The 264836-nt window shown below is 37.8% G+C and overlaps 1 protein-coding gene across 14 annotated transcripts; it reads right to left on the bottom strand.

Moving 5' to 3' along the window:
• Nucleotides 1–102137: 102137 nt before the first annotated feature.
• CD47 (CD47 molecule) lies at nt 102138–233611 on the bottom strand. Of its 14 annotated transcripts, none has more exons than XR_008911102.1 (12): nt 189797–190114; nt 178909–179256; nt 150894–150983; nt 129717–129824; nt 127505–127597; nt 126164–126256; nt 121883–121975; nt 118688–118734; nt 115802–115833; nt 110481–110505; nt 109775–109807; nt 102138–107342 (listed from the first exon to the last, which is right to left on the bottom strand). XR_008911102.1 is itself a non-coding variant. In XM_056793429.1 (12 exons), the coding sequence occupies exons 2-12, from the start codon at nt 189840–189842 to the stop codon at nt 107338–107340; spliced, it is 966 nt and encodes a 321-aa protein (XP_056649407.1). In that variant the 5' UTR covers nt 189843–189990; nt 233595–233611; the 3' UTR covers nt 102138–107337. The 14 variants fall into 14 exon arrangements, 11 of the variants coding, with proteins under 11 accessions (XP_056649407.1, XP_056649405.1, XP_056649404.1 ...); XM_056793429.1 differs by lacking the exon at nt 118688–118734 and adding an exon at nt 233595–233611 and having other exon boundaries at nt 189797–189990; XM_056793427.1 differs by lacking the exon at nt 118688–118734 and adding an exon at nt 190593–190777 and having other exon boundaries at nt 189797–189990.
• Between the last annotated feature and the right edge of the window lie 31225 nt (nt 233612–264836).

Below are 264836 nucleotides of genomic sequence, written 5' to 3' on the forward strand. Positions count from 1 at the left end.
GGTAATGGGAATCCATAGGAGTGTATTGAATAAGGGAGGTGAGGTGGTCAGACCTGCATTTAGGAAGCTCAATTTGAAATGTGGGAAGACTGACTAGCACAGGAAGGGATATAAGCCAGGGAGAGCAATCATCCGACTCTTACAGTAGCCTGGGTGAGAGGTGATGTGGGCCTGTAACAGGGTGGTAGAAGTGTCAGAGGAGAAGGGGAATATTAGAAATGTTCTGAAGGTAGAACCAATAGGATTTGACAACTGATTGGATATGGAGGGATGAGGGAAAGTGAGGCATCAAGGATGACACTTGGGCTATTAACCTGTGTGATGGAGAGGAAGATAATACCCTCAAAGGTAATAGGAAGTTATTGGGAAGAAGGAAGGGGGACAGGAGGTAGTGAGTTAAATTTGGATATGCTACATTTAAGATATCTATAAGCCATCCAGTTCAATATAACCAAATGCAGTTGGAGATGCAAGATCAGGATGGAGGTTATGACTGGACAAATAGATCTGAGTATCATTTGCACAGACCTGATCATTGGATCCATGGTAGCTGATAAGATCATCAAACAAAATAGTCCAGAGATAAAAAAAATAACCCAGGATCGAGTCTTGGGGGATACCTACTGATTATGACAAGGGTGAAGATCAAGTAAATGAAACTAAGGAAAAGTCAAGAGAACCAGGACAGAGTAGTATGATGAAAACCTAGAAAGAAAAGAGTACCTAGAAAAGAGTGCTCAGCAGTGTCAGAGGCTGCAGAGAGATAAAAAAGAATAAGTAAAAAAAAGTCAATTAAGTAATAAAGAATTCATTGGAGGAAGGACAGGTAAGTGATTCAGTGGATTAAGAGGCAGACCTCCAGATGGGAGATCCTAGGTTCCAATCTGGTCTTAGACACTTCCTAGCTGGGTGACCCTGGATGGTGACACTTACCTTCCATTGCCTAGAGCTTGATACTCTTCTATCTTGGAACCACTACACAGTATTTAAAATAAGAGTTTAAAAAGAAAAAGACATTTTGGACTAGATCTATGATTTTACTGGTACAAAACTCTCCTGGATGAATCAACTCCCACAGGCCACCATTTCATCTGCACTTATGCTCACAGAGAGTTTTTTAGAACACTGAAAGGTTAGATAACTTGCCCAGGCAAGATGTGTCAGAGACAGAAAGAACTTAAATCTATGTCTTCCTGTTTTAAGGCCAACTCTGTATCACATTGCCTCTTAAAAAAAATAACTTATCTATTTATTTAGATTTTTTATTTATTTAGATTTAGATATTTATTTCCATGGTTACATGATTCATGATTTTTCCCACTCCTCTTCACTCCCCCCTTCTGGAGCTGACAAGCAATTCCACTGGGCTATGTACATATATCATTATTCAAAATTGGTTTCCATTTTATTCATATTCGCAATAATAGATGCCAAAACCCCAATCATATGCCCATCGAACCATCATCGATCATATGTTTTTCTTCTGTATTTCTACTCTCAGAGTTCTTTCTCTGGATATGGATAGTGGTTTTTTTTCTCATAAATTCCTCTGGATTGTCCTAGATCATTGCATCAGTAGTAAAAAAATCAGTTACATTCAATTGTACCACAGTGTATCAGTCTCTGTGTACAATGTTCTCCTGGTTCTGCTCCTCTCACTCTGCATCACTTCCTGGAGGTTGTTCCAGTCTCCATGGAATTCCTCTACTTTTTTATTCCCTTTAGCACAATAGTATTCTATCACCAACATATACCACAATTTATTCAGCCATTCCCCAATTGAAGAGCATCCCCTCATTTTCCAGTTTTTGGCTACCACAAAGAGCGCAGCTATGAATATTCTTGTACAAGTCTTTTTCCTTATTATCTCTTTGGGGTACAAACCCAGCAGTGCTATGGCTGGATCAAAGGGCAGGCAATCTTTTAAAGCCTATCATATTGCTTCTAGAGAATCTAATGATTCTTAAATTAACTCTACTCAAACACTTTTGAGATCCATAGTTTTTTCATAATAGATATCTAATATATTCCTGCATTTTTTATTACTTTGACTTTATTATGATATGATATTTCTTGTTGCCTCATGCAAGTATTTATTTCCTTTTCCTCCATTCTATTTTTCAGGGATTCTGTATCTTGGTTATGACCAGTTAAGTGACACAGCAGACAGAGTGCTAGGCTCAGGCATCTTCCTGAGTTCAAATCTGGCCTTTCTAGCTTTGTGATCCTGGGAAAATCACTAACCCAGTTTGGTTCAGTTTCTTCATCTATAAAATGAGCTGGAGAAGGAAATGGAAAACTGTTCCAGGATTTTGACTAAGAAAACCCTCAAAAGGGGTCACAAAGAGTGAAACACAACTAAAGCAACTGAACAATACTCCTTAGGTAAGGGTTTTCACTTTATGTTGTAAGCTATTTATTTTCTCTTCCTTTTTTTTTTTCTTCAATATTGCTACTTAATTTTTTTTTAAATCTCTCAATGTCATTTCTTCTAGCCTGTCTTGGACTTCTTGTTAACATGCCATTCTTTTTTTTTTTTAAACCCTTACCTTCTGTCTTGGAGTCAATACTGTGTATTGGCTCCAAGGCAGAAGAGTGGTAAGGGCTAGGCAATGGGGGTCAAGTGACTTGTCCAGGGTCACACAGCTAGGAAGTGGCTGAGGTCAGATTTGAACCTAGGACCTTTAACATGCCATTCTTATCTCTAACTCTGTATTCATTGTGAAATAATTTTCTTTTTCTGCATTTACTTTCTGGGTTTCTCATAGCTCAGAGTATTTCTTCATTGTAATCAGTTTTTTTTTTCATCTTTATGTTATTTCTGTCCTTAGTTCCTGAACTGACACTTTGCTACAAGTAGCCCCAACCCTGTCTCATATTTCTGAATGGAATGGCCTCTCTCTGTTTGTTTCTATGCCCTCTGTGGTCTGGCTGCTTTTGTTGCTGCTGCTGTTATGTATGATGGGGTAGGGATTAGCCCTCTGCTATACTTAGTAGCCCAACAAAGGGGCTAGACCGTAGTCTGTTCCTGTCTTTTTCTCTTTGCACAATTTCAAATGGATTTGGGTCCATTCTCTGCTCTAGCCCAGGCCCCAAATGGATGTCCAAGATTATACTGGTATCGGGCTTCTTGGCACCTTCTCCCCCTAAATTCTGCTATACACTTCCAATGATAAAGCTGGCCCTATCTTTCACTGGTGATATGAGTGCTCTGAGATGTCCACTGTCAGGTCCTGTCTCCTTGCACAACAACCTAGTTCTCCAAAGCCAGGACAAAAATCTTGATGTCTCCGGGGCCTGATTTTGAAGCAAAAGGGCTCTGTCTGGCTTCTTGCTTCTCTTGGCACCTCTTTGTTCAAATCACCCTCAGGCTTTGGGGCCCATTTAATGGAACTCTTGTGGGTTTCTGCTTCCCTCAGAGTACATCTTCTCCAAATTCTATATGAAGTATATTCATTTTTCTCTTTGGTGTCCTTGATTTCATTAGGAGCCCTTTTAGATGTTTGTGAGAGACTTGGGCTACTCCAAGGCACTTTACATTACCACATTAACCAGAGGGGACTTTCACATCTTAGCCCATATTTTTTACCATTTCTTATACTGAACAGCTAACTAATCTTTTTGTTTTTTTGTATTTTGCTTTAATAAATGTTCAAGAAAAACTTCTGAGGCGAGGTATATAATAGATAACATTTATATAGTGCCTTAATGTTTGCAAGGCACTTTACATATGTTATTTCATCCTTATAGCAATCCTGTGATATAGGGGCTATTATAATCCCTATTGTATAGAGAGGAAAAACTGGAACTGAGAGAGGTTAAGTGACTTGTCCAGAGTCACATCAGTGTCTGAAGTAGGATATGAACTCAGGTCTTCTGACTTCAGCTGCATGATGCTATCCACTGTGCCAACCAGATGCCATATGCTTTATGTCTCTTTCTGGGGCAGGCCCACCTCTAACCAAATGAGCATTATTTAACATCCACTATTCATTAGATGAATACTATTGGAAATATGCATGCAGGATATAACAAGCCTTTACAGTGCTGCCCTCCAAAATTCAACCCTATTACATGACAGCAAATGTCACAGCTTTTTCATTAGAAGCATTTTCCTCTCAAAGGAGATTATAATTAGCCACAGAGAAAATAATCCATTTCCCAGCTAAACATGAGGTTGTCACTACAATTTGATGCATTAAAACTGATAACTTTTTTTCAGTGTTCTCACTTATCTCTCAGACTTTCAACTTGAAAAATCCTCATAATCAATGTAGAAAAATCTTTTCTTCGATATTAGCACCAAGCCAGAGCATGAATCCTCTACTGCAACAGTATCATCCTCATTTCAAAGCTGGATAAGGCTTTACAAACACGTTGGTTAAGCCACTGTGTCTGTCCTTTGCAGTGAGACCCTTACATGAAAAACAATTACAGAAATGCCACAAATTACTATCGAGTTAGGAGTTTCCATACCAATGAAATCACAGGTCCTGGATATAGTATTGTATTGATATATTGGTATTTCTCGAGATACTAGGCTTGGTGGTATAATCACAATTTAACTGGTCTGGGGGTTTCTTTGTATCTTTCAAAGAAGGTGACACTCCCAGCCAGAGTTCTGCCTTCAATATAATTGTGGGCCAGAATCATATTAAGCTGATGTATGACAAGCCAATAAAATGGATGCATTTAGTTATCCAGGAGGCCTCTCTCATTAAGTCTGATATTTATAGCCCTAGCTTGGATGCTACAACACCTCCTCCTGCGAAACATATAACAGGGATGTCAGATTTTCCCTTATGGTATTAGGTAAGTCATTTATTTTCAATGTTACATAAAGGGGAAAAACCTGGCTTCAGGCCCAGGCTCTATGAGCATTTTGATTGGCTACTAAACAACCAATAGAAATTTTAGCCTGGGCATCCTTGGTCAGGGCAGGGATGCACAGTACTACGGTCATTAGTAATTTGTGGCTCCAAGTATTCATGGAGTGCCAACAATTTTCTAGGCACAGGGCAGACTGCAGAGGTCGACGTGAGACTTGGCTGACTTATTTGAAGAACAGCTAATCATCCTAACAATAATGAGAAAAGGGCAATCAAATCAAAGCAAGACAAGACAGGAACAGGCAGCTAACCAGCTTGTTTCCAAGTGGTACTGCATGTCCTGCACCTCCTCTGAGAAAGAATAGAACTGCTTTCTCTTTGCACCTTCTTAGGCACTCATTCAGGTGGCTCAAGCAGTTGACTATCACAGGAATAAACAAGACATACCTTTGTTTCTTAAATCCTGTGTCCACATTGCTGGGCTTCTCTGCCCGTTGTCAAAATCAGCCTCTGGACCACTTTATTCATGCCAGAAGACTCTCCTTAATCCCCCACTGGTTGTTGTTTCCCACGTGCCAAAAAATAACTGCTTTTATCTTGTATGTGTTATATTTACTTCTCCGTGTGGATACTGTGTCATTCTCCTTCTCCCACTCTGTGAAAATACAAACTGCACCAGGGATCTTTTAGTTTCCCTTTTCATCTCAAATACCTAAAGTGGTGCTTGACACATAATAGGTGCCTTATATATTGATTGAATTGAATTGTTGGTTTTCAGTCACACCAATCCAGTCATATCAGTGAGAATTAGGAAACAATTCACTTCATTCGGCATGTATGTATTATAAATAACGACTATGGCAGAGTGGTGGGCAGCTAGGTGACTTGGATTGAAAGCAAGTCCCAGAGATGGCAGGTTCTGGGTTCAAATCTGGCCTCAGATACTTCCTAGCTGTGTGACTGTGAGCAAGTCACTTAACTTTCGTTGCCTAACCCTTACCATTCTTCTGCCTTAGAACCAATACACTGTATCCATTCTAAGACGTGAAAGGTGTTTTTCTTAAATACTTAAGATATACCAGCACTAGGCTAGTCACTGGAGATACAAAGAAAATCAAGAACACTGGACCTGGAGTTAGAGGATGAAAGTTCAAATATTGCCTCTAACCTCTAAATATCTGTGTGGTTGAGTCGTTTCTGTAATGTCCAACTATTTGTGACCCCATTTGGGATTTTCTTGGCAAAGATACTGGAGTCATTTGCCATTTCCTTCTCCAGCTTGTTTTACAGTTGGGGAAACTGAGACAATCAGTGAAATGACTTACCCATGGTCACATAGCTAGGAATTGTCTGAAGTGAGAGTTGAACTCAGATACTTCTGACTCCAGGTCCAGCATTCTACACATTGCATCATCTAGTTGCCAGAATACCTGTGTGATTTTGAGCAAACCACTCAGTTTCTCTAGGTTTACAATTTCCTAATCTGTAAAAAAAAGGGGGGGCATTGAATTAGATGACCTATGAATTCTCTTCCACCTCTAGATTTTTGAATCTATGATTTTAAAAAAGCCCCTGCCTTCAAGGCATTCATTGTTCTTTTAAAAAAATTCCATCAGTTGTGGAATGGCCAAACAAGTTGTGGTATATGATTGTGATGGAATACTACTGCACTCTAAAAAATGACAAGTGGCTTAATTAAAAAAAAACATGGAAAGACCTACATGAAATTATGAAGAGCAAAATGAGCAGAACCAAGAGAATATTCTATACTGCAAGAGAAATACGGTTTGAAGAATGACTTGTGCATGTCTGACTCCAGAGAAAGAGTTGATAAATAGAAACAAGTGAGACATAGTTATATATATAGTCAAATGATGCCTTCTTCAGTGAGGGGAGGGGCATGAGGGAGAAAACTTTAATGTAATAAACAAATAAATTAAAATAAAAATTTTAAAATCAGACGTGTTCTAAATACCAATCAGTAGTATTATCTCCATTATTCAAATTGAAAAATAGAAGACACATAGCAGTGATATGACTGGACCAAGGACCATATATCTAATCAAGCAGAAGTATAGACATTTGCTCAGTACTTTTACTCAGTTGGTTCCCTTACTTTGTGTAGTCCAGTATTTCAAGTGATCATAATCTTTAGTTTAAAAATGAAAGGTCCAATTTACAGACACATAGAGTCCAGGGACTTTTGAGTTCTATATCATGATCAATATTTCATCTGACATCTTCAAGATTTTTTTCCTTTTGCTGATTTGTGCTCTTAAATTCCACATTAAATAAAGCCATCAATGTGCATTATTTTTCTTTCATATCTTATCAGTCTACCTGAGTGCGGTGGAATCCAACATTACTGTAATGATGTATTTGGTCTTTACAATTTGCCACGGCCATTTGACAAGGTCTTGCAGCAGATAATCATTCCCCGGCTTGTTAGGCAGTTTTTTAATAAGATGTCACAGTCAGAACCACAGAAATTTCCTTTCAGACTTAATTCTGCCCTGGTTGTAATTTCCTACCCCTTTAAAACCAAAGGATTCCTCAAGGGACTAGTGAGTAGACTATTAGGGAGATGTACTGAAGATTTAGTGAGAAGGGACCTTAGATATCACCTAAGGGCATCTCGGTGGAGCAAGAGATAGAAAACTGAACCCAGAGTCAAGAAGACCTGCCTTTCAGATTTGGCCTCAGAGACATACCAGCTGTGTGACTCTGGTCAAGTCACTTAATCTCTGCCTGCCTCAGTTTCATGAACTGTAAAATGGAGATAATACTAGCACTTATCTCCCAGGTAGGATGTGAGAATCAAATGAAGTACTATCTGTGAAGCACTTAGGACATCGTAGGCACTCAATAAATGCCCCACCCAAAGACATCTAGCGGGGACAGTGCTGGACTTGGAGTCAGGAAGACCTAAGTTTAAATCCTGCTTTGGATACTTACTGGCAGTGTGACATATAGTAGATAACAACCTCTCTTAGTCTCAGTTTCCTCATCTGCAAAATGAGAGTAATAATAATATTTCCTTGGTATTTTTCTCATCTGTAAAATGGGATAACAGGGTTGTTGTGAGAATCAAATGAGATGTCATTTGTAAGGTAGCATCAAAGTATATCTTAACGAGCTACTGAAATGCTGGCTATTATTATTATTATCTAATGAAAGGGCCTCATGTTACAGATGAAGAAATAGAAGCCTAGAGAAGGTTGGTGACTGCCCCCATGGTCCCAAAGGCTAAGATTTGGACACAGGTCCCTATTTCCTTCTGTTCACTCCTTATCCCTGAAGACAGCAGAATCTTGATTTTGCTTTGCTCGATCGGCCAGTCAAAAACACAGAAGTGCTAAAGAGGAGATAGGTTTTCACTGCTGTCTTTCTCATATTGCCTCAAAGCTCATTCCCAGAATCCATGGCCTTCAGATGCTCTGTCTGTCTCCTGGAGACAAAGATACGAGAGGTTTACAGTCAGCTCACGTCTCCCATGTATGCTCTAGCTGGCTCCCCAGAGGCTTTTGGGATTGATTGTTTAATATATAACAATAATGTAAATACAAGCCAAGAGTAATCTTCCTTGAATACCTCTCTCATGGTACCATTGCCTTCCTCAAAATGTAGAACGGCTCCTAGAAGATAAAGTCCCAGCTTGAGCCAAGGTTGGCTTGCCTAGCTTTCCACAATCTGGCTCTACCAAGGTATCTAGGATTATCTCCCCAACTATGCCATCTGTCTTATCGGTGGTGGCATCCTTGCTGTTCCCCACATGTGCCAAGCTTTTCATTTTCCCTGTTTCCTGACCAAATCTTGCCCTTCAAGGACCAACTCCCTTGTGAAGCCCTCCTGCTGCTGTTCTAGCCCTCTCTGCTCTTCCTAGATCAGAACAACTACTATGGACAGCGCATGATCTGTAGTTGTTCATTTGAGCATTTTCTCTCTTTCTTCATGGGTTCTTTTTTATGCCTCATCTTACCCAGAACATTGTAGGTCCTGTGGCTAGTGTTAGACTCAGACTCATGAAGACCCACAATTGAATTTTACCAGAATTTTACCATAGAACTCTTTACCTGTAAGACCCCAGGCATGTCACACTTCTCTAAGCCAATCCCTTCCTAGGGAGTAAGATTTATTTCATTCATTGTATTTATATTCCAAGCAACCTGGCATACAGTGGAAACTTAACGAATACTGCTAATTAACCTGCAAACTATGGGTTGTGTGTTTACCTCAAAGTTATTGTTAGAATGGAATGAGAGAACATATACAATAATAGCAGCATTTCTATAACACTTTAGGCTTGCAAAGTACTTAATAAATGTCATTTTAGTTGATCTTCACAACAGTCTTAAATGGCAGATGCTATTATTATCTCCATTTTATAAATGAAGAAACTGAAGAAGATAGAGGTTAAATGACTTGCTCAGGGGCACATAGCTAATAATAATAATTATAACAGTAACATTGATAATGACTAGCACTTATATAGAATCTATTATGAACCAGACACTGTGCTAAGTACTTTACAATATTATCTCATTTGATCCTTACAACAATCCTGGATGACAGGAATTATTATTATCCCCATTTTACAGACAAAGAAACTGAAGCATACAGAAGTTAAGTGACTTTTCCAGGAACACTCAGCTATTAATAATTATTATTATAATAATAATAACACTAATGATAATAATCATAGCTAGCATTTATATAGAATCTATTATGTGCCAGACACTGTGATAAAAATTTTACAAATAGTATCTCACTTGATTCTTATAATAGCACTGGATGGTAGGTACTCTTATTATCACCCATTTTACAGCTGAGGCAAGAGGCAAACAGAGGTTAAGCTATTTGCCCAGGAGTTAATGAGTGTCTGACACCACATTTGAACTCAGGTGACTCCAGGCCCAGCCCTCTGTAACATATGAAATAAAGGTAGACTGTGGCACAAAGTTTTGAGCGTGATCAATTTATTAGTATAAACAAATAACAATTTATTAGTATAAATAAATAAATAAATAAGATCTCAGCTTCCTCAGGGAAGTTAAGATCCCAAATGAAAGGGATATCTCTCCCTTGTAGTTTTGGAGAACACATAACAAAGAACAGGACATAATAGGCAAGGAACAAGTGATAATTGTTTAAAAAACATTGTGAACAGTGAAATCAATATGGTGGGTTACAGAACCTAGATAGGAATGGAACAATATATTTGTTTGAAAATTAGGAATGAAGGGCTAGCAACAGCCCTCCTTCCCTTCTGTGACTAAGAAATGTGCATTATTTGAATCCACTTACAAAGTTAGAATTAGTGGACCAGACTTCTTTGGATAATGAACCAGACATATAACTTGGTGGTATAACAATATTCAACCAGGCACCTTATTATCTATCTGGATCCCTCAAGGACAAAGGATTTCTTAAGGCAAGAGTAGAATAGTGATTAGCAAGAGAACTGGATTTCTAAACTTAACTCATTACAGACAGTTGAATTTCTAAAATAAGTTCAGAGACAAAGAATCATGTCTTTGGAAATTATAGCACAAAATTACTTGAATGAAAATATGATCAATTTAAAAAAAGACACAGTAGGGCTCAGCTAGGTGGCTCAGAAGATTCAGAGCCAGGCCCAGAGATGGGAGGGAGGTCTTGGGTTCAAATCTGACTTCAGACACTTCCTTGTGGTATGATCCTGGGTAAGCCACTTAATCCCCATTGCCTAGCCCCTTACCACTCTTATGCCTTGGAACCAATATACAGTATCCATTTTAAGATGGAAAGTAAGGGTTTAAAGGGGCGGGGAGGGAAGACAGCATCAATCTGATCATTTCAGTTCTATCCACTGGGTGCTACTAGTCATTTAATCTTATTTTGCTTCTACCAGATTTTCTGATAGGATACTACTTTATTTCAATAAATATTTAGTATCTGCCCTCAAGAAGCTTACAATGTAGTGTAGATAGGGAAGAGTTACATACAAGGAAGTATACAGGAGAAAATGAATTAAGTCTAGACAAAGTAACACAAGACAGCCAAAGAACTGTTGGCATCTGATTGTAGATCAAAGCGTACCATTGTCACTTTATTTCCTTCATGAATTTTTTATTATATGTGTGACATGTGTCTCCTCTCACAGCTTGAGGAATATGGAAATATGTATTACATGACAGCACCAGTATAACCTATATTTGACTATTTACCACCTGGGGAGGAGAGAGTGGGGAGGAAAGAGAGGGAGGAAGAGTATCTGAATTGCAAAATAAATGCCAGCTAACCATTGTCAAAAATGGTTTCTAAATGTAATTGAAAATAATAATAATAATAAAGTACTATGAGAAATTTGATTAAAGAAAGACCTCTTTCAGCTAAAAGCATCAGAAATGAGAGGAGATAGCTGATTTGGGTTTTCAATGAAGGAAACTTTTAATGGTTTGAGGAGTGGGGCACAAATATTCCAAGTATAGGTTCCCTGTGTTTTACTCTTTAATTTTTTTCTTTATCCTGAGCTTAAATTTTAAAAAGAATATAAATACTTTTTTATATACTATACCATATACTATATACTAAATACTAATTATATATATATATATAATTCTACACAAAAATTGATTACAAATGAGACTATTTCATTCCACGTTTTAAAAGTACATGATAAATTCCATATTTTAATTTCATTAAAAAGTTTTAATTATATTTTGTTTTTCCCCAATTAAACATAAAAAGTTTCCAACATCTTAAGGAGTTTTGAGTCACAAGCTTTCTCTCTTTCTCCCCCTCCCCCAAGATGGTAAGCAATCTGATATAGATTTTACACCACATGTTACTTTGAAAACTTCTTTTCATCTGTACTTCCTTCTGTTCGATTCTACACACGTAAAAACGGGTCTATGACTTTTTTTTGCATCATTATTGGTAACCAGGATTAAAAATTGAGGAAATAAAGCAAAATCAATTCAATTCTGTGACTGTGTCCAAAAATATATGAGTAATTCTGCCCTTTGAGTCCATTGCCACTCTGTCAAGAAGTAGGTAACATGCATTATCATTAAGTTCTCTGGAAACACAGTTGACCATTGCACTCCTGGACTTCATTATAGACTCCAGAAACTCATCTTCCTTTAAGATCACTTCAGCTCTGAGGCAGCTAGGTAGCTCAGTGAATAGAGAGCCATGCCTGGGGTCCCAGGGTCCTGGGTTCAAATCTGCTCTCAGATGTGTCCTAGCTGTATGACCGTGGACAAGTCACTTAAACACAATTGTCTAGCCCTTACTGCTTTTCTCCTTAGAACAGATATTAAGTATCCATTCAAGACAGAAGGTAAGAGTTTTAGAGGGGAAAAAAGGATAACATTCGCTCTGAAACTTATACCATTTGTGTATTCCCAGCCCCTGGAGCCCTTCCCTGCTTCTGATTGGATAGAGTAGAAGGTATACATCAAACAAAAATTCTTCTGGGTGCTTCTATAAGAAGAGTGCACAGGGCAGGCTTCCAATCATTTCCCACCAGGTTCTACTGCCCTGCATTTCATCATGCCATGTATTCTCCCCACTTTTTTTAGCTTCTCTTTCTACCCTTTTCAGCATTTCCCCCCATTAGATCATGAACTTCTTGAGAGCAGGGACTGCCTTTTGCCTTTTTTTGAGTCCTCAGTATTGAGCACTGTGTCTGGCACATAATACATAAATATTAATAAATGTTTACTAATGACTAAAGTTGTCCTCACTGCACATCTTCCCACTGTCCTCTGAAATTATCTCTTGCCATTTCTTAGATGCAGTAAAATTCCATTATATTCACATAATATATTTTGTTAATCTATGATCCGCTTTTCTTTTTTCCTTTTAATCTCCTCTTCAGGATCAGAAGTTTGTTTTGCTTAAAATTATTCTCTCCCTGGTATCCCTCCATCCCTCCATCTTAATCCTCCACATACCCTGTTGAAAAGAATGTATTGTTACGCCAAACTCTGTGTGTGTGTGTGTGTGTGTGTGTGTGTGTGTGTTCAACCTTCCTTTGTCAGCTTCAGATAAGAGTGATGTCTACCTCATATCTGTTCCCCCATCCCTTCTGCCATGTTTGTATATTCTTTTCCTTACTAACTTCTATCATGCAAAATAGCAAGTTCTACCTCCTTCTTTCTTTTCTACAATACTGTACTCTTTTCCACTTTGTCTTCCCTTTCTTCTTGTTCAAACCCCCAGAATAGAACCAATCTACTACAAGGACCTCTGTTTTTCTTATGTAACCTCCTCACTAATCTTTGAAGATGGCATGTGAGGGGGCCCTCATTTCTTCTCCTTCTACCAGAGTGATAGCAATATATCATCACACAGCTCCCTTCTAAACTGCTTGGATAAGTTTCCCTCTCCGATTTCTCTTAACTGTCTTGTTTGAATTTGTAGATCCCTTGTCAGCTCTGGTACTTTAGTCAGAAATGCTTAAAAGATCCCTGTTTCCTTTTTTCCCCCTTCAAGATCTTATTCAGTTTAGCAGATTATATTACTCTTGTTTATAAACCAATAGTTGGGTTTTTTTTAACTCTTGGCTTCTTAATATCAATTCCAAGAGAGAATAATGACAAGGGCTAGTTAGGAAATATCTGAGATCAGATTTGAACCCAGGTCCTCCTAATCATGTCTGGTGCTCTATCCACTGTACTACCTAGCTGCACCAAGCCAATAGCTTTTTACTTTTTAGAATATTTTATTTCTCCTTGTCTTTATAGTAAAAATTTCTAGGATTCTGATTCTGGTTTCTTGGTAATTGAATTGCTTCTTTTTGGATGTTTGCTGTTTGCTGATTTTTTTAACATAAAAGTTCTGGATTTGAGCTATAACCTTCCTAGAACTTTTCCATTTGGAATCTCTTTCAAGAGATAATCAGTGGATTCTTTCTATCTTAACTCTGGTCTCTGATTTTAAAACATCTGCAGTTTTCCTATGATTCTTTGAAATATAGTATTAAGGTCTTATTTTTTAAATCATGGCTTTCGTGGAGTCCAGTGACTCCGATGATCATTCCTTGACTTGTTTTTCAGGTCAATTATTTCTGCTGTCCTATATTTTACATTTCCCCTCCAATCTTTTCATTTGTTCTGAAGGAAAAGAGACTGGGAATCCCTCCTGGGCAAAGATCTGGCTTTATTGTGAGTAGAAAAATCACAGAAGCCAGAGGTCTGCAGGCTCCCCAGTTTGAAGCCCAAGACCTTGAATTGAAAAAGATACACACTTTTATAGTTTTATGTCTGTCCTCTTTCTGAGAAATTCTCCATATCCCCAACTTCGGCAAGGCCATTTTAGGTCTTTCCTGCCCTCTGAGGCTACTTTAGGCCTTTCTGCCCTCTGTTGCCTTTGGGTGACCTTCTGGTCTCTACAACCCCTTTACATGAATTAGTTTTAAATAAAGTATATCATAAAATAGGCTCACACACTGAAAGACAAGCATAGTAACTCATTTATGATTAATACAGTAACACATATATTTAAAATTATAACTCAGGTACTATCCTGGGACTCCATTCTAAATCTGATTTCTGCATAGTGATATATTCTTACTAGTCACACAGTTACATCTTATAGTTCTAAGATTATAATTTGATCACATTCCTAGCACTGATTATGCTATTGATTATTGATTCTCTGACTACAGTTCTAATATTTTTTTTGCCAGGTTTACCACTTTCTCTTCCGAGCTCCTTTTTCTCCTTCTAATTCTTTTTTTGTTTTGTTTTATTTTGTGGATTTTCTTTGTTCATTTGTTTTTTTCTCTCTTGCTAGGTTTCTTGTAAGTATGTAGCCCATGTAGAAAAGAAATATTTTTGTCAAGACCCTCCTTGCAGTTATTATGAGGTTAGCCCTTCTTTTGAGAGATCTTCATATTTGCAATAATTTTCAATAGTGCTCAGTATTTTATTTGACTTTCTAACTTCTCTGAGTTTAATTCCTGAATTGGAATTGTTGTCAGGTCATGCTCCATCCTATTGTGCTATTTGGTGTGGTGGGCCCTGCTTGATCTTGACTGGGATCTCCTGGCTATCTCCTTCAGAGATTAGCTTCCTCCTTCCCGTCTATGGAGACTCAGCATGTTGAATCTTCAGGACCATGTATGGCATCTCAAAATAGAGTACTAGGAATCTCAGAACCCTGGGGTCTTCCTATCTCTCTTGTCCCTCACACATAGTCCTAAAGTCTTTCAGGGACCCTGCTGTAATTTCCTAACCACCCCATTGCTTTCTCCTGGAAGTGTTCCATTATTACTACATCTGAATACATGGCCTTGAAGGTCACAAATCTGTGGATTAATTCCATACATTTCTATGGTGTTGCTGAAGTCCTCCTTTCCCGATGCCCATGGGCTTCTTTTGGTGCAGTTTTGGGGTAGAAGCAATCATTTACTATGGTTTCTCATTGGATTTATAATAATGATTTATTTATGAATGTAAATTCTATCATTTATATTCATTATTAATTTATTAATCACTACTTAGTTTGTTGTGATTTTCATTTTTTTTTCTGGAGTAGGTAGTGGTCAGCCCCTAGTCAGTCATCTTATCTAGTAGTTCCTCCCTGCTACCTTCTGTTCTCCCCTGCTAACACCCTTCTCCCAGACACAGGGTGAAGTTCTGTATTGCTCTAAATCCCGCCAGTACTTACACAACTATTCTGTATGTTGGTTTTGCATTCTACTAATCCCTGGCAAATCGTGCTTTCAAGTGTATTGACAGTTAACATCCCTTCCATTTGAGAATTTGCTTTGGTGACACCTTGGACACTCACTATTGATAGTTTGCTTTGAATCTGCTTAATTCCATTTCACTGGTGTCATGCAAGCTTTCTGCTGTTTGTTTTACATTCAGATAAGCTCTTTGAAACCCAAATATTTACCCAATTTCTCCATCCTCTTTTCCAGGGAGGGTGAGAGAGAGAGAGAGAGAGAGAGAGAGAGAGAGAGAGAGAGAGAGAGACAGAGACAGAGACAGAGACAGAGACAGAGACACAGAGAGACACAGAGAGACAGACAGACAGACAGACAGACAGACAGACAGAGACAGAGAGAGAGAGAGAGAGAGAGAGAGAGAGAGAGAGAGAGAGAGAGAGAGAGAGAGGCAGACAGACAGATAGAGACAGACAAAGACAGAGACATACAAAGAGACAGAGACAGAGACAGAGAGAAAGTACATCAGAATGAAGAGTCCATTTTCAACATAAAATAGGATAAAAGGAAACATCTATCAAGAGGCTGGTTTGGAAACAATAGTTTCCCAGCTAGTGAATCAAGTCTTCCCTAGATGACTTTATCCTTTTTACTTAAAGGGAATTCCCAGAATCTCAGGCACACTCACTCAAAAGTAAATATTGAATCATTCAAAAAACAACTATAAACCAGCTGTTTGGGGCTTTCCATTCCTATGTTTCCTTGTACCTCTCAGTGTGAATGATCAGATGTTAGTTATTTATTACTTTGAAGTTAGATTTCTGTAACTTTACAAATGACTTATTTTAGGAAAGTCACTTAAAGGCTCCTGGTCTCAGTTTTGTGAAGATTGGATTTGGCTATCTCCTGATTGTAACAATGAAGGTATTTAGCTCTTCCTTGATAGTGAAGGTTAAATTATAATTCCCTATCTATTTTTAGATTTTAATCCCCAAAGTCTTAACTCAGTATTTAAAGTAGATCTACCCATTTTAACTACAAAAAGTGTGAATTAACTACAAAAAAGGTGCAAACTAAGTACAAAAAGGTGTGAACACCCATTTCATACATTGAGTGGGAGGTCTGTGACCCACATGTGAAAGAATGGGCAGTCCTGGAGAGGAGCATCTGCTATGATTGGTAGACATAAAAATTTAGGGGAGGTAACACAAGATAAAAAGGTCTTTAAATAGAGGAAACAGAGGCACACAAGGATAGTTCAATAAATCAATCAAGAATGAAGAAGAGTCACTCAGGCTGGAAGACAGACACTCAGACTTGGAGTGAAAACACTTGGCTGTGGAATTGGACCCCTGGAGGAGCTCATGAAAGAGACCTCATACTGCTTTCCTTTTAGATGGTCACCATGGTGAGTGTAAAGACTGACTTAATGTCCTTGCCCTTTCTGGAGGTGTGAACCTCCAAGAAAGGCCCATCCTCTTGAGACTCCTTTCCCCTGGCTGGGGCTTAGAATTTCTACGTGGCTCAGAGGAAGCCAGAGTTCTGACTCTCTCTCTCTCTCTCTCTCTCTCTCTCTCTCTCTCTCTCTCTCTCTCTCTCTCTCTCTCTCTCTTCCTTAATATCTCCCCTCTATTGTAAAAATAAACTATCATAAATTCCATTTTACTTTAGTAATTCATTTTGGGATTTAGAAATTAAATCTCTGGCGACCACCAATTAAAATATTCAAGTCCAACCATAAAAATTTTAACAGTTTTCTCTATTATAAAATGAATAGTCTAAACTTGGGTGATCACTGATGTTTCTTCTAGCCCTAATAATCTATATCATTCTATATGCATGCTGCATGTTCCTACTAAGAAGCATAAATTCCTTGAAGAGAGGTGTCATGGTTCCCTTAGCCAAAGACTACCCAGCTCTCTTGGAGAATGACAGCAATAACAAAAGTCAGCGTCTAAATTCTCCTTTTGCAACAGTTCTTTACCATGGATGAGTCTGTCAACTTGCCATCATTTTTTAATGTTTTGATGACTCTATTTCAGTATAATTGATTTCCTTTATATTTCTGTGTATTTTAGTTTATGCAGTTAAAAACCATTATTGTAAGAAGAGAACCATAGACTTATTCACTAAACTGTCCAAAAAGTCCATGACACAGGAAAGGCTAAGAAAAGGTCATAGAGCAGAGGGTCAAACTGGTCTGCAGAACTCCAAGTGGGCCTGAGCCAGATTAAAATGTAATTGGGGGGACAGCTTGGTACCTCAGTGGATTGAGAACCTAGAGACTGGAGATCCTAGGTTCAAATCTGATCTCAGACACTTCCAAGCTGTATGACCCTGGACAAGTCACTTAACCCCCATTGCCTAGCCCTTCCTGCTCTTCTGCCTTGGAACCAATGCACAGTATTGATTCCAAGATGGAAGAGAAGGATTTTTAAAAAAATAAAAAAAATTTTTTTAAATGTAATTGGGCCTACAGACAGGAGATCCTGGGTTCAAATCTGGCCTCAGACACTGCCTAGCTGTGTGACCCTGGATGAGTCACTTAGCCCCATTTACCTCTCTTCTGCCTTGGAACTAATATACATAGTAGTGATCCTAAAATGAAAGGTTAGAGTGTTTTTTTTTATGTGAGTGAGAAATTTTTGACAAAATAAAAATACAACCCAACATAGATAATGTTCATTTGTGGTTTTCTAATTTAAAATGTAGCCCTCTGGGATATGTTTCTATCTGAGTTTGATACCACTATTCTAGAGGATCTCTTAATTGTTAACACAATCAGGAAAATAGAGAAGACAGTATTGTAGTAGAAACTTCACTGGATCTGAAGTCAGAAGACCTAAGTTCAAAATCCTGGTTCTTCTGGGTAAGTACTTAATCTTTTGGGGCCCTAATTTCCTTAGATGTAAATTGAGAGGGTTAGGGGAGATAGCCTCTTTCAACACTCTATTCAATGATCCTAGGGCAGTCGAACTTTGAGAACAAAAAAGTTAATGGCTTCTCTTGGTAACTCTAAGGAGTCAACAGTTGTCTGGTCCACTTTTGCAGAGTGGTAGAGAAGGCTGCAGTGTTGGAAATACCAACATGTCTAGCAAAGACAGAAGGAAGCTCCAGCAATGTTCAGGACCACCAAAGTTGGGTGCTTTTTCTGCTAGTCTGTGACACTAGAATTTTGCCTATCTTCCATCCCTCAAATGGCTCTAGCATAGGTGTATAATTATTAGGGGTTCAGAATAAAAGTTGCCTCCATTTTTCCCAAAAGGGAAGATAATCCTTAGCCTTTACTTGACTGTTTAGTTCATTCCCATCACATTCTGATTAGACAAAAAGGCAATATCAATAGTTACAATTCTTCTTAATGAAAGGAAGCAGTAACTGGAAATTAGAGAAATTATTGGATTGGAATAAAAGAAAGAATATCCAAGAGTAAATGAGCTTTCTGCCTGAGAAAGAGATAAGACCTTAGCTCAAACCAGAAAGGCAGGAACAATCTCATCACTGGGAATCCCCTTTCAGCTTTCTCTTAGGGTGGTAAGCTCCAGGGCTCCATTAGCCTGCCAAAAGTACTAGCCTCATCCCCCATAACTTCTCTTTCCAGACCTCGCTTGAAGGCTTGCATCGTCAAACAACTCAGTTCCACAGGTACAGAGAGGCACTATGCTTAGCATTCTCTAAGACAATCAGAAATTAAGTTTCCTACTGTACATACAGTACAATCAGCCAATACATATTTATTAAGTTCCTATCAAGGGTCAGGAACAGTACTCAACATTGGGAAGACAAAAAGAGGCAAAAGAAGTCTTTGTCCTCAAGAAGCTTACGCTCTAATGGAGGAGACAATAGGCAAACAATCTGTAAATGGGATGAAAAGGAAATAATTAAAATTAAAAGAGGGAAGGCACTAGGATTAAGAGGGGATGGGAAGGTCTTTCTGTAGAGGACAGAATTTTAGTTGGGACTTACCAGGGAAGCTAGTATGCAGAGATGAGGAGGGAGAGCAGTCCAGGCATGGCAATAGCCAGTGAAAATGCCATTGTTGTGAGATGTAGTATCAGGAAGCCAATGTCACCAGATCAAAGAGTATGTGGTGGTCAATAAAATGTAAGAATGGAAAGGTAGAAAGGGAATAGGTTATGAATGGCTTTGAATGACAAACAATCCTGGAGGCAAAAGGGAGTCATGGGAAATTATCAAGCATAGAGCTGATAGGGTCTAACCTGGGTAGGATAGTCATTTTGGTGACTGAGTGAAGAAAGGTTTGGAATGAGGAAGCAAGCAGATCCACCAAGAGGCTATTATAATAGTCTAGGTGTAAGGTAATAAAGGCTTGCCTAGAATGGTGGCAGTCAGAAAAAAGAAGACATATCAAGAGATGTTGCAAAGGTAAAATTGACAGACCGTGGCAACTGACTGCTTATAAGAGAAAATGAGGATTCAATGATAACATTTATGTCATGAATCTGAGGGACCAGAAAGATAGTGTTGTCCTCGACAGTAATTGGGGAGGTGTATGGATATGGAGAGTAGGGAGGGGGGATGCAGGGGAATCATAAAAAGTTCTGTTTGGGACATGTTGAGTTTGATTAATATGATAACTGGACATCTAGTTCAAGACATCTTAAAGGCAGTTGAAGATTTGAGTTTGGAAGCCAGCAGAGAAATTGTGGCAGTTTAAGTAGATTTCAGAATCTTCAGCCTAGAGATTATAATTAAATTCATGGGATTTATACATAGCACAGGGCTATCCCTCAGAAAGACTACCTTCCTTGTCTGGGTAGGAGTATACGATTCAAGTACAAACTGCTAGGGGAATAAGAAAAACTGTCATGTAGAAGGCAATGCTTGAACTGCCATGAAGGCAATCAGGGATTCCAAAAGGCAGAAGTAAGGAGAGAATGCATTCCAGGCAAGAGAGAGCCAGTATTAAGACATGGAGATAGGAGAGAGAACATTATGTGTATAGAAAAGCCAGTAAGGCAGAATGATTGGATCACAGAGCATGTGGAAAGAGAAAATATGTGGGGGCATCTAGGTGGCTTAGTAGATGGAGAATTAGGACTAGAGACAGAAGGCCCTGGGTTCAAGTGAGATATCATATACTTCCTAGCTGTATGACCCTGACCAAGTCACTTAACACCCATTGCCTTGGCATTCTTCTGATTTGGAACCAATAGTTAGTATTGATTCTAAGAAGGAAGGTAAGGTTAAAAAAAATGAAATAAAGAATATGTAAGAAGACTGGGAAAGTAATTAGAAACTGGTTGTAAAGAGATTTAAATGCCAAAAAAAAATCTATTTGATTCTAGGAGTAATAGAGAAATATTGGTGTTTACTGAGTAAGGGGGATAACATGGTGAAACTTTAATTTTAGGAAAATAATTTTCTGTATGTAGGATAGATTAAAGATGAAGATTGCTTGAAGTAAGAAGACCAAATGGGATATTTTTTCAATAATCTAGGCAAAAGGTGCCAATGTACGAACTAGGGTGATAGCTAGGTAAACAGAGGAAAGACCATCTGTGTGTTAAATGTTGTTGAGATTGAAATGACAAAATTCATTAACTAATTGGATATATGGGATGAATGAAAGAAAAATTAAGAATAACAGCAGAGGTTGGAAACCTGGCTGATCAGAATGACAGTGCCTCTTCAATGACAGTGAATTTTAGAAAACGTGAGTTTGTCAGGAAAATGGGTCGGTTTTTGTACTGTTGAGTTAGAGGGGCTTAGAAAAAGCCTAGTTCAAAATATCTAATGACTGTTTTGGGAATGGCTCTTAGGAAAGAGACCAATGCTGGAGCATCATTAGTATTAGAAGTAATCACTGAATCCCTGGTAGCTGACCAATCAGTTGTTGAGTTGATATGGTTACCAAGTGAGAGGCTAGAAAGAAAAGAGGAGTGGGTCTATGACAGAGCTTTAAGGAGCACTCATAAGCAGCAGACATGAATTAAGTGATGAATGAACAACGGAGATTGAGAAAGAACAGCCATACAGACAAGAGGAAGCCCAAGAGGGAGCATTGTCACAAAAATCTCAGAAAGGAACAGTATCCAAGAAGAGAAGGTAGTCAACAGTGTCAAATGCTGCAGAGAGAGCTTAAAAGGGAATGATAGAATGAAATTAAGACATTGAAAGTAGAAGTTTTATTTTGTCATGGAATTAAGTGAGAAAGCAAGAAGTGCTATAGGACAATAGCAAAGGGATTGTGGGTTCTAGTGAAGATTTTTTTAAGGATAGGGAAACTTGGATATATTTGTAGTAGGTAGTAGGAAAGTAACTAGCAGATAGAAAAAGATTGAAAATTTGAGAAAGAAAAGGAATGATAGTGCAGGCTTTCTTTTCATCAAAATAGGAGTAAAGATATAGGTGGTATGGGATACTGTCAAGAGGTTATGAGATAAGAGAGAGGAGTTTGAGAAAAAGAAGAAGAGGTGGGAAAGGGAACTTTGGGCATATGGTCTTAATTTTTTCAGTAAAGTGTGAGATAATGTCCTCAGCCAAGAGCATAGATGAAAGGAATATCCTGAAAGGTCTAATGAAAGAAGGAAAAATTTTGAATAGCCACTATGATGAATGGGATGGTGAAAGGAATTAAAAGATTGCCTGCTTTAGTGAGGGCTCAGTTAAGAATAGATAGCATACATGTGTCCTGGAGCAGGATAGCATAGTTATACCTCCCTCCTACAATAGCGTGTGAATAGAGCCAAAGATAGTAGAAGGTAGGAGTAATCCAGGCTTGGAGTATAGCAAGGATGGAACAATAATGGGACAAGGGAACAAGGAATTCAAGAGTAGATGGTAGTATTTAAATGGCTCACTTAAGGCATCAAGATTGACAACAGGGAGAAGTATAACTAGCCCACAAGTGATGGTTTTGGCCAGTATGGAAGGGAAGGAGGATTGCAGGTCATGGTAAGAACTAAAAATAGGTTTGAGATAAGGAAGACATAGAGAGTGATGGAATTATAAGATATTATGATCAGATAAAGGAATTTCATGCATCAATGATGGAAGTAAAATACTTGTGAATGACATCAAAATCAGTAATTATCCCTTTTTGTCCAAGATAAAGTGGAGGAGTTCTGAGTGGGAACTGAATAGATTGAGGGAAGGCTGACTGAAATACTCTAGTATAAGGTACTGGAGCACAGAGGGATACTACAAGGTGGGCACTAAAGTCATTAAGGGAAAAAAAAAGAAGAGAAAAGGAGTTAGCCAGCCAGAATCTGGCTAATAAACTTGGAAAGAACAAATTTCAAAGAACTAGATAGCAGTTGGTTGCTGAGGAATGGCAGTTGATGTAGAGTTTAATAGAAGCAATGGGAATCAAGATGTATAATTGAGAGAGCACTGCACTTGGAATCAGGAAGGCTCACCTTCATGAGTTCAAATCTGGCCTTAGACATTGGCTATCTGTATTGTATGATCCATGGCAAGTCACTAAACCATGTTTGTCTCAGTTTCCTCATCTGTAAAATAAGCCAGAAAAGGAAATGGGGGAAAATCCAATATCTTTGCCAAGAAAACCTCAAAATGGAGTCATGGAGAATTAGACATACCTGAAACGACTAAACAACAAGACCAGTAAGTCAGGAGTATAAGAGAGGATGCAACTAGTAGTGGAAAGTAAGTCCAGGGATTCAGTGTCATCTAAGGGAAGTCACAGACTAGAATAGGGCCAGATGATCAAAGAGGTATGAGTGGAAGAGGTCTAAAATGAAGTCAGAAAGAGTGTGAGAGGGAAAAGAGTGTGTTAATCTTTGGGGTATGCATACAGCCAGAAGATCAGCGGATAGGAGGAGCTCCACTGAAGAAAGCCAATGAGTAGAAGCAGGTAATAGATAAAGGCAAGGAATTCCCAAATCTCTGGAATAGTGCCCCAAATCATTCCTCATACTGTAATGGCAGAGCCATTTGTGTTGATATAAAGAAGAGTCTGGTAAAATGTTTTGGGGATGGAACAGAACCACTCCTTGGGGGTTTGTTGTTCTTAGGTGGCTTTCCTTTTATGTTCGTGCTTATATTCCTTCGTGTTCTATATGGCCCTGGAGAATTTTCAGGTGCTTTACTATTCTGCAAGCTGCCTGAAACTTTAGACAAGAAAATCAAAGGATCTGGGCAATATCGACTGAATCACACCACCAGTCAGATCCATATCATTAACAATACCTTTGGCATCTTGTCCTAGTGCCTCTATTTGAGATTATGGGGTACTGATGTTGTTCATTTGGTAAATTTCTTCAGACAGGGAGAATACTGAATGGAGGAATCCATTTAAGTTTTTTAAAAAAAGATAATCCAAATAGAAAAGGACCAGACTGAGAATTCTTAGCCTCTTTAATACCAAAAACAGCAGAGTGTCTCTGGGTGATCATCATGGATAATTCATGGTTATTATGATCACAGGATCTCAAAAACACCCCTATGATAGTTTCAACTTTATAATTGCTGCCACTTCCTGGTACATTTCTATTTTTTAAAAACCCTTACCTTCTGGTATATGCTGGTGATGGGATACTATTATACTATCAAAAATGATGAACAGGATGATTTCAGAAAGAGCTGGAGAGACCTATATGAACTGATGTAAAGTGAAATAAGCAGAACTAGGAGAATACCATACACAGTAACAGCAATACTGTAGAATGATCAAATGTGATAGATTTAGCTATTAACAGCAATACGATGATCCAGGACAATTCTGAGGGACTTATGAAAATAAATGCTATCCACCTCCAGAAAAAGAACTGTTGAGTTGGAATGCAGATCAAAGCATACAATTTTTCACTTTAGTTTAGTTCAGGTTTTGATTATTCTTTTACAAAAATGAACAATACAGAAATATTTTTTGTATAATAATACTTGTATTACCTAGATCAAATTGCTTGCCAGATCTAGGAAAGGAGAGGAAAGAAAGAGAGGGAGACAATTTGGATCATATAACTTCTGAAAACTTATGTGGAAATTTGTTATTACATGTAACTGGTAAAATAAAATATCTTTTTAATAATAAATAAATTCTTATCTTCTGTCCAAGTAAAAACTCTAAGGTAGAAAGGCAAGGGCTAGGCAAATGAGATTAAGTGACTTGCCCAGGGTCACATAGCAAGGAAGTGCGTGAGGTCAAATTTGAGCCCAGATCCTTCTAAGTCTTGACCTAGTGATCTATGCACTGAACCACATAGCCTCCCCAACTGGTATATTTCTTAGAAACTATCATGAACCCCCAAACTAAGGCCAAATTCCTCTTTGACCTTGTCATCTTGTTTCATGGTAACCCATACCACTTTCCAACTGAGAAGGCTAAATTGCATTATTCAATATAATTAACTAACTCATCCAGATTCTTAATCAAAGGCAATGTTCTACTGATATCACAGGGCAGCTGGCCTAGGTATTTACATGGAGATGTTTTATTTATTTAGAAGCTTTATAAAAATGCTCTGCACCGTGATCAATGTATGAAGTGTGAAGTTAAATATTTTAATCTAAACATGAAGCTAGACTTGAATAAATTTTTAAGCTTGAGAGCTTCTCTTGCAGTTCCTATAAGTATACATTTGGTAATTTATTTTGCTCTTTTGAAAGCTTCACTGCTGAATATAGAGGGAAATGTTTAGAATCTGTTACACAAAACATAATTGGGAAGAACACTAGGATTAATTATAAAGCCAGTGAATGAGCTTAACTGCATATTAGCCAGTGTCAAAACTTCCAGGTGGGGTATTTTCTACCAAAAAAAAAGATTCATATTGATTTGATTTTCCAAAATGAATACTAAGAGCAATTATGAGAAAGACAGGAAGCTTTGTATGAACCGATGTAGATTGAAATAAACTGAGACAAAAGAGAAAGAAATACATACATACATATATTTTTTGTTCTTGTGTTATTTGTTTTCTAGGAGGCCAATGACATCATGGGGTGATGTCTTGACTCTCAAGTGAACTGGATTTAAGTGAGGCAGAGTTGAGCAAAGTCATAGGACTCTCTCTCTTCCAGAGCCATCAAAGTCCAGTGGCAAGACGAAAGTCAGGACACCTGGTTTCAGCCAAGCTTTTATTGCTCCACAATGCCTGCTTCAGCTGCCTTCATGACCATTGGAACACATTGTTCTCATCTGTCCATTACACTGGAGAAATGTTCTTTGCATGCTTTGGACAGGTATGAGACCTGTTGGTTACATATATATGTATATCCACATGTATACATACGTATCTGGGTGTCTCAGCGGATAGAATGACAGAACTGGAATTGGGAAGACTTCAAATATGGCCTTAGCCACTTATTAGCTGTGTAACCTTGAGCAAGTCATTTAACCCTGTTTGCCTCAGTTTCCTCATCTATAAAAATGGGCTGGAGAAGGAAAAGAAGACCACTCTAATATCTTAAAAAAAAAACTAAATGGAATCACAAAGAGTTGGGTATGAATGAAAAAGGACTGAATGACAAATAAATATGTATGTGAACATACGTATGTATGTGTACAAAGAGAGACAGAAAGACAGAGAAAGAAAGAGTCATAAATAGTGTTGGCCTCAAAGAAGAGATGGTGAAACATATCTTCCTTGTCAGAGAGGCAGGACAGAATGGTCTATACACTGTCAGATTTAGTCATAGACTGGTAATATTTGCATAACTGTTTTTCTTTATTACAAGGAACAACTCATTTACGGTTTAGGGATTGGGGAGGAGTTATTCTGTGATGTACAAATAAAACTTTTTTTAAGTGCAATATGCCATAAACCTTTTAATAGATCATTGCCAATAGATCTCAGAGGCAAAAGGAGTAGTGGGGTGAGGATGAGAACAGGGAGACAAATAAGCAAAAGCTTGGATTCTTACTTGGATTTTACTGAAAAAATTTCTTATTCTAACAATCCAATACCCTAGAAGATATCTGACCATGTCAGAATCAATTCTTGAGCAGTTGGCAACTTATAAATATCTCTCTTGTCTCTTAGAAAATAACACAGTTGTATCTATTTTGCATGCTGCTGAGCAGAAAAATCACTTGTAATTATGATAGATATTTATGACTTTTGTTTCAGTGTAGTCAGGTTAGGGTGTGTGTGTGTGTGTGTGTGTGTGTGTGTGTGTGTGTGTGTGTGTGTGTGTGTTGGGAGAGTGGTAAGATGAAGGAATTGCAGAAGGAATTTTGCTTCCTTTTCTTAGTGACATAAATAGAAACCATTTGATCTGGGAAGCCTGACTGTATTTCTCTTAAGTCATTTGTCTATTGCTAAGTGATTTGCATGCTGATGGGGCCACAAGGTCCCTGAACTGCATTCCCAGAAGTTTCTCTTCCCTTCCTCACCCCTATTTTTACCTCTGTGAATACTGCCGTAATTAAGTGAGCAGAGAAAGACAGGAACAAAAGGCATGGCAAGATCTCAAAGTCACAGCCAATCTCAAAGTCATCCTCCCACATTGATCTCCCTCAAGATGATCCAGAATTGTCTCACCACTGTGACTTGCAAAGCGTTGACCATTTTTTCTTCCTTCTAGAAAGGAAACCCATTCTTGGGTTTATGAATGTTTCCCTGTGTCTCCATCTGCAGCTTAAATCTCTTCAAGCATGCCGTTATTAAGATGCCAAGTTGCCTTACTTAATTACAACCTTTATTATAGTATTGAATACTTTAAATGCACTATTTATCACACCTGAGGAGAAGAGTAGCTCTCCCTTAATGTACTGTTCTCAGTAGGCCCTCTATTGATTATCTTCTCCTCTGAATTAATTCCTGGTAATAACCTAGTAAGCAGTCATTAAGCCCAGCTCCTCCTGAGCATCCTGGAAGAGGGCTGGGTAGACTTGCGATATTGAAGACAGTTGGGCCTTTTGCTCTTGTCCATATCCCTTTTCCCAAAGCCTCAAAGTCCTAGATGAGTATTGCCTTTCAGACTATAGTAGTGTTGTTGTTGCCAAAATCGTAGGAAAGCTTTTGCTTTAGCCTAGAGATTCAGGCAGTAACAGAAAAGAGAGCTACTCACTCATCGTCATGCCTTGAAAACACAATCTTAGCATTTTACCCGAGAGCTAAAGTATCTGTGGGCAACAAAACAAGCCCAAGTGCTTTCAGGTCCCAGGGAAGTCAAGGCAAATAGTTAGGATGCAGAATGGCATAATGCAAACAACACTATGTCTGGAATTAGAAAACCAAACAGATATAAAGCCCTGCTCCACTATTCAATAGTTATGGGAGCTTCCATTTCCCTCACCTATTTTATGAGGAAATTGGGTTTGATAGCCCCTAAAGTTTTCTTCCAACTCTATAATCCTTGGAACCAAGAAGAATCAGCTTTGGGAGACTCATTGCCCAGCCCAGGCTACCAAGAATTTGGGATGATTGAAAGCTTTTACCAAGTGACCCAAACCGGGGAAGCTTCCATTAGAATAGGTCGTAGATTGAGGTGTGGGATGAATTAGAAGATTAGAAGTGTTCATGGGTAGAGGTGTATGGAGATGGACTGCTATACAAATATAACTTCTCGTTCTCATTCTTTTCTAATCCTTCCTCTTCTTTGTCTTAAAAAAGATAAATGAGGGAGGTTTTGTACCCCAAGGGAAGCTTGAACTTTCGATATGGAGAGGGGGAAAGAGAAGAGAACCCCCCCTTCTCAAAGCAGGGTTCAGAGGAGACAGCAGATGTAACAGGTTAGCTCAGAGAGAGGAGAGGGGGTTTGAAGATTTCCCCCCTTCTGCCTTCCCTCCTTAGCTAAAAGTGCTCTCCCCAATTCACTTTTGTCCCTCTTGTCTCTCCTCCCCTACTTGAGACCAAAAGGTCTCCCCTTGATCCCTTCACTCACACTCAGCTTGGGAAACAGATAACTTTTAATGTCAACTCAATCAGGTAATACAAAAGGAAATAACGGGCAGGGAAGAATGGGAAAAGGAAAGTGGGAAAGGGGGTCCCTGTCTCTATCTAAACCCTTTCCCCTCCCTCCTCGAGTTTGGGGGTAGCTCAGGCCTTGAAAGCCTGACCCCCTGAGAGAAAGTCAGGTTGACTCACCCCTGGGCAACAGGAACTGAGGTAAAGTCTGCTCAGGTTTCTCTTCAGAAAGTCCCTCCAATTGGGAAGTGTTGGGGGGAAAGATTTCTAGTCACCAGCAGGAAAAGTGGGTAACCCTCAGGAGAAAATCTTTCCCAACTTCTCTCTTTGGCTTCTCAAGACTGAGAGACCCTCACTGTTCTCCAAACCAGAGTCTCCTCCTCCGGATTTTCACTCCTGGGGCCCCTCCTCTGTCGAGGTGATCAATTTCACTTCAGCTTGGCACTTTTTCTCTAGTGCCAGCCTCGGTCACACCTTTTCTTTTATTTACTCTTTTAAAACATTTAAAAAATTTTTTCCACTCCCACTTCTTTTCATTACTATTATTAGTAACTGCTACTAATGCTATTACAACTACTACTATCACTATTGTTACTTCTATTACCTACTGCTATATCTTCTACAACTACTGCTGCTGCTGCTGCTGCTACTGTTGCTACCACTACTACTAAAATGTTTACAACTCCTCTTCCTTCTACCATCTGTGTGAAAAGGAATATTCTGGGGGAAAAGATTAAACCTCTTGTGCATCAGATAGTGACCTGGCTATTTTGAGTATGTGCAAAATACTCCCAAACCTCTTAGAACCATCTATTGGCTTCCCTAGTGATAAACTTTTATGCCTTAATAGCTTTCATTTACAGAGTGCTTTAAGGTTTATGAGGTACTTTCTTCTTGCTATTCCTCACACATGACATTCTATTTTCCATTTCTATCTCTCTCCCAGTTTATATTAGTGCCCAGAATGCCCTTGTCCCTCATCTCTACCTCTGGAATTCCTAATAAAACCTAGTCCTAGGTCTGTTACTGATGTGTGTGTGTGTATGTGTGTGTGTTTGTGTATGTGTAAATATGAACAAAATTATTTAACTTTTCTGAAGATGAATGAAAACATGTTTCTATCCAATCTCATCTTGGAGTTAATTAGTCTGGTCAGGGCTGCTGGGGTTGAAGAATTCAAGCAGGAAAACTTTGGAGAAGACAATGAAGAGATGGGAGTTCCCAATGAGGAAGGGCAAATCAGGAGAGATGCACAATAGCAACTATAAAATTCCCAGGGAAGAGTGTAACTGTTGAAATATCAGAGTAATGAACAAGTAATTATTGTGCTTAGGCCTAACCACCCTCCAGACTTATCAGTCACAGGGAACGTCATCAACTCCTATGGAGAGAGGACTAAAGAGAGAAGGACAGGAAAGAAAGGTGGGGGAAAGGAAGCAATATATGAAATGTGTCATTGAGGAGCATTTTAGGTAGCTTCATTGTCAAGAATAGGAAGTCCAAATCCAGACTGCCCTGGACTTTGTCATCTCCCTATCCCTTACCCATAAGAGGGGAATAAAACTTCTACAACTTCAGCTTTCTAGCTTTGGGATTCAGCAGGTCCAAACATTCCCAGGTGACAAGACCTCTCTTGTCTTTTGCAATTTTCCTTCATGAGTCAGTTTACAAGCACCAGGCACACAGGAATAGGTGCATTCTTTTGCCAGCACTACCTCAGGCTTTTGAACAACTATTGCTCTTCCAATTCAACCTCATCTTATCAGAATACCCAGAAGCCAATAGAGCAGGAACACAACACAGAGCTGAATTCCATCACTTTGGTTGAGTCTTTCCACTTTAAATTTCTCCTTTCCTGTTCCAGACCCTAGACCTAGAACCTTTGGGGGGGGGGGGGGTAGGGGAGAGGGGCAGTAATATTTCTTTTCTCCTAGCCACACAACAAGTAGTTTATGATGCAGACCTAAAAGAAGACTACAATAGGCATGCCTGAAATTCTGGACTGGAACTCTTGAAGACTGAGTGGATCCTTGGGTGAGAGCCAGACTACTCTAGGCTGCCATTAAGAGGCCAGTTAGAACAAAATTGTGAGCTAGGAGAAGAGTTGTTTTCTTGCCTCTGGATTCATCTAACTTTAATTCAATTAAAAAAAAGAATAAGGAGCCACTCTATGATAGGAGCCTACTATGTCTATAAGATATAGTTATATTGTCAAGCAGTGCTATTAAACTCAAACAGAAATGGGGACCACTAAACTGTACATAAGGATCCCTATGAGCTGTATATTGACTTAGTTTTAAAATGTAATAACATTTACATTTATTCAGTGTTTATTGATTTTGTTAAACATTTCCCAATTTCATCTGGTTCAGTCACATCTGGGAGTACTGCAGACCTCATGGCCATGTGTCTGACATCTATAAAAGGTCAGTCTGGAAGCCCTGACTTCAAGTCCTTCTTCTGATATATACTAGCTAGATAAGAAGAGCAAATCATTTAACCTCTCAGTGCCACATAACAACTCTAAGAATCTGCTCATCTGTCATTATGGAGGGAATTATCATGCTGAGAGTTCTATTGAATCAGCTCCTCCTATGCCACTAAAAGTCCAAAGTATGTGCTATGTGCTAAAGATGCTGGAGATGCAAACACACACACACACACACAGAGAGAGAGAGAGAGAGAGAGAGAGAGAGAGAGAGAGAGAGAGAGAGAGAGAGAGAGAGAGAGAGAGAGAGAGAGCTTGGACAGCCTTTGACTTCAACAAATTTACATTCTACTAGGAATTAAATTTGTCTTGATTGCCTTTTACCCTACTTCTTGGTTCCTCACCCTTTTGCCCCAGTGAGGAACTCCTTCTGATGCCTCAGAAACTTGGTGTCCATTGACCTTTCCAGATCTCAGTTCACTCCTGCCTCCCCAAACTCTTCCCCCTTCTTCTTCTCTACCCCTCGGGAAATAAATTCAAAACTGGAGTCATTGATAAATCTGTGGAGTCTCTAGCAATTCTCAACAGCCTATGGCCTTTTAAAGTCATTAAGGCAGTGCTTCCATGTCCTTTGAATTTGCATTTTATCAAGTATCCATTTGGATTTGGAGGCAAAACTTTGCTACAAGGACCACTACTATTCTTTCTTTTTTCCAATTTTTTAAAAAAAATATTGATTTGTTTGCTACATTAAAGTTCCCGGGTATCTCTCTCTCTCTCTCTCTCTCTCTCTCTCTCTCTCTCTCTCTCTCTCTCTCAATCCCTCTCTCTCTCTCTCTCTCTCTCTCTCTCTCTCTCTCTCTCTCTCTCTCTCTCTCTCTCTCTCTCTCTCTCTCTCTCCCTCCCCTCTCTCTCTCTCTCTCTCTCTCTCTCTCTCTCTCTCTCTCTCTCTCTCTCTCTCTCTCTCTCTCTCTCTCCTCTCCACCCTAGTTGGAGAAGATATCATTTTACAAAAAGATAAATGTATATAAAAATCTATGTTTCACATAATTTCTATTTATCATTTCTTTCTCTGAGGTAGACATACACAAGTCAATCTTCAAGCAATATTTCTGTTGCTATCTATAATGTTTCTCTAGGTTCTGTTCATTTCACTCTTCATAATTTCATGGAGACCTTTCTAATTAAAAAAAAATTAACTTGCTCATCATTTCTTATAGCACCACCCCAATCGTATGCCACAACTTGTTTAGCATTCCCCATTTGATGGACATCTCTTAAATTTCCAATTCTTTGCCAATTCTCACAGAGAGCAACTATGAATATGTTAGAATATGTATTTACATAATACTTTAAAATTTGTAAAGTGTTCTATACACACAATCCCAATGGATGAGTATTAATATATAGCTCTTCAGTAATTACAGATACTTCTCCTCTGTTACAGACCCACTGTGTGGCAAGAGGATTTGAACTTACACATTTGACTTAAAGAAGTTTCTCCTAAACCTGATGGATTCAAAGTGCTGAAACCTCCACTCTAATGGAAATAAAGATGAGAAAGATGAAAAAGTGGATGGAGCATTAGTTCTAGTAGATGGTGATGGAACATAGTTACTAAAATATTTTCCTCTGTGTATATTCCCTCCAGTTTCTCTTTTGAGAGGAAAACTTTTCCCCATAGGAAACCATGAGCAAATCATTTAACCTCTTAGTGCCCCACAGACTCAAAGTCACAGAAAAATTGCTGAACTGCCTTGATGGAAGGAATTCCCACAGTGGAAGTTCTATACACTTTCCAGTCAGCTCTTCCTGTGCTCCAAAATGTTTTAAAATACTTCTTGGAAAGAGCAATCAAGCTACCAGAATAGTTTCTTCTCAAAAAGTCAATAAGCATTTATTAAGTGTCTAATATGTGCAGGGTGCTGACATGCTGTCCTTTTTAGAAAAGACTAAGGGTTAAATTAAAGAACCAACTGTTTGGTCACTAGCTGAGGGAGGGACAGAGGAGAGGTAACTCTTCTAATTAATGGGGACAAGGCTCTCTCAGGTCTTCTACCTCTACTCAAATGTCTCCCACCTACTTTCTCGTCTTATCTCTCTTTGTCCATTTCTGAAGAGGACAATGACATCACAACGTGGCATCTTGACTTGTGCATAAATTGAACTTAACTAAGGTAGGATTTCACAAAGTCATCAGCCTCACTCTTTCTTTCAGAGTCATTGAAGCCCAGTAGCAAGACAACGGTCAGAACAACTGGAGATGGCCTGAGATATAGTGAATGACCGTGGCATCTTTTCTGTCTGACCAAGCTCTGTGCTCTCCATAGTATTTACTTCAGCCACCTTTAAGGCTATTGGAACAAATTGTTCTCATATACCCATTCCACCAGGGGAAGTCTTCACATTGATGGAGGAAAACCCTATTGGTTTCCCTAAATCTGTTTTAGCCCCATCTACCTAATGGTTTACCAGCATGTGGCCACTGCACATGCTGAAGCTTCTTGGAGCCACAGGTGAGAATTGAGTGCTAGGTGGACAGGTGTCTCTGTTCTACTTGGGGAGTGGGAGAAAGTGGAGGGATAAGAAACACCGAGCACTTGGCTTCTCAATATACCTTCAATATTCTGGAGAAAATGCTGCCAATGAGAAGGAACTTCAGCAACTTTATTTTTTCCTACTATAAACAAAAAGACTTAAGTCTCAGACCTGGAAGTAAAACAAGGGGCTTCATCAAAGTGAAAATCACCTTTTAATTACCTGAAATAATTTCTCTCTTCTTTACTTTCTCTCAGAAACAGGCATGTAGCCATAAATCCTTAGAAATATTACTCAAGCCTTTATGCTAAGTACTATTTTATTTTAAGGGATGTGAAGAATTACTGAAAGAATTCTGGGATATCTAGACTCTAATTAACTTTGCTTCTCTCTTCTAATTAATGGACATGAGACTCTCTCAGGTTGATGGCAATTGCTAACAGTGGCAATTTACTGGGCTCTAGAATCATTTTTTCTTAATATCATATTTGGGTTTTTTTTCCCCAATTACATGTAAAAGCAATTTTTAACATTGGTTTTTTTTCATTTTTTAACTCTTACCTTCCATCTTATAATGAATAGACATTAGAATTAATAGAAATAATAGAATTAATAGAATAATAATTCATTGGTTCCAAGGCATTAGAGTCATAAGAACTAGACTATGAGGGTGAAGTGATTTGCCCAGGGTCACAGAGCTATGAAATATGTGAGGACAGATATGAACCTAGAACCACCCATCTCTAAGACTGGTTCTCAATCCATTGAGCCACCTACCTGTCCCCAGCATTAATTTTTTAAAATTTCAAGTTCCAAATCCTCTCCCTCACACTCCCTAATATGGTAAACAGTTTGATCTAGGTTATACTTGTGAAATCATACAAAACATATTTCTACATTGATCATCAAATTGATCATTATTTTTTTCATTAAAAAACACAAAATATAAAGTGAAGAAAAGATGTTCCAATCTGCATTCAGATTTCATCAGTTCTTTGGATGTGGATAGCATTTTTCATCATGAGTAAGTTCTTGATGATTCATACACACACACAGCCTTTAGAGTAAAAATGTAAGGTGAGAAAAAAGTATGATATAAAAGAAGAAATTATGCTAATAAATGCTAATGTCGTGTATAAAATGTCTTGGATGATGCTAGTAAATGCTAATGTTCTTATATAAAACACATATAAGAAAGGAAAATGAAACTTATGATAGTGAGCAGAAAACTGAACCTCCCTTTGCTATCTTTTCCTCACTGTTTGAAATGCGGGACTTCTCTTTCCTATAAGTACTACACTGGTTTATGAAGGCCTAGTAGAAATATATCACATCACATTTATAGTAAAAGGATGTAAGTTCAAACCCTAGTTCTGTCAGTACTTCTGTCCTTGGGCTAACCACTTTGTCTCCTCCAGTCTCGATTTCTCCATCTGTAAAGAGTAAAGATTTGAAATATCTGACCTCTAAGATCCCTTCTAGCTCTAAATTTTTGATACAATAACCCTAAATTTTTATCCTTAATTTCCTAATTCTCTGGCTCTTGTCCCCATTTCTCCTACTTCATGTGGTATGGGACTGAAATTATAGTCCATCTGAGTGAGGTCTTGGGCACATATAAATTATAAGTTGAAAAATAAACACTTCATTTTAAAAACTAAGCTTTGTATTTTAGAAGTATCTTCTTTTAACCACTGACTTGATTCCATATTCTTGCATACCTCCAGAATAAGTCCTATGTAAACGCATGGTCAAACCTCAGGCACTTGAAACAGTTGATTCTCCTTGAAACAAGTCCCACTTGTTGGCAGAGGAAACCATTGCTCTGGTGGTACAATAATGCCAACCGCCCTTCTGGTCCTGTTTTAGACTTCTAGCTTGTTCATTATGCCCAATTCCTCCACCTCCTAGTCCCATCTCTGTTGGAAGAAGCAGAGAACTCCAAAAAGGAGGCATGCATGATGATGATTCTCAGCTGGGGCGCAGTCTTCTCAACAACCCGAAAACATGCTGAAGATATTGGAGAGCTGGAGCAGCCGTGGGCCAACAGATGCATTTTCTAAGCAGGTGATGCTGGCGTTACAACCTACGTTTCATGAGTTCAGTCTTCAGAGAGACAGGAAAACAGGAGACCAAATACATACAAAAAGCCAATATCCTGATAATATCTCCTAGGCAAATCTCTTTACCCAAGAGACTACAGCAGATGTTAATACCATCACAGAAATAGAAATTACCTGGCTGTTGTTGTTCAGTTGTTTTAGTCATGTCCAAATCTTTGTGAACACATTTGGGATTTTCTAGGCAAAGTATTGGAATGGTTTGCCATTTCCTTCAGTAGCTCATTTTACAGATGAGGAGACTGAGGCAAACAGAGTTAAATGACTTGCCCAGGGTATCCTGTTACTGTTATGTCTGAATAAATACTTTGCTATTTGATTTCTTTCCTGCATGGTCTATGAATAGAAAGTGCCCTTGCAATAGGATGTGAACTCTGGTTATATTTGCATAATTAAGTTTTTCCAAAATAGCCTAATGAACCTGAGATAACTGGAGGCTCCTTAATTGCAGGGAACCCTCAGTCATATATGTAAAATGACAGGTTGGACTGGACAACCTCTGAGCTCCCTTTTCAGTTTTAAATCCTATAATCCTTTAAACTGCAATTTTTCCAAGTTGCTTTATAAATTTTAATGCCTTCTCATTGTCCTTGTCCTAAGGTTGCCTCTATCTGTCTTGTTGATCAGGATCCAAGAAAGGTAGCATTGTGAAGTACCTGATGTTTGTCATCATAGACCCTAGCCTCCTCTTTTTGCTCCCTTCCTATGTTGTCACTTTTTTCCCTTCACCTCTGTCTACACAAAATCCTAATGCTCCCTTTTCCCCCCTTTCTATCAAAATCTGCTTTCAAGAAGGATATATCAGCCAATTATACCTATTTAAATTGCAGAATTAAATAACTGTGTAACCTCTACCGGAGTAACAGAAAATTTTCAGCTCTCCGGCTAATTGTGGAATGAAAGACTTTGTCCTCTATTAAGGACATTCCAAGCATCACTGAGTGAGGGAAGAGTCTTTTTCCAGTACCCCTGACATCATTTTACTTTTGGCCTTCTTTATATCTAAATTTCTTCACCTATAAAATGAGAGTCCCTCTAGAGTCCTTTCCAAATCTAATATACTATGTGTGTTCGCATAAGCCTGGCCCTGATGGTAGCCATTAAAATCCCATTGTTGGACAGTGGTCAAAAGGGACAATTGCCTCGTCAGCATAATCCAGCCATCTCTAAGCATTCTGGTTAGCAGAGATTAGTTATGTACCTGTTTTCGGTCTTTTGTGTCTTCATATATTTTTCATTTGTGTTTCTGGCATGAAATCCACTGGATTGGAGCTTCTCCTCCTGGAAATAGACACTGAATCTTCTCCTTCCTTTGTAAACCTCCACAATTCCCAGGACATGGCACTGCCTGTATTACTGACTGGCAATAATGAAATGGGCTATGGGTAACCACCAAAAAGAATGCAAGTTCTTCAAGGGTAAGGATGGGACTCACTTTAAAATTTGTGGCCCCAGCTCTTATCACAGTGTTTGGTAAATAGTAGGCACCTGGGTGGCACAGTGGATAGGATAAGCACACTGGGCTTAGGAGGACCTTAGTTCAAGCCCAGCCTCAGACACTTCTTTGTTATGTGGTTCTGGACAAGCAGTTTGCCCCCTGTCTACTTCAAATTTCTCATTTGTAAAAAGAGAATAATAATAGTACCTACCCCAACTCCCACCACGGTTGTTGCAAAGATCATATAAATCTTTTTTAAGTTTTAAAATTTTTTTCCCAATTGCACATAAAAAATTTTTAACATTCCTAATTCTCAACCTCCCCCTCTCCTCTTCTCCTTCATTAGGAAGGCAAGCAATTCGATGTAGGTTATACATGTGCAGCCATGCAAACGATATTTCCATATTAGTCATGTTGTAAAAGAAAATACAGACCAAAAAATACCCAAGAAAAATAAAGTTTAAAAAAAGAATGCTTTGATTTGCATAATGTTTTTAAAGAGTTTAGCACAGTGCCTGCCACATAGTAAGCTCTATATAAATGCTTGTTCCTTTCTCTATATAGTAAACATTTACTAAATGTTTTTTTTTCATTTGAAGTAGGAGATAATTCGATTACTTCTACCTCCTTGGCAACTTTAGGAAATGAAAGGAAGAACTCCCACAAAGGTCATGCCCTAGCATCCATGGGCCTTCACTTTCCATATATTTTGTGTGTCCATTCACTTGGAGTCCCCTTCAATATAGCACCACAGGGTCCATTACAGAGAGTACAAAAACTACTTCATACTCTAAGGAGCTCTCTAACTTCTGGTCCCATAGTTCTCATTTCATTCTCTCCTCAATGAAATTGTACAGAACACATTCTTTTTTTTCCCTTTTTTTTAAAAAACTTTTCTGACATAGAGCCCAGGACAAATTTCCAGAACCATTTTACTCTACTTTTTCCATGTTTTTTTCAAATTCTATTTTACAAGAAAGGCCCATAATCATTATTGTTCCTCCTCCAGATCATAAATAAATTGCCTCACCTTAATCTCTTACATGGCTTCTATATCTGGGCCTTCCGGGCTCCCCATCAAGAAGTCATGTCCACATTTCCAAGACTTATCATTATCTTCCCAGCATGAACATTAACATAAATATGAGTATATTTGCTACTCAATTCCAATAGCCCTTCCCCCAACCAGAAAAGGGTTATTTTCCATCCACATAAGGGAGATGTGAAAGAGATTTTTTTTTATTGCTTATTTCTTTCTTTCCCCACCAAGCAAAAATACAACCTACAATCAAGGCAAAGTTTAAAGACAAATGAGTTGGTCCAGTTGGACCTACCTATAAAGGCCCATTTAGACATAAAGCAATGTTTATAGGGGCTTTAATTCTGATTTATTTTCAGTTTCAAAGAGAAATTTCTGCTTTTAGCTTTTACCAGAGCTATACCTAGGAATTCTAGCACCTGGGGCAAATTCAATAGAATTGAGTTGGAGTGGGGAAAGATGAAAAAATATGCCATACTGTGTCTAACAGATTCTCTTTAAAAATCTGGATGCTATACCATTTTGATATTGATATCAATATTTCTTCATTATTCATACTGCCATTTATCAAGATGTAATTTCTTTCCTTATCTGTTTTAATCAAATTGATTTTTACTTTAGCTTTGTCTGAGATCATGATTGATACTCCTTCCTTCTTTGTCTCAGTTGAAGCCCAATAGATTTTGCTCCAGCCTTTGACCCTTAGCCTGTGTGGGTCTACCTGCTTCATGTGTGTTTCTTGTAGACAGCCTGGTAAGATTCTGTATATTCACATAATTATCATGTGTGCATTTCCCTCCATTCTAATTTCCTCCTTTAAACCTGACCTTCCTCCTTTCACTCTTTCCCCCAGTGTTTTACTTTTAGTCAGTCCCCTCTCCCTCTCCCTTATATTACTTCCCTTACTACTTCCTCTCTTCTTATTCCCCTCTTACTATAGGGTCTTTTGATTGCTCCCCCCCCAGTTTCTCCCTCCCTTGTATTACTCTCCTTCCCTCCACCCCATTTCTTATTCTCCTTCTACTTCTCTATATGGTAAGATACAATTCTATACCACAATGAATTTGGCTGTTCTTCCCTTTCTGAGCCAATTCCAATGAGAGTTAAGTTTAAGTATTACCTATCACCAACCTCTTTCTCCTTTCCATTATATTAGTCTTCTCAACCCACTCACCTGCTACACTTCTTTATGTGATATAATTTACTCCATTTTGATTTTCATTTCCCATTTCTCCTAGTATTATCCTTTTTCTCTCCTAATTTTATTAATATTTTTGGCATTTTGTCCTAAACAGCTTAATACCACACCCTCTATGTACACTTCTTTAAACTACTATAATAATGATAACAATTTTTAGGAGTTACAGATATCATCTTTCTATATAAAAATATAAACGATTTGACCTTATTGAAGTCCTTAAATTTTGTTCTCTTTCTTATTCACATTTTTATGCTTCTCTTGAATTTTATATTAGGCATCAAATTTTCTGTTTAAATCTAGTCTTTTCTTCAGGAATGCTTAGAAATCTTCTATTTTATTAAATGACTATATTTTCCCCTGAAAGAATATAGTCAGTTTTTCTTAGTAGTTGATTTTTGGTTTTAAACCCAATTTCTTAGCTTTCTGATATATCATATTCCAAGCCTTCTGTCCTTCAATGTGGAGGCTACCAGATTCTGTGTAATCCTGACTGGGGCTACATGATGTTTGAATTGTTTCTTTCTAGCTGTTTGTAGTATTTTCTCCTTGGCCTGGTAGTTCTTGATCTTGGCTATAACAATCCTGGGAATTGTCATTTGGGGATTTATTTAAGGAAGTGATATGTGTATTCTTTCAATTTCTATTTTACCCTCTTATGCAAGAATATCAGGACAGTTTTCTTGGATAATTTCCTGTAGTATGATGTCTAAGTTTTTTTGAGGGGGGGGGTTTGGTCATGACTTTCAGGTAGTCCAATAATTCTTTAATTGTCTCTCTCAGATCTATTTTCCAGGTCAGTTGTTTTTTCAATAAGATATTTCTTGTTTTCTTATTTTTTAATTCTTTTGATTTTTTAAAATTACTTTTTGATATCTCATGAAGTCCTTAGCTTCTATTTGCCCAATTCTAATTTTTAAAGTTGGAATTTCTTCCATGATTGTTTGATCCTCTTTTTCATTTGGTCCATTAGTTTTTTCAAGTTATTCTTTTTCTTCATTTGACTTTTTTTTGCCTCTTTTTCCAGTAAGTCAATTCTGGATTCTGAGACACTGTTTTCTTCCTTTAATTCATCAGTTCTCAACCTCTCAACTTGTAGCAATGAGAATACATAAGGCATATCAGGTATTTACATTCTGAATCATAACTATAGCGAAATTATAGTTCTGAAGTAGCCACCAAAATAAATTTTTGGTTTGGGATCACTGCAACATGAGGAACTGTATTGCAGGGTCACAGCATTAGAAAGGTTGAGAACTACTGCTTTAATTCATGTGCCTCCTTTTTCAGATGACCGATTTTGCTTTTTAAGCTGCTGCTTTCTTTCTCCCATTTTTCTTCAACCTATATTATTTGATTTTTTATTTCCTTTTTGAGCTCTTCCAGAGCTCAAGTCTAATACCAAGTTTGGGGTTTGTTTGGGGTTTTTTTTTTGAGGTTTTGCTTGAAGTTCCTTGGATCCCATCATCCTCTATTACTTTTATCCTTTTGACCTCATCCCTGTAGAAGCTTTCAATCATTATCTTCTTTTTTTACCTGTTGTTTACTCATTTTCTCTCTCTCTTTTTTTCCCCCTGTGGACTATAAGCTAGTCCCTCAGCTGGTTCACTGGATTTGCTCTGCCCTGAGACTGACTCTTCAATTTTTTCTCTTCTCTGCTGGTACACTGGATTAAGCCCTGCCCTGCAGGCAAATCTTCACCCTAGCCAACCATAGAGGCCAAGGTGCCCAGCCAGATGGTACCCCATTCCTCCCCACCAGCCACTATCAGAGCCCAGGACCTCAAGTGATGTATTTGAGGTACCTCTTTGTGATTTCAGCCCCCTCTCCAGGATCCCAAAGTCAACCCAAGTCTAATCTCAAGTCTCAGCAGCAGTAGGTGGGGGTAGAGGTTGGGGTGTGGCCAGTCTAGTCTTGTTTCCACTCTCCACTTTATACCATGGAAATTGATTCTCTCTTCCTACCTTTCAAGTTGTGTTCAGCAAGAGATTCCATCTTGTTGTTGGTTTATATTCCTGTCTTTTTGAAGCACTTTTAAAGATTGGTATGGAAGGATAATTAGAGAGATTTTAGGTTTTGCTGCTCCTAAGCCTCCATCTTGACTCCACTCCCCAGATTCTCTTTGGGTATGAACTGGCAAATGTTTAAGTGGCTCTCAAAAACAAGAAGAGGAAAATAATTTATATATATATATATATATATATATATATATATATATTTGTGCATGATATATTTCTTTTCTGAAATCTTATCTTCCTTCTTAGAACCAATACTAAGTATTGTTCTGAAGCAAAAAAAAGTAAGGGCTAGGTGATAGAGGTTAAGTTATTTGCCTAAGACACATACCTGGGAAGTATCTGAGGTCAGATATGAGCACATCCTCCTGACCTCAGGCCAGATTCTCAATCCACTGAGCTACCTAGCTGTCTTCATCATGCAATTTTAAATTTAATCTACATTATTATTTCCTTTGTTACTTTAAGCAGCCAAGAAAATAATCAATCCCCAAGCCCTGGATTTGTAGTTTTATGTTTCTAGATGTAAATGTTCACACTAAAAATTGAACAGGAAGGGCTCTCTCAAGCTAGTTAGAGCTAGCTCCAGTTCGCTCCTGCTTTTACTGTTCTATGACTCATAGTTCCTAAGCAAAAACTTCAACCGTAACCTGCTACCATTTCCTAATCCTTCATCCTCAACTACTTTTACATTGCCCTTTGTCTTAAACCTTTTCTCACCTACTTTTCATGTTCTTGCACCCATGGATACCTGGCTCACCACCAGAAGATTTTGCATTCCTCTCAAATTGAGTATACCTTCTTTCACACACTGTACTAGAAGGAAGGGGAGGCCTTCTTTTCTTTTCCTCACTGCCACTTCCAGACCCTCCATCACTATCACTTTTCAATCTCTCCTTTGATGGTCACTCCATCTGACCCCATATAAATAGTAATATGCTAAAGATAACATGTTTATAGAGTATTTTAATGTATGCAAGGCAGTTTACACTCATGGATCCAAGGTTCTCAAAAGTTCTGTGCTCAAAAAGAATGGGTCTAATCCAGGGAGTTGACCCTTGAGGGCCCTCTTTCTTTTTTTTCGCTCTTTACTTCCATCTGCAAAACTCAAGAAAAGTCTCTAATAGAAAATGAGGAAGATGATCCTTTCTTTTCTCTGATTGAACTAAAGGTTTGCTTATTGCTCTAAAAAAAAAGAAAAAGAAAAGTCTCTAAATATAATTATAATAGAGCTTATTGTTTTCCCCACCTTTCCCAGGCAGTCAAGATATTTATGATCTGACACAGCCTTTATCTTACCCCATTAAAAATTCATGCACAAAGGACTCTGACAAGGGCCCATGAATACACACAGAAACACATGCAGCTCTCACATAGTCCAAATAATCCATTATAATCTCCAAGAAGAGCAAACATATAGGGTGGTGCAGTGTTTTGGGGATGCTATTCAAGCAACCACTTTGACGTTGGACCTGAAACTCAGAGTGGGGAGAGATGTAAAGGTTCAAATCTTCTGTATTCTATGCCCTGGGATATGACTACAATCCTTTAATTATAGGAATCATGTTGGTGATTTTGTTCTTTCTAGGAACTTTTAGTTGAGAAAATAATCTCCCTGTGGGAGACTGGTATCTGAATTCAGAAATAGCTCTATCCACATAGCTGATAGAGCTGTGTCTATAGTCTAGAAGGCCTTAGTTCAAATCCAGCCTCAGATACTTATTAGCTGTGTGAACATGGACAAGTAATTTAATCTCTTTGCCTTGATTTCCCAATCTGTAAAATGTGGATAATAAAAACACCTATACTCCAGGATTATTGTAAGGATCAAATGAAACAATATTCAGAAAGTGCTCAGCATAGTACAAAGGAAGTACCTAATAAATGCGTGTTTCTATCCTCTTTTAAATTTGGAAACTCATTTTAGATTACTCATGAAGGAGCAGCTAGGTGACTCAGTGGGTTGATAACCAGGCCTAAAGATGAGAGGACTCGGGTTCAAATTTGGTCCCAGACATTTCCTAGTTGTGTGATCCTGGGTAAGTCACTTAACCCCAATACCTAGTATTGATTCTAAAACTGAAGGTAAGGGTTTGGGAAAAAAAAGAATGTAGGGCAGAGTTTCAAATTCCTGAGAATGGAATATATATATTCCATCATATAAAATATATATCCACCTTATAAAGTAAAAAGTGAGACCAAATGCTGCATTCTCTCGAAAAGTACAGAGATGATGATCTCTGTGACAATTTGAAGGAAGGGGGGTGCTTCCCTCCATGGGGAAAAATGGTTACCCACTTACGTCCCTCAAATGAAAATTTAAAATCTCAGGTACCAATCAAATGTAATGGACTTCTCTACTAGCAGCAATGCAATGATCCAAGACATTTCTGAGGGACTTATGAGAAAGAATGCTATCCACATCCAGAGAAAGTACAGTGGGAGGAGAAAGACAGAAGAAAAACAACTGCTTGATCACATGAGACAATGGGGATATGATTGGGGATGTAGAATCTAAATGATCACCCTAGTGCAAAATAAATAATGTGGAAATATTGTTCAATGACACATGTAAAACCCAGTGGAATTATATGTTGGCTATGGGAATGGGGTGGGGGGGGGAGGGAAAGAACATGAATCATGTAACAATGAAAAAATTCTCTTAATTAATCAATTAAATAAAATTTAAAAGCAAACAAACAAAAAACAACCACATAAGGTGCCCTGCCTTAGTTATGACTCTTAGTAAACATCTGGCTCACTTAGAACAGTTAAAGTCCACAGTCTAGACCAATTTGAACCTTTCACTTTAAAGTTACACTATACAGATTTGACATCTTTCCCTTCCTTTATTATTCTGTCCATCTCAGTCCTTGCCTCCGCTACTTTTTCTTGTCTCTTCTCTACTTCATGTATTCATTCCCTTGTTCCTTTTTCTCTTTTCTTCCCTTTCTTCTCCTTTAGTTGTATACATATCGACGAAACTCTAGAAATTGTATCTGTTTATCTGTATCATTTTACAGGAGGACTATCATGATTGATATTACGTAACTCTGAAATGTTTCTAAGTGGACAAATCAACTATAAGTAGAAGATTTTGATTACAGAATAACTGAAAATATTTCAGTCGGAGAAGTAGTAGATAGAGACATAACCAGTTTCTGATTTCCCATGAGTTGCTGGAATAAGAAGAGAGCAGATGTCTACCACAAAATGTCTTGTTACAAACCTTCCATTGCCTATGTCCTACGATGAGGTATAATAATTCTCTGGGATGATATTGTCATGGGATTTTAGCCATGGAGCTCTTTTGTTCTTCTAATGTGTATGTGTGCAGATGACCTGCTATCCCTGATTGATTCCATCATCAGTTAAAGCTTTCTGCTCTAAAAGTTACGGTGAAGGCATGTCTGTGCAGAATTTCCACCCTCCCATTTGGGCAATGCAATTATGGAGTGATTTCATAGTGAGGAATTCATCATTACAAGTGTGTGCTTATGAATTACAGAGCCCAGTGGAGACCTGTTCCTCTTTCAGCAGCTCTCACCATTGACCTTTCTTTGGCCCCATATCTACTCTCTGCAAATGAAACGGCATTATTTTACATAGCTAGGTACTTCCATCCTTCAGACATCTACCTCCTTTGGCAAGATAACGATAGATCACAAAGGAAGCCAGTGATTCATTGTTCCCTAATCATGATGGATTTTTCCCCCTCATCTAAGTATCTTGACCATCTTCTGTCTGTGCTAAAAGGCAATCTTGAAGCATGAAATGCACCACTTCAGAGAACTTTTCTGTTCTCTCAAGAAAAATGCAAAAGTGTCTTTTACTGAGGCTGTTAAAGTAGCACCAGAAACCCTCCCCAAGAAGAGAGCTGGAAGGAAACAAAGGAAACCCTTCTCCTCCCTTCCAGAGGAGATTAAATAGTATTTGCTCCTTGAAGGCAGGTCCTACATTTTCCTATATTATATACCTGCCTACATCTTCTGCCCTTCTCTTGTTTGACTGAGTTGGGAAAAAAAATCGTTTCAGGTTTCAAGACCATAAACAAAGTTGACATGAACATAAACAAATACATTTTTCGCTTTTCCAAACTTCCTCTTTCCTAGTTACACTGAGCTCTAACAGATTTAAAGACAAAAAGCAAAACTCATGTACAAAAATACAGCTTTATTTATTTTTTGTTTTAGTGGTGCCTTTTGCTTTTACTGTCAGTTATTTCCCGAACTTATCTCTTTTCCCCCAGTGAGGCTTTACTTGTAACACAAGAACAAACAAATAACAATAACAAAACAACAATTAATTAAAACCAATCAGCACAGTGAGCACATTGATAGTGCTTAGCATTCCAAGTCCATAGCTCTCCACCTCTCCAAGAAAGGGAGGAAGGAACTATTCCTCCTTTCTTCTCTAGATCCAAGGAATAGTAATTACAATTAGCCAGGTTTGGATTTGTGTTAGCATATATATCCATTACATTATTGTTATCATTCTGTGGATTATTTTCATGACTCTTCCCTTGGGCCTTTTATTTTTTAAGTCCTGTATTCATAAAGGCTTTCCTAAATCAGGAATTGAAACTATAGAACACTCTCCTCTATTCCCAGCTTTTTAGTGCTAAGGCATAGTCATGAGTTGGTTTCAGCTGCTCTAGAGATCTCTAAGGATAAAGTCTATCTTGAAGATAACCAGTTCCTAAATCAGTCACTAGACTAGCATGATTGAAATGTTCAGCATAATGGGATTTTGTAAAAATTAGTTATTCATATTGGAGGAAGTCTTATAAATAAGCACCGTGTCCTTATGCTCATTGCTATTCTAAGCTGGCCACCAGTCATCTCCTTTAGGGAAAAAAAAAATAGAAGAATTAATGTGGTACTGAACAGTGATCTGCTTAATGATTTCAAGGTTTTTATCTGGAGAGGATTTCAATAAACTACTTTAAAAGGAGTAGAGCGCCAAAAAAAAATTGTGTGAAGGGCTCATATAATTGCTAAAAGGTTGGTTCTCTAGGGCTGGAAATCAGCAAAGATGGGGTGAATGTTATGGAAAGATTTTAAGTACTATTCAGGAGAAACTAAATAGAAAATCAATCAGAAAAATAAAAAATTCATAAATCCAATTGCTTATAATTGATGGGAAACATCGTATGGAATTTAAAATGCTTGGCTGTGGATGTTTTTCTTCCTTACAATTATGAATCTTGTGACAGAAATGAAGCTTTCAGCAAAAGGAACTTTTTTCTTTCATCAAAGCCCCACCAGTGTCCAGATTGGTCCAAAAGTTGACAGTAGAAGAGACTCTGGACTTGGAGAAGATGTATCTGACCTGAGAACTAGGGGTTTCTTTGTCTGAATAGAGCATTCCTTCCTGGTGTGCAGGTCCACATGGGAAACAACGTTAAGATCAGAAGGTTGTGTTTGGAATCAAAGCCCAGATCTCAGAGTTACTCCATAATTTCCAGCAAATCACAACCTTATTGTATCTCAGTTTCCTCACTTATGAAACGATGGGTCAGACTAGATGACCTCGGAGGCCACTTCCCAATCTTAATATCTAGCTATTTGGATCATTCATTTGACAGAACCTGCAAAGATCAAAACAGGTACCTCTTATTTTGGTAACCCAGACGGAGCAAGCCATGGACAATATAATGAAGTAAGCAAATGTTGGGTAGCCTTTTGAAGGCTCCACCAAAATCTCTCCTCTTCCTTACTTTGTAGAGTTCAAGTCTAGGCACATCCTTCATTTCAACCTTATGTTCTGAGGATCACCAAGAAGAATGAGCTGCCCACAAACTAACCAGAATCCAGATAACAGACCAGGTTCAGAGATATAGACCCAGAAAGAATTGTTGAGTTAGTCCAGGTTTTATGGACAAAGAAACTGAAACCCTCAGGAGTTGTGACTTCCCCAAGCCAGCACATAAAGGTAGGATTTCAAAATGCTTCAAAATGTTTCTTGGGGCCCAAATTTGGAAATCTTTCCATTCCACCATGATTGAAGTGATAATGGCTTGCACAAAATTTCCTGAGGATACTTAACTATACAACTTAGTCCATTTTCACTTATAAGCCAGGACATATGATCCTCAGTACACAGGGTTGCCTAAGCCTAAAGGTGAGTTTTAGGTCTCTTCTTCACTTGCCTTCCCATTTCACCATCCTGACTCCTCCAGACTCCTAGAGATCTCTTGCTGTTTGTCTGTTCTGTTATGATGGAAATTGATCTGATGATGTCATCATTCTAAAAAAAGGGTAATTATTTAATGTATTACCCTTCTCTTTTGAAAGAGAGTCAAAGGGAGGAGATCATGCTAGACTCAAAGGAATTAATCTAATGATCAATTTCAAGCACTATAATGCTACACAGGTCTTCAGGGCAGGGTTTTCTGAGCACCCTTCAAATCAGTCTGGGGAAACAGCCACCCATCTCATCTATTTGTAAGGCTGTTACTGAACAGAGCTGTTCTATTACTGTCTGGTTCAATGCATACGAGCATCCTGGGCATTTGAATTCTTTTGGGTAGATGGATTTCAGGAGTTGGGGGAATTCTGATAATGTATGAGTGGAGAATAAGAAGCAATTTTCAATATAATACATTAGTACTGGTTACTTAGGAAAATATTAGAAGAGCTCTCCATTAATATTCCATGATCTTTCCGAAGAAGGGAAGCACTGGGGCCCACTTATCCTTACATATATCATCATCCCCTGCCAGAGAAATCTTTCAGTGTTATTCTTACTAAAGTGTAAATACCAACAATACCACCCTGAGGCCAATGAACTGCACAAAATAAATGCCCACCAGCCTGACCTTATTCCACTGTGCACAGGAGAATTTCCAAATACCTTCCAGCAGCTCTGAAAAGTAGGCCTCTTTTGGTAAGTGTGATGAATGAATATTTTTCAAAGGGATTCTGGAACTTTTAGCACTATATTTGTTCACAAAACATACTGTTGCTATATATAATTCAAAATATTTATGCCAAAACAAAAATTGAACAGACTTAGAAGAGCCAGGCTACTCTTTCTTTTTTTTTAAATCAGGTTAGAGTTGAGTTAGTGATTCAAAAGGAAGGCAAACAAATTAGCTTGGTAAGAATATTATTGAGAGACTCCTAGAATTGACAGTAAGCATATGCTACCTTAGATAGAGCACTAGGCTTAGTTAGAATCAGGAAGATTCATTTTAATGAGCTCAAATCCAGCCTCAGACACTTACTGACTAGTTGTGTGACCCTGGGCAATTCACTTAACCCTATTTGCTTTGGTTCTTCATCAGTAAAATGATCTGGAGAAGGAAATGGCAAACCATCCTTGGCAAGAAAAACCCAACTGGGGTCATGAAGTTGAACATGACTGAAAAATGACTGAATGACAATTCCTTGAATTACTTTTTATATCTTCTCTGACCAACTAGACAGTAAATTCCTTAAAGGAGGAGAATGGATTGTGTCTAATAACCCTTTTTACTCATAGCCAACCTCCAGGACATATTCAGTAAATGGGGGCAGAGGTCATGGAGATGATGGGTGGAAAAAGTATAAATAGGAGGAAATGTTATAGTTCCCCATCTACCTATCACCTTCAACTCTCTAAACCCACTCATTATAGTTTTAAGCTTCAGTATTTTATCTGGTACAAGTCAAAATAAATGAAGACTGGAACAAATGAGGAAGAACTTCTTAGAATCATGGTGTAGTATATATAACCATCTTAGTTTCAGAGCCAGAGTGAAGCTCAGAGGTCATCTAAGCCAATTTCTTTCTGTGTGTCTCTCTCTGGGTTTCTCTGTGTCTCTTTATCTCATCTCTATATGTATATCTCTCTCATTCTCTCTACAAATGAGGGAGCTAAAGTCCAAACAGGTTGAGCTGACTAGCCTAGAGTCCCACAGATGATAAGGGCCAGAGTTTGGATTTGAACTCAGATCTTCTAACCCCAACTCTAACTCTTTTTTTTTTATTATTCTCTACCAGAAGAGTGAAAGATTGAAGTAAAAGAAAGCAAAGATAAAAACAAAAAACTGGATTTGCATGCTAGCACTCTGGTCTGTGACCAAAGACAAGTCACCTAACTTCTCCCACCTTTCTAGGGGAGCAGAAGGTGGGCTGGGGTGGTATTTTGGTTTAAGCCTGTGATTTTTCTCATCTGAAAGATGAAGGTTGAAATACCATAGTACTTATACCACAAGGTTGTTATGATCAGGGATGCTGAGCACTTTGCAAGCTTCAAAAGACTATAGGAATGCTGGCTCCTGTTGTTAACTTCCACCTCCACCCTTGGGAGAGGGGCCAGCAGAGCTAATAACCAGGTAGGTTCCTCCAACTTTCCTTATACTCTTTCTCCCTCCCACACCTTTTGAGTCTTAGCCATTTGGCCAGGGTCCCAGGGAAGGCCATGGGCATAGACCACTGTGTCCTAGAAGTGAAAAGAAAGAGGGATTTCCCTAGACTCACCTCAGAAAGCATAAGGGAATGTTAGTCTTTTGAGCAAAGCTGAGCTTTTATTTCCTGTCGATTCCAAGACAAATGGCCCAATATGTTCCACAATTTCACATGGGCTGACTTCTCCATAAATACGTCACAAGATTCCCCAGCATGGATAAAAAAGGAGGGCACTCTGAATGGAATGCCATCTTCTTTAGCATTCCCTTCCTCTGAAAATATGTGAAAGACAACATTGTCTGGCATCTCAACAGCTCTAAGAACACACTGAGCTTGTTTTCCCAATTGTCTGTTTTAAAAGAAATAAACCCCGACTCTTTTTATGGGGCAAAAGTGGGCCCTCCACACCTGTTCTCTTTTCAATTATTTTGAGCAACAAAAACACTCTGTCTGAAGGTCAAGAACTGTCCCAAGTTCCTCAGAGTAATTGAATCATGAGCTGCCATTAAACTGGAGGGACACATCTACGTAAGCTGAGGCTCAGTGCTTTCCATGAGAATTTATCCTGCCAAGCGGCCTCCTGGAAGGAGTGTCATCTTTGCCTGGTAGCTTGGTTTAAAGAGAAAATGATCCCTGGAAAAGATAATAATACTTCCAGCCTCCTTTGAATCCTGATTAGTACTAAGCGTGATTGTATCTTTTACTTTTAATAGATAGTTAAGCAAGATTATAAGATTTGGAGCTGGAAGTTACCTTAGAGGTCACTACATCCAACATTCTCATTTCACACATGAGGAAACTAAAATACAAAAAGGTTAAGTGATTTGCTCTGGGTCACACAGTTAAGTAAGTGTCTGAAGTAAAATTTGAACCCAGACATGCTTAACTCCATGTCCAAAGGTTATTTTAAATATGGTAGGCTGGTTGGCAGTGCCTTGTGTGTTAGTTATTATCCCTTTGAAAGGTTATCAAAGATTCTAAACACATGCTCCCCCAGACTTACCTAGGAATTCACATTTACGTGGCATTTAACAATTATAAAGGATGCCTAGGTGGGGCAGTGGAGAGAGCACCAGGTCTGGAGTCAAGAAAACTCATCTTCCTGAGTTCAAGTCTGAGCTCAGACACTTACTAGCTGTGTCTTTTGCCTCTTTCTATATCCCTGATTCCTATGTCAGTGCTCATTATAGCACATTGTGTTATACCTGAGATAAAGTAGTTCTACCACAAAGATCAATTCCTTCATTTATTGTAGGAAATATACCTGACCTGGGAACTATAACTGTTTGTCTGAAGAGAGTATTCCCACCATGAGGACAGGTCCACTAAGGAAAGGAAATAAAGGCCAGAAGGCTGCTTGATGAATAAAGCATCAGAACAAAAAAGGAGCTAGATGTTCATAATATGGCAATAAGGTAGTCAGGGTAGCATGATAGACAGACAGCTGGGGCTGGAGTCAGGAAGACCTGAATTTAAATCTGGCTTCAAATGCTTACTAGTTGTGTGACCCTGAGCAAGTCACTTAACTCTGTTTGCTTCTGTTTTCTCATCTGTAAAATGAGCTGGAGAAGGAAATGGCAAACCACTCCAATGTCTTTGCCAAGAAAACCCCAAATGGGGTCACAAAGAATCAGAGATGGCTGAACAACAACAATGTATCCTTTGCCAAGTTATAGTATTTTGATGAAGCTCTCTACTCTGAGAACATTGTTATTCAAAGAGCCAAGATTGTTCACCTAGAATTAGAGCATCCTCTCCCTATGAAATTACCAGTGGCACATGAGAACAAAGTCTGACTCTCTTTTTTAAAAATAATTTCTGTATTGAGCTATACCTTCTGGTGGCAAGTCATTAGGGCAGCAAGGCATGATGGATAGACTGATAGAATTTCAGTCAAGAAGACATAGATTTGAATTTCTACTTAGATTCCTAATATTGGCACAACACTGAGCAATTCACTTATCTCTCTGGGCTTCTATTTCCTAACCCGAAAATTCTGAAGAACACCAACCTCAAAGGGTTTTATGCAAAATGCATTATGAATTTTAAAGTAATAAAGAAATAAAAGCAATAATAAAGAAAGAAAGAAATTCTAGCTCTCACTGTTATGTACATCTAATTGAGTATTTGACTATATATTTAGCTTGAAAGAACCACCCATGAAACTAACCCAAGCAAAGGACCTGGTCTTTCTTTCTCTTGAAATCCAGTTCCACATCACCAAACTAATCTATTAGACATTTCTAACCAGATGTCTCATGAGTGTCTTAAATTCAACAAATCCAAAAACAGAACTCATAATCTTTGCCAAAAAAAGATGCATACTTCTTCCTGACATCTCTCATTCTGTCAAGGGCACGACCAACCTCAACTAGGTTCTTAACCTTGGAGTCATTCTTGACTCCACTTTCCCTTAGGCCACACATCCATTTAGTTGTCAAATATTGCTGATTCTACCTTCACAAAAGCTCTCACATCTGTCACCTTTTCTCTACTCACACAAACCACCTCTCTAGGTCAGGCTCTCATTAACTCTCATCAGAAGTATTGCAAAGTCCTCATAATTATTCTCCCTGAATTCACATTTTCTCCTCTTCAACTTATCCTCCACATAGCTGCTAACGTGCTATTTCTAAAGCATCCATCTGGCTGTGTCACTCCCATGTTCAATAACAATAATTAATAATCACAATAGCCAGCATTCAGGTAGTGTTTTAAGGTTTATAAAGCACATTAAAATATGATCTTATTCAATCTTTGCCACAACCCTGGGAGATAGGGGGACTAGAAACTGAGAGAGTGATTAAAGTGCCTCGTTTGGTGCCCTAGCTAGTAAGGGTCTGAGGTGAGATCTGAACCCTAGCCTTCTTTATCCCAGGTTCAGAGCTCTATCCACCATGATACTTAGCTCTTTATTGACTCTAGGATCAAATACAAACTCCTCTGTTTAGATTACAAATCCCTTTACAACCTAGTTAGTACAGGATTCCCTTACAAGCCAGCTTCAATCTACCTTTCAGGCTTGTTACAGAACACTCCCCTTGATACACACTTCAGTCTAGGCAAACTATCTTTCTTGGTTCTCCTCATGCATGACATTCCATGACTCATCTCAGTACCTTTGGCTGACCTATCTATCCCTTACTAATCCTGAGAAGCTTTCCTCCTGCTCAACCTCTGTCTCTGTTTCCCTAGCTCCCTTCTCAACTTAGTTCAGATGCTGCCTCCTTCATGAGGCCTTTCTTCATGCTTCCAAGTACTACTGTATCCCCCCCCCCAAAAAAACATAATTACCTTTATTTATAGTGTCATTGTAGGTATTTAAAGTGTTGTTTTATAGTGTATAGTATTGTTTTGTTGATAGCTTCTGGAGGGAAGGGGCTATTTCTTTTTTTTTTAATTTTTAATTTAATTTTATTTTTTTGGTTACAATACTTTATTTCCCTCCCTCCCCTCCACCCCCCCTTCCCACAGCTGACGTGCAATTTCATTGGGTATTACTTGTGTCCTTGATCAGGACCTATTTCCATGTTGTTATATGCATTAGGATGTTCATTTAGAGTCCACATCCTCAACCACATCCCTTTGACCCATGTATTCAAGCAGTTGTTTTTCTTCGGTGTTTTTACTCCCGCAGTGTTTCCTCTGGATGTGGATAGTGGTTTTTCTTGTAGGTTCCTCCAAGTTGTTCCAGATCACTGCATTGCCACTAATGGAGAAGTCCATTACCTTTGATTGTACCACAGTGTATCAGTCTCTGTGTACAATGTTCTCCTGGTTCTGCTCCTCTCATTCTCCATCACTTCCTGGAGGTTGCTCCAGTCTCCATGGAATTCCTCCACTTTATTATTCCTTTTAGCACAATAGTATTCCATCACCAACATATACCACAATTTGACCAGGTATTCCCCAACTGAAGGGCAGCCCCTTATTTTCTAATTTTTTGCCACCACGAAGAGCGCAGCTATGAATATTCTTGTACATGTCTTTTTGGGAAGGGGCTATTTCTTTCTTGACTCGATATCCACTTTCTATCAGTGTCTGGTACTTTATTAAACCTAAAGATGAATAAATGCCTATTGATTGATTGATTTAGTAAAGAGTCTTTACTATTTGAATTATCAATCCTACCCATGGGCATTTTTTTAACCAGGCTCAAGTTTAATTAGTTTAAGGAACTTCTAATGAGTAACTTGCAGATCTATAACTTCTCTCCTACTTACAGTCTGAAAAAGTACTTGGAGCAATGACTTGCTCAGGGTCACATAGCCAGTATATATGATACTAGACTTGAACCTAGGGTTTCCTAACTTTGAGACCAGCCCTCAATCTGCTGCATCATGCTTTCTTTCCAGAGATATTTAGTTCAAAGAATTCAAAAACAGAAACAAGGGTCATATATATGGTATTCCAAGACACTACTCTTATTTGGTAGTAAAGAACTAGAAACCAGTGGAATGTCTGTCACTTGGAGAATAAGTCAGAGAAAAATAAAGCAAAACTAAACTATGACATATGATTGTAATAGACTATTAATGTCAGGAAGAAGTGAGGAATTCAGAGAAACTTGGGGAGATCAATATAGATTGTTAAAGGGGTAAATAAGAAATAAGACCGAATACAAGTGACTTCAATTATGCAAATGAAAAGGTCAATAAAAGGAAGACAGCTCTTAGCAGAGAATATGACAAAAAGGAAGGAGACTTCTTGGAGAGAATGTAATATTTATACAGAGTTGGATATGTATAATCACTCAATCAAATGTTCTTATTTCTTTTTTTGTCACAAGTGAAGGTTCAGTGGTTGAAAGGGATTTAAATGACCAAATAAAGACAAAATGTATCACCATAAAGATATCTGTCTTTATGATTTTTGTTTATATTGTATATATCATACATATATTACTTTATGTGTAATATATGTATAATGTTATACATTATAGATTTGGTTGTTATCTTAACAATAAATATATTTTTTGAAAGAAAGATTAAATTGAAAAATGAAACCAAAGTTAAAGCTAAGGACACAGCATGGAAAATGCTAAAAATGGGACAAGGCAACAAGTACTTGCTATGTATTGGGCACTGTGCTAAGTATTGAAGATGTGGATAAAAACAAAAAACAAAAACAAAAACAAAAATCCCTGTCTTCAAGGAGCTTACATTCAAGTAGAGAAAGACAACAAACAAAAGAAAATGTAGAGTAAGGAGGAAAGACCCTCTGAGAAGTCAGGCATTCAGCCTAAGGAGGAGTGAAGGAGAGCAAAAAGAGTACTGACAGTCCTGAGGAGTGGATAGAATGCAGAAGCCAACTGACAGGACTACTTCTAGCCTGGGAGGTGAAGGAGGAAGCTGGATTTTCTGGAAGCTGAGAAAGAGCCCATCCAGTTGGGACCTGTCCTCCTTCTGCGACTCCAAAATATCTCCACTGAGACTCTTCAACAACAGCTACCGGACTTCTCAAGAAGGATCTAGATTGGACTCTCTCTGGCCAAAGCCAAACAGATCCTTCTGTGGGATCTCTCTCTCCCTTACCTGTTCCTTGAACTGTACCTTGGAATTTAGTTCACTTTAAGAGTAAGATCAAGAAGCAGTTGGCAAAAGGAGAGGCCTCAAGACTCTGAGGCCAATCTGCAAGAGGGGCAATCCTTAGGGCTCTCCTTCACCCACTTCCCTTTTTCCTCATACCTCTGCCACTACTTGTCACACTTAACCCCAAATAAATCATTTAGAAGTATTTAGACTTTGGGTTTGGGCCTGTCTTGGATAATCAAACAAGGGGACTGGGTTAAAATGGTTTGAGACAGAATTTCAAGCTGAAATCCTGTCCTTATCTGTGACAACCCAAAAACTTGGGCTTGTCATATTTTTCACAAGGAGGGGATTGATTCCAAACCCCTGTGACTCAGTATCTCTGACCAAGGAAACTGCCATTCTTTCCTTTCAAGTTGGCCATACCAAAACCCCCAGGGACTGACAGTTGATTCCCTTTGGAAAGTAGAAATTACAAGGGCTCATTTTGCCTCACAGAGACAGATTTGGGATCCTAAACTCCTCTGAGGGAAGCATAGTGTCCTCTCATTTGAATCAATCAATCTCCCATCTCCTGTTCTCCATTTCTCAAGACAACATCTCATTGGAGTCACCTCCTTTCCAAGGAGACAGTACCTGGCTTACCTCTCCCCTTAAGTAACAGAAGAGAGAAATAATCCCTTCTCTCTCTCTCCCCTCTTTCCCTCCTTCCTTTATCTCCTCCATTACAAAAATCAAGAGGGGGAAGGAAGGTCCAGGGTACAAATGGGGACACAGTGCTGAAGTCCAGAAAGTCAGAAGCAGAGCAAGGAGGGTAACGAAGGTTGGTCTTCCTAGAACCCTGCCTCAAAATAGAGACCTGGGAAGGAATTCACAAATGGAAGAAAGGGGACAGCATGGCAAAGGGATGATCTAGGATGAGAAGGCCAAATAGGACCATGAAGAGTTTTCCAAGGTAAAGACCCCATGCGGGTGTTGAGAGAAGTTCAAAGGTGAGACTGCAGCTGGGTGTTATAACCCAGATAGTCAAAAGTAGAGCATGGAACAATCAAACACAGAAATTATAGGAGAACCAAAGTCAGGTAAACAAGAAAGTTTGAGTGCAAAGTCAAGAAAATATGACAAAGAGCTAAGAAGAAAGAGATAGTCCTTGTCTTCAAGGAGTTTGGATTCTAATGGAAGAGATGTGTTGAAAGAAATGTTGTTCATCCTTCATTTTCTTTCTTCTTTTTTTTTTAACTCTTATCTTCTGTCTTAGAACCAATACTATGTGTTGGTTCAAAGGCAGAAGAGCAGGAAGGGGTAGGAAATGGGGTTAAGTGATTTGCCCAGGGTCACACAGCTAGGAAGTATCTGAGACCCATCTTTCATTTTCAAAGAAAACCAAAGACATCTCAATGTTGGGATCAGGGTCTGTGATCAGCTGTGGTCCAATACAAGTACAATTAACAGAGGGAAGGGACTACAATAAAGGGTTTGGGGAAGACTTCCTGTAAAAGACAGGATTTTTGTTGGGACTTGTTCATTGAAAAATAACGAAAAATATTAATAAACACTACCTATGTATTTGAAGTTTGGTGAAGAGGTCAGACCTGCCCCCCCAGTGAAGGGTTTTCTTTGGGGATTAGTAGAAGATAATATTGAATAGAGAAAAATCAATTGCAGAGAGCCTTGAAATCCATTCTGATGAGTTCGGACTTGATCTTACAGGCATACAGAGCTCCTAAACTTTGCTTGCAGGGGAACAACATAAAGAAATGAAGCTTCAGCAATATTAATCAGGCTCCATAGGGCAGAGGGAAGGAAAACACTAGATTCAAGGATACAAATTGGGAGAAAATTATAATAGGTGATAAGGGTGATGACAGTGGTAGGAACCTATGAGGCTTGTTAATTGACAAGAAGATTAAAGAGGGGAGGAGTCAATAGTAATTTCCTACTTAAGGACCTGGGATAATGGTCGAACTTCTTGTAGAAATGAAAGGTTGGGAAGGGGAAACTGATTAGGGTAGAAGATAATGAGTTCTGCGTTAACCTGTTGTCTTTGAGGTGATATCAAGACGTTCAAGGAGGAAAGCCTAGCAGATTGCTATTTCATTTTAATGCTTTCATAACAGATATATGGTTTAAATACTTTATACAACATACATTCCATATTTTTTTTTCTTTTCTAAAATTATACCTTCCATCCTGGGATTGATGCTATGTACCTGTTTGAAGGCAGAAGAGCCATTAGGGATATACAATAGGGGTCAAGTAACTAGCCCAGGATCACATAGCTAGGAAGTATCTGAGGTCAAATCTGAACCCAGGACAGAGAGGCTTTCCTCTCTCTGTCCACTGATCCACCTATTTTCCATCTATTAAGTTACATATTTCAACGAAATATTTGTTGTTGTTGTTGTTCAGCCATTTTGGTTATTTCCAACCCTTCATGACTCCATTTGGAGTTCTCTTGGCAAAAAAAAAAAAGGAATCATTTGTCATTTCCTTCTCTAGCTCATTTGACAGATGAGGAAACTGAGGCAGATAGGGTTAAGTGACTTGCTTAGGGTCACCATAGTGTCTGAGGCAGTTTCATACCCTGGAGATATCTTCCTATTACATGGCATCACCTAGCTGCCCATCAATGAATTGTCACCTGATTGTTTATAAACTATAAAATAATCCTATCCTGTTAGATACGCCATAATATTCTTTATGATATTGACTGTTTAGTCTTCCTTACCCTCAGTTTTTCAATATCCATCCTGGGCACCTTGAGTTGTCACTTCCTCTACTTTAATTTGGAATTTGGGATCATTTTGATAGCTGAAAACAAGGGATCGACTTATACATTGATCCAGGAAAAACAAAAGAATTCCAACCCCCCAAAATCCCAGCTCATGTTTAATGTCTACATGACCCTGGACAAATCACCTCATCTCTCTGTTCCTTACCTTCCCCATCTGTAAAAGGAAAGAGTTGGACTTCACAACCTCTGAGATCCTTTCCAGTCTTAAAACTTGTTCTATTAGTGTTGCTGGTGGGCAGACAGACACTATATATCACCAGAAGACTGCTGTGGTCAGTTGATGGAGAAATACAGTCCATTCCATGTAAAAATAACCAAGTAATGCCTAGAGAAATCATCAAAGAGTTCAAAACCCCTGTGGGTTATCCTGGCTCCAGCTACCTTGCAGTAGGATTCAAAGGTTTCTAAAAGAGTGAATCTGGTATGTTGTGGTTGTTGTAGTAGTAGCAGTAGTAGTAGTAGTAGTAGTAGTAGTAGTGGTTGTGGTTGTTGTGGTTGTTGTTGTTATTCCGTCATGTCCAACTCTAGCTATTCGTGACATATTCTTCACAAGTAGGCTGAAGTGGCTGCCATTTCCTTGTCCAGAGGATCCAGTGAATCTTTTTATCAGGCAGTCAGCTTCAGTGACCAGCCCACAGTAACACATCTAGAAGTGTTTGAGGCTGGATATGAACTCATGTTTTCCTGACTCCAGTCCCAGCTCTCTGTCTCCTAAGTCATAGCTGCCTCTAGCAACAGCTGGAACTAGTATTCTGGGGAAATTCTTAGCCCCACCACATTTGGTAATTGGGTCCTTCCTGCTCTGTGTGGTTTAAATGCATGAGCCCTGCTCCCTGCAAGGATTCACTTATTTTCTGTGTTCCCAGGGAAGAGCTTCCCTATGGATATGCGGCAGTCTGTGTCTCTTCGTGAAAGGGTAAACAGAATCCGAAATGTTTCAGAAATGAGACAAATTGCCGAAGGGTATTGACAGATATCATTGGTGGAAGGTTAGCTTCCCTTTTGGCTCACACTGTGGTATCCTGCCAAATGCTGGGCCAACACTCATGAGTGATTAAGTAAATACTAGAGTAGGAGAAGGTAATTCAGAAGGAAATGGAACATTCCATCATGAAATACATTGGGAAATGTCAATCAAGAAGCCAAGTCAAGCTGATCCCAAGAGACTATGAAATAGTGGATAGGGGACTGGAACTGGAATTAGGAAGACTTGGGTTCAAATCCTACCTTAGTCATTTACCAGTCAAATGGTCCTGCCAAGTCATTTAACTTTCCTGTGCCATTCCCTCACCTGTAAAATGAAAGGACTGGACTCAAAAGCCTTGAAGATCCTTTCCAACAGTAAAATTCTGGACTCCAAGAGATTGAGACATATGAGAGAGTCAATTGTCAGAACCCAAAATTTGGCAAAATGCAGGGATGGTCACAGAGCTGACTGTTTGGCAAAGTCTACTGTTCTCCCCAAAGCCCAATACCCTTTTATGCCCACCACTGTCATGCCTTGCTCCCCTCCTTGCACCGATATGCTGGTGAAGTTAGGATAAGGTTCGCTAGTCACCATCCTGACTCAGCTGCCCCAGCAGAGCGGTAGGGAAGAAACTTCATGATTCCAGGATCCTACCACCCGGGTTCACCAGTAAACAGAGTTTGTCCCCTCTATCTAGAGAAGAAATAGAATATGTCACAACATATGGGGTAGGATATCAGTTGATCCAATTGATTGGGCGGCAATCCACTCTTACTGCAGACAGAAAGAAATAATCCATGGCCCAGCTGCAACTCAACTCATATCCCAGACAGAGTCTTGGAGCCAGGATTCAAATCCACCTCTCCAGGGATGCTGTTCTACGCTTTCACAACTTCCATGGTCTCTGCTGCCTAAGGTCTGTGCCTAGCCAACCAAGTTCAACTCAACGGGATCTATCTGTCTCTCTTCCTACCAAGCCAGCCTGAGCTCCTGTCCCACCAAGAGGCCCCTGGGTAGCTGGCAGAGGGGATAGAGCACTGAGCCTGGAATCAGGACTATCTGAGTTCAAGTCTGGCTTCGTATGCTTACTATCTACATGACCCTGGGCACACCACTGACTCACTGTTTACCTCAGTTTCCCCAAATGTGAAATGGGGAAAATCATAGCACCTCCCTCAAAAAAGGATCAAATGAGATAATATCTACAAAAGCGCCTTCTCTTCTGCCTGGCCTTTCTCTCCCTTTTTTACTGATGCTTCCATCCCTGCTCTCCACTGCCTGTGCTTTTCAGAATGTGCTGAGGAAACCTGAGAACCAACCAGGTGGGGAGGACCCAATATTGCATTTGGAATTTTATTTGGACAATCGCTGCCTTCCAAAGATAGTAAAGAGTTTAATTAAAATGCTCATTGTGCCTTTGTAATTGGTGATTCCTCCTCTCTCCCTAAAATACAATTTTACTGTCATCTCCGAAGCTTTGCTCTAATCCACAGCCCCCTATGGAGCTGATGCAAATTCGACACCTCCCTTAAATCTTTGTGTTCAGATCAGCTCAACAGGAGCCCGAAGCGAGATGAGAAATGGGTCCAAGATTCTCATCACGATGCAGGTTTCGTATCAAAAATGCACAATCAACCAACTGGAACAGGAAATAATTAATCAGGACATTACAGAACAGTTAAGTATAATTAATGCATACAAAGGGAGGGAAACGTGTGGCTTTGGCTGCTAGAGCAGTTATCTTTTCTTTACAAATTCAATACATGATAAACAAACATCAGAATCATCTTTTCAGCATTTCTTTCCTTTCAAATGATTTATGAGTTATTTTCTTCTTCCTGGCTCCTCAATATTATTAAACTGGCATATTACTACCTCCAAATTAATGATCACTTCCCCACCCTCAAGACTATCTCCTAATATGAATGAATGGACAATTAAGTAGTCATGATGGGGAAAGTGGGGCTGTTTCCACGTATGGCAGTGGTGGACATGTCAGGATAGGCCAGTAAAAACAGCCTGCTGCCCAATAAAAGCCACATTATTGATCAGATATTCATCATAAAGTCCACGTTATTCAGCACCCTCTCGTTCTTGCAATGCGTCAGCCAAACTGGCTTACTTGCTTTCCCCCATCCTGCATATTCCATCTCCTGTTTCCATACCAAAAATATCATCTCTCCTCACTTCAAAGTATTAGAATCCTCTGTTTCCCTCTAAACTCAGCGACAGCACTGGCTTCTCCACGAAGCATTTCCCGATTCATTCCACTCCACCCCAGTTGCTAGTCCTGTCCTTCCTCTCAAATTATTGATGTTTCCTTTTTCTCCACTCACACTGTCTTCTCTAATAGAATAGAAGTTGCTTGGGAGATGGGGTGAGGGGTTGAATCTTTGAAACTTTGGGACCTAGCACAACCGCTGGCATATTTTTATTGATTTTGTTGACTCTTTTTCAGTCACGTCCAAATCTTTGTGACCCCATTTGGAGTCTGCTTGGCAAAGAAACTAGAATGGTTTGCCATTTCCTTCTCCAGCTCATTTTACAGATGAGGAAACTGAGGTAAACAGGGTTAAGTGACTTGTCCAGAGTCATACAGCTAGCAAGTATCTGTCTGAAACCAGATTAGAACGCAGGAAGAGGAGACTTCCTGACGCTAGATTCTGCACTTTATCCACTATGTCTTGGTATATGATAGGTGCTTAATCAATATCTGCTGACATTGCCTCCCAGGCTTATAATACTCTCTCTGGTCACTTCCACCCTATAGAATCACTAACTTCCTTCAAAGCACAGGTGAGTTGCCATAAGGTCTTTCCTGGCCCAGTTCCTTATGCCATTTGTTAATGCTTTCCCTCTTCCCCCATTGCTAAAGCAGCTAGCTGGAGAAGGGGTTAGAGTGCCAGGCTTGGAATCAGGAAGACTCCTCTTCCTGAGTTCCAATCTGGCCTCAGACACTTACTAGCTGTGTGACCCCGGGCAGGTCCCTTAGCCCTCCCTGTTGGCTTCAGTTATTTTCTCTGTAAAATGACCTAGAGAAAAAACAAATGAAACCACACTGAGATCTTTGCCAAGAAAGCCCCAAATGGGCTCACATTGATTGAGACAGGACCGAAATGACTAGACATCAATAAAACCAAATCCCCAAAATTAATTCATCTACACTGAACATTTTATTCCACCTCTGAAGAAGATCGACTCCTTGAAGAAAGGGACTATTTTTTTTCCCTTTGGTTCTCCAGGATCTAGCACAGGTCTGGCACATAGTAGGTGCTCCATCCATATTTATTGACTTGAATTCAGAAGAAAGTTGAGGCTGTTCCCAAGCTGCTTAAAACCCATTCAGTTGTGAAAACACCACGTGACTAAAGCCAAGCACAGAGTTATCAGTACTACGTGCGTTTTCTGTTTCTCTCATCTCTATTTCATTTTCCATGAGCTTAGAAGAAAAGAGGCCTATGAATCAAGGTATCACCATCAATAGCAGCTTTAGTATTGCTATTCAACACAATTCTCCTGTCAGGGGATGGGAATTCATAAAGCGCAAAGGGCAGCAGGGAGCACGTTTGTGCCAGGGACATAGAATCCATCATGTAGCAGTGATGAAGGGGGTGAGGAGGGAAGCCTCTCTCTTTTTGTGGCTCCAGAGGGCATGTTGCAGTGCCCTGGCAATAGCCAGAGGAGGAAGCCTGGTCAGAAGAATAATGGATCAACATTATGTAGGACTGGGAATCCAACCATACCGAGGACAATATTTCTAGACATTCGTCATAATTGAAGGGTCTATTCTCAAAAGAGATCATTGTGGGGACAGAGAATGGGCTTGTGATTTTATTGGCCAAGGAAACTCCCGGATGGGGAAATTCCCTCCATCAGGGTAAGCTAGCACCTTCTCAGCAGCTCAGAGCCTGAGAGAGTTGCCCAAAACACCAAAGAGAAATGGGTGGCTTGCCTAGGGTGGCAGCCAATCTGTCAGAGCCTGGCCCCCAAACCCTAGCTCAAAGCAAGCTGTAGATTCACAAGGTGCCTCCTTCGACCATTGAAATACACTATTATTTCTCAGATTAATCTGATAATTAATTAGAACAAGACGGCCATTAGGGTTGCCTGTGGTAGAAATGTAAATCATTCCGATTTCCAATTTTCCAAAATTTGTTCTATGAACAAATGCTGGAGGAAAAGGAATTAGCAGGGCCTCCAAAAGGGTACACACAGTGTAAATGAAAGTGAAGTGAGACCAGCCCGATTACCAAGATGGATATCTGACTGCTTCCATGCCCCTGTGTGCCCACATTTGTTTCAGCAAATCCATGCGTTAATCACCTCTGAATGTTCTTGGAATGTCTGCTTATTGATATAGTGATATCAATACACCTCTCTGTTTTATTAGGGTTACCAAACACATGCATATCTGATCATCTAACCAGAATTTTATTTCCTTTTCTGCTTTGTATCTGTAAAATGATTGATTGTAACAGCTGAAGTCTCAGTAGAGGAAATACTCTGCTCTGCCTTTAATCTGTTTGTATACTTTATATTTCAGATTGTATTTTCATTTCCTGGTATGTCAGAACCCAGACACCATAGTGGAATGAATTTTTCCCACCACACCACTCAGGAGTATGTCTCTTTCACCTAGGATAAAGATACCAGAGGAAAGGAACTTCTGCACATGCCCTTCTATAATAGAACTAGAAAATCAGCATCTGTCGATCTCATGCCCTAAGGGATCCAAGCAAGGCTGGAAGAAAATTTTCAGAGGGCTTTGGGGTTAAAGTTTACACTTTCCTTTGATTCCTGTCTCCCTAAAGGTAGCTACAGTCAATAAAGTACCAGCTTGTACTTGGGAATTTGAATCTGTTTTTGGACACTTATTAGTTGTGTGACCTAAGTAGGTTGCTTAATCGCTATCTGCCTCAGTTTCTTCAGTTGTAAAATGGGTGCCAAAGAAGCCTCTGAATTTAAATTGGTACCAGCAACTTTAGCATTGCTATGCAGCACAATTCTTCTGAAATGAGAATTCATAAAATGAAAAAGGGCAGCCAGCATTGAGCAGATTTGCATGGCCAGAAATTCCAACATATTTAAATGATTGGGTCTTCGGGGGACAGGGAACATGTCATTTCCCTTCATATCTCCAGAGCAAATGTAGCGGTGACCATTACCAGAAGAATCCTCCTCCTTCTTTCCAGTGTCACTGTTATGGATCACATGAAATAATATTCACAAAATGCTTAACAGTCCTAGTACATAGCAGGTGCCTAATAAATGTTTATTTTCTTCCTCTCCCTTCCCAACCCTGTTGTTTAACCCTCCCTAGGTAGTTAAAAAATACATTATTGATGGGTTTTGTTTTCTGCATCACAGACATCACCAAATAATCATTCCCCCCATGGAACCTTTCCTTAAAACAAATAAAAAGTCAAGCAAAGCCAATTGACAAGACAACCCCATTGAAGGAGGATGCTGAGAGCAGGGGCAATATCCCACCCCATGGAATTGCCACCTCTCTGAGAGAGGAGAAGTGGCTCATTGTTGTTCTTCTAGAAATAATCCATCAATAAGCATTTATTAAACCCCTCAGTTGACATTCTTCTGAGATGATCCATTGATTTTTCTTTACCTGTGCCTTTATAATATAGGATTGCCCACTACATTCTGGGGTTTGGGAATCCCAGTTCTAGGGACTGCAAACCTAATCCCATCTGCCACTGAGGAGTACAGTTGAGAACATGGTGATTTGCTGGTCAATGAAAAAATGGTAGGATCTGGAAACTGAGGATCTCTGTTTTAATCCCAACTGCCACTTTCTCTCTATGTGACCTTGCAGAGCATAACCCAGGGGTATGCTGGGGAATATTAAACAACTGAATCTCGGAAAAAAATTATACTGTGTCCATGACACACTTTAATCAGACTTAGTAACATTTTCTCTATCACTTTCTTAAGACTGGACAATCAATAAAAACAGTAAACCAAGTCTTAAATTGTAACATTTATGGATTCTGAGGTATAAATGCTCATACAGAAAATTGGGGAGAGGGAGTCCCTTTTCCATTTTTATGAATATTTAACAAGCTGATCTGAGTGGACCCCAACACATTCCTGACACAAACTTTCTGGCCCTGTTTCTTCTTATTAAAAAAAAAGGGGGGGGGATTGAAATGGATAGCCTCCAAGGTTCTTTGCAGCTCTAAATGTATGGTCCTATCAAATGAGCTCCTCAAGCTGTCAGCTTCCCTAGATCTAATTCTACTCTTGGCAAACAGGGTCAGTCTGTTTTGTTATTGTTACCCCAGGGATAATGGAGAAATATTTGCCATTGATTTTGACTAAGGAGTCCTAAAGATTATTTATACCCAGACTAGTGACACAAGAGAGCACCTACAAGTGTCATACCGAATTAGAACTCCAGATAGAGGCTAGTAATTCATACATGCCAGAAAATAGTCTGAGTTTGATTGGAGTTAGTTCCAACCCCAGCCACCAAGACAAGGGCAAGCATGTATTCTAGACTAAGAAAGCCACTGATAGGGAAGGTCCTGATTTAGTAGGGTGACAAGGGAAAGACTTCACCAATTTAAAGGCATGGAAGCGAATAGCTGTTTTCTGTGTCCAATCTTATTGCTAGAGTCTTTTTATCTAAGAAATACCAGAATTTCTTCTACCAGAGCTTATATTTTGAAGTTGACCCATACCTTTAACTCCTCTATCCCAAAATAGTATGAAAGATGGGAAGAGGAATAGAAGGTGAAGGGTAATGCTGAATGTGCTGAGGCAGAGTTAGGAATGGGTAGAGCTTGGCAGAGGGCTGAAATTACCATTTTTAAGCCATTGGGCTTATGATTTTGATGACAGTGAAGTTGATGAAGAAGTTGTAATAGAATTTTTTGGAGGATTAGAGCATTTGTGGCATAGGAGAGACAGCCATTAATAATCTCTCTCCACCATGGAGTAGTGTTATCTATTTCAGTCCAATGCTGTAAGATTCCCTGGTTTGGGCCGCCTATAGATCAGTAATCACAACTGAAAATTTGAGAAAATCCTAGAGCTTACCATGGATATCTGTGAGTGGTAAGAGCTATGAAGGAAGACTTTCGAATCGCTGATTTAGAAGGGACCTCAGAAGCCAACCCCAACCTAAGTAGGAATCCTCTTGACAACATTTCCAACATGTAGTTCTCCAGTAACCATTTGGAGATTCCCAATGATAGGGAATTCACTATGTTCCAAAGTAGCCCATTCTACTTTTGCATAGGTTTAATTATCAGGAAGCCTGTATGTTTATGGGAGGAACCTGCAATTCACATGGAAGAGGATGTTTCACATGGAGTAGTTTATGCAAACTTTATGCAAACACAGCTGTGAGGAAGAACAAAATCCATATTGCTTCTCAGTCTTTTGGCTAAGATCAAGTATAGGAAGAATAAAATCCCATCATCTTGGTCATGGGTGGTATTCTAACGGTGACTGAGTTTTCACTTGGGAGATAGAGAGAATGATCTACCAAAAATGGGCTCTTCTGGTGAACCTGTTGATCATCATAAAGGTGAAATTGCAGTATTGCAGTACAGGAAACAATGGAAGAATTCATGCTGCTCATGGCCCATGAGCACTGGGCCATATGAGAATTACATGAGGCCTTTGGGCTTTCTGTTACAGTACTTAACCTAAGAACATAGTTCATAGATGTCTACACACTTACATGCTCTACTATACTCATATTACCAGAATTCCCAGATTGCCAAGTAGAGGGTCAAAGTATGAGGGAAAATGAAAGATCCCATCCTATAAGGATATGCCCCCATGTATACAGTGATGGTCAAGTTAAGAACTTAGAGATCATCTCATCTAATCTCACTTTTCATTTAATAGGTTTCAATTAACAAAATTAAAAATTCTTCCCCAATCCTTTCCTGCCCTCACTGGGGGAAAATAAAAGTAAAAACAAAATGCTTATAACAAATACATGTAGTCATCAAAAACAAATTCTCATATTGGTCATGTCCCAAAATGCATATCCATCCTCTGTTAGGAAGTGGGTAGTATGTGTGCTTCATTATCCTTCTCTGGAGTTTTGATTGGTCATGGCTTTAGTCACAGTCAAGTCTTTCAAAGCATTTGTCTTTACAATGTTGTTGTTATTACATACATAGTTCTCATACTTCTACTCACTTCCCTCTACATCAATCCATACATAAAAACATAATTTTACAGAGGCTGAGAGTTTCAGAGTTGGATGGAAATTCAGACAGAGTTGTTCTAGTTCAACCCATATGTATGTGAACTTCTCTACAATATACCCACCAAATGTCCATCCAAACACCTACTGGAGGATCTCTAGTCAGTGGCAGCCCAATACCATCTGAGGTAGCTCATCCCACTTTTGAATAGCTCTAATTAGACAATTTTTCCTTACATCAAGCCTGCCTTTCTGCAATTTCTACTTATTATTCCAAGATCTCTTCTGTAGGCTGAGCAGAAGAAGTCTAATCCCTCTTCCACACATCAGCCTTTCATAGTATTAACAAAAACAAAAAACCTCTTGCCTTCCTCCTTAGAATTAATATGTGATTTGGTTCTAAGTCAGAAGAGCAGCAAGGGCTAGGCAATGGAGGTTAAGTGACTTGCTCAGGGCCACACAACCAGGAAGCATCTGAAGTCAGATTTGAAATCCAACATTCTTGTCTCTAAGCCTGATTTTCTGTCCACTGAGCCACCTAGCTATACTCCCTTCATCATCTTGAAGGGAGTAATGATGTTCTTCCTAGATCTTCTCTTATCCAAGTTAAAATCTCTAATTCCATCATCAACTCATTATCTGGCATGATCTCAGAGTTCTGATCTGTTTCTTTTTAGCAAATGTGCTCCAACTTCACTTCACAAATACTGTTACTTTGATCTTAATAACAACTCTGAAAGTCTGATGTTAACATTATCTCTATTTTTACAGATGATGAAACTGAGTCAGTTAGTGACTTGCTCAGGGTCACACTGCTAGTAAGTGATTCTGTATTTGAACTCAGATCTTCCTGACTCTAGATCAAGTGCTCTCCCCAGTGTGCCACCTAGCAGCTGGATGGCACCCAGAACTGAACATGATTTTCCAGATGTGGCCTACTCTGGGGAGGATACAGTAGAACTATTACCACAACCCCAGTACCTGGACTATAACCCTCCACTCCTCACATCCCAAAAGGGAGCAATTAGCAGAGCCAGGACTTGAACCTAGCTAGGTGCTTTAACTCTAAATGTTGTCTCTTTCTATTACGCCAAATTGTCTCTTGTGCCAAAGCGTGCTGTTTCAACAACCTGAGTTTGACTACCTCAGGACAATTTCATTTAGGTTTCATGGCAAGTACACATACCTAGTAGGTACAAAAATTAGGGAACTGGATGACATAAATTCTCTGGTCAGATCCAGCTTAGTATCACATATCTAAATGGGAAACGCTTAGTTTGATTCCGGTTTCCTATGTAAAAGTGTTCTTTGTAGTGGTAACAGAAGGCACAATAAAGCCTTCATGGGGGCAGGATAGGAGAATAGCTCAGTGAGTAGCCCACCCAGAGAGAAGGGCAATCAAGAAGCTCACCTTTACTGGTTCTCTGAGGAAGTCTATGCTCTATTTGCCATTGAATCATAGAAAGAAGCATATTTATCATTCTAAAGTCTCATGAAATTGGTCTGGGAGGATTAGTAGGCATTTTTTGAGTACGCAAGGACAAAGCAGCGGCCTCTTGCAGCCTAGACGGTACCCTGTGTCAGAGTCCCTCCCATGACCACTGACTGTCAGGGATCCACAACCATTTAACAAAGAGACCCTTGGGAAAGACTCAGAAGATGCTATCCAAGATAGAACTCTTATTGACCTCATGGCACAGCATTATCACTGCCTACATTTCTTGATGTATACATTTACCTTCCATTTTCACTGTATGCATTTTGTCTATAAGTAGTTGTTTACATGTTGTCTAACCCATAGGAAAAGGACCTCCTTAAGGGAAGAAACTCTGTTTTTGTCTTTCTTTGTATTATTAGCACTTCGCACCATCTCTGACACACAATAAATGTTTAATAAATGCTTTTATTGATTGACTGAGTGCTCCATCTTGAGATGTTCAGTAGCTTAAAGAATTCTCCTCTTCCCTCAGGAATAGATGCAGCTCAGAAGAACAGAAACATGGGTACCTCGAACAGCTATCAAGGGACCAATCTCCCCAGAGCTGCCTTGCTCTGCCACATAGAGATTTTTTTTTTTGCCTGGCTCTCTTACACTTCCCCCTGCCAACACAGTCAGCTCTGCAGAGTGAGGGCTGGCAGAAAAACACCAGCCAAGAAGCGTGGGGGTAGCTCTCCTTTTATAGGCTGGCAACAGGAAGCCTCCAAAGGGAAAAGAAAGTGATGCTTTAATAGGTGATTGGCAACAGCTTCTGCTTTTCGGCACCAACAGATCACTTCTTTGCTTTCTCGACTGTGAGAACACCCTGGAGCTGTGACCAAAGGTTTCATTTCCCCCCAGTCAACTGGAGGACCCGTTCCTAGTGCCACCTCTTCCTTCCGCAGAGCTCAAATGTCAACTAGGATTACTGAAGAGAACTGGGACAGGAGTGGCTACCCAGGATGTGCTAGGTTTGTTGGGCTTTAATAGAGTACATTTTGGAATTTACCCACCAGGGTAGAGGGAGGGTTGTAGTCAAGCTGGCCCTTGGCAGGAATGGAAAAGAAAGTCCATGACAAAGCTAGGACTGGAGTGACAGCTGGGCTGACTAGTTTGTGAAGGGTTCCGGTGGATGAAGGGAAGTAGTTTGACTATAGAGCATGAAAAGCACTCCAGAGACCACAGAGAAGAGGAAGAGAGAGTCTGGGGAGGAACCACCTAAGTTGAAGAGCTAGTAGGGTAGGAAAAAAGTAAATGTCAATAAAATCTCAGTGGAAACTTAGATAGACTAAGAAGGGATCATTATTTCTCAATGAAGCAGGAAAGCCAAAAGAGAAAAGGGGGATTCAAGGTGGAAATGGAGCCTAGGTGATGAGGTAAATGAGCCAGGTGGAAATCAAAGCAATCTAGAGGCCACGAAGACTGGGATCTGGGCAAACATCAGAAATAGCAGCAGAGATATCTCCCAGTGGAGCAAATTTTGCCAACAGTTTCAATGCACTGCTGTCTTTTAAGAGATGGTTCAGGACTTCCTAAATAGATCAGTAGGGAGTGGATTGTTCCATCCTTAAAGGATTGCCATTTGAGAGCAGCCTGACTCTATTAAAGGAGTATCTTCATTTCTTTTGGCCCACGATGGTCTAAATTTGGGACCTGGAGGACCTGGCTTCAAATCGAAGTATTCCTCTAATATGATTTTAATACCCCCTCTAATGTGGTCCACGTCACCACTGACAGGTCACTTAGCCTCTCTGACCCTCAGTTTCCTTAAATGTAAAGTACATATTAAAAATAGCACCTACTTCATAGTGCTGCTGTGAAGATCAAATGAGAAAAGATATAGAAAATGCTTTGTATAATCTAAATGTCAGTCCTCATGATACAAGTGACATCTTCCAAATTTAGAGATTTTCTGTCAGACTCATCTTCCAGGGGTGGAATGAAGGAAGCCACCTAGTAACAGGCTCTCATTTGAGTCCCACGGTTATTCCAGACAATTATTCGGGGGCCACTTTCCAATAGACTGTTTACATTATGGGGGACCATAGCATTGCTATATTTGTACCTCTTGTTCCCACCTTTTCCTTTTGTCTTTAGAATGTGTTTTGGGGCAGTGTAAGTAACATTCTTTCTTTCTTTCCCTGTCCCCACTCCTACCACCATGACTTGGATAAGCCACTCTGTTGTTGGCAGCTCTGGGCAGGAGAACTGGGCAGAGCCCACCTGCACCCCATCCCCACCCACGGCACTGAAGGCCAACATTCTGTCCTCTGCCAACCAGACAATGAAATCCATTCCCTCTGTAACAGTTCAGGATTGGCAGGGGTTCTAATATTAGCCAATAGCACATAGTCACCCACTGGCTCAACTCCCTATGCTATTCCATCTGCTAGGCCAGGGGCTTTGTAGGAAGAAATCAGCTAACTTACTAGAAAGGTTATCTAGTTCTTGGGGACTGGGGGTGGGAGAGAGGAGGAAGAAGGTTGCTATTACTGAGGATGAGAAGAGAAAGAAAACCTTCCTCCCTTAATCTTCTACCCTAGCTCTGAATTTCTAGGAGAGAATACACAGCTGCATCCTTGGTCCTCCTGCAGATTCAAGAAAGAAGAGAGGGAGAAGGCAAAGAGCTTGCATTAAGCACCTATTATGCACCAGGCACTATGCTAAGCTTTGAGGATACAAATATAAGGAAGTAAGATAGCACTCACCCTCAAGGTGTTTTACATTCAGTTACATTGCAAAAACCTTTTCCCTCACTACCCCTCCCCAAACACACATCCCCATCCTACCCTTCCTAGTATCCTTGGGATCACTTTATATGCTCCCTTTCTTGTCTCCCAACTAATACATGTAGGAAGAACAAAAAAGTGTAGATTTGCAACTGGAAAGGACTCTAGAGGTTACCTAATTCAATCCCTTTATTTTATTTTTTAGGAAACTAGTGTGCAGGATTATTGAGTGACTTGCCAAAAGAGAAAAGTAGCAAAAATGAAGTTTGAAGCCAGGTCTGATTTTTTCATGGGACGAGGGAAAACTGGAAGAAAACTGCACACAAAGGAATGTTGGCTGACCACCCTGCCACCTACTGCACCAGATTCCACTACTGGGCATAAGCTAACTTTGAGATCCTAGGATGCAGACTACACCAACAAAAGAGCACCTTAGACCCACCCCTTGAAGTGTCAGGTCCTAGCAATACTCCCACAGTGAGGCCCAGAAGTCCATAGAGCTGGGCCCTTTCAAGCCTGTATTGTTGCACTAAAGACCTAGCCCCAGGGCAAAATAGCTCCCTGTGCCTATTACTACAAGCCAGCAGAAGAGACAGAATCAGCAAGCAGCTTTCAGAATTCCTATTCAAAAGGCAAAGAAAAAAAAAAGCTAGGAAAATGAGCAAATAGCAAAAGAAACATATTACAAGAAATTAGTCAAGAAAACTTCCCTGATATTCTTAAACAACAGGGTAAAATAGAAATTGAAAGAATCCACAGATCATCTCCTGCAATATATCCCCAAATGACAACTCCCAGGAATGTTATAGCCAAGTTCAGGAGCTCCCATATCAAGGGAGTCAGTCAGAAAGCCAGAAAGAAACAATTCAAATATCACGGTGATTCAGTCAAGATTACATAGGATCTGGCAACTTCCATGTTGAAGAACTGGAAGACTTGGGATATGATATTCCAGAAGGCAAGGGAAGTGGGTTTATAACCAAGAATCAGCTATTCATCAAAACTGACTATATTCTTTCAGAGGAAATAGTCATTTAATAAAATAGAATTCCAAATAATCCTGAAGAAAATACTAAACTTAAACAGAAAATTTGATGTCCAAATAGAAAACACAAGTGAAACATAAAAAGGTAAATAAGAAAGAGAAAAAATTTAAGGGCTTCAGTAAGGTCAAACTTTTTTATTCCTGTAATGGTTATCATTATCATAGTAGTTAGGAGAAGTATACATAGACAGAGGGTATAGTAGTAAGCTGTTTAGGATGAGAAGTAAAAAAAAATACTATAAGGGCTGAAAAAAGAGGATTGTATTAAAAGAAATAGGAAGAGAGAAGTAAAATGGGGTAACATAAGCATCACATAAAGAGGCATGGGGAGAGGGGTAACTATTATAGTGGAAGGGAGGATGAGGATGGTGATGTGTAATACTTAAATTTTACTTTCATTGGAATTGGGTCAGAGAGGGAAAACAACCAGATTCATTGGGGTATAGGATCCTATCTTGCCCTGAAGAAAAATAGAAGGGGAATATAATATAATAAGAAGGAGAATATAAAGAAATTAATATAAAGGAAAGAGAAGTTGGGGGATTGACTAAAAGACCCTATAGAGAAGTAGGAGGGTAATAAGAAGGGTGGTGGTAGGAAGGAGGGTAATATAAGGGAAGAGGAAGAAAGGGGTGACTAAAAGCAAAACACTGGTATTGAGGGAAAGAGTGAAAGAAAAAAGAGCAGAATTAAAAGAAGATCAAGATGGAGGGGAATATACAGATGGTAATCCTAACTGTGAATTTAAATGGGATGGACTTACTCAAAAATGGAAGTGGATAGCAGAGTGGATTAAAAATCAGAATCCTACTCAATAGCTCTATTATAGAGCAATTACCTAATGAAGGTTGCTGGCTGATGATAGTCTCAAAGATTATTTAGATAACATGCTCTGTTGACACCACTCACCAAACTGTGGCAGGATTTGCCACTATGGTAGTTTTTGTTTGTTTGTTTGTTTTGTTTTGTTTTTGAGATTGAATACACAGAGTACTTTTTAATGTTTTATTTCTACCTTTTTTCCTGAAGTAATATATCACATGATATCACATATCTCTCCCCCAAATAAACATAAGTAGCACTTAATGGGGTAGTTCTAACTCAAACTAGTACATTGTATATTCAGATTTGAAAGCAGAATGAAATGAGGCATGTGTAGTTCATTCAGTAGTTATTGAAAGAAAGTTTCCTTAGCCATATCATAGAAATGATATTCAATACAAATAGTCTTGTACTTCCTTCTCTTGGGTAGATTCCACTCCTCTTCCTGCACATCACCCTTACCTCCATAAGGAAACACATAAGTTAGCAGGAGAAGATAAGATGAGAGGCCTTCTGATATCTGTCCTATCTGAAGGGCCCAAATTCATTGGACTGGTAGTCCAAGTTCCATGAACCTATGGTTCCTGTGTTTCATATCTCCGTACCCAAGGTAGGAGCAAAGACTGTAATAGACTATATATGGGAGTGAATTCAAATAGATATATATGTATATGTGATTGTATAATTTATATGTTGAATTTCCTCAAGTTGAAGTAAAGTTTAGTTATGGTTACAACCAAATAAATATAGAATGCAATAGAGCAGGCAGGATGGAAGAATGGAGAATTATCCAAAAAAAAGGGAGGGAAAAATCTCAAAGCTGGATATCTTTAATGGAAACACAGTCTGCCTTTAACCAAAGCGCTGTTCAGTGAAAATTAAGAGATACCATGCCCTGTTGTGTCACTAATTATTCTAATGTAAGCAGTCTCTACAGTGCCCATTATGCCAAAATGCAAGTTTGAACCTAAGCAACATTTATCTATTAAATATCTTAAAATGGAATTTCTGCAAGTTCAAAAACAATTTATCTTTCCCCCCGGTTTGTAGACGATGGAAATCTATGATTCCCAGCTCTCAGCTCTCAGTCGTCCATTGCCCTTATGGCAATCCCAACAACCTCTAATTCTATGTTGTTTTATTGGTTGAGGTTCAAATCTTCAACCTCACAACTGGAGATAAAAGATTCATTTTCCTTGATGGAGTGAAGTCTGGCAGCTAAGGCTTGGCTTAGAGAGTTATGAGTCCTGTGGGTTCTGATCTGTGGTCTGCTGTTTAATCCTAAAACCTTATTTTAGTCCACCACAAGTTTTTTTTTCCTTTCTTTTTTTACTACTGCTAAGAAAGAGGAAAGCAGAGGATTGCACAGTGTCCATTTCCCAGATGTTCATCTCCTTTGTTCTCCAGGGGGAGGCAGAGAGGGCTTTATTCCACTTTCCATCTTATTCTTACTTCCTGAGGATTTGAATGGATTTGAAATCAGGTGAAACGTTTGCAAACAGGACTAATTTATTCTTCCTTTGACTTTTGGCTGATCAATTCAATAGACAATTACCCAAGCACCTTCTACATACAAGGTCCTGTGCTGAGTGCTGGGGATTCAAAGACAAAAATGAAAAAGTCTCTGACTTCAAGAAGCTTGTGTTCTGCTAGGGGAAACAAACCTGTCCACAAATAAGTACAGTACTAGGAAAATGGAGGCTAGAATAAGTACTCACACCTCAAGGGAAGGTAGTAAATTCAGGGAATACTTCCTGGAAGAAGTGAGACCTCCTATGAACTCACCTTGAAGGAAGCGAAGGTACTTGAACAGTAGAGAGAAGTTTAAAGTATCCTTCTTGAACTGTTTCTTTTTTTCTTTAATCCTTCTGTCTTAGAATCCATACTAAGTGTCGGTTCCAAGGCAGAACAGAAGTAAGGGCTAGGCAATTGGGATCAAGCAAGTTGCCCAGGGTCACATAGCTAGAGACCATCTCAAACTAGATTTAAACCCAGGACCTCCCATTTCCAGGCCTGCCTCTATCCACTGAACCACCTAGCTGCCTCTTGTTGAACTACTTTGTATTTATTTGTATCCATTTACTTTATATTTATTCTGTACATACAAAGATGTTTCCAAAAGTCTCCATGCATTTTCAGTTTATTTTTTAAGAGCTATTTAAGCTATTAAAAATGAAAACTACACTAAGACTTGGGCCACCTTGTATATGTGCTTCTTTCCTGTAAAAATGTGAAGTTCTTGCAAGTGAATGTTTCATTCATTATATTTGTATCCCTAGTGCCTAATGATAGAGTGTATTCCAGGCAGTGGGGAATCCTTCGTGTGGTACTGAGGTGCCTACTATGTTTTCAAAATGGCTAATTGTCCAATTTATCAGGAATGCAAACCTCATAAAGGGAAGGGGTAGAAATCAGATTGAGAGGTAGGTTAAAGTCAGAGGGCTAAGGACCTTGAAGCAATGAAAAGTTATTAGGTATGGAAGTAATGTGGTCACATTTAGAACAATTAGTGTCATAGTTGTGGAAAGGATGGAGTCAGGAAAAGCCTGGAAAAACGGAGACCAGTTAAGAGGCTATGTAGAAGTCCAGATAAGAGATGAGGAGGACCTAAATTGGGAAGTAGCCCTAAGATAAGAAAGAAAGTAGGGACGGACTCTAGAAAATTATCTCATTCCAAATCTTTCCTTTAATTTGTACAACAGTGCCAACTCACTATGCATCAACCGGATAAAGAAGTATCCTGCCAGAGCAGTTTGGTGGCACAATGGATAGAGCTCCAGGTCAGTGGATTGGAAGTCCTGAGTTAAAATGTGACCATAGACACTCAGCTGTGTGATCCTGAGCACGTTATTTAACCCCAGTTGCCTAGCCCTTACTGCTCTCCTGCCTTGGAACCACTTAGTATCAATTCTAAATGAGAAGGTAAGGGTTATTTTGGGGTTTCTTTTGAAAGTGTACTGCTATATATGCAGAGTTTAACTTAGGGAGATTAAACTCTCAGTTAAAGCTGTATTAGAATGTTACAACTGGTTTCCTCTCACTCATCTCTCACCCAACAGGACTAATAATCTTGGATTTACACTCTGTTGAACAGAAAAAAAAAATGCATTTTTTGTTTATTTTTTTTCCAGATCTGGTCTCTCATTCTTCTCTCATATACTTTCTCTGTCTTAACTGTGTGTGATCTCTTCTCCTTCCCCATTCTAGAATGGAGACGAAACTTCTATTTCCTGTGCCATATCCCTGACAGGCCCTTTTCTGCCTGTGGTATTAGGAGTTGGAAACAAATCAGACTTGCTTAAGCAAGACCCCACCACTCCCTAAAATACCTGGCTTTTTTCAGCCTCCTCAAGCTCCCCAGATGAACAAAGAAATAACAGGAGTAGCAAGAATTGGTTGCCAAAACATGTCAAGTCCTGGAAGCAGTCATTTGTTAAACCATTGTTGGATGCTTTCCTTCACCTTTGATCCAAAGGCCACCATTCCTGGGCTCTCTGGATATGTCTCTGCTCTCCTTTGGAAGTTTAGTGGCCGCCCAGGTTTGGTGGATCAGTCCTAACCTCCTACCTTTCTTCTTACAGTCCCTGCCTCTTACTGGCTGTTCCCATGTTAACGTGTTAAACCATGTGGCATGTTCCCTTACACATATTAAATAAAAAGGGCTATTGTTCTCCCGAAACAACTAGATGGAGGAGGTAGGAAGCAAGACTTCAAGTCCTGCCTGACACATTTCCTGTTTGCACCTGGTATGCTCAGTGTCCCCAGCAACTCTAAGACTATAAAGTGTCAAAATGTTACCTATTGGCTTTGGTAGGGGGAGCCCCCCCCCCCAAAGTGATAAAATTCCAGGTCTGATTTTTTTTTTAAGTTTTCAGTGTTCTTTGGCTCAGCTAATTTCTCAGAGGTTTCTTTTAAATCCGGGCTATGATCCACTTCACACTCAAAATTAAGGCTATGACTTCTAAAACATTACCTTCCCTCGCCCTATTTTAGGGATACTGTTGCTACATCTTTAAGAGACTCTGGAATCTTGAGCAGTAGCACTTCAGTGGGAATTGAGGGTTCTGGTAGTTTATCTGTCATCCTTGAAAGATGGTTTGTTACCTCTCATGGCTGAAGAGAGACGGCATAAGCTTCAGAGAGAAAGGAATGAAAGGAACTCCATTCCTGAGAGAACTCTTTTTAACATTTTTCTTGTGGAGAAACTTTATAAAGGTAATTTTTGAAAGACTGACTGCTCTTCTGGAAAATGTTGAATGATAGGACTGGATTCATGAAATATGGAGAGGTTATTGCTTAAATGATTAGAGGTGATCTTTCTCACAGCAAATGATTATTTATGCCTTTGTTTTATTATTTAATATGTTAACAAATTGCACAGCTAATAGCTTTATTTAGCTTAAATCTAATATGTATATCATATTATTATATATTATGAGAAAGAAACTTAACCTTTCCTAGAAAAATAATATTCTCTATTTAATTAAACCTTATTTAAGACATTAGATTAATTAAACTGTTATATTAATATTATTTAAATTTCATATAATATCATAGTATATTATAATGTAACATATAATATAACAATAATACAATACATAAATAATAAATGCCTAGACCCCTCTGTTTTGTTAAATATTCATTTCTTCTATTACAATATTATGGTCAGTTTTGCTGCATACATGATTTTTGGTCAAAGTCCTAGATCCTTTGCCTTGTGGAATATCATATTCCATACCTTCCAGTCCTTTAATGTAGAAGCTGCTAGTTCCTGTGTAGTCCTGACTATGGTTCCAAAATATTTGAATTGTTAAGGAGGAGGAGCACTGACTACTTGTAGTATTTCCTCCTTGGCTCAGAAGTTCTGTGATTTGGTTCTCATAGTCTTGAAGTTTTTTAATTTGGGGGTTCTTTTAAGAGGTGATCAATGAATTCTTTCCACTTCTATTTTCCCTTCTTGTTCAAGAACATCAGGGAAGATTTCCTTGATAATTTTTTTGCAATCTGGTATCCAGGTTCTTTTTTTGATCATGGCTTCAGGCAATCCAGTGATTCTTAGATTATCTCTCCTGGATGTTGTTTTTCCAATGAGTGGTTTCAAATTTTCTTCTATTGTTTTCATTCTTTTGAACTTGTTTTACTGTTTCCTGCTGTCTCATGAAGTCATCAGTTTCTATTTGTCCAATTCTAATTTTTATGGAGTCATTTTCTTCTTTGGGACTTTACATTTTCTTACTTAAGGAGTTATGTTCCTATTTGAGAGTTTGTATTTCCTTTTTTAAGAAACTGTTTTCTTCAGTAAGTTTTTGTTCTAAACTGTTGGGTTTTTTCTTATCGTTTTCTTTTCTAATTTTTCTTCTAAGTTTTTATTATTTGTTTTTCTATTTTTTTTTTTGGAGCTCTGCAGGAGTTCATTTTGAGCCAACAGCCATTTAACACTTTTTCTGAGGCTTCATACATTTTCATTTTTGTATTGCTTTCCTCCTCTGAGCTTGTATTTTGGTCTCTTTTATTGAATTATTTTTCTAGGGTCAGGCTTTTTCTCCATTTTTTGTTCATTTGGAGGTTATTTTTTCTCCTTAGTTTTATCTATATGCTGAAGCTTAGCTCTATTCCTGGGGTGGAAGGAGTACTGTATTGTGCTTATACTGTGCCTAGGATCAGTTTAGCAATCTCAGTTCCAGACTGAGCACTCTGCAGAGGCAACCTGGTTGGCCTATTGTGTGAAGGTTTGAAGTTGTTCAGTTTAGCTGGTTCAAGTTGGGTTCTGCCCAATTCTCTGGAGGCTGGATCTTGTTGGGCTGAGTTCCTCCTCCTGCTGCCCTGCTGGGTCATTCCTAGCCTCTGTTTCAGCTGGACTACGAGTGGCTATGTCCTACCACTGCTGCTTATTCTGTTTGATTGGTTTCCACTCTTCCCCTGCTGGGGCTGGATTGAGCTTTCTGGGCTCCTTCTCCTGTCCCTTACCCCATATCTATCATCTATCTGAGCTTCCCTGAGGCTTGTTTAGCACTCTCTCCTCAGACCCCAGTGGGATGAGTCTTTCTTGCTATCTTTTGTGATTCTGGGACAGAGCATTGCTTCACCCCTTCTATTCTTGGTTCTGCCACTTCAGGATTTGTTGGAGGGGGGGGGATTTTTGTTCTGTGATTGTATGGAGGGTAGTTGGCAGACTGAATGTTTCTTACTCTGACATCTTGGTAATCAGAAGTCAACTTGATAAAGTATTTATAAAGCACAGTGACTGTCACGTAGCAGATATTTAATAAATGTTTGTTTCCTTTTTCTTTTAAGTTAACATAGTAAATATTTTATATTTAATTCAATAAATTGGAGCGGGGCCTCAAAGCTGATTGACTAATGAGAGAAAGAGAGAGAGAAAGACTGCAACTTTAGTAATTAATTAGGAAATATCTAAGCATGCCTCTGAACCACCATAAACCTAGCAATAATGAAAATGATACGGTAATGAGTCAAGGAGTTGGTAGAGAAAGGGTTGATCATCCTACTTACACTATATGTGAGAGTGGTTAAATCTGAACTTCTGTTATAATAATAATAACAGTCCCTGGACTTTATTCAATCATTAGTTTGTACATTTAGGGTATTCTTTTCACTTTTTAGAAGTATGCTGAATTCAGTGTTTTTTGGCTATTGTTTTCCTCTTGAACTGGTTTTATAATTTCCTACTCCTCTTTAATGATTTATATATTTAAGCCTAAATATCACAGAATTTTAGTGTTGAAAGAGATCTTGGAAATCATCTAGTGCAACACATGCCTGAACAAAAATGCCTTTTGCAATATCGCCAAGTAGTTATCTATCATTTGCCTAAGAATTTGTAGTGAGAGGGAAGCCATTATTTCCTGAAACAGTCCATTCTACTTTTAGATAGTCCCTATAGTTAGTAAGTAAGATGGGAAGATTTATTTTCACATTAAACTGTAATATGCCTAAGGAATATGCTTCTAGTTCCACCCTCCAAGATCAAAGAGAACAAGTCTAATTCCTCTTCCACACATTGATCCTTCAAATGTTTAATCATATTTCCATTTAGTCTTCTCTTCTCCAGGTTAAATACCTCCAGTTTCAGATTCTCATATGTCATGATCACCAGTCCCCTTACCATCTTGGTTGCTCTCTGTGTGGCACCCAAAACTGAATACAACATGAATGTGATCTAAGGCTGAGTTTGGGGTGATAGCCCTTGTTCTGCATATAATGTTTTTAGTGGGGCAGGGATGTGCTCTATAAAGGTTTAACAACTGGCCCTTCAAAAAGGCAGGACACACTTCTTAAAAGTCCTTACCTTATTTCTTAGAATCAATATCAGTATTAGTTCCAAGACAGAAAAATGGTGCAAGTTAGGCAATTGGAAGATAAGTGACTTGCCCAGGGGCACACAGCTAGAAAGTATCTGAGGCTAGATGTGTACTCAGGTCCTCCTGACCCCAGGTTTAGTACTCAATCCACAGAGCCACCTAGCTGCCCTAAAACACACTTTCAAATTCCATATGATTTAGTAACATTTTGTCCATCACTTTCTTAAGTCAAGACAATCTCAACAAAACAATAAAACAAATCTTGTTTTGTAACACTCCCGATTTTTGAGATGTAAATGGTCACCCTGAAAAATATTCAAATTAGCTCTCTCACATGAATTAAGCTGTCTCCAGCACCCCCCCCCCATTCAAAGATCACATTAGCTGTCTTTTGGCTAGTATACACTACTGACTCATCTGGAGCTTTTAAATACCTAAAGATTCTTAGATCTTTGTCAGACAGACTGCTCTTGAAGCCAAACTTCAACTCTCTTATACTTATGAAGATTAACTAACCATTTATCTCTATTAAATTTCATCTTACTTGTTTCAGCTCAGCATTCTAGCCTGTTCAGATCATTTCTGGATCCTGTCTTCCCTCTAGTAACATTGTTATGACATTCAATATGCTAAACTTACATAATATCTTTCTAATGCAGAGTCTTTAAAAACTTGTATATGATCTTTGATTTAATATGGATGCAAATGACTCCTCCTCTCCCATTGAATTTCTTGTTTGTCTGTTTTTTAACATAGATTTGTTGGTTTCTCTATTAAGCAAAGGGCATCCCACAAGTAGATCTTTTGCATCATCGATTCATACTTGGTAATTACAAAGTTATTGCTTAATTTCCTTTAATGTTTTAAAACTTTTCTTTAGGCACACTAACATCCTTGTTCAGTTACTTTCATTTTCCATTTTAATTTTAGTTGCAGAATGAATTAATTTATTGTGAGCCCTGGTGGTGCTTCCACAATTCATACAAGCTTTTTTTTCTTTTTTGCCTACAAAATGCTCTATTGAAGAGTGCAGAGTACAGAATGCAGAGTGAGGTCTGTCTTGACCACACAAGAAACACAAATGCCTTGTTTTCATATACTTTCTAAGCTGTGATTGGCTCTTTGCATCATTCTTTGCTCCTCCAAGACAGATGACAGGACTAAAATAATACTCCTTTGTACAGAATTTGCATTTCTAAGTACAAACACAAATAGGAAAGCTTCTTTTAATGGACTTTGACATATGGATTTGCCATACATCTCTGACCAAGCACAAAGACTCAACACCTGTGATGCTAGGGATAGGAAAATGTTTCCATTTTCCCTCTTAGGGAAAAATATATCAGATTCTAGGCATTAAAAAGGCTTGAGGTCAAACTATACCTTAGGAAAAAGTATGGTATCCTTACTCCATCACCTTTCCAAATGGATCCATTATCACATTTCCACCCCCCCCCCAACTCAAGGACTTTCTGCCAGTTAGTCCCTCTCTTCTTGATAAACTAGACAGAATTTTTCTTTATGTCAGAGATATCATACTCTCCGGGTTCTCCTCCTATCTCTCTACTAGCACCTTCTTTGACTCCTCATCTTCTTTCTGATTTTATAATGTGAGTGCTCCCCAAATGCCTTCTCTCTAAGCTCTTTTTCATAGTAATCCTATTTACTTTCAGAGCTTCAACTTTTTAAATAATTCAACTTCATTATTTAAATAATTAAAATAATCATTTAATCACTTAAATATTTAAATAATTAGGATATTTGAATTATTGGATTTAATTAAATTATTTAAATAATTTCACTTCAAAATATTTAAATAATTCAAAAATCTGTAACTTCAGCCCTGACCTCTCTCCTGAACTCCAGATTGGTAATCTGACTGCCCAACAGATGGCCAACAGCTCTACCTGGATGACCTGCAGGCATCTCAGACTCAATAGCACCAAAACTGAAGGGAGCTCTGGTGCATTAAGAGGAGTACTACCTTTAGAGTCAGAGGACCTGAGTTCAAATTCTGTAAAGGTCCCTGAGTTTCTAAACCTATGACCCTATGTATTAATCCCTACTTAAAACTCACTTCTTCTAACTTCACTATTTTGGGTGGTTATAACTCCCAGTCTTAAATGCTTGAAATCTTGATGTTATCTGTTCTCTTGGAGGGTTTACCCTCCAAGCTTCCTACTGCAGCTGTCTTGCTTGGAGGCTGCAAAAGCCTCTCAGCATAGAGGGGCAGCAATATAGTAGTAGTCCCTCAGTAACCGAGGATGACGATTGTCTTTGTGTATTTTTGTGCACAAAAACACTTGTGCATGAAGATTTAAGTGGAAAAGTCAATGCACAGAGACAGTCCCACTCTCTCGGCGTTGGAAGCCTGGGTCCAGTGGCATGAAAAGTCATTACACCTGGAGACTTCCTCAGCTGCATTGGATGGCCGTGTTTTCTTTTGTGCTCCAACGCGCCCTAAGCACTCCACAGTGCTTTGCTGCGTCGCCCTCTCAGCCATTGAACCTTCTTATTGGTTTCTTCTGTCTGTTCAGCTGAAGCAGTCTTCACATGCTGGGTGAGCAAAGCCCTAGTTCACCAGGGGTCAACGACCCGATGGCTACCCTCACAAGGTTTAGCCTGTGGAAGCCGTTGCCCGGGGTGTGGCCACTGCTGCATGCTAGCAGCTACCAGGAGCCACAAGTGAGAGCTGGGTGTCAGAGGCTGGAGAGCTGCCCTAGGAGGGCATGACAAGCCCTCCATACCAAAGATATTACTCCTCCCTGAGCATAGCATACATAGGAATCAGAGCCTGCCCAGACACTCCAAAACACCAGTGTTACAAATTCTACTCTAACCTCTAGGGCAGATCAAATCTGCACATCCTATGTTGGTTAAATTCTGCCAAGAAAATCTATTGCATCAATGCAGCTTCTGTTGTTCTGATTCCTCTATTCCAATCATGCAATTTTATGATCTTAGATACAAGTGGCATGCCCATACTACCTCGTCCTGACCTCACATTCTTCTTCTAATCAGTCCTCCTCTCCAAACCCACTTCAACCCAATTAGCCTGTTTCCTAGACCATTTCTCAGGTCAAGGAGAGAATCACTTCTGGGAGGCTCATTCAGATCCTATCTTCTCTCCAGCTGCTGGTACCTTTCTCCCAAGTTTATCTTGTGTTTATTTTTAAATATATTTTGTATGGACAATGTGGTGTGGTGGATCGAGAAGTGGCCAAGAAGATCTGGATTCATACCCCACCTCTGAGACATATGGCTGTGTGACATTGGGCAAGTCAATTACTAAGTATTCTAGGTATCTCTTTAAAGTTGCAAAACAAAAAGTAGACACCTCTTTTGGTAGAGTTGCCTCTTCTGGAGTTGCACTGTATTAAAATCATCTTTTGCTGAGTGCTATTTTGTATATATTTGTATATACACATCTTTCCAGCTAGATTGTAATCTCCTTGAGGGTAGGGATTGTTTCCCTTGTGTGCCTGTGCCTGAACTCAGAGGCTCATACTTAATAAAAACTGTCAGTTGGTTCTCAGAAAACTACCCTGCATCTTCAAACAGGATTGATAGCATTCCTTCTACCTCCTTCTTAACGGAAACTTGTCTCCCTTGAGTATCCCTTCTCCCTAGGGGCTTTCTACACTTATTACTTCTCTCATGGCCCATGAATCTCCGGGGCCAGGGAAGAGTTAAACATTCTTGGACTGTTCCTCTAACACTGTCCCTTAAATATCTTTTCCCTTTTGATAAATCTGCTTTTATCACCCTCTCTTCACCTTTATTGATATCAGCTAACAACGTTTTGGGTAATTCTCTGGAATTTCTTATTCACTTTGTTATCCTCTGGTATTTTTTCTACCTAGCTTGTCCTCAGAGGTTTCATCACCCTAGCTGACAATACTTCTAATGACTTGGATACCCGATTCCTTAGCATCTTCAACTCAGACAACTTTCTTCTCTACTTCACTTTAACCAGGCTTTAAAGTGTCTATGGACACACTTTAGACCTCATTGGCTCTTGGACTAGCGCCATTTTAAAAATCCAGAACTTTGACACTTCATTCTCTGGCCATAACTTACTATCTTTTAATTTTTTCCTACCCTCTCATTTACACTAATCCTATCCTGTCTCTGTTGTTTACAGGAATCACTGAACCTCTTGAGCTCTCAGTTTACTCATCCATAAAATGAAGAGATCAGATTAAATGGCTCCTCAGGTCTCTTCCATCTCTCAATTTATGATCCTCTGATCATCCTACTCTTTGCTCTTATTATGATTTCGGGTCCCTTGAATTATCAAATTTTTCCAGCATCTCTCCTCAATCTTGGCTTCATGTCTATAACTGGAGCTGAGTTGCTGTTTGAGTAGCTACTACTTAAGAATCCCTTTTCCCTCTAACCATCTATACTATTCCTGAATTGCCCTTCCTCATCCCTAGGTAATCCCCCCCCCCCTTTCAGTTTCTCTGTTTGCTCCAGGGCTACTGAACAACCCTGGAGAAAATAATGAAATCAAATTGATTTTCACCCACTGCAAATTGACAATTGTCTTCAGCTGAGCCCTTGCTGCTATTTGATAATCCATCTGTTCTACCTTTATTGACTCTCTGTCTCATTCCCTACAACAAACTGTTTCAAACCTTTTATTCTCCCCTTAATGAGTGTGTCCCCACCCCCACCTCCTATTCCATGTGCCTAACTCCAGATGGCCTACCTTTCTACCTTACTGAAAAGAGTGAGGCCAATCAATGAGAGTGCCTTCAATTCCTCTCCTTCCATACTTTTCCCCCCTTCTATCCCATTCAGCAAACATTTATTGATCTGGATGCTATGTACCAGAAACAGGGCCACAGGAGCACACCAAAATTGAGAAAGACACATTTCGGCCTTTAAGGAGCTTCCAATCAAGGCAGGAGAATAAAATCAACCCACAGATGACTAGAACATAAGCTTAGGTGTAATAAGTATCATAAGAGAAGCTCAAAGGCATTGCTCTACAGAGAAGGCAGCAATCACAGCTGGGGAACAGGGAAAAAGAATCAATAAGTTTTCATGAAGAAGGCAGTAGTTGATCTGAAGTTAATTAGGTGTTGGTAGGAGCCAAGGGAGCTCTCTAGTTGGAAAAACTTTGGACTAGACTAGAGAGAAGGCCCAGCCATCCATACCTGAGTTTCCAGTTAAAACTTCTCAGCATCATTACCCATTTGTACCTCCTTTCATCCAGTTACTGAAGCAGTTATTCTTCTCCTCACTAAAACAAATCCCTTTACACATGCCCTTTATTCTCTTCTCGCCCCATGTTCACCCACCTGACTCCACTCTCTTGTGCATTTCCAGTCTCTCCTTTTCCAGTAGATCCATTTTCTCTTTCTATTAATAACTGAGTCTTCTCTATTCTAAAGAAGGCTTTACTTTCTGCTCCCATCCAAGTACCATCCCAACCCTCTCCTCCTTGGAATATCTAAATTGCTTAAAAATGGGTCTCGAGACACAATCTTTACTTTCTCAACACCTGCTCTTCCTCAACCACCTACAACTGGAAGAAGTTTAGCCCAACTGCTCTACTTAAACTCCTTTCTTTCTGAAAGGTCTTCTGAAAAGGCCACCAAATTATTTTTTCCTTCATAGTTCTTTTCTTCTTTGACTTTCTCTGTGACTTTGTGCCATTGTTAATCACCCTCTCCTTCTCATGCGGTTGAGAGAAACTGTGTTCTTACTTCTCCTGCTACCTAAACAACTATTCAGTCACTGGCTCCTCGTTCCTTGAATGTGGGTGTTCTCCAGGAGTCTATCTGTCGTTCTTTCCTTCTCCGCAGTCTCTTTTTCCATTCTCCTATCCTATCCAAAACCAAGTACTACCACCTCTATGATGAAGATTTCTACCTCCAGGCCTGACCTTCCAGACCAACCCAGCATATCTCCAACTGGACAATTGGTGCTTCCAATTCAAACTGTCCCAAACTGAGCATATTATCTTTGCCTCTAAGCTGATTCTCTCTCTGACCTCGTTATTTCTGACTGATACTATGATTCATCATACCTTCTGTGCTCAAAACTTTAAGGTTCAGTTTAATATTTTTATTACCTAATCAGTTATCAACCCCTATCAACTCTTACCTCCATGAGACCACTCTAGTACAGGCCCTCACTACCACTTAATTGAACTGTAACAATAGCCTCCAAACACGTCTCCACAAAATTAATTCTCTCTTCTCTTCCCCTAATTCATCCTGTATAAAAATATCAAAATCATCTTTTTTTTTAAATGTTCTAAATCCCTCTGGATTAGAGAAACACAAACTAAAACAACCCTGAGGCACCACCACACCCCTATCAGATTGGCCAATATGCCAGTAAAGGAAAGTGATCAATGTTGGAGGGGATGTGGCAAAATTGGGACTCTAATGCATTGTTGTTGGAGTTGTGAATTGTTCCAACTATTCTGGATGGCAATTCGCAACAATGCCCAAAGGGCTTTAAAACTGTGCATACCCTTTGATTCAGTAATACCACTACTAGGTCTGTATCCCAAAGAGATTTTTAAAAGGGGCAAGAGAGGACCCACTTGTACAAAAACATTTAGGGCTGCTCTTTTTGTGGTAGTAAAGAATTGGAAATGGAGGGGATGTCCCTCAATTGGAGAATGGCTGAATAAACTGGTGAATGATGGTGATGTAATACAATTGTGCTGTAAGAAATGATGAGCAGGACTATTTCAGAAAATGCTGGAAAGACCTACATGAGCATGGGACACAGTAATTGCTGTAGAGTACAATCAGCTGTGAAAACCAAACTATTCTCAGCAATACAATGATCCAGTACAATTTTGAAGGACTTATGACAAAGATGCTGTCCACCTCCAGAGAAAGAACTGATGGAGTAGGACTGGAGATCAAAGAATACTATTTTTCACTTTAGTTTGTGTTTTAATGGGGGGGGGATTGTTTTCACATGAGTATTCTCCAACAACAATGAACAATATGAAACATGTTTTACACAAAAAAACATCTATAACACAGATCAAATTTCTTACTGTCTCAAGGAAGGGGGAGGAACGCAAGGCAGAGAGACAATTTGGACCTTATAACTTCAGAAAATTTATGTAGAAAATTATCACATGTAATTGGGAAAATAATCAAATATCTTTTAAAAACAAACAAAACAGAACAAAATCTTTTTGTGCATAAATCTGATCACTTCACTCCTTTGTTAAAAAATATTCAGTGATTCTGCTATTTATTAGGATTTGTAATAGCAAAGCAACCTGTATTTAAGTCGGATGATCTTTAAATGGGTAGAAAACTTATTCTTTCTTAACTTTCCTAATCTATTAAGTAAGGTAAAAGTTATTTACAATATTTACTTCACTAGACTGTTATTAGAAAAGTACACCGTAAATATTAAATCACTGAAATCTCCATTCATCTTTGTCTCTCTGACTCTGTCTGTCTGTCTCTCTCTTTTAGTCATGCCTTGACCTCATATTAGTAGCCTCTATGTTCTCTGTGTTCCAGTCAAACTATTTTATTATCTCTTCCCCAACATTGTCTGCTTTCTCCTCTCTCTGTTAGTGTCACTCTCTATTCCTAGACTATTCCCTCTCTCCTTATAACCTGATAATTATACTCTTTAAGGCTCAACTCAAAAAAAAATCTGCTCTACAGAGTCAGAGAACTAACTGAGAATCTCACTGCGTGGGACATATTCATTCGTTTTGGTTTTGGTTTTGGTTTTTGAGGCAGTATAGGGGCAGTTGTGCAGAAGAGCCAGGGGAATGAAATACTCTTGCCTCATAAAGATGGCCAATGACACCTGATTCCCAGCCTCCCCCCCCAAAAAAAAAATCCCAGGAAGAGATAAAGGGGAAGAAATGGAAGATGTGAATGCATCAGTGGGAGAAGTCAAGTCCTTTGTGAGGTAAGAGGGATAGGACCTTTGGGAAGTGCAGGTCCAGGGTCAAATGAAAGCTCAAGGGTGGTAGTACAGTCTGGTATAAAGCTGACAGATAGCAGAGAGACTTGGGAATGGCAGGTCACAAGACCCCCATGGGAAGGAAGCAGTGTACCTGTGAATGTCAGAGCCCTGTGTCAAAACCCTGATTGCATCACCCTAATTATAGTGTTGTATGGGGACTTTCTTGATTTTCCAGGTAGATAATGACCTTCTCACGGGATAGTAATGTAGCATATTGTTTTGGAATTCTCTAAGGTGCTTATTGTGTATTACAGTTATTCCTGTCTACATAGTATTCCCTTTACCAGACTATAATCTCTGTGAGATCAAAACCAAAACAAAACATGTTTTTAAAATGTGTAACTCAAATTCAACATGTCCTAAACAGAACTCTAGTTAAGACTCAACTCTTCACTCTCTCACATCTTTATGAACAAACGAATCAACTGCCAGGAATTATCGATTCCATATTTACATCTCTTGCATCTAGTGTCATAACTATCTGTTCATTCTATTAACTGAAGCCACCATTCAGTTCAGAGCCTCATGACATCTCTACTGGGGTATTGCTACACCCTCCTTGAACTCTGCTTCTAGTTTCTTTCCTCTCCAATCTATACTTCACTTAGCTGCTAAAAGTAACATTCCTAAAGAATGTGTCTGAATATATTACTCTACTGCTCAAGAAGCTGCACTGGCCTTATAGCGGCGAGGGTAAATTATAAACTCTTCAGTCAGAGAATTAACATCCTTAAAAATCCATACCTAGGAGCAGCTAGTTGGCTCAGAGGATAGAGATCCAGGCCTGGGGATGGATGGGAGGGCCTGGGTTCAAATCTGGCCTCAGACACTTCCTAGCTGTATGACCCAGGGCAAGTCATTTAACCTTCATTGCCTAGCTCTTACTGTACTTCTTCTACCTTGGGCTCAATACTTAGCACCAATTCTAAGACAGAAAGTAAGTGTTTTTTCAAATTACTATTCAAAACTGTCTACTATATACCTACTCTGCCTTTCCAGATATACCAGGGAGCACTAGTCAGTGAAGTCCCACTCCTATAAAAATGCACAAGGCTTTTTGATGAGGCCATACCTGAAAATTCTGATGATGTTGAATTGGAGGGTTTTTGCCAAGATGTCTTCTGATTGTTTTCTATCTGTTACTGCATGGTAACTCAAAGGCTTTAATGGTTGACTCCTAAGTCAGAACCAAAAGTGAATATCAACACCTCCAATGTAGATATTTATTCTCCCCCCACCCCCCACTCTTGTTGACCAAAAGGTTGAAAAACAACTTTCTCACCTCATTGGCTGCACCACTATGTACATGTATGGAGGAAATAAGGCACGCTCTGCTCCCATGGTAATTGGGAAGTCTGGACTCAAATTTAAGGTGGTTTCCACAAAGTATTCACCCCACCAAGTTTACTTTTAAATTTGGCATAGCCAATGGATAAAAACCAAAAAATTCCTTGCTTGCAGAATAAGTCTCGTTGGCTACACCTTTAGCACCCTGAAAAATATAGCAATGGCTTACTCACAATTTTTCCCTCTAAATACTTTGGTGAGACCTTATTCTCAGCGTTAAATAATATCAAAGCCAACAAAAGAAACAGATTGACAATCGATGATTTAGCCAGTGAAATTCAGCAACAAAAAAGTCACTAATAGGCAGGTTAGTTAAAGAATTCCCCCTCCCCCTCACTTATCTTAGTTCACAGCACCCCACACAAGTTAAATAATATCAAGACCAATAAAAGAAACTGACTGACAGATGAACAAAGAAGTTACTAAGCAGGTAAGTTAAATAAAGACAAGCCATGTACTTACCTGCCTCCCTGGGAGGTGTGTGTGGAGAGAGTGGCCAAGGCCCTACTCTTTCCAGCCCTCAGAATTCATAAATATACTTTATGGGGAGCAGGAGGGAAAAGTAGTGAATTTCTCCATAGAGAATCTTTTGTGTGCACTCTGAATTTAGCTCAGCAAACAATCCACTGGCCCTTTCTTTACCGTGCAGTAATCAGACAGGAAACAGAATGGCTGCACATATTTTGAGGTACAGAGCTGAACCCCTTCAATCCACATTTTCATGAACTTCTAGACACATCCCCCTGGGTCCCTCGTGTGTGGTGCTCCCAGGATTAGGCCCTGATTGGCCCGTCTCTCTCACCTCACTCTTTTATCTCCATTTCATGCTATTTCCTTTCATGCATTCTACCTTCTGGCCAACCTGGTTTGCTTGGCGGCCTTCAGCCTTCCTGTCTCCTAAGCTTTGCCCAAGTGATGGCCTTCATGGCTGGAATATACTCCAACCTCCTCTTCATCTCTTCTTCTTACAGTCTTCAGCTTTCTTCGGTTTTCAGTTCGAGTCACCTCTTTCCAATGTCTTTTCCCATCTCTTAGGTTGTTAATGTTCTCTCTCTCTCTTCAAATTGTTTTGTATTTGCTTTTTTCATTTTCCTGTTATATAGCCTTGGAGGCTGCAAAACCCTTGAGGGTAGAGGGTGTTCACTCTGGAGCTTTGTTTCCCATTTTCCACAGGCAGCATTTCATTGTGGCAGAAAGACCTGAACTCAATCTCTTGGAGACAGAAAGGCCTGAATTAAATCTCCCTCTGACATACTGCCTTTGTGACCCTGGGTTAAGTAACTTAACTTCCCAGTGCCCCCAGGCCACTCTGAAGTAGGGGTTCTTAACTTGGGATCCATTCATTTTTCTTTAATTGATGACTATTTCAGTAAAAATCAGTTTCCTTTGATCGATTTTATTCTATTCATTTCAAAACTTTTTCTGAGGAGTCCAGGGGTTTCGCCAGATTGCCAAAGGGCTCCACAGCCCCCAAAAGGCTAAGAATCCTTGCTCTGAGAGTATAAATTACAGAGAACTTGCAGATCTCTTGGTTGAGGCAGTTTCCCCATTGGAAGTTCCCTATTCCAATGAAATCACAGGTTGCATACAATTCCCACCACCAGGGGCAGATAGGGAGCTCAGTGGATAGAGTACCAAGCCTGAAGTCCAGAGGACCTGGGTTCAAGTAGGACTTCAGACACTGCCTGACTTTGTGACCCTGGGCTAGTCCTTGCCCTTCCGTATTCAGATGGATACTAAGACAGAAGTTTAGGGATTAAACAAATTCCTACCACCTAGTACTGAACCGTTCCCTGTCCCTAATACTGTGCCCAGTTACTAATGCTTGTGACTTTCATCTGACTTGAAGAGTTTGTGAATTCCACATATTCTCCCATTGGAATATAAACTGAAAGAAGGAAGTGTTTTAGCTCACTTCCCCACCTCTCTCAGTGCTGGGCATAGTTCTGGGCACACAATAGACTTAATAACTCTTTGTTAAAGCAAATTCGGGCTGCCTGGGATGATGGCTAGAGCGTGGAATTTCAAATTCTGGCTTTGATACCAGCTGTGTGCTTGGTGAGCAAATCACTCCAGCCTTGTAAAGGGAGTCAATCAGAAGAGATGGCCTCAGAGATTTCCTCCTTAATTTACATCTCTGTTGCCCCCCTCATCAGGATGTCAGCTTCTCTGAGAAGTTAGATGGCTCAGTGGGTAGAGTAGCAGGCTGGGGGTTGGAAGGATCTGGGTTCAAATCCAGGCTCAAATGCTTTCTAGCTTTTTGCCTAGCCTCTATTCTTCTTCTTAAGGGTTGCTATTGAGACAGAAAGCAAGATTTTTTTTTTAAAAGCAAACATCTTGTGAGTAGGGATTATTTTATTCCTATTTTTATCCCCAGGACATAGACCAGTAGCTGGCTCATAGCAAGTGTTAATAAATGCTTGTTGATTACTCGATTCACTCCAACTTTAACTTCTACGAAGATGACTTTTTTCTCATTGAAAGCTTGTGTTTTTCCCCCTTGTTTTTCACATTGATCATCCAAAAGAATGGCTAGAACAAGGCTTCAATATTTTGGATTATATTTTTTCATTGGACCTTTCTTGGGCTTGATATTTTTATTTCAATATTTTGGATCTGCCACAAACGACTTTAGAAACAAACAGAGACAGCCAGGTGGCTCAGTGCATGTGACCCTGAGCAAGTCACTTAAGCCTCATCGCCTAGTCCTCACTGCTCTTCTACCTTAGAATACACAAAGTGATGTTGTATTGTAGAACTGTGTTACTCATACTTAGAATACCATAGAATACTTTGTATTGATTCAAAGATGGAAGGTAACAAATAGATGAATTTTTAATTAAAAAAAATTTAAACCTTTACCTTTCATCTTAGAATCAATACTGTGTACTGGTTCTAAGGCAGAAGAGTGGTTAGGATTAGGAAATGGGGTTAAGTGACTTGCCCAGGGTCACACAGCTGGGAAGTGTCTGAGGCCAGATTTGAACCTAGGACCTCCCATCTTTAGGCCTGGATCACAATCCACTGAGCCACCCAACTGCCCCCTTGAATTGTTTTAAAATAAATATATGCCTCCTTAATAACAGTGACTTTAAGGTGTGCAAAGCACTTTACAGATAATCTTGGTTGCCCCTTATTATCCCTCTTTAACAGATAGGGAAACTGAGGCTGAGAGGTTAAGTGCCTTGCCCAGAGACACACAGCTAGTAGTGAATGGGAATGGCTCCCCACTCAGAAGTCCAGCAGCTCTTTCTACTTTCTCATCCAGCTGCCTCATTCTGCTGGCTATCTCAGGGAATATGACTGAGATGTGATCATTTGCAAGTTAATATTGACTATGCCTCAGCATTTTTGCAATAATCCTGGTTCCTATATAGCTGGATCTAATAATGCTAGGTTATTTAGCATAATTAGTTTCCAAACAGCCCAAGGTGCTCATTTTATCTTCCCTCTTGTGACTGGAGGGCCTGCTCTTTATGGATCTTCAGACAGTCGGGAGATCATCAGTCACCGAAATGAATGAATGATTTGTCTCAGCCATACTGGCAGTGCAGAGAAGAATCCCAAAGCCTGGTCTCCAGCTTGGGAAGGCAGTGCCATCTTTGCATGCTAGAGTAGGGTAAATGGGATTGCCTAAATTGCCTTTCTTTGACACCATTTTATTCATGCCTCTGGATTTTTTCTCCTGTCTTCTGTTCCTAAGAAAGTGCTGGAGAGGACTTGAGAGATCAGAGACCAAGCACAAATATTGTGCAGGGCTGGGGTGAGATGCCATTGGACAGATCCAATTCTGTGTTAATGTACTACTTTCTGGCTTTACTAACACCAAAGTCTTTGCTGCCTGACAAAGACCCAAGTGTGTGTCCGTTTTATATCTCAGTCCTCATATTCTTTTTTCCTCCTTATCATCAGCCAGTAGTTCTTCAGGGCATTGGCACTGCCAGGGGGTGAGGGTGATATGATCCCCATGTGACTTTCCGAACTAATCACTCACATTCACACACTATTTTCAGGTCTAGAAAGGCTATATTTCTAGGAACCTTGTAAAGGAAGAAGTGTAAGCATCATTCCTCCCATTTTACTCATGAGGAAATGGAGGTGTAGCTTCAGTGACTTGCTCGGGGTTGGGGTAAGGAGAATATTCTGAACACTAGGAAGAGAATTCCATGGCGCCATGGTGGAAGGAAGGCTAGATTTGAAACTGGACCAGGATTCCAATCCCAGCCATACCATTTAAGGACCTGTTCCAGGGTCAGCCTTCCTCAGGCCAGTTTTTTGGGAGTTTAGGTTTACTATTATGTAGAAAAGGAAGACTCTTCTCTGCTATCCTACCGTTAACAAGAGAAGCCATACTTAGCCACAGTATCAATCTAAGGCCATGCACTGAGGAAGCCTTAAATTGTCAGCGAAGCTCACATGCTCGAGTTGTCTACTGTGGCCACTAAGCATCACAACGGGTACCTGAAGCTCCCTAGAGCTGTTTTGTACATAGTAAATGTAAGGGTTAAAAATTAAACATTGGGCTAAATGTATAAAAATGTGGTTGCTGAAAATATATGACTCAAGTCGGAATGACTTTTTATGGCAATTTATTTACAAAAAGAGAAAGAGTGAAAGTAAGGGTAATGAGAAAGAGTAGATAATTACTCCAGTCTGGTTAGAACAAGGCAGGGCTTCAGAGGCCCCAGCAGGGAAGGGGGGGAAGAGTCCAGAGGTAAACTAAACAAGGGTTCAAACCATGAGGCCCTCTCCAGAGGCTAGTCCCTCCAGAAAGTCAGGGGAAAGTAAGCTCTTTCACTCACCCATGTGGTAGTTTAAAGGGAAAGAGTCAAGAACAGCCTCACCAGATTTCAGAGTCTCAGGTCCACAAAGCAGATCCTTCACCAGCCTCCAACTTGAACTCCAAACTCCAAAGAACTTCCCTCACAGGAAGTTGCCACTGCTTTTAAAGACATTTCTTTGCATCACTTCCTGTGTATTCTTTCCACTTTATGTGGACCAATTGTAGCTTTAGCTTTGCTTAGGACTGCCCAGGGGGCAGTCAGTCATTTCTGATTTGCCACCCACCTTTGTACACTCCCTAACCTAAGGATACAATTGAGTGTATACACTTCTGGTGATTAAATCTAAAAATAGGCAGGGGAGAGTTAATCCCATCTTCACATCAACCAAGGGGTTATATCAGTAGCCTTTGTCTTTAGTCCACAAGCCAACCTGCCTTTTCAGGAAAATTTAACCTAACTTACATGGGAGCAAGGATATTTAGGTAAGTACAGTGGCTAGAGAACCAGGTCTGAAGTCAGGAAGATCTGAGTTCAAATCTGATCTCAGATACTTAGTTGCCATGTGACCCTGGACAATGTGCATAACCTTGTTTGCCTCAGTTTCCTCATCTGTCAAAAGAGCTAGAGAAGGAAATAGCAAACCACTTTTGCCAAAAATCTTTTCCAAGAAAGGCTTGAAGTGGGATCACAAAGTCTGACACAACTCAAAATGATTGAACAACATGGGAGCAAAGGTTATGTACGCTATTGCTTCTACAACACTACCTTTCTTCAGAGAATCCTAGACCTCAAGTGGGAAGAGACCATAGAGGTCCTCTAGTTGAATCCTGAGTTAGAGACTGAGACTCCCTTAGGACTTCTTCAGGGTCACGCAGTGTGAGACGGGTTATGAACTCGAGTCTTCCTGACTTAGAGTCCACCATTTTCCATTACGACAGGTTACAACCTTGGCAGATCCCTTAACCTACACCGGTGCCACTCTACTTATCTGCAAAATGAAGGCTTTGGATTAAATGACTCCCAAGGTCTCCTCTTGGTCCACTGCTGTGAACTATAAATCGAGAAAATGGTATTTGAGCCTAGGTGTTCAGACTCTTATTTCAAACCCAGAGTTGTTTTCTGGTGACACGCCAAGTCTCTGTGCTATGGTTTTGAGGTTAGAGGAGAAAACATTTGGAAGGAACCTCGTTTAAAGACTCCTCTAAAATACCAACTATTATCAGAAAATGTTGTAACCTCTCTGGCCATCGTTCAAGGGCAAGAATATATGTGCCGAACTCTCCATTAAAGTCTAATGACTAGGCTGCTGTGCCTGGCTTGGGCTGTTATTGTTTTCCAGGGTGACACCTGCCTACTTTTTTCTCTTCTTTACTCTCAGACTAATAATTAGATTTAAATCCTTGACAGGACTTTAACCAGCACCCCGGGCGATTCTCTATATCTTTACTATTGCTTGTAAAGATTTTTATAAAAAAACCTTTTGAAAACCTAGATAAGTTATAGTTGGGAAATGGGTTTTGCCTTCGCCTCTGTCTTTTATGATCTTGTTAATGCTTTTGAAGAATGCACTCATGTTTTTCTTCCTCTTTGCCTTTTGATATCAACTTGTATTCATCCCCACTGAAGAGTAAAGGACTTAGGAGGGAACTAGGGGAGGCAGAGTAACAAATTTGGGTTTTCATCAGCACTTGTATCCCTGTCAGATTAGGTTGGATGGGTTCCAGGAATACTGATTGCCTTGTTGCAGGGGATTATTTTTTCCCTCCCAGAATGGTTTTCCCAAACACATTCTTATTCATGCTCTTATTTTGATTCTCCTTGAGACACACAGTGTAAGTAAGCATTGGTTCTGTGAGGCAAAACTGGGGAAGGAACGAGGGTACAATCTGTTTTGTAGGAACTGCATTGGAGAGAGAAACAGAGCAACCTGGCTTTGTCATTTACTACCTGGGTGATCTTGAGCAAGGACCTCTGTTAGCCTCAGTTTCCATATCTGCCAAATGAAAGAGGGTGGGGTATTCCTTCCCAATTCTAAATCTATGTTCATGGAAGCCATTTGGTACAGTAAGCACCTTGAGGGAAGGGATTATTTTTTGATTTTTTATGTATCCCCAGCACTTGGCCCAGTGCCTGGCACATAGTAAGGTGATTAATATTGACTATTACTCACTACAGTAGAAAAGGCACTGGATTTGGAATCAGAAGATTTGAGTTCAAATCTGCTCTGCCATTTACTATCTATATGACTTTGGATAAGTCACTTGATATTTACAGGTCTTGGTTTCCACTTCTGTAAAATGAGAGGGCTGGACCAGATAGTTTCTATGATCCTTTCCAGTTCTAAATCTATGGTAAAAAAAAAAAGGGGGGTGCTGCTAGGTGGCTCAGTGGATTGATAGCCGGGTCTGAGAATGAGGTTCTGGGTTCAAAAATGGCCTCAGACACTTCCTAGCCTTGTGGCCCTGGGCAAGTCACCTAATTCCCATTGTCTATTGCTCTTCTGCCTTGGAACCAACACACAGTATTGATTCTAAGATAGAAGGAAAGGGTTTGAAAAATAAATAAGGAAAGTTTCCAGCTCAGTAGAATCACTTCTCTTCTTCCCTTCTCTTTTAAACAATGTTTTCAGAAGGTGTTCAAGCCATATCACCTCAGATGTGATTATCCTGTTTTTGCTATGTAATTGCAAAACTTAGCAGTGGATTATGGAGGGCGGAGTATTCATCTGTGAGATAGCTGGCTGTACTATGAAGGTTGAAAGGAGGAATTGTGTGTGTGTGTGTGTGTGTGTGCGTGTGCGTGTGCGTGTGCGTGTGCGTGTGTGTGTCTGTTTCCTAGAAGCAAAGATAACTATCTCAGGTGGGGATTGAACCAGCAATCCTGGCCTCATTAGCACATGCTATAACCAACTGAGTAATATCCCTGCGGGCCTCGCTGTTCAGGAAAAAATCTGTTCTGAGACTTTTGCATCACTTCTATATTATCATCTGTTTTGGAGCTTCCCTGTTGTTTTGAAGTCGAAGGCAGAATGCCTGTGGTAGCTCCATTAAATCTAGTCTGAACTTGGGCTCTGCTGAGAAATGTTTTCCCACAAAGGCAGATTCTGGACCCAAAGATACTCCTAGAAAGCACCCCTTTGGAGATACGGTAATCCACTGTGAAGCTGCTTTTAGATCAGAGGAAAGATTTTTCAAGTGAGATGTTTTTCTCACTTTTCTGCTGACTGCACTGGGGTTTAGAACCATGATAAACCTGAGACTGAAAAATAGATTTTTTTCCCCCAGATCCATTTAAGCCTCATCTCTTAACCGATGTGTCAAGGTGCCCCTTTGGCATTCTGGTGAAGCCTATGGACTTTTTGTCAGAATATTGTTGCTGAGGCAGCTGGATGGCTCAGTGGATAGAGAGCCAGGCCTGGAGATGGGAGGTCCTGGGCTCAAATCTGACCCTAGACATTTCCTAGCTGTGTGACCCTGGACAAGTCACTTAACCTCCATTTACCTCTTGGAACTAATGCTTAGTACTAAGATTCCAAGACAAGATGAGGGTTTTTTTTTTTAAAGAAAAAAGAATAATGTTGTTAACACTGGTTCTCCTTACCTCTCCCAAGCTGGAATTGAAGGTGCTTCCTGGGACCTGTTCCTACTCTGGCACAGGGACTTTGCCTGGTCCGTTTCTGCCATGGGCTAGCTCTCTCCCCCTTCCACAAGCTGGGGGCCCTCTCCTCTTGAGGACTTGTGATAATAGCGTCAAACGTTTCTCTGCTTAGCCCGTGGAAGCTCAGAATCCTAGGCTCAAGACATTCCCTGAGACTCAGACTTCCCAGCAGCAGGGATTAAGGATGTTTGCAAAGAGCACCCACAGAAAAATGTTTTCTTTTTAATGCATGAAATACATAGGATTACAAAGAAAACCATTTACTTTGAAATGGTTCTCAAAATAGAAGAAGTTCCAGCCTTGGTAAAATATCCGTGAGCTCTTAGGGGTCCTTGGATGCCAGGGTAAGCACTAGTTAAGGGGAACTGGAGAGAAGAATGTGCAATTGTAGCAGAACTTCTTCAGGTAATTCAGAGATTATTCAAGTCTTTTCCTAAAATGTATTTTACAGCCCATTGATGTTTTAGATTTGTCATCATTAATTTGAGAATCTAGCCTATTTTTAAAGACTATGCTCAAAAGTGTCCTGGGTAGAGCCAGAACTAGTTCTTTCTTAAATTCAAGTAGCAAAGATTTACATCACATAATTTGAACCAATCATAAAAAGAACTGGAAAACAAGGAAGACTGCATTGAAGAAAACCAGGAAAACCGAAGTTTGGTCCTCTCCTAAGTCTAACACTTAATTTATGAATATCTCACACTGAATGGCTAGCCTGGGGTAGGTGGGGTAGGTAATCAGGAAACTGGGTTGAGTCTGGAGCTCTTTGTCCCAAACTAGCCTCACTTAAACTGATCCAAAAATAAAGAGATTGGAATCCTCTTTTAATATTCCTTTCAGTTCCAAAAGTCTCTGCTCTTTTTTTGTTGTCCTGAGGTGAGCCTGGCCTGGAGACAGGAGGTCCTGGGTTCAAATCTGGCCAACTGAAACTGTGTGATCCTGAGCAAGTCACTTAACCCCAATTGCCTAGGTCTTACCACTCTTTTGCCTCGGAACTGATGAAATAATTTAAGGATTTTGAAAAAGGAAAACGAAACATACTCATTCCAATCAAGCCACTTACAAATGAACGTTTCAAACACAACTCTTTGTTACAATAAAGTGAACTTTTTGTTGAAAACTTAGCATCAGTTTACATCTTGGGAAAGAGTCCAGGCTTTTCAGAGACATATGAACATCCATTTCCTCGCTATCTTTCATTTTTCTAATTTTTTATATAGTCTCTCCTGTTAGAATGTGAGCTTCTTGAGGGAAAGGATTCTGGTTTTTGCCTTTCTTTGAATCCCCAGCACATAGTAAAGTGTTTGGCTCAGAGCAGGGATTCACCAAGAGCTTGTTGACTAACAAAAGGTAAGTAAGAACCTAGTTTTAAAGACAAGGAAGTCTGAACATCACAAAGAAAACTTTCAACAGAAGACCTGAGGAAGTTTTGGTACCATCTCCAAGGTCTGTATAACTCCATTACATTGTAACAGCATTTTTTTTTTTGCATTTTGTAAATCTTTTACTTTCCTATCTTAGTATCAATTCCAAGACAGAAGAGAGGCAAGGGCTAGGCAATCAGAGTTCAATGACTTGCCCAGGGGCACACAGCTAGGAAGTATCTGAGGCCATATGTGAATCCAGTTCCAGGTCCACTGTACTACCTAGCTGCCTCTGTAACAGCATTCACATTTTTTTAAAAAAGGCTACAACAGGACCAATTTGCAAGATTAGGTTAAAAGAGTGCTAAGAGATTACATTTTTCAGGCTAAGGCTTTAGGAGGTTTCTGGTTGCTTTTTTTTTTAACCTAACAAGGAAATCTGGCAGTTCCTAAACTAAAATTGACTAAACTGAGTTAAGTCCTATCATTTTCAATGAGGCAATTGTTAACTGCCTTTTCATGTCGCTGAAACTGTGAGCATTCAAAAGATGCTGCTTTTAAGCCAAATCACAGTAAAATAAAAGCGTCCATTATTAAGTGATGTTTCCTAATCATTAAGATGCCTTTCATTTCTATTCACTAGATATAGTTTGGAATTAGCTTTGAAAAGTGATCCAACGTGATGCAGCCTGGCATAGCAGAAGGAAAGCTAGCTTTGGATTTAGGACTACCTGATCAACACATAAGCTTTATGTCTACTTAAGCAAGTTCCTCAGTCTCTCAGTGCCCACATAGGGCACCTAGGCAGTTCAATGGATAGAACTGTGTCTGGAATCAGGAAGACCTGAGTTCAAATCTGGTCTCGGACATTTGGTAGCTGGACAAGTCACTTAACCATTGGCTTCAGTTTCCTCATCTGCAAAATGAACCGGAGAAGTAAATGGCAAACCACTCCAGCATCTTTGCTCCCTTGGTCAAGAAGAACCTGACAAGACTGAAAAACAACTGAAAGAACTTCCCAATCCTCACTAAAATCATAGTTTGCAGACAAGCTGCTAATCTGCTCATCTGGGAGCTGGCAAGACCAATGAAATCATAGGTCTGTCCCATTCCCTCAGAAACAGAAAGGATCAAAAGAAAATTCCAATGTGGAAATCAATTTTATTTTTTTTTTCTGACAGTGAAAATGACAGGCTCTAAATATTTTGCTGAGCAATGGGCAGATTAGCATGAACTTTTACTTAAAACAAAAACCAGAAGTCAGAGTCCTAAACCACCTCTTCTGACACTCAATCCGTTTCTAATTTTGCTTAAATCTGTCTTTGAGTAATTGGTGAAATCATGTCCTACATGATCAGTGTTATCACAATCTATTATTTTCTGAAGCTGTCATACTTGATACCTCGAGTCTGAAAGGTGCTGTCCAAAAATCCAATTCGGTTGCATTCAAAGAGACCCACGCCTCAGTGGGTGTTCTAATCAGGTTGAGTACAGTTCTATGCTACACATAGCAACTTTCAGGGCAGGAGGTAGACCATTAAACGCTTTCAGAGCTCCATTAGAGTCACCCCTGCTGATCGTGAAAAAGTCCTCAGACACATAAAAATTAAGTTGCCTACTAGGTAAGGAATAAGATAGTAGTTTCTCTCCAAATATTTTTTGTTGAAATAATCTAAAAACACACATTCAGGACCAAGAATATAAGAAGTACGTGACTTAGAAAGCTAGCATCAAGATTAAAAATTGACTGCTTTGGGGCAGCTAGGTAGCAGTGGGATAGAGCTCCAGGTCTGCAGCAGGAGGACCTGTGGTTCAAATATAGCCTCAGACACTTTTTGGGCAAGTCACTGAACCCAGACTGTCCTAACCTTTGCCATTCTTCTCTCTTAGAATTGATGCTAATGCAGGAAAAAAATAGAATTAAATGCCTGTAGGATGTCTCTGCTAATGGCCTATGGTTCTTAGAAGTCTACCCCATTTTCCCTTTAAAATGGAGTCAAGAATTTTTAAATTCAGCGAGACTTTAGTTAGTAAACCTTTACCTCTTGTATATAGGAAATCTAAAGCTCACTGAATTGAAATGATTAGCCAATGATTAGAATCCACATCTCCACGGGGACAGCTGGGTGGCTCAGTGGATTGAGAGCCAGGTCTGGAAACAGGAGGTCCTAGGTTCAAATCTGGCTTAAGACACTTTCCAGCTGTGTGATCCTGGGCAAGTCACTTAACCCCCATTGCCTAGCCCTTACCCACACTTCTGCCTTAGATCCAATACAAGTATTGATTCAAAGACAGAAGGTGAAGGTTAAAACAAAAGGAAAAAGAAGTCACATCTCCTAACTGCCAGGATAAGATATCTCCAAAGCTTAAAAAAAAAAAAAAGCCAGCTTACCTTTAATGGCTTAAAACTTCACTAAGATATTTGGGACACCCTCTAGCATGTTCCTTCCATAAGACACCAAAGGGCCCGAGTGAATAATAAAACAACCTTCATAAAAAACCACTTTTTTCTCTCTCAGTAATTTGTTCCATTATATCTACCTATAATTTAAAGCACACCTTAAATGCCCAAATGCTTGTATGCCCCACCCATCCCCATATATTTTGCAGCTTCTTTATGAGGGTGAGTCAATAACTAAGATGAATTTGAACTTCAAAATACTTTATTTTAGGAACATGATCAAAAACATTGCCATTTTTATAATGCAGCAAATATAAGCATCACACATTCAACTATACTGAGGTAACGTAGTAATACATACATTATGTTTATGAAAAATGGAGATTCATCTTGGCTATTAACTCTCCCTCATACATTTTGAAATGATATCTAGAAATCAATAATTATTCCCTCCCCCTCCAATCACTGTCTCATTCTCAGCATTTATTTAAAACTCTGAAAATTCACATCCCTTCAAATTGCACGATTGTACTTGTGTAGTTCAATACAGTGGTAATATAGGCAGCTCACCAAAACAGCTTAGAATGTTTTATTAAGTATATATAATATTACAGGGTAATATTTACAAAGTTATGTTTTTAAATAAAAAAAATACCTTGGCAAAGATTGCAGATTTTCAAAGCTTCAAACAGTGATAAATCGATTTAATACATTAAAAAAAAAAAACAAAAACCTCTGACAGTTACAACACAGCTGTAAAACAACTTTGGTTTTTAAATCACTGTAAGAATGGCTACTGACAAATAGCACACCTTTAATTGCTATCCAGAAAAGCCCCCGGAAGGGCCTTTGTACATAGCAAAACTGAATTTTTCTTCATTTAGAATGGTTAATGGATATTTACAACACATGGGATCCAATTTTTGACAATGGCTTTTTGTAAATGATGCTCCATTTAATTAAAAATAAAAACCTGCTTCTCACCCTCACCAACCATAATCACAAGACTTAGAATCCATTGCTGTTGCCTTACAAGGAAGTCCATTAAAGGTGATTTTGGGGGGGAAAGCCTGAATTTGTGAGAAACATTTTAAATAAAGTCAGAGTATATAACCACTATGATTAAAAGGTCAGGCACATGCTCCCTCCAAATAAGGTGGGCACTAACATTCTAGCATCCAGGAAACTCTCTGTTCACTACTGTCCATGCTGCCCCCCTCCCTCCACAGACTAATGGGATTATACTCATTGGCAGTTGAGAACAGTCAAACTCTGTGTCCATATGGGTTTAGTGGCAGTAAATGATTGCTATTTGTGATTTTCCCCCACAATATGCACATAAACACAATAGACATAAAAAACCCCAATTGAACAAAATAAAAAAACAAGTAAAAATCATACAGAGCTGCCCTATAGTTTTCTGTTTTCAACAGTGTATGGATTTTTTTTTTAAATAGAGACAACACAAACTACTGAAGCCCAATTCCTTTTTTAGTTAGAAAAGTGAAAAGAATTTGGAAAGGAGGACATGGAACTCTACCCCTACTCTCTCAAACCTCAAGGGGACTATTTAAGTGTTTTTAAATTGGCCATTTACTAAATGGGGAGCCATTTATTTCTTTCACACTGACAAGAAAACGCCTATATTTTTGAAAGTTCTAACATTTTGAAGAATTTTTTTTCAGATGACCTATACTTTTCATGTTTAAAAAAAATCACCTTTTAGGATTTCCATACTACAAATCTGTATTCATCTTAATAAGAGTACTGGGGGGAAGAGGAGGAAATGTATTTATAGCCAACTCTTGGATTACCTGGTCAAATTACCATCTATGGTGTGCAAAGCACTAAACTAGGCACTATGGGGAGAAAGGAAGAAAAAGACTGTTTATTCTCCTGGAAGATCTAGTGGGAAATATATAGGACAAATACCTAAATGTGCATTATGAGTGTGTGTGTGTGTGTGTGTGTGTGTGTGTGTGTCTTTTGAAATGCAGCAGCTCTGCCCCATCTAAAGGTACCCCATTGTATTATTCTTGAATAATTCACCAAAAGGAATTCCCTATTTAAAAGAAATTTCTTTAAATAGAGGAATACTTTTCATATTTATTTTCCAAATTTTCATATATTGATTTACTCAAAACAAAGAACACCTATAAAATCAAACAAACATACACATAAGTACTAAATAACTGGTGATTTTGTTGGATAAGATAGAGAAAAGAGCTGAATGGAGCAAAAAACCTGATAGTTCAATAAATCTATGAATCTGGGGGAGGGGGAAAGAGAAGGAAGAGTACACTTTGTAGGTAAGGGCTTAAATGCTAGAAAGGTCATAAAAAGGGAGTGAAGGAATTGTACCCAGAGGCACAATAAGGATGTCCAAGGATAGGTTGGAGACAGGATAAAAAAAAAAGAAAGAAAAGACTGATAAATAAAGAGGGTGGGAGAAACCATTAGGAACTCTGAAGCATTAAGATAATTAGGAACATGTTTCAGTTGAGAACTATTTGATCAAAATGACAACTGAGGAAGATGATTCCTGTTGAGGAATCCAGACCACATAGAATGGGAAAAGCTAATAACAGCCAAGAAAGCTGCTGGAGAGCTGAGTAAAACTTAACTAGAGATAATGCTGAAAGAAACCTCAGAAATCATCTCATCTAATCCATACCCCATTTTACAAATGAGCAAATCAAGGCTCAGGGAAGTGATTTCCCCATAGTCACACAGTGGCAGAAGAGATCTGAGGTCTCATCATTCCCAGTTCAGTACTCTTTCCACTTCATGGCTCCTCTCATGGGGAAATGTGTTTAACAAAAATAAAAGCTAAACAATAGGTGCTCAGTATATTTTAGTACTTGAGGTGTCATGGAGTTAAGTAACCACATGGGAATGGAGAAACAGGAGGGGGACCTGGAAAATATGGAGGCAGGAATAAAAAAAAAATACTAAGAGGAATACAACATGGAAACTAAGGAAGACAACAAGAATTCATTTTTAAAAAATTAAACAAAAAATTTTAAAACAACTCTGGCTGGTGGTTTCAATATCCTCCCCCAATCAAACTTTTTCCAGAGCTGCTAGCATTTATTGAGCACCTGTGTGCCAGGCATAGTACCAAGTGCCTTAGGAAAATATGACTGATTCACTTAGTTTTCTCTTCATAATCTCTCCTCTGCCACTTTCTGATGGAGTTGCTTTGGTGGCAGTGAAAAGCCCCAAAGGCAGGAAGAAATAGGGAGAATATAAAAGCAAGGATACTTCCTGCATAACTGTCCCTGAATTATTGAGATTTCACTGCATATTTAAGGAAAAAAAGGGACAATGGCAGTTCAGTGAGAAATTCACTGGGAAAATCCTCATGCTTGGCTATTTTCTAAAAAAGAAAGGGGGGGGGGATTTGGACTTTTGCAAATTCACCTGCTTTAACTATTTTTCAACTTTATCAACAATGATCTTCCCCCCTCCCCAGTATCCTCCCAAAAGAGAAATAACTCAGGGAGAAGAAGAGCAGCAAGAACTGATGTACTCTCAGCAATCCAGCTCCTCTATGCCAATATTTTGAATAATACCACAAAGGGTGGATGGGAAGAAAAAAAAAGACAAAGTATAAAAGAAAAATAGAGCTGGCTTTGTAAAAAGCATTTTGATATTTTTTTTTTTTGTGAGGCATCAAAAGGTCATTAAATTTTGGTTTGCCAAGGACAAACCACTTGGTCCCAACATGAAATATGAAAATTAAGTTGAGTAGTATTGAACTAGCATACAAAAGAGGCACATGAGAACATTCAGTGGACTAAGAAGTAACTATCATCAATGCAACCACAGATATGACTGCTTAGTATACAAACAAGGGGAAAATGGCTGGTACTTAAGGGTATTGATAAGCAGTCATAAAGCTGGACAATTGACTTTTTCTTAATTATCAAATTATTTTAATGACCAGTCCTATCTAATAAACACCTTTGTTTTAAATAATTCTACTGACAGTAGAAAATCAGTATTTGTTCTGTATTCACTTCAATTGTGTCCACATGTAACAAGCATGTGCCTATCACACATACACACATTCACTCACATAGACACATGAACAAGGTAAAAACAAGTGCTAATATCTAAAAGTACAGGCAATCACAGCTGCCATAACGCTAAACTTCAAACCGGGGTAAGGCAGGAAAAGTGGGGTGGGGTTTTTTTTGTTGTTTTTTTGTTTTAATTTTTTAGTCTTAGAGAAGGGAGAGACTGAGGAGGGAATACAGGAAGATGATGGTGGTCAGTTGTTTTTCCATGCAACATAGATACAACAGTAGTTTTTAAAAAGGCCCTCTGGAGGAGCTGGCCTGATGGTGATGCACTATACTGTACTGCCATGCAGGGGATCAAAGCTCAAATCTCAATCTTGGTTTTTCATGCCCCAGACCAAAAAATACGTGAAATAACACTGGATGATACCCTCAGTCCAGGGGGAAGGGAATGCTCATGTTATTTCTGCCAAAAAATTAAGACTGGAAAGCAGTGCTCTGGGAACAAGACCCATCCCTTTCAGCAACTAGATTGGAGTATGTCACAGGACCTGGTGCAAGGAAGAGGAAAGACTCAACATTTTGTAAGACAGAAGCAATTAAAAGGACAAGACAGGATTTAAAAGGAAAAAAACAAAAAACAAAAAACCACAAACCAACCATTAAGAAAATCACAAGGTTAAGCTGCAGGGTCTTAAGTGATCACCCTGGCTCTAGAGAAGCTCTTGACTATTACATTTCACGTTCAGCGAAGCTGCAAGAGTGGTAACTCCCCCAGAATGAAGATCCCATCCACACAGGTAAGCATATGACAGACACGTAGGTGGCAATGCAAGATGCAAGGAACTTCAACCCAACTCTTAAAAGCTCTATTTCTCTTGACTCAGAACTGGCAAAAATAGTTGACCCAATGGACACAGTCTACCAAACGTGCTCCTAGGAATGCTATCCTGCAAAGTCAGATGGAAACCATTGATTTTCATGTCTCATAGACTTCTTGAAGCAGCCACCAAGTCGTACAGGGTCAATTTCATCTTTTACCAGTTTAGAAAACCCCAGTAGGTTACAGGAAATACAGACACGGGGTTTAATAAAGGTGTCATTCTGGAAAGGTACCACTTCTAATTTGTCCCTATTGAACAATAAATCAAAATGATTTCCCCAAAACTAGTTGTCAATGGGGTAATACAATACATATCTTTATAATTCTTTTATTAACTAAATTACAGCTGTTTTGAATATAAACTTAACTGTAGCAATCATTTATGGGTGGTGGTGGGGTCCCCCCCCCCAGAGATGAAAACCAGTGAATTTCCTCCTTTTCTTCAGTGAGTGAATCCAGGTCATGGTGTCTGAGCACAAGAATATTCCATTCACATCTTACTATCCTCCAAATCAGAGTCCATCATTCTTTTTCAATTACTCTGAAAAATTAAAGAGCAAACACACAGTCAGTATTCAGGTATATATATATTCAGCAAGATAATGCATGTATTTCACACTGTTTAAATAGCAATCTGAGTCTATAAGGTACATGAGGAATGCTGCCCAGTCAGCAAAACCCTGCAGCCTCATTAGTTGGAAGAGCAGAACAATTAACAATATATACAATCTAAGAACCACTGAGCCACTGATCAAGATTTATGGAAGATTCGTGTTGAAATTTGCTAAAGTATCAAATTCTAATCAGCTTTTAACTTAATTAAGTGGAATTATGCCCAGAGGAAATATCTGATTGTCACAGATTCCATTCAGTAAATTTCTCCAAAAATATCGGCTAAAAAGGTAGTAAATCATTAAATTAGGATGAAAGGGAGTACTAAGGCCTCAAGGTTGTCATACTTGTCCTCTATATATATGTGGAGTAGGGGTCATGTCTTAGTGACTTCCCAAAACTGGAAGAAAAAAAAGACATATAACAAGAAAAAAAAGCATGAAGAAAAAAAAATATATACATCACCCAAATATGAGTACAGATAAACAGAGGACCCTGCACTACCATATTCCATAGAAACCAGTTCACTTTTAAATGGCTTTCTATTTATTACTAAATTACACCTACATAACAACAGAAACTTCCCCATTCTTCTCCAAATAAATGAACAAGCATGTTTGCAATAAAAGCTGTGACATGAAGCAATGAAAGTAAAGAATTTTTTGTGATCCCTACTGTAAGAGGCTCAATCCCTATTTTCAAAAGCTTTCAACAACACATAAAAGATTTTAGAAATTAGTCAAGTGTTGACAATACCCAGGAGAAATTAATTGAACAAGAGGCCAGGCCCTCTTAATTCAGTACTACCCTTTGCTTCTGGGGTGATAAAAAAAGAAACAAGTGATATTTACATATCATACAGCTTTAAACTTTGCAAAGCATTTGACATGCATGATATGTTTGAGCCTTTTATCCAGTCTGAGCTAGAGCCTAGGGTTATTATTATCTCCATTTTATGGATGAGGAAACTGAGGCAAAGGAAGGAATTAAATGTCAGAAACAATTTCAAACTACATCCCCCTGAATTTAAGGCCAACTCATTATCCACTATGCTACACTAATTCTTTTAGGTCACAGCCTTTAAAACAACACAGGGAAAACCAATGAAACTATACATGAACACAAATTACCATTCTATAATCTCATAATTTCATGCAGGACCAAGGAAACACTATAAATATTTACAATGTTAATCTGTAAAAAATATGGAAAACTCATAGACACATAGGAGAAAAATAAATCTACAGATCATTGAAATTTCAGCTTGTGTAAGGGCTTATTTTGTGCTAGGCACTGAATTAAGTGCTAGAAATACAAAGGAATGTAAAAATAATCCCTTTCCTCAAACAGCTCATATTCTAATGAGACAACAGGTAAATAATTAGATCCATACAAGATATGAACAGAGTAGATAGTGGTAATTGAGGAGGAGAAGGCTACCAAAGGGACCTTGGAAAAGCCTCCAGCAGAAGGAAGCATATCTGAAGGAAGTCAGGAAAGTTAAGAGGTGGAGATGAGATGGAAGAGAATTTAAGGTGTGGGGACAGCCAATCCCCATGACAAAAGAAGTGCAAGAAGATCAGAGCAGTAAGAAGGAAAAAGATATAAAGAGTTTTAAATGCCAAAGTAAGGGAACCTGGAAGTAATAAGGAATCACTAGTTTAGTGAGTAAGAAAATAACATGAGAAAGAAAATATACTTCAGGAAAAAGTGTGAAAGAGAACCAAACATAGTTATATGGGGAGTTATTATTTCTGTCCTCCAAAAAATTTAAATGAAGTTCCTGCATGAAACAGAGATATTAAGTCCTCAGAGGTGATGACACAAGAATAAGAGAGATTCTGTCATGATAAAGATATTCTCTTGATCATAGATGTCAAACACTCTGACTGCATATGGCCCACGATACTTCTGAGTATAGACTAAACCAAATTAAAATGCAATTGGAGAATATTTTAACAAAATAAAAATATTATAAAACAAGGATAATGTTAGTATGTGGGTTTCTAATTCCATATACAGCCTTGCATGGATCCTTATTTAGTAGTCCTCATTTCTATGTGCTCAACACTCCTCCTCTAGATCACTTGTGTGTCTTAAAAAAACAAGCAATCTTATCAATGAGTTAAAAGGAAGATCTTTTTTTTTTTTTTTTCCTGGAGGTTGGGGAGGGTTGATCTGGAAGCATGATTCTACAGAAAGGAAGGTTTATATTTTAAAGATTTTGGCATCTTTATGATATGACAGTATCTCTTTTATCACAGCAATGTTACTAACATTGATGCAAAGCTACTGTGTGTGGGTTTAAAAAAAATATTTGGATGGAAACAGTCTATATTTGCAACTGCATTCAGTACTCACCATCATTCATCATTCCTTTTGACTCTTTAAACGCTAAGAATTAGTAATAAGCCAAGCAAGCGGTTAGAAATTTTTTACAATCAGCAATTAGGGCCAAATAAAAAAAATCAGAAATATCATGCCAACTACTTAACTTTTTTTAGAACCTATTTAATTTTAAAGGCTACTTTCAAGAAACTGAAAAATTTCAACCAGGTATGATTGGAAACTTGCCTTTTCTCTGAATTCTATACTTACTCCTTCCTCTCTCCCCATCCCCCATGCCACAGAACCAAAGTAAGATTCAGTTTGGAACATAAGTCCAGGATCTAGGTTTTAATGAAACCAGAAGTCTGGCCTTGCCCCATGGTGGATTTGTAAGTTTTTGCCAGGAAAACCCACAACTTGGAAAGTTTACTTCCAAATAGTATTCCCTTTAAGAGGAATAAACTACATCAAGGCAACAAGTAAATGGAAAGGTTTCCTTCTCAGTAGCTATTCTTGACTTGACTTGCAGAGGCAAGTATAGTAGTGACAGATGACACTACATTATCTCTGAGTTGAGAGCATCACAAAAGCAACACTCTGAACTCTTAAAGGTTTAACAAAAGAAAGGTCAAATAGACCTCCAGGTCTCCACAAAGCATGGTGGAACACTTTTTCTATATACTACTGAGCCAGTCCAAGTTAGGAACTGGTTTTGAATAAAAATAGAATATACACCTACCATTAAGGGGTTCCTCTACAGCTTTCTGGAAAATATTTAAAATAAGTTTATGTAAAAATTGTATTTATTTTATGTCCTTTCATATTTAAAGCTACTTTAAGCTAATTATTTCATAACACAATGGATTCTAATGCCTAAAAACATGCAAGAAAATAAAGGTTATAGGCTAATAATATTAACTCAGATCATTAACTTAAATAACTGCACTCTTATTATTTAATTCCTTCAAGAGTTATTCTTTCTGGGAAGGAAATGATTTATTACTTAAAAAAATTAAGGGCACAAATAACAACAATTAACAGAACAAACAAAGCAGTGAAAATATTATTTTTGCAAGGAACTGGAATGGATGGAATCACTTTAAAAATCAGCCAAACTGAACCATGAAATGTGGAAGGAAAATTTGTTAAGTCTTATGGGCAAACAGATAAGGTTATCATTAAATTATACGGTTTTAAAAACTGACTGTTATAGATCATAGAGTTAGACTGGGAAAGATTGTAGAGGTCATCTGGTCCAACCTACTCATTTTTCAGATGAACAAACAGAGGCCTCAAGAGACTGAATAACATTTGCTACTGATTCCAATACCTATCTTAGATAAGGAGATCCACAAAAAACAGTTTTTTTTATGACTTTTCAGGCAAATAGACTTGAGATTTATCAGATTAAGAATATGTATTTAACCTATTGTTGCCATGACTTTGATTTTTTCTATTTTTCTTTTGATGACCAGGAAATGGAAAAAAGAAGCTAAATAATTAACAATATATGGCTTAAAAATTAGTTTGACACAATATCTTTTTATTTAATTTTTATTTAAAACAAAATTTAATTTTTTTAATATCCCACAAAAAACAGCATTTCTATACATATAATAAAAAGAGAGGAAATGATGGCACCCCCCCCCCCACATAGGGCTTGCCTTTAAAAAAAATTATTTTTAGGCTATCCTGCTTGTTTTTGTCTAAATTTCTTTGCATTGTCTTCTATGCATTTTTAAAAACACTTCAATTACCCTCTTTTCTTCCTTTTCTCTTTTTTGAGGGGCACCATTACTCCTATCCTTCCATCTTTATTCCTCCCAATTGAAAAAAAAAAGGAAAACAAAAACCCCAGTAAGACATAATCAAGATAACAAATTTAGACATTGTTCATGCATGAAAATGTCTCTTTCTGCATTGGTCCTCTAGAATTATGGTTGAACAAAGTATTGATCAAGAGTCTTAAGTGTTTCAAAATTGTTTTCTTTAAAATGTTATTGTACATTTTTTCTCTTGGATCCACTTCATACTTACCAGTTCATACAATTCTCTCCAGGTTTCTCTGAAACCATCACTGTCATTTTTCATGATACAATAATATTCCATTACATTCACGTATCATCATTTTTTCAGCCATTCCTCAACAACAAACTCTTTTGTTTCTACTTCTTCACTCTCACAAAGAGCTGCTATAAATATTTTTTATATATAGGTCTTTTTCCTTTTTCTCTCCTTTTTTGGAATACAAGTCTAACTGATGCAATACTGGGTCAAAGAATACACATACTCACATTTTGGGTATAGTTCAAATTCCAAATCACAGCTCCACTAGCAATGCATTAATAATGTTTCTGTCTTTCAGTAGTAGACGCTCTTTTATCTATTATTTTCTTTCTCTTTTCTAAATCATCTTTGTGAATCTGGTGTGTAGGAGGTAGATTCTCAAGAGCTGTTCTAATTTTCAGTTCTCTAATTGTTAGTGATTTGAAGCATTTTTTTCCCACACGGCTTTGATTTTTTTTTTCATTTGAAGAATGTCCTCTTCATATACTTTTTTACCATTTATGGACAGGGGAATGCCCTTACTCATATATTTCAATCAGTTCTTTGTATGTTTTGGAAATGAAATGTTTAATCAGAGCAACGTTTTCCTTAGTTAATTATTTCCTTTCTAATTTTAACTGCAATGATTTTGTTTTTGCAAAACCTTTACAATTTTAGGTAATCAATAATGTACTTTTTAAAAAAAAAAATCTCCTTTGTCTGATCATAAACTCTTCCTTGTAAAAGATATTCTTTTCTTAAATATTCTTAATTTGTTTATGCTGTGATCTTTCATGTCTAGGTCATGTATCCATTTGGAGCATATCTTAGTATATCTAATTTCTGCCAGACTGCTGTCTAGTTTTCTCAAGTTTTTGCTGAATAGTAAATCCTTATTCCAGTAGTTGGGATTTTAGGGGTTTATAAAACACAATGCTATTTTGTTTACTTTCTTCTATATATTTTTGCATAACCTTGTTTATCCATAGAGAAACATTTTTTAAAAACAAATACCAAATGCTTTCGACTATTTCTATTTTCTGATACTACCTGAAGTTCTAATTCTCCTTCCTTCTTACTCCCTTACCCTGCGAAATTTCCCTTGAGTCTCATCTCCATTTCTCTAGATGGATTCTGCTATATTTCCAAATCCTTTAAAAAAAAAATTGGGATCCACTGAATAAGTTCACCTAAGCAATATTACTGTCATTTTTATCATATTGGCATAGCCTAACCATGAACAATGAAAATCTTTCCACTTTCTTAAGTCTATATTTTTGTAAGGTGTTTTATAGATATATGTATATATAGGAGAATAACTACATGTTTTATAACCTCTTTAGATATTTTCTTCCTATTTCTTCCTGCTGAATTTTGTTCATAATATATAAAAAGCTCATGGTTGCTTTCTGTTTATTTTATATCCTGATACTTTACTGAAGTTATTACTTAAATTAAAATTTAGTTCACTCTCTGGTGTTCTCTATGTAGTTCATATTATCGGCAAAAAGTAATAATTTTTCTCCTCTTTGCCTATGCTTATTTCCTCATTTCTTTTTCTTCTTTTACTGTCATTATTATAATTACTAATAATGCTAGCTCTCATTTAGATAGATATTATTTATCACATTATGAAAGATTAATTCATTGCTGTGCTTTTTAAATGTTTTGAATAAATGGATATTGTATTTTCTCATAAAAATTTTCAGTATCTATTGATATTTTGATTGTTTTTCAATTAATTAATTCATTAAATTTAGAGTATTTTTCCATGGTTACTGATTCATGCTCTTTCCCTCCCCTCTTCTGGAGCCAACACACAATTCCACTGGATTTTACACGTATCATTGTTCAAAACCTATTTCCATATTATTAATATTTGCAATAGAGTGATCATTTAAAATCAACATCCTCAATCATATATCTCCATCGAATCATGTGATCAAGATTTTGATTATTTTTGTGATAAGACTTAACATATTTATGTTTTCCAAATATTAAAGAAACCTCGCATTCCTGGTAAAAATTCAACGTGGTCATAATATATACTTGTTTTGATGTTTCGCTAGAGCCTTGCTGCCAATATATTTTTTAATTTCCATCAATATTATTTATAGATATTGATCTATTTTCTCTGTTTTCTCTCTCTGCAGGTTAGAAAGCAAGACTATATTTGAAAAAAAAATATATTTATATATATTTGAATAAATTTGGTAGGATCTTTCTTTACTTTTTGTTGTAAAAAGTTTGTGTAATACTGAAGTTAATTGTTGAAATGTTTGATTAGAATTTAACTGCAACTATCTGGTCTTATGTTGTGTTTTCCTACCTTTCTATTATTTATGTCTTGATCAATCTCTTTATACCAAGTTTAGGTTGTTTAAATTCTCCTTTTCTTATTCTGATAACTTAGATGTTTTATATTTATCCATTTAAGTTGTCAATTCCTTTGGCATTTAATTGGGCAAAATATTTTCTAATAATTTCTTATTTCTTCTTTACTTGTTGTGAATTCTCTGATTTTAGATACTGATAGGATTTGATTTCTTTTAAATAGACTAGCTAATAGTTTCTGCTGTGGGTTTTTTTTTTAAAGCTAATTTTATTTATCAATTCAACTGAGGTGCTTATGTTCGCTATTCTATTAAAATTTCTTTGATTTTAAGAATTACTATTTTGGTGGATGGTTGAAATTTTGTGACCTGTTGCTTTTTTACTTTTTTTTTTAATTGAATGTCCAATTATTATTGCTTTCTTTCTCATTTATGCAAGAAAAGTGTTTAGAGATATGAATTTTCCCTGAAGGACTGTTTTGGTCTCAGCCACCCCACCCCACAAAATATTTTTGGCATCATTTCATTATTGTCATTTTATTTAATGAAATTATCTATTGTTTCTAGTTATTCCTTGACTCATAGATTCTTAAGATTAAGTTTCCAATTAATTTTATTCCTTTCTTGATAGGCTCTTTATATTATTATTATTATTATTGCACTGTGATCATGACAGGGTATATCTAATTCTGCTTTTCCATACTTGATAAAGTTTTATCAAGTTTTAATATACAAAATTATGGTAGATTTTTATAAAATTGCTATGATATAGCTGGAAGATATGTCTATTCCTTCCTATTCTCACTGTGTAATGGCCCAAGATTTACCATATGTAATTTTTCCAAAATTCTATTTGGTTCCTTAATGTCTTATTTATTTATATATATGCATATATATATATACACATGTGTATATATATATATACACATGTACATATATATATATATATATATATATATATATATTTGTTTGTTTGTTTGATCTAAAGGAGATCCTGGATTATCACTACCCTCAAGGTCTGAACTTTTATAGGCTTCCCATATCCCTCTCTCACTCCTCACCTCGGCTACTCTGCTACCTTCCAGCCCCAAGGATTATAGATGAAGGATTCTGGTATCCCCAGCTTATTTCTGCCCTGGTGTCCACATTGGAAAGCTCCTACTTTTTCTAGAACATTCTTGTCCTAGGACCTATAGCCAGGTTCACAATGTCCTCAAGAGGACCTTGGTTTGCTCACCTTCCGTCCTGATACCAGATCTACATATTCTCAGTATAGGTTTGATTTAAGAAAAAATTAAAATTGTTTTTCTATTTATACAACAATTGGTCATGGTAAAAATTGTATGCTGATTGGCCTTAGTTACTTTCATGAGTGCAAAATTAATAAACAATTATTTGTAAAAGTAAACTTCCTAATTTAGGCAAGAGATATCAATATGATCTTTAAAGGCCCATGCAATCCATTTCCTTGCTGCTAAAACTACTAAGTTCACATATAGAATTTTGCCTACTCATTAAGAAATTTAAAAAAAAAAGCAGAAAAATGAGGTAATATCTACTCCAATGGAGTGATGAAAGCTTTCTACCAACTTAAGACCCTAGGTAGAGAATAAAAGGCTCAATATACACCATTAGCAATTTCTTAAATCAGATACAGCTTATTATATAAATGGAAACTTACCCTAGACGGTGGTATAGTCTTCTGATTGGAAGCTAAAATAATTAAAATATCAAAAAGAGGATCAGAATTTCAAAAAGAAACTTAAGATAAATGGCAATTAATTTTAAGTTCAAATAATTAAGTAGCAAAACTAAAGATATCAGATACTACCTAGCCTTGGTCTTCTTTAAAAATAGAATGCATTATTCAGCATTTGTACTGACAGAAGAAAGAAGTGACAATCTCCAAAATCGAGAACAGGCACACCTATGCACACACTAAATACATGCAGTCTGTCACTCACAATATCTGAGCCATCCCATAGATGCACAACTAAGTGGTCATTCCTCCCTCTTTTTTGAGCCTGTGTCTGTCTGCCTGTCTCCCCCACCCCTCAATTTGGATCATATTGTGGTAAAGAAGAGTTGAGACTGTTCTTCATCCTACCTCCTTAAGTTTACTCCTCTAAGTCCCTAGATCTATCTACTTGTGACTAGTCTCCTTCATCTTCCTAGTTCAAAATCCTAATAAAAAAAAGAAAATACAGGGAATTGGGAAATAATTTTTAAAAGGGCAACTATACTAGGAAGCCCTGAGAGACCTTCTCAAAGATAATTCAAAAAATTATCCCATTCTCAGCAGGTCAAATCTATGATAAATTTCTTTGGAAATTTTCTCCTTTTAGTCTAAAAGGAATCCTTTTAGCTAAATGTTTACCAGTTTATTATCAGCCACCTGTAATTGGTTAAAGGAAGAAGGGGAGAGGCGGAAGTGAGCAGATAGTGAAGTGCAGAAAGAAAGGGGAGTTGAATTGCTCCAGGTGGATGGGAAAGAGAGCAACCTTGACCTAAAATGCCAAGAGAGGAGGAAGACACCAGAGACTGAAGCCATTTCTGGAGCAGGTAGCCAGAATCTCGGTTTTGAGAACAATGTGGCAGCAGATAAGTGTCACTTCAAAGTCAAAAAGATTAAATATACTTCAGGAAATTCAGTCAAATCGGTCAGTAGTTAATTGAGAATAAACTATTGTAATTTTTGGACTGGAGTTGTTTTATTTGCATAGAAATGCTACTATCAAGTAGATCCCAAGAAATAACTTATCCTGAGGGTTGTGGTATAGGTTTTGGGGTTTGTTTTCCTCACAATAATCTTCTGTCCTCCTACCATGTACTCTTTCAACAACTCATTTTTGTTTAAAAGCCCTATGACAGCTCAGGAATGGAATTAACAAAAATAGTTATGTCTCCTGGGAGAGCTACTATTTACATACCTCCTTCATGAGGGCAACATGATTAAGATTGTCTCAAGGACATAGGGTCACTCATGTTGGGGAAAAAACCCTCTGACTTACTTGGAAAGTTGAAGATAAGGAAACTGTTTAAAACAAGGAAGAGGGTGTTTATGAGGGGGTAAGCTGAAGTACTGCTTGCTTTCTTCTTGACAAATAAGAATGACATTTATGAGAAATCTACATTTCCATAAAACTATGCTTAACAGATACCATACACTTCAGTCAAATTATCCTCTTGCAGGATCCCATTTCAACATACATAAACGACTTTACAAAATGGGGATTCTGAAATTTTTGCTAGGGATACAAAATTTAAACTTATGCCATTGAATTGTGTTTCTTAGCAAGATTGCATTTTATATCTACCTTTTTCCTCCAAGATATTTAAAGATAATATTTTGGGCTTTGTTCCCATCTCCTAGGTATCTGGTTCCTAATTATTTTTAGGGAGTCATCTGTAAAGCAATATTGCCTGGAAACGCTGAAGAAACAGATCTATAAACAATGGTAACTTCAGGAAAATGAAATTTATGTGACACAATCATATCTGTTGATCAGACCAGATCCCTGGTTTGATATCTAACTACACAAAAGCCAGATGTGACTAGATGTTTTAGCTAGTTCCACCTTAATTCCACTTCACTGGACTGCTTTAAGAAAAATACTTGGTCAACTTCAATGTTCTATGTAAGTGAAAATAATTATTAATCCTTCCTAGTGGTCTGTTCCTCTGATATAGGGGTTTATCAGAGTTAAATGCTTCATCCAAGGTCAAATATTTAAGTTCCAAGTTCTTTTTTAACTCTTAGTTGAACCTTACCCATATAAATAGAATTTCATTTCCAATGCATCTTTTTTACAGTGTCCCTAGAATTTCTCCTGTCCCTCAAAACACTTTAGAATTGACTTTATAGTTCCAAAATATTCAGTAAAAGCTTTGCTTGATTCAGTCTATAGCTCTTCCCTTTCATTCATAGTCCAGAAGTAACTTTGATGATAAAATTATTTATATCAAACTAAATTGGTGCTTATAAAAGAATCCAATTAAATGCTAGTATATTCATAGTAGAAATGACTTTTTTTAAGTAGGGAGATTTTCCAAGTGATATTTGGAAAACCCTAAGAATCAAGCCTTACCTCAATGATTCTTAGTCCATTTTAACCTTTTCTTTCTATTCTGTCCTATTAAGTGTAATTCTCAACTCCATGTTTCCTTTTGTCAGTGTTAAAACATGTCCCATTTTTTAAAAGATTCTGCATATAGTAAAAAGACTCTAGAAAGTAAAGACTAAAAATTCTAAAATTCTACAATATTAATGTTACAATTAAGGCTACAAAAATAAATTTTTAATGAAGAAAAATGAACAATTTTAAATTCGAACAATAACTCGCCATACAGGAGGCCAGAGTATGATGCTTAGTTAGTAATGTATGAATAAAGCAATTCAAAAGCAGAGCATTAGTAATGGTAAGAACTGGTAGAAATATTTAGTTTTTATTTCCAGATCTGTATGTTTAAATGTGCAACCTTAATGTTACATTATGTACATAAGCAGGGAAAATAAATAAATGCTCAACTCTACAGCACTACCACTTAAAAAGAAACTCCTCTGTACCTTTTCTCTTCTTGCCCATCAATTGACCGAGGGTCTGCCTCTCAACTCTAGCACCAAACAAGTTTGTTTGAAGTTAATTTAACATACTCAATGAGTTGTAAGACTACATTCTTAATGCATAGTATAATAAGTCCAAAACTATGAGAAGTTAAAAAAAAATAACTCTAGGTATTTGTTAGAGATTCTCTATCAGTAGAATTTAAGTTCCTTAAGGGCATTGGACTGTTTTGTTATGGTGTCTTTAATCTTTGTAATAATAGTGCCTTATACATAATAAACATTTAGTACATATTAGATCAATAATATGAAAAAATGTGGCTTTTTTTTCCAAAATTAAAAGTTTATATGTGTCCAGATCCTTTTTTTTTAGGTCAAGTATTTCCAGAGTGGGCAAAGAAAGAAACAGAGGGAGAAAATTAGTTACTAGAATAACAATTATTGGGAAAGTGTTAGGTTAGAACTAAAGAGTACAGAACTACAGTGAAGGAAGCTAAAAAAATGCTCTCCTCACTTATGGCAATATTTCTGAACAAAGTGGCAGCTATCCTAGAAACCAGAGGGAGCAAACTCACTGGCAGCCTGAAAAATTCCCCAGTGCTACCTGAAGATTAAAATATAATTGGGAAATGTTTAACAAAATAACAAAAATACAATACAATGTAGAAAATGTTCATCTGTGGTTTTCAAAGTCAATGTGCAACTATAGGGACAGATACTGGAAGGCCACCAACATCTAGTGAGGAATAGAAGGGAGGAGAAATATAAACAGTAACATGTCACAGGGGGTGTTAGATAGGGTATAAGTGAAGGAAAAAAAGGGTTCCTTCAGCTTACAACTCATACTATTTTATCACAGTAGTAAGAAACATTTTAGATTATGAAACTATTCTCTCAAGCACATCAAGAAATTCCCTAAATCAGCAGTGTCACCTTTTAGTTTCAAGGACTACATACATGATAATTACTCTCAACCCACAGATTAAGATGGATTCATAAAAACAAAATCTTTATCAACAATGTCTAAACTACATCGTCCAAAAATTCCAAAGAAAGTTGATATTGCCTTGAGATTATTAATCATGCTTTCCAGATAATGAAAATGCTCACCAAAAAGACAAATCAGATAAATTAGAATGAGACTACTTAACAGGAAGGTTTCCTTTAAATCATGGGTCATATTTTTTTTCTCTTGCTATGTTATAGCTATGTTATGCTATAGTTATAGTTATGCTATGCTATATCACCCATCAATTATATGGGTGAAAATTCAGAATGGACAACATAGGAACTTAGTGGGATTCATTGGTAGCTAGCAACTCAGAAATCAAACTAAAACATTTTGAAATTATAATATATCACTTAAAAACTGATCTGGCTCACCAAAAATTCATTTATATAACATTTTTAACAAAAATTTAAAACCCTTCCTTACTTTCTGTCTTAGAATTAATATTGTATAAGGGCTAGGGAATGGGTGTTAAAGTTAGTTGCCTAGGTGCACAAAGCTAGGAAATATCTGAGGCCAGATTTGAACCCAGGACTTCCTATCTCTAGGCTTGCTCTCAATCCACTGAGCCACCAAATTGCCCATTTACATAACTTATATATCTATAAATTCCATCATAGTAGGACCTCAAATCAACTTTAACTCTACTACCAAGATAATCTAAATAGGAGTTATCTATTTTAATCTATAGAAAAGATATTGATTAAACAAACACGTGGTATAAACCAAGCTGCGTGGGGTGGGGTAGAAGAGGACACTAATGCTTAAATTTATTTAGAATACAAATTCTTTCCAAACCTTTATGAAAGGTTTTTACACAAGAGAGTAAAATTTTCTCCTTAGTTTGTGAGAACATAACCAGAAACAAATGGTGCATGTGAGGAGGCAAATTTTTCATTTAAAATAAGGAAAACTTCCTAATAGTTATAACTAAGCAAAAATAAAATAGGATGCCTCCTTAGATCGTGAAACCCAATGCCTTTGAGCAGAGACTACATAATCAATTGTTGAGGATCATATAAAGGAAAAGTTTATTTTAGATGAAGGTTGGTACCCAATAAACTGTAGGCTCCCCAAGGGCATCTAGGTGACACAGTCGTCAGAGAGCCAAGCCTGGAGTCAAGAGGTCTTGGATTAAAATGTAGCCCTGGACACTTCTAAGCTGTGTAACCCTGGGCAAGTCACTTAACCCTAAATGCCTAGCCCTTATTGATCTTTTTCCTTGAAATCAGTGCTTTATATTGATTTTAAACAGAAGGTAAGGGTTAAAAAAAACAAACAAACCTGTGAGCTCCTCAAGAGTAGAGATTATCTTTTGCCTTTCTTTATACTCTTGAGTTTAGCACAATGCTTGGCACAAAGTAGGTACCTAATAAATGTCTACTGATAAGCTGAATAACTAGATGGCCTCTGAAGTACTGTTCTGTAAGGTTCTCTCATTCTCTCACTCAGAAGTGCTCACATGCAAGTTAAAAATCATTTCTAGAAAATGGGTTCCCTACAAATGGTTAAAAAGGGTTTGACACAAATGCCAAGTTAAATAATAATTTTTAATTAAAAAAAAAGCCAAAACTAAAAACTTTGATCTAAAACAACAAAATAAAAGAGTATTTCAAAAACAAAATATTCTTTCATGTTTAACAATTAATTTTTAAGAATTTTAAAACATGCTTTAGAATCGTTCCTTTTTAAAGTTAATGAGGATATATTGTGTTGTTGGCATTTTAAAAGCTTTTTAAATTTGTATTATTATTAAGTTATATATTATTCTCTGAGATTGGGAAGTCAACACTTCTACTAGTTTGTGGTCAGGTAGCTCTGCAAAGGGCTAGGATTCTGCAAGTATTATCTTAACACACACAAATTAACATTCTGATTCAAAATTTCTCTTAATCTGTTCATTAAAATGAGTATTCAGCCACCTCTAAATAGAATTTAACTAAGTGGACATTTCTTTAGAAGTAGGCTATGACACAAGCTTCCTATTAATTCCAACTGTCTCCTCTCTCTAAATGGGCTGAAATAATTGAAATTTTAACTGTTGTAAAAAGAATTCCAACAGCAAAGTGTTCTCTTTGAATTCTTATTTTTAGATTCAAAGCTTCATACAATCCTCTTTGGCACTAAAACAAAGAAATCAGGCAAAATTTCTAAATTCCATAAAATGATATAAAATAAGTTCTACTTACCCACAAATTTCATGTAAACTAGACCAAGCAATTCTGCAAGGGCAATAATGCCCAAGCCTGAAATCATTAGAGGACCCTGTGTAGGGGAACACTCTGCCAAAAAACAAAAATTGTTTTACATTAGAAGCATATATGAAACAATCTTACCTGTTTTATACAGATATATAACAACAGTAATACATAGGTAGTACGGTGGGTAGAGAAAGATCTAAATTTAAATCCCATCTCAGGCATTTAGCTATGTGACCACAGTCACTTAAGTAAGTCACCTTCTTAACCTGTTTCCTTAATACAAATTGAAGATAATAATACCTATACCTTGCAGAATTGTTGTGAGGATTAGATGAAATAATATAGGTAGTAAAGTGCTTTGCAAACTACAAAGATGTACATAAATGCTAGCTATTATAGTTACTATTGTTATTATTAGCAGAAAGAGCTCTAGCTAGGTTCTATGACTATTCTCAGTTATCAAGGAACAAGAATGACTTATTTGATCTCATTTAAAAGACAAATGCTAAAAATGCAGTTAAGTAGAGATCCTGTCACTTAACCTTAATTGCCTGGTCCATAATGTTCTTTTGCCTTGGAACTAATATTAATATTGTATCTAAGATAGAAGGTGATGGGATTGTTTTTTTTTTTTATTTTAAAAAAGGCAGCAAAAGTTTTGATTAAATGACAATTAATAAAGAAAAGTATATATAACTGAATATTGTGCTATAACATGAATATCTAGGTTTTTGGAGTTAGTTATTTCAAGAAATCAGTTGCAATAATTAAATCTGTTCAAGACAAGGTCAATGTCAAATATTCTTAATTCCTTTCAGTTTAATGAGCAAGTTTTCCAAGGAAACTTAATTCTTGTCCTTAAATTTAATAGGATCCATTACTAGTATATCTAGTAGAGCAAATGCTTCAGTAAGGCAAGACCTTTATTGCTCTTCTGCCTTAGAGTCAATGCACAGTATTGACTCCAAGATGGAAGGTAAGGATTAAAAAAAAAAAGTGAGGTGACTCAGACTATTGTGCTAGAAAACATTATTACTGAGGTAGCTAGGTGGCTCAGTGGACAGAGAGCCAAACCTGGAGATGGGAGGTCCTGGGTTTAAATCTGGTATTAGACATTTCCTAGCTATTTGATGCCACAATCCACTTAACTCCCATTGCCTACCCCTTATCACTTTGCTGTCTTGGTACCAATATTTAGTATTGATTCTAAGACAGAAGACAAGGGTTTAAAAAAGAAGAAAAAAGAAAAAATATCATTATTTGTGTGACATCTATCTTCATCAGTCTTTGAAATAAGTACTTGAGATAGGCATATATAAATAAAATAGAACCTGGCTGGGTAAGTACCTGACAAGGAAGGGGTGGAGGAATTCTTCTAAAGTTTACAGTAACTACGTATGGCCCTGTGAAGAATTTCCTAGAATAGTAACTGCACTTCCAAAAATGGGATAAGCATTTGTTCTCACATATCCATGGTATGTCCATCAATTCTGGGGAGGAGTTCATGCTTAAAGACTTCAAAAAGGCTCCAGTAGAACTAGGGAATGCTGTTGAGCCTGATGAGGTATATTTACTTGATCAAGAACTGATGAAACATCAACTTTTCCACTTTTGGAGGAAAGAAAGAGACCAGTCCTGAAATTTCTTTCTAGAACTGGAACGTTGGGCCCTGATCTCATGAGATCCCACTGGAAGACCTACTTCTGAGGCAGTAGGTGATTTAAAAATGTTTAATCTGAATAGTGGCATCTAATGAATATTAAAAAAACTCTAAGACTTAGGCAAAGTGGATATGCAGTTATTTGGATATTTTATCTATGGATAAGCAAAGTTATGCAATTATCACCAGAAGTTTCATAAAAGTCTAAAATTTCAAGAGGTGATATCAGTTGAGAGGGACAGGAAAGATCTCTGAAAGTTTCACTGTTAGAACAGGAGACCAATGGAAGGATCATGTCTTATCCCTGAGCCTCATACAAAAATGTCTCTAGGGTTCTAAGTCTGCAGGGTAGATAGGCCTCTTTTTAAAAAATGCTGCTGAATTACTTCAGAAAACTATCATGAGACATCAAATGAGTAACTTCAATAAGGAGCAGATAAGCTTATCCTGTTATACAATATTATCCAGTTATTAAAAAGTTAAAAGCACCCTACACCAAGATAAACTCAGAATGGGTGAATAACTTGAATATAAAGAAGTTAACTATAAGTAAATTAGGTGAACACAGAATAGTATACATGTCAGACCTTTGGGAAGGGAAAGATTTTAAAACCAACCAAGATTTAGAGTCACAAAATATAAAATGAATAATTTTGATTACATCAAATTAAAAAGTTTTTGTACAAACAAAAACAATGTAACTAAAATTAGAAGGGAAGCAACAAACTGGGAAACAATCTTCATAACAAAAACCTCTGACAAAGGTCTAATTACTCAAATTTATAAAGAGCTAAACCAGTTGTACAAAAAATCAAGCCATTCTCCAATTGAAAAATGGGCAAGGGACATGAACAGGCAGTTCTCAGCCAAAGAAATCAAAACTCTTAATAAGCACATGAAAAAGTGTTCTAAATCTCTTGTAATCAGAGAGAAGCAAATCAAAACAACTCTGAGGTATCACCTCACACCTAGCAGATTGGCTAACATGACAGCAAAAGAAAGTAATGAATGCTGGAGGGGATGTGGCAAAGTAGGGACATTAATTCATTGTTAGTGGAGTTGTGAATTGATCCAACCATTCTGGAGGGCAATTTGGAACTATGCCCAAAGGGCGATAAAAGACTGTCTGCCCTTTGATCCAGCTATAGCACTGCTGGGTCTGTACCCCAAAGAGATAATAAGGACAAGAATACTCATAGCTGTGTTCTTTGTGGTGGCCAAAAATTGGAAAATGAGGGGATGCCCTTCAATTGGGGAATGGCTGAACAAATTGTGGTATATGTCGGTGATGGAATACTATTGTGCTCAAAGGAATAATAAAGTGGAGGAATTCCATGGGGACTGGAACAACCTCCAGGAAGTGATGCAGAGTGAGAGGAGCAGAACCAGGAGAACATTGTACACAGAGACTGATACACTGTGGTGCAATCAAATGTAATGGACTTCTCCATTAATGGCTTTACAATGTCCCTGAACAATCTGCAGGGATCTAGGAGAAAAAACACTATCCATAAGCAGAGGACAAACTGAGGGAGTAAAAACACCGAGGAAAAGCAACTGCTTGACTACAGAGGTTGAGGGGATATGGTGGAGGAGAGATGCTAAATGAGCACCCTAATGCAAATACCAACAGCAAGGAAATGGGTTCGGGGCCAGGACACATGTGATACCCAAAGAAATCGGGAGATTTCAAAGAAAAGGGGAGGGGTGGCGGGGGGTGGGGGTGGGAGGAAAAGAAAATGATCTCTGTTTCCAATGAATAATATATGAAAATGACAAAAAAAAAAAGTTAAAAGCAGCTTGAGTACTTCCCACAAATTCACCACCAAAATCTAAGAGGACAATGCCATTTTACATTGCTGTGATTATTAACATATAAGTTTCATCAGGGCAGGAACTATCTTACAAAAACTCATGTTATGCCTAGGACCCAGCACAGCACTCTCTCAAATTAACAGTCAAATAAACTGAGTGAATTGAATAATATATTTTGTTTTGTCTACTTGAATTAATCTGCCTTTCCATACAAGAATAAAAATTCCAGGAGAATAGAAGCACTTGAATTTTTATAAACTGCATGATATGCCTAACTATGATTGCTTAAATGCTAAATAAGAGGAATATTACTAAATGTTGTAGAGACTTTAATAGGAAAAAAAAAAAGAATTTTTGTATGATCTATTCGTAATACTTGTCAACTAGTATCCTAGGAATGGTGTAAGAATGTGAGACAACATTGGTATAACACTCTTAGGTCCTTTAAAGAAATAACAAGAAAACATTATAAGAAAAAATACAGTGGCCATATAACATATGTTCCAGTACACCAAGAAGAAAGTTAACATTGTTCCAATTTGGCTTCAAGAGAAACTTGCACTAACTACAACTTTACTGATAAACCAATTAACAGGCAAAACCACCTAGAATAAATATTTTCATAGCAACGAAGAAAGAAATGATACTTGTCGGGTAAAAATGAGTTTTTTTTAAATACCAAAAACAAAACAAACCCACTTCAGGTAAGAAATGGTTTTCAATGTTACAGTATTTAAGTTAGTGCAAATGAAACGAAATGTAATCATTCTATATATAGGAAACATGTTTCTTACCTGTGATACACAGGCTTAGTCCAATGACAGCAAGTATGTAACCCAAAAACTGCAGAATCAATATACCAATGGCAAACAGGGTCATCCCAAAAGCTGGAAAAAAAAAATCACAAAAGACTAGTAGGGAAGGGGAAACTTGAAAATCTTTTTTGTCTTTAGACATTTAAGATAAAAAAAAATACAAATTCCTTGGTTCCTTATTTTTTTCAAATCATAAGCCAAATCATAACAGATATAACAGGAAGTTTACATTTCCTGAAGAAATCTAATTGTCCTTAGAACTACAAAACCTGGATCGTATCCTAATCCTCTGTTTTACATTCATCCTTAAAAGAAACAACTTATTCTAACAGACAGAAGGCTAGCATACCTTTTTTTAATGTAATATCTTGAAGAAAGATACTTTAATAATTCCCATGTGTTTTACATTTTTTCCTTCCATATGGCTTATTCATGCTCCCACAAAATTGCTCTGGTGAGTTTCATTATGCAAATGTGTTTATTCTTATAAACATTGCAATATCTACCAAATAACCTGGCCAGCTAACCAGATTTTCAAACTTTTAACAAATAAACCCTTCTCTCCTCAAAATGCACTAAACTTTATTTACATGACCAAAAGACTAACAGATACCAGAAAGATTAGAATGTTTATTAATTTTTTAAGAACTTGGTAATTTATCACCAAGGGAAAATAAACCAGTGAAAATGTCATTTTATTACAGTGTGAATTTTCATAGAGCACATTTTTTAAAAAAATTGGAAGCTAAAGAGTACTGTGCTGATAAAGCCTATTTATTTCACTCACTGTTAAATTATAAAATTCAAAAACTTTACCAATTACAGACCAAAGGACATTTTCTACTTCATGAATTAAGAGCACCATTTTCTAGCTTCCTATAATGCAAACAACAAAGAACTAAAGGGGAAAGGGATTAGTTTAGCATATCTATCATAACAATTTTTGGAAAAAGGTCATTAGAAAGAATATGTTGATCATATTATTTTTATTTCTTATATAAATGTAAGATGTAGAAATCCTTTATGGAAAAGGTTTTACTTTGCTTTTTTTCTTTATGATGACAAAACTGTGATAAGAAAAGAAATATCAAGCCATTATGTAGCATGATTTCAATCCACTGACTGATTTAAAATAAAAATGAAAGCAGTTCATGAAATAAAACCTTTTACAAAAGTTCTGAATGCCTCCAAAACCTGTAGCAACTTTAAAATACACAATTTAAAGTTTGTTTAAAATTTCCAAAAATTATTTCTAGCAAAAGATGAAAAAAATAAATGACGGATGGGAGAATCATGTTATAACAAGAAATGAGTCCTTACCTGTTGTAAATAAACAGTATTGGAGAACCACTAATGTCACAGTAGGGATTACAATTAAACCAAGTCCAGAAGCATTCTTCACAGAATATTCACCTGTTAATAGCAAAAATAAATTTAATTTTTTGGTTATATTAAGTAACAACTACACTGGAGATAAAATATCTATAGCTTTTTTAAAAATTGTACAATATTTCTTAAACTATTTTAGTGAATAAAATAGTATTCTCATGTGAAGAAAAGTAAGAAAACAAGTGTTTTAAGAGATGCAGAATCGGCAATTAAACCTCAACCAAAATCCATTTCATCTTAGATTCAGCTCTTCCAAAACTGAACTACCTCCTTCCTTTCTCTCTCTGCATGCCATGCCTTGGCAATTTCATTTTCTACTATAGCTTCAACTATTACCCTCTGCAGAGGTGGATCATAAATCTCTACTTCTAGCCTTGAACTTTCCCTTGAGACTTTTTCCCTTTTCCTTGACCTTTATCTCCCCCTTGAAGTTCAACAGGTATTTCAAACCCAACATGCCATTACCTGATCTCACTCATCTTTCTCAAAAAACTTTATCCTTCTGACTTAACTATTTTTGTCTGTGGAACCATTATTCACCCAGCTTTTCACTTTTGAAACTTTATGGTATTACTTTTAACTCTCTCATCTTTTTGTTTCCAGTTACTGTGTCTTATAGATTTCGGTTCTGAAATATTTCTATCAGCATTTCCTTCCTCTCCACTCTCACTGCTACCATTCCAGTACAGTCCCATTACCACCTGCCTGGACTACTGCAGTAGTCTCCTAAGCAAATCTTTCCACCACACCCCTTTCCCCTTCCCAACCAGCCTTCATATCATCAGAGTATCATCAGAGTATGAAGAAATTTGGTCATGTTACTCTTCTCAAAACCCTGGAGTGGTAAGTTCAAACTCAGCCTTGCATTGAATATCTGTTTAATAAATATCTGCTATTAAACTATTTTTCAAGACTTATCTCCTAGTACTCCCCTCAACTTTTTACATTTCCATGAAACTGAATTAGACATTGTCTCACATCAAGTTCTAAATTTCTATTACACAACTCCCTGCTTATGCCTGGCATGCTTTCCTCTTTACTTGTTCGATTCTTACCAATACTTTGAATCTTAACTTGTCCATAAAGTTTCCCCCCATTAATAAAGTCTTTTCCCCTCCAATCAATAAACAATTATTAAGCACCTACTATGTGCCGAGTACTGTTCTCAAGGCAATCTCTTCTAGCACTCTGCTTGCATCTCTATGCATTTATCTTTGATTTAAATAATACTTACCTACAAGTCATGTATGTGCCCTCTTAAACTGTAGTTCTCAAGAAACTTACAATTTAGACAAGAGAGCATCTTATCTAAACTTTTTATCTCTCCCCCATTCCTAATATAGAATTCTGCTGGCAATATGTGTTTAGTGTTAGGTTAAACTGATGTTAGGTTAAATCTGCCCACTTCTTTGTTCAAGAAGTTTCCCCAGCCAAGAATAACTCACTACCTATCCAAATCTTATCCACCCAATTCTTCAAAAGTCAAATCAAGTCCCACTTTTCCCCAGAAGCCCTATTTAACTACACTGGCTTATATTGGTTTCTCCCTTCCATTAACCCTTAGTGAATGATATCAGAGTTTATTTATAAGGCTTCATGTGAGTATCTTCAGCATGTGAACATATAATTATTAAATGTGTGCACACAAAATATATGTGAATGCATGTCTGCAGACATACATGTATGTGCCAACATATATTGCAATATGTGTGCACATGTGAAACTAGAGGAGAGAACGAAATATACATATGTTCATATATATATATACACACATATATATGTGCAAATATAGATAAAATTTATATATGCCTGTATGTGTGTATGTACACACAAATCTATGCCTTTTATCTCACTATCTAGAACATAAGATTTTTATATATAAGAATAAGGAAGCAGCAAGTCTTATAATATTGGTGCCTTTCCCAAAACCCCCAGCACATTGCTGGGCAAAAAGCAGGTGCTCAATTCTTAATGATAGATTAATTAACCTTAAAATTGAGCCTCATGTGGTCAGTATATCCCAAAGACTGAGCTGTACCTGAGCTCATGCCACTTTGAAACAACACACTGTGCTAAATGAATGCAATAAGGTAATTAGTCATAACTCTATACCCTGAAAAGCTACTCTTTCTTATCAACTTACCTGGTACAAAGAGAACGGCCCCAACAATAACCACCACAGTAAGGAATAATCCAGCAATAATTAATCCAATAGTTTTTTCGCTTGTACAGTTGGATTTATATTTAAGTGCTTAAAAAAAAAAAAGAAAGAATTATTTCAACTCAATCATTAAAAAACCATTTTGCTTCCAAAACTTCTAGTACCTAAATAAGATACAATCCAACTGGACAAAAATGTCTTATGACTATAAGGAAAACTACCCCTACTTATTTGGGGAGTTTCATTCACTCAGACTTTTATTTCAAATAGAAAGTTATAGTTAAAATGTTCACCCTATGGAGACATGAAGGATCTCTAATCCCTTAGATGTGGTCATTCCCTTTATCAGTGAAAACAGCCATCTTGCCATACCTTCTAGGCTGGTTTATCCCATTAATCCTCCCTGGGATGCATGGGTAACTACCACACTAACAGAGCTGGCAGTGAATAAAAAGAACTAAACCATATATATTCTAGAAGGGTGCTACTTAAATGAAATTATCAAAATAAACTGAGTTTTCATAACAAAGGAGGAAATAAAATGCACGTAATTGGAGTTTTATTACTCAGGAGAAAATTAAAGGAAATATTTTTATACTGATTCAACATCATTTCTATTGCTAAAAAAACTACTGAAAGATAACAGCATCACATTTTTTTTCTTCTGGCAATTCAGATAGCAAATATTATGGATACTATTTTTTAATTAAACAAAAAATTTAACTTTCTTAATATATTTTTATTTGACTGTTACAATTACTTTATGAGGTATCATTGCATAGTAGATGAAAGTTTGCCTTGGAGCCCCAAAGACCTAGCTTTCAAGCTTGCCTTTGTTACATACTAGTAATTGTTGGTCAAGTTACTCAAATAATGGATGATTAGACACTTTTATTTTCTCCAGGCTTTGTGAACTCTCAAAAACTTCCCCAAATAGGAATTATATGCAAAAGCAATTGCTATTGTCTCCACAAGCCAAGATACCAAAAAGCCTAAAGATATTACAACCCAATGTATTGACAATAAAGAAGGTGAATTAATCCCTAACAAGATCACTCAACAGCCCCTCCCTGGCCAGCCTTCTTCTTTTGGCAGGATGGTACAACCTGACTCACTAACTTGTGCTCTGGTATCCTCTAAGCAATTTGCTTCCTGCTGTTGCTGTCTCTGCCAGTACATCATTTCCATACTCTCATTGAACCATTCTGTGGTAGCAATTAGCTGACACAAAATCTTTGTCCACCCCCTTGGGGAGGAAGAGGAGATATATTAAAGTGGAAACTGTTCATCCTGGGGGCAGCAGTATAGTGCAACAATGGTAAGTCAGAGGACTAAGAACCCAGGAAAATGGAATAAGATGCCAGCATGATATGGAGGGGGGAAAAGGGTTCAGAGAACTGCATGAAACTTTAAGGAGAAGGGCCTAGAATCATAATGTGAGAGGAAGCTAAGAGTGCTGTGACAATCTAAACAGGATCTACCATCAAAGGGGGAAAGAGTCAGAAAGTGTACAGCATGGGAATAAAAGGGGAAAAACTTTACCAAAGATTTTAGGAGGAAGAAATTTAGTGAAAAATCAACAGGGAAAATATTAAAATAGAAAAAGTGGCAACCAAGACATTAAGTTAAAACTTTCTTAATATTGTAAAACAAAGGAAATTGAAACAAGGACCTTGTGCATTGAAGAGTTCAAGAGAGAAATACAAATTCTCAAAATAAAAGTTAAAAATTGAGAAATCGTATAATTTATGACATGTACAGCAGAAATAATTGAATGAATAAAAAACTTGAATCCATAGTAGTAAGTTTCATCAAAGAAACAAGAAAACAAGTCATTGAGAATAGCTATTATAGCTAGTATTTATATATGACTTTTAAGGTTTGCAAAAGACTATATATTAAATACAACAACTCCATATGATAGGTAGTTTATTAGTCCCACTAAATGATGAGAAAACAAGGCTATGGGGAAATCAGGTGACCTTGCCTGGGTTCACATTGCTAATAAGTGTCAAAGAGGAAGGATTTGAACTCAGGTCTTCCAGATTCCAAGTCTAGCACTCTTAGGTGCTTTAACCCAACCTACCTAGATATAAACATATTTAAGTGAAGTATAGTTGGGAACAAGAGAAGCAAAATACAAAAATGTTCTTAAAAACACACACATTATCTCTATATAAACAAAACAAATTGCTCTCAAAGACAGGATGCAAAGATAATTTAAAGATCATATCTCCCTGAAGAACATAATAAGATAGGGGAAAAAACCCTGAACATCATAAAATAATAATACAAAAAGTTGACAGATTTCCTGAATACAGAAAACAAAATGCCAATCAAAAGAATCCACAGATTGCCTCCAGGAGGAAAACAAAAACAAAAATTCTAAAACTCTAAGACCCAGAGTGGTTAAATTTAACAATACCAATGACAATCAAGAAATTCTGCAAATGAAACAGAAAAAAGATCTTTAAATATAAAATAAAGGAAACTTGAAAAACACAAGACTATTCTCCATGAAAATCACAGGAGGGTAAGGGATAATATATTCTTAAAAGCCAAGAGATTAAGATGAAATTCAAAATGACATACCCTGAATAACTGAGCCTAATCAATGAAAAAAAAAATAGACATTCATTAAGAGAGGTATTGAAGAATTCCTATCAAAACAATAGACATGAGCAGATTATTTAATTTACAAATACACTAGGTGACACAAACACAAGAAAGAGCTAAGAATATTACAAGTAATTAAATAAATTACACCACATTAGAAACTTTGTGAAAGAGGGCTTACAAAAACTAGAGGGGGCAACGGGGTGGCTGAGTGGATTGAGAGCCAGACCTAGAGACAGGAGGTCTAGGATCAATCAAATCTGGCCTCAAACATTTCCTAACTGTGGTAACTCTAGGCAAGTCACTTAACCCCCATTTATTGCCTAGCTCTTACTGATCTTCTAGCTTAGAACCAATACATAGTTTTGATTCTAAGATGGAATGTTAAGAGTATAAAAAAAATAACTAGGAAAAAAAAGACTGCCAATAACAACTGAATGAAATTTCAAATGCAACCACAAAATAACAGCAGAGGAACTATAAGAAATTTCTTTCTAAAAACACATAATGGGATAAAGAAGAAATTGGAGCTTAAAAAGGAACAATGTTGGCAGAGGAGGAGACTAAGGACTAAATTTCACAAACCTCCCTCCCTCCCAGGTAAATCAAAGTTTCATTTTATTTTAGTGAAAGTAAACTACAGAATGGGAGGTTTAAAAAAAGGTGGAAGAGATAAGAAAATTGATGTTTCCTAATCTAATCAAGCCAAAGAAATAAAAGAAAAGAACTGTTTTGAAGACAAGTTATGGGAGAGGTGCCTAATGGGAAGATTAAAATTGGGAGAAATCTGAATTTAGTGATAGAGGCAGGATCCCTACTGAAGAGTTTTCCAATGCTGTGTGAGGTGGGGGAAGGGAAGGTATTCTATAATGGAAGATGGAAAAATTAAAATTATAATTTGAAGGGAATTTGGTGCTTAGAGGTAACAACCTCTGTAGGAGTATTATGCCTCCACGGCCAAAATCCTACCTCAGGAAAAAGGGAATCAAAAAGAGCTCATGGGGACAACCTGAATCAAGAAGATTTAAGAGGGTATGGATCCACACATCACGAGAAGGAAAATGACCATGCAGATGGAAAGGGTTAGAAATGAACTACAGTTCAGAGATAGAGAAATTTCTACCATGAGTGAATACTTCTACTCTTGTTTCCCAAAGGAATTAATATTTTTCGAAAAGGAGGCAAATTTGAAAAAAACTGGAAAAGGGGAACATCTACTAGGCTATAACATAGAAACTGTTCAGAAGAGAGAACTCAAAATAGGTACTTTAGAAGCTGAAAACAAGTATAAGGACTATGAATCAAAAATAAAAGTTTAGAATAGAAAGAAAAAAAGAATTAATGAAGAGAATGACAAAATAAAATTCTTTTTAGGAAGAGGGAGAAAAAATTTAAAACCCCAAAAACAAAATAAATTGAGGGAGAAAAGAGGATGGGGCAGATTCTATTTATATATACTTAATAGAAAAAAGAAGGGAAGAATTGAATAACTAGATAAAAGAAAAAATTAAAATGAATCAATATGAGTAGAATTATAAAATTAGGAAAAGGTATGACAAATGAAAGGAAGTAGGGGGTTGAGGGTGAGAGGAAGGGAGTCTCAGGGAAGAGTGTTGCCTTCAGGGAAAACTGCTATCTAAAAATAAAGATTTTTTAAAAATACCAATTCAGGAAAAAAAGTAATATTAGTGATACAAATGGAAGAAAATATAAACCTAACTCATAACTTTAAATGGGAATGGAATAAAATAAAGTGAAAGTGACTAATTATATGGATAAGAAAAAAATAACTCGACAATTTGCTGCTTATAAGAACCACAACTAAAGTACAAAGATATTCACAGAATAATGAGAAGCTAGATCAAAATTTGCTCTGCACCAAGTAAATCCAAAAATTCAGGCATTCTAATTATGCTATCACACAAAGCAAAAACAAAAATTCATTTTCCATATACATATACACAGAAATTCAATTACACTGAAAGAAGTGATAATCAAAATTAAACTTATATTTTCCAAAAGCTATCTAAAATCATAAAAGAAAAATTAACTGAATTGCACAAAAAAAAATTATAGGAGTCTCATACACTTCTCATAGATTTCAACAAATCTAAAAGAAAAAAGTGAAAATAGAGGCTTGAACAAACTGTCAAAGAAACTAGAGCTTATGGAATCTTTTTAAACAGAATGGCTATAGAATTTTTTATATTATATAGACACACATATCTGTGTGTATACCTACATGTGTCACAACCATATATTAGGACACAAAAAATATTGTAAATAAATTTTAGAAGACAGAAGTACTAAACATGCAATTTGTAGACTATAATGCAATTAAATGTAAAATTAAATGCAAAAAATGTAATCAGTTCAAGGAAAACAACCAAAAGACAAAGACCCCAAATAGAGACAATAATAATGAAATTTTAAATGAGTGGGTCAAAGAATCAATCATAAAAATAATTAACAATTAAATGAAAGAAATAATGATGAAACGTTCAACATTAGGAAAACTATCCACATAATTGACCACATCAACAAGCAAACCAACAAGAACCACATGATTATCTCAATAGATGCAGAAAAAGCCTTTGACAAAATACAACACTCATTCCTACTAAAAACACTAGAAAGCATAGGAATAGAAGGGTCATTCCTAAAAATAATAAACAGTATATATCTAAAACCATCAGCTAATATCATCTGCAATGGGGATAAACTAAATCCATTCCCATTAAGATCAGGAGTGAAACAAGGATGCCCATTATCACCTCTATTATTTGACATTGTATTAGAAACACTAGCAGTAGCAATTAGAGAAGAAAAAGAAATTGAAGGCATTAAAATAGGCAAGGAGGAGACCAAATTATCGCTCTTTGCAGATGACATGATGGTCTACTTAAAGAATCCTAGAGATTCAACCAAAAAGCTAATTGAAATAATCAACAACTTTAGCAAAGTTGCAGGATACAAAATAAACCCACATAAGTCATCAGCATTTCTATATAATTCCAACACAGCTCAGCAGCAAGAACTAGAAAGAGAAATCCCATTCAAAATTACCCTAGACAAAATAAAATACTTAGGAATCTATCTCCCGAGACAAACACAGGATCTATATGAACACAACTACAAAACACTTTCCACACAACTAAAACTAGACTTGAACAATTGGAAGAACATTAACTGCTCATGGGTAGGACGAGCCAATATAATAAAAATGACCATCCTACCCAAACTCATCTATCTATTTAGTGCCATACCCATGGAACTTCCAAAAATGTTTTTTACTGATTTAGAAAAAACCATAACAAAGTTCATTTGGAAGAACAAAAGATCAAGGATATCCAGGGAAATAATGAAAAAAAATACAAAGGAAGGGGGTCTTGCAGTCCCAGATCTCAGACTATATTACAAAGCAGCGGTCATCAAAACAATTTGGTACTGGCTAAGAGACAGAAAGGAGGATCAGTGGAATAGACTGGGGGCAAGCAACCTCAGCAAGACAGTATATGATAAACCCAAAGATTCCAGCTTTTGGGACAAAAATCCACTATTTCATAAAAACTGCTGGGAAAATTGGAGGACAGTGTGGGAAAGATTAGGCTTAGATCAACACCTCACACCCTACACCAAGATAAATTCAAAATGGGTGAATGACTTGAACATAAAGAAGGAAACTATAAGAAAATTAGGCGAACACAGAATAGTATACATGTCAGACCTTTGGGAAGGGAAATACTTCAAAACCAAGCAAGAATTAGAAAGAGTTACAAAATGCAAAATAAATAATCTGGATTACATCAAATTAAAAAGTTTTTGTACAAACAAAACCAATGTAACCAAAATCAGAAGGGTAGCAACAAATTGGGAAACAATCTTCATAAAAACCTCTGACAGAGGTTTAATTACTCAAATTTATAAAGAACTAAATCAATTGTACAAAAAATCAAGCCATTCTCCAATTGACAAATGGGCAAGGGACATGAACAGGCAGTTCTCAGCCAAAGAAATCAAAACTATTAATAAGCACATGAAAAAGTGTTCTAAATCTCTTATAATCAGAGAGATGCAAATCAAAACAACTCTGAGGTATCCCCTCACACCTAGCAGATTGGCTAACATGACAGCTATGCAAAGTAATGAATGCTGGAGGGGATGCGGCAAAGTGGGGACATTAATTCATTGCTGGTGAAGTTGTGAATTGATCCAACCATTCTGGAGGGCAATTTGGAACTATGCCCAAAGGGCGATAAAAGAATGCCTGCCCTTTGATCCAGCCATAGCACTGCTGGGTCTGTACCCCAAAGAGATAATGGACAAAAAGACTTGTACAATAATATTCATAACTGCGCTCTTTTGGTGGCCAAAAATTGGAAAATGAGGGGGATGTCCTTCAATTGGGGAATGGCTGAACAAATTGTGGTATATGTTGATGATGGAATACTATTGTGCTCAAAGGAATAATAAAGTGGAGGAATTCCATGGAGACTGGAACAACCTCCAGGAAGTGATGCAGAGCGAAAGGAGCAGAACCAGGAAAACATTGTACAAAGAGACTGATACATTGTGGTACAATAGAAGATAATGTACTTTTCCATTAGTGTCAGTGCAATGTCCCGGAACAATCTGCAGGGATCTAAAAAAATACTATCCACAAGCAAAGGATAAACTGTGGGAGTAAAAACACTGATGAAAAGCAACTGCTTGACTACAGGGTTGGAGGGGATAAGACTGAGGAGAGACTCTAAATGAACATTCTAATGCAAATTCCAACAACAGGGAAATGGGTTCCAGTCAAGAACACATGTGATAACCAGTGGAATCATGCGTCGGCTATGGGAGAGGGAAAGGCGGGGGGGGGGGGGGGGGGGGGGGGGGGGGGAGGGGAAGGAAAAGAAAATGATCTTTGTTTCCAGTGAATAATGTATGAAAACGACCAAATAAAATAATGTTAAAAAAATACTGCAAAAAAAGAAAAAAAAGAAATAATGATGAAACAACATATCAAAACTTCTGGAATGAAGTTAAAGAAATTCTCAATGGATAAATTATAACCCTAAGAACATACATTAAAAAAATAGAATGTTAATGAAATGAGTATTCATTTGCAAAAATTAGAATTGCAACAAATAAACCCAGGAGAAGAGATTTTGAAGATTAAAGAAGTAGATTATTTGTAAAACAAAAAAGACTAGAAATAATCAAACTAAAATCTGTTTCTTTGAAAAGCTGGCTATATGAACAAGAGCAAGGCCCAACCTCTCAGTGTCCTCAAACAACTCTCTTGGACTCTGTTACACACAAAGTGCTATTCTCCATTAGGGAAAGGGAATTTCCAGTGGGTGGCCCTACACTGTTAAAATCATAATATGTACAGATCACCACATACCCTTCCCCACACCTATAAACACACCAAAAAAATGTTTTACACAGGACATTCAGAACATGCTATAAGACAGTGGTGAAGGGACTGACTAGGAACATGTTGATTGTTAGAAGAAAAACTAACAAGGTTAAGATATGTGGAAAAACTATGTGATCATAATTGACAGGTAGTTAACATTAAAATAGTTTTATTTTTATGTTATGACTTCCATTAAAAAAATGACAAAACATGGGGAAAAAATAAGCTTGAAAGAACTTTAGAGAAATCTATTTAAGGCATACAATAGCTAAGCAAAATAATTCTCTCTCTCCACATTCAGAAAGGTTGCTCAGCATAGCAGATAGCTTGATTTGGAAGCACAAAAGTTCAAGGATCTCTTCTAACACATTTAGACTATAGAACCTTGGTTAAGTAACTTTAACCTCTCATTTATGCTTCCAGCAACTTTCTTAAGAAGAGAAAAGGTCCCAACAAGCATTAGTAGGAAACATTTGCTCATCAGGAGTTCTCAATACTGATAATCACAGGTCTGGTCCCTACCCCCTGCCCTGTCTCTTACATAACAAGTTATGGCAGCTTTAAAAAATTATAGACAACATTTTGAAAACTACTTCAATGCTAGAAAGAACTGAAGTCAATCAATAAGCATTTATTAAGCACCTACTTTGGGTTAGGCACTGTGCTAAACAAAAAGAGGCAAAAGATGGTACTTGTCCTCAAGAAACATACAATCTAACAGGAGAAAGAATATACAAAAACATATGTATACAAAGCAGGCAATAAAGACAGAAAGTAGGAAATGACAGAAGGAAGGCACTAGAATTATGAGGGATTGGGAAGTGTTCTTCCTCTGCTCAAAATATTCTATAGCACTTTGAATTTTGCCTTTGCTTTCATCAAACTCTGGACTTGAACCATAGTTATCTATGTTATGTTATGACTGCCTAGTCAACAACAAGCTTCTTGAAAGTAAGGACTATTGTTTTTTATCTTCATATTCCCTAGTAGTATATGGCATAAAGGATGTACTTAATAAATGTTCTTTTAATTGAATGTGGAAAATTTTTCAGTCTTTCTTCTTATAACTCTGCCAATATCCCCTTGGACCTTATGGGCAAGTCCTCACTATTTTTTGCCAGGGGGGTTTCCACAAGAAGAACTCTCATATCTCCTGTTCTTCTAGGATCACCAACAGCATCTAGGAGGGGAACTAGATGGAAAGGATTCAAAATCATAGAAAATAACATTTTCCCTGTATACAAGGGAAGTATACAGCATATTCTATAATAATTTTCATTCCAAAAAACCAGTTCTAAAGGGTTGTGCAAATTTATAAATCAGAGCCTACCACTGTTTCACTGTTATTCACAACCCATAAAACCTTTTTTCAGACTTTAACTTATTGAACAAAAGACCAAACAAGAAAAAACTCACTTAAGACAAGTTCAAGCATAAGTGGCCATTCTTAGAACAATAAAAAAATTTAAATTAATTTGAAATTCAGCTTCTTCAGACTTAGAAAAATGGAGGGGGAAAGAATAAGCATTTATTAAGCACCTTCTTTGTGACAGATAGGATGATAAGCACTTTAAAAATATCTTGTTTGATGAGGTGCTATCTTTATTCCCATTCTATGAATGAGGAAACCAAAACATATAGAGGGTGTAAAAGTGATTTGGCCAGTCACACAACTAGAAAGTTTCTGAGGCTGGATTTAAACTCAGGTTTTCCTGATTCTAGGCCAAGTGCTTCAACTATTGTGCCTACTAGTTTCTCCAAAAAAGGAATCTATGGATTATAATCTTCCTTATAATTATCCAACATGTTGGTCAGTAGCAATATCTACAACTATGTTTCTAATACAAAATCTTTGCTTCTAAGAATTATTGGATGAATTAGGTGACTCAGTGGATAGAGTCAAGCCTGGAGATGGAGGTCCTGGGTTCAAATATGGTCTCAGCTGCTTCCTAGCTGTGTGGCCTTGGTCAAGTCTTAACCAACACTGTCTTTTCCTTACTACTCTTCTGCTTTGAGAAAGAAAGAGAGAGAGAGAGACAGACAGACGGACAGACAGAGAAAGAGAGACAGAGAGAGAGAGAGAGTGACAGAGAGTGACAGAGAGAGACAGAGAAAGAAAGAGAGACAGAGAGAGAGAATGTGGGAAGAGAGAGACCGACAATTATATTCTTGCTCATTAAACAAAAATCTCCAAATTGTATGTTAGCATGATCTGTCTAATGCCCCAACAATCAATATCTTTGAAACACAAGTTCAAATTCTTTGTCAGTTCACTTCATAGTTCGCCTTGGCACAGCTCACACGTAGTTGCTATACTTTAATAATATTCTGTAGCAATCATGTAGTGTCCCATTAGCTAGCTTGTTCATAAAAACCAACAGTGTAGAAGGGCTGTAAAAATGTGGTTTTGATGCATACAACCTCTAGGGCCTTTTTATCTGTGATCTCTTCTTACCATTAAAAGTGAATCTAACTGATAAAAATTGGTCTAAAAGTTAATTAAAGGTGGCAACTTTAACAAATACCAAGTCATCTCTAAACATCTATGACCCAAGCAAAACTTCAAGTTTAATGCACTAGACTGGCACACCAGACTATGTAATTTGTTGGTATTATAGTCTAGCTACTTGATCACAGAATCTATTTCTCAACTTTAAAAATTGCTGCTTTTACAAGATGATTTCAGAATGAAAGTGAGGAAAAACCAGCATATTAAAGTTAAGTCATTATAGAAAACAATAGCTATAACTATTTTTTAAGTTTTTACTTTTAAATCATTCCATTACTCTTACTTCAGAAGACAAAAAAGACAGCAAGCATTTGCTAATTAAACACAAGGTGTCAGGCACTATGCAATGTATTGGCGGGTTCAAAGAAAGGCAAAAACACTGTCCCTACCACACCAAAAAAGTTTTGACATTCTAGTAGAAAAGACATGTGAAAAATTATGTACATAAAAAAGTACTGAGTGGATGGAAGGTGTAGCAGGACGGAAGGCACTGGTGGAGGCAGGGGTGGGAGAGCAGGAGGAAGATTAGGAAAGAAGTTGGGATTTATTCTGAGTTTTGAAGGATGCTAGAGGAAAACTGAAAAAAGGCAACAGAGAGGTGAGAGGAGGGAGTTTTCTAGATATGTAGGGCAAAATGTACATGGCAAGAGAGTTGGAAGATGGGAATGTTGTATGAGAGAAAAAACAAGTAGGCTACTGTTAATGGATTTTAGAGAGCAAAAAGGGGAGTAAAGTGTAAGTGAAGAACCATAGTTAACTCCAAAGGACTTTAAAGACCAAACAAGGTTTTATATTTGACTCTAAAGTTAACAGGAAGTTACTGAGTTTACTGAGTAGGGATTGTAACAAAGTCAGACATGCACTGTATTGTAATGAATTAAATGTAAATAAAATTATTTCGTGTATGCAAATAAATATAAATGATGCTATTTCATTTTATTGCAATAATTCTTATAAGAAAGGTGATACTATTATCCTCATTTTACAGCTGAGTAAACTGAGACTGAGATATTAAGTGGCTTGCCCAGGGTCAAACAGTTAATAAGTGTCTGAGGTGGGGTGTGAATTCAGGTCTTCCTAATGCTAAGTCTAATACTCTATCCATTATGCTACCTGGCTTATTGTCGAGTAATTCCTTTTTTTTTTTTTAACTTTTACCATCTATCTTAGAATCAATACTGTGCATTGATTCCAAGGCAAAAGAGTGGTAAAGGCTAGGCAATGGAGGGTGACGTGCCCAAGGTCACACAGCTAGGAAGTGCCTGAGGTCACATTTGAACTCAGGACCTCCTGGTTCCAGGCCTGGCTCTCTTCTACTGAGCCGCCTAACTGTCCCCTAAAATGATTTCTAATTCTGTCAGACATTTAATACTAAGTGTCCTTGGGCAAATCACCTCTCTCAACCTGTTCCCTCATCTGCAAATTGGAGAAAATAACAGCATTTACTTCATAAGGCTGTTCGGAAGAACTAATGACTTAATGAATGCAAAGCATTTTGCACACCTTAAAGATATATATATATATCTATCTATATACACACACACACAAATGCTAGCAAATAAATCCAGCAGCCATCTGCATGCAAATGAAGGAGCAAATTATAGATTTTACTCTTTTATCACTAAAGTTACATAGAGAGGGAACAGACACATTTCTCAGGGTCTAGAAAACCTTTCCATGAATAATTTAATTTCAGAATCACATAGTTTGAAAGTTGGAAGAGACCTCAGTGGACATGAACTCCAATCTACACAAGACACGTATCTCCGATAGAATATATATGACAAATGGTTTTCCCATTCCGTTGTAAGACATTCAAAGAGGAAGAACCCACCACTACCCCAGGCAGCCCACTCCACTTTTGTAAAGCTCTAATTATCAGTTTTCCCTGATGTCAGGCTTAAATTTGCCTCCAAGCAGTCCCAAAATTATGGAGAAGAGAAGGAACAAAAGCTACCACTGCCATTGAGAAATAAAGAGACACAAAGACTGACTCGTAGGATAAAGAGCAATGATTTTATTTGAATTAAGGAAAATGAAAGAGACATATAGGAAATAGTTGAGGAAGGGAAGAAACCTAATATTATGATATCAGAAATAATTATAAAATTCTATCAGATTGATAAGAGATGGCTTGATGTATGAGTAATGGAAAGAAGGGGCAGATCCTGATTCCAGTCTTCACGGTCACAAACATTTTGATTGACCTTGAGTAAGTCACTTCCATTCCCTAAGCCTCTTCTTCCTTAACTCTACAGTGAGGGGGTTAGGCCAAGCAACCCCTCTCTAAGGTCCTTTCTAGTTCTACAATTTAATGATTTTTATGACTAGATAATTGAAAGCAATGATCTAGCTAAGAGAGAAAATAGACAGGTCAAACCCGAGGTTAGAAAATGGATTGGCAATAGTAATTATAATAATGATGGTGTGCTGCTCTTTTATGGAGATGATGATCTTGGTAGATCATCAGTAGGGCATGCCCTTGGAGTAGTCTGTTGGTTGTTGTGATAGATTTGCATTACTCCAGCCACACACTCTCACCTCTGTGCAACTGTTAAATGTTTGGCAGACAACTGGCAAAGTCTAGGTTGTCAACTACAGAATGAATCAAATCAAGTGAATCAAATCTAACTGGAGATCAAACCTATGCCCTTGTCCTAACACGGTTCTCTAAACAACTAAACTATATAGCCAAAGCAATACTTATATGACTTCTTCAAAGTCTATATTTAGCAGACTCAGAATCTAATTAAAGAACTGTAGTAAATTTATAAAACAGTAAGAAGTTATAATGTTTGAACAGAATGTAAGGTGGGCTCAAGGAAAAAATATATCAAGATGACTTTCCTTTCCATGACTAACAAATGAATAGACATGAGAATAAATTTAATTTGGGGGAAAAACAAAGGGGGAAATGCCACTTTTTATTTTCTGATATAACTACTTTCTGATAGTTCAAAAAGGGAGATGGTAAGATATATCCAGGTTTCCTAATATTACTTTTTCATTCTGCTTATACAGAGAATAAACTTAAATAGATGAATATTTATAATATAAATAACCAGAATAGCAGAACAATAGTGAATTTAAATAACCTAAACTCAGAAAAAAGAAATTAAACAAGCCATAAGTGAACCCTTAAAGGGAAAAACTTGGGACCAGATGGAATTACAAATGAATTCTACCAAATTTTCAAAGAAAAATGAATTTCAATATTGTCAATTTTTTGCCAAAAGGAACCTTCCAAATTCCTTCTTTGACACAAATATGATCTTAATACCAATAATTTATGCCATGAATGCAGAGTTGAATTAATTTGGGAAAACCATAAACAGAACTGATTATTAATGACAAGAACTACAGAAACTACTATATAATATCAACAGACATAGACAACACTTGATTAAATATATAATATATATTTATGTTAAAAACAAAACTATAAAGTATGGGACTAAATGGACCATTTCTTAACAAGGTAAATAATATATATCTAAAACCAATTATATGGGATGCCAATAGAGTCCTTTCTAGAAAGTTCAGAAGTGATGCAGGGATGTCCACTGTCAAAACTACTATTTGATACAGTGTTAGAAATGGTAGCTATAGCAGTAAGATAAGAAAAATTAATTAAATAATTAGCATAAAAAAGAAACCAAATTATCACTTTTTGCAGATGATGTAATATAAACTTAGAAGATTCCATAGACAACTAAAAACTAATTGACTTTGGTGAAATTGCAGGATATAAAATAAATCCAAACAAAATCTTATTACCCACAAAATACAGAAATAAGAGATAGAAAAGGAAAAGTCATTTAAAATAACTACAGTAAGTATAAAACATCTAGGAATCTACCTATCAGGATATACACAAGAATATGAATTACAACTTCAAAATATTATTTAAGGAAAAAAGGTAAATTTAAACAATAAATTAAATGATTAAAGAACATTGAGTAGGCATGAGTAGGCAAAGTCAACCTAATAAAACATGACCATACTATCTAAATTAATTTACTTACTAAGTGCCATATGAGGCTACCAAAGGATTATATTATTGAACTAGAAAGAAGAATGAAATTTATTTGCAGTAATAAAAGCTCAAAAATGAAAATAATGAAACAATGAAAAAAAAGCAAGAAGGAAGCTGATCTGGCAATAGTAGATCCTAACCTATATTGTAAAGGAATAATCACAAAAACAATTTTGTACTGGTTAAAAAAGTTGAGCGATCATTAGTGGAACAGATAAAGTACACTGCATACTGAAGGAAATGAACCTAGTAGTCTTGTGTTTGATATAGCCAAACCAACTATTTTAGTAAGGATTCACTATTTGACAAAAAACTATGGAGAAAACTGGGTAAGAGTCTAGCAGAAATTAGGTTTACACCAACATCTCAAACCATGTACCTCTAAACAGACACATGACCATAACAGGAAAGGTTGTAAACAAATCAGAGAAACAAGGAAGAAATTATATTTTAAACTTATGAATAGGGGAAGAGTCATGACCAAACAAGGGATAAAGTCAATATAGAGAAAATAGACATTTTGATTACAATTTTTTTTGTTTGTGTACAAATTTGATGTAGCTAAATTAAAAGGAAAACAGTTAAATGGAAAAGAAATATTTGTAGTAAGATATTAAAAGAATGTATTCAAACATGTAAAAATAAGTCATTCCCCAATTAATGAATTTTCAAAGGATATGAATAAATTTTTAACTGAAGAAATCCAAGCCATCTATAGTTGTATGAAAAATGCTTCATATCATTAATAATTAGATAAATTCAAATTATAGCGATTCTGACATTCCATCATACTACTTTAATATTGGCAAAATGGACCCCCAAAATGGGAAATGACATATTGGGGGTAGGAGGGTCTGCAGGAATATGTCTATTGGCACAATGATGCACTACTGATGGAGTTATGAACTGATCGAAGCATTCTGAAAATCAATTTGGAACCATCCCTGGGAAGTTACTAAACTATACAAACCACTTGAATCAGAAATACCATTATTAGGCCTATAACCTAAGGAGATAAAAGAAAAAGCACATTTATATCAGCTTCCCATCCCCTACCTCCCCATCCCACTCCCACCCCATCAAAGAACTAGCAACTAAACAGGTACCTGACAGGGAGTGGTTGCACAAATCTTGGTATAAGAATGTAGCATTAACAGAATCTGAACTTGCTTATGTAATTGTGAATACTATTGTATAGAAAATGAAAAAAAGAGAGTTTCAGAAAAACCTGGGAAGATTTGTATGGAATAATGCAGAGTCAAGTGATCAGAACCAGAATTATACTATCACATCAATGGTGTAAAAAAATAAACAATTTTTAAAAGCCTTTGAGTGCTGAAGGATCCAAAAGAAGCTGTATTTGAGCATTAGACTAATCATAAAGGAATTCAAAGGGGCAGCTGGGTAGCTCAGTGGATTGAGAGCCAGGCCTTGAGATGGGGGGAGGGTGGGTAGATTCAAATCTGGCCTCAGACTCTTCCCAGCTGTGTGACCCTGGGCAAGTCACTTAACCCCCATTGCCCAGCCCTTACCAATCTTCTGCCTTGGAACCAATGAATAGTATAGATTCCAAGAAGGAAGGTAAGGGGCTCTAAAAACAAACAAACAAACAAACAAACAAATACATAAAGGAGACCAAGAAAGGAAAATTTAAGGACCTCTGGCTACTGGGAAATACATTAGAAAAAGGACTATGCTAAATCATGTTTTCCCCATTTAAATAATTCTGAAGTTAACAAACATCAACTAAAATGATTACTTCCATATTCATTGTAGGATAGAAAGGGCCATATGTAAAAAAGAATTTCTAATTACATACTAAGTCTCATTATCCCTGAATGCAAACATAAGGCATTTATTTATCTGTGTGGTAAGTTTAGAGTTCTTTGAATAATAAATTTTGGCCCTCTAAGTAGTTGGACCTGAAGGAGACTTGAGCCTTATGGGAAAGCCTTTCCCAAGGGACAAAAGAAAGCAGGATCTGAGAAAATAATTGGCTCAGGTAGATCACTGGAAGGCACAGTCCACAGGTTTTCATTCAGCAAGATTTTGAGGACTGAGTATTAAGCTTGATGAAAACTCAGGGCCCCTCTCTCCCCCCAAGCTAAAAGATGTATCCAAGGTTTGAGAAACAGCTTAAGCATAGCAAAGATTACTGCTAATTTAATGTACTGAATAAAACAAATCAAGACTCAAGCTGGACAACTGATTCCTCTGAGGAAAGTAAGATAACTCTAGGGCTCAAGTATTCCCCCTACCTCCTTCATACTGAAAGCAGTTTCTGCAAGACATGGTTAAGTAAAAAAGGACCTACCTCAAACTAGAAGAACTGTTCACTTCTGGTTTACTGCATTAATTTATAACTTTATGACAAGCCAACTAGTGTCAACCTCAACAAAACTCTCAATATTGTGCTCTACACAAAACCAAACAGAAAAATAAACAGCATCTGAATTTTATAAGACATTTAAAGTGTCTCTTTAGAATACTGAACACTGGTACGTCTTAATAGTTTATGTATCAATTCCTTTCTCAAACTAACAAAACAAAATCCCAACACACACACAAGCACCAAATTCAAAAATTGAAACAGAATATTGATGATGAGTCTTAAGGACACATTAACTGGAGGCTAGCAAGGCATCAGCTATTATATAATTTAGAATAAGACGGGTTCTTGGGAATAAGTCAGTCCATCTTCTCCTTTCCAAGATGAAGAAATTAGGCTAAAGTGGGGAAGTGACCTATTTAAAGTCCCACCCTTAACAACTGATAGAGAGTTAGAAAAAGAACACACACCTAGTGTTGTTACCACAATTATGGGCAGCTTCTGATCTTAGACCTTACCACTATCAATCTTTATGGATGTTCAGATAGATATAAATGAAAGTAGAAATAGCAAAGAGATAAGCTACAATGAGAGAATATTGGTTAGACACCTAAAGGATAACAGGAAACAAAATCCAAGAAAGGACCCAACAACAACAACAAAAAGACAAAAAATAGTCAACATTGCCTCAAAGAACAACACACACAGGCATTAAAAATGGACCATAGGCAAAATTAACTAGAAAGTGTAATGCAAGGAGGCATATTTGGCATGATTATCATTGAAACCCTGAAGATGAGTTTGCAACTCTACAATATTCCCTAATTCATGGCTCCTGACTATGACCTCTACAGACAAAGAGAATAAATATATTCACTCTTCCATTTGGTAGTCCTTCAAATGCTTGAAGGGTTATCATTGAATCATAGATTAATAATAGCAATAATAATAGGTAGAATTCATATAGCATTTAAGATAGTGAGGAAATTAAAACTGAGAAAAGTTGTTACTTGCTCAGGGATCACTGAGATTTGAACTCAGTTCTTCCTTACTCCAAATCCAGCACTCTATTCACCCTGTCAAGTGATTTAGAGCTGAAAGGGTCCTTGGAGATCCTTTAGTTCAACCCCTATATCTTAGAGATGAGAAAACCAAGCTCAGGGAGTTGAAGCAATTTCCTCCATTCACAGACAATCAGAGGGGGGATATGAATGAATTCCCGAGAGACAGTGATTTTTCCACTGGGTCACATCCCCTTAAGTCTTCTCTTCTTTAGGTGAAACATCCCCAGTATTTTTTTTTCCAAATGAGTCTTATGTGACATAGATTCAAGGCTCTTCACCATCTTGGTTGCTACCTTCTGGATGCTCTCCAATATATCAAAATTCTCCTAAACTATAGTACCATAAACTGAATTTGATATTTTGTATCCTTTTTAAAAACCTGTATCTTCCATCTTAGAATAAATTCTGTGTATTAGTTCCAAGGCAAAAGCAGTAATGGCTAGTCAGTGGGGGTTAGGAGACTTGCCCAGAGTCACACAGCTAGGAAGTATCTGAGGTCAGACTTGAGCCCCAAACCTCCAGTCTCTAGGTCTGGCTCTCAATCCACTGAGCCACCCAGCTGCTTCTATGACCTCTCTTCAAACTGCTTAGAATTACATTTGCCTTTGTAGATGCTGTTTCATAGCTGACAGTCAACCAAAAATCCCAGGTCTTTTAAAGATAAACTACTACCTAAGCATAAATCCTCCATCTTGTACTTATAGAGTTGATTTTTTTTAACCCAAGAGTAAGACTAACTATTTACTCCTACTGAGTTTCAACTTATGAGACTCATACTATCAATGCTTTTGGATGCTATCACTCTGCATTAGTTTTCTATCCCAGTTCTGTGTCCTCTGTCATTTGTGCCTTTATCCAAATCACTATTGAAAAGAATCAAACAATAAACTACTTGGAGCCAAAAACAAATTCGTGGGTGCTCCACTGAGGACAAATGTTTGAGGTCTCTCTTTGCCAAAAGCAGAGTACCTGGCAATTTGCTGAGTTGCCTTAACAATAACTTAATCCTTCAAAATATAGAAGAAAGGAAAATTAGGTTCTGGTCTTTTCACCAATAGGTAGAACTTGGCTGAAGGGATGAAAATGATGCTGACCTGGGGAGGAGCCATCATTCCACCTTGCACTTTGTGATAGAGAAGAGGAAAGCTAGCTACATCTGATGTCCTTGTTCTTTGGGAGAGGGGATTTCATGCACTTGAAAAAATGCATCCTTGACTGTGGGAGAGGGAGATTCAAAGGGTTCAACTGAAAAGACAGATAGGTTCCACATGGATTAATACTGCTCAAAGACAGGTCAGGCAACCATGAATAGATCTCTCTAAAGAATGAAAATTTGAAGATGGGAAGATCAATAATTCTTATGAGAAAGAATAAAGCAGAGTCACTTAAAGAGACTGATGTAAATGCACAGGGAACTCACTACCCAACCTGGATATGAAAAAGACATAAATGGGAATGGAATTAGGAGAAGGTCACTAAGAAACAATACAAAAGGTTAGCAAGAAGAGTGTCAGGGTATTTACCATGAACTAGAGTCTGGTAAGCAAAACTAAAGATAACAGAAAACTATTTTTAAAAAAAGCTTACTGGGGAAAAGGAACATCAGAGAATGGAAAGGATCACTTTTTTGAATAAACAGGAAAATAACTGACTTCAGAAAGAAGATACAGCTACTTTCTTCTTCTTTTTTTTTTTTTTTTGCTTCAGGGAAAAGCAGATGGATTAGAACAGCTGTACACAGCACAGATCAGTGCCAGAGATGACACAAGTGTGAGGATATTGAGGATTCAAAAGGCAAAGATACCACAGACCTGAAATTTTTATTTATTCATCTCAATAAGTGGCAGCTTAATATCTAATGTGCAAATACATATATAGCATATTTTGAATTGACCCTATCAATACTTCTAGACAATTATGCATAAAAGATCTGTGACTTCAACTTCAGAAATTCTCATTTCCATCACTAATGGGCAAAAACTAAATGTATAAATTATCATAAAAATAGCCGTGTAAGCACAAATAAAATTTCTCTAAACTCCAATGAATTCAACAAATACTAAAATCTTACTAAGTTTAAGGAACTGTACTAGGTATTGGAAAAAAAACAAAACAAGAAAAAGTTAACATGGAGAATAGCTATTTTACCCAGAGTAAAAATGACTGATAATCCATGCTAAATGTTATGTAACTGAAGGTCAGTACTCAGTATTATGGTCATTTGACTGAATTTAATCAAACCAAAAGAAAATTAGCATTTTTCCCTGTAGCAACTAGGGATATAGCAGGAACAATATGTCACTAATCAATGACCTTTGATTTCGTCAGCATAGAAAATTAATTTTCCTGAAGGTACTGCTTTCACTAATACAAACCAAACCTCACCTATAAATAATAGTCTTTAGAGTGTTGCCTGAGGTTCAGAGACTAAATGACTTCTCTCTTTTTTAAAAATTAAAACCCTTACCTTCTGTCTTGTAATTGATGCCAAAATATCAAGTAGTAAGGTGGTAAGGGCTACATAATAGGAGTTAAGTGACTTGCCAAAGGTTACATAGCTAGAAGTGTTTGAGGTCAGACTTGAACCCAGGTTCTCCAATTCCAGACCTAGCTCTCTCTCTCTCTTTTACTGTGCTACCTACCTGGCTGCCCCTGATTAAATGACCTCTTGTTACATAGCTTATAAGTATCAGAATTGGGCCTTGAACTTAGGTCTTTCCTGCCTCTAAATAAAGGTTCTATTCAGTAGGAGCAAACATTCTTAATACTGTATTTTGAAAATTAACTTGTTTATACTGGGAAATTTAACATTGGGAGAATAGTTCTTTAGACCCCAGGTATAATTTTAGCATTAAAATAGTATTGTGATCTAAGGACCTACCATTAAAACTTGTGGTGCTATCTCTTTATCCTTAAAAAGAAGAAGAAAAATACTGACCCTCACCCTTAGAAACTGAAAGTGGGCTAGGAAAGACAGTGATCTATTGGAAGGATTAAGTGAACCACAAACTACTATACAATCACAGCAAAACACATTATTTATTTATCGTATTGGCACTGTTTCAGAAGCATATTATCAGCAAAGTGTTTCTTTGGATATTTCTCTACCATTGTCTCAAAAGAACTGAGCAATTTTACTACCAAAAAAATGTATAGAAATTAAAAAAAAAATTACTGATTTATTTTAATACTTACTCACAATACCGAATTGTCCCCAGAAAAGCAGGATAGCCAAAATTGGAAAGATGACGATGAGAATGTTTTCTTTTGGGTGAAACCATGAAACTTTGAAGAAAAGAGAAATACACATTAGGTCTTATAATCACTTTAAGTATTTTTAATTAATTATATAATCATACTTTACTGTCATAATTGAAAAATAACTGTAGGCCCTTGATATTAATATTTAAAACTTGTAAGCCTAAAAAATCATGGTACAGCTCATTTACAACTAGTTATATAACCTTGGACAAATTGCTTAGTCTAACTGGATCACACTCTACCACTAAAAGGACCTGAGTCTAATCTGTCTTCTTATCTATAAGATGATCTATAAGGTCTCTCTCAGCTCTACCATTCTATAATTCTGTGAAAATGTCTTAATTCCTAAAAGTATATTCTATATACTTTCCATAACTTGTACTTGATGAATTGTTAGCTTTCAATCATTGGCATTAATAAAGAGGAATAAACATATTCAGAAAGTCAGATAAGAAAAGCATCTACTGGGGTATGAAATGTTTTTATCTTTCTTTTACATATTTTATTTATTAAAATGTTTTCATATTTGCCCTTAGAATCATGAAAATATAATTAATGTTGCAGGAAGTCACAAAGTAATCAAACTACATTGTGAAAACCTGACATGGGAAGAACTAGGGAGCAACTTAGTATTCCTTACCTCCCACTATATGTAACTCCTCCCCAGCAACCCACTCCACGCTAAGATTAATACAAAAATGATGCTACAGATAAAGGGATTTTCTAAAAATAAAGTACATGGAAGGAATAGGAATGTCAAAGTTGAAATAAAACACATTAGACATACAAATGAATATTTTCTTCCATCTTCCTAAATAAAGCATAAATGAAAAATCTAAATGAAGGTATATTTCAACAAATTTGAAATAACAAAGAGAATTTTTTAAGACATTGAAAAGTAAATTGAATGGCTTGCAGGTAAGCTTTATACCTCATTATTCAATGTGACAATAACAAAATTAATTCTTCTAGCAGTAGAGCATTATCAACATCATCATAACAACAATAATAAATAACAAGAGTCACAATAAAAACAGACATTTATATAATGGTTTACTATTTTAAGGTAACTTTGCATCTTTTCTCATTTGAGCTTCCCAAGAGATTGTAGAAGTTCTGTTATCCCCAGATCAAGCAACTGGTCAGTCTGAGAAGGTAGAAGAAGAATGACCCAGGTCATACTACTATACACTAACCACAATTATCTCCTAAATGCTAATATTTACAATTGGAGATATCTGGTACTTTCTAACAACTACCCCTAAAAATCACTAATACATCAGTGAAATTCACTCTACTTTCTCCTTTGCCTCACTATCCTCCATGACCAACATGTGTCAGTAAAAATCCCAAACCTACAAGTAGAAAGTTAAAACAAATAACCTTATGGCTTTTATATAATGATAAACCTTATCTTTGTAACATTAAGATTACAAAGTTAAAAAACCTATAACATTCTTGCATTAATTACTAGATAGTAGTAATTAGAAATTCCAACTTGGAAATTTCTTAGATACTATTTTTTTTAAACAGTGCTTTACTAATATCTTCTCAACTTAAGAAAGTATTCAGTGTTTGTAATGTTGATCATGATGAGAACTGTCCAATAAAAGTTTAATGACTAAAAAGAAAACAATGTTGCAATGTTGTCTGACCTTATGCTAATTATATATACACTAAGAAAGATGTTCTAGGATACGAGAATTTTTTAATTTCTTGACTTTCTCCAATATTTTATATTATATAACTAAGGTAAAAGCTGTATATTTTTTCCTCAGCTAAAGCTGAAGAATAATAAGGAAATCTATGAATGATGCTTTTATTTACACTTAGCTTCCCAAAGGTAAAATGATTTTTAAAAAAGTTCTGTTCCTTGGTTATTACACTTAATAGAAATACTAGCAAACAAATGCAGAAAAGCAGAAATAATAAATGCCACTTTTCCAGATCATAATGAGGTAAAAATTATAATTAACAAGGGTCCACGAAAAGGCAAATTTAAAATTGATTGGAAACAACTATCTAATTCTTCAAAATTGGTGGGTCAAAGAAGAAATCATAGAAACGATCACAGACTTCACTAAAGGGAACGACAATGAGGAGATATCATATCAAAACCTATAAGAGACAGGCAAAGCAGTATTCAGAGAAAAATTTGTATCTCTGAATGCCTATAACAAGAAAATAGAGGGAGATCAAAGAATTGGGCTTGCAACTTAAAAAATTAGAGAAAAGAACAAATTAAAACCCCCAAGGTAAAAACTAAATTGGAAATCCTAAAAGTTAAAGGAGAAATTAATAAAATTGAAAGTAAAAGAATTACTGAACTAATAAATTAGACTAGAAGCTGGCACTTTGAAGAAACAAATAAAAAAGATAAAGTAGTGGTTAATCTAATAAAAGAAAGAAGAGAATCAAATTAACAGTATCAAAAATGAAAAGGGTGATCTCACCTCTAATGAAGAGGAAATTAAGGTAATTATTAAGAACTATTTTGCTCAATTATGTTGCAATAAATATGACAATTTGGATTAAATGGGTGAATATTTACAGAAATAAAAATTGCCTAGATTAACAAAAGAGGAAATAGAATACTTAAATAATCCCATGCCAGAAAAAGAAACTGAACAAGCCATCAAGGAATTTGCTAAGAAAAAATTCCCTGGGCCAGATGTAAAGATAATTTTAGGATTGGGACTTAAATCCAAATTAATTGGTCGCCAAGGGAAAAATCCCAAATAGAATACCTAAGTCAGTCTGGAAATTTATGGTTATTTTAATTAACATGGAGGGAAAGAATTTAAGGAGAAGGAGCGAAGAGGATATAGGATTTTTCCCACCTGGCCTGTGCCAGGGGAAGTTTAAAATCTCCGCCTCTAGGTTTCTGAAGAAGATGAGAGGCTTCTAAGAGGATGAAGTTGGAAAGTAAAGGAGGGAAACTTCAGCCAAAAACTCACCACCAAACTGGAAAATAGCTTGTAGCCACGCTAAGATGCCGAAAGGCCCAGCACGCTGCTATTAGCCAACTCTCTGCCACAAAAGGTACTGGAGAGAGGAAGTGAGCCAGTATATAGACCTTTCACCCTTGTGTTCCCTCTTCTAAATGCCCGTTCTTTAGTTCTCATCTTCTTGGATTAGATTATATCTTTTGAGTTACTTAACACTTCTTTGTTAAGTTCACCTTTTGTTAGTTACTTGACCTTTTTGTGATTAATTTAACCATTATAGTTACTTAACACCTTTTTGTATTAAGATCTAAAAACAGACTTAGCTTAAAGTTATAGCTTCACTATAAGGTAAGAGCTAAGTATCTTCATTGTTCAATCAGGAGTTTACAACATTATCTTCCCATAAAGTAAGATCTAAGTGGAGTGGAGTAATTTAAAGTTCACACAGATGGATTCACAAGTGAATTCTATCAAGAACAACTAATCCCAATACTATACAAATTATTTGACAAAATAATAAAAGACAGAGTTTTAGCAAATTCCTTTTATGACACAAATATGGTATTGATTCCAAAGCCAGGCAGATCAAAAACAGAGAAAGAAAACTATAGATCAATCTCCTTAATGAATAAAGATGCAAAAATCTTAAATAAAATACTATCAAAAAGACTCCAGGAAGTGATCACAAGGATTATTCGCTATGATCAGGTGGGATTTATACCAGGAATTCATGGATGGTTTAATATTAGGAAAATCATCCTCATAATTGACCATATCAATAATCAAATCAATAGAAATCACATGATTATTTCAATAGATGCAGAAAAAGCCTTTGACAAAGTACAACACTCATTCCTATTGAAAACACTAGAAAGTATAGGAATAGAAGGGCCATTCCTCAAAATATCAAACAGTATATATCTGAAAACATCAGCAAGTATCATCTGCAATAGGAACAAGTTAGAAGCCTTCCAATAATATCAGGAGTGAAGCAAGGATGCCCATTATTACCTGTATTAAACATTGTTCTAGAAATGCTAGCAATAGCAACTAGAGAAGAAAAAGAAATTGAAGGGATTAAAGTAGGCAAGGAGGAAACTAAACTATCACTCTTTGCAAATGATATGATGGTATGCTTAAAGAACTTCAGAAAATCAACTAAAAGGTTAGTGGAAATAATTAACAACTTTAGCAAAGGTGCAGGGTACAAGATAAACCTACATAAATCATCAGCATATCTATATTTTCAACAAACTCAGCAGCAGGAGTTAGAAAGAGAAACTCCATTTAAAATCACTCCAGACAATCTAAAATATTTAGGAATCTATCTGCCATGACAAACACAGGAATTATATGAACCCAACTACAAAACACTTTTCATACAATTAAAATTAGATCTAAACAATTGGAAAAACATTAATTTCTCATAGGTAGGATAAGCTAATATAATAAAAATGACAATTCTACCCAAATTAATCTACTTATTCAGTGCTATACCTATCAAACTACCAAAAAACTTTTTTTAGAGAATTGAAAAAAATTATAGCAAAGTTCATCTGGAAGAACACAAGATCAAGAATATTGAAGGAACTAATGAAAAAAGTGTGAAGGATGGGGCCTAGCAGTACCAGATTTTAAACTGTACTATAAAGCAGTGATCATCAAAACAATATGGTACTGGCTAAGAGAAAGAAGGGTGGATCAGTAGAATAGACTAGGGGTAAATGACCTCAGCAAGCTAATGTTTGATAAACCCAAAGACCCCAACTTTTGGGACAAGAACTCACTATTTGACAAAAACTGCTGGGAGAATTAGAAAACTGTGGGAAAAATTAGGTTTAGATCAACATCTTACACCCTATACCAAGATAAATTCAAAATGGGTAAATTACTTAAATACAAAAAATGAAATCATAAATAAATTAGGTGAACACAGAATACTATACCTGCCAAATTTGTGGGAAAGAAAGTAATTTCAGACCAAGCAAGAGAGAAAACATTGCAAAATGTAAAATGAATGACTTTGATTATGTCAAATTAAAAAGGTTTTGTACAAACAAAGCCAATGTAACAAAAATTAGAAGGAAAGCAACAAACTGGAACAATATTTTTATAACAAAACTCTCTGCCAAAGATTTAATTTCCCAAATATATAAGGAATTAAGTCAAATTTATAAAAAAAATCAAGCCATTCTCCAATGGACTAATGGTCAAGGGACATGAATAGGCAGTTTTCACACAATCAAATCAAAATTATCAATAAGCACATGAAAAAGTGTTGGGCCAGGTTGAAAAAGGCAAAGGACTTATCCTAGAGGTTGAGGGGAGGCACTTGAGGCCCTGAATATCGGTAGGGGATGGGGGAAATATGCTTAAAGAAGATCACTTTGACAGCTGAGTGGAAGATGCACTTGAATGGGGAAAGACAGGATTCAGGGAAACCAACCAGCAAGCTACTCTAATAGTCTAAGTAAGTGGTGATAAAGGCCTGGACTGGGATGGTGGCAGTGTCAAAGAAGTAGGTATATATGAGATATCTTATGAAGCAAGAATTGTCAAAACTTCATAACCAATTGGATATGTTAAAGGGTGGGGTGACAATGTAAAGTTGAGGGTGACATGTAGCTTGTGACCTTGGGTGATAGGAATGGGCGATTGTACCCTCCATAACAATAGGGAAATAAGAAGGGGAAGAATTTGATCGGAAGAAAATGAGACTAGTTTTGGACACACTGAGTTTAAGATGTCTACAAGACATCCAACTGGAGATGATCAGTAGGTTGAGTAGAGATGCAAGACTGGAAGTCAAGACAGATGTCTGGGCTGAACAAATAGATCTAAGAACCATATTCATAAAGAACTGAATTTGTGGAAGCGAATGAGGTCAACAAACACAATATTACAGAGGGAGAAAAAGGCCAAAGATATAGACATCCATAACTAGTGAGCATGATCTCAATGACAATCCAAGCAAAAGAAACTAAGAAGACTCAGTCAGATTAGTAAGAGGAGAACCAGGAGAGAATTCTGTCACCAAAACCAAGGAGGTGAGTGTCAAAGGCTGAAGAGATCAAGAAGGATGAGGATAGAGAAAAGGCCATTAGATTTGGCAGTTAGATGATCACAGGTAACTGGAGAGTAGTTTTGGTTAAATAGTAAGGCTGGAAGCCAGACTAGAAAATTAAAAAGTGAATGAGAAGGAAACTGAGGCACCAATTACAGACAGAATTCTCAAGGCAATTGGCAACAGGGAGAAAGATGGGACAGTAGCTGGTAGATATAGAGGCAGGGAGAAATATGGGCATGTTTGTTAGCAGTGAAGTAGGCAGTAAACAGGAAGAATAAAGATTACTGAGAGTAGGAAAAAAACATTACTGAGAGTAGGGATGGTAGAGGATTCAATGTGATGGAGAAGATAGGATGGAAGGGATCATATGTGCTTACAGAAGGGGTTATTTTGGTAAGGAAAAGAACAACCTTTTCACGTGAGACGAGTATAAGAGAACAGTGACAGAAAGTATCTAAGTGAAATGACATGAGGAGGAAGGGAGAAAACGGATCTCTCAGCAAATGGCCTTAATCTTTTTCAGTGAAATATAAAAGACACTTGGGGGAGAGAAAACGAGAGAAAAAGCATTGGGATGAAAAAAAGTAGGATGAAAAGGTTTAGAAAAGCCACTATGGCAAGTGGGATATCAAATAATTAAGAAGGTATAAAAGGATTGCTCTGCTGCAGTGAGGGCCCAGTTGGGGCTAGGTCCACTACAAATTTTTGTTAGCTTTTTTCTCCAGCTTCACTCAGTAATATGTAAATAAGAGTCAAGGAATATTGTGAGAATGATCTAAAGCGGACATTTGGCAAGGCAAATCTTCAACAGGCTGAAGAGTTGGGGGACATGAGAAAAGAGGGCAGAAGAGAATTGAACTAATTCGCCAAGCAGTAAAGATGGAAAAAGGAAGAGAGTGTAGATCATGCAGGTGTGAAGACCTAAGAAATTTAGGTTAGAGGGATTAAAGGTCACAGTGAAAAAAGAACTGGGTTTGGTGTTACTAGTGTGAAATTTAGATTACTCCACCCTTCTTAGATCTTACTTTATGGAGAAGAGGAAATTGTAATCTCCTGATTGAACAATGAAGGTACTTAGTTCTTACTTTATAGTGAAGCTAGAACTTTAAGCTAAGTCTATTTTAAGATCTTAATACAAAAAGGTGTTAACTAACTATAAAGGGTAAATTAATCACAAAAAGGTTAAGTAACTAACAAAAGGTGAATTTAACAAAGAAATATAAGTAACTCAAAAGATATAATCTAATCAAAGAAGATGAGAACTAAAGAATGGGAAGTCTTGGAGAAAAGCCTCTGATATGATTAGTAGATGTGAAAATTTAAAGGAGGGGACACAAGAGTAAAAGGTCTATATATTTTGCATCACTTCCTCTCTCCAGTACCTTTGGCGGCAGAGAGGTGGCTGGTGGCAGCGTGCTGGGCGTTTCAGCATCTTGGCATGGTTACAGCTATTTCTGGTTCGGTGGTGAGTTTTTGGCTGAGTTTTTCCTCCTTTACTTTCCAAACCTTATCCTCTTAGAAACCTCTAATCTCCTTCAGAGACCTAGCGGTGGAGATCTTGAACTCCCTCTGGCACAGGCCAGGCGGGAGAAATCCTATGCCCTCTTTCCTCTTTCTCCTTAAAATCCTTCCCTCTATATTAATTAAAATTGCCATAAATTTCCAGACTGACTTGGGTATTTTATTTGGGATTTTTTCCCTGGCAACCAATTAATTTAGATTAAGTCACAACCCTACACTAGGCAGAGGAAGAGGTGGAATAACAACAAAGAATGACCAAATATAGACAGAGTTCATGCATATAGAAGTGATCATGTCTATCTCAGTGTGCAGTTGTAGTGGGGTAGAAGAATAAGCCATAGGAACTTAGTGAGGTAAGGAATTAGGAAGGTAGGGTATTAGAGAGAGTATCATTATCAATGCTAAAGTCCTCTAGTATGAGGGCAGGAGTTAGAAAGCTGAGAAAAATTGTGAGCCAGACACTGAACTCACTGAGGCAAAAAGGGGAGTATCCTGGAGGTCCACAGAGAAGAACTATAAGAACTTTTTATGGGTGATAACTATTGACTTAATGACCCTCAAAGAAGAAGTGATGAGTGATGTGTCTGGAAAAGGCAGTGGAGAGCAAGAAGGATTCTAAATATTTCTAGTGCTAGAAAGGGAGGGAAGCCAGAGAAGCTGTGTCACCAGAAAGGAGACAGGTTTCAGTGAGTACAAGAATAGGAAGGAGCAAGAAAGGTTTAAGATGAAAGCTAGTTGGCAGGCTATGGAGCAAGTATTCTGAAGAGCACAGTGAAAGGGGTGGTAACTTCAGAAGGAGGACATTAGTGAGGGGAGAGGCATAGTTTTCAGTGGCTAGTTATGTGGGATGGCGAACAGATTTTGAACAATGGCAGCTAAGTCACTGGGAAGGGTTATTCCAGAGTGTAAAATAAATTCATGACCAAGGAATGACTTTACATTATCCTTAAGGGTTCAGCCTCAAAGTAGAGTTGCCCCAGGTGTCAGGCAGATGTGTGTAGCTAGAGAAGAGAGATGTCCCCAGAGCTGTCTCGTATACACACACCCCCACATTTATCAGTCTATAACTCATCTATAATTTTACAGATATATTTATGCAAGTATGTGTATATGTAATATATAGATATGCATCAAGGGAATTAGGGGATCAGTGCCCTATGACTTGGTATATTCTCATAAAAATTTTAGGCCCTCTTCATACCAGAGGGGAAAAAATTCTGAATTTTTTCTTTTATTGGGAGTTTACAGTACCTTATTGTAAAATTTGGGTTAAATATTTTCATCTCAGGCTATATGTAGGTCAATGTTCGGATAGTTCTACATTTCTAGCCTTTGTATGTCATCTGTAACTTCTGCAAAACTCAAAAAAAAATAATTCTCATTTAATTTCTTATGCTTACCCCAATATAGCGAAGTAATGATGGGAAATGTTGCAATGTGGAAGGGATTTTTGAAGATATATACACTAACTATAAATGTGTGTGTTGTTTCCTCTATGAGATCTTATGGGTAAAGACTGTTTTTGCTTTTTCTTTATCTCTCCAGGGCCTTAGAACATATAAGCATATATTAAATGCTTAACAAATCCTCGTTAATCAATTGATCTTCCTGGACATAAAGTCATTGGCATGACTGCAGGGATGGAGAGGAAGCAGAGCTGACAAAAGGCTCAAATGCCACTGGAGATTCCAGCTTAGGCCCTCTAGCAATTTTGGGTTCAAAGTGGCAGGAACTGGATCCTTCCAAAGAAACTGTGGGCTATCCCAGCCCTCAGTGCCTAATTCAGTCCTCTTCTCCCTTCTTTCCAGTGCCAGTTCCACTTATGAATAACATAACAAACATTACATTTACACAACACACAAAGTACTTTCAACAATCCTGAGAGTTAGGCAGTGTAAGTATCATTATTATCATTTTATAGATAAGGAAGCTGAGAATTAGAAAGGGTAAGTAATTTGCCAAGCATTACACAGATAGTAATATGGAAGAAAATCCAGGTATTCTGATAGGTCTAGGGCTCTTTCCTTCATAGTATGATGCAGAATTATAGTCATGACTTGTCTACATCTCTCTGACACTCTTGATTTTTTGCAAACACACACATACACACAGATGTAGTTCCTAGAGATAACATCTTACAGTAATAAGGCAAAAGCAGCCTTTTGTACAAGCACTTTTGAATTGTTTGAGTTTGTGTATCATTGAAAACTAGAAAATGAAGCAGGAAATGAGGCAAGTAGTAAAGGAAAAATCTATATGAATTGGTGTCAAAAGAGCAAAAAAAAAATGTACCACATAGAAAAATGACTAGTGCTGGTGTCCATGTATGTATAGACAAGTATGATGTAACTAACTGGGCTGATAGTTAGGAGATGGGAGTCTTAAACCACAGATTAATTCAGCCTCATTTTTTAGTTATAGTTTTCAGAGTTTCATAACTAGAGACCTTAGAGACCATGTAATCTAAACCCTTGATTTTACCCAGAAAGATGAGAAAACTGAGTTTGTGAAGCATGAAATGCTTTGCACGAGGTCACAGAGCTAATTAGTGGAAAAACCAGGTCTCCTGGCTCCTAATCCAGTGTTCATTTCTCTTGCACTATACTGTCCTCCTCTCTTAATAATCTACCAAAGTATGCTGATATATAAAAAAAAAGTTAATACTGTGAAATTTATTAAACAGCTAACTTTTTGTCCCTTAAAATTTAAGTTTGGGGGGCAACTGGGTAGCTCAGTGGATTGAGAGCCAGGCCTGGAGAAACTTCCCAGCTGTGTGACCCTAGGCAAGTCACTTAACCCCCATTGCCTAGCCTTTACTACTCTTCTGCCTTTTGATTCCAAGACGGAAGGTAAAAGTTAAAAAAAAATTTTAAGTTTGACCATGTAATATCTACTTAAAAGGAAATATATTGCACACACACACCCCCCACAAAACACCCATTGTACTATATTCCAGAAACATTAAAAAATCCTTATTTGTAAAATATGTTAAAATAGAATGCTAAAAATCAATCCAAAGTTGAATATAGTTACATATTTTTAGTATTAAGCTAAAATGTATTATTAAGAATTTCTGCAGCAGGTGAATTTTTAACTAACAATGTTTTGTCATTTCTTTTAAAAGAAGTTCTTTCCTAAACTTCAGAAAGTACTTAATTTTGCTGCATCGATACAACTGAAATAGGTACTAAATCAGTTATATGGTACCTTAAGATTTGCAGCATTTCATTTGATCCTCACATCGATGGGAGGTGTTTTACTATTCCCATTTTGGAGATGAGGAGACTGCAGTTAGTTAGACTGCACACTTGCTTAGAGTCTCAAAACTAGTATTTGAGTTAGGATAGGAAGTCAAATCTTAATTTGGATTTGATTCCAAATCCAACAGTATCACCCACTTTGCCACTTAGCTGCCTTAGGAGATAACAAAAGTTGTAATTAACACTTTGAGCTAGAGTTGCAAATGCTCAGGTAGAACAAAACAAAAATTATTCAAACAATGCCATAATTTTGTTTTGATAGGGGCAATGTACCTCTGTAGACAGAACATAGAGCTTGAGACCAGAAAGGCTGTGTTTAACTCCTGCCTTTGACATTGGCTGAATAAACTTAATCTCAATATGCCTATTTGGGGGGAGACAAACAGAGCTGTGAAAAGAGCACTAGCCTTGAAATCTGAGAATGTGGGTTCAAATCATGCCTAATATGTTCACTGCCTGTATAACCTTAAACAAGCCTCTTACTCAACCTCGGATTCAATTCTCTAAATGAAACATGAAAGAGATGATATGATGACTCCTGAAGTTCCTTTCAGTTCTACGTCAATAATTTGATAATTTACTAAATCAGACAGACAGTAGTTATGAATTACATTAGTAGCTTCAATTCCCCAAGCTGATGGAAGGAATCACAGACCACACCTGCTGGTCTACCAAGACAACACTTCAGATACTGTTCACTTTGAGTTTTGCAAAGTCCATCACAAAATGTCTCATAATATTTTTGTGGATAAGATGACCAAATATGGGCAATGGGATTCAGATGAATACCAGGTCACCAAGGCACTTATTTTTGATAATCAGTATTTGATAAAAAGAATACTAGGTATAAGCTTCAATTTTAAATCATAAGCAATCAAATTTTCTTAAATATTTGAGGTATTATACAAGGACCAATTCTTTCAGATGCAGAGGGAAACATGTAGTAGTCACATGTTTAGCTGTCCCTTACTCTTGCTTTTACAGAGGAAGAGAAGCAATGCCATAAAAGTCTGCTACCTTGGAGCCATTAAGCCTGGATAAGAATTCCACTAGAGCAAAAGAGTTCAGTCTGAGAGCTCAGATAAATTCCTAACATGTTAGCATTCTACTTATGACCATTTCAAGAAACATATAACTATTCAACACCTTCCCATCTCTTAAAAATAATCCTTTCCCTATCAAACAACTTAATACCTTTAAAACTGGTGCCACTTCCCAACCCAATTCTGACCATCCTCATCCTCTAAATCATCTAGTTGACTAAAACTCATTTAGGAAAATATCTACCAGGGAAAGGGAAATTCTAAACTTTTGACAGGTTGCATCACTGCCCAGAAGCCTCTTGTTCCTCCTGACAAATCCAAGAGGAGTAAGGGGGAGGAAATCAAAATACATCTGACCATTTGAAAGCACGTTTAAGGGTAACTTATTGAATATTTTTCACACTTTAAGTTTCAGTCAGCAACACAGATTCAAAACAAATTTGTCAAGACCTTGATTGGATTAATGTCAATCTGGGGGAAATTCTCTCATGTCCTACCGAGAGATCTGCCCTTGGCCCTGTCTTGTTTAATATTTTTTTATATTGGATTTTTATAACTAACACACTGGAACTGTGCTTATTAAATCTGCAGACAATATGAAGCTGGTTGAAATGAATGACAGTGTGTGGACTGAAAGAGATCTAGGTAGACTAGAAAAATGGTATGAAATCAACTAAATAAAAGACAGAATAAATAAATATAAAGTCATGTAGTCAGGTTCAAAAAATCATTTGTATTTGTATAGGATAAGGGAGACTGTCTTGGCAGCATTTCACATGGAAATCCTTAAGGGATGATGCGAAACATAAGCATACAGAACCAAATTTTACAGTTAAAGGCTATCAAAATAGCTAACTCAAAACAAATGCTATTATACTAGAAATATAAGATCTATCTTTTTAACAATGAATCCAGTCATGCTATACTTCTGAGACTCCAAAAAGATTAATGGGAAGAGTTATCCAAAAGGCAATGGAGAGGTACATGCAACAGATCACCAATACAGAATGAACCATGCAGGAGAAGAGGCATATTATTTAAGATATTTTTTTAATCACTGTTTTTTTGGTTCACACCCTGGTTTTTATCAGCATGGGAACTCCTGATGTGGAAATTCCTTCCAACATACAAATAGAAACCCATTTACACCTGCTAGACAGTCTTAATCATTTGGGTTTTCAAAGGTTAAGTGTCTTGACCAAACATGGCTACACTGGCAGTGTCCAAGGTAGTACTTTATCCTAGGCTTCCCTAACTCCAAAATTAGCCTTCTATCCACTGTGACACATTTACTCTCTAGAGATGCATGATAGAAGGAAAAGGTGACCTAGACAAGTAGTGAGGGTTACCCAACAAATAGCTTACATGAGTATTCCACATTGTTTTTTCTTACAATTTCTTTAGAAAGAAAGGGCCCCAGAATATTGGTTAGACCCCCAAGGGAAGAATTATTTGAGGGTACGGATAAGAATCAAATAGAGTAGACGAACATTAGAAGAGTTGTGGTGTGCTTCACTGGAAGATATGCTCAGATAAATGCAATCACAGATCACTCAAAGTACAAATAAAAGAGTAGTGAGAATCCCATAGTCTGTGTTGGTTACACTACAATGGGGAATATTGTATATAGTTAGAATACTATATTTGTGGCAATTTTCTCTGATTAAGATCTCGTTTCTCAAATATATAGAAAACTCAGCCAAATTTATAAAAATAGGAGCCATTCCCCAATTGATAAATGGTCAAAGGATATGAATGAACAGTTTTCAGAAGGCAAAGATAATCAATAATTAAAATACATCTGAGGTACCACCTCATACCCATAAGATTGGTTAAAATGATAGAAAATTAAAATGACAAATGCTGAAAGAGATGTGAAAAAATAAACTCTAACACATTGCTGGTGGAGATGTGAACTAGATCCAACCATTCTGTAAGATAATTTGGAATTATGTCCAAAGAGCTATAAAATTGTGCATACCCTTTGACCCAGAAATACTGTTAGTAGGTCTATACCCCAACGAGATCAAGGAAAAGTATACATATGTATGAAAATATTTATAGTGGCTCTTCTTGATGTGGCAAAGAATTGGAAATTGAGGGGATGCCCACCAACTAGGGAAAGACAACAAAGTTATGGTATATGGATTGTGCTACAAGAAATGATGAAGAGGATAGTTTCAGAAAAACCTGGAAGATTTATATGAACTGATAGAAAGTGAAATAAGCAGAACTGGGAGAACTATCTACAAAGTAAACAGCAACACCATCAACTGTGAAAGACTTAGTTAACTGATCAAAACTATGAACCAGCAAAATTCCAAAGGACTCATGATGTACAATACTATCTACTTTCAAAGAGAAATTATGGATTCAAGAATCCCATTTTCCCCCTCTATTTGTCTGGCACATAGTTAATGAAGAAGAAGAGTGTTTTATACGACTTTATATGTATAAGTATCATATTTCTTGCTTCTCAATGGGTGAGGGAAGAGGTAGGAAGAGAATTTGGAATTTAAAAAAGTAAAAAGAAAAGAACATTATACTTCATGAGTTCTTTAACAAAACCATAGAATTTCTAGGAGATGTTGACCACAGGGTAAAAAGTCTAGAATTTATTTTATGAAGAAAGGCTGAATAAATTACTGACATTGAGTTTCAAGAAAAAGACTTAAGATTAATTTGGGAATGGCTAGCAAGTGGAAAATGAAAAAGATATACCAAATACACTATTTCCAGAGGACAAAGGCAGGAACAATGCATTAAAGTTATATATTGGCCAGTTTGGATACAACATAAAGAAATACTTTCTGGCAATTTTATCTGTGCATGAGGCAAATAATGCACATAATGACAAAACTGTCATTCTGGGGAGGCTGTTAAGCTCTCAGTCTCCTCAGAAAATGACAGTTAAACGATTACTTCCATTGTCTCCTGGCTATTGATGCTGGTGTAACAAATGTAAACATAAGGAACAATAAATTAAATGAATATTCTTTAATTATATTGAACAAGCTTAGCCCTCAAGAAGAGCTGAGAAAATGTACCTCCCTTCTACTTTTGGTAGACTATATGTATGGAATATTGCATATGCTGTCAGACTAGCTGAAGTATTGGTTCATTTTGTCAAACTGGTTTTCTTTTTTCTTCTCTTTAAAAAAAATCTTTGGCATGAGGTTTAACCACTGGGTGGGGCCAGGGGAAGGGTTATATTGGAATTAAAAGTAATGTAAATTAAATAAGATAAGAATTATATCTATTCAATAAAGCAAGAAGATACTTCATGAAATAATGAGCTCAGTAATTATCGAATCAGTAATTCTTTCCATTCTCAAGCTCAGGAGAGCAACTTGACAAGAGTGGAACTAAAGTTTCCAATTCCACTCTAAAGGAAGACTACAATTGTCACTCTAGAGGCAGCTGGGTAGTGCAGGGGATAGAGAGCCAGACCTGGAGTCAAGACCTGAATTCAAATTCAGCCTCAGACACTTAATATCTATATAGCCCTGGGGTACATCATTAACCCTGTTTGTCTCCATTATCTCATTTGTAAAATGAGTCAGAAAAGGAAATGGCATATCACTCTAGTATATCTGACAAGAAAACCCCAACTGGGTTCCCAAAGAGTGCGACACAACTGAACTGAACAACTATCACAGTACTGGGGGGTAATGCAGAGGGAAGGAGCAGGTTATCATTGGAGTTTACCAGCCTTGGCAGAATAAAACAAATAGAAAAAAGCTAGGATGAAACTTAAAGAGATAATTAGCACATCTCTACTAGCAGCAATGCAATGATCCAGGACAATTCTGAGGGACTTATGACACAGAATGATATCCACATTCAGAGAAAGAACTGTGAGAATAGAAACACAGAAGAAAAACAACTGCTTGATTACATGGGTTTGTGGGGACATGTCTGGGGATGTAGACTCTAAATTATCACCCTGGTGCAATTATCAATAATATGGAAATAGGTCTTGATCAATGACACAAGTAAAACCCAGTGGAATTGCTCATCAGCTACGGGGGTAGGGGGGGTGGGGAGACCATGAATCATGTAACCATGGAAAAATATTCTAAAATAATTAATTAAATAAAAATTTTCAATTCTTAAAAAAAAAAAATCACCAGTCCAACTCCTTAATTCTAGAGAGGAAGAAAATAAAAACAATAGAGATTAAATATCCTCCAAAATGTCATAATGACAATACTCTAAACCCAGGATCACCAATTCCAGTAAAATGTCCATTATACTACTGAAAAAGAGCCAGTCTAGACAGGAGACTAGAATGTATTATGGGGAAACAGAGCAGAGAGAAGACTGGGGATTCTACCACCCTCCTAGCTTCAGATGAAAATATCCCAATACTTTTTAAAGATGTTAACTCCCCATCAGCAAATTCTCCATGTTGTCACTTATGTCTAAGAACAGTTCAGTCTCCTATCTTCAACCAAATTTATTGTCTACTCTTCTCTCTCTTATACCTAATAGGTATAGAGCTTCCAAGATTTTGCCCTTTTACCCTCTACTCTCTCCCTTAGCAAACTCTTCTACTCCCTGACTATAGCTATCACTTCTTTATGGACTATAAAATGTGTCTCTCTAGTTATGATTCTCATCTGCACTCCAGATCTTCTTCTCCAGTTGCCTAAAGCATATATCCCTCTGGCAACTTGGAGGAGTACAAAAATATGATCATTTAATGATTTCTGTGTCCTATATAAAACATTTTTAATGCCAAGCTTATCACCAAAGAATATATGAACAAATATCCTAGTACCTTCCTCCCTTTTTTTAGAGAGGCAGAAGACTGGTGCAGATCACCATATGACTTCTCAAAGGGATAATGTTTTGTTTAGTTTTTTTCAACTCCTTTTTCTTTCTCTTTTATTTTTTTGATGCAAGAAATAGTTCACTGAATAAAGCAAGGGATATGTTTTTAAAATATTTGTAAAGATTAAATTGCATTATGAAAGGCTATTTCATGAGTCAACATAGACCTATTTGTGGGAACCCACACAGCCACTTCTTGATCTTGGATATCCCCAAGCTACTCCACATAAGACTCACCGCCCTTCCCCACAAATACCAAGTTGTCAAGACACTTCAAGCCCAACTCTTATGAACATCATCTGGAATGATACCTATAGAGAATGGATCAACCACCCCCACCAACTGTGGTGCAGAGGGTAGGCAAGCTAGTCTAAGAGTCAGAAGCTCCTATGTGTCAGGCAATTCAAAATAACACCACCATTTTTGAATACCATCTCTTTTTAGACCATGATAGACAGCTCAGGACCCTAAATTTAAGAGCCGTGGAGATAGCAGTACTTGTAGTGCAGTACCCTCAGCCATCATCCTGGGATATAACCCTTTTGAAGATGCACCCTGACAACTGCCCCTGCAATTTCTGCAGCCACATCTACTGAAGACCCAGAAAAGAAAATTCTTTTTCACCAAAGTCCTTGGTTCTGTCAAATGGCAATATAAAAACTTATGTGATTTTATTAGTCAAAATGGTATTAAAGAAGAGGAATTACCACATATCTGCTTTGCCATTGTACTCTAAGAATCATGGGATCCTTCCATTTGCCTTGTAGCTGAAAACTTCCAAGTGCTGGTTGTCTCCTCTATTAAAATGTGATCTCTTTGAAAAACAAAGATTTTCTTAATTTTCTTTCTGTATCTCCAGCACTTACACAAGTGCTTTGCACAAAAAATGTTCAATAAATATTTCATTCATTCATTCATTCCTATGCATTTTATTCAGAATGGATGAGGTTTGGATTTATTTGATTAAATATTCTTATTGGGAATGCCACAAATAGATCAACAACTTAAAAGAATGAAAATACAAAAAAAAATTTTAATTATATTTAACATAATTTAGTCTGCTTTGATGATTCAGAAGGCACGTTATGCCACTTCAGTTTTATCATATTATTATAACAGTAATGTATATGTATGCAGGTATATATACATATATAGGTTTATCTTTCATGAAAGGAAACAATAATAAAAAACTGTTTAAGGCTTCTTTAAAAAATTTTTAGCTTTCCAAATGTTTATATTTCTGAGAAGAGCAATTTACCACATATGTTCTATTTAGTAACTAAACATAAATAATAAAAATAAGTATAATGTATGCACAAATTATGTCACATTTCAGAGAAAAGGAATTTACCATATACAATGCATCTAGACATTGCACTAAAATAAGTAAAAATAAAAAATAAACATAACATATTATTTGTATCTTCCATATATGGTATTTTTACTTATCAGTTATAATTCTCTTAACCAAAACTTATACTCTCATTTATAATTTTAATTACAAATAACGCAAAATGGAAAATAGGTATCTATAGTATCCCTAAAGCCTACAATTGGGGTTCTTTCCTCATCAAATAAATTTTCCATGTTTCAAAGTGAGATACCATCCTACTATTTATTAAAAGTAAAAAGTTTTATTTTTTTATGAAGTTACTATAAAATCTTGCTTTGAAAGAGATTGCTAATCCATTGGATTTCAGAATATAAGGGCAACTTCTGTATTTTATAAATGAGGAAAATAAGGTACAAACTGAAGTGATTTGAACCCAATCCCTCTGAAGCCAAGTCCAAGGCTACTTCCACTATACTCCACGTGTTAGCAACATAGGAAGGGGAAAACCACTAATCTCACAGTCGAGAGATCTAAATTCAGTGATGTAAGTTACTAGCTATATGACAATGGAAAAGTAATTTCATCTGTTTCATCTCTTTGAGTTGCAGTTACAAAGTAAAAACTTGTAATATGAGCCTAATAATCTTCCTAATAACTACCAAAGTTATTGAGAGTGAAGTTTTTATAAATCTTAAGGCAAAACAGAAATGTTACCATTCATTTATTCATTTAATGAATAATTACGTTCCTAGAAGATATCAAAATAATCTGAAATATATGCATGTATATCTGTGTATTTAAGTTACAGTATAAGTCATATGCAGATATTATGTTCACATACATTATATAAAATTATTTACCTGTAAATATATATGTGTAGGGGGAAGAGAGGAAGGAAGAGGAGAGGGAGAGAGAGAGAGAGAGAGAGACAGCCCTGAAATTCAGTATATACCTACCTCAAAGAACTGTGAGGTAAACTTTCTGGAAATGTTTATTAATGTGAATTACTCTGACTTTGCCTTGAATCCTTGGCAAAACTATAATCTGCCTTTGCTACCCTTCCACTTCCTATGTCTACAATGCTACCTCCCCAAATAAGCAACCAGTAACCTCAGTCTTTTCACAGACTCTCAAAAGTCATTCCTACAACTTCAATGGTCTACCTCTACCCAATTCTATATTACCTGAAGTAGCCCATGCTTCAAAATATATCTCCTCTTCTCAGCACTTCTAGCCCTTCCATATCAACCTCCCTAATCTCTAAATCATATAAATCATAATTCACCATCAGATTTTTTTAAAGTAATTTACATCAAAATGTAGCTGACTGATGGATTTTTTTTTTATTTGAGCATTTCCAAACATTATTCACTGGAGATGAAGATCATTTTCTTTTCCTCCCCTCCTCCCCCCACCTCTCCCATAGCTGATGCGCGATTCTACTGGGTATCACATGTGTTCTTGATTCGAACCCATTTCCATGTTGTTGGTATTTGCATTAGAGTGTTGATTTAGAGTCTCTCCTCAGACATGTCCCCTCAACCCCTGTATTCAAGCAGTTGCTTTTCCTCAGTGTTTTTACTCACAGTTTGTCCTCTGCTTGTAGATAGTGTTTTTTCTTCTAGATCCCTGCAGATTGTTCAGGGACATTACACTGCCTCTAATGGAGAAGACCATTATGCTCGATTGTACCACAGTGTATCAGTCTCTGTGTACAATATTTTCCTGGTTCTTCTCCTCTCACTCTGCATCACTTCCTGGAGGTTGTTCCAGTCTCCATGGAATTCCTCCACTTTATTATTCCTTTGAGCACAATAGTATTCCATTACCAACATATACCACAATTTGTTCAGCCATTCTCCAATTGAAGGGCATCCCCTCATTTTCCAATTTTGGGCCACCACAAAGAGCACAGCTTTGAATATTCTTGTACAAGTCTTTTTGTCCATTATCTCTTTGGGGTACAAACCCAGCAGTGCTATGGCTGGATCAAAGGGCAGACAGTCTTTTCCAAATTGCCTTCCAGAATGATTGGATCAATTCACAACTCCACCAGCAATGAATTAATGTCCCCACTTTGCCACATCCCCTCCAGCATTCACTACTTTCCTCTGCTGTCATGTTAGCCAATCTGCTATATGTGAGGTGGTACCTCAGAGTTGTTTTGATTTGCATCTCTCTGATTATAAGAGATTTAGAACACTTTTTCATTGCTTATTAATAGTTTTGATTCCTTTATCTGAAAACTGCCTATTTATGTCCCTTGCCCATTTATCAATTGGAGAATGGCTGATATTTTGTACAATTGATTTAGCTCTTTGTAAATTTGAGTAATTAAACCTTTGTCAGAGGTTTTTTATGAAGATTGTTTCCCAATTTGTTGCTTCCTTTCTGATTTTAGTTACATTGGTTTTGTTTGTACAAAAACTTTTTAATTTGATGTAGTAAAAATTATTTTACATTTTGTGACTCTTTCTATGTCTTGCTTGCTTTTAAAGTCTTTCCCTTCCCAAAGGTCTGACATGTATACTATTCTGTGTTTACCTAATTTACGTATAGTTTCCTTCTTTATGTTCAAGTCATTCACCCATTTTGAATTTATCTTGGTGAAGGGTGTAAGGTGTTGATCCAAACTTAATCTCTCCCACACTGTCTTCCAGTTTTCCCAGCAATTTTTATCAAATAGTGGATTTTTGTCCCAAGAGCTGGGATCTTTGGGTTTATCATATACTGTCTTGCTGAGGTCACTTGCCCCAAGTCTATTCCATGGATCCTCCTTTCTGTCTCTTAGCCAGTACCAAATTGTTTTGATGACTGCTGCTTTGTAATATAGTTTGAGATCTGGGACTGCAAAGCCCCCTTCCTTTGTATTTTTTTTTTCAGTATTTCCCTGGATATCCTCGATCTTTTGTTCTTCCAAATAAACTTTGTTATGTTTTTTTCTAAATCAGTAAGGAAATTTTTTGAAAGTTCAATGGGTATGGCACTAAATAGATAAATAAGTTTGGGTAGGATGTTCATTTTTATTATATTGGCTCGTCCTACCCATGAGCAGTTAATGTTTTTCCAATTGCTCAAGTCTAGTTTTAGTTGTGTGGAGTGTTTTGTAGTTGTGTTCATATAGTTCCTGTGTTTGTCTTGGGAGATAGATTCCTAGGTATTTTATTTTGTCTAAGGTGATTTTGAATGGGATTTCTCTTTCTAGTTTTTGCTGCTGAGCTGTGTTGGAATTATATAGAAATGCTGATGACTTATGCGGTTTTATTTTGTATCCTGCAACTCTGCTAAAGTTGTTGATTATTTCAATTAGCTTTTTGGTTGAATCTCTAGGATTCTTTAAGTAGACCATCATGTCATCTGCAAAGAGCGATAACTTGGTCTCCTCCTTGCCTATTTTGATGCCTTCAATTTCTTTTTCTTCTCTAATTGCTACTGCTAGTGTTTCTAATACAATGTCAAATAGTAGAGGTGATAATGGGCATCCTTGTTTCACTCCTGATCTTATTGGGAATGCATCTAATTTATCCCCATTGCAGATGATATTAGCTGATGGTTTTAGATATATACTGTTTATTATTTTTAGGAACGACCCTTCTGTTCCTATGCTTTCTAGTGTTTTTAATAGGAATGGGTGTTGTATTTTATCAAAGGCTTTTTCTGCATCTATTGAAATCATGTGATTTTTGTTGGTTTGTTTGTTGATATGGTCAATTATGTGGATGGTTTTCCTAATATTGAACCAGCCCTGCATCCCTGGTATAAATCCTACTTGATCATGGTGGATGACCCTTCTGATCACTTGCTGGAGTCTTTTTGCTAGTATCCTATTTAAGATTTTTGCATCTATATTCATTAGGGAGATTGGTCTATAATTTTCTTTCTCTGTTTTTGACCTGCCTGGTTTTGGAATCAGTACCATGTTTGTGTCATAAAAGGAGTTTGGTAGAACTCCCTCTTTGCTTATTATGTCAAATAGTTTGTATAGTATTGGGATTAACTGTTCTTTGAATGTCTGATAGACTTCACTGGTGAATCCATCTGGCCCTGGGGATTTTTTCTTAGGGAGTTCTTTGATGGCCTGTTGGATTTCTTTTTCTGATATTGGATTATTTAAGAATTCTATTACTTCTTCTGTTAGTCTAGGCAGTTTGTATTTCTGTATATATTCGTCCATATCGCCTAGATTGGATATTTATTGCCATATAATTGGGCAAAGTAATTTTTAATGATTGCCTGAATTTCCTCCTCGTTGGAGGTGATGTCCCCCTTTTCATCTTTGATGCTGTTAATTTGCTTTTCTTCTTTCCTTTTTAAAATTAGATTGACCGGTACTTTGTCTATTTTCTTTGTTTTTTCAAAGTACCAGCTTCTTCTCTTATTTATTAAATCAATAGTTCTATCACTTTCAATTTTATTAATTTCTCCCTTAATTTTTAGGATCTCTAGCTTGGTTTTCTTCTGGGGGGGTTTAATTTGTTTGCTTTCAAGTTTTTTGATTTGCATTTCCAATTCATTGATCTCTGCCCTCCCTAGTTTGTTAATATATGCACTCAGGGATATGAATTTACCTCTGATTACTGCTTTGGCTGCATCCCAAAAGGTTTGAAAGGATGTCACACCATTGTCATTTTCCTCAATGAAATTATTAATTGTTTCTATGATTTCTTCTCTAACTAACCGATTTTGGAGTATCATATTATTAATTTCCAATTAATTTTTGATTTGGTTATCCATATACCCTTACTGATCGTTATTTTTACTGCCTTGTGATTTGAAAAGGCTGCATTCATTATTTCTGCTTTTCTGCATTTGTATGCCATGTTTCTGTGACCTAGTGTATGGCCAATCTTTGTGAATGTGCCATGTGGTGCTGAGAAGAAGGTGTATTCCTTTTTGCCCCTATTTATTTTTCTCCATATGTCTATTAACTCTAATTTTTCTAAGATTTCATTCACTTCTTTTACCGCTTTCTTATTTTTTATTTGATTTATCTAAATTTGATAGTGGTTGGTTCAGATCTCCCACTAATATGGTTTTACTGTCTATTTCTTCCTTCAATTCTCCTAGTTTCTCCATTAGAAATTTGGGTGCTATACTATTTGGTGCATACATATTGATTAGTGATATTTCCTCTTTATCTAAAGTCCCTTTTAACAAAATATAATTACCTCCCCTATCCCTTTTAATCATGTCTATTTTTGCTTTATCTTTGTCAGATATCATAATTGCAACTCCTGCCTTCTTTCTATTAGTTTAGGCCCAGAAGGTCTTACTCCATCCTTTAATTCTGACCTTGTTGGTGTCTACCTGCTTCATGTGTGTTTCTTGAAGACAACATATGGTAGGGTTTTGGAATGTAATCCATTCTGCTATTTGTCTACGTTTTATGGGTGAGTTCATCCCATTCACATTCAAAGTTATGATTGTCACTTGTGGACTCCCTGGCATTTTGATATCCTCCCTTAATTCTGAGCTTTCTTCCCTAGCTATAACCTTTTAAGCCAGTGATTTACTTTAAATCAGTTCCCCTAGACCCCTCCCTTGATATGTTTCCCTTTCTAGCCCCTCCCTTTTTTCCGTCCCCCTCTCTCCTTCCCTCCCTTTTTGTGTTCACTTCCCCCAACCCCCCTTGGTTTTCCCTTCTCCCTACCCCTGTTGGATAAGATAGAATTCAAGATCCCAATGGATCTGGATGCTCTTCCCTCTCAGAGTTGATTTCACTGAGAATAAGGTATAAGTAAAAACTCTCTTCCTCTCCCTCCCCTTCCCATGTGTTTGTGTGAGAAAGATTATTGTATTTAGTTTTTTTCTCCCCCCCCATTTCTTCGAGTATATCTTAGTACCATCAACAATTCCCCTCTCCCTTTTCCTTTCTATCCCCCCCTTTCTCCATATCATCTTGAGGCCCCAAACGTTCCCTATGCATGATTCTTCTTACTACTCTGATGATGCATATAATTTTTGAGAGTTACACATTACATTTTCCACAGATATTAATATATATAAATTGATATAAATGTAGTTCTTATAGAAGAGAATTTGAATAAAAGAAAAAGATGACATTTTTCTCCTTTTCTCTTTCCTTCATATTTACCTTTTCAGGTATTCCATGCTCTTTGTTTTTCGATATCGAATTTTCCACAGAGCTCTGGTCTTTTCTTTGCAAAAACTTGGAAATCTTCTATTTTGTTGAATGCCCAAACTTTTCCCTGGAAGTATATAGTCAGTTTTGATGGATAGTTGATTCTTGGTTGAAGACCCAGCTCTCTTGCCTTTCTGAAAATCATGTTCCATGCCTTACGGTCATTCAGAGTGGAAATTGCAAGGTCTTGGGTGACCCTGATTGGCATTCCTTTATATCTAAATTGTCTTTTTCTGGTTTCTTGTAAGATTTTTTCTTTTGCTTGAAAGCTTTGGAATTTGGCAATTACATTCCTTAGAGTTGTCTTTTGGGGATTTAGTGTTGAGGGTGTTCTGTGAACTCTTTCAATGCCTGTATTGCCCCCTTGTTCTAGAATCCCTGGGCAGTTTTCTTTGATGAGATCTTGTATTATAATGTCTAGATTATTATTTATTTCTGGTTTTTCTAGAAGGCCAATTATTCTCAGATTGTCTCTCCTTCCTCCATTTTCCAAATCTATCACCTTGTCATTGAGATATTTTATGTTCTCTTCTAATTTCTTGGTCTTGTGGCTTTGCTTTATTAATTCTTGCTCTTTTGCAAGATCATTGTCTTCCAGTTGCCTGATTCTGACCTTTAAAGCCTGGTTTTCCTTTTCAGTTTGATCAAACTGTTTTTGTAGTTGCGTTTTTTCATGCTTCAAATTGTTGAATTCCTTTTGCATTATTTCCCACTTTTCCTGCCAGAAGGCTTCCATCTTTTTGATCATTTCCAATTCAAATTCTTCAAGAGTTTGTGGAGAGTTTCCATTTCCTTTGGAGGGTATCAGAGCATTTGCTTGTGTTTCCTATTCTATCTCCTCTGTATTTTGTATTTTTGCTCCATAAAATGTGTCCAAAGTCACCCCCTTCTTCTTGATTTTCTTGGTGTTTGGAGGTTTTTGTACTTCTGTACTTTTTGCCATTTCTATCTGAGTGAGGAGGACTGGCTCTTTGTGTATCTGTCTGATGGCCCGAGGCTTTAGCCCCAGGCAGATTGTCCTTTCTCCGCAGCTGTTCTGTCTTCCTGGGGAGGCCCAGGGTCTGTCCTCCCCTGCCTGCTGGCGTTTTGGGAGTTACTGCTCTTAGTTCCCTCCAGTTGCTTCTCCGCTGCCTTATTTCCACGCTCTGGGCCTGGCACAGCACTGTCCTCAAGGTATCTCAGTGCCTTTGCCGGCCCTGAGGTTTCTGTTCTTTCAGAAGACCCTGCTCTCTAAGGCGGGAGGGGTCCTGGTCTCCCTGGGTTCTTAGGGCTTCTGATGGGATTAAGTTCAGCTGGTGTGGGCCAAATGATCCCCGAAAAAAAAAAAAAAAAACCTCCTCTACAGTCTGTGTTGAATGCCCAGAGACTGGCCCAGGTTACTTTCAAGGTAAGCCCTTCGGAGCAACCCCTTTGCAGGCCCTGAGGTTTCTGTCTTTTCAGAAGCTCTGAAGGCTCCTGATGGGATTGGGTTCAGCTGGTACCCTAAAGCTGGAATCTCCCTTGAGACTCAGATGGAAGGACCCAGCCAGGGGGCTACAGGCTTCCCTCTTCTCTCTATGTTTCCCTGCCATCTGTGTTGGGTGGCCCGGAGACTGGCTCAGGTTGCTTTCAAGATGAGTCCTTCAGAATAGCCAGCCCTGAGGCCCTTTTGCTGGCCCTGAGGTTCCCGCTGCTGCCGCGGGCTCAGCACTCTGGGTTGGGGGGGATGGATCCTGGGACCTTCCTTCTGCCTACACCTTAGATCCAAGTGTTCTAGGATCTGGCTTTTGGGGGGCCGTACCTTTTGATCCAGATCCAGGAGGAGGGTTCCCCGGGTCTGTCCTGTTGTTCAGTTTGAATTTCGTTGTCCTAGGAGCATTCAGTTTGTGATCGGTAAGGAAGGGTTTTCCGAGGTCTGAACTTTCGCTGCCTCTTGACCCTGACTCATGGATTTTTGCTCCTGGGGTATATATGCATTCTAAATAGTAAAAAGATATTTGTAAAAAAAAAAGAAGCCCTACAGTTATTCTCTGCTGCCTGCCTCTTAATAGCTCCTTCAGCCATCCTATTACACAAATATTTCTTGTGAAATTAGCTAGAATATTTCATATTAGATGAAAAAATTCACTATGGTAAGGTATATACAGCAGAAACAAGAAGAGTTACTGCTACTAAATGATCTAATTACCAGGTCTAAAAATAATGGTTCTTCAAGTACAACCCAGGGACTTTCTGATCTAAAAGTCTGCCTGAAGGGGGCAGCTGGGTAGCTCAGTGGATTGAGAGCCAGGCCTAGACATGAGAGGTCCTAGGTTCAAATCTTCCCTCAGGCACTTCCCAGCTGTGTGACCCTGGGTAAGTCACTTAACCCACATTGCCTAGCCCTTACCACTCTTCTGCCTTGAAACCAATAAACAATATTGATTCCAAGATGGAAGGTAAGGGGTTTTGGGGAAAAAAATAATAAATAAATAAAAAATAAATAAATAAAAGCCTGCCCAAAATACAATGATGGCATGCAATGACCAAGTATGATTTCACAATACTGATGAAGAAGCACATTCCCTACCTCCTGATAAAGAGATGATTCTCTGACATGGCTAATATGTGGATATTTTGCTTAACTATGCATAATTGTAATAATGGTTTTCCTTCTTGTATTTAATTTTTTCAGTCTGAGGATAGATAGGAAAATTAAATTATAGATAGGGTAACCAAAAGAATTTTTTTAAGAAAGGAAAGATCATTTTTAAAGATATAGGAAAAAATAGATTGAGAGACAAGCAAGATAGCTTTAAAAGTTACTTGTTAGATTTATTACATATTTTGAAAGAAGAGTAAGCTGACTATAAAAGAGATGTATAGTTTCATGAGTAATCCCTATTTTTTGTTCTACTACATATTTGGAAATATGCATTTTATTTGATATTAAGTTTGGAATTTTAAAAAATCTTTTTAAAAAACATCTCAAAACAAAATTCAATGTCAGGATGTGTTCATATCTGTTAGCCAGATAGCAAAAAAAGGAAACAGAAGGCATGAGGTTAGGACCTTCTGCCTCTTTGTGTATCCCAACATTTAGCACATTATCTAATTCATAGTAGATACTTAATGAATAAATGATTTAACTACTAGAAACTCACTAACCATAGCTGACTAAAGGACATTAGGAATGTGAGTTATAGCCACTGTTTCAGTTAGTTCAGAGGAAGTCAGACACCCATCTTGGCTAGCACCTAGCTAGAAGTGAGCAAACAACATGAATGGAGAGAAAGCAAAAAAAGAGAAGCATGGAAAGTGTTGACAAGATTATTTTTCTCAATATTTGGTCTCTAGTCTCAAATCCTTCCCTCCCATTAAGAGTCCATAGCATTAGCCCTACTTTTCCTCCACTTAAATGTAAAATCTGTAAAAGGTCAGGCAACTGAATGTAGAAAGGGTCCTTACAGAACTATAGTTTTTGGGTGGGGATAAAAAGAAACAGATTGGGCTGGTGAATTTTCTGCCTTGAAGTAATTCCTGACTGAAAAATATAAGGGTCATTTGTCCATAGAACATATCCTCATAATTTAAATTTTGTTTAAAAACAACAACAACAACAACAAAAAACAACACAAAGACACTAGGTATACTTCAGTGTGAAATGCTTAACAGGAAATAAACAAGATTCCTTAAAGCTGTAAAACATTACATCAACATACATTATTAATAGCCTGCTTTGATTTCAAGTTTTCTTTCCAATTCATTCAATACTTGTCCTTATTCTATGAGACATGATTCACTGCAATATGAATAAAGTAGAAGCTTTTACACAACTTACCCATATGATACCTTAGCTCCACTATGATTTCTCCTTCTCTATTTGATTCTGTAACTTCACAAGTGTAATTCCCAGGGACAGCATCACTTGCTTTAAGTTGCAAAGAGGCATTTCCTTCTGTTAAGTGTGAAAATGCAATGGTTGCACTTTTAAAATCATCACTGGAATTGAACTTGTTATCAACTCCATCAAATGTAAAAATTTCTTTTCCTTTGTGTTTCCATTTTACATACATGGCTTTAAGTTTCCTCAACTCTAGATTACTAACAATGCAGGGAAGTATAACAGTTTCATTGCAAATAGTTTTTTCCACAATTCTCGTTGAATTAAATGTCAGCTGTGCAGAACCTAGAAAAGAAGAAAAAAAAACAACTGTTTTATTTAACTCCTAGAACTGTGCAGTGTATACTACTGAATATGCTAAGAATGCTTATGAATAATGTTTTAATTACTGACAAAACTAAGCAATCAGATAATGCAGCATGAGGCAAGACAAGCATAACTCAATAATTTTTTAACAGTAACATACACTGTTGCTGTTTCAAAGCATCACTTTTTCCATATTCTCTCCCAGTAACACAAAGTGTATTTCATGATACATTTGGGGCGGGGATGGAATCACAGAAGAGAATCAACTATTGTGTTAGGCTAACATTTAGTATCCAACTTTGAAAGCCATGGAGCAATGTGTGCTCCTGACTGCTGATGATACATAAGTGTCATGTCCTCACCATGAACAAATTCTGAACAGAAAAGCAAGCCAAGTATTATATTCAGCCTCAATTTCTATATACTTTCTCTAAATAGAACCTGCTAAAATGACATGAAGTTTATCTCCACCCTTATGCTACATTTCCAGGAAAGTGGCTGATCCTACTTTAATATACAAAATAAATCGGATGAATCACATCTTTCCACTAAGGTTGGAAATTCTAAGAATGCTAACAAGGAAAACTGATTCTATGTGGCCGTTTTTCACACTACTAAATACAGATTGCAGTAGACATTTTGTATGCAAAGGGTTATATATGACTGAATGGCATTTACCACCCCCATGCTTCACTGAAAACTGTTCAGCAATGGATTTCCAAAATCATTGTTATAGGTACTTCTTCCAAGATACCATAAAATGTTCTACAAATTAGTCCAAGAGAGCCATTCATTCTAATGAGTGAGACACATGGTATCCACCCTTCCATTCTGACAAGTTGCCAGTTGACCCCTTCCAATAGAAGTTGGGAAGGAAAATAATAATCAGCAACTAGCTTGCCATGCAACTATGTGAAGAGAAGTAACAGTGGGCCACACCAAAATCTTCATGTTTTACAGCCATTGGTCTAAACCAGTATTTCTCAAACCTTCTTTTAGTCTCAGAACCCCTTTGCAATCTTAATAATTACTAAAGACTTAAAAGAGAGAGGATTTGTTTATGTGGATTATGTTCACTGTATTAGAAATTAAAACATCTTGGTACTGTTATAACAACTTTGACCTCACAGGTCCCCTGAAAGAATCTCTGGGAATCACAGATGTCCTCAGACCACACTTTAAGAACTGACAATCTAGATTATTTATGACAAATGAAGAATTACTTATTATATGAAGATAAAAAAAAAACCTCAAAAATATAACAAAGTGAAAAAATAAAGCCTCAGTGTAATTATTCCCACCAATATATCATTTTTTAAGCATCCTAGGAAAATAATATCCCTATTTTAGAGGTAGAAAAACTGAGGCCCAGAGTACTTAAATGACTTGACTAAAGTTGTATAGCTAGCAGGCAGAACCTCAACCTATGTCACCTGACTAAAAATCTGGTATTCTTTGTTCTTGGCCAAAAAGTGGACCAGTTCCCAAAAGTACAATTGTTTCATAGCTAGCATAATAAAAAGTACTCAATAAATACTTGCTGAGTCATGGATTTGTGACTGAAAAATACCTTAAGGGTTATTCTAGTCCAATCTTTTAACTTTATTTTTTTTAACCATATTCAGCTGAAGGCAGCAACTACTACAGACTGGCATGAGAGCTTTACCTTGCTCTATTTTGCCCATTTTCCCAGACTGGTGGCACTATCTCCCCACCTACCTGAAGTGCCACCATTAGTGGCAGACTGTGCAGCTCAACTCCCAAACTCAAATGATCCATCAGCCTCAGCTTCCTGGGGTAGCAGGGATTACAGGCATGTGATACCATATCTAGCTAACCTTTGCATTTTACAGGTGAGGAAACTGAGGCCCAAACAGCTTGAACAGTTTGTTATAGAGGACATAAGTAGTTATAGAGCAGAAAGTCAAATCTGAGTCCTCTAGTTCCAAATTCAGCATTCTTTCTACCCTATTACCCTGCTTCTATGCTAGTGACCAAATAATACCTATAGACAAGAACAAAATAATTATTAAGAGATATAAAGAGATATAAAGCATATGTAATGAGACTGACTACTGCCACTGCTGTATTTATCTACAATAATGCTGGATTTGAAAGGAGGGAGGAGGTAGGGAAGGGAGATTGAGGGAACTGGCTAGTATTTTTCTTTCACTCAAAGGTCTCCTTTGTAGTACATTAAAGAGAAATGTTCTATCTTGTTTCATGCTCCCTGCTTAATTTTCCTTCTATAAGACTATCAAAAACATTTTTTAAGGAAAAAAAGACTATTTATCCTATGTACTTTTCTTATTTCTCCACTGCTAAAAGTATTTGTATGTTTAGATTTCTTTGTGGGCCAAACATCTAGGGTCTAGATAGTCTCTTTATATTTTTTAAAATCTGCATTAAGGTTGTAGTTCCATAGCTCAGTGGATAGCAAGCCAGGCCTGGAGACAAGAGATCCCAGGTTCAAATCTGGTCTCAGACACTTCCTAGCTATGTGACGCTAGGTAAGTCACTTGACTGCCATTGCCTACCCCTCACCATTCTTCTGCCTTGGAATCAATACAAAGTATTGATTCTAGGAAGGAAAGTAAGAGGGTTTTTTTTTTGTTTGTTTGTTTTTTAACTACATTAAGTTGTATTTCTCAGTCTCAGTACTCCCTTTGGAAATCATTTTTTCTGATTTCCTTATTAAATTCTGTTTTCTAGTCAGGAATTTATAAAATTGTAACAAGGAATGAGAGTCTGAAGATCTAGGCTCTCTTCTCACTTTGCTAGAAATTTAACCTTGGGTAAGTTATTTAACCTGAGATTCCATTTATTCATGTACAAAAAACAGAGCCAATACCTGACTTGAATACCTCACTGGATATTGGTAGATCAACACAAAATGCATGTAGAAGTTTGTGAATCTTAACAATGAATTGCTTGAAGAGTTTTCTTTGTCTCAAAGGCCTAAATTGTAACTTTGGGGCTTCTGATCTCATGAGTATCCATAGTTTACCTTTTTTAGACAGTTCTCTGAATTATCAGGTTTTTTTTCAAGCATATACACATTCCTAAGGTCTTAAATCTCTATATCTTTAGACCTTCTACAATTTCAGTCTTCCTGGCCTGGCTATTCATTTCCCCTGAGTGAAGTTGCCGGAAGTTCCCTCTCAAAGGGAAGTTGCCCTGGTTCATTCATTCAAAAACAATTTAAGCACCCACTATGTGAAGTAAGCATAAGATTAGATAGTAGTGGGCCTGGAATGAAACAAGGACAAATAAGGCATGGTCTATTATATGAAGACAAAGAAAAGCAAGCCATTGAATGCAAAAGAAATGAAAAGCACTTTTCCTTCTGAAGTTTAACTTTCCTAATAAATAAGTAAATGAGGAATGGTCTGCCAGCACCACAGAATCTAGTGTTTTCCTTTTACTGATTTACAAGGGATAAGAGAAAGTAGTTTTAATTACATTGGATTATTTATTATAATCAAGTAATTTATTATAACTGAAGCAATTAAGTAGAACAAATGTCAACAAATTGAAAGCAAGACTGACCTGGGTAAATAATTGGGATAATCCACCCACTAATAATCTGAAACTCATCATTAATAACGTTCAGTTTCTGCCTTCTCTACCGCCTAGCAATGTGTCTTGAACATAGTAAGTACTTAATAAATTTGTTTGATTATATTAGTGCTCTAGATAAGTTATTAAGTAGCCAAAGGGCCTGATTTGGCTTTTCTTTCCTATGCCTTCTTTTTTTCATCTTTAGATAGAAAAGCAGAAGAGAGAAAAAGGAAAGACATCATAGGAAAAAGTCAAAGGAGAAATGGATAATCATCAAATTTTTTAACCAGTTTCTAAATATTCAAGATTTGGCAGCAACAGGCAAAATCAGCATCACCTAATTAGACAGAAGTATTACAAATGTAGCTGAAAATGATGTCAGAATGACACAGGAATATTCAAATGAACTAGGAAAGAATTGCAAGAGACAACTACTACGCATACTGGACCCTACACCCTAGAAACAACTCAAACCATCTCCTAATTCCCTGAGCTTCAAAATTTATCTTGGAGTAGCAAAGAATGCTCAATGACAGATCTTCAGTTGACAAACAGGCCTCCATTCCTTTACTCCTTACCTGAAGATCAAATGTAATATTATCTACAGAGTACTATACAAATGCATTATTATTACTCTTATTGTTGTTGACACAGGTTGGCTCTAATCTCCTCAAATCTTACAAATTAAAATTGCTTGTCAGGAATTCATCAAAAGAGGTTTTCGGGAGGAGATGCCCTTCAATTGGGGAATGGCTGAGAAAACTGTGGTATATGTTGGTGATGGAATATTATTGGGCTCAAAGAAATAAACTGGAGGAATTCCATGTGAACTGGAACAAGCTCCAGGAATTGATGCAGAGTGAAAGGAGCAGAGCCAGGAGAACATTATACACAGAGCAGTCTCTGTGATACACTATGGTACAATTGAATATAATGGACTTTTCTACTAGCAGCAATGCAATGATCCAGGAAAATTCTGAGGGCTCATGAGAAAGAACACTATTGACATCCAGAGGAAGAACTGTGGGAGTAGAAACACAAAAGAAAAACAACTGCTTGATTACATGGGTTGATGGGGATATGATTGGGGATGTAGACTCTAAACAAGCATCCTAGTATAATCATCAATAATAGGGAAATAGGTCTTGATCAATGATACATGTAGAACCCAGTGGAACTGCATGTTGGCTACTGGGTGGGAGGAAGGAGGGGGAGGAAAGAAAATGAATCATGTAACCGTGGAAAAATATTCTAAATTAATTAATTAAATAAAAATTTTCAATTAAAATAAAGGTTTTTGGTAAGCCTTGGTCAATGCACCTTTCTCTACTACTATCAAAACCCCAAAATTAAAAACCTCTCAGAGAATTATACAACAAATGAACAAATCTTTATCTGAAAATCCAGAGCTGATCCAGTCATATCTAGTTTCAATAGTATAAGTGCTCACCAAGGCCAGGCTTCTACAGCATTATAATTATGAGTTAAATATTTATTGTAAAGGAATGGAAGGGGTTGGTAGAAGTTCCCAATTCCCACTCCATCCCAGTTCTCTCTTTGCCCTTCAATGTCTTCTGACATTTTAAGCATTAACTGAATGTCAGTGATATAGAGCTCAGGAACTTATGTAGCCAATCTGATTAATTCTGATTTGGAACATATTCATGAAGTTGGAAAGATTTTCTAGAGTGGGTCAGCTCTGTGTTGATATGCCTGTAGTAGAATGTCAACTCCCACTTAACAGAACCAGATTGGGGGGAAGGGGGCCAAAGGCAGATCAGAGATGAATTTTAAGGTTAATACGACTTCTAATAATTTTTAGCCTTACTGTTCTTGGAAATCAGGATAAAAAGCTTGGGAATTGTGGAGACATCTTTCATTTCCTTTTTGTTTTAAACACTTAAGTACTTTTTCTGCTCTTAGACCTCGAATGCCTCTGATCTTTTGAGTTCCTAAACATTCTTTAAAAAGCTTAACTCAAATGCTACCTCATTCATGATACAGGCCCTGCCCCTGTCTTCACATATAATTACTCTTTGCATCTTCTGACTACTAAAGCACTTTGAATGCACATCTCATCCATCTATCATAAGATTCTTGATTATAGTTTGTATATGGGTCATAGCTTTTACTTGACTATAAACTCCATGAGGATAAGGTCCTTTTCTTTATCTAAACATCCTTCACATGGCTTTAATGAAAATTTGAAAATTTTAATTTGTTGAAGAAATCTAATAAAAAGTTAAGACATATTCAAAATAATTATAATACAAATTAGAATGTGATAAGGACACAGAAGTTGTAGCAGCAATATCACTAGTAGTTATATAGGGCTTTAAAGTTTGTAAAGCACTTCACAAATATTGTCTCATTTGATCCTTATAACTTGGAGGTGCTATGATTGTACCCATTTTACAGATGAGAAAATAGAAAGGATTTAAAGATTAGGGAAGGAGGAATTATTTTTTAAAGGAGGAATGATATTAAATGAATTCATCACAGGAGAATAAAAAGCACCTAAACTGGATTTATAAGTGATGATTTTCATTAATGTTTCTATCAGATTCCTAAGATCTCTTTTCCCTGTTAGACAACTATGGTGGTGGTAAGAGTATTGCATTTATAACCAAAAGAGAGATTAGAATCTCATCTCTGCCATTTACTCTATAGTGACCTTGGGCAAGTCATTTTCATCAACAAAATAAGGGAGCTTGATTATATGATATTTAAGGTCCTTTTTAACTCTTAAATCCTATAATCCAAGGCATTAATGTAGTACAATAACGGAGTTATGGATGAAGTACCTGTCAATATTTATCCAATACCCAAGATACCATACTGAAAACAAGGATCCTAATAGCTGAGCTACAATCTAAACTTCTAGAATATTTTTACTTCAAATTGGCCCCCACTGTGTATTACAAGACACTGAGGACAAAGTAGAAACTCATTAAATGTTGATTTAATGTGGATCAAATCTTTTCTTCCCTAACACAAAAATACAAGATCTGACTCTATTCAGGAACATACAATGGCCTCCCCCTCCAAATAATTTTTGTGTTTGTCCAAAATCACTGAGATTCCTGATGGAGTTCTAAGGGTTCTAAGTCATAACTGTATTGGGCCTTAATAATAGGTTTTGTTGCACTTTACACAAATCTCCATTTTACTAACAAGGAAACTGAAGTTCAGGAAATCTAAAAGTGACTTGTCCAAGATGATATAATAACTAGATAGTCTGAAGCCTTGAATCTAGGTCCCTTAACTCCAATGTACAGTGCTTCCTCTACCTTTCATTTCACTGTGTTGCCAAGAAGCCAGAGGTTCATTTTCTTTACTTCAATAACATTAAACTCCTCAAGAAGCATTATGAAAAATGGATGAGAGGTTTTTTTGGAGTCAGAAATGCCTGGGTTCAAAGCCTGTCCCCCTAACTCAATTGTCCCAGCCCCAGCTAACCTTAAGATTGCAAATTGAAGAGAAATTGTTTATAGGGATTAGAAGAGGGAGTTACACCAATACAATCTTGTCTAAGGCAATGAAAACACATATCCTGACCAAAACGGAATCCCATTTGCCAGAAAACTATAAAGAAAAAAATTCAGGTCATGATATTATAGGGAACAGAATGTTTCTCTAATGGAATAAACATTTTTAAAACCTATTTTGCAAGGTTATTATGGGGCTCAAATTAGATAATGTATTAAAGTGCTTCCCCAACTTTAAAGGATTGCATATCAAGTACTTATTCTTTTGTAAAAATAAAATTGCTAAACTAATCAGTTCTAACATTATTCTTCTTGTTTTTAACAACATAGAAATGTCTGCAATAATGTTAAATATCCATTACATTAACATATGAAAAATGCTTACATCAATATTGCAAGGATCTGTGATTTCACTAGTATAAGTAGAGTCTTTACCAACACAAATCACAAACCCTCTAGGCACAGTAGATGGTCTTAGAGAGTTGCTATGGCTGAAAAATTCATCACCCTGAGGCCAAGCTAAGAATTAACCAAGCTGGTCCTTGGAAGACAGATAAGTCTTATCACCAAGCTCATCATACTGAAAACCTTTCCACTGGGGTAGAGATTGTGCTCCACTGGCATAGCTTTTGAAAACTTAAAGTCATTTCTACCTCATGATGAAGACTTTAGAGGAAAACAAGAGAGATGAGCTGAAAATAATTTGGAAAATTTAGCTACAGGAAATCTCAGTGGAAGGAAAATGCTAAAAAGAGTGATAAAACACTTAAAACTGTTATTTCTCTTAGTATTGCAAGTAGCAGCATTAACACTGAGAAACCAGAATTGATGCTTTGTTGTGTGGACGATTTGGGAGCCTATAGATTACTTATCAATTTGAGGGGAAACATTCATCTCTCATAACCTCTCTCTCAAATCTCCATTCCCAATTCAGTGTCAATGATAAAGCATCTGCCAAAACACAGATGACAGCATGAGTGAGTATCCTAATGGCAAGTATGAACTATAATCCTTTAACTCTACCTCCAGACCACTAGGCCAACCTCAGACATATACTTTTAAATAGGCATTTACTTCTTTAAAATGGCAACTCATGTTTAAAAATAATATATTTATTAGAAGAAAAATGCAATTTGTTTTGAACAAACCAAATTACTCTTTTGCTCAGACAGTAAGGATTTTTTTGTCATGCATAACTCTGATTTTAAAAGCTCATAACAAAGAAAATTCTTGAATGTGGCAATTTATATACCTGTCATCTTCTATTTGAGGTTTGTTTGGTTTATTTATCAATTTTGCATTAAATAAATGCTTGGCAACAAGAATGATGATGCCTTTTTAGAGGAAATGCAATAGATCTTGAGTAGGCTCAAAAATATAAAAGGAAAAAAAACACATTTGTACAGAGAAAATAACTCATTATCAGAGGGTATATCTTGTAATGAAATGCCACAAGGTTTAATACAGCTTTACTGTACTCAAATAGAAGGAATTTTTAAGATCAGAATTCACCTTGCAATGGAAAACAATGATATTGTAGAAAAGTTGCTACACTACAGGAAAAAAAAATATTACCTACCTATTAGAAATAAAACTGAAAGCAAGCCTATGACCATATTAAGTAGAAGAGTTCACTCTAAATCAATGTATGTTTTGTTTATTATCTATTTGAACCAAATTTTACAGGCATGTAGTCTATAAAAACTTTCATCTTTTGAGGATAATTTTTTCCCTTCTCTATATATTTTCATTAAAGTACATATTAAATGCAAGTATATTTGAATGTGGCTAATTACAAATGAGTCTTACCTATTCATTAAAGCAGGTCCACAAGGAGCTCTATCTGGAAGCTACTCTTATACTACTTCTTTCTAATAATTTGCTCTGAGGCAAGAACACTGTTTAAAAAAATATTCTTTAATTCAATCTTTTACTTACTCAGACTAGACTTGACTAAATTAAGTCTGAATAAACAATTAGTCTGAAATGTCGATGCTTTATATTGCTCATAATCACCTTTTAAATGAAAATGTAAACACAGGGCTTTCTGAAATGGAATCATTACAAGAATGATGATGACTTTTTAAACCAGTATCTGTTGCAATATTTCAATAATGCACTATTTGAATATCTGGATAGCCTAACAACTCTTCATTGCAAGATGTTCAGGAAAAGAAAAGTGAAAAAGATCTACTGGAATCTTTATAATAATCTAAAGTCATATCCCATTATCAACAAGACTTCAAGGGCAGTACTCAGTTCAGAGTCAAATTATTTTTGCTCTCCACAAATCAACTTCATGTTTGCTATTACTGTATGTTATTCAGAGCAGAAACGTATATTACAGCAAGAATTTACAAAAAGCTTAACATAAAAATCTTGGATAAAAGATCTTGACTATTAACCGTGACAGTAACCTCAAAATCACTGACATTTTTCAAAGTATGGTGAACCTACAAAGCTTTGGGTCCAAAAAATCTAAAAAACCGGCTGCTCTGGGCAGCATCTCCCCCCGACCCCAGGCAAATGATTTTTTACTACTGGATATTATTTAACATATTTGGAGCATAAGATGTGGGTGGTTTAAATAAAGTAAGCATGCTTGAGTGAAGAATATAGTATTCTGAAGTGGTTAATTGGGGTGGGGATGGGGGGAGGGGGAATTATCTGAACCTCTATCCCAGTGTCAAAAAAAGCAGCCAGAGTAGGCTTTCTTCCCTAAGGTTGGCTAGGAAAAAACTTAACTGTGTCCTTTATGTCCTCTTCCCTACTAAGAACATGTGAGAGGTAAACTGTATAGACCTGGTCTTCCCTACTTCACCAAAATGCGTACTCCACTGGTTAAGAGGCCCATGTTTTTTCTACTCTTCCCCCCCCCCCATACATCTAAAGCCATAGAGACTGGGCAAGGGGGTAGGGGTGATGGAGTGTGTGGGGCGGCGGGGGTGGGGAGGGGGGAGGTAACTATCTCCGCCCCCATCTCATTCTTTTTTTGGAGGGAGGGGGAGAGTGGGAAATGAATGTTTTGACGTCTCTCGGATGTCTGCATTTTGGAGGTGGCAAGGGGAGTTAAGACCTGCGTCGGCACTAGGGGAGGGAGAAGGGGGAGGAGAAGGGAAACGGGGTAAGGGGATCCCTTAGAAGACGTGGCGAAGTGGGGGGTTGGGGAGAAGATTGCTCCCACGTTCCCATTTTGGATGTGAAAGTGAAAGGGACATATGGGTTTATGTGTTTGTGTAGGACACACACGCCCGCCTGCCTCGCTCCCTCCTCCTCTGGCCACAGCCATGGCCATGGCCACGGCCACGGCCAGTACAGGGCGGACACACCCGCCGCCCAGTAGTCCTCACTCGGGGGCGCAATTCCCCTGGGGCCGGGGGCAAAATGGGAGTGACTGGAAAGGAGGGCTCTACCAGATGCGGGGCGGGGGCGGGAGGATGCCGGTCCCGGGGAGCCAAAGAGCCACTTACCGCCGCACACGGTGCCAAGCAGGAGCACTGCCACCAAGGGCCACATCTCTGCGCGACCACTGCAGCCTCGCCAGCGCCTCCCGTCTCTCCTATTCCTCTTCTTCCTCCTTCTCCTCCTCTTTTTCCGCTCTCTCCTTCTCTTTCTCCTTTTCTTTCTCTTCCTCCTTTTTCTCCTCCTCCACCGCCTCAGGTGTCTGGAAAAACACGCCGCCGCCCGTCACCAACAGGACCCTGCGCTGGCCCTGCCGCCCCTGCCGCCGCCGCTGCTCGTGCTGCCGCGCGCGCGCGCTCCCAGGCTCTCCGCTTCCCTCCCGCAGCTGGAGCCCTAGCGGCGCGCACGCGCTGCCCCCCCCCCCCTTCCCCATTCTCCCCACCCATCCCCCGCCCCCTTCCTCCTGCTCGGGCCACGGCTGTCGCTGCTGACGCGGCGTACTCTGCTTCTTTCCACCTCCTTCCCTCCCTGCTTCCTTTCCTCCGATCCCCGCGCCGCCTCCTCGCGCCTTCCCTGGCCCCTGGGGGGACGGAGTGCGCGCGGCTGCTGCTGCGGCGGCGAGTATGGGGAGAGGACTGAGAGCTGGCAGGAGGATGCAGACGCTGCAGCTTCTGGGGCTCTGCTGAGCTGGCGGGGATGCCAAAATGTTTCTACCTCCCAACGTCTCCCAACTCTACCCCCAGCCCACTAAATGAAATAAACAAACTGGCAAAAAACCAAACAAACCCAGAACAAAAACCACCGCGCTCCAACCGTATTTTCCGCACTTTCCACCACTACCACCCCTTGGGATAGTGTGCGTACGTTCACATGGTTGCTTTTGCACTTGTGCTTTTTTCTTTCAGTTTACGAAACCTTTAGCTCTCTTCCTCTTCTTCATCCGGTCTACCAACTGTAATCCCCCTCCCCATTGTCTCGTGACTCCACCCAGATTCCAACACCGAACGCCACCCCTCCTACCCCGCTCTCCACACTGCTTTCCCCTTTCTGACCCATGCTTCCACTGCACCCGTAACTGCCCGAGCTCTCTCCCTTTGTATTAAGCCAGACGCTTCCTCACCTTGACCCTACTCGCTCTCTGGTTTCGCTTTTCTGAACTCTTCCTTTTCTCCTTGTCTTTCTACCCCTTCCTCTGCTCTCGTGTCTTCTCCCGCATAACCCTTACAAAACATACTTGCTCCCTCCTTCCAGTTCTCCAAGTCTTATCTTTCTTTTTTTTCTACAAGAAGCTTTTTCCGATGCTGCTTAATGTTAGTTTCTTCCCTCTGTTTATTGTCTCCTATATATCATGTTTGTCCATAGTACCAACTATCTTGCCTAGACTACTCTTTGGGATCAAGGATTGTCCTTTACCTTTCTTTGCATGCCCAGCACAGTGTTTGGTACGTGGTGAGTAATTAGTAAAATGCTTGTTGACTGACTCTGCCAGCCCTAGTCTATTCTACTCTGCTTTTGCTTTTTGCTTTTTTTTCCCTTTTACCATCTCTGCCCCTTTTCTCTTCACTTTATCCCCCTTTCCCAGACTCTTCAGCACCCCTGTTTTTCTGAAGAGGGTCCATCCAAGTTCTTTCCATAATGTGAACTGGATTTTTCCAATGTGATTAAAACGGGCACTCCAGTGGAGACTAAGCCTGGTCACAAAAATGTGTTAGTAAAAGTAGAGTGGAAACTCATCCCCTCAAGCACTGTTATTGAACATAGTTTATGACTGTGCAGTGTTTGGGTTTAGCCATGATTGAAAAATGGGTTTGAATATGGCTCCAAGCTGTAATGTGGACAGGGTCTTTGAATTTGTCATTGAATCATATGGTACAAAATCAGTCATCCTGAAGCAAACACACTTTTAAAGCTACCTTTAGAGTTTATCCAAAAATGATGAACTCTTTTCTCAATAAAGAGGTTTGGTCAGTTGTTATAATAGTGTACATGTTATTATTCACTAGCTTAATTATTTTGTCTCTTTCTCACCTGCTTGTCAGGAAAGGACTAACTCCCTCTATTTTTTAACCTCTCCCCCCCCAACCCCTACTTCACCCCAATTTTTTTAAATCCACACTACAAAACTTATCATAGTAGCTAGTAGCACTCAATTCTTGTTACTCCTGTTGCACTTACTATACTATACACAATTTAACAATTTATTATATATTGTATTACATTACTCCTTCATAGTTTATATGTATCAATCTGTTTCATTATCAACTCCCCACCTTCAATATTGTATTTTCTTTAAGGAGAAACAATATCATACAAAATTATACCCTATTTGCCCCAACCCCTTCCTCAAACTCTCACCCATTGTCCTATTACCACTTTCAGATGAGCTAACAAAAGATAAAGTGACTTCCTCCTAGTCAAAGAGTTGTGACAAAGCCAAAGACTTAGTCCTTTAAGTACTCCACTGTTTTTCATCTGTAGCCTTCACAGGTTAGCACACACCTAGCATAATTCCAAGAAGTGCTGAATAGATCATTCTTGACAACTCTAGTGCATTGAAAAGAATATAGGACCTGGAGGCAGAGGTCCTTGGTTCTGTTACTTAATGCCTATGTGACTTTGACCTCGTCTTTATGGGCCTCTATTCCTCACATGCAAACTGCAGGAGGCTGTAGAGAGTGAGTTGCTGATATCTGAGGCGTCTACCAGCCCTATGATTCTAATTAAGCCTGATATCAATCAATCAATAAACATTTAATAAACGCCTGCTATGTATGAGACACTGTGATAAAATTTGGGATTCCAAAAAAAAAAAGGGGGAAAAAGATAGGCCCTACCTTCAAAGAGTTCATAATCTAATGATCTAATTCCCTTCAAAGAACCAAAAAAGAATTAGTGCTCTTAATATCTCCATGGAAATCTAACAAAAAATGTAGTAAAAGAGTGCGCACTGACTCAGTATTGTCCCCACTCCCTCAACAAACTGAAAGACAGCTTCCATGAGTTAAAATCTAGGGAAGGGGGTTCCAAAAAACTTAGAGTGAGATATCTGAGTAAACCACCAGATGGCACTGATTGAGCTTTCTCCACCAAGATAACTAGTCATTTTGCCTTTGGGAGAGGGGGTAGACAATAAAGGGGAACACAGGGGAGCTGAAGGTGGCTTTTTTCTTAACCCCACACTGTAACTTTCCAAAACAGCCAAGTAATGATTATTAGTATTAATTAGTATTAAGATGACAATCATTTCAATTATATTGGCTCAGCCCACATGCCTAGGAATAATTCTCTCAGTTTCTTTTCCCTGTACCCAACAAATTCAGGCAAGCAGCATATAAACTACTGCAACTTAATTACAGTAGTGTGAAAGATAAATCAACACACTCTCCTAAACCCAGCCAGTCACTTTTCCCACCCCTCCCAACTTGTTTTTCTGTGCTAGGGATTTCCACACACTCCTGGGATTTCCACACAATCCTGGGGCTTCCAAGAGTGTGGGGATAGGCAGCTTTTCCTACAGATAATGTAAGGTTGAAGAGCAGAGCCCCAGTAAGTTTCTAACATATGCTAGGAAGAATTTTTGCAACTCTTCTGGGTTTTCAGTAAGCTCTGGGCTATGTCTAATTAGCTTTTTTCTTGAGTCCAACTTAACCTCTCCCAGTCCCATCAGTGTCTCTTCTCCCAACCATTCTGTTGTCAGCTTGCCCAATCCAGGAAGCATTGATAATTCAGACAGTCCTAATAATTGTTCATCACTTCCATTCTCTTTATATAATGATCTTTGCTGCAAGAGCAGACTGGGGGAAGGTGTATTAATACGATTTCCAAAGCAGTTTTTTAAGGTAGAAATATTCCAGAATCTATTTTGCTTTATTCTTTTTTATCAATCTTTAGAGGTCCTTAGAAGATACAGAGACAGACAATGAAGCAAAACTGCCATAATTACAAAAGCAACAGTGAGAAATTGTTGTTTAGCCATTTCAGAGTCTTCGTGGTCCCATTTGGGATTTTCTTTGCAAAGATTTGCCATTTAGAGATACTTGCCATTTTCTTCTCTAATTCATTTGATAGATGGGGAAACTGATGCAAACAAGAGTTAAGTGACCTGCCTAGGGTCACACAGCTGTTAAGCATCAGAGCCAGATTTCAATTCAGGTTCTCCTGACTTCAAGCCTAGCACTCTATCCACTGTGCCACCTAGTTACCCAATAGTGACAATTACAATAGTAGTGACATTATGGGAAGCCATGATTCTAAAAAACTAAGAAAATTTATCAATCTTATTCCAACTACAATTTATTTGCATGCAATAAAAGTGGACCAGAGACCTTGTATATCCCCTTCATGGGTCACTTTGAGGAGTTGGTTACCTTAAAAAAAGATCCTGTCCATGAGATCCATCCCAAAATGGGAGTACAAAGGTTAAGAAGTAGCTCTCTGAGGGGCAGCAAGGTGGCTCAGTGGATTGAGAGCCAGGCCCAGAGATGGGAGGTCCTGGATTCAAATATGGGCTCAGATACTTTCTAGCTGTGTGACCTTGGGCAAGTCACTTAACCCCCATTGCCTAGCCCTTACCACTCTTCTGCCTTGGAACCAATACACAGTATGGATTCCAAGACAAAAGGTAAGGGTTTTTAAAAAATGGCCCTCTGATAGGATTAATATCTACTAGTTTTCTCCATAATACTGATTAGACACATTCTTTTCTCTCCCCTCATACAACAGGAATTCTTTGTCCCTAAAAGGAAATAAAGCTGTCCAAGACCTGGTTGGCCCAGGGTGCAGCTTCTCAGTCACCTAAAGTTATAAAAACTCCCTGTCACTTTGGAATCGTGGCCACTGCAATATGGATTCCTAAAGACCACCTTAGACACCATGGTTCCACTATATTCTTCTCTGATGATTTAGACGAATTTGCACATAAACACAAGGGTAACCCATCCAGAGAAGTTTAAGTACCATGGTATCTTTGTTGCATATTCCTTCTTTGTTAGAGCAAAGTAGGCCTCTTTTTATTGACTATTTGATGATATGCAAGGGCCTCATTTTTTCTCCCCCTAAATCTGATCTAAGAGAATATTGACATTAGGTCTATCTCCAATAGCCTTCAATCTTTAAGAGGAAGACTTTGAGGTTAAGAGCAATAATGAACTTTCTGAGTCACTCTCACTCATTTGGATCTGTCCAAGGAGGGGAACAAAGGAGTGTATATCTACCCAAATCCAACCAATCTGTAATCCATCCTTTTTTTTTTTATCACTTGGTCTAAAACCCTTTCATCTATGTTATTCCTGTCTCAAACAATATTTTCCTTTTTTAAGGTATTTTATAAAAATCTCTCCAAAGTTATTCTATCTGTATTATTTGTGAATTTATACTCACAACAACTAAGTATAAGGGAGGTAGGATAGTGGCAAGCAAATCAGTTTTAAAGCTGTTTTGAGACCCAGGTTAAAAATGATTCTTGGTAACAGATTCTTTCCATTTCTCTTTATTGCCTCTGATTATGCTATACTGTCCCAGATCCCTAAAGTTTTGCCATATATTGGGAATACCTGTCCCACTGTGTTCATAGCTATTCCCCATTATTCAAGTTGGGCAGGAAAGCCAGTCTTCTCCCAAAAGCCTTCCTGGATTGATTAGGTGAGAGCTGATGGCCCCAGACTGAATTTAGAATTTCCATAGCTTATTCTTGCCCTCATATTCTACTCCAATAATAGAATCATTGTTGACCAACTCAAATTACTTCTGCCTCTGATGTATATTTTAAGTGAATATGTATTGTTGTCTACTTATGTATTGGGCTATTGCTTTTATTTTGTCATATTTATATTCTTATTTGCCTGGGACTCTGTTTTCTTAGATTATAGAAAGGCAGGTCATGCTGCAACCCAACAAAAATGGGCCTACATAATTTCCTTTTTGCAATACCTAATACAACTCTTTACACAATCAGGTGTTAATAGTTGAGTTTTGATGATTATTTTCAAGAAAATGAAAGACTCTCATAGTGGAGCAGAATGTGTCAGAGTAACTCTGCAAGTATCATATGTTTGAGGGACCATTAGTTCCTACCTATGAATGAATGAATGAGTGTTTAAGTGCTCACAACCACCCTTGGTAAGTGCTATTATTGCCCCAATTTTATAATTGAGGAAGCTTAGACAATTCGAGTTTGTGACTTTCCAAGGGTCATATAATAAGTATCTAAGACAGGACTTGAACTCAGGTTTTCCTGGCTCCAAGGGTATTATTCTATCCACCATGTCACCAGCTATCATTAGTGACTTAGATATTCCAGAGCATAGTCTGTGGAATTTTGGTTAAGACAATGGAGCAGCAGATGTTCCTAGTATAGCACAGAAAAGAAAGAATCAGCTTTGAAATCCAGAAGGCCTGGTTTCAGGCCTTTGCTTTGATTATTGTGACTAAGGGCAAGTCACTTACATAGTGACTCTATGATGAGTACAGCTCATCAAATTATTTGTGGGTCACAGAATATAAGGATAATTTAGCATTGTGACCTAATCTAAATTTGATTTTTGGTTACCAGGGGATATCCCAAATAAAATACCCAAGTCAGTTTGGAAATATATGGTGGTTTAATCAATATATAGGGAAGAAATCAAGGAGAAGAGAGAGGGAAAAGTATAGGATTTCTCAGGAAGAAATCAAGGAGAAGAGAGAGGGAAAAGTATAGGATTTCTCAGGAAGAAATCAAGGAGAAGAGAAAGGGAAAGATATAGGATTTCTCCTGCCCGGACTGTGCCAGGCGAGTTCAAAGTCCTCCTCCACGAGGTCCTTGAAGATTAGAGGCTTTCTCTAAGAGGCTAATGTTTGGAAGGTAAAGGAGAGAAAAATCAGCCTAAACTCCAAGAGATCTCAAAGAAGAGCCTCATCTGAACTAGGTTACTAGGCTTCCTCCAGTATGGTATCAAGGAAAGCTTACCACTAAAACTGGACAATAGCAGTCACCACACCAAGATGCCGACAACACTCAGCAAGCTGCCGCCAGCCACCTCTCCACTGTCAAAGAGCCTGGAAGGAGGAAGTGACGTGAAATATATAGAGGATTTTACATTACTTTCCTGTGTCTCACTTGTACCAATGGTAGCTTAAGCTTGACTTAGGACAGCCCAGTCTGTCAGCTGTTTCTGATTTGTCATTTGTTAGCACATGACTATCATAGACCATCCTCCTAGATACTTAATCCTTACATATGGGTGTAGACATTCCTGATTTTGTTAGACTAAGTAGGGTAGAGTAATCTAAAGTTCACAAGAAGAGGATAAGAGAAATGAGGTTGGGAGAAGGAGGGTGCGTGATTGAAAATCTGTTACCCTATCCTGGCTACTGCTTGGGTAAATGCATAATTGCTTAAATCATTTTAATTGGGCTCTGATTCAAGGACCTTTTATGGATTTATTTTTTCTTTACTTATAATTTTTACACATAAGACTTTGATAGTCTATATTTCATCCAGAACTTATTTTTTAATTTGGATTTTAAAAATATTTTTTATTTCTCTTGCTAATTGATTCATATACCTCATAACTCAGCCATGCATCCCTAAGTGATCCCTGTGTTTTTCAACACCCTCTTCATGGGGGAATGTATTATTATTATTTTAAATTGCAAATTTTAAATTCTTTTTGAGAGTAATTTTAAGTTAAGAAACAGGAAACCTCTCCAAATCCAGAAAATGAACTCTTCTTAGAAGGCACCATGAAGATGCCTCCACAGACCACAAGCTGCTCCAGAAGATCCAGAATGAACTTTGGGTGTGGTTGATTGAACTGAAGGTTGATTGAACATTTAATTTGAATGTATACTTTTATGCCAAGGGGGGACTGCCCCCTAACTGGCTTTTTGTCAATGTGCCTAGCAATTATTGGTTTTGTTCTCTTTCCCTCATCCTCAAATTATTGCAATTTCAAAGTTGGTATGTTTACAAGACTCACTGGAGAGGCTAGTCTTCTGTGGGTCTCAAGGGGGAATGTATGATTGAAAATCTGTTACCCTAAAAAAGAACTATATACCCCAAGAGCCCACTGACTTCCTGTCATTACGTACTTCCTATAGACAGAGGATAAAGGGTGTGGGCTTTGGAGGCTCCTTCTCTCTGATGTAGAATCAACATTGATGGTGGTGAGTGGGGTTGACTAAAAAAATGGCTAACCAGCCATGGGCATGTGGTTTTTATTTTGTATCTTCTTTATTCCTTGATTTCTAATGATCATTAATAAATCTCTTAAAATATGATATTATTATTAAGATTTTAACTTTTACAGAGTCATAGACAGACTCACAGCCTCATACTGATCAGTGACAAAGTTTAACAATTTCAGGTACATACTTATAGAGAAAGTGATACAGGCTAAGGGATTAAGTAAGCCTTTTGCAGGGACAGTGGTTACTAATGATTTACAAGATGGAAACAATGGATTTAGATTACCTCAATGGCTCTAAACAGAGTTTTCTATAGTTGATAATTCAATATGTCAATGTGTAACCAACTAATTGAGTTTCTCATAGAATTCCTGCATCAGTGATTTCTTTGAAGAACATAAAGTATTTATAAAGTACAGTGGAGAGGGATTGGAAAGGAGGGGTTTGGTGGCCTCATGTGATGCCTAGGTTATGTGTCTAACTGTTTCTAAGTTATGACTGTGATTTTACTGCGGCCTACTCTCACTACTGGGGGCTAAAACTCCAGACCATTCTCTAAAGGTATGTTAGGCAAAAATCTGTGATCTGCTCTAATGAAGGAAATTTCAATACCAGAAGTTCTGTACTCAAGGGAAATCACAGCTCTATTGACCCCAAACTTCCCTATATGCTCTAAGCTCAATGAACTATTATTAATATAGGAAGTAAAACTATTTTTGTGATGATCTTTTTTATTCATTATACAAACTTTTAAAATTTTATTTATTTTTTATTATTTATGTATTATATAAAAATTATTTTTATTTATTATATAAACTTGGTTGTTGGTTGTTTTAAGATAAGGAGAAAATATTGCCTTCTATTATGAGGTATGCTGGTAGTCATGAAGAATAATCTGGAAGGAAACAATGGCTACTCACCACAATTAACCATTTCTAGCCTCAAGGAAGACAGTTCTACATTTATTCCCCAGTTATATGAATATGGATAGTTGTTATATGTGTATGTATTTTTGTTTTATGGATATACATGTATATGTGTAGGTATTGTGCTGTATGTTATATGTCTACTGTGCTGTTAGAATGTGTGTGTATACATGTATAGCATCTAGGTGGTAAGTGGATAAAATCCCAGGTCTAGAGTCAGGAAGATTCATATTCTGAAGTTCAAAGTAGGTCTCAGACATTCATCAGCTGTGTAACCCTAGGTAAGTCACTTGACTCTGTTTGCCTTAGTTTCCTCATGTGTAAAATGCTCTGGAGAAGGAAATGGCAAACCACTCCAGTATCTTTACCAAGAAAATCCCAAAATGGAGTCATGAAGAGTCAGACATGACTGAAACTACAGAAGAACAACAACAACTACTACATACACACTATTAGATGTTTCTCAATCTGTTTGCTGCCAAGCACTTTCTTAGACATTCTAAAAAGGGAAGCCATATAATATGACACTGGACAAGTCACTTTATCTTTTTTAGTTCTTAACATCTTCATCTGAAAAATTAGAGGGTTGATGGGATTTGTTCAGTTTTATCTAGTTCTTTGGTTTCTTTGGCAAAGATACCAGAGTGGTTTGCCATTTCCAGCTCATTTTACAGATGAGAAAACTAAGGCAAAATAGGTAAAGTGACTTGCTCAGGTGATGCCCAATTCAGACTTGACAAGATGAGTCTTCCTGACTCCAGACCTGGTACTTTATCCACTGCACCACCTAGCTTGCCCCTTGGCTGGATTAAATGATTTCTAAAATCCTTTAGTGCCTTGACCTTTCATAATTTCATGAAGAACCCAGACTTCTGCCATTTGGCTGGAGGAATAGGATGCCTAAAGGAGTTTCCCCCCAAGCCTCTGCTGTATGAGAGCCTCCAGCTTCAAATTTTATTTAGCAATGAGTGACAGATAATGCTTCCTGGGGTGAAGGATATGTCTGGACTGTGATCAGTGGAGAAAAATGGATTTGTACAACATAAAAAAAAAAGAAAGAAAAAAAAGGAAGGCTTAAGTGAGAAAAGAAGCCTCCTCATATCTACCCAGCTTAAGTCAGGGCTATGTATAGGAACAGATGGAATTCGTGAGCCTGAGGAATTTATATGATCGATATTTTTCTACAGATGTATATTCTGATTTCTATTAGAGGCCTAGATGTAGAACCAGAAGGAACCTCAGAGGCCATCTAGTCCAACTTGGTCATTTTCTGAACATGGAAACTGAGGGCCAGAAAAATTAAATGATTTGCCAAATATCTCATTATATCTAAGTGTCAGACCAAAGATTCAAACCCAAGTCTTCAGACCCCAAATCCAGAATTCTTTCTACCAATCAAATGGGCTGCCTCCAATTTTCTACCCAAGTGTCAATGCAAATATAAGTCTCCATGTACAACTGGGATTTTAACACCTTGTTGTAGCCTAAGTGCTGAGGTGGCACACCCCCTTCCTGTTGCTACTGGGGACTGTTTATATAGGACACCCACATCCTGTAATGCTCTACTAGAGATCATGGGGGGGGGAAGGTTTTTTTTTCTGGATAACACTGTGAAATTATAGGAGGTTCATTTTCTGTAAAAGCAAATAGTCTGCATGAATCTCAGAGTTGAAGCTTGATACCTGGCCTAACACTGCTCTTTGGGGGAGAATAGTGCCAACCAAAGTGGAATTTTGGGGTCACATATGACTCTTGCTACAATTTCTGACCAACTGCCAATGACTGGCATAGAAACCTAAGAGCCTCAGAATATCTTCATCCCTCAGACCACACACCCTTCTCTCTCTCTCTCTCTCTCTCTCTCTCTCTCTCTCTCTCTCTCTCTCTCTCTCTCTCTCTCTCTCTCTCTCTCTCTCTCTCTCTCATTCATACATATATACCACTACCACCACTACCACTACTACAACCTTTCATCCACACAGTCAGATCATTACTACGATCACCACCCAGGCCATCATTCAGGACAGCAACTCTTGTGGAAATGCAAGCTGGCCACTGCTTCTACACATTCTGCAGCTACCACCTCCCCAGCAGCCATAGCTACTGATGACCCAGAAAATAAGATCCTTACCATTAAATACCTTATTCCTATTAATAGTTTCAACATTACATCAACAAACAGATATTCCGCCAAGAAAACCCCAAATGGGGTCATGAAGAGTTGGGCATGCCTGAAAAACCAGTTGAACAACACAATGTGAGAGGGCCGAATCTAGGTCTTTCCAGAGTGCTTTCCACCAATATCACCCAGCCTCTCATTTGTAGCAGATGACTCCTTTCTCTTTGGCCTTTAAAAATACTCTTGAATATCCACATTGCTCAAACACACATCTGGATAGTTTTCATGGACTCCAAATGGAACACTGACTCATACATGAGGATTGACGCATGGAGAGAGAGAGAGAGAGATCTCAAAAAAACTACGCCTCTCCAGAAAAGAGGGACTTTGGGAGAAGAGAGAAATTAGAGCTCACTGGCAAATACACCAGGGCTAATCAGAGAGAATGAGCTCACAGAGTGTAGCCATGGAAGAGTGTAGTCTTCCTACTCTCAGTCTGGGTATCCTGTTCTACTCACTAGTACTCAGAAAAGCAGTCTTCGTTGTCTCCCCCACCTCAAGCAGCATCTACAAAGTTGTCAATTCCCTTTGCTCTCTGTTGGGATTAAGACTTAGTCCAGGTTCAGTATGGTTGTCCCTCTCCACTCCAGGTAAATCATAAGCACTTTCTCTATTACCATTAGGACTCTGGATCTATGTGAGTGTCTAAAAGACCTGATTCCAAGAGTTCCTAAGTGATCCTTAGAGAATTATTGATTGGCTAGGGTTATTTTGCATTCCCATTTGGAAGGATAAAAAAGATTACTCATACCAGTCCTATTTCAATTTAATAGTGACTTTTCCTGGACCAAACAAAACAATTCTGAATGCTCAAACATTCAATCTACAAATGACCCAGGCAATCAAATAATTGCCACAGCTCCTCACTTCCACTCCTTTCAGTTGGCTCTTTCATCACTGCTACTAAAGGAGCCATAGGGAGAAAAAATATATATAGGAAAATGTATACATAGGAGAAATATATATATATATATATATATATATATATATATATATATATATATATAGAGAGAGAGAGAGAGAGAGAGAGAGAGAGAGAGAGAAAGAGAGAGAGTTGAGAGAATGAGAGAATCTGTGGGTTTGGAAGTGGAGGAGGGGAAGATGGAAAGACCGATATGGGTAGAGGAAACTGAAAACACAATATTGACTGTGAAATGTGTTTCCTGACCAAAAATTATCTTGTTATACATTGACATTTTTCTTACTTTTTTTGTTACACTGCCTAATACTTTGCCAATTAGAGACCTATTTGACAAATAATCAACTCCTTTGTTTAAAAAAAAAAATAAAACAGCAAAAACCTGTGGGAGAATTAAGAGGCTATCAATTAGTCATATAGTGGTATAAATTATTCCCCTAAAACCTAGATGAGCTGCACTATCCAGAAGCAATGGCATTTTTGATTATGGGATAAGGCAAATTTGGTCAGAATACTACAGTGGAGGGCTTAATGGAGTAATTAATGCCCCTAGGAGGTAGGAGAGTGGCAAAGATAAACAGCCTATTCAAAATCTTCTCTGGGTCTGATCCTCCCTTGGCCTAGAACTCAGGCTGCTCACATTAATAAAAAGCTTTTAAGTTTTTCAAAGTACTTTGCATAAATTATCTCATTTGATCATGACAACAACCCTGGGAGATAGTTGTATTATTATCTCCATTTTACAATGAGGAAACCAAGGCTCAGAAAGATTGACCCACCCAGAATCAAATTGTTAATAAACATTTTTGTAGTCATTTTTAAGTCCTGTCCATCTCTTTGTGACCCTGTTTGGGGTTTTCTTGGCAAAGATACTGGAATGGTTTACCATTTACTTCTCTGGCTCATTTTACAGATGAGGAAACTGAGGCCACCAGGGTTAAATGAGTTGCCCAAGTTTCTGTGGTGGAATTTGAACTTAAGCCTTCCTGACTCCAGGCTTGGCATTCAACCCACTGTGTCACCTACCCGGCCAAACTGTAAATATTTTAGGAGAGATTAAAACCCAGATCATCCTAATTCCAGGTACAACACTCTCTTAAAAAGTTTTCTGGTATAATTTGGAAGCCTTTACCCAAGTCATAACATTGTTTCCAAGAAGAAATACATATCAAACTGTAAAATAGCTAGCTGGCAAGTGAACTATTTTGTAACTAGTAAATAACTAGTTCAGTTAGGAATAGTGGGAACCTATAATGGGAAACTCCCATGATTGACTCATTAACCACAGGGAATTTATTTACTTGAGTCACTGACTTGTGATGTTCAACCTTAAGGCAAATATCAAATAAATTAGTATTTTTTAAACACTTTCTATGTGCCAAGCACTATGCAAAGAGCCAGTGTTTTCGAGGGCGACTAAATGATTTTTCTCTGTAGGAGAAAGCTAAAATGATTTTGCTTTCATTTTTATCTTTTTTTCTTTTTTTAGTTTAAAGGAAATCTTTCTTAACACCTGCCTCTTATTGTACCAATCTCAAGGCTCTTATTTTTTTAACCCATCATTTTTAGTACGTTTAAAGGAACTAGTTGAGTATAGTGTGGGGCTATTAAAAAAATTCATGCTTGACATATGGTTGGTTGGTTTTTTTAATTAAAAAAATTTTTTTACACCCTTACCTTCCATCTTAGAATCAATACTAAGCATTGGTTTCAAGGCAAAAGAGTGGTAAGGGCTAGGCAATAGGGGTTGTCACACAGCTGTGAGGTATCTGGGACCAGATTTGAACCTAGGCTCTCCCATCTCTAGGCTTGGCTCTCAAGCCACTGGGTCACCCAGTTTCCTCCTTTGACATATGACTTTAAATATGTTTTGATTTTGTACTTATAGTTGGAGCTTTTGATGAACTGGGTTTCTTTTTTGATCAACTAAATTAAATATAATGTTTAACTCCCCATCCCAATTTGTTCTCTCTCCTTAGAAAGGTGACTATACAAAAATGTAACCCACAATTTTAGTAGGTTAAAATTTGGGGGGAGCCCGTGTTGTAATATTCTATGTATAGAGAGAGTACTCAGCCACATTCTAGCATAACCCAACACAAACTGAATTATTCCAGACTATGAAGCACTAAGGCATCCTGAAGCATGTTGGGGTTTTTCTGAGCTAATCTTCCTTGTACTGCCTCTTATTTCTGTGCAATGTCTAAAAGTGTTGAGAGAAAACAAGGACCCTTGTCAATGACTTAGAGGCATGGATCCATTCTATAGGAATCATAAGACAGACCACTGATTGAAATCTGTCAGGTTGGTTGATGCCTGCTGTTTTTCTAAACTGATCAGATGACTTTTCTGTTAGTTCCTCCTCTACCTGGGAGATTCCAGTGGTTTCCAAGGGAAGTACAAAATCTTTCAGATAGGAATGCCTATCTCCTTTGTCAGTGACAAGCAGAACAGTAGCTTAGCCTTCTTTCTCTTCTCCACCCTCAGAACTGCCACACATTAAAATAACTCTGCCCTCCACAGTGACATTGGCAGTTATACACTCACTGCCTTGTGATATGTACAACCCCGGGAGGCTGTGGCACACAGACCCGGAGTTTTGTCATTAGTTTCTTCAATTAATTTTCTCCTCTTCCTTTCATCTCCCCAGACTACGAACCCTTTTTATATCTGCCTTTTCTCCTTTACCCAAGAAGTAGCTTTGTGCCAGGAGGATAGGCATGCTATGTGATGAGCCTTCAAAGCACTGGGGAAATGAATTGATAGTGATATGCATAAGATAGGAATGTTTATTATAATCAGCTGATTCATTTTCAGGGACTAAGGAATTCCAGAGCCAAGGCCTCCTTTCCAGATATCTACAAGTATGCATTCCCACCCCCTACCCCAACTCCAGTTGTTTGGGTGCTGGGCTGGCTTAATTCAGAGGAAGAACAGGCAGATGCCTAAATACTGTGACATCAAATCAAAAAGGGAATTAGGAAATTCCCCTTCTTCCTCCTTATCCCTCCCTTCAATGGCCCAGACACAGTCCTAGACATTCTCCATTACTCATTCATTTTGCTGAATCATCGAAAGGCTGCTATTAAAATACAGATTTTTTTCTGAGAGGAGTAATACCCCTAAATCCCTTGCCTCTTTGACCTTTTGACATTTTTCTTCTGCTAATCCTGAAACTGGGCAATTCCTAGCATCTACGTAGTCTGTTCCTATCCCCCAAATAAATAATGAGCCAAAGACTGCTGGAAGAAATCAAGAAACTAGGATAAATGGGTCCCTGAATTATAATTAGGACTTTACCTTCAGGCACCAATGTTTTGAAGGTACAAAATTTTTTGTTTTGTTTAAAGATTTTTCAAATTAAAATGTGATGCACGTACATTTTGGCAGCACTTTTATTCATTTCCTAATGTAGAAACTAGTTAGAATAGTTTAACTAATAAGCAGGGTTCCTCCCAGTCATAAACTAAATGCTGAGTCTCTGCCAGTGTCAGCCTCCTCAAAAGTGGTCTGTATGTGTCCAAGGTTCTCCTTTATTGAATTTGTTTCAATCCATCCTTATATCCTTTTCTTCATAGTTGATTTAAAGAATCCTTCCATGAACTGTTGTTCTGGTTATGCACTTTCCAGGATCCATTACAAAATTATCTAATTTAAAAAATTTATCTCTCAATGACTATTACATGCCCTGTGGCATTCCTTCTAATATCTGCCCCATGTCTTCCCTTCTCTCCTTAAACCACAATTCTATTTCCTACACTCTCTTTAAGCAGATGACATGGCCTCTTGTTTCACTGAAATTACACCTCACTGAGAAAGCTATGCCTTAACCCCCAACTCCTGGATCTTCTCATTCACTCTTCTGGTCTCAGCTGAAGACGAGGCCTGTCTCCTTACAAAGGCCAATCCCTAAACCGTATTTCCATTCCCCCTCATTGCTTCTGGATCCTTTAATATTACCCTTCCTGCTGTCTCCTTCTTCTCATTCTACAAACATGCCCACTATCTTCCTTTAACTACTCTATCTTTTCTTCCTTCTCCATTTCCAAAATTAAATGAAAAGAAAGTCACTCAGAAAGCTAGGTAGCACAATGGATAGACAGAACACCAGACCTGGAGATGAGAGGACCTGAGTTCAAATTTTACTTCAGATACTGCCTAGCTGTGTAACTCTGGGGAAATCACTTAACCCCATATTGCCTAGCCTTCACCATTCTTCTGTCTTAAAATTGATACAAGAAAGAAGGAAAGGAAGGGAAGGAAGGAAGGAAGGAAGGAAGGAAGGAAGGAAGGAAGGAAGGAAGGAAGGAAGGAAGGAAGGAAGGAAGGAAGGAAGGAAGGAAGGAAGGAAGGAAGGAAGGAAGGAAGGTAGGAAGGAAGGAAGGAAGGAAGGGAGGGAGGGAGGGAGGAAGGAAGGAAGGGAGGGAGGGAGGGAGGAAGGAAGGGAGGGAGGGAGGAAGGAAACCATTCTGCCTTCATCCTATCTCCAAGTGCCTTGGCTTTCACCTTGACACTGTATTGAAACTCTTCTTCCCATGGTGGCTAGTGTGTTCAGAAAAGATTAGCACCTCTGGTGTGAGTGCCTTTCCAGTACTTCTTTCCTTCTTTGATGTACACTTGCCACTCAGCTCTCACCAATGGCTCCAAGAAGATATGGCATATGTAGTGACCACACCTCAGTAAACCACCTTGGCAGGCAGGCTAAACCAGACTGAGGGTAAATGATAAAATTCAAAGCCGTTGGTGAGTTGGGGGGAGGCCAGGCACTGGAATACTTCTCCCAGAACAGAACAATTTGTTCCATTGGCCATGAAGGTGGAGGGAGCAGGTACTGTAGAGCATTTAGAGACTGGTTTGACATTAAAGAAGCCAAGGCCATCCACTGCGTCATAAGCTACTGCCAGTCAGCTTGACTTTTTTCTTGCCACTGGACTTTGATGATTCTGGAAGAGAAAAGTGAGGCAGAAGACGTTGTGCAACTTTGCATCACTTAAGTCCAATTTATGCTCATGTCAAAAGGTATCATTCCTGGTAATGCCTTTTCAGTCCTCTTTGAGTAAAAAGGATACCAACTAACCAACCAACCCATGACTTCCTTGTCACCAAATCCAACAACCTCATTCTCCTTGGCCTTTTTGCAGCACCTGATACCAAAACCATTTGGTTTACTTATTTTTTACATTTTAATTTGTTATTTATTTTAAATTTTCTTTTCTGTTTTAAATTTTAGTTTCAAATTCTCTCCTATTCCTTCCCTCACTTACTAAAAAAGCAAGCAATATGATATCAATTATCCATGTGAAATCATGCAAAACATACATCTGCTCTTTCTTGATAAACTACCCTCCTTTACTTTTCACCCTCCTCCTGCCCCTTAAATATGGGTATTTTACAAGCATATATCCTTGATATTTTCCCTTCCATTTATATACATTGATAGCTTCCACTCACATGGCTTTAATCAACATCAAATTACTTAAATGTCTATCTCCCTTTCCTAGATCTCCCTCAAGATCCAGTTTCTCATTTCTAGCTGCCTGGTGAATAATAACTCCAGGATGATATTCAGATTTCTCACAGTAAACCTGCCCCAAACTAATTCCTCATATTTCCACTATCACCCTCAATTTTATCTCCCTCAATTTCTTTTTGATGGCTTCATCATCCTATTAAGCCCCAAACTGCAACCTATGAAATATCTCTCTCCTTTACCCATCTATTCAACAGCTTTGTCTTTTTAAATTCTATCACTGTGATATCTATCTCATTCATAATCATATTGCTCCTAATTGTGGCCCTTAATCACAGCTTGTCTAAGTTTTTGGTAATAACTTCCTAACTTACCTTCTTGCCTTCAGAGTCTTGATTCTCTATCGTTGTTCTCACAGCTGGCAGAGGAAACTCCCTAATGTAATACTCTAATCATGTAAAATTTTATTACATTTGTTTTAATTTGATGTGTCATTGTTTATTCACCTTCTTGTGGTTACTATGTATATTGTTTTCTTAGCTCAGCTTACTCTGTATCAGTTCATACAGATCTTTTCATGATTCTCTGTATTCATCACATATATCATTTCTTATAGAACTGTAATTGTGCACACAGAACTCCCAGCAGTGGCTCAGTGAAGCCCAATCCCTCATGTTCCTTCAATCAAAATAGCGTCTCTCTCACACCATGTCTCCACGAATCCCCAGCTTTGTTTAGTTTATGTCTGTCTGGGTTTAAGCCATTGTTGTATTGTTGTTGTTTTTAACCCTTACCTTCCATCTTACAATCAATATTAAGTATTGGTTCCAAGGCACAGAGCAGTAAGGGCTAGGTAATTGGGGTTAAGTGACTTGGCCAGGGTCACACGGCTAGGAAGTATCTGAAGTCAAATTTGATTACAGGACCTCCCATCCCCAGGCTTGGCTCTCTATCCACTAAGTCACCTAGTTGCTCCTTATTGGTATCCTATTGGTATATTGCTAATTATCACCATTCTCTGTACCCCAGGCAATGGAAAAGCACCTTTACTAAGACTTGGTCTTGGTACCCACTACACACATACCCATGTACTAGCTATTCAATAATAGCTGATATCTGGGGATAGCTAGGTGGCTCTGTGGATTGAGAGCCAGGCCTAGAGACAAGAGGTCCTGGGTTCAAATTTGACTTCAGACACTTTCTAGTTATGTGACCCTGGGCAAGTCACTTAATGTCCCATTACTTATCCTTTACCTCTCCTGCCTTAGAATACATATTAATTCTAAAATGAAAGGTAAAGGTTTTAATAATAAAAATAACTGACATCTATCACATTTTAAAGTTTCAAAATATTTTTTATAAATTTTCTTATTTGATCTTCAGAACTCTGGAAGTTTGTTATCATTATTATCCAAATATGAAGTTCATAGATATTAAAAAAACTAACCCAGTATCATGTAACTAATAAGTGTCCAAGTCAGCATTTTAACCAAAGTTTTTCTAACTTCAAGTTTAGCATCCTATCCACTATATCTAGTTAGCTAGCTAGCTAGCTGTATATATCTATAAGCATAGATATATTGATATATCTACTGCCTCGATAATCAATATCTAATAATTCCTACTCTTATGTAATTGAAACGATGGATTTCTTGTAGCTTATCTTATAGAATATTAGACCACCCATCAAAAAAAACCCTACACTTAAAGCTGAAAAAAGACATGCCATTTCTTTACACAGTCACAGAATAGAATGTGGATTTGGACATCTTGGGGGAATGATCAATGAATTTAGATATAGGACGATCGATCTGGAAGCCAAATCTTAAAGCAATGGTCCCCAAGGTGGGTATCATGGATTTCCAAGTGGGAATCACCCTACTGGCATAGTGGCTTACTCCCAATTAAAGAGTAGAAAGGCAGGTCACATCCCACCTTTGCTGAGTTAACCAATCAGGATGCTTATCTGTGGCACATGCATCCTCCCCTTATCCTTCAACACTTGGACACTAGTCAGCTCCCTCTCTTGGCTGTGTAAACTAGTCTCACTCCTTCATATTGGCCCCTTGGGGCAGTTATAGTCTTAAGCTATCCACTACCAATGCAGCTGGGCAGGTTTCAGTGAAAAATCCATCTCCACACCCTGGGAGGGAGGCAGCTATGTGAATGAAGTCAGTGAGAAAGACCCCTCCCTCTCCCTTTGCATTTAGAGTGGTACAGAGTGAATCTGACAAGAGGGGCATTCACTGATGAGTCTGACAACATCACTGATCTCATTACATGATGTTTCTTCTCAAAAACACCAACTTCCCTATTACTGTAACGGATGTCATGATCCTTCCACTCATCTAGGTTTTCGAAACCTTGGTGTCATCTCTGCACCTTAACCCACATCTGTATATCCAGGCTGTTGACAAATCTTGTTGGGTTTTGCCTCCATGCCCCCATATCTGTCCCCTTCTTTTCACTCACACAGCCACCCCTCAAATTAAAGCCTTCATCTACCTCTTCCCTGGATTACCTCAACTGCTCTCTCTGTCTTAACTCTTCTGTTACTACAACCTATCCACATAGCTGCCAAGGGATTAATTTTTTTTTTTTTAGGAAAGGTCTGATTATTACTCTTTCTTACTCCATAAACATCCAACTGACTAGAATAAAAGTGTTCCATCTTTATCTCATCCTTTTTTAATGACTATTTTTGTTTAAATAATGATGTAATTATTAGTTCTGTTATACATGTATATAATTTACGAATAAATAATATATACATATAAACGGGTAAACAATATATACAGGCTGTACACTCAAAAGACTGTTTGAAGTATATAATCAAGAGTGTAGAGCATTTTAGAAGTCATCTAGTCCATCCCTTTCATTTTACAGATGAGGAAACTGAGACTCAGAGAATGTAAATACTACCCAGGTAGTGTTGTAGGAAAAAAAAAAATCTCTGGGTCATAATTCTGAGCTGAAGATCCAAACTTTAATTGTAGTAAATTAAAGCTGGAGATCTTACCACACCCAGCCTGTGATAAGACCCAATATAGATGTTCAACAGTATGTTTTATAGGTTTTTGATAGCTAATTAGCATAAGTCATTAACACAGCAGAAAGCACAGAGGATGTTAAGAAACACGCAATGGTGCTTGATAACAAGGGTTTGAAACATTTGCTACAAAGTCCTCAGAGTTTTTCAGTACAGGGTTAACCACTATACTACTTAGGACAGAGTAACCTTTCTTGGTCACATACTCTGGGAGTCTGTGGTGGTGGCATAAATCTTTAAAGGATCAAACACCCGAAGAAAACCAGGGTGTTTTCATACTATCTCATCAGGCCTGCTGTGCATTCTCCACTTCCAATGAACCCAGCTCTTTCCTCATGGGTTTCGGCTTCCCTAGAAAATTACACAGACCCAAAGTTTTATTCCTTAATATTGTTCATTGCTCTAACATTCTAATACATCAAGCTGTATATTTCTGATACTGTAATTAGCATTATATTACTAAAATTGATCTTATAAACTGCATCTAAATCTTTCTAGAACATAATTGCAGTTACTTATCTAAAGGATTATATGTGATCACTGTTCATAATCAATAATATAAAGACAATAGAGCAATTTTCCTTTTGGTATTCGATAGGGTTGGAATTTGAAACCAGGTCCTTCCATTCTATGTGCAGCATTCTTTCCACTGCACCATAATGCCTCCCATATGTTGAGGAAGTGATTTAGAAAAGCACTGAAGACGGATGTCGCCTCCTTAACCATTCTGTCTCATAGCAGACATGTGCAACGTGGGAATTCAGAGGTCAGTTCTGCTGGGGTACTTGATGCTCCCCATTATTTGCTAATGTAATGACACTTTTTCATCGTCTGCTGCTCTTCTGACCCATCAGTATCACATTTCCCAAGCAGGAAGGGATTGGACAAGGATGATTTCTAAGGTCCTTTCCATTTCAGAGATAATGTTCTATGTCACCGTGACTGTGAAAGAATAGCCATGCATGGGAACACACTAGTCATTCTGGCTTCTGCTGTGATAGTGTTTGGTAGGGAGACTTTTCTCAGAGCATTGATCCATCTTTCCCAAATGCAGTTGGTGCTGATACTGGAAGGGAGCACTGAAAGAGAAGCCAGCTGCCAGCTGAACCTAGCAGGGAAACTCAGAAGAGTGGCATAAATGGCATGTGTGCCTGAAGGGCCTTTGAGGGCTAGAGGCAAATTCCTATGTACTGCACTTTCCTTGAGGTTACTCATAATAGAATGTTGTCAGGCTACCAAATCTGGAATATTCATTCCCCTTTTCAGTAGAAAGCAAAGCCACCTCTCTGCCTTCTCCTCTTCCTCTCAGAAACTGCTGCATGTTAAACTAGCTCTGGACTCTGGGGTAACATACTTAATGTTACACTACCCTGTGATATGTACAACCTCAGGAGGCTTGTGGCACACAGTTCACAATTTTTGCCATTAGCCCCTTCAGGCAATTTTCTCCTCCTTCCCTTCACTGGGCTCTGAGTCCTTTACTCGTCTGGCTTCCATCCTCCACCCAAGGACTGGCTCTATGCCAGTGGGGCTGCATGCTGTGTGAAGAGCCATCAAAGCACCAGGGGGATGAATTGATAGTAATATACGTAAAACGTGAATGTTTATCATAAGCGGCAGATGGCGGCAGCAGAGTTGAGCTCACAGCACCATGGGCTGCGAATGTTTCAGTCAAGTGTAAAGCATGCACCATCTAGACCCAGCTGATGCCAATACATCAAGCCAAGGAGGAATGAGAGGTGACCTTTTATCCAGCAGGTTAAAGTGTTTCCTCTGAGTCCTAAATTATTCAAAGATCTTTGTAGGGGAAAGGAAAGCGAGAGGCAGGAAAGAGAGAATCAAACGTGTATTGGGAAGTTAGAGTGACATATTGGAAAGAGTTCAAGTGAATTTGACTTCAGAGGATCTGAGTTTCAATCCTAGCTTTGCCACAATTTATAGTCTTGGACAAGTCACAATCTCTCTGAGTCTCAGCTGTTAAATATGTAAAATAAGGTTAGGTTGTGGATGATCTCCAAAGTTACTTCCCAGCATTAAATCCGGTGACATTTTATCTAATATTTTAACTCTCTTAAATCTTAGTGATTGAGGTGAAGATTGTGAAAATCAAGCCATTTGACTTAGAATCAGAAAAACCTAAATTTTTATCCCACCTCCTAAGCTTACTAAGTGTGGGACTTGGCAATCACATAAGCTTCCTTTATATTATTTTCTTCATATGTAAAATGAAGGAGTTGTAACCTTGAAGATCCCTTCTAGCTGTTGATCTGTAATTCTATGAATGGAAATATGGATGATCCAGGTTACTAGTGTATTATTTGTTTAATAGCACATCTTTCAAAGCTCTGGTTTGTTCTACTCAAATACAAACAAACTTGATATTTCTTGGGGTGAAGCCAAGATGGCGGAAGACAGAAACATTCAGCTAAGCTTTCCCAACATTAACCTCCAAACAACTTAAAATAATGTCTGAGATTTAATTTTGGTGTGGCAGAGTCAATAAAAGGTGATTGTGAAACATTCTTCCACCCCAAGACAACAATAAGTATATAAACTGCCTAGATTAACAGAAGAGGAAATAGAATACTTGAATAACCCCATCTTAGAAAAAGAAATTGAGCAAACCATCAGTGAGTCCCCTAAGAAAAAAACCCTCAGTACTAGATGAATTCACACATTAGTTTATTCAAACATTTAAGGAACAATTAATATGTATATGGAAAGAGAAATATGTGGCATTGGAATGGAGGCAGGTCCAGAACCCATGTGGAGGAAACACAAGTGGTGGGACTAGGTTGTAGTGACAGAAGGAGCAGCAGCTTTCAGAGCTCACAAGTCAGAGCTAGGAAGGAGATCAGAAACAGATTACAAGGGAGCCCTGCACTAGCCTTGGATATAGGAATAGACTGCTATTTGGTAATTACATTGCCTATACTCACTACTGGGTTAAGGTTCAAAAGTTCAAAAATACACGAGACTTGAAACAGAATCTCTTCCCCCACCCCCAACCAGGAACAAAGACCAACATTAACGTAAAGTTCCAAATCAAGAAATAGGGTAGAAAATCAGCAAACAATAAAAATGAATTTTACCATTAAAAGTCACTATGGTGACCAGGAAGGTCAACCCAAAAAAGACCCAAACAGAAGAAGATAATGAAGAGTTGAATAAAATTAAAAGTAAAAAAATGGCTTAATAAAGAAAACTAGGAGCTAGTTTTATGAAAAAGAAAAAAATAATAAAATGGATAAACCATTGGTTAATTTGATCAAAAAAGAAGAAAAACAAATTACTAGTATCAAAAATTAATGAAATCAAAACAATATTAAGAATTATTTGCCCAATTATATGCCAGTAAAACCAATACTCTAAGTGAAATATATGGATAATAACAAATATATAAATTGCCTAAATTAACAGAAGAGGAAATAGAATACTTGAATAACCCCATGTTAGAAAAAGAAATTGAACAAACTATCAATGAGTTCCCTAAGAAAAAAAACCCCAGAACTAGATGGATTCACAACTTAATTCACCCAAACATTTAAGGAACAATTAATCCTAGAACTATACTATTTCTAAAAATAGGTAACGGAAGACTCCTACTGAATTTCTTTTCTGATACAATTATGGTTTTATGCCTAAACCAAGGAGAGCAAAAACAGAGAAAGAAAAGTACAGACCAAATGCAAACATTTTAATTAAAATATTAGCAAGGAGATTATCGCAATATATCAAAAAGACCATACACTATGACTAGGTGGGATTTACCTCAGGAATGCAAGGTTGGTTCAGTAAAGCAAGGAAAACTATCAGCATAACTGATCACATGAATAATAATAATAACCACAAAAATCTATTGATTATGTCAACAGATGAAGAAAAAGCCTTTGACAAAAGACAACACCCATTTCTATTAAAAACACAAGTGGGGGCTAGCTAAGTGGTTCAGTGGACTGAGAGCCAGACCTGGTGACAAGTTTTCCTGAGTTTGAATCTGGCCTTAGATACTTCCTAGTCATGTGACCCTGGCCAAGTCATTTAACTGCATTGAATAGGCCTTACTGCTCTTCTGCCTTAGAACCAATACACAGTACTGATCCTAAGATGAAGATATGGATTAAAAAAAAAAAACAAAAAACACTAGTGAGTATGGGAAGAATCACTGGACCATTTCTTAAAATAAGCATTATTTATATAAAACTATCAGTAAGTATCATCTGTAATGGGCATAAATTTGAAGTCTTCCCAATAAGATCAGGAGTGAAGCAAGGATGCTCATTATTATTCAATATTATTCTAGAATTTCTAGTAATAGCAATAAGACAAGAAAAAGAAATTGAAGGAATAAAAATAGGCAATGAGGAAACAAAACAATTACATTTTGCAGATGGCATGATGGCATACTTATAAAACCAAGGCATCAACTGAAAAACTAAAGTTGCAGAATACAAACTAAACCCATTTATATCATTAGTATTTCTATATACTACAATAGAACCCAGCATGAAGAGAAATTCCATTTAAAATAACTGTAGACAATTTAAAATACTTGGAAGTCTACCGGCCAAGACAAATTTGGGAACCATATGATCATAATTAGAAAATACTTTTCACACAAATACAGACCTAAACAATTAGAGAAATATTAATTGCTCATGAGTAGGCTGAGCCAATATAATAAAAATGACAATTTTACATGCATTATTTTACTAATTCTGTGCTATCAATCAAACTAGCAAATAATTATTTTGTAGAGCTAGATAAAATAGTAATAAAATTTATCTGGAAGAACAAAAGATCAAGAATATCAAGGGAATAAATGAAAATTAAAAAGTTAAGGAAGGCAACCTAACAGTTCCAGATTTCAAATTATATTACAAAGTTGTAATTATCAAAATAATCTGGAACTGAATGAGAAATAGAATAGTGGATCAATGGAATAGATATGGTAAAAGACCAAAGTAATCTAGTATTTGCTAAACCTAAAGATCCAAGTTTTGGGGGTAGGAATTCAACATTTGATAAACATTGTTGGGAAAACTAGAAAGCAGCTTGGCAAAAACCAGTCCAACATTTCACACCAAATATCAAGATAAGGTCAAAATGGATAAATGACAGACATAAAGGGTGATATCATAAGTAAATTAAAGGAGCACGGAAAAAATTAGCTATGGATAAGGAAAGAGTTTATGACCAAACAAGAGCTAGAGGGGATTACAGGAAATAAAATAGATAATTTGGATTACATGAAATTAAAACACCTTTGTACAAATAAAACCAGTGCAGCCAAAATAATAAGGAAAATAGGAAACTGAAAAAAAAATTTACACAAGTTTTTCTGCTAAAGGCCTTGTTTCCCAAATATGTATGAGCCAAATTTATAAGAATAAGAACTAATCCTCGGTGATAAATGGTCAAAGGATATGAATAGGTAATTTTTAGAAGAAATGAAAACTATTAATAACCTGAAAAAATGTGCTAAATCACTACTAATTAGAGAAATTCAAATTAAAACCACCTTAGGTACCACATCATACCTATTAGATTGGTTAACATGGCAGAAAAAGAAAAAGACAGATTCTGAAGGGGATGTGAGAAAATAGGGACACTAATATACTGTTGGTACAGTTAGCAACTGATCTAACTATTCTGGAAAACAATTTGGAACTTTGTCCAAGGAGCTATAAAACTGTGGATATCCTTTGACCTAGAAATACCTCTATGAGGTCTGTATCCCAAAGAGATCAAAGAAAAGGAATAATTATCTCTTGTACAAAAATATTTATGGTGTTTTTTATGGTAGCAGAGAATTAGAAATTGAAGTGATACATATCAATTGGGGAATTACTAAACAAGTTATGGCATTTGGTTGCATTGGGATACTATTGTCCTATAAGAACTGATAAACGGGATGATTTCAGAAAAAACTGGGAGGACTTAAATGAACTCATTCAAAATGAGGTGGGCAAAACCAGAAAAACAATGTCCATAGTGGCAGCTGTATTTTACGACTAATCAACTGTGAAAGACTTAGCTACTGTGATCAAGACAACGAGCCAAGGCAATTCCAAAGGACCCATGATGGAAAATGCTGCCCATTGCCAGAGAGAGAACTGATAAACTCTGAATACAGATTGAAGCATATTTTTAAACTTAATTTTTGTTTTATTTTGTTTGCATTTTCTTTGGCAACATGGTTTATATATAAATATGTGACTTCATATGTATAATTGAAATCAAATTGCTTGCCTTCTCAAGTAGGGAGAGAGGGGGAGAAAGGGAGAGAATTTGGAACTCAAGAATTTGATTATTAAGAATTCTTTATGAAAAATTGTGAAATAAATAAAATACTTTTTAAAAATAAAAAATGTAAAATAATTTTAAAAGAGAAAAAATATATGAGCAAGCTATTTCATTTAACTCTTTCATTTAAGATTCATAGTCTTCACGGGTCATTTTGCTCAAGGCACATATACCAAATTAAAAAACCCTCATTTCAATATGTGAAATATTGTCACAGTTTCAAATTGCCTCTCTGTAAAAGTAATAAGCTAAAGATTCTTCTGCTTTAGAAAAAAAGTCAGTTTTAGCAAATCCTCTCAAGGTTATTGTCAAAGGAGGTAGGAGCAACAGGTAACATCCACAACAATGATCTGTTCTGCAAAATACCTTTCCTCTGGTTCCTTTAATAGAGACTTTGGAAAATTGTGGAAGTGAGTAATCTAGCTAATTCATGTGTCTGCTCTTTAAGGAAAGTAGGGCTCTATCTATTTAGATCTTTCAAATGTATATTTCTGAACTGCACAGGAAAGGCAGCCTATAAAGACTGTACATTTGGGATAAAATTATAGACACTGCAAGTGTGAAAAAATATTAATAGCTACCATTTATTGTTTTAAGGTTTGCAATGTACTTTACAAATATTATGTTATTTTATCCTCACAACACCCCTAAGTGCAATATAAGTGATAGCAAAAAATTACTTTGCAGTGTGTCATGTTATCCCAAACACACAATTTTTACAAGCTGTCTTTCCTGTGCAGTTAGTTTTAAAATGTATATAGGAAAGATCTAAATGGATGGAGCTCTATTTTCCTTAAAGAGAAGGCAGGGGTTAAGGGACTTACCCAGGGTAACAGCTAAAAAGTATCTGAAACTAGACTTAAATGCAGGTCTTCTTAACTCCAAGATCCTGGACTTAGTTGACTGTGTCACTTAGATGTCTCTGCTCAAATGCTAGCTATTATGTAAAAAATGTAGCCCATTTTTAACATCATACATAATAGGAGAGACAGAAGTAGAGAGACAGAGAGACAAAGATTTAACTTCGGTTTGGAAATATCACCTGAAACTAATCATATCTTGAAAATAATGATTAATGTTATTATACTTTTTGGGGAGAAGGGTTTTATTTTGTAATATCCTACTCCCTAAAACAGCATTGTGAGGGCTCTATTTGTTTTTTCAAATAAAAATAATAAATTAAAACTTTGTTTTGATCATTTAAGAATTAAATGCCAAGGGAACCAGTCACAGTAATGGTGTCCTAATGCTGTCATGTCAAGATGAAATGATACAGAAAACTTGGCTAAGGTATGGTTTCCAGTTTGCCTAGACTAAGAGATGAATTGGGAAGAGCATAGAAGGGATTCACATACCTATAGCTACTGTGGAATGTTTTTCATATTGCAATATTGCTACCAGTAACTTTATTTTCATTTCATTTTGTTTTTATTAGAATTGATACCGAGTATTGCTTCCAAGGGAGAAGAGTGATAAGAACTATGCAATTAAGGTTAAGCAACTTGCCCAGGGTCACATAGTTAGGTCTATATCTTTTTGATTCTAGAAAGTTTGACTTCATGATTGGCCCAGTGAATAGATGCAAGGTGGAATATCCCCTCCCCCCACCTCTCCAGATAGATATATGGAGGCTTTTCCCGCTGTTGCTCTCATCACTTCTCCACCGGATGGTGAGCTTGAAGCTGCCAAAGCCAAGCTGTGGTCAACTTTCTCACAAGTGGACTGTGTGACATACCACTCTTTGACATGTGTATAGAGGTTCTGACTTCTTAATTAGACTATAAATTCCACTTGGAGGGGTGGACTCTGAGTAAATATTTCTGGATGGCAATAGAATCCAAAATGTATCGGCTCGTTTTCATGGGTGATTAGATATTAGACTCTGGCTCACAACCTAGCCTGACCAGTTCTGCCCTTTTGAAGTTGAGCAAGTAATCCAAGTTTTTGAGAAGACATTCTGTGGTGAGGTAAGTGAAGGATGAATAAACAGCCCCATAGCCACAAAAGGATGGGCGGTCCAAATGGGTCATTCCATTGCATGGGTGAATGAAATCTAAAAATAGAAGTAAGATGGAGCTCCATGAGAGAGGAGTTCCTACAGCCTTTGCCCCTATTCATCTGAGCTCCTTCCTCTTAGTGTTCTTATTCCTATAGACACTGTGTTCTTTGTAGTCACCCAGGCTGACAACCTTAATGTCACATTCATTCCACACATCTAATCTAGTATTAAAGCATGGGAGATAGGTATTAAACCATTGTTTTCTGTCTTGGTATCAATCGTAAGAAAGATAAATGGCAAGGGCTAGGCAATGGGATTAAGTGACACAGCTAGGAAATGTCTGAGGACAGATTGGAACCCAGGATCTCCTGACTCCAGGCCTGGAGCTCCAGCCACCTAGCTGCCCCTGTAATTAGCATGTATTAAGCACCTACTATGTGCTAGGCACTGGGCTAAATAAATGGGACTAAGTTGTTAAGGCTTTAAAAACCAGAGAATATCAAACTCTCGTGAATTAGTATATGGCAAATGCTTTATGACATATAATTTGTAAACCTTTGTTATCAAGATGCCAAGTAGTATATGTGTGTGTTTTTAATATATAACATTTTTTAAGAGGTTACCATTGGACCTCATCAGAAATTTATCTCTACTAGTGCTTCAGCCCAGACATGAAAAAAATCCCTCATAATTAAGTGAAACAACCCTAAGAATTAACCTCACACTTAACAAATTGACAGAAATGATAAAAGATGAAAACTGTCCGGATTGGAAGGGCTGACGAAAACACTGTTGGAACTATGAACTGTTATAATGGCTCTGAGAAGAAAAAATTCATATTCGTTTGCAAAAGGTCATTTCTTTCCATACCCTTTTAACCAGTGATATCAATGAGTTCCTGGGTATATGCCTCAAGGAGATAAAAAAAAAAATAGAGCCCACATAGAACAAAATATCTGTAGTGCTCTTTTTTTTTTGTGGTAGCATAAAAACAGAAACAAGGAAATACGACGTTTTAGGAATGTGTGTTATCTGCATGTAAGGGAATATTACTGCAGCATGATAAATAACAAATATGAGGAATTCAGAGAAATAGGAGAAGAACTGTAGGGACTCATTAAGTATTCACTCAATTCTTAATATGTAGCGGGCACCCTGGGCATACAAAGAAAGGCAAACCCCGGACCTGTGTCCTGAAGGAGCTCATATTCTGCTGGTGGAGACAACTCACAAACAAATATATATGAGATAGAGTCAGTGAAAAGTCATCTCAGAGAAGAAGTGCCAGTGCAAGCACACCCAGTCGAAGATGTCCAAAAGATGGTTGGTGATGGGAGACTGGAGGTCAAGAGAAAGGTTAGCTTAGCTATATAAATCTGGGTGATCATCTGCAGAGAGAGGGTAATGTGACAATTAAAAATTCTGAGATCCTGGCTTCTAGCTAAGAATATCAATTTATTGATTAGGCTAGCTTAACCAATAAATTAATGGTCTAAGACCTATTATGCTCTTAAAATAAAAGGCTCTGAGATCTCCTAGGGCAAACCTATAAATACAATTTGGGAATACATTATTTAGTCCCTCCCTTAGATATCTCAAGACATCTCTAATTAGGGAATAGCCAATGAGGAAGTGGTTCATCAAAACTCTCTTTTCCTCCCCATCCCCTGGAGATGGCAGGTCAGTCATGTATCGGTCTTGTGCTTCTAACTATTGGGTGGGGTAGGAGGGGCAAAATCTAGTTCTGCTCAATCATAAGGGTCCTCCAATGATATTTTTCTTTTTTCCCCCCTTAAACTCTTACCAACCATCTTCAAATCAATACTAGGTATTAATTCCAAGGAAGAAGAGTGGTAAGGGCTAGGCAATGGGGGGAGGAGAGAAAGTGACTTGCCCAGGGTCACATAGCTAGGAAAGGTCTGAGGTCAGATTTGAACCCAAGACTTTCTAATTCTAGATCTGGTTCTCAGTCTACTGAGTGACCTAGCTGCCCCTTCCCATGATTCTTTTTTTTCCCCCCATAATTTTTAATTAGTGGCCCAAGGACTCTTTGGCTGATTTGGGTACATCTAATATAAGCTGGTTCTATTTATTGAGTAAGGTAGATCTCATGTCTCTCCCAAATAATCTCACTTTCCTATCCTTTCCTATGATGGGAGAAATTCTTTGGGTGAAACAATAAGGAATGAGTACAGAGGCTGAGGAACTAATCTGAGCTTCTATTTCTAAACCCAAATATAGAAATAATTCAGTATATATTAAAAATAAATCTCTTCATAATTGAACCCATGAGAGCTGATAGGATCAGCAGGTGAAATAATATAGAGGAAGAAGACAGCCCTGTATCAACCTTTGAAGGGCCTAGAGTAAGTGTATCCCAAGTTAAGATCCAATAAAAGAGACTGAGAAGGAGCAGTCACATAGGTTAACTGGTATAGGATTGTGCCATTTGGACCTAGAGAGAAGAAAGTTTCCAGGAAAAAAGAGTGAAGAATAATGTCGAAGACAATGGGGAGGTCAAGAAAAATGAAGATTGATAAAAGGTCATTATAAATGGCTATCAGAGCAGCTAAGTTCTGGTATAATAATGGTCAACCTCCTACTTCCAGTCCTGTAAAATGGGACAGTAGGCTTTGAATCTGAGAGGAAAATGAAGTCTCTTTTTTCTCCAAAGTTTAACAAACTTGTAGAAGTTTAGAGCACAGTAGAAGTGGCTCAGTAGACAGGCCTGGAGTCAGGAAGATTCCTCTTCCTGTGTTTGAAACTGGCTTCAGACACTTTCTAGCTTTGTGACCCCAGTCACGTCAGTTAACCTCATTTACCTAGGCCTTGCCTGTTTGTCTTAGCCTTGTTACTAGAATGGGAAGAAAGGATTTAAGGAAAAAGGTTGACTATCAGTGTCTTTGGAGAGAGCAGTTTCAGTTGAATGATGAGGTCAGAAGCCAGACTGATGAGGGTATAGTATTTTTAGTATATTTAATGTATTTATATTATCACCATTTTTAGGTGAGAATTTATCCCTAAGAGGACTTAAAAACTGTGTGAAGGAAATCATTGAGTGAGGCAAAACCAAATAGTTTTCATTTGAGCTTCTGATTTCTTCTCCCGATCAGAGATAGAACCAAAAGAAAAACATACACAATGACTACAATAAGTAAACAGAAAGGACATTAAAAGGAAGTTGAACTCAAGCTATTTTCAATGGGCAATGTTGGTTCCAAAGAAGAGATGATGAAATATACTTTCCTCCTAGTAATAAAGAGTTGGAAAACTACCAAAAAAGAAAAGAATGTGCAAGGTGGAATGTATGTAGTTAAATGACTTTACTTAGTTTTACTTAACTATTTCTTTTTGTATTAAGGGAGAAATCAGTGATGGGAATGGAGAGAGGAGGGAAATATATTGGAAATTACTCTAAAATTCCTTTTAAAGCATCTATAAAACATGAAAAAAAGCAATCATATTTTTCAAGTTGTAATTCCTGGGGCCTGTTTTTTTTTTCTTTAGTCACATAACAATAGGCTTTATAGCTGGAAGGGACCTGGAAAATCATCTGGTTCAACAATGGTCAACCTCCTAATTCTAGGCCAGCAAAATGGAACAGTAGGCTTTGAATCTGAGAGAGAAATGAAGTCTCTTTTGTTTGTCTTTCCCCCTTAGTGAAACAGACAAACTTGGGGAAGTCTAGAACACAGTTCAATGTCAAACAATAATATTTAACATATATTCAACTTGCTGTATTTTCAACCTGCTCTTTCAACTATTATGAAATTAAAATCCTCATGAATCTCCCTAGATCAAGATAAACATCTAGGTGGAGGACCTAAGTGATTCAAAAATATTTCTCGAAAGAACAGGCAGAAGTTTGGGAATTCCTTTCCTTCTTTTTAGTAACCAGAATTTCAGGTCATACAATCATTTATTAGCTGGCATTTTCATTGGTGGGATGAAATATCCTTTCCATTTGGTTTATTGTTTTGTTTTTTATTTTAATAATTTATAGTCTGAGGGCAGCTAGGTGGCTCAGTGGAGAGAGAATCAGGCCTGGATATGGGAGGTCTTGGGTTCAAATTTGGCTTCAGATACTTCCTAGCCATGTGATCCCTGAGCAAGTCACTTAACCTCCATTGCCTAGTCCTCACTGCTCTTCTGCATGGGAACCAATATATAATATTGATTCTAAGATGGAAGGTGAGGGTTTAAATAATAATAATTTATAGTCCAGTGGAAAAAGGACAAGAGATTCTTTTTGCATAGTCATTCCCTTACTTGTAATACATATATACCATTTTTAGGTGAAAATTTATCCCTAAGAGGACTTAAAAAACTGTGTGAAGGCAAAACCAAATAGTTTTCACTTGAGCTTCTGATTTCTTCTCCAGATCAAACCCTGTGGCTGCAGTGGCTTTTCTGTCAGACATCTAACAAGCTGGTACTAACATGCTCTCCTTCGAAGGCAAGATGGCAGCATCAGGGACCTGGTCAAGATTTACCAAATATGCAATCAGAAGACTTGGGTCTCTGCCAATGAAACATCATAGGGAGCAGCTAAGCCACTTCAACTCTGAGACCCATTCCTTAAGCAGGTGTAATAGAACTAACTGATCCTCCCTCCTCCACTTTTCAGCATTATTGCAAGAATGAATTCCTATTTGGGAAACTCTTTGAAACCACTGGATGAAAGGCATTGTAGACGCAAGTGCCAAGGATGATTATGACCAGTGCCAGCAACATGTCCTGTGGAGACAGCTTAAAAGTCGGAAGCAAAGGAAATTTTCTCTTATACAAATGATGATTGGTCATCCGACCAGAAGGCCGAACCTTCCGTTGAACTCATAAAGCCCTCTGCTTTTATGAAAGAGGCTCGACTTTTGTGTGGAACTCCAAACACATTCATTTTCCTTGTTTCTTTACCTTCCTGGGTGAAGCACTGCTCAGAACAAAGATAAGGAAGAATATTTGACAAGATTATTTTATAACAAAGGTGGCCACCTCTTTCCTTGCCCTTCAGAGGTGCTGTAGATGGGGACAGTGTTGCAGATTAATAATTGCTGAATGACTCATTGTGAAGATTGGGGTAGGGTGGGAGGAGGAGGGGTCTGGATCTGTAATTTCATCAGCATAAGGAACTCCTGGTGCAAAAACTTCCTCCACCATTTCAGCTAGGCAACAAACTCATCTGTAACTCAGAGAATTGCTTGGGGTAACTTTGTGTTGGGTCTTCAGCAAGATAGCTACTATTCATCTGAGGTGGACCTCAAATTCAAGGTTCTTGATCCCAAAGCCATCCCTCTCTCCTCTAATACCATATTGCCTCTTTCCTTGAATGTAGCTGGTGGTTAGTAAGTATTGATTGAAATAGGTCTGCCTCAATGGAAATGGAAAGGTTGCTCTTCTGAACCAGACCACTTCCAGTCCCTTATCAATCCTAAGCTCCTGTCCTCAACGGTGTAAGTCAAAAGATTTAAAACTCACACCACACCTATGGAATTGCCTATGAAATAACATGAGTCATATTTATTAGCATTAAGGTTGACTCAAAAATTGACTCGATCATCATTTAGATATACTTTGTGGCCAACTCCAACATAATGGTCTCAAGATTCCCAAGTAGAATCATGATAGAATGTAATCACCTTTACTTACAAATTAGATGGGCTGTGGAGACACTTCCAAAGCAGAAACAAGATATTTCAAATAAAAGCTTGCCTCCTGAAACTACACTTGCAGATTCTAAAGTAAGACATTTGAGTGTTTGCAACATTTTACCTACCTCCTGCATTTTAATACTATGGTTTTTAAAAAGTCACTCCCTACAAGGTGCTTTGGTCTTTGCACCCCACTGAGAAAAAGAAAAAGCAAAAGGTAAAAGGTGTAGCCATGGGCGTAAAGGGGGAAGTGAGTGACATGAGTCCACCCACACCAACTGCTTCAGGAGCTTATGAATCATGTACTCAACTCCTAATTTCCACCCATCAAGGGAAGGAGACAAAGCCACGGCTAAAAATCTTTACTTGGAAGTTTCTAAGAGTCAGGTCCTCAGAGTCTATAATGGGATGATGCAAAGAAATGATTACCATGTAAGGGTCAGGATAGCATTCATAATGGAAGGGCAATTTCCCATTAGGAAAGTTTCTATTTTTAAATGTTACTTCTAACATCCAATCATATGTCAATAAATTCTAGTGACTCCCTATTCCATCTAGAACAAATATAGATTCTTCTTTGTGGCATTTAAAATCCTCTATAACCTGTCTTTTTGTTTCCTCTTGGTCTCATTACACTTTACTTTCCTCCACACACATTGAGATCTAGCTAAATTGGTCTCCTTGACTTGATGTTTGTCATACATGACACTCTGTCTCTAGACTTTCTGCTTTTGTATTGTCCTCCATGTTTGAAATGTGCTCCCTCCTCTCTTACATCTCCCAGCATCTCTAATTTCCTTGAAGGCTCAGCTCAAGTCCCAGCTTCTAGTGCCTTCCTCCTGAAATCACTTGGTTCTATTTTTGTATACCTATATATATATATATATATAAACATGTCATTTCCCCTAGCTAGACTGTGAGATCCTTGAGGGAAGGGCCTGTCTCACTATGGATTTGGAGACAGAAGATCTTAGTTTCAATCCAGGCTCTGCCACTTAAAAAAAAAAAACCCAACCCTTACCTTTTGTCTCAGAATGAATAATATGTATTGTTTCTAAGGCAGAAGAGCAATAAGGGCTAGGCCATGGGGGTTAAGTGACTTGCCCAGGGTCACACACCTAGGAAGTGTCTGAGGCCAGACTGAAACCCAGGACCTCCTATCTCTAGACCTGGTTCTCAATCCACTGCGCTACCTAGTTGCCCCCTGACTTTGCTGCTTATTAGCTGTGTGACCATAAGTATATAACAATTTCTTGGAGCTTCTGCTTCTTCATCTGTAAAATGGAAGAATTCTACTTATATTCCCAGACTTAGTTGTTTTAAAACTCAAATGAGACAACATATACTAAGTACTTTATCATTAAAATGCCATACATGAATTTGAGTTATTATTATTCTCTATTCCCTCCTTTTCTTAAGATAAATGAAGAATTTGGTCCAACAACAACTGTTTTTTCTGTAAACATTACATATAACAACTGGTTGGACTGGGGTTTTCTTCTTCTTCTTCTTCTTCTTCTTCTTCTTCTTCTTCTTCTTCAGCGAATAGGTTTTTAGAGAATAGATTTTTCTGCTGTTGAAGAGCAGATATGCCTTTCGTAGTCAGAACTATCCATGGCCAAGAATATGATAGTAGTCTTAGCATGCCATTAGGTGGTATTTTAAGAATTCCAGTAGACTGAATCTGGAATTTGAAATCAGGTGTTGAAATCTATATTTTGATTTGACCAAGACTAGCTATGAAACTTTGAGTCCACTCAAAAGTTGGGAAAAACCAAATGATGCATATGGATTGATATTATACTCCCACTCTTCCTTTTCCCCTCACACACAACCCCATTATTTCTCCAGTGGCAAAGAACTCTCAGTGATTAACTCTATATGTCAGATGACCTGAAGCATGAAATATTCATTTCACTTGGAAGAAGCTACTAAAATGAAGGATAAGCCTGGTTTTGTTTGGTCTCACGGGGTAGAAGGGGGAACAGTAGCTGGGAGCTGAAAAGAGGCCACTTTAGACTTGATTTAAGGGAGGGGAAAATTCTAAGAATTAGAGATGTCAAAAAGTTGAATGCCCTGCCTGAGGAGGAAGTAGGTCGTCTTTCCCCTCTGTCCTACCTCCCAGAAAAGGAAGTCAAGGAAGTGATGGATAAGCACTTATTGGGTATGTTGTAGCGAGGTTGCCCTTTGGGGTAAGGGTTGCACTGGAGAACCCATGAGATTACTTCTAAGTCTGATCATTTTGAAATTCTGATTTTGCTTTCAGAAATGTGTTCAGGGAAAACTGTTCAAGTTATATAGGTTTGTAGCCACGGCCTTGGATAAGCAAGCTACAGAAGAGAGCTTTGCTCCTTTAATTAGTTCTTTGTGACAATCATAGACGTGTAATATGTTTCTGCAAACAGTGACCATGTGGAAGAGAGCTAGTAATTCAGTGGACTGAAAACTTTGCATTGTTAAAAGAATTTAAGAATTTCTTGTCTTCCATCAGCAGGAAATGTTCTCAGAGCAAAATTGCACTTTCTCCCCCCTACCAGGATGTCAACCTGAGCCTGATATTCTAATAATATTCCACTGTCACCTCTCATTGCTGCTTTGCTTTCTCCTCCCATTCGACTTACTGCAAAACTAATTGCCCAACTAATTGCCAAAACTAATTGCTGTGACATTCATTGTTAATCTGCTCCCTTCTTTGGGTTCAGCTCAAGCAGGTGGCTCCATGGAATCAGTGATGCAATTATCCCTGAGTCTCTATGGGGACAGGGCATCCCAGCCAGTCATTCTTCTGGCCAAGGTGGGCTGATGCTGCCTTCCTCATTACAAGGAAGGCGGAAGCCGTCTGCTAGGGATTTTCTTCTCTTAACCTGACATGTGATCCGATAGAACAGTTTTCAATCAGATCGGATACAGATTTCAGAGGGCCTGGACCCTCAATGTCAAAGTAAAATGCCACTTTAGTCAGAAAACAAACAAGAAGATACAAAGCAATCTGGGGTGACTTGAACTACAAGCATGTGACGCTAACTCATGGGGGGGGGGGGGGACACTGCTGAAGAAATGGCCAGCTCCTTCCTCACCATCCACCCTGCTCAGTGTAGGAATGCTGACCTACTATGAAACCAAAACTACAGGAACTTATTAGGGACAGTCTACAGCATATGGTAACAAGGACAACAATCTCCAAATGTGATCACACAGAAAAAGAACTCTACAGGAGGCTAAAAATGACAGGAACAAATAAATAGTCCATTCAACTGAGATAGGCTCTCTTAGAACTCCAGATAACCCTTCTGGAGGCAAAACATTTTAGTGGGATGAGTGGATGAACTGATTATTGAGACAGAAATGGAAACTGAGAGCACAGGTTTGTGTCTTTAGTGTCTAGTGTCCAGTAGATCTGTGCTCTTCTCAGGCAGAAAAGAAAAATCAGATTGAGTGAAAGGATTATTTTGTGGCTTTCAAATTAGAAGATAGCAGGTATGAACAAATTATATGGAAATTCATGTTTTTTGAGTCAGGAACTCCAGGCATGCTTTAAAAAAAAAAAGGTTTACCTTCTGTCTTGATACTTAAGTATCTGTTCCAAGGCAGAAGAGCAGTAAGAGCTATGCGGTTAAGTGATATGTGCAGCATCATCTAGCAAGGAAGTGTCTGAGGCCAAATCTGAACCTGAGATCTCCCATCTCTAAGCCTGGCTCTCAATTTACTGGGCCCTGTAGCTGCCTTCCAGGAATATTTTTTTAACCCCTTACCTTCCATCTTAGAATCAATACTGTTTTGATTTCAAGGCAGAAGAGTGGCAAGGTTTAGGTAAGGGAGGTTAGGTGATTTGTCCAGGGTCCCACAGAGAGGAAGTATCTGATGTCAAATTTGAACCTAGGACCTCCCGCCTCCAGACCTGGCTCTCAGTCCACTGAGCCACCCAACCTCTGCCCAAAGATACTTTTTTTTAAAGTACTGCAGTGTGGATCTGGGCACGTCATGTGGTAGTTCACAAAGATCTAAGATATGTTGTCATCTAATGATAAAAGCAATGGCTTTCATCCTGGCTATAGTTTAATTTCTCTCTGGGTAAGAACTTTGAATCAAGAAGTACCTAGAAGTGATTCAGAGAGAAACTTCCAAGTCCCTTCAGGGCAGGATGCTTCAGAAAAGGCAGCCTAAGAGTTGTTTAGGCAGATAGGTGTAGAGGTCACTGAAGCAGGGCAGAAATTAAGCCAGTTCTTGAGTAAAAGGGGCAAAAACCTAGGCAGCATCTCAGTTGCCCATCTTTGCAGAGGTGGGAACTAGGGCCATGGAATATGCTTAACACTATCAGACATAAGTGATGTTTTGGATGATTTACTAGACTATTTTTTTCTCTTAAAAGTTTTTTTTTTTTTGCTCTAAAGGGTGTCTTACAGAAGAGAGGAGAGGAATATGTCTTTAAATGAATATAATGTAAAAAATCCCAAATGATATACAGAATAATATCAAAAATAAGCAGGAGTAGAACCGAGAGCATTATATACAGTCACAGAAATATTTGATGAATAACTTGCTAATGTCTACCTCCAAAGAACTGATAAAGAGAAATAAACAAGAAAGTTTTATGTATACATTGTTTTTAAAAGTCAAAAAAATGCCTTCTCTAGTACAAAGAAGGGAGGAAGGGAAGAAGGGAGGGAGATACCTGGGAACTTTAATGTAACCAACAAGTAAATTAATCCATTTTTAAAAACCAGGGGTTTAAAAAGAAAAAAAGAAAAGAACCCCATGCAGTAGATTAGGGCTCATGAGGAGTCTGTGGCATGAGTTCTTTTTTCCTTTGAGTTGTAAGTTTAGGGACTGGTTGGGCAAACATGTCTAGAAAGAGTAATCGATGCTTGATGCTTCCAATTCACAGCCCACTCACTATAGGACCCTATTCAATCTGGCTGGAATCCCCACGAATACTTTTCTTTCCAAAGATCTCCAAGGTTACCAATGACCTTTTCATTGCCAAATCTGTTGGTCTTTTCTTGGCCCTCATCCCTTCCTGACTTTCATGAAAGATTCAGCCTTGCTGACCATTCCTTCTTTCTTCTATGCTTTCTTCACTTGGTTTCTAAGACATGTCTTTCTTTGACTTTCCTCTTCTCCGCTTTTCAGGGAAGAGTCTCTTTCCTTGGGCAACTTGTCCCTCTTTCTCTGGAAGTATATATCAAATAAAGCATAATCATCAATCTTCCACCCTTCCTCCCAGCCTTGGGATCAATACTAAGACAGAAAGTAAAGGTTTAAAAAAGAAAGAGAGAATGTACAGAGATATAGACAAAAAGAGAGCCTGAGATACAGACAGTGATAGAGAGAACTTCAATATAGGTTTACTGTTAAGTCCAGGATTACTGGCCCTTGGGTGGTCTTTTCTCCTTTCCCTCCCCTATGGCATCTTCTATTTCACTTTATCTGGAGACACACCCCATCCTAGAGTCCAGACAGCCAAGAAGCAAGATTTAAAGTGAATAGTAAAGTCTAGAGAGTAAGTAATGCCATCTTACCATGCTGTGAAACAGAGGAGAGAGCTAATGAAAAATGGACAAATTGTGATAGTCGGGGAAATTGCAAATCTTGACCACAGAGATCTCTTTATAAGCAGGTCAATGAGCAAGAGGAGGCTCCCGTTGCTCATTCATTTCAGAGTAACAGTGCACTTCACTTGCAATTGACTGACCCACAGTGTTTGTGCTGACCCAAGTTTGCACCCCCAGGTCTGCCATCCTTCTTTGGGACTCAAAAGTTCTTGGACGTCCCCCTGCCTGTCCTATGCTCAGAAGTGTCCTGAAGCCTGCCCAAGGGCTCAAAAAGGCTAATTGTTAAATTTTCAACCTGAGCAATTAATACCTTAGAAACTGGCAAATGCTAGAATTCAGGGCTTCATTTATTGTTTGGTGATTGTCTAAAGAAAGTTAGAGAAAATGTAAAAAATGCAGAAAGGTGTAGCACATGTATATTTACTTTTCTTTCAACATCCATGAGCATGCCTCTGCCATCATGGCTTCTGCCTCCCAAGATCCTTAAGTCTCTCCTTCCAGGTGAGAAAACTAGACCTCTCAGCAGTCTTCTTGCCTAGAAGGAGCTATGTATACCTAGCCCAACCTCTCCCTTGAAATCCAGTTTTATATTTCCATCTATAGACTGACATATCCATCTAGCAATCCTACCTGCACCTCAAAAGAAGCTCAGACTTTTGAATCATAATCTGATGATTTGTGCTTTAATTTCTCGGACAATTCTAGAACCCATTAAAGGAATGTTTTATGAGCAGTTAGAAAAGGAAGCAGTGATTACTAAGGGTCAACAGTTTTATCAGTAGGGAACAAATCATGATTTCTGGTTAAGGTGGCAATGGGAAAAGTTCATAGGAGCCCAGCTATTCTACATATATTGCAACAAAAATATTTTTTAAAAGCACCAGACTGACTAATGACCAAGAAATCCAAAGGGGGGCAACTCAGTGTGCCATTAGCCATCCCATGACTGCACAGTAAAAGAACAAGAATCCTACAGATATTCTCAGCGGTATCTTGCCAGAGTAGCCAATGTAATCAAAGACAAGCTGGCCAGAAACCAGCCAAAATTCTAACAAGCTACTCTTGACAAGCACCTGAAGTCTAGAGCACTTTGGACTTGGAAAGCCAGAAGACCAGAATTATTTTTTTAACTCAGATCTTCTTTTTATTTATTTATTTTTCATTTTTTTATTGTCATGCAAAACACACTTCCATATTGGTCACTGTTGTAAGAGCCAAGTCATATATAACCCAAACCCCCAAATAAAACCCCAAATACACTGATATGAAAGATGTGGAAAGGAAACTAGACTTTTTTTTTTTTTTGGAACACCAAGTTCTATTTGCATGCAGTCTCCTTCCTTTTCATTTTTCCTTTTTCCTTTCCCATTTTTCCCTTTGATGTTACCCCATACACCTGGCTTCATAACTGACTTTGTTTGGCAGCACCTGAGACTATTTGCGAATAACATGGCTTCGCTCCTTGTTGGATGTATCTCTCCATGGTTTCTAAATTTGGTGCTTGCAATGATTTCTTGCAATTATAATCACAACATTTTGCATTTGTTTGTGTATTATTGCTGCTATACTTTACATTGCTTTTCCAAGATCTTGGTTTGTTATTAGCTTGGAATAATTGTGCCTTTAAATAACAGTCTCAAACGATGTGACCCATTTTTCCACAGAGGAAACATCTGGGTAAATTTCTCCTTTAATTGCTTTGAGTGTAATTTCTTGTGGGTTTGTATGATTGGAGAGTGGCTAGATTTTTTATTTCTTCAATTTCTTTATATCTACTTGAGCTATTTGCCTCCTTGAGCTTGGCTTTAAGGTCTTTTATTATTTCATCCTTTTCCTCTAGCATTTCTTTATGACCTGAAAATATGTAAGTTGCAATTTTTCTTAAATCTTCCAGACTTAATGTTTCCCAATCTGGGCATTGAATTTTAAAATATGATCTAATAGGTGTGTTACTGCCTTTCACAAATTGTCTCCTTGTATGTTGGAGATTTTGTTCAGTTAAATTTTCAAATCCAAGCACATCCTCTGCTACTTCAATCACTCTATCGAGGAACTTAGATCGAGGAACTTAGATGGATGTTCCCCACTCTCCTGTCTCAATTTCTCAAATTTTCCCCAAGTATCTGGTCTTTTTGAAAAACTTTTCATTGCTTCTAATAGATCTTCTCTGGCCTTTCTTAGGTAACGTAGATTTTCATTATTAGATAACTCTAAGTCTGTTCCTTCCTCTGGCCATGATGTTAAATTTGGATTTTTTCTTGTTTCATCAATGAATTGTCGTTTTTCCCTTTTTGAAAATAATTCTGAGAGAAGAATTTCAGTGTCTTGGAAATCTGGATCATAAAGCCTAATCGCTCTTTTAAATTCTTTTAAACATCTCATTGGTTCTAAAAACCAGGAAGGCATCCGTCTTTTCAGACTTTCAAGGTCAGCTGTTGTAAATGGTTTATGTGTTTTAATATGAATTATGCCGCTATCTGGTTGTAGGCTTGTTTGATCTCTTAGAGGCAATATTGGTATTCCACCTTCAGCCCCATCTGTATTTTCTTGCTGAACTACATTGTTATTTTTAGATATGTCTTGTTGTGTGTTAATACCTTTGCCATATTGTTTCTCTTCACTCAGTTGCTTCATCATTTCCTTTATTTGCATTATCTCCTCCTTCATGGCTAAAATCGTCACAGCCATTTCATTATCTTTTGCTTTTTTTCCCAAAAATTAGATGCACACCTATTTTTAGGGCATAGTATAATTTGGTTAAGAAGAATAATGCTCCGGCATATGTGGGAATGAATGAAATCAAGCGATACATACTTATATTCAGCCATTGCAAAGTTTCATAGATGCTAAGCAGAAAATAAATATAATCCGGAATCGTGACAAACAATAAGTCAAAAAACATATAAAAGAAATACGCAATACAGGCTAGAGTACCCATGGCAAGTAATAGTTTCTTTGCTGTCTTGTATCTTGAAAAGCTTTTTGCAACAGAAAAAATGTTTTTAAATCTGGCCCTTTAAGAGTCCCCTCCTCCCTTCAGGAGGAGTGGTTTCTTTTGGGCGTGGTATCACTAGGCAGATTTGTTGCACTCAGCACTGCTCTCAAAATGGTTACTTTTCACAGTCACACAGGCTTTTGAAATGTATGCAGGCCCAACTTCTCTGAAACCTCCAGTTGCTTCCTTTTCCCAAATTCTTAACAAAAATAGGTTGGAAAACCTAGCTGGCTCTGCCAAAAACTGTAATATTTATTGAGAAAGGAAATAGGATTGGGAAAAATGGGGATAAATGGGAGGTTTCTATGGGGTAAGGAGGAGTTAAGGGGAGAGAGGGAACACTGTTTGGTGAGGCAAGGGAGGGAGATGCCCCCTGCTGAGAGGAAACGGCAGGGGTCCAATAAGGACGGTTTGTCTTTGAATGACTGAAACTGAAGTTCAGCTCCCTCTATGACCAGAAGAGATAGTCCACTTATCTGACTGCGAATTCAAATAATATAAAGTTTAATAACTAGTTGGGATTGGAGTTTTTCTCAGTTTCAGACCTGAGGCCAGGCCCCAGAGGCTGGCAGAGGGTTTGTCCCACTCCCGTCTACTCTCGTTGTTCTAATACAGAATCTTAGCAGTACACAGAAAGCAAACAAGAACAATTCTAACCTTTAGAAGCCTGTGTCTTTGGGCTGAACCCAGAAGAGCATGCCACTCCAGACTGGGCTGAACAATCTCCTCTCTCCTCGGACACCCGGAAGCCAGTCCCACCCGGCAGGAAGGAAGTGCTAGTCACAAGACCCAACTGCCACTCCCAGTTGGGCCCTTTCCCCACAAACTGTTAGTCTAGTTTCCTTTCCACAAAGATAAATCCAACAGTTCTTTTTCTCTGAAGGTGACTGTCATTCCCTGTCATAAGGAGTATTTCCTGTCACAAGTCTTTCAGGATTGTCCCAGGCCATTGCATTGCTGAGAATAGCCAAGTTTTCACAGATAATCATCATCCAATATTGCTGTTATTGTATACAATGTCCTCCCAGTTCTGCTTATTTTGCTCTGCATCAGTTCCCACAGACCTTTCAAGCTTTTTCCAAAGTCATCTTCCTTATCATTTCTTAGAGCACAATAGAATTCCATTACCAACATGTACCATCATTTGTTCAGCCATTCCCCAATTGAAGGGCATCCCTTCAATTTCTATTTTTTTTTTGCCACCACAAAAAGAAGAGCTACAAATATTTTTGTACAAGTGGGTCCTTTCCCCTTTTTTATTATCTCTTTGGGATACAGACCCAGTAGGGGCATTACCAGATCAAAGGGTGTGTGCACCATTTTAGAGCCCTTTGAGTATAGTTCCAAATGATTGGATCAAGACCAGAGTTCTATGGCACAGTGAGGAGAATCAGAAGCTAACAGTGCTCTGTTCTCCAAGGAGCGGAAGCCAGAAGCCCTCTAACTAGGACTCTCCAGGCAGCAGAAGGAAGATGTCTTAAGTCTGTAAGAACCAAAGCAGAAATATTTTTGTTGTGGTGGTTTCTTTCCTTCTTTTATCACACACACACACACACACACATGAATAAAAGACATAGCTAAGTGGTGAAAAATGAATAAGCAGTTCTTCACAAAAGCAGACAAATGTTACTAAAAACAATATGAAAAATGTTCCATTTAATAATATAAGTGCTACTCTCATAATAAGATAACATAAGCATATAAATGGTTCACTAATAACAAAATTAATGAAAATTAAAACAACTCTGTGGTTCTACTTCTTACCTCTTAGTTTATCAGGGATGACCCCAAAAAAGGAAAATGACAGTTGTTGGCAGGAATGTGGGAGAATGGGCATAATTAATGCACTGTTTGTAGAGCTGAGAATTGGTTTAGCTATTCTGGAGAGTGGTTTGGAACTAACCTCCAAAATTCATTGAATTGTATATGTATTCTTTAACCCAGCAATATTATTAGTAAGCACACGCTCTAAGGAGATAAAAAAACACATATTTACAAAAATATTAATAGAGGCAATTGGGTTTTTTGTTTTGTTTTTTCTTTTTAGCAAAGAATAGGAAACTCAAGGGAAGCCAATCACTTGGGGAATGGCTGAATTATTATATATGAATGCAATTCCATATTAAAACATCAGAATTAATGACAAGAGGAACAGATTTATAGAAACATGGTAGAATTGATGTGGTGAAATGAATAGAACCAATAAAATAACTTACACAATGACTACACTTTTTGTAAAGAAAAACTACTTTGAAAGACCTAAAAACTTCCATCAAATCAATGACACCAGAAAACTGATGATAAAGCATGCTTCCAAACTCTTGAAAAAGAGGTGATGATTTATAGTTGTAGAAGACATAATTTCCCAGATATGACCAACATAGGTTTTATTTATTTATTTATTTTACTATACTTATGTATTAAATGAGTGAGCTTTTCACTTATTTATTATTTTGGGGTAGAATTCAGGTTATTGCTGGAAAGAAGAAATCTAGTAATACTGATGTAAAAAACAAAAGAAAAGAAAGGAGAATCAATGAAACAATTTTGAAATACACAGAAAGGAACATAGAAGTTCAGAGGGGGAATGTGTTAAATTTATTATAGACAGTGGATGTCCATTATTCAAAGATTCCATATTTATAAATCATCTACTTGCTAAAATTTATTTTTAACCACAAAAATAAATACTTCCAAACTTTTAGAGACATTCATAGACATGTAGATTGTCAAAAAATTGAATTGTCAGATTCACCTTCCCATGTGAGGTCAAACAAAGTGATACTGTCTTCTTGTTTCAACTTTCTTATTGTAAATATGTGTTCTTTTGCAGTGCCATTTTTGACAGTGCCACATTTTTTGGGGTATTTTTTGTGCTTTTTATTGGTGATTTCCTTATTTAAAATGACCCCCAATTATGGAGTTGAAGTACTATTGAAAACTTTGTTTAACTTTTACCTTCCATCTTGGAATGGATCCTAAGCATTGGCCACAAGGCAGAAATGTAAGAAGAGCTAGGCAAGTGGGGTTAAGTGACTTACTCAAGGTCACACAGCAAGGAAGTGTCTAGGTTTTGAAGCTAGGACCTCCTTTCTCTAGACCTAGCTCTCTATCCACTGATCCAATTAGCTGCTCTTTAACTAATATTTCTTATGTGCCTTACAATGAAAACCTGAGTTAAATAAGCTTCATTCGAGCATGAGGAATAATGCTGTTGGCTGTGAGTTCAATGTTAATGAAGTAACCATACTTTACATCCAAAAAAGGGAAGAGAAATTAAAAAAAAAGAAGTAGAGGAAATTTGATCATCTATATTTCACAGGAATCTAACCCTGTATTTTTCCCTAGAAGCAATGGTTCAGTGTGTGCTAATTTGGTGTTCATGGTGTTTTTATAGAACCTACATACCATGAATGATAAGAATCCACTGTACTTTAAAAAAACCCAAGCTATGCAGAAGTATTGAGGTTTCTTTGTACTGTTGTTTGTTCTTTTAACATGGAAAAGTCATGTTTGTTTCTGTTTGTCAAGTGTAAAATTGAAACATCAATTAAAAAAAGGTAAAGGAGCATTCTTGTCAGGCCAACATAATTTCCCTAAAGTTTTTTTTTGGAGGGGGGCAGTTTTTAACTGATAGATTAAGGAATTGCCTCCATATAATATCCATAGAGAGCAGCAAAGTATTTAACAGAGTCTTTCACGGTATCATTGTGGACAAAGTGGAGAAATATGGGCTAAATGATAATAAGTGAAGTCAGAGCTAGTGGAATAAGGCTGTTGTTGCTCAGTCAGGTCTTACTGTCCCCGTGTGCTCATGACTCCATTTGAGGTTTTCTTGTCAAAGATCCTGAAGGGTTGGCCATTTCCTTCTCCAGCTCGTTTGACAGATGAGGAAACTGAGACAACAAGGTTAAGTAACTTGCCCAGAGTCACATAGTTATTTAGTGTCTGAGACTAGATTTAAATCCAGGAAGATGACTCTTCTGACTCCTGTCAGTCTGACCTGGTGCTCTATCCACTGAGCTACCTAGATGCCATACTCACTAATTAGTTAATGTTGACTTAAAGGGAAGTCTTTAGTGGAATGCCCCAGGGATTTATGCTTACCATTGGGCTACTCAAAAAAGCTATCAGGGGCAACTAGGTGGCACAGTGGATTGAGAGCCACATTTAGAGATGGGGAGGTCCTGGCTTCAAATCTGACCTCAGACACTTCCTAGCTGTGTGACCCTGGGCAAGTCACTTAACTCCCATTGCCTAGCCCTTACCACTCTTCTGCCTTGAAACCACTACTTTGTATTGATTCTAGGAGAGAAGGTAAAGAATTTTTTTTTAAGGGTTATCAGTAACTTGCATGGAGATATCCAGAGCATGTTTCTCAGGTCTCAAAACTAGGAGAGATGGCTATCAAAGATGATCATCAAAAGTCAAATGGATTCAAGAATAGTAGACACAGTCTGAGGTGAAACCGAGTAAACATAAACTTGGAGTCCTTGGTTTAAAAAAAAATCAACTAACAATTTCCAGGATGGAGTCATATGGCTACAAAACATTTGTGTGAAAAGGGCTTAAAGTGTTCTAATAAAATAGGATCCCAATATGAAGGGGGGAGGGGAGGGAAGAACAAGGATTTACCAAGAGCCTACTATATGCCAGGGCAGATGAGAACAATTTGTTCCAAAGACCATGCAGTCAAGTGAAGCACACACTGCAGAGGGCTTAGAGCTTGGTCAGATATCAAAGACACCAGAGTCATCCCAGGCATCCTGGGCGACCTTCGTCTTGCCACTGGACTTGGATGACTCTGAAAGACGAGTGAGGCTGTTGCAACTCTGCCCCACTTAAATCCAATTCACAGCAAGTCTGGACATAACCCCATGATGTCATTGGTCCTCTTTGAAAAGGAAAGACAAAGGACAACTTGCTGGTTCAGTGGATAGAGAGCCAGGCGTGGAGAGAGGAGGTAATAATGGCTTTCAGATCTGGCCTCAAACACTTTCTAGCTGTGTGACCCTGGGTAAGTCACTTAACTTAACCCCAATTGCCTAGCCCTTACCTCTCTTCTGCCTTGGAACCAATACTTAATATCATACTGTTAACTAAAACTAGGAAGATACAGTGCTGTGGCTTGAAGTAAGTCCTGACTTCAAATCTAGACTCAGGTACTTCTAGCTGTGTGACACCAGGCAAACCACTTAACCTTTGTTTGCCTTAATTGAAAATAAGAATCATGATAGCACCTATATTCCAGGGTTGTTATGAAGTTCAAATGATATATTTAGTGCTTATTCAAATTATATATAATATAGAATTTAATTAAATATTAATAAATCAATAATTTAATAATAGGGTATATTTTATATAGCATACAATACAATATAATAAATCATTAATATATTATTATAATATTATTTATTGTTAATTATTTATATTATATTAATACATTAATTAATTATAATATAATACATTAATAAAATATTAATATAATAATTATATAATATATAATTTGAATAAGCATGATAGATAGATAGAATGTTAGGCATGGTTCCTGGCATATAGTTGTTTGTCCTTTTTCTTTTCTTTTCTTTTTTTTTTAACTCTTACCTTCCATCTTGGAATCAATACTGTCTTCAGCGGTACCACCAGACTGCCAAAGAAGTCCATGATTCAAAAAGTGAAGAACCTCTGGATTAGATTTTGTTACATGTATCTTCAATTTCATTGGTCCTAAAAAACTTCCAGATGAAGAAACTCAGCGCCTCTCTGAAATGGGTAGTTTTAAAGACTTGGCTACAGTATTGAGGGCTTGTGACTTGCCAAAATACAAAGCTGGTATGTTTCAAGACTGTAAATCCGAGTCTTCCTGACTTGGAGGCGGCCTCTCAAGCCACTGGACAGCTATTTCTCCTACCTGGATCTGATTATACTTTGTGGTGTACTGTCATCCCTCCCTACATCTAGGTCCACTTATGGGGCTTCGCTGTATCACGGGTTTTTAAAAAATATATATTTAATTCTATATCACTGAGTTACACTTATTGCAGCGCACTATTGGCTGATGTAATGAAAGACCACCAGCCACAGCTCTGTGTTCTATATCCTGGGTGCTGATTGGCTTAGTAACCAGGTTAATAAGAGTGTAGAAAAGGTTTATAGCAGAGTGGGAAGGATTTATAAAGCCTTAAATAGATATATATAATAAAAATAAATATAATGCCTGCTACTTCGTGGATTTTCACCTATCACAGGGTCTCTGGATCACTGTATATTATATTTTGTAAACAAATTTTATCCCATCTGTATTACATTAGATTGTAAACTCCCTGAGGGTAGAGAGTGCCCTTTTTCATTGTTGTAACTCTAGCACACCCCCTTGCACATATTAGGTGTTTAATGATCTAACGAGGAATTGAAAGAGAATGAGGTCTAAAATCCCTTCCAGTTCCCTGATTTTAGATCTCTCTGGATGGTATCTTGATCATGAAAGCACAATTCTTTCTGCGTGTCTGGCACCTGGAATTTATAGTGTATGGTGACAGAGGCTCATGAATGACCTTCAGCACAGTGTTCTAATACAGTAAACAGAAGCCTTATTGTTCCATCATTGTTTCCTCCCCTTCCCCATAAACCCCCTGGCCAGAAAGAACTGGAAAAGCAAAGGCATCATTGGATAAAGAATGTTTCAGTGGAGAAGAAAGCTAAAGCATGTACCCTAGCCAAGTAAATAGTACCTTCAAGGAAAAATAAAATAAAAGTTCATCAGACGAGGATGGCAAATGTGACCGGAAAAAGGAACTGAGAGAAATGTGTGAAACTAGGGGTCAAAAGGAAAACAGGAAGCAAGCATTTATTAAATGCCTACTGTGGCTCAATGGTTAAGAGAACTGGATTTGACAACAGGAAGACTTAAATTCAAATCTAACCTCAGATACTTTCTAGCTCTGTGACATTAGGCAAGTCACTTAATCTTTATATGCCTAGGAGGCAGCTGGGTGGCTCACTATAGAGTGCTAGGACCTGGGAGTCTGGAAGACCTATGTTCAAAGACTACAGTCTTAGATACTTCCTAGCTGTGAGGCCCTGAGCAAGTCCTTTAATTTCTGATTGCTTTGACAAAAAGATTCACTAAAGAAGAAAATGGCAAACCACTCCAGTGTCCTCACCAAGAAAACTCCCTGGGATCATGAAGGTGTTTGGACATTTCTAAATGACTGAACAACATGGGCCAGGTTGCAGCTAAGTGGCTTGTTGGACAGAATGGGAGTCAAGAAGACCTGAGTTCAGATTCTACCTCAGATACTTCCTGGCTGTGTCACTTTTGACAAATCACTTAACCCTGTTTGCCTTTTTCCTACATCTGTAAAATGAGCTAGAAAAGAAAGTAGCAAGCCACTCTAGTATCCCTGCCAAGAAAACCCTAAATGGGATTTCACCTAGTCAGATGGAACCGAAACAACTCAACAGGAACAACAAATACCTGCCCACTTTCCAGAACTCTAAATACTGTGAAGATTGGATTTGGCTCTTCCCTGATTGTAACAATGAAGGTACTTAGCTCTTCTTTGATTGTGAAAATTAAATTGTAATCCTCTGTCTATTTTTAGATTTAATCCCCCAAAATGTAAATACAATACTTAAAGTTGAGTGGGAAGATCTGCCCATGTTAGATCTAATCACCAAAGGTGTAAATATTCCACTTAATCATGAGGAGGGAGATCTGTGACCCACCTGTGAGATAGTGGGTTAGGAATTAAAATCGACTAACTGCCTTCTGGGCAGTCCTAGAGCAGAGCAGAGCAGAGCAGAGCATCATTCTACCAATTGGTAGATGTGGAATATGGGGAAGTGACCCAAGAAAAATGGTCTTTAAAAGAAAGACACAAGGGTCTGAATGAGGTTCTTCTGGGAGTTTGAGAAAGACACACTTGGAGTGGAGCCTCCTGTAAGAAGCAGTTCAACTGGAGTTGAAGTTGATAAAGAATCTGCTGATTGAACTGACACATGGTGAATGTAAAGGCTGACTTCCTTTCCTTGGCCTTTCTGGAGGTGTCAGCCTCTGGAAAAGGTCCATCATCTTGAGACTCCTTTCCTCTGGCTGGGGCCTTAGAATTCCTACCTGGCTCAGAGGAAGCCAGAGCTCTCTCTTTCCTTTTTTTTTCTCTTTCTCTCTTCCTTAATATTTTCCCTCTATTGTAAAATAAACAACCATAAATTCTATTCTGACTTTAGTAATTCATTTTGGGAATTTAGTAATTAAATCCCTGGTGACCAATTAAATATATTCAGTCCAACCATAAATTTAATAGTATATAGATAGAAGCTAGAGTCACAAAAGAAGATAATAATATGCTTATGTTTATCTGATGGAGATTGAATGACGACTCATGGTTTAGGGTTTGTTTTGTAGGTCTCTGCCACTGTTTAGTGCACCTCCTTCTCTTCTGTAAACTGTGGAAGGCAGAGAAGGACTTTTTCTCTTCCTCTCTCCTCTATTCACAAATGTATGTGATCATTAGAACTCTCAGTAGAGGACAAGACTAGTGCTGGTTGGATGGCCCAGATTTAAGAATTGTAATAGGAACTTGTCAACTGAGCAAGAAGAGCACACTGTGGCTGGGCTTCCAAAAAGAATCACAATGGATGTGGGTTATGATAAAGGCTGGTGCCACAGATTATTCTATCCAAGTCTCTAGAATATTGGGTATCTGGACACTAAGGAAGAGACATTTTTAGCTACCTAAGAACTCTAGATATTCAGAGATTGTCAGATTCTTCATGTCCCCATTTAGGATTTTCTTGACAAAGATGTCAAGTGGTTTGCCACTTCCTTCTCTGATTCAATTTACAGATGAACTGAGGTAAACAGTATTAAATGGCATGCCCAGGGTCATTGTAAAAGAGAGAATCTGCAGTGCATGCAAAGGACATCATCTTTCAATCAAAAAAAGTAACATTCCATTGGAATCTTCCCAGGAGGAGAGACAGTTGGAAAGCCAAGCCAGCAGCTGAACTGAGGGACTTGCTTTTGGGGGCTAGGCTGAGAGGCCTGGACCCCTCTTAGCTTCTGTCCTAAATTGGGGGAGACTTGCTTTTGAGCCAGGTTTAGAAGTTTCTGACTGAACCCTTCTTAGCTTCTGACCTGAGGCTGAGAGACTCTTGGTTTCTGAGAGGGGAAGGAAGAAGTTTTTGTGTGGCTCAGGTTGGTGGCTGAACCTGAAGAGCTAATTGTGTCTCTGGACTTGGATTAATCAAGCTGAGATTATCTGGCTGACTGGTTAAAGAAGGAAGAAGAAAAATATTTGTCTTCCAAACTCTCTGACTGTCCCTGTGTCACAGTTGTGACAGAATTGCCATTTTCCCAATACTCTCTTAACTCCTTGTGTAGATTAGGGAAACCCCCATCCCTCTTACTTCATCCTCCATCCTGTCCTGTCTTCCCCAATAAACCTCCTTACTTGAGAAATTAGGAGAAAAGAGTATTTCCTCTGAGACCTCATAGTTCACTCTTTTACATCACATAGCTAGTAAGTGTGTGTGTGTGTGGGGGGGGGGGGGGGGTTTGAACTCAAAAAGATATCTTCCTGATTCCAAGTAATCTCTAACCACTGTACCATCTAGAACCTAGGTTTAAATATTGCCTCTAATCTTTATTGTGGCATTAAATGGACTTGGGCTTCAGTTTCCTCATCCATAAACTAAAAGAGAGGAGAATCGACTAGATGGTCTCTGGGGTCTTTTTTAATCCTAGGTCCAGGCTCCTATAACATTAGTCATGTAGTTCCAGTATAGCCTGCTCCTAGCTCTCAGCTTTTTCTCCTCTCCAGTCAAGCATGAACCTAGATAAATGGAAGAATCTTAAGAATGAGAAGGATCAATCTTCCCTCTGCTCCCAGGAATGTAGTGAGCCAGCCATATTCTCAGAAGGGAAAAGGCAAATCCTTCCGGTATAAGAAAGAACAATAGCAATAAGAAACAAATTGAATCTGTAATTCTTGATTTTTGTGATCCATTAAATCCCTTGCCAGCCTGTTCTCAGTAAGCAAGACAGACTTGAGGAAGGAGCCTTTTTGTCATGGAAACCTTGAGCTAAGATGGAGTTTCGTCTGCAGGTGGATGCATCTGGGACTGATGCACACAAAGAAGCTGTCTTGTGAGAGGAGTCTATCAAAATGAAACACCTGTGATGAAATATGTGCCCAAGCCCAGAGGAAGAAAGGCAGGGTCATGGGCTTCCTGTTGTTCCTCTAACAGTTTCCTTCCATTATTATGGGGTAGAATGCACCTCTAGGCTCACAGTCCCATGGCAGAAATGAAGTCTGTTCCAATGGTGAATGCTGTCCTGCTGGGATAATGACCCCTCCAAACTGCTCTAAGCAGGAGTCTGAGAGAATCAGAAGGAGGCTGCTGGGAAAGAGTGGCCACCAAGGGTGGCAACCTGGGTCAGTTACCTTTTCTTTCTTTTTTTTTAACCCTAACCTTCCACCTTAGAATCAATATTGTGTATTGGTTCCAAGGTAGAAAATCAGTAAGGGCTAGGCAATGGGGGTGAAGTGACTTGTCCAGGGTCACATAGCTAGGAAGTGTCTGAGGCCAGATTTGAACCCAGTCTCTAGGCCTGGCTCTCCATCTGGTGAGCCGCCTAGTTGTCCCACTAGAGTTATCTTTTCTACTCTTTCCCCATTCTTGTCCTGAACGGTAAGCTAAGACTCAATGGAAGGAATGGAAAACAACATAAAAGATTGAGTAGGGAACATAAGAAATATGGAAGCAGGGGGGATAGAGGTGCCATATAAAATGGTCAGACAAGTTTTAGAAAGAGATTGAATTCTGTTGGAATCTGATTGCAGACCCAATCTTGCCATCATTCACTTCATTTTCTTTGAATTTTTTATTATATGTGTGATATGTGTCTTCTATCACAACATGGGGAATATGGAATATGTATTGCATGAAAGCACTGATGTAACCCATAACAGGCCATTTAGCACCTCAGGGAAGGAGAGAATCTGAATCACAAAATGTCAGAGAACAGTTGTGAGAAATGGTTTCTACGTGTAATTGAAAAAATAAAAAGAAATAGATTTCATTCTTGTAGCCTTCATTGGGGTTTTTGTCTATTGTTGCTCACGCATCTGTATGAAAATGGAAAATTTCAGTCTAAAAGCCAGATGTTTGGCAGTGGATAGACAAACACCACAAGTTTGGGTCAAAAAGGGTTTGTATTGTTCACTTCTAGCAATAGATTCAACATTGGGTGTCTGTGCACAGCTTGGTTATATTTCAGAGAATGAAATTACTCTCCTCCCTCAATTCTATTGCATTTATTCACCACTTATAGACCACCTGTTGTATGAGTGACCATCAGTCTAGAGTACTGGGAACATCGGCTAAGTACCCTGGAGCTTCCCAGTTCTGTCTTTAAGGCCTATGTTGTTTACCATATTGGTTTTTGGTGGAATTGTGGGTTTGGGTTGAAAACTGTGGAAACTCCCTTCACTGATGCAAATGAGCAATTTGACTGTAACTTAGTCTTCAGAGTTTCACAGAACACTGAGTTGACATTATCTTAGTCAAAGAGCCAATATGCTTCAGAAATAGGATCCGAATTCAAGTCTTCCTGACTCCAAAGCAGATCAGTTATCCCCTAAGCCTAGATATCTCTACTATCATTAAAGAAGACCTTAAAAAGTAGGAAAACTCTCTTATAGAGCAGGAACTTTGAAACTGTTCTCCATCCCTTTCCATTCAATCCAATCCAATTAAGAAGAATTTATGTGATTTATTAAGTACCTACCATACAAGACATGAGGCAATGTCTTGGGAATACTAAGATGAAAAGTGACCTGGTCCCTTGACTCAAGGAGATTGCAAACAGGTAGAATGATGAACTAGAGTCCCAGTCATGCAGTCTTAAAAAAAAAAAAAAGCAACCTTTACCTTCTGTCTTTATTGGTTCTAAGGCAGAAGAGCTAGGAAGTTGGGGTTGAGTGACTTGTTTAGAGTCACAGTGCTAGGAAGTATCCGAGGTCAGATTTGAACCCAGGATCTCCCATCTCTAGACCTGACTCTCTATCTACTAAACCACCTAGCTGCCCCCCTATCATGCAGTCTTGACTGATTTTCCCCTAAATGGCATTGTGCCTATCTCACACATACCCTCAAAGTGTGTAGGATGTGGTGACACTCTTCCCTGGATGGAAATTTGGGTGTAGTTGCTGATAAATGAGATTGATAAGGTGAGAGGGCTTGTAGTAAAACTATATCACATCATCCAGAACTAGGATAGCGAGGGCTTTAACCAGACCAAGCCTAAAGCATTCTCCAAAAGTCCCACTGAGGTGGAAGGAGTTATTATACGAGGCACTCTATAACCGCTGAGAAACTACAGTTTCCATGGAAGGTTTTAGGAGGCAGAACACCAAGAGAAGAGGCATCATCCATTCTTAGGAGCTGTTATTTGTCCAGGTACTTAAGGAGGGAAACTAGGTAGCTCAGTGAATAGAGTGCCAGGTCTGGAGAAAGGAAGACTTGCATTCAAATCTGGCCCCAGGTACCTCCTAGCTGTGTGACTCTGGGCAAGTCACTTGATTCCGTTTGCCTCAGTTTCCTCATCTGTAAAATGAGCCAGAGAAGGAAATGGTAAACCACTCCAGTATATTTGCTAAGAAAACCCCAAATATCATCACAAATTATAAAACACAGCAACAACTTGACTTCTATGCCAATTATTGCAGGTAGGGCCAAATGGAAAGCTCCAGAATTATAGCTAACACTATAAAATACCAGGTTTCAGGAGAAGCACAAGCTCTCTCTTCCTTAGCAATGGAGATGGTGGGGCTGGTGGAGGTAGAGTACTTTGCTAGACTAGCTCCCTTTCTGGCAATCCTTGGAGGTCAGTGAGGAAAGCAGATGGCACCTGGGTAGCTTAGGGTGAACTACAGAACCAAATGGCATTGGCATTCCCACCACGAAGGCCTTTCCTAACTTTTCCAAGGCGGTAGAACAGGTAGCTCAGCCCTGCAAGGATTGGTGCTGACTCAAAGTTGCTTCTTCTTTCATCCTAAGAAGTCCAGTAAATGTTTACGGTCTTTTCCCAAGGCAACATGAACTTCCTGCTGCCACAGCTAGGGGGTCAGAGACCAGAAAAACGCCCTACTTCCTGATATCCTGTTGACTGGGCAAAACAAGACCTTGGAGACCTTACATCAGATAGTTGCCCACAGAAGCGCCGGGGGATGTAAGATGAACAGTAAGAAAACACAAAGTTCAGCTTGCTCACTCAAGTTTTGGGAAGTTGCATTGAATAGGGAGTGCTCAGACATTCTGGCTAGAGTTTAGAATGAACAAGTTCTTACAGCAGTAAGAGTGGGTACTGGCAGAAATGCAGGCTCCAACAGAGTAGGCATTTTCATGGGCACCAGCAGTGTGTAGTCCTGTTGGCAGTGCTCATGAGCTAGTTTTGACTATTAAAGATTGGGGCCTCCTGACCCAAATGATGCCCTCCCACTTTTGCTAGCCTAATGAGTACCTGTTGACTAAGACCCAGGACCACTTTTTTTTTAAACACTTACCTTCCATCTTGGAATCAATACTGTGTATTGGTTCCAAGGCAGAAGAACAATAAGGGCTAGGCAATAGGGGTTAAGTGACTTACCCAGGGTCACATAGTAGGAAGCATTGGAGGCCAGATTTGAACCTATGACCTCCCATCTCTAAGCCTGGCTCTCAATCCACTGAGCAATCCAGCTGCCTCACCCCTTTTTTTAAAAAACCCTGTATAATTGAAAATCTGTTACCCTAAAAAAAGAACTACATTTCCCAGGAGCCCACCGACTTCCTGTCATTACGTTCTTCCTGTAGATAGGGGATATTAGGAGGGGACATGGAAAGTCTCACCTCTTTACTTCCAGTCCTGAACTTGGTGGTGGTAAGGTTGTTTGAACTGGCTGATCAGCCATGGGCACGTGGTTTTTATTTTGTACCCTCTTTATTCCTTGATTTTTTTGATATTTAAAAAATCTTTTAAACTATAATATTTTTATTATTGAGATTTAATTTTAACTTTTACAATCCTTACCTTTCATTTTAGAATCAATAGCAATTATTGGTTCCAAAGCAGGAAAGCAGTCAGGGCTAGGAAAATGGGGATTAAGAGTCTTGCCCAAGGTCAAATAGCAAGAAGTACCTGAGTCAGTTTTGAATCCAGGACCTCTTGTCTCTAAGCCTAGCACTCAATCTTCTGAGCCATCTAGCTGTGCCTCCCAGGAGCATTCTTTGAATCACTTATTTGGCCTGGTGCCACTTGTTACAAGATAGACATGCCAACTAAAAATGTCAGTGGTTATTAATCTAATAATGAGACTATACCATGAAGGTTGGAGTTCCTGTAAAGTCCTCCTAGATGACTAATCTATTGATTACGTGGCTAATATGTGAGATACTTGAAGAGTAAATAAAATGGTCATCTATACTGATTCTTAGGCAATAGCTAAGGTTCTGTTCAAGTGGTTTAGGGCTTAGAGGGAACTGAGCTAAGGTTGTTGATAGCCCTCCCTCCACTTTGGGATCAGGATCAATAGAGAAATTTGCCAGTGCCTCTCATCACACATAATTATTTGTGGGGCACATCAATACCCATTAGAGATGCCAGATCCTCTTCTGCCAGATGGAGCAATCAGGTTGTCTCCCTTATGAGAATAAAAGAGATTGAGTAGATCCATTCCAATTGGAATATGTGGGCTCTGATACTATGTTGGAGTGGATGAGAGACAATAATTTTTTCTTTTTATTTAGAATATTTTTCCATGGTTACATGATTCATGATCCCACTCACCTCCCCCCTGCTCTCACACTTCCCTCCCCACTCCCAAAGCTGACAAGCAGTTCCACTGGGTTATACATGTATCATTGTTCAAAACCTATTTCCATGTTATTCATATTTGCAGTAGAGCGATCTTTTAATGCCCAAATCCTGATCATATCTCCACTGAACTGATCAATCCTGTTTTTCTTCTGTGTTTCTGCTCCCACTGTTCTTTCTATGGATGTGGATAGCATCCTTTCTCCTAAGTTCCTCTGGATTGTCCTGGATCATTGCATTGCTGTTAAAAGAAAAATCTATTACATTTGATTATGCCATAATGAATCAGTCTCCATGTACAATGTTTTCCTGGTTCTGCTCCTTTCACTCTGCATCGATTCCTGGAGTCATTCCAGTTCACATGGAATTCCTCCAGTTCATTATTCCTTTCAGCACAATAATATTCCATCACCATCTAATACCACAATTTGTTCAGTCATTCCTCAATTGATGAACACCTCCTCATTTTCCAATATTTTGCCACAACAAAGAGTGTGGCTATAGGTAGTTTTGTACAAGTTTTTTTTCTCTATGATCTCTTTGGGGTACAAACCCAGCAGTGGTATGGCTAGATTAAAGGGCAGGCACTCTTTTAAAGTTCTTTGCACATAGTTCCAAATTGCCCTCCGGAATGGTTAGACCAATTCACAACTCCACCAGCAGTGTATTAGTGTCCCAGTTTTGCTACATCCCCTCCAACATTTATCACTTTCCTTTGCTGCCATATTGGCCAGTCTGCTAGGTGTGAAGTGGTACCTCAGAATTATTTTAATTTGCATTTCTCTTATCAGGAGGGTTTTAGAACACTTTTTCATGTGTTTATTGATAGTTTTGATTTCTTCGTGTGAAAACTGCCTACTCATGTCCCTTGACCATTTGCCGATTAGGGAATGGTGTAATTTTCTTAACTAAGAATGAGGTAGCTACTTCTGCCCAATGAGGTTCCTTAAGCTATTTGGAATACCCATCTCTAAAAGATGAATACAGCATGATCTTGAATCAACAGCTTCATCATTATGCCTTTGGTCACAAAGTTATGGGTTCAAGAAGCTGTACCTGTGATGAATAATTGCCCATGAAAGGGAAAGGACTCCCTGGTCCATCAGTTGCTTGGATCTCAGCTCTTTGATAAGGATGGAATTCTTTTAGACATATTGCTAGTTGATCTTTTCTTTTTCTGTCCTTGGAATAGTCACCCAGGTCTCATGGTCATCGTCCCCCTAGAGGGTTCCATATATCCTAAGGGAATGGCTTATGTCTCCTTTTCCTGAAATGGTTTAGGCAAATCCTTCCCAGAAGAGGTCTGGGAATGTGGGTGAAGAAGCAAAATGAGAAATTATTAGGAATTTTCCTGCTTTTTTTCTTTAAAAAAAAAAGGACCCTTTTTTCAGTAACCCTTACCTTCTGCCTTAAAATGACTAAATATTGGTTCCAAGAGTGGTATGAAGGGCTAACAAACTGGGGTTAAACAGTTTGCCCAAGTCACCCAGCTAGGAAGTATCTGAGGGCAGATCTGAATCCAGGGCCTCCTGTCTCCCTGCCTGCCTGTCTCTATTCATTGAGTCACCCAGCTCTGCCTAGTCCTGCTTTCTAATAGCACAAAGAATGTGAGACCACCTTGGCATTATTATGGAAATGTGTATCTCTATTAGAAGAAATGGAATCCTTTACCCAATTTGAGGGCAATCTTGAGTTGCTGAATGAAAGTGGGAGTCCTCTTATGTTATATTATCTCCCTCCATATGCTGGTTGGGGTCCAGGGAAGTGAGTGGGTGGTAGTATAGAGCAATCTTGGCCAGGGTCTGGGAAAGGATATACAAGATGGTAATGACCTCCTAATTACCTTACTACAGATGACCAGAATTGCTGATGAGGATCAGCAATTTTCTGTGTTTATCTTGATGATGATGATGAACTTGGAGTCCCCTTCTTTGTACTGCAACAATTTTCTATCACTCACAAAGGGGCCGGATCATTAAGACGTAGAAAGTGGTCCTCAAAAAAAAGGAGCAAATGAAGCCGGGGACTTCTGGGCTTCATTCTTCTCCACATTCAGCCACTTACATGGGACCATTACATGATTAACTCCTCTTTTAGCACTTCTTACACTAGACTTTTCATATCCCGGAGACCAAAGCTCTCTAATAATTGCCTTAAATTTATTTCAACAATGGAAGGCTTCTGGAAGGCTTTAGAACTTTGCCCCCACGGGAATGGGTATGGTAGGAGCAACATCTTTTGGGGTTCCAGGCATGTAGGATGTACTATGTTTCCATACATATATGGAAGTCACCCCCAAGACATTTTGGTCCTGGAGAATAGGATTGGATCTGTCATTATAGCTTCTTGATCACCTGAAGACTCCGTTTGCCTCGCCTAGGAAGAGTTAGGGCTCCTCATATGTGAAAAATGTCCCAATACTCTGTGTGCCAACACACCCTTGTGACATCACACACTCTTCAGCCTGGCACTTTTTCTTTCGTGTCAGCCTCTGTCACACCCTTCTAACCAGATATACTTTCATTTGGAGATAATACAAAGCATTTGCATGAACCAATCCTGTTTTTTTTTGTTTTGTTTGTTTTGTTTTGTTTTTTAACTGAATAAGCTTTCTGTGCTACTGTTAAATAAACTTCCTTTAATAAAATTAGTCTAAGAGTTCCAACCCAGACCTTAAACCATAGGTCTGGCCTGGATCAAGTATACAAAGGGCTAAAATCCAGTTTAGGAAATAATTAAATGCCTGGGAGAGGTCACCCAGAATTGTATGAGAGATCAGAGGAAAAGAGTCACTTTGGGGCAAGTAGAAGCTAGCTCAGTAAACACAGACAGCCAGGTCTGGAGATGGGAGGTCCTGAGTTCAAATCTGCCCTCAAATCCTTCCTAGTTATATGACTCTGGGCAAGTCATTTAAAACCCAATTGTCTAGCCCTTACCATTCTTCTGCCTTAGAACTGATACTTAATATTAATTCTAAGGCAGAAGGTTAGGGTTAAAAAAAGAAAAAAGAAACTAAGAGGAGGGGGTGGCACAGAGATTCACAGGAGATGAAGGTAGCATCTGAGAGGGTCTCTTAGAAGAAACACAAGAAGGGTAAAGAAGACTGTTTTAGTTATGAGGGAGAGCTCAGTGAGGGTGGCCAACTCTATGTCTCTGGACTTCCCAAAGGCTTTGAAGATGTCTCAAAGCTCTCTGAAAGTAAAATAACATTAGACCTCCTCATGGATTTATACTGTCTATTTTAGAGAGATTCAGGGATAGAAGACAAAACAAAATACATGCCAGCTATGCTGGCTATTTTGCTAGCTTATCATCTAATTGATGAGATAGGGCAGTGAAAAACAACTAAAAAAATTTAAAAATCACATATGTTAATTTATATATATATATACATATATACATATGTACATCTATATCTATATCCATCCATCTACTCATTCATCTCTCTCTCTCTCTTTCTATCCATCCATCCATCTATCTATCTATCTATCTATCTATCTATCTATCTATCTATCTGTCTGTCTGGCCGTCCATCTATCTATCTATCTATCTATCTATCTATCTATCTATCTATCTATCTATCTATCTATCTATCTTTCTATCCATCCATCTATCTATCTATCTATCCATCTATCTATCTATCTATCTATCCATCTATCTATCTATCTATCCATCTATCTATCTATCTTTCTATCCATCTATCCATCTATCTATCTATCTATCTATCTATCTATCTATCTATCTATCTATCTATCTATCTATCTTTCTATCCATCTATCTATCTATCTATCTATCTATCTATCTATCTATCTATCTATCTATCTTTCTATCCATCCATCCATCTATCTATCTATCTATCTATCTATCTTTCTATCCATCCATCCATCTATCTATCTATCTTTCTATCATATTTATTTCTCTAGGAAAATGCTCTTTTGGCCCTAGAGGAATATTAAGCTACCTGAGAGCAGGAGGTGTTTATTTTGTCTTTGCATATCTATCACAATGCCTGGCAGTGGGTAGGTATTTAATAAATGTTTGTTGAATGAATGAAAGGAGAGTTATCTAGACTATTGTAGTTCTTTGTGTTTCTTTTGTTGGGTTAAATAAAACCAGTTCTATATTTGACATCTAAGTGCTTTCATGGGGCCTGAGGAACTTTTTAGACATGAGTCAGATTATTATGTTGTTGGGGGAATATCTAGGTGAGGCAAAATGAACTGAATTGTGATGTTTCTGGGGGAAAACCCTGGGTGGAGACACAAGTTATAAAAACTATCAGAGAACTTCCTGCCCTCTTCTCCCACCCTAACTGAACAAGATCTGTGTGAGCCCAGAGCTGTGTCTCTGAGCCATATTTATAGATCTGATCATTTTGTAGGTCTGATCTTGGCAAATCAAAGGCTGTCTATGACCTTGTACTTTTTGTTAGAAAACAATTCCAGGTAGTAAATCAAAGGCTTTCATTTACTGGAAGGAAAGTAAGGAATGAGGAAGTGGGAACTGGTTGTATGTTTATGTAAGATACCATACTGGGAAAGACCCAGTTTTTTTCTAGTTAAAGAATTACAGATTCATAAATAGATTTTAGGAACATAAATACAGGGACAGAGGGGTCAGAATTATGTGGGAAATAGGATTCCTTTCTACTAAAGTCTTTTATTGTTAAAATCCTTGCCTTCCATCTTGGAATCAATACTGTGTAAGGGCTAGGCAATGGGGGTTAAGTGACTTGCCCAGGATTACACAGCTGGGAAGCATCTAAGGCCAGATTTGAACCCAGGACCTCCTCTAGGTCTGGCTCTCAATCCACTGAGATACGCAACTGTCCCCTCTACTAAATACACAAGTATCTTAGACTTCCTATTAATTTTCATACAAATACTTTTCTGACTCCAGTTGTTCAGTTGTGTCCAACTTTTTCCTGAGCCCCATAGACAATACTGTCCATGAGATTTCCTGGAGTGGTTTGCCATTTCCTTCTCTAGCAAATTAAGGCAAATAGAAGTGAATTGACTTGCCCAAGATCAAATAGCTAGTGAGTATATAAAACCACAGTTGAACTCAGGCCCAGAGCTCTCTCCATTGAGCCACCTATCTGCTTCTCCCTCTCCCATATTTAACACCTAAGGTGTGGCAAGACTGGTTTTTTTAGAAGAGTAGATCCAAGGTAAATTGTGGAGTAAGCAAAAATTTGTTTCTTTTGGGTGCCACACCTTTGAGAACCACAACCATGCTTGGTTTCATCCTCCAGAAGCCCACAATCACTATTTCTCTCCCAGCCTCATACCAAACACCTCCTACATTGACTCAAAGCAGATCCCTCTCACAACTTGCTATGAATGTGAATCTGGGTTACTAACAGCATTGATGACTGTTTGGAGACTATTAGGTTGCTATTCTTAACAGGAAAGTAATTGCATTTTAACTGGAGGAAATACACTAGCCCAAAGGGGTGACAGGAAGGACTGATTTTTAGTCCTGTGGAAGACTGGGAGGGGAAAACTTTGGGATGGACTGGTTATCCATGTACCTTCCTCTGGGATTTATAAGGTTAAAGTTAGTCCTGTTTGCAAGATTAGGAAATTCCATTTAGAGAAGGATCTGTACAAAGTAAGCAAAGATCCCAGCTAGAACTGGTACTGAGCTTCCTTCCCAGGATTTAATTTAGTCCCTTCTTAGGCTAGAAGACGTAATCTAGGAATATGCTGGAGCCAGCTCTAACCTCCTCATGAAGCTATTGTTAGGTTTTCAGGGTGAGCATTTATGTCTTGGAAATTAGCAGATGTGAAACATATTGTTTTGTTATCTAGACTTAGAAAAAGGATAGATATATCAAATGTTAATAAAACAGATATTTATTTACTTTTAAAACTCTCACCTTCCATCTTAAAAACAATACTGTGTATTGGCTCCAAGGCAGAAGAGTGGTAAGGGCTAGGCAATGGGGGTCAAGTGACTTGCCCAGGGTCACACAGCTGGAAAGTGTCTGAGGCCCCATTTGAATGTATCATCTTCCAACTCTAGACCTGGTTCTCCACTCCCTGAATCATCTAGTTACCCCCAAGCAAAATATATATATATATTAAAGCAGATTATATGCTGTAATTTGTTCTCCCAGAGTTGGTCATTACACATTTACCTATATACTCCTGCTTTCCCCCCATGAGTATGATATAAAACATTTATTTCCTAATGCTTTCCATTGGCTGACTTGGAGCTCAGAAGAAATCCATACTCACTTTACATGTCTCTGACCTCATCCATTGAACTTGGATTTCATACATGCCCCAAATGGTTGGTTTAACCTTGGCATGAATCATTATTGCAGCTGGACATGCTCTTCTAGGACCTTTCCTTCTTAACAGGCTCACATCCTGTGGATACTTTTCTCTGATAATCTAGGTCAAAGGTGCAAAGGTGCAAAGAAAGGTGCATAGCTTTAGAGCTAGAAGGAACATTTCACAGATGAGGAAGTAAGCCCCCAAAGATAAAGTAACTTGTTCAAAGTGCCACAGAGGATAAATGGCAGAGGCAGGATTTGAACCTCTACCCTCTGATTCAAGAGCCAATTTTCTTTCCTCTGTACTGTGTTGCTTTTCCTTTTCAGTTCTCCTTGACTTGCTTTTTTATACTATACCATAATTACTTCAGCTGTAAAATATCAATGGTTACATTTGCCCCTTTCTGTCTGCTGAGACTATTAGAATAAAATCCACAATTTTCCCCTTCTCCCTCCCCTCTTTAACTTTCTCCTGCAGTCATCAAAGGTTGTTTGGACTCTAGGATTTTCTTTAGGTACAGATCAAGATACTGCATGGGTGTGGTTAATAGAGTGCTGACATTTTCTTCATTACTGATAGAATCCCAAGTTCATAGGTTGATCATTTTATCACAGCACTATTGTCTGTGAAACAAAACCTGTGTATCAAGAAACTGGATTGCTTCTTTCCCCCTTTGTCAATTTAACAAATATTTATTGAATGCCTATTGTAATAAAGATGGATAATCTATTGAACTATTTCTTGTTGTGGTAAATGGCTACTATACCTGTGACTAGAGAGATACTAGGGAAAATTTGTGGGTGCCTCATTGCAAATGGAGATACTACTACCAGGGGACACCTCAAGGTGCCCAGTTGTTATAATGGACATAGAAGTACTTCTGAGAGATAGAGAGAGATGCTGCTAGAGGGGTTACTCTGGGGTTGCCTATTGATCACTATTGATGCTTAATAGATCAAGATATTTCCTACCCTTCTGCCTCCCTTTCCCATCCCCCAGTCTTAGTCAGCCACCTTCCAAGTAACTCAGGGGAACTATGAGATTTCAGAGAAATATTCTTTACTCTCCTTTTCTCAAGTAAAGGGGTTTATTGGGAACAACAGGGTGGGTATTGAGGTGAAAGGGATAGGGGTGTCCCTAATCTATAAGGAGGATTGGGAGGATTTAGGGAAATGTCAGTCCTGTCACAACTGTGACTCAGAGATAGTCAGAGAGATGGAGGACAACTGTTAAATCTTTCTTCTTCCAATTACACAAAGCCACCAACAAAAGTTAATTTCTTCTCAGATTAATTCCAGAAGCCCCCCCAAAGGTCCTTCAACCTAGGACAGATGAAATATTTGGTTTGCATGCTTGTCTTGTCTTGTAAATCCTCTCTTCCTTCATGCCTCTTCCACACTATTGTGCATTTTTTATTTCTAAAATTATTTTACTTTATTTTCAAATGATGATCTATCTTCTCTCCCTCTCATCTCCCTCAAAAATAAAACTTCTAAATTCCATGCAAACTGGAATGACCTCCAGGAACTGATGCAGAGTGAAAGGAGCAGAACCAGGAGAACATTGTACACAGAGACTGATACACTGTGGTACAGTCAAATGTGACCGACTTTTCTACTAGCAGCAATGCAATATTCCAGGACAATTCTGAGGGATTTATGAGAAAGAACACTATCCACATCCAGAGAAGGAACTGTTGGAGTAGAAATACAGAAGAAAAACAACTACTTGATCACATGGGTTGATGGGCATATGATTGCGGATGTAGACTCTAAACGATCACCCTAGTATAATCATCAATAATAGGAAAATAGGTCTTGATCAATGATACACGTAGAACCCAGTGGAACTGCATGTTGGCTGCTGGGTAGGGGGAAGGAGGGAAGGGAAAGAACATGAATCATATAACCATGGAAAAATATTCTAAATTAATTAATGAAATAAAATTTAAATGATTAAAAATGATCCCCCTGGTACAAATATCAATAATATGGAAATAGGTCTTGATCAATGACACGTGTAAAACCCAGTGGAATTGTGCATCAGTTATGGGAAGGGGGGTGAGGGGAGGGGAGGGGAGGGAAAGAACATGAATCGTGTAATCATGGAAAAATATTCTTAAGGTAGTATGCTTACATCTTTTTTTTCCCATTTGAATTAGTTTATTTAGTCAATTTAGAACATTATTCCTCGGTTACAATAATTAAGTTATTTCCCTCCTGCCCCTCTACCCTCCACCCTTCCCACAGTGATGCACAGTTTCATTGGGTTTTACTTGTATCCTTGATCAGAACCTATTTCCATGTTGTTGATGTTTGCACTAGGATGTTCATTTAGAGTCTACATCCCCAACAACATGCCTTCAACCCATGTATTCAAGCAGTTGTTTTTCTTCTGTGTTTTTACTTCCACAGTGTTTCCTCTGAATGTGGATAGTGGTTTTTTTCATAGATTCCTCCAAGTTGTTCTGGGTCATTGCATTGCTGCTAGTAGAGAAGTCCATTACATTCGATTCTACCACAGTGTGTCAGTTTCTGTGTACAATGTTTTCCTGGTTCTGCTCCTCTCACTCTGCATCAATTCCTGGAGGTTGTTCCAGTTCACATGGAATTCCTCCACTTTATTATTCCTTTGAGCACAATAGTATTCCATCACCAACATATACCAAAATTTGTTCAGCCATTCCCCAATTGAAGGGCATACCCCCATTTTCCAATTTTTGCCACCACAAAGAGCACAGCTATGAATATTCTTGTACAAGTCTTTCCTTATTATCTCTTTGGGGTACAAACCCAGCAGTGCTATGGCTGGATCAAAGGGCAGACAGTCTTTTAGTGCCCTTTGGGCAGAGTTCCAAATTGCCCTCCAGAATGGTTGGATAAATTCACAACTCCACCAGCAATGCATTAATGTCCCTACTTTGCCACATCCCCTCCAGCATTCAATACTTTCCTTTGCTGTCATGTTAGCCAATCTGCTAGGTGTGAGGTGATACCTCAATTGTTTTGATTTGCATTTCTCTGATTATAAGAGATTTAGAACACTTTTTCATGTGCTTATTAATAATTTTGATTTCTTTAACTGGAAATTGCCTATTCATGCTCCTTGCCCATTTATCAGTTGGAGAATGGCTTGATTTTTTGTACAATTAGTTTAGCTCTTTATAGATTTGAGTAATTAGACCTTTGTCAGAGGTTTTTGTAATGGAGATTGTTTCCCAATTTGTTGCTTCTCTTCTAATTTTGGATTCATTAGTTTTGTTTGTACAAAACCTTTTTAATTTGATGTAATCAAAATTATTGATTTTACAATTTGTGATTTTTTTCTAGCTCTTGCTTGGTTTTAAAGTCTTTCCTTTCCCAAAGATCTGACAAGTATGCTATTCTGTGTTCACCTAATTTGCTTAGTTTCCTTCTTTATATCCAGGCTATTCACCCATTCTGAGTTTATCTTGGTGTAGGGTGTGAGATGTTGATCCAAACCTAATCTCTCCCATACTGTCTTTCAATTTTCCCAGCAGTTTTTTTTTTTATCAAATAGTGACTTTTGGTCCCCAAAACTAGGATCTTTGGACTTATCATAGACTGTCTTGCTAAGGTCATTTACCCCAAGTTTATTCCACTGATCCTCCTTTCTACCTCTTAGCCGGTACCAAATTGTTTTGATGACCACTGCTTTATAGTATAGTTTGAGATCTGGTACAGCTAGACCACCAACCTTCACATTTTTTTTTTCATGATTTCACTGGATATCCTTGATCTTTTGTTCTTCCAAATGAACTTTGTTATGTTTTTTTCTAATTCAGTAAAAAAAAAATTTGGAAGTTCAATGGGCATGGCACTAAATAAGTAAATTAATTTGGGCAGGATTGTCATTTTTATTATGTTAGCTCATCCTATCCATGAGCAATCAATGTTTTTCCAATTGTTTAGATCTAGTTTTAATTGTGTGGAGAGTGTTTTGTAGTTGTGTTCATATAGTTCCTGTGTTTGTCTCGGAAGATAGATTCCCAAGTATTTTATATTGTCTAGAGTGATTTTAAATGGAATTTCTCTTTCTAATTCTTGCTGCTGAAATGGGTTGGAGATATATAGAAATGCTGATGATTTATGCAGGTTTATTTTGTATACTGCAACTTTGCTAAAGTTGTTGATTATTTTGACTAGCTTTTTGGTTGATTTGCTAGGATTCTTTAAGTAGATCATAATATCATCTGCAAAGAGTGATAACTTGGTCTCGTCATTGCCAATTTTAATATCTTCAATTCCTTTTTCTTCCCTAATTGCAACTGCTAGTGTTTCTAGTAGAATGTCAAATAGTAGAGGTGATAATGAGCATCCTTGTTTCACTCCTGATCTTATTGGGAAAGCTTCTATTTTACCCCCATTGCAGATGATGTTTGCTGATAGTTTTCGATGTATACTGTTTATTATTTTTAGGAAAGTCCCTTCATTCCTACACTTTCTAGTGTTTTCAATAGGAATGTGTGTTGTATTTTATCAAAGGCTTTTTTTGTATCTATTGAGATAATCATGTGATTTTTGTCAGTTTGCTTGTTAATATGGTCAGTTATGTGGATGCTTTTCCTTATGTTGAACCATCCTTGCATTCCTGGTATGAATCCTACCTGGTCAAAGTGAATAACCCTTGTGATGACTAGCTGGAGTCTTTTTGCTAGTATCCTATTTAAGATTTTTGCATCTATATTCATTAGGGAGATTGGCCTATAGTTTTCTTTCTCTGTTTTTGACCTGAATTACCTTCCCTATCTCTTTTAACTAGATTTATTTTTACTTTGGCTTTGTCAGATATCATGATTGCAACTCCTGCCTTCTTTTTATCAGTTGATGCACAATAGATTTGGCTCCATCCTCTTATTTTCACCCTATGTGTATCTACCTTCTTCATGTGTGTTTCTTGTAGACAGCATATGGTAGGGTTTTGGATTCTAATCTACTCTGCTATTCACTTGCATCTTATGGGTGAGTTCATTCCATTCACATTCAGAGTTATGATTACCAGCTGTGTATTTCCCAGCATTTTGATTTCTACTCCTAGTCCTGCCATTTCTTCTTCACTATTTCCTTCTACACCAATATTTGTTTTTAATCAGTCCTCCTAGTCCCCACCCTTATTTTACTTCCCTTTCATCCCCCTCCCTTCTTGTCCCCCCCCTTATTTTGTTTGCAGCCTTTTTTAAAACTATCCCCCCTCTCCCTCCCTTGTACTGCTTCCCTCCCCACCAGTCCATTTGTTACCCTTCTACTCCTCTATGGTGTGCAAATCTATTCTCTGTCCCAATGGATTGGATTGTTCTTCCCTCTTTGGGTCAATTTCAATGCAGGTAAGAGTTGAGTATTTTCTATCTCAAATCGCTTTACCGTTTCAGTGTATTGATGTTCTCCCCCCCTCCCACCATGAGCTTCTTTGTGACATATAAATTTACCCCCTTTTGTTTCTTTTCCCATTTCTTTTAGTAATAACCTCTTTTTTTAAGCTCTAGTTATATGTATATATACACATGTATATGTATTTATGCATACATATATCTATATACCTATTTATGTCTTGTCATTTCATCCTATACAGTTTGTCACTGTTCCCTCTACGTGTAATTCTTCTAGCTGCCCAGGTGATGATAACAAGTTTTAAGAGTTACCAATGACCTCTTTTCTTAGATGGATACATATCATTTTAACTCATTGAGTCTCTCTTTTTTTTTTTTTTAAAAAGGGGTTTTTGTTTGTTTTGTTTTGTTTTTCTTTTTCCCCTCTTTTTAAATTACCTTTTGATGATTCTCTTGAGTTCTGTGCTTGGGCATCAAATTTTCTGTTCAAGTCTGGTCTTTTCTTTACAAATTCTTGGAATTCTTCTATTTTGTTGAATAACCATACTTTCTCCTGCAAGACTATTGTCAGTTTTGTTGGGTAGTTGATTCTTGGTTGTAGACCTAGTTCCCTTGCTTTCTGGAATAACATATTCCATTCCCTTTGGTCCTTCAGTGTAGATGCAGTCAGATCCTGTGTTATCCTCATTGTGGTTCCATGGTATCTGAATGACTTCTTCTTGGCAGCTTGTAATATCTTTTCTTTGGTCTGATAGTTCTTGAATTTGGCTATAACATTCCTGGGTGTTGTCAGTTGGGGATTAAGTACAGGAGGTGATCTGTGGATTCTTCCCATCTCCACTTTTTTCTCTTGTTCTAGAATATCGGGGCAGTTTTCTTGGATAATTTCCTGTAGTATTATGTTCAGGCCTTTTCTTTTGTCATGGTCTTCTGGGAGACCAATGATTCTTAAAATGTCTCTCTTTGAACGATTTTCTAAATCTTCTGTTTTGTGAATGAGATGCTTCATATTTTCCTCAATTTTTTCATTATTTTGATTTTGTTTTATAGTGTCCTGCTGCCTTGTGAGGTCACTTAATTCTAGTTGTTGTATTCTGATTCTTAAAGACTGGATTTCACCCCTGGCTTTTTGGTTAATCTTCTCCTTCTGGTCTGATTTTCTTTGGAGGTCATCTTTCATTCTCTTTACCTCATCTGTCATCTCCTTTGCCTCATCTTTTATCTTCTTTGCCTCATCTTTCATCTCCTTTGTCTCATTTTCAAGCTGGTTGATTTTGGCTTTTAAGACAATATTTTCTTTTTCCAGATGACTTATTTTAGTTTTTAAGTTCTTTTCCCAGTTGTCATCAGCCTCTCTTAATTGTGTTTTGAGTTGCATTTTGATTTTTCCAAAGCCTGTATCTATTTCTGATTTATTGTTTGATGACCTCCTCCTCTGTTCTGTTTGCTCTTTGTTCGTTGCCTGGATAGAAGGTGTTGATTGTAATTTCTTTTTTGTTTCCTCATATTTACCCCTTCTTTCCTCCCCATATTTGTCTCTGCTCTTGTTCCTCTCATTTTTTGGTTTTGGGGTTTTCTGATAGTCTTCCCCTCTTGGAGCTTTGTCAGGAGATTTCTCCGTGCAGTCTGTGGGGGAGGGGTATTAGAGTTTGAGCTTCCCTATCCTCTGGAGGCTTTTGATTGGATTAAAGTCCAGCAGTCTGTGAGGCAGGGGTGTTGGAGCTTGGGCTTCCCTGACCTCTGAAGACTTTTGATGGGATTAAGTTCAGCTGGGATGGTCTGGATGTGCTCTGAGGCCAAAACCTCCTGGAAGGCTGGAGCAATATGGAGGGTTTCCATTGCTATGACCAGGCTGCCTGCTCTGTGCTTCCTCTCCAGCTCCTTCCCTACCACCTGTGTTCGACGCTGTGGGCCTGGCACAGCCCTGCCCACAAGGTATACCCTCCAGCCCAGTGCCTTTGCCAGACCAGACATTTCCTCTCCCACTGGAAGCTTAGCACTCTAAGTGGGTGGAGGGGTCCTGGGACCTTCCTTCTGCCTAACCCCTTAATCCTGAGTGTTCTTGAATTCTGGATTTTGGGGGGGCATATCTTTTGGATTGAGTCCAGCAGGAGAGTTCCTTTGCTCTGTCTTGTTATTAGGTTTGATTTTCAGTCCCCTAGGAACATTTAATTTGTAATTGTAAAGGAAGGGTATTCAGGGGTCTGAACTTTTGTTGCTTCTATGCTGCCATCTTGACTCCACCTCCATGGAAAAAATATTCTAAATTAATTAATTAAATAAAAATTTCCAAAAATCGTTAAAAATGAAATTAAAAAATAAAACTTCTGTTATAAACTTGTATAGTTAAGAAAAAAATCTTCTTAATGGTCATATCCAAAAAAATGTCACCACCTATCCTCTGAGTCCATCACCTCTTTATCAGCTTGTTGCATCTTAAGTCCTATTGAATTGTGGTTAGCTATTATATTGATCAGCATTCTGTCAAAGTCATTTATCTTTTTAATACAATTTAATACAAATTATTCTCTTGGTTCTGTTCACCTCACTCTGTCTATCAGTTCATAGAAAATTTCCCAGGTTTCCTGGAAATTGTCCCCTTCATTTTGTATAGCACGATTATATTCTATTACATTTATATACATGTTCAGTTATTTCTCAATTGATAGGCACCTCTATAATTTTCAATTCTTTGCCATTGTAAACAGAGCTGCTATAAAGATTTTTGTATATATTTCCTCTTCCTCTTTCTTTGGTGTCTTTGTGGTTATAGAACTAACATTTATATTTCAGGGTCAAGGGGTTTGAACAGTTATTAGCTTTTTGGTCATAGTTGCAAATAGCTTTCTGGAATGGCTAGACCAACCAGTTCATTAATGTACCTGCTTTCTCAAAGCCCTTCCAGGATTCTCTCTCTCTCTCTCTCTCTCTCTCTCTCTCTCTCTCTCTCTCTCTCTCTCTCTCTCTCTCTCTCTCTCTCTCCATCCTTCCCTCCCTCCCTCTCTCCCTCCTTCCCTCCCACTCTCTTTCTTTCTTTTTCTTTCTTTCTTTCTTTCTTTCTTTCTTTCTTTCTTTCTTTCTTTCTTTCTTTCTTTCTTTCTTTCTTTCTTTCTTTCTTTCTTTCTTTCTTTCTTTCTTTCTTTCTTTCTTTCTTTCTTTCTTTCTTTCTTTCTTTCTTTCTTTCTTTCTTTCTCCTTCCTTCCTTCCTTCCTTCCTTCCTTCCTTCCTTCCTTCCTTCCTTCCTTCCTTCCTTCCTTCCTTCCTTCCTTCCTTCCTTCCTTCCTTCCTTCCTTCCTTCCTTCTTTCTTTCTTTCTTTCTTTCTTTCTTTCTTTCTTTCTTTCTTTCTTTCTTTCTTTCTTTCTTTCTTTCTTTCTTTCTTTCTTTCTTTCTTTCTTTCTTTCTTTCTTTCTTTCTTTCTTTCTTTCTTTCTTTCTTTCTTTCTTTCTTTCTTTCTTTCTTTCTTTCTTTCTCTCCCCCCCCAATTTCCCAATCTGATGGGTGTAAGGTAGAACATCAGCTTCTTTAATTTGCCTTTCTCTTATTAGTAGCGATTTAGCATTTTAGCATTTTTAAAAATATAGCCATTCAGAGGGTTTTTTTCTTCTGAAAATTGCTTGTTTATATAAATGGATTTCTTTTCCAAAGTCGATAAATTAGTGGGTCTCAGTGGTGAATACTAGTTTGCATTTGAGAAAGAGGCTAGTACTATTCTAATCAATAAATATTTAAACTTCCCTCCCAGGAGCATTTGTCTTTGGATTCCAGTCATTAACTTTTTTTTTTAACTCTTACCTTCCATCTTAGAATCGAGACTAAGTATCAGTTTCAAGGCAGAAGAGGAGTTAGGGCTAGGCAACTGTGGTTAAGTGTATAGCTAAGAAGTGTCTGAAGTCAAATTTGAACTCAAGACCTAACATCTCCAGGTCTGGTTCTCTAACGTTTCTCTAATTCTAACTAACAGTCATTTGACTGCTCCTAAAACCATTCATAGTCTTAAGGAAAAAAAGGTTGACTATGAATCATTTCAATTGGACAAACTGAAGTAGCATAGTTTCTTCATAGGTTATTGTGGGATGATTTCAATAGTACTACAAATAATAGTAAAGTGAGAGAACATACTACTTCATCCTTACTTTTCCTTCCTTTAAGCCCTCTTGGAAACATTAGCTTTTGAAATATATATACATTATAGTCCCTCCTTCGAATCTTGGGTCAATTTCCACTTCACTATCCATAGGTAAAAGGCAAAGAATTCTCCCTCAAAAAATATAGCTTTGACCTACTTTTCCCCTGCCCTACCTTTTATCTACTGTTCTACTCTGTCCAATGCACATATCCAATTATTAGAAACAGTCATTTTGTCAGTACTAAATAAGAACTCACCTTTATATAATATATAAAGTTATCAATCAATTCCTTCAAAACAACCTTTTGAAGTTGGTATTACAAGTATTATGGTTCCCATTTTACTGATGAAGAAACTGAGACTCTAAGAGGTTGTCTTTGATTCATAGCTGGTAATTTTCTAAGGTGGAATTCAAACCCAGGTCTCTTGCCTTCAAATTCAATGCTCTTTCCAATTCTTTAATAACTAATTCATCCAGGTTATTCATTTCTAGGCATTGGTGAGTCAATCAAGAAATTTTATTAAGCACTTATTACATTTATTATATGCCAGGCAGTGAGTCAACTAGCATTTATTAAGAATTTAACCAAGTTCCAAGCACTTTGATATGTATAGGGAGGCAAAGAAAGATAAGAAAATCCCTGCCTTAAAGGAGTTCACATTCTAAAAAGGGAAACAAAATGGAAATAACTAAGTATATATATATGTATATATATACATATATATATATATCTATATATATCTCCAGTGTAGCTGAAATGAAAGATAATTTCAGATGGAAGACCTAAGTGAGGTGGGGAAGGTTTCTTGTTGAAGGTGGGATTTGAGTTCATTCTTGAAGGGATCCAAGGAAACTAAAAGGCAGAAGGGAGAAGGGAGAACGCATTTTAGGCATGGGGACAACCAGTACAGAGGCAAAGAAATGGGAACTGGAATGGACTGTGAGAGGAATAACAAACAGGCCAGAGTAAGAAGAAGTAGTGTATAAAGATTGGAAAGGCAGGAAAGGGGTAGGTAATGAAGAGTTTTATATACCAAATGGAGGGTTTTTTATTTGATCTTATGGAACTACTGGAATTTATTAAATGTCTGGTTGAGTGTCTGAATGTGGTGGTGACATGGCTAAACTTATGCTGTAGGAAAGTTGCTTTGGCAGCTGAGTGGAGGATTGGAGTTGGGAGAGGCTATTGGGGATATAGAGAGACTGTATTATAGTAATCCCAGCAAGAAGTGATGAGGGCCTGGATCAAGGTGGCGAATGTGTGAGTGAAGGGGTCCATG

Source organism: Monodelphis domestica, chromosome 4 (assembly GCF_027887165.1).
Source record: "Monodelphis domestica isolate mMonDom1 chromosome 4, mMonDom1.pri, whole genome shotgun sequence".
Lineage (NCBI taxonomy): Eukaryota > Metazoa > Chordata > Mammalia > Didelphimorphia > Didelphidae > Monodelphis > Monodelphis domestica.

What these genes read in the sequence shown, in the direction of transcription:
- CD47 (XM_056793429.1), bottom strand. Translation starts at nt 189,842, where the DNA reads ATGTGGCCCTTGGTGGCAGTGCTCCTGCTTGGCACCGTGTGCGGCG. An exon ending in GGAGCTAAGGTATCATATGG is followed by an intron (nt 150,984 to 178,908) that starts GTAAGTTGTGTA and finishes TTTTCTTCAAAG; the next exon opens with TTTCATGGTTTCACCCAAAA. An exon ending in ATACTGTTTATTTACAACAG is followed by an intron (nt 126,257 to 127,504) that starts GTAAGGACTCAT and finishes TTTTTTTTCCAG; the next exon opens with CTTTTGGGATGACCCTGTTT.